The sequence below is a fragment of the Dipodomys merriami genome, unplaced genomic scaffold, assembly GCF_024711535.1.
Source record: "Dipodomys merriami isolate MVZ:Mamm:240054 unplaced genomic scaffold, mDipMer1.0.p SCAF_477, whole genome shotgun sequence".
In the NCBI taxonomy this organism is placed as follows: Eukaryota; Metazoa; Chordata; class Mammalia; order Rodentia; family Heteromyidae; genus Dipodomys; species Dipodomys merriami.
This window is the reverse complement of record NW_027206043.1, coordinates 614,121-844,027: the sequence shown is the minus strand read 5'-3', so window position 1 is coordinate 844,027 and position 229,907 is coordinate 614,121. Positions and strand designations below refer to the sequence as shown.

Genomic DNA, 229,907 nt, shown 5'->3' with positions numbered 1-229,907 from the left:
GAGCCTGTCCTGGCTGAGCCTTGGTGAAAAGGGGGGGGGGTCCCCGTCTTGTCCACGGATGGCAGAGCTGATGGGGGTAGGAAGTGGGGGACTACGGCTGGCCGCCCCCCAGGGTCCCCGAGGCTAGGGCAGGCGGCCGGGGTCAGAGCCGTGGAAAGCTCAGGGCCGGTCGGTCCTGGCCCGCCAGAGTCCCGGGCTTGGGGTCCTCCGGCACCAGGGATGTCAGGACGGGCCCGGGAGACCCCAGAACAGACCCTAAGAGCAGCCCTGGAGCCGGGGGACACAGGGGACCCCGGCTCCACGCGGGGAAGCCAGGCCCAGCCCCTGCCGGCGGTGTGGGGCAGGAAGGGGCGGGCGCGCGGGGCCCCCGCTGACCGGGGCCCGGGCCTGTCCCCTCCAGACCATCTCGGACACCAGCCCCATGAAGCGCTCGGCCTCCGTGCTGGGCCCCAAGGCGCGGCGGCTGGACGACTACTCGCTGGAGCGGGTGCCGCCCGAGGACGCCCCGCGCTTCCACCAGCGGCGCCGCGAGCGCGGCCACCGCGCGTCCGAGCGCTCCCTCGGCCGCTACACCGACGTGGACACAGGTGGGCCGGGGGCGGGGCCGGGGCGTCGAGGGGGCGGGGCCGGGGCGTCGAGGGGGCGGGGCTGGTCATCGGGGGGCGGGGCCGGGGCGTCGAGGGGCGGGGCTGGTCATCGGGGGCGGGGCCGGGGCGTCGAGGGGCGGGGCCGGGGTCGTCGGGGGCGGGGCGGGGCCGCCCCCTCCCCTCCTCCAAGGCCCCCGCGTGTCTCGGGCGCAGGCTTGGGGACGGACCTGAGCATGACCACGCAGTCCGGGGACCTGCCGCCCAAGGAGCGGGACCAGGAGCGGGGCCGGCCCAAGGACCGCAAGCACCGGCAGCACCACCACCACCACCACCACCACCACCCGCCGGCCCCCGACAAGGAGCGCTACGCCCCGGAGCGGCCGGAGCACCGGGCCCGGGCCCGCGACCAGCGCTGGTCCCGCTCCCCGAGCGAGGGCCGCGAGCACGTGACGCACCGGCAGGTGGGTGCGGCCCGCGGGGACGCGGCGGGCCCGGGGAGGGGGGGAGGGCGGGGAGAGACCCGACCCCGGCCCGGCCCGGCCCCTCGCCCCGGGGGACCCCGCCCCGCCCCGCCCCGCCGCGCTCCGCCCCGCCCCGCCCCGCCCCGCCCCGCCCTCCCCGCTGCTCGGCCCGGGCCGCGCCCGCCGCCTCGCGCTTCCTCTAACCCGGCTTGCCTTTCTGTTCGGTCCCCGTCCTCCGGACGCCTGTGAGTAGTTTTTGGAACTTCTGCTGTTTCAACCCTGAGACTTACAAAACTCCATCTCTCATTTCTCTTTTTTCACTTTCTTGTGTTGGTTTTAACTCCCGCCCCCCTCCCGGCCTCCCCCTCCCCCGCCCCCTCCGCCCCTCCCTCCCCTCTGACCCCCGACCCCCCACCCTCCCCCCGTGGCTGTCGCTTCCCCCCCCGTCGGACGTGCTGTGGCCCCGCCCCGTGCCCCGGCCCGGCGTCTTTTGTTTTGATTCCTTTGTTTCAATTTTCGTGTAGGGCAGTAGTTCAGTCAGTGGAAGCCCCGCCCCCTCAACGTCCGGCACCAGCACGCCGCGGCGCGGCCGCCGCCAGCTCCCCCAGACCCCCTGCACCCCGCGGCCCCACGTGTCCTACTCCCCCGTGGTCCGTAAGGCGGGCGCCGCGGGCCCCGCGCAGCCGCCGCCGCCGCCGGGCGCGGGGCCGGGCGCGGGGCCCAGGCCGGGCCGCGCGGCCCCGGGCGGCCCGCGGAGGTTCGCCGAGCCCGGGGGGGCCCCGCCGCCGCCGCCGCCGCCGGGCGCGCGCGCCGACTCCCCGCGGGCCTGCCGCGTGCGCGCGCCCGCCTCGCACGCGCCCGACGGGCCGCCCGGCGCCCGGCACCGCGGGTACTTCCGCGGCTCCGACTACGACGACGCCGAGGCGCCCGGCGCCGAGCCGCAGCCGCCCGCGCGCCACGGGCCGCCCGCGGGCCGCTCGCCCAGGACTCCCCGGGCCGCGGGCCCCGCCGGCCCCGCGCCCGCCCGGCACGGCCGGAGGCTCCCCAACGGCTACTACCCGGTCCCCGGGCCGCCCCGGCCCCGCGGCCCCGGCGCCCGCCGCGGCCCGCAGGACCCCTACAGCGAGAGCGAGGACGACTGGTGCTAAGTCCCGGCGCGGGGCCGCGCCCCACGCACAACGCGGCCCGAGCGGCCGCGCCCGCCCTGCGCGCGCCCGCGAGCCCCGGCGCGCAGGCGCCGCCCGAGGCCCCGCCCCCAGGACAGGCCCCGCCCCCGACACGGGGCGGGGCCACGGGCAGGCCCGCCCCGCCGGCCTGGGATTCGAACCTACGCAGCCCCTCTCCGGAGAACTTCGGGGAACACGACAAAAAAAAAAAAAATACACAAAAAATAACCTTTTTAAAAAGAAAACGGGGGAGAAGTAGCTTGTATTGATGAGTTTTATCATCTGCCTGACTGGATCCTTCCTTTCCCGGACACTGCGCGGGGCCGGCGGGAAGGAGGGGGCCGGCACGCACCCAGAGAGCTTGCGGGGTGACCCCACCGACCCCCACTACTGCCTGCACCCGCCAACCTAAGAGGAAACGTCATCATAACCAACGACTTCAAAAAGGACACACAAAATAATGATCGAGGAAAACGAAACTCAGCATTTTTTCTGTCACTTGGTTCTGCTCGAAACAACAAAAGAAGAGGAAAAAAAGAAAAGGAAAAATCACCTCCACCAACTCACTCGCTCCCGGCTTCATTTACTTTCTTTTTCTTTTGACTTTCGGTTTTTCTACTTTGTTTTCCTTTTCTTTTCTTTTTTTCCTATCTCGTTTGAAAACTGTGGGCTTGGGACTGTGAATTATTGCATGACATTAAAAAAGAACAAAAAAAAAATAAAAAAAAAAGTTGACTCCAACTTTTGGAACGCCTTTGTGACTTGGTCAATGCCTGAAGAGGGCCAGGGAAAAGGGGAGGGGTGCTTTACTTAGTTTTAGAGAGATTAAAACGGCTAGGGGCCTGGGGCGGGTCAGCTCTTCCCCCTCCCCCAGCAGAGGCCCCGGGTCCAATCTCTAGCCAGTGAGAGATGAGTCTGGTGAAACTAAGGGTTATTACCCTAAATCACTACTGGCTCTGTCCGAATTTCTATGTCGAGTAAGAGAAATTCCTACGGTCACTGAAGGCTGGAGGCTCAACACTGTAATCCCAGGCGGCTGAGATCTAAGGAACTCGGTCTGAAGCCAGCCCAGGCAGGAAAGTCCAGGAGACTCTTAATTTCCAGTTAACCAGCAAAAAGCTGGAAGTGGAGCTGTGGCTCTAGTGGTAGAGTGCCAGCTGTGAGTGAAAGAAAGTTGAGAGGCAGCAACGAGGCCCTGAGTTCAAGCCCAGGACCTGCGAAATAAGTAAACACTTAAAAAAAAAAAAAAATCATCCTAGGGGCCCCAAATCCAAAACCAAGGCTTGGGTGCCCCCTGCTGGCACTCCTAAGAATGCAGTATCCTGGGCTTGCAGCTGCCTCCAAGGTGAGAATTAAACAATTCTGGGGGCTCACCCCTGTAATCGCAGCTACTCAGGAGGCTGAGATCTGAGGGTCATGGTTCAAAGCCAGCTCTGGCAGAAAAATCCATGAGACTCATCTCCAGAAAACCAGAAGTGGAGCTGTGGCTCAAAGTGGTAAAGCACAAGCCTTGGGTGAAAAAAAGCTCAGGGACAGGGCCCAGGCCCTGAGTTCAAGCCGCAGGACTGACAGCAACTACAAAGAGCTCCCGACACCTTAACTTTGGGGTTTGCAGCCTGTGGGCCATGAGCATTTCAGTTGGGGTAGAGGCTGGTCACGCACTCCTGTAATACAGGTGCCCAGATTGGTTGAGGAGCTGGGACGGCATGCATGAGTGTCGGGTGGTGACCGTGGCCTCTGCCTTTACCGGGGTGGGGTTCCCTGTGAAGCCCAGCTTCACGCCGAGTTTGCCTCTCACATACAGAGAGAGAGACGACTCAGCCCAGCACCTGCTGGAAGCCAAGACACAAGAGCTCGTGTCCCCGCCGAGCGTCTTCCGAGGGGCAGCCCCAGAAATGGCTGTCACCGCCCACACCCCACCCCAAATCTGCTCTGACAGAGCCATCTGCTACACTGTCGCCCACGTTCCATCCGTCCTTCTGTCCCTGCCACCTGCTCCTGCTCAGCCCTGCATCCCGGCCTCGCTTCCGTCTGCCCATCACCCTGGGGAGCTTCCCCCCGGCTCCAGGGCACCTCCCAGCCCCACCCCGCCCTGCCCTGCCCGCCCCCCTTCTGCACGGAGTCTGGCCAGCTGCGATCCTCAGGCCCCCAGGACCCTGGACTCAGAGGAAATGCTCTGCAGATTACACACAAGCTAGCGCTCACTGGTTCTTTCTTGCTCACAGCTAGCACTCTACCACTTGAACCACACTCCCAGTCCAGCATTTTGCTGGTTAATTGGAAATGGAGCCTTACAGACTTTTCTACCTGAAATGGCTTTGAACCTTGATCCTCAAATCTCAGTCCTCCTAAGTAGTTAGGATGGCAGGCGTGAACTCTTGGCACTTGGCTTGGTTTGGTTTAAAGATGGGACCTTCTTCTCACTCAGGGTGGCCTTGAATGCAAGGTCGGCTTCATGCCTCAGCCTCCTGCGCACTGGGATTTTCCAAGTCTTGATTTGGAGGGGGGGAGAGGAGTTGTTTTGTGTGTGTGTTGGTCCTAGGGCTTGAACTCGGGGTTTGGGTGCTTTTAAACATTTGGTTACTGAAGGTTGGCGCTCTACCACTACAGCCACAGCTTTTGGCTTTTTGGTGGTTCATTGGAGTTGAGGCTCATAGATTTTCCTGCCCAAGTTGGCTTCAAACCATGATCCTCAGATCTCAGCCTCCTGAGTAGCTAGGATGACAGGCGTGAGCCACCAGTTCCTGGCTACAGAAAAAGTTCAGGGTGTTTGGACACATGCTCCTAAAAGAGAGAGAAAGTTGCATGATCACCCTGGTGTTCTAAAACGACAAGTAAAAATGAATTTAGGGGCTGGGAAGGTGGCTCAGTGGTAGAGCACTTGCCTTGCATGCATGAGGCCCTGGGTTCAATTCCTCAGTACCACATACACAGAAAAAGCCAGAACTGGCACTGTGGCTCAAGTGGTAGAGCGCTAGCCTTGAGCAAAAAGCAGCTCAGGGACAGTGCCCAGGCCCTGAGTTCAAGCCCCAGGACTGGCAAAAAAAAAAAAAAAGCCAGGCCAGGCGCCGGTGGCTCACGCCTGTCATCCTAGCTACTCAGGAGGCTGAGAGCCAAGGATCACGGTACAAAGCCATCTTGGGCAGCAAAGTCCTCGAGACTTTGATCTCCAAAAAACCACCAGAAAACCGGAGGTGGCGCTATGGCTCAAGTGGTAGAGCGCTCGCCTTGAGCGAAAGAGCTGAGGGACAGCGCCCAGGCCCAGAGTTCAAGCCCCATGACCGGACCCCCCCCCCAAAAAAAGACAGGTGCTGGTGGCTCACAAGGCCTGTCATCACAGCTACTCAGGAGGCTGGGAGCTGAGGATTGGTGTTCAAAGCCAGCATAAGCAAGAAAGTCCATGAGACTCTTATTTCCAGTGAACCTACCAGAAAACTGGAAGTGGTGCTGTGGCTCAAAGTGGTAGAGCGCTCGCCTTGTGAGGAGCTGAGCGCCCAGGCCCTCAGTTCAGGCCTCACAACCAACAAAAACAAGCAAAAACCTGAGGCCCTAAGTTCAAGCCCCAGTGCTGGCACACAAAAAATTAATAACAAGGACGGGGGCCTGGCTGACAGGGAAAAGTAAAGCTCTTGCCTAGTGAGCCCAAAGTCCTGAGTTCAAGCTCCAGCACTTAAAATAAAAACAAACCAGACTATTAAATGAAGCATCCCCCAAATAGGCTTTATTCTAGGGGCAGGGTCCCCATGTCCGGCAACCCCAGGGCCCGGAAGGGGACAGGGCTGGGGGAAGGATCTGGCCGCCTGCGTTTGGGTCAAGGAAGTTTCAGGCAGGACGACACTGCCACCTAGTGGTCTGTTCATGACTCACCTGGGTTGAGCGTCAGGGCATCAGTCGTTGGAGAGCAGCTCAGGGTAAGAGGAGGCCTGTGGATGTGAGATGGAGGCTGAGATGGCGAAGCTCCTCCCCGCCCAGGCAGGGCCAGTGCTCTTCCTTTCAGCAAAAGCAGCTTCTAAGTTTGCGCATGCCCGCGTGCACCAGGTCTGGGACTTGAATTCAGGGCCTCTGTGTTCTCACCTAGCTTTCTTGCTCACAGCTGGCGTTCTACCACCTGAGCCGTGCCTCCAGGCTAGCTTTTTGTTCATTATTTGGAGATGGACTCTCTCAGAGTTTTCTGCCCAGGCTGGCCTTGAAACTTGATCCTCAGATCTCAGCCTCCTGAGTAGCTGGGATGACAGGCGTGAACCCCCAGCACCGGGTGAGGCTTCTTTAGCTCTGCTAGCCATCTTCTCTATAAATCCACCCCTTCCTGCCACATCCCTGCCTGCCAGGGCTCACTGCGGGCATCAACCACCAAACCGCGGCGGACACAACTCAGGGCACGGATTCCATCGCCCCGCTACCCCAAAAGCAAAGCCAAGTTCAAGATGGTTCAAGGGATTAAGTCCGCACTCCCCGGCGCTCGGGGCTGGCGGAAGAGAAGGTGCGTAGGCCTCAAGAAGCCAACCAAGAATTGGGAAACCAAACAGCCGCTGCGCCATTCTTTCGCGTGCCCCTCGGAGGCTCCTGCCCAGCTCTGGGTCTGAGTCCTGGGAGGGGGATCCCCAAAGACGCACAATGGAACCACCAACAGACATCTAAAGACTGCTTTGTCCCCAAACGATAGTGACTGCGTATAAGAAGGTCAGGGGCAGGCTGGGAAGGTGGCTCAGTGGTAGAGCGCTTGCCTTGCATGCATGAGGCTCTGGGTTCGATTCCTCAGTACCACATAAGCAAAAGAAAAAAAGCCGGAAGTGGTGCTGCGACTCAAGTGGTAGAGCGCTAGCCTTGAGCTGAAAAGCTGAGGGACAGCGCTCAGGCCCAGAGTTCAGGCCCTGCGACTGGACCCAAAAACAAAAAAACAAAACAAAAAAAAGGTCAGGGGCAATGGATGTGAGGCAGGCTACGTTTCTCACTCCTGTAATCCCAGCCACTCAGGAGGCCAGGAGGATGGAGTTTCAAAGTGAGCCCAGGGGAATCCATCCCAGAGATTCTTATCTCTAATTCACCAGGAAAAAATAATAATAAAACGCTGAAGGTAGCCGAGCACCAGTGGCTCCCGCCTGTCATCCTAGCTACTCAGGAGGCTGAGATCTGAGGATGGCAGTTCAAAGCCAGCCTGGGAAGGAAAGACTCATCTCCAATAAACCACAAGAAAACCAGACAGTGGCGCTGTGGCTCAAGTGGTAGAGCGCTCGCCTTGAGCTGAAGAGCTGAGGGACAGCGCCCAGGCCCAGAGTTCAGGCCCCACAGCTAACAAAAAAGAAAAAGAAAAAGGAAAAAAAAACGCTGAAGGTGGATGGTATGGCGCAAGTAATAGAGCACCAGCCTTGAGCAACAGAAAAAGCAAAGAGACAGCACCTAGGGCCCTGAGTTCAAGCCCTTGGATCAGCTACAATAAGTGACAGCGATTCAGGGGCTGGCTCCACACTTAAGTGGCAGGTGCTTGCAGGTTCCGTGCCCAATGCCCAGGGGCTGGCACTGGGGGGGGGGGGACCAGGGCATGCGCAATGAGGACTGAGGGCAGGGCCACCAAAGTACACAACAGAGCTGCAGCCTAAACCCGCGGGGTCAGCGCTGGGGGACGGGGGGGGGGGGGCACCAGCACTGGGGGGGCTTGAACTCAGGACCTGGGTGCTGTCCCGGAAGTTTTTCACTCAAAGCTGGCGCTCAGCCACTTGTGGCTTTGTGCTACAACCACTACCACGAAAGGTGTCACGGACTTTTCTGCCCCGGCTGGCTTGGAACCTGATCCTCACATCTCAGCCTCCCGAGTAGCTGGGATGACAGGCGTGAGCCACCGTACCCGGCTTGGAACTAGCTTCTGGGGGTGGGAGGCTGTGCCTGGGGCTCCCAGGGGACATGGCCATCCCCCGAGCCATATTCACCCCATCCTGGGCCTAAATGTCCTCCAAGCCCAGAGCCAACCCCTGCCCCGCTCTCATTGCTGCCATCCCGGGCGGGGCTGAGTGGTTCCATGGATGGGGGGGCAACATTCTCCGTGGAGGCAGGAAAAGGAGGCTGAGGAGCGAAGGATCTGAAATACGGCCTCCAGAAAGGCTAGCGGGGATGGGGGTGCTGGGAGGGCGGGGTGCCCGCATGGGGCCACCCGGCCCCACCTCTGGGCCCTGAGTCAGCCGTGGCCCAGGGCCAGGCTGGGGAGGGTTGGAGGTGGGAAGGCGGGTGGAGCACAGTGGGGGTGGGGGACCAACCCACAGCCTCTGGTCTCCCCTGGGAGAGGGGAGGTCCAGTCCATCCTGGGAACCAGGAAGGAGGGAGAAGCCATTGGGCACCCGCCCCTGCCCCCAGGAAAACTCCGGAAGCCCTGCCGGGCCCCATGTCAACATGTGAGACCTGTCCACCACGCCTGCACTTAAACCAGGGCCGGGCAGCTCCCCTGCCCTGGCAGTTGATGGCTTGTGGAAGGTGAAGTCAGGGCCACCCAGCCTCCCCCAGCCTCCCTTAACCCCCCCAGCCTCCCCCAGCCCCCTCCCAGACCCCCAGTCTCCCCCAGCCCCCCAGCCTCCCTTAACCCCCCAGCCTCCCTTAACCCCCCAGCCCCCTCCCAGCCTCCCCCAGCCCCCCAGCCTCCTCCAGCCCCCCCCAGTCCCCTCCAGCCTCCCCCAGTCCCCTCAGCCCCCCCAGTCCCCCTAACCCCCCCAGCCTCCCCCAGCCCAATACACCCCAGAGTCTGGCGCCCTTTCTGAGGATCACAAAGAGGATGGAGTCACAGTGGCACTCCATGGCTTGGGGACAGAGATGCCACGGGGAGACAGGGGAGTGGAGGTCGTGGATCGGTGGGTTCACCTCTGCCAGTGGCCCCGCTTCCACCTCCAGGAGCCCCAACGCAAGATCAGATCAGGGCTGGGAAGGTGGCTCAGTGGCAGAGCGTCTGCCTCGCATGCATGAGGCCCTGGGTTCGATTCCTCAGCACAAGAGCAGAAAAAGCGGGAAGTGGTCAAGTGGCAGAGCGCTAGCCTTGAGCAGAAGAAGCTCATAGCTGGGCGCCGGTAGCTCACACCTGAAATCCCAGCTACTCAGGAGACTGAGATCTGAGGATCAACGTCTGAGCCAGTCAGCATGGGAGACACTGATCTCCAATGAACCAGCAAAAAGCCACACGTGGAGCTGTGGCTCAAGCGGTAGAATGCCAGCCTTGAGTGGAAAAGCTATGGGAAAGTGCCTGGGTCCTGAGTTCAAGTCCCAGGACCAGCGCATGTGCGCGCGCGCGTGCGCACACACACACACACCACCCACAGAGACACACAGTCATGGCGGGCAGCGGGTGCGGCAGCGCCTGAGGCCTGGGTGGGAGGAGGCCGAGGTTCTCAGAGTCCGGTGCCGGTGCCGGGCGTCTCCGGTGCCGGGCGTGTCCGTGGGAAGCTGCTGCTGAGCACCGAGGCGCGGGGCGTGAAAGGCGCAGCTGCCCGCCCAGCCTGGCCAGGTAACCAAGCCCAGGCGCGGCATCTTGAGGCTGTGTTGGCAGAAGGTAGCGCAGAGCTGGGAGTGGAGCTGCGGCTCAAGGGGCAGAGCGCCAGCTGGAGAGGGAAACGCTGACTGACAGTGCAGAGGCTGGGGCTCAAGGCCCAGTATCGGCACAAAGGCAGGAAGGCAGGAAGGAAGGAAGGCAGGCAGGAAGGAAGGCAGGAAGGAAGGCAGGCAGGCAGGAAGGCAGGAAGGAAGGAAGGCAGGCAGGAAGGAAGGAGGGAGGGAGGGAGGGAGGGAGGAAATGCAGCCCAGCAGTCGCTGCGCACAGGCTTTGTGGCGCAGGCTGGTGCTCTACACCTGCCCCGCAGTGCAGTCCCCACCCTCAGCAGCCATGTAGAAGACTGGAAGGATAACTCTTTCTCCTGGACCAGCACAAGACCCCAAAAGCAAAAGGTCCCCGAGTCCCATGCTTCTGTACCCTGAGTCTGAGCCTGTCCCCACCCCCCTGCCCCTAGGGAACTGTAGGCTGCCCCTCCCTTCCTGAGATACCTAGGGAAGTTCATTCTAGAAGAAAGCCACCAGCCAGGCGCCTGTGTCTCCCGCCGTCATCCCAGCTACTCAGGAGGCTGCCAGCTGAGGATCACAGTTCGAAGCCTGCCTGGGCAGGAAAGTCCCTGTGACTCTTGTCCCCAAGTATTCAGCCAGAAGTGGTGCTGTGGCTCAAGTGGTAGAGCGCCAGCCTTGAGCCAGCACACGGGCCCTGAGTTCAGGCCCCAGGGTTGGCACAAATGAGAAAAGAGAAGAAAGAACAAAAGACGGTGGCTTTGAGGGTGGGCAGCCTCACACGGGCTGCCTGCCGGGCTCTGCTGCACCCGAGCTTAGTCTCCCCCGCTGTTTGTCTCTCCGCCTTCAGGGCTAAAGGTCACACCCTCGTGTGTCTGGGGCGTTGGTGGGAGTCTGTTCCAGTTGGGCAGGTTTGCTGGCGCTGGCACCCAGGGCCCAGCGCATGCTGGGTAAGCGCTCACCACCCAGCCGCAGGACCAGCGCCGCGCCAGCCGGGGCCCTGGCTTTCTCTCAGGAAGGAAGGCTCTGGCCACCGACGCCGGCTTCTTCGGCAGGCATTAATTGGCCCCTTGGGAAGTGGGCATCCTATAGGGAACAGATGCAAAGTCACCCCAAGGATGAATCTAAAGAGGAGGCCAGCGAGAGGGAGGAGGGGGTGAAAGGCTGCCAGCCAGGCCAGGAGCCTGGGGGATCCGGGGTTCCATCCCAGGGAGGAGGAAGGGGGGGAGAGGGAGAGGAGGAGGAAGGAGAGGAGGAGGAGGAAGGAGAGGAGGAGGAGGCTGGTGTAAGCCTAGCAAGCAAGCATGCAAACTTGAGCAAGTTCAAGGGTCAGAGTTCAAAGCCCAGTTTTGCCAACACTTAAAAATTAATCAGAGCTGGGCTGGGAACTTGGCTCCGTGGTAGAGCGCTTGTCTCGCCAGCATGAAGCCCTGGGTTCAATTCCTCAGCACCCCATAAGCAGAAAAGGTCCGAAGTGGCGCTGTGGCTCAAGTGGTAGAGCGCTAGCCTTGAGCTGAAGAGCTGAGGGACAGCGCCCAGGCCCAGAGTTCAGGCCCCACGACCTACAAAATAAATAAATACATACATAAATTGGACAAAAAAAAGAGTCCCAGCTACTCAGGAGGCTGAGATCTGAGGATCGGGGTTCAAAGCCAGCCCAGGCAGGAATAGTCCCTGAGACTCTTACCTCCAATTCACCAGCAAAAATCACCAGCAAAAAGCCAGAAGTGGCGGTGTGGCTCAACTGGTAGAGCACTATCCTTGAGCAACAGCGCCCAGGCTCTGAGTTCAAATCCCAGGACAGGCACCAAAGAGAAAAGAGACTGAGGGAGAGAGAGGTGTTCTTGTGGCTGCGGGGAGATGGCCTTGTTTGTCCCTAACCCAAGGCCCCCAGGGTGGCGCCCGCGCCCGAGGGAGCCCCCCAGGAGCTCCAGGAATGCAGCCATTAATTCTCCATGACTCCCGGGCTCTGGGGAGCCAGCCCCCAGGCTTCAAGCCAGCCTCTCTCCTTAGGGGAGCCCCTGACACCCCCAGGCCTGAGCCACCCTGGGGACCTCGTTCTTCTCCTGTCTGAGTCTCCAGCTCCCCAGGGCGGTGGCTCGGGGCGCAGCCACGCGCCGGGGGGGGGGGGGGGGGGGGGGGGGGAGGCAGGGCATTTTTTGGGGCCAACACTGGCAGCCCCCTGGGTTCATCTGGGACCCCTGAGTCCCCCCAGCCGGGCCGTCCCCCCTGAAAATCCGAGGGGCGCCAGCCAGGCTTGTGACCAAAGGTGGGCTCCCTGTGGCTCTCTGCCTCCGCCATTCCCCCCCCAGGCGCCCCTCAGCAAATACGCCCCAGGCCTGGCGCTCCCCTCCCCGCAGCAGCACCCCGAAGAAGGGGTTAGCAGGAAGCGCCGGCCCCGGGCCCTCAAAGCTCCAGGCCGCGAGGGGGGGGGGGACGATGGCGCAGGGAGCAGAAACGGGTCAGCCAGGCTCACCGGGGCTTTCTGTGGAAGCTGGGGGGTTCCCTGTGCACCCCATCTGGAAGCCAGAGGGCTTTGATCTCGGGTACGAGGGCCCCTCCCGGTCCGCTCCCTCGGGAGGCCAGCCAGGGCCTGGAGTGTTGCGCGCGCACACACACACACGTGCGTACACACACACACGTGCGCACACACATACACACACGTGCGCATGCACATGCACATACATATACACACGCGTGCGCGCACACACACATGAACGCACACACATACACACGTGCGCGCACACACACGTGCGCGCACACATACACACGCGTGCGCACACATACACACACGTGTGCGCGCGCACACACACGTGCGCACACACGCACACACATGCGCACACACATATGCACATGCACACACGCGCACGCACACATACACACACATGCGCGCGCACATACACACGCGCACACACATATACACACGCGCACACACATATACACGCACACACATGCGCGCGCATATATACACACGCACATACACGCACACATACACATGCGTGCACACACGCACACCACGCGCGCGCACACGCACACATGCACGCCCCTGTCCCGCCACGCCCGCGGCCTTTTCTGATGAGCGGGGGGTGGGGGGGGGTGGGGGGGGGCTCGGGCGGGTGGTCTGCGGCGGGGGGGGGGGCTCGGGCGGGTGGTCTGCGGCGGGGGGGGGGGGGGGAGGCCCAGCCCAGCCAGGCCCTGGGAGGCCCCGGCAGCTGGCCGCCAGATGTGCACGGACCAAGGCAATTAATGGGGGCCGGGCTGGTGTGGCGGGCGCGGGGGAGGGGCGCGGGGAGGGGGGCCGGCGGGGGGAGGGCGGGGGTGGGCGGGGAGGGGGGCCGGTGGGGGGAGGACGGGGGTGGGAGGGGGGCTGGGGGAGGGCGGGGGTGGGCGGGGAGGGGGGGCCAGCGGGAGGGGAGGGGGGGACGGGGGAGGGCGGGGGTGGGCGTGGGGCGGGGGGAGGGCGGGGGTGGGCGTGGAGGGGGGCGGGGGGAGGGGGGTCCGGCGGGCGGGGAGAGGGCCCTCGGGCCGGACTGCAGCGAGCACCGAGCATTTCTCTCTTCCTCCAGCTTTCTGAAGAGGTTGGGCTGTGACCTGGGACAGGCTGACGTTACTCCTCAGGCTGGGACTGCAGGCGTGTGTGTGTGTGTGTGTGTCTGTGTGTGTGCGTGTGTGTGTGCGTGTGCGTGTGTGTGTGTGTGTCTGTGTGCGTGTGCGTGTGTGTGTGCGTGTCTGTGCGTGCGTGTGCGTGGTTCCGTGGAGGGGAGAGTCGCAGGGCCTTCCTGCCTGGGCTGGCTTCGAGCCCAGTCCTGGGAGCTCCGCAGTGCCGGCGCGCGGCCTGGAGAGCAGGCAGTGTGTTCCCCCTCCCTCTCCCCCTCCCCCTGCCCTTCGGTCCCGGGGATCGAACCCAGGGCCTCAGGCTTGCTGGGCAGCTGCTCTATCCCTTGAGTCCAAGCGGGACACCCCGGGGCGCGGCTCCACGCAGGTGTGGGGAGAGGGGCGCGGCCCTGGCTTCATTTGCATGCCCCGCCCCGGCCGTGATTGACACGGGAGGCTCCGCCCCGCGCGTTGCCTAGTTACTCCCGGCGCCCCGCCCCTGGCACACACCGCCCCAGCGGCCAGCGGGGTTCAAGTCCGGCTGCGCCAGGCCGGGGCCCCGTGTGGTTCCGCCGCGGGCCCGTGGAACTGGGTGAACCGGTCGGGCTGGTCCCCACGGGTGGCCCGGCCCGGCCCTTGGGTTCCGCCCCGCTGGTTAAGGGGAGGGGAGGAGACCTGAGAATCGGGTCAGGGCTGTCCCCGATCCCGGGCCTCCGAGCCCAGAGCGCAGAGGAGGGGACAGCCGGGAAACCCGGGTGAAACAGCGGAGCAGGGCCCGAGCGGCGGCTCCCGCCTGTCACCCCTGCTGCTCACTCAGGAGGCTGCCATCTGAGGGTCCAGGTTCGAATCAGGCCAGGGCAGGAAAGTCCACCAGACTCCTTTCCAACTAACCGGCCAAAGGCCAGACATGGAGATGAAGCTTCTGAGCACCCACTTCTGAGAACAATAAAAATGAAACAGCCTAGTGAGAGCAGAACTGGAGGCCCTGAGTTCAAACCCCAGGTCTGACACACACACAAAAGAAAGAGAGGTGTTGGAAGTATGGCTCAGGTGGTCGAGGACCAGCCAACGAGCGAAAGCGTCAGACAGGAGTCCAGATCCTGATCTCATCCAAAAGAAAGGAAAAACAGCAGTTGTGAGAGATGTGTGTGTGTGTGTGTGTGTGTGTGCGCGTAGCAAATGCAAAGTCCCTGTGATTAGGAAGCATAGATGTTAAAAGTAGGTCAGTGGAGCCAGAGAGCTGGATCTGGCAGGTGTAGATAAGACAGGACTGTCTACACAGAAGTGTGTGTGTGCACACGGGCGCTGTGGTTGAAACGCAAGGACTCTACCCTCTTCCATCCAATTGTATTTAACTGGTTTAATAAATTACCTAGAATCTCACTTGGCTTTCTGCTCAAGCCTGGCACTCACTTGAGCTATAGCTCCACTAGTGGCTGGCTTTTTTCTTTTTTGGCTTGTTAGTTGGAGATCAGAATCTCAAGGACTCTCCTGCCCAGACTGACTTGGAATCACAATCCTCAAATCTCAGCCTCCTGATTCACTGGGTTTATAGGCATGCAATACCATGCTTGAAAATGCCTGCAACCTCACACCGACTACAAAGCATGGTGAACCTTGCTTTGTTATTCTCTAAGTAGGATGAGTGATTACCCAGTAGATGAAGTCAAAGATAAATAATTAGATGAGTGTGGTTGTTTCACAGATAAGACCAAAATCCTGACCCTGAATCGCTGGATGTTTGGGGAGAATGTATTTTAAGGGCTGAAGTGAAGCCATTCTATTAAATGAGAATAAATTAAGCATTCAGGGACTGGGTGCCACTGGGGTATAGAACTTGCATCTCAACCCAGGCAGGTCTGGTGTTCGATCTCCAGCACCACAAATAATAAATGATTGTGAAAGACTTTGGCTTGGGGTAGAATTATATGAATGCAAATTCAGGCACCAAATCTCTCTCTCTCTCTCTCTCTCTCTCTCTCTCTCTCACTCACACACACACACCTTTCAGCAGTGGGGGATTGGAGGAAGGGATATTTGATGAGGTAACCAAAGAAAGCTTTCTCCAAGGGGTGACTCTTCTAAGTATGTGCCAGTAACTGGGGCTTGAACTCAGGGCCTTGTGCTCTTCCTTAGCTTTTGGCCGATTAGTTTCATACTTTTCTCCCCAGATTGGCTTTGAATCACGATCCTCAGCTCTCAGCCTCCTGAGTAGCAGGGATTATAGGCATGCATGAGCCATCAACACCTGACCTAGCAGGTGACATTTCACTCAAGCCCCCAAGGGAGAAAAGACTTACAGGGAAGAGGACTGGGAGCCTTAGAAGCAGCAAGTGCAAAGGCCCTGGGGCTGGAAAACACTTGTGGAATTCTCCCAGCAGAGTGGCCCCGGTGTGGGGTGTGGAAGGGATACACAGGGGAACTGGGAAAGACAAAAGGGTGTAATTTTGTGCTTTATGAGCTCGGTGAAGCTGACTGCCTGGCCTGGGGAGGGAAATGGCAGGGTGGGAGCCACCAGCTTCTTCAATCTGGCAGCTGAGACACAGCCCGAGGGGCCAGGAGATGGGGGAAAAAAACAGCATGGGGTTAGCAGTTAAGTGGACTGCTTGATTACTTTTCCTTTACATGACTTACCTCCAGTCTCTCCCTCACCCCCCCCCCCCCAACCAGCTTGACCATTATTATTATTACCCTTCTTTCCCGTGCTGTGCTGAGGATGGAGCCCAGAGCCTGCAGGTGCTCTGCGACCCAACCACATCCCTGGCCCTCAACCCTTTCCAGGAACCAGAGACAAGAACAATTTTACTGTCCCCAAACTGCAGCCCCGAGAGGTAAAACCACAGAGAAGGGGTGCATTCATGCTCCCTGTGCGGCTCAGGGGCGGGGCTGTCCCATGGTGTGAGCGGGTGCCAGTCCTGTGGCTTGAAGTCTATGAAACTCTGGTGAGCCAGCCAAACACTCCACGTGGAGCTGTGATTCTAGTGGTGCAGTGCCCGTGTGGAGGGGGGAAAGCTAAGGGAGAGCAGAAGGCCCAGGTGCCTGGTGACTTTGTGTTCTAGGCTAGTGTTCTACCACTTGAACCACAACCCCACTTTGGCTTTTTGTTTTGGCCAGTGGTAGGGCTTGAACTCAGGACCCACACGCTGCCCCTGAACTCTTCCTGATCAAGACTCAGCTCTACCACTTTGAGCCACAGCAGCTCTTCTGGTTTTCTGGTGGTGATAATCTCATGAACTTCGCAGCCCAGGCCGACCTCGCACCAGGCCTCAGAGCTCAGCCTCCCGAGTAGCTGGGATCCACCGGGCGCGCGGCCTCCTCTGGATTGTTTGGGGGTTAACTGGACATAAGACTCCTACACTTTCCTGCCTAGGCTGGTGTCGAACCGTGGCCTTCGGGTCTCAGCCTTCCGAGGAGCTGGGATGACAGGGCTGTGTGGAGATGGGGCGCCCCCGCCAGGGCCGAGGTGGGGGTGTCTGGTGGACATCCCCGTGGCCGGGGCAGCCCATTTCTTGGCTGAGCCTAAAATGAAGCTGATGTCCTGGGTTTGCCCAGACAGCGACTGGCCTGGTGGAGACTGGGGGAGGGGGGGCGTCCCGCGGGGTACAGGGCGCCTGGGGCGGGTGGCGATGGGGGGGCTGGTCCGGCCGCACGGCGGCGGGCGCCCCCCTTCCTCCTCCCCGCGGGCGGCTGGGCCCAGCGGCCTCCCGCGGAAGGAAGGGCCCGCGGTTCCTGTGACAGGATGCGGGAGGGGCCCAGACCCCCCCCCCCCGCCCCTGGGGTGATCGTGGGTCGGTCTCTCGGTGTCTGGCGCCGAGCTCCCCCGCCCCCACCGTCTCCCGGGGAGGGGCTCGGAGGTCTGGGGCAGGTCTGGGGCGGGGCCCCCCTGGCTTCCCACGTGCTCCGAGGTCAGGTCCCCGCGGGGTCGCGGCCGTCGGGAGGCGGGGCGGCGCCTCGGCGGCTCCCGCACCTGCGCCTCCTTTGTCCTCGGGAGCGCGCGCCCCGCCCCGCGCCCCGCGGCGTCGCCCCCGGCCAACCCGAGCCTGCGGGCAGGGCGGGGCGGGGTCCGCCCAGACCCACTTCACAGACGGAGAAACCGAGGCTGCGAAGTCGCCTCCCACCCCGAGCCGCCGTGCGCTCAGCCTCGGTCCCGAGTTCAAGTTGAGAGGGTCCCCAATTCGGACAGGGACGACCCCCTGCCCCCGAAGTGGGGAGCGAGGACGGCGCCACCCACGCGGCCTGGGTGGGGCCGGTCGGACCGGTTGGGGGGGTCCCCGCGAGTCACCCCACCCCTCCGCGCCGGGGAAGCCAGGCAGACAACGGACGGGTTTCATCCAAACCGCTTTTATTTTCCCGGCCGATCGCCAGGCCCGCGGGAGTTCGCACCGGTCGCCCCCCCCCCCCCCGCGTCGGCCGGTCCCGCCCCGCCCCTCCCCCGCTCCTTCCGGGCTCGGGGCGGGTCACGCGGGGGCCGGCCTCGCCCCGCCTCCCGCCGCAGCGGGGGAGGAAGGAGAACGCGATCCGCGGGCGGCCGGGTCCCCCGCGGGCTCCCGGGGCGCAGCGCTGAGCCCCGGCGGCCGCCCGCGGGGGCGAGGTGGCCAGTCACTTCCCGGTCCCCCGGGGCGGGGCCCCGCGACGCCACGGCGACCGCGGGCTCCAGCTGAACGCCACGGGAGCGGGGCCCGCGGCGGGCTCGGCCCCGGGCCGCCACCAACAGTAACGAAGTCCGGTCCTGAGCAGACAGAAGGACGCGGCCGCCCCCGGCAGCACGGGGGGGGGGGCGAGGCCCGCGCCCCGGTCCCTGAACACAGCACCTGTGGGCGGCGCCGCCGCGCTCGGCGGAAGGCGCCCGCGCCCCCGGCTCCTCGGGCGACGAGGCTCCCCCGGGGCCGAGTCCCTCCGGCGGGGCGCGATTGCTCGCCCGCCCGGGCGGCGGCTCCTCTCCACGGCTCCCGGCGGCGTCCCCGCATCGGGAGGCCTCGCGCCCCCGGCGCTGCGCGCTCGGGTCGCCCGACGGCTGGGCGCGCGCTCTGGGCTCCGGCAGCGGCGCCCCGATCCTCAGAAGGCCACGACGGCGCGCACCAGCACGTTGAGCATGCTGTCCGCCGGGCGGCAGGCCGGCGGGGCCTCGCACGCGGGCGGCGCCGTCGGCGAGGCGGCGGGGCCGCAGTTCAGGAGGCCGGAGAAGCGCCTCTGGAGGACGCGCGCCAGGTTGGGGAAGGCGCCCTCCGCGTGGGCCGGCGGGGGCTGCCGACGATCGGGGACCTGGGCCGCCGCCGCCTCCTTCCCCTCCTCCTCCCCGCTGTCCAGACGCGCCTTCTTGCTGGGGACCAGCCCGGCGTCCCCGCAGTCGCTCAAGCTGCTGCTTCGCCTCTTGCGGCTGACTCTGGCGGGGCGCGGGTCACCGCGGACCGGGGTCTCCGCGGCTCGGGGCGCCTCTTCCTGCGTGTCCATGGGCTCCGGAGAGGGCGGCTCGCCGTCGGGGGGCGCAGCTTCCGCCGGGGCTTCGGCTTCCCGCGGCGACGGGTGCAGGCGAGGGTCCGGGGAGCCGGCGGGATTCGGGCAGAGCTCGGGCTCCGGCGCGTCCACCTTGGCCGAGAGGTAGAGCTCCCGCGCGCTGCGCATGACCAGCGACAGCTGCAGGCTGCGGTGCAGGCGCAGGCCGCCGCGCTGCAGCCGCGAGTGGTACATCTTCCACACCGACAGGGTCATGATGCGCTGCGCCTCCTTCTGCACTTCCATGGCTGACGGGCCGTCGAGAACTCCGCGAGACGAGCCAGGGATCCCAGGTAAGCGGACAACACCACTCCACAGCCAGCCACGCGGCGACGCACGCGACCAGGCGGCTCCAGACGCTCTGCCCCGGCGCCGGCCACCGGAGCCCTTTTATACCCACCATGACGTCACGGGGACGCCACGCCCAATCAGAGGGCCGCATCCGGGCTTTCCACGGCGTCGTGGCCAATTACTCCTTAAAGCGACAGGGTGGTATTTACCCTCCGAGAGCGGGAGGGGGTCCACGCGGACGCGGAGCTGCGCGCGGAATGAGCCCGGCGCACACCGCGCCTGGAGCTCTCGGGTGGAGGCTGGTTCTGAAAAGAGCCACCGAGGCCCCCGTCCTGGGGCCCAGGGGAGCGGGTGGGGGCTCAGGGGCCACCCAGGTGTGGAGGTCGCCTGGGGAGGCGCCTGTGTGTGGCCGGCGGGAAGTCTCCAGAAAGCACCCGGGAAAGCCCCGACTTCTAGGCCGTGTCAGTCCCCCTGTGGGTGGCAGCTGCGAGGATCGCAGCCGTCTAAGGAAGGTCTTCCGGCTTCGGGAGTGCTTGCCACGTTTACCGTGCACGTACGACGGGCCAGATCCCGTCGAACTTCTGCTTTTTGTCCACCTGTCTCCCGTCCGCTCCGCGGGGAGTCCGTCGTGTCTGCTGCTTGTTATTTTTTGTTTTTTCCTTTTTCAGTAGGAAAATCGACGCGATCGTTCCAACATTTGGCAAGCAGAAGAACGAGCTGCTGGGGGGGGGGGCGAGGACCCCCGAGCTCTTCGGTCTCCACGAGCCGCCGGCCCAGGCCGTTCTTCCTGGTTTGGCCATGGTTAAGGGTTAGGCGCCAGGCTCTGGCTGGCTCGGCGGGCAGCGGATATCCGCAGACCCGGGAGCACATCCTGCACAGCCATTCCCCGCCCTCCCCCCGCCTCGCCCCCACCCCAGCTGCCCCAAGCATGCTCTTCCGCCCCGTCCCCCCAGCTCCCCCCCGACCTTCGCCAGCGCACCCAGAGACGACACCGTCCGGGCTACAGCGCGCAGCCGCCCCCCCCCGACGGCGGACAGCCCCGCGCTCCGCCTCCGCCCCGGGGAGGGGGCCGGAGTTGGTGTTGGAGCTGGAAACCGATCCTCCAGGTCCCACCTTCGGCCTGGAGCTCCCCAGCATTCCGCTCCCAGAACAACTTAATTCCAGTGGCGGGGGCAGGAGGGGGGCCAGGGAATGCAACTTTGTTCCAAACGGCTCCATCGCTTTGTGGTGCGGGCGCTTTAAGGGATCCCCCCTCCCCCCACCCCGGCGCGTAGAACCTTCCCGCCAAGGCAGCCCGCGGACTTCCAGGGCTAAATTTGGAAGTAGTGACGCAGGGCGGGCCGCGGAGCTGCTTCCGGCTGCCCAAATAAGGACAGGGGCCGGGATCGCCATAGAGGGTGGTGCGAGCTTCCGGGGGCGGAGCCTCGGTCTCCGGACACGCCCCGCCTTCCCCGCCCCCCGGGCTTCCCAGGCCGGCTGGAGTCCGGGGCTTCCGGGCCTAAGTCCAGGGATCTGGGTAGGGAAAAGACGCCGGCGTCCCCCCTCCCCCCCCCGGCTACGACCCGCGGGGGCGACACCCCCCAACCCCTTCAGCCATTCTGGAGACTTAGTGGCATCCCCGGCCCAAAGCAATCTATAGGAACCCACACAGCGATTGACACAAAAGTTGTCAAGACTCCCCAAGACATGCCCTCCGACCCCCGGCTGGGATACCGGGCACCCCACTTTCGTCCACCCCCACAGAAGTACTTTCCCGGAGGTTCCATGCCGGGAGACTATCATACTGCAGGTGACCCTCCCCGGACGGAGCGCACGCGCAGGGGACTCTCCCGGAGGCCACCTCCGAGCTCCCCACATCTCCACCCACGAACCTCGGGCTGGAACCCCGATTCTGTGTAAGTAACGTTAATTCGAGTCTACAGAACTCCCCTGCACAGTGAGCCTCGCAGGCAACCCCGGGGTCCCCGCTGTCCTCACGGCACAGTATCCCGTTTACAGGAAAAGTGAGCAGAGCCCAGCAGAAGCCCCTTCCAGGAGATGGGGCGCCCAGCTCCTCCGTAGGCCGCCACCCTCGGGGGACCCTTGGCTGGAACGATCTCATAAGGACGGGACACCGGTGGCCAGCTCGGGGCTCAGGGATTCAGTGAACCTCTGATCAGCCCCTTCCTCAGCTCTCACACTTATTTACAGGATCCGTAGTCATATACGTTGCCCCCGAAGGGAACTTGGAGGTTGTGCGTCTTCAGTAATGGGGGAGGACGCTGAAAATCCTAGCTCTCTTTCTGACGGAACTTACACTCTGGCCCGTGGCGAAAGCTACCCGGAGGAGGGGCGCGGTGCGCACACCGGAAGTCACTCTTGCCCACAACAAATATGGCTGCAGAGGAGACGGAAGTTCCCACACTTCGGCGCCTCTCTCTCCCCTGGCGGCCTCACTCTCGATGGTGGCGTGACCCGGGGACCGACAGGCGGGGAAGCGATCGCCGGGACGGACGAGGGTGAGCGACAGTGCGAGAAGGTGCGAGGGGCGGTGCCAGCCGGCGTCGGGGTGGCAAGCCAGAGCGTGCCGGGGAGTCCGGGCACCGCTGGCGGCGTGGGACCAGGGGGACCTGGAGGAGCCCAGGGGAGGGGGTGCCGCGGGAGAGACCCACTGCGAGCGACAGGCAGGAACGACTTGAGGGGTGGAGGGAGTGGGGGAGGTCCTGGAGGGGCAGGGGGGCGTTGGACCTTAAGCTTTGACCCTTAACCTTTGACTCCCAGCCCCACGCATGGTAGAGGCTAACCCGGGCAAGTTCAAGCTCGCAGCCGGGGACCTGCGAGACAGAAAGGTGCTCGTGGTGCGCATGCGCGAGGCTGTCTCCCGGCCTGCCCCCCCCCCCCCGCAATGTCCCACCTGCCCACTCCACCTGCTCAGGGTCAGAGATGTGGATCTCTGATGTGTCCTGACTGGGCTGGCTTGGAACCCCGATCCTCCGGATTTCAGCTCCAGAATGGCTGGGGTTATGGGTGGAATTACAGGAGCCGGCCTGGAGCCCATCTTTTTTGAGGATGAGGAGGGGGAAATGTATCTTGGCTGGGATACACTCTTTTCTTTGCAATATACTGGTTTTCCTCAGTGTGTGTGTGTGGGTGTCTATGTATAGCCTTTCTATTGACACATAGCTTGCATCCTGTCTTTTTCTCCAGGTCTGCACATGGTCTGAGTGGCTCCCCATCCACCGTCTGCTAGTCTTCCCTCCACCTGCCTACCTTAACCTACCCTTTCCCTCTTGGTTGCCTCATTTTTTTGTACATGTGTGCCAGTCTTGTAGCTTGAACTCGGCCTGGCCGCTGTCCCTGAGCTTTTCCACTCCAGGCTAGCATTCTACCATTTGAACCACAGCTTCACTTCTGGCTTTTTGCTGATCAAGAGACCAGTCTCACCAGCTTTTCTGCTTCACTTAGTTTCCAACTGAGATTCTCAGGTCTCAGCCTCCTGAGGAGCGAGGATTTCAGGCCTGAGCACCATCACCTGGCTTTGCCCATCTGTTCTCTGCACATTAAGAAACATCAGCCCAGCGGGGTATGGACGTCAGTGGCTCATGCCTGTCATCCTAGCTACTCAGGAGGCTGAGATCTGAGGATCGTGGTTCAAAGCCAGCCAAGGCTAAAAAGGCTGTCATTTTTTTTTTTTTTTTGGTCGATCGTGGGGCTTGAACTCTGGGCCTGGGCGCTGTCCCTCAGCTCTTCAGCTCAAGGTGAGCGCTCTACCAATTGAGCCACAGCGCCACTTCCATTTTTCTGGTGGTTCATTGGAGATAGGAGTCTCACAGTCTCTCCCGCCTGGGCTGGCTTTGAACTGCTATCCTCAGATCTCAGCCTCCTGAGTAGCTAAGATTACAGGCGTGAGCCACCAGCACCCGGCTTCGCTGTGTCATTCTTATCTCCGCTTAACTGGCAAAACCAGAAGTGGAACTGTGGGTCAAGTGGTAGAGTGCCAGCCTTGAGACAAAAAGCCAAGGGAAGAGATGCACAGGCCTGGAGTATATGCCCCAGTACTGGCACCAAAAGGAAAACAAAACAAAAAACCTAGCATGATGCCTAGGCAGCAACTTGAAATGATTGCAAAATAATGAGAAGGCAAGATTTATTAGCACTTGGGTAGCTTGCTGATGTTCCCCAAGATGAACTCATTCATCCATCCTTTACAATGAGGACAGGGGAGTGGGGAGGGGGAGAGGGGCATGGGACTCATCTTCGCCCACCTTTGGGGAAGTGGGTGCACCCTAGTTACACCACAATGGGAGGGGGAGGGTGACAGCCTGCGGAGGACCCAATGATATAGCTGCTCATGCACCAGCTGGACATGGTGCCTGGAAGCATCCAGGTCCTGCGGCGTATGTCGGCGCGTGGGGGAGGGGCTGGAGGAGCAAAGCAGGTCAGCCAGGACCTGGGGTTGGGGTGGGCACCTTGGGTGGCCCCAGCTGGCTTCGGGGGGGGGGGGGGCTGATGGCGTCTTGGTCTTGGCAGCACACTGGGTGGCTTCACTGGCGGATGGACCGGGTCCTTGGGAAGATGGCCAAGGTGACCTGTGTGACCAGGGTGAGATGGGGGGCGGGGGGGGGGTGCTGGGTCCCCGGTGACTTTTGACCCTTTTGTTCTCAGATTGGCCACTGTGCTGTGCTATCAATAGGTGCCATCTGATAGTGGCTTTCTTCATTGTCCTATTCTTTGCCTCTTGACGGGTCCAGGCTGGGGTCTGCTCCCTGCCCCCACTCCCTCAAGGAAAAGGGAGTGGGACACTCAGTCTCCACCTGCCATGGGTGCCATGGGTGCCATGGGTCCCAGGTCAAAGGTGCGTCGTGGGGGAGGGGGATGGCTGCCAAGACCCCAAAGGCATTCTCCCTGCGCCTTCTCTACGTGCCAATTTGCAAATAAAACTAACCTTTTGAGACGTGTCCCTGCTTATGTGCTGGCGCAGGGAAGGCAGGTGCTACCACTTTAGCCACAACTCCACTTACAGACTTTTTTCCGTCAGTCATGGGGCTTGAACTCTGGGCTTGGGCGCTGTCTCTGCGCTCTTTAGCTCCAGGCGAGCGCTCTATCGCTTGAGCCACAACACCTCTTCTGGTTTTCTAGTGGTTTATTGGAGAGAAGTGGCACTGTGGTTCAAAGTGGCAGAGCACTGGTGTTGAGCAGAAGAGCTCAGGGACAGCGCTCAGGCCGAGTTCAAGGCCTGCAGCTGATAGAAAAAAAAAGTCTCATGGATTTTCCTGCCTGGACTGGCTTGGAACTGCGATCCTCAGATCTCAGCCTCCTGAGTAGCTAGGATGACAGGCTGGAGCCGCTGGCACCCGGCCCTCACAGATCTTCCTGGATAGGCTGACCTCAAACCATGACTTTCTGATTCTCGGTTCTGCTCCTGAGTAGCCAGGTGTGAGCCACTGGCAGGCTCAGCTTGTGTTTCTTTCATCAGGTGGGTGGGGTGACACCTCCTTTTGTTTGTTTCCTAGGTGTGGGGTCCCAGGGCTTGAACTCAGCCTAGGGCTTGAACACTGCCTAAGTTAACTTTGTGTTCAAGGCTGGTGATCTACCACTTGAGTCTCAGCTCTACTTATGGCTTTTTTGGTGGACTGGAAGTAATAATCTCAGGAACTTTCCTGCCCAGGCTGGCTTCGAACTGCTATCCTCAGATCTCAGCCTACTGAGTAGCATTACAGGTGTGAGGCACCTGACTCCCTCCTGACAGCATTGTTAACCATTTGTACAAACCCAGCGGCATTCAGCGCTTTGAACCTGAGGTGGTTTCTATCTCATGCTTGGTTTCAGCTGCATGAAACACTACTGGCTGAGCTTGGTGGCTCCCTTTTGTAATCCTAGCTGTGCAGTGGGCGGAGACAGAGCACCTTGGCTCCAGGGCAGCCCAGGTGGAAAAGCTTGCAGGACAAATGCTCAGGTGCCAGCCCAGACACAAAAGGAACCTTATCAACACCGACTAAAAAGGCCAACCAGGCCAGCACAAGCCAAGCGCTGAGCACCAGCCCTGAGCAGAAGAGCTCAGTGACGAGCTGGGGCCATGAGTTCAAACCCCAAGATGGACACACACAGACACACGAGGTGTGTGGCTTGTCACAGACCTCCCTGACCCAGCTCCGCAGGGAGAGATGGCAACAGCAGGGTGGGAGCTGGGGCGCCCCCCAATGAGCGGCATGCAGCAGGGCTGTTACAAAGGCGTTTAGTTTATTCTGGTCAGCATCGCTGAGACTCTGGTTCACATTTCCAACGCGCTCCTCTCCTTACAGTAGTTAATGTGCAATCTCACTGGCGCCGCGGGGCGGGGAGGGTGTGGGGGGGTGTTGGCACTCCCCGGGCAGGTGGGCAGCCTGGCCCGGGGAAGAGAAGGTGGGTGCTGGGTGCGAGGGCGGCCAGCGAGGTGGGGAGGGCCTACAGTCTGCTAGACGGGGTTCTCCATTTTAGTCTTTCCTGGCTGCCGGGGGGGGGGGGGGGGGGGGGGGGGGAAGGGGGGTGTGAAGGGAGGGGGGCACCATGCAGCTCAGAAGGGGGGGCACAGCTGGCCACCGGGAGGGGCTGGGGGCGGGTGCAGGGGTGGCTCCGGGGGTAAGGCACAACCCTGTCTTTGGCTCTCCTAGCACGGAGTTTCCTCCCCTGCACCCTCCACTGCATCCTGGGGCCAGGAGCACCCCGGGGTCCCCACGACAAGTGGGCTGTGCCTCCCACCCAGCCCGGCACTGCAGGGGCTCGGAGGGCTGGATGGGCAGGAGGACCCCTCCCCCCCACCGCTGCCCCCGCTAAGGCCTGGGAGGGGGGAGCCCCTGCCTCTTTTGGGGGTGTCTACTCCGCAGCCCGCCCCGCGGCCTGCCAAGTGAGCAGGATTTTGTGCTTTGGGATCAGCCGGGGGAGGGTGCGACTAAGGTGCTTGTGCTTTAGCTGGGGCGTCCACCCCCCCCTCAGGCCACCTGGGGGCTGCGGTGTTGGGGCCCCAGCCAGCCCTGACACCCCACCCCCATGACAAGCGGATGCCGGGGGGTGGGGGGGGACCCCGCCTCTCAGTGGGGTGGCTGCAGCCAGGGCAGGAGGGAGCTGAGGGTGGGGGTGGCGGGGGGGCACCCAGAGATGAGGAAGCAACACTCAAAGGGAGGGAACTAAGAATTAAGAACAAAAACAAAACCCCAAAACAAAACCAAAAACCCCACAGCCCTCCGTTCACATGAAGACTCCAAGCGCCGAGCCCTGGCTCTGGGAGGGCCGGAAGAGAGGAATGGAGAGAAGAGCCAGGAACGATCGAGAACAATCCAGGTGGGCTCAGCCAGCCGGGGGCCTGCGGTGGCCCTCGGCGCCCTGGAACTCATCACTGAGTGGAGGGGAGCTGGGGACCCACGGAAGCCGGGGGGCGGCACCCCCCGGGCACGCACACATTCAGCCCTGGCCTGCCTCGCGCCCCGACACAGTCCCGTTGGTTTGAAAAATAAAAGGAAATCTTATACTTCAATATTTCATTCGCTAAAAAAATGTCTTAAAAAGTATGTACAGGGGCGGGGGCGGGGGCGGGGCGGGCCCCGCGGGCGGGCGCCCCAGCCCTGGTCTTACCGCCCTTCCTCCGGCGCCTTTCTCAACTCGAGCCGTCTACCCACGCGGGCCGCGGGCACGGGAGGCCTGTCCTGCCGCCGAGACCCTCCCAGAGCCGGAGGCTGCGGGGGTTTCCGCACGCTGGGGGCACAACTGGCCGCCTGGGGGGTCACCCTAGGGGTCGTGGGGGAGCCCTCCCCCAGCTGCCCCGCGCAGGGAAGGACCCGGGGGATAGGAAGGCGCTTTTGGAGACTGGAAGCACTGGGAGGAGGTGGAGGGTCCTGAGAACCCTGGTCCCGAGTCCCAGGGGGCTGGGGAGGGGGGCAGCGGTTCTCCCCCTCCCCCCAGGCCCGCCCCTCCCTGGGCAGGCCTGGGGGGCCCAGAGCCTCCCACGCCCCCCCCCAGCCCACCCACCCGCCGGCCCCGGCTCGCAGGGGGAAGGGGTGGTGGGATGGGAGGCAGAGGGGCCGGGAGCATGCAGCGCCCCCCGAGGGTCCTGGGGAGGGGCAGACAGTAGCTCGTGACCAGGCTGGGCAGGAGTGGCGGGAGGGGTGTGTGTGGCGCCCCCCCCTCGGGGTCCCCCGCGCCCCGGGTTACTGGAGGACCTCTGCTGAAGGGCCGGCCTCGCCGTCGTGGCTGGCCGTCTCGAAGCTGTGCTCCATGCCCATCATGTCGGGCTCCATCTTGCCCGAGTCGCCGATGAAGCTGCTGTAGGCGTCGCCCTCCGCCAGGTGCAGCGGCTTGGCCTTGGGCATCCAGCTCTTGCGCACCACGCGCCGGGCGTTGGTGCACATGTCGGCCGCGATGGCGTTCATCTCGCTCTCCTTGAAGTTGGGGGCGAAGTTCTGGCAGTAGTCTGCGGGCACAGGGCGGCGGCGCGGGCTCAGGCCCAGACCGGGCCCCGTCCCCCGCGCGGCCTCGCCTGCCTCCGGCCCCCCGCCCCCCGTCGGCGCTGCCCCCCGCCCCCCGTCGGCGCTGCCCCCCGCCCAGCCCCTCCCCGGCCACTCACACTTGACGGCGTGGAGGACGCGGCTGTCCAGTGGCTTGCGTCTGGGGTCGTTGGTGGACGAGCGGATGCCCGTGCCGCAGCTGTTGGCCAGCGTGTTCCTGGGGGGCGGGAGTGAGCTGGGAGGTGGGCAGCGGGGCCCCCACCCCGCCCGCGGCTCTGGGGAGGCGCTCACCGGTCAAAGAAGGAGGCCAGGAGCCGCCGCAGCAGGACCTTGTGCCGCGTGCCCGCGCTGACGTGGCAGTTCATGAGCTGCGCTCGCGTGATGTACACGTTGGTGCCTGCGGGGGGCCGGCCGGGGTCACCGCGCACCCCGCTGCTGCCCCGCCCGGCTCAGGGTCCCGGCGCGGCCCCGCGGGGCTCGGACGGACGGGAGAGCTCGCCCCGGGCGGGGATGGCCGCCATGGCCCACCGCCGTCCTCCCCGCTCCCGGCCTCAGGGCCCATGAGTCACCCCTTCTCTCTGGGGCTCCGCGCGGAGCCCAGGCTGGCCTGGGACTCAGCGGCTGCGGCGCCCGCCCCCGCCCCCGCCCCGCCCCGCCCCGCGGCGCCGCACCTGTCACCAGCTCCAGCTTCTCCGAGGGGTCGCCCTCGTCGTAGAGCTTCGGGTGGCAGCGGTTGCCGATCTGGTTGATGAGCTCGGCGGGAAGAGACGCTAGGTCCTGCCGGACCCGGATGCGACTGCGGGACTCGGGAGCCACCTGCTCCGGGAGCGCCTCCACCTTCTCGGCTGCACAGAGCGGTGTGCGCATGGGCGGGTGTGCGCGAGCGCGCATGCGCGGCGGGGGCGGGGGCGGGGCGGGCGCGCATGCGCGCAGCAGCTCACCTGTCTGGCCGACGTTCATCATGCTGTACATGGTGTACATGTTGCAGATCTGCCGGTACTGCTCGTCGGTGCCCTCCTCGCCCGCGTCCTCCTCCTCGTCCTCCTCGTTGTGGTAGGAGCCGGGGCTGTCGCTGGTGTAGGCGCTGGAGGTGCCCGGGCTGGTCCGCTCCGACGTGCTGGGCCCGCTCATCACACCTCCGGCCGCCGCCGCCGCCGCCGCCGCCACCGGGGCCGGCTGGGGCGTCCGGCTGGAGGCCAGGTCCGGCGTGGAGAACTTGGCCATCTTGCGGCTGCCGTTGCCGCCCGCGCCGGCGCCCCCGGCCTCCTTCTGGCCGCTGTCCCACAGCCGCTTGGCCACGGGGGTGCACTGCACCGAGTCCGACTCCTGCTGCTCCGTCTTCACCCGCGACACGAGCGGCAGCGGCGTGCTGCACGCCGGCCAGCCCGACGTCTGCGCCACCGGGCTCTGCGGCTCCGACGACGGGGCCTCCTCGGCGTGCAGGCCTTGCGAGTCGCAGCTCGGGGAGCTGACCTTGAGGAAGAACTCGGTGCCCTTCTCCATGATCTCCTGGATCTGCAGGAAGCCGGCCGTGTAGATGAGCAGGAACTGGTCGCCCATGTTCATGCTGAGGCGGCCCGTGTAGCAGAAGGTGAGGATCTGCTGGAAGGACTGCGGCTGCACGGCGGCCGGCAGCTCCACCACCGCGCTGCGGCTGCTGTTGAACAGGTCTCGGAAGTAGGAGCTGCTGGCGGCCAGCACGGCGCGGTGGGCCTTGAACGCGTGGCCCTTGACCACCACCGACACGTCACAGTACAGGCCCTGCAGCCGCTGCTCGTTGAGGCACTCGAGGATGCTGTTGCCGAAGTTCGGGATCTCCATCTGCAGCGTCTGCGCCATGGCGGCCGCTGCGGGCGGGGACAGGGAGAGACAGGGCGGACGCGGGATCAGGCGGCTGGGACTGGTGCCCTCCCACACAAGGCCTGCCCCATATTCTGCGGTTCCCCCTGGGGTCTGCGGGGGCACCCAGGGGTGTCAAGACTGGGGTGCACATGACCCTTCCTCGAAGCTAGGAGCGACTGGGCCTCTTCCGGTGTGCCTTTTGTCTTTGGTGGTTGTACTGGGGGCTTGAACTCCGGGCCTCGCGGTCTTACTCTGCTTTTTCGCTCACGGCTGGCCCCTAGCTGCGAGGAGCCAGAGCTCGGCTTCCAGTTTGGCAAGCTAGAGGTCATCAAGCGTCTCCTGGCCGTTCCTGCCTGGGCTGGCTCTGAACGGCCAGCCTCGGCACCTGTCTGCGTCCCTTGCAGACATGATTGTTTTCCTGAATCCTTTCAATCCCGGAAATGTATCTGGGGGCGTGCTAGGCCTGGGTCCTAAGTCATTGCGCATGCTCAGCAAGCGCGCTCACCACTGAGCCACGACCCACGTGGCTCGGTGTGTGCCGCGTTGACCGGGAGGGGATGGAACGCACGGACGCCGAGAGCCGCAAGTGCTGTCGGGTCAGCAAAGCTACGAGGGCCCCAGAGGGCTGGGATCAGCCCCTGGCTGCCAGGAAGGCTCCTGAACCCCCATGGCACCCATGTGATACAGTCCACCCAGCCAGGGTCCCTGTGCGGGTGCCTGCCACCTCTGGGCATTACCCAAGACAGACATCATCTCGAGCACCAGACCCTGCCGCCCTGGCTTGGCTGGCTTCCGTATACAGGCAGGTAAGGTGCTGGGAGGTAAGGCACGCATGCGCAGGACTGCGCAGTGTCCCCACAGATGGGAAATCCAAGCCTGGCCCGGGGAGCCTAAAGTGGGGCAGGCAGCCACGTGGGAAACCGGCCTCAAGTTCCCCCAATGGCCAGACACAGAACTGCCACGGGATGCAGCCGTGGCTGTTAGGAATGAAACCCAACGGGAAAATGGCGCTGCAGCAGTGGAGTGGAGGAAAGCTACGCGCATCTGCTCAACGGGAGCGTTTTCAAAAATGTGACAGCCACACAGTATGATCTGGTCAGGAAAAAAAAAAAAGGGGGGGGTGACCCACACCACAACACAGACATGCTTGAAGATTAAGGAGCCTGACGGAAGACTGCAGCGCGCAGCCGCAGTTACACGCCACGGCCAACCCAAACCGGCAATGGGCAAACCCACCAGCATGGCACAGGCAGTGGCGGCCAGTGGGCAGGGGCACCAGGGGCGGCCGGGGACCCACGGGCACACAATCCAGCCATCGCCGAAGGATTCCCAGGGCAGCAGCTATGTAACTAAATTTATTAAAGCCCACTGAAATGGCCCCGTGGTTCACACCTGCAAATCTAGCCACTCAGGAGGCTGAGCTCTGAGGATCATGGTTCAAAAACACCCTGGCCGCCGGGCGCTGGTGGCTCACGCCTGGAATCCTAGCTACTCAGGAGGCTGAGATCTGAGGATCGCGGTTCAAAGCCAGCCCGGGCAAGAGAGACCGTGAGACTCCTATCTCCAATAAACCACCAGAAAACCGGAAGTGGCGCTGTAGCTCAAGTGGTAGAGCGCTCGCCTTGAGCTGAAGAGCTGAGGGACAGCGCCCAGGCCCAGAGTTCAGGCCCCAGGACCACCACCACCAACAACAACAAAAAAAGGTCCAGAGATTCAATCTTCAAAATAATCAGAAAAAACCCAGGCTGAAGGTATGGCCTGGTCAGAGAGCTCAAGGCCATGAGTTCAAACCCCAGTGCCACCAAAACCACCAAGCCAGGGCACAGCTGGAGCCACAGACAGAAGTACCGAGGTCGGAATAAACGCTCCCACCACTGGCAGCAAGGAAATAAACACACTGGGCGTAGTAGCCCCCTACCAGAGACGAAGGGCAGGGGGCCCCGGCGGCCCTAGCCCCTCTCCGGAATAGAGGGCTTTTCCCAACGCAGAGGGCGTCCCCCAGCCTGATCCAAGGCCATGACGCGGTTCCCATGACCACCCAACAGCCACTCAACAAATATTTGCCAAGTGCTGCAGGACGCTGGGCGCTGTCTCTGGGTCTCACCATCTTGTGTGGACACGACTATCCCCACGCGGCCACCCACATACACCCATGTGCTGTGGCACTGGTCTGGGGGGCGGGGGCGGGTCCAAACAGCCTTGGTGTACCCTACATCACTCACAGTGGAGCCCTAGGGCTCAAACCACCATCTGTTCACTAAGGTCTCCCTGTGAGTGCCTGGCACCCCCAAACCTGCAAAAGCCCCTGCCCCGAGTTCTAGCCCTCCTGCTAGAACTTCACAAGCGCTTTGCACACAGCTCCATCCATGAGGGCCCTGCCCACCCACACAGGCCGAGCTGCTGTCCAGCCACACCTCCCCGCCATGCGAGGCCCCAAGACCCCCCCCCCCCCCCGCTGCCGGTCACCCGCAACTCCCCAAAGCCTAGCAATTCGGAATGTGCCTTTGCACAGGTCAGCTCCTGAGAGGTCACCGCTGCTCCTAGGGCCAGGCTGGGCACCATGAGCACTTGGCAGCTGTTGTGGGGGTGCAATGGCACCCGCAGGGGCCCCAAGCTACTCGGGGGGCTGCAGTGGGAGGAGCACTTGAGCCCAACAGCTGGAGGCCAGCCTGGACCACACAGACTTCTTAAAAACTTTCAACTTGGGGCCTGGGAAGGTGGCTCAGTGGTAGACTCTTGCCTCACGTGAATAAGGCCCTGGGTTCGATTCCTCAGCACCACATAAGCAGAAAAATCTGGAAGTGATACTGTGGTTCAAGTGGTAGAGTGCTCGCCTTAAGCTGAAGAGCTGAGGGACAGCGCCCAGGCCCCCAGAGTTCAGGCCCCACGACCGACCAAAGAAGAAAACAAAACAAACAACTTGGAGGCTGGGAAGGTGGCTCAGTGGTAGAGTGCTTGCCTAGCATGCATGAAGCCCTGGGTTCCATTCCTCAGTACTACATACACAGAAAAAGCAGGAAATGGCGCTGTGGCTCAAGTGGTAAAGCGCTAGCCCTGAGCAAAAAAAAAAAATCTCAGAGACAGTGCCCAGCCCCTGAGTTCAAGCCCCAGGACTGGCAAAAAACAAAAAACAAACTTGCAACTCCGCCAGGCACTGGTGGCTCATTCTTGTAATCCTAGCTGCTCAGGAGGCTGAAAGTTGAGGATCACAGTTCAAAGCCAGGAGGGCAGGAAAGTTGGTGAGACTCTTATGTCCAACTAACCACCCGAAAATTGGAAGTGGCACTGTGGTTCAAAGTGGTAGAGCACTTGAGCAGAAAAGCTCAAGGACAGCGCCCAGGTCCTGAGTTCAAGCTCCACCACCAACAAAAACAAAAAACAAAAAACAGTTCCAACTCTATGTCTACGGTGGGAGCAGAAGCCACGCCGGGCTGCCGGGGCCTAGATGACTGCTCACTGCGGCTGCTCTTGGCTGTGGCAGGGACTGGCAGGAGGGACCCTGTCTCTGTGGGAGGACAGCCCTCGCCCCCACCCCAAGCAGAGGCCAGGCGGGCGACAGGCCTGAGGCTCCCCTGATGTGGCTCAGCGGCAGTGTTTGCCTAGCATGGCAAGGGGTCCACCCGAAAATGCCAAGAAAATAAATAAATACACAAAACACAGCCAAGCACTTGGAAGTCTGATGAGTACAACTGAGGGTCCAAGGTCAGCCTTATCCCAAAAGAAGGAACAGAGAGGCCATCAGATCACAATGGCTCCAGCCTGAGTGGGAAAAGAGGTTCTTTTTCTTTTTGGTGTTGGTACTGGGGCTGCCAGCTCTACACTTGAGCCATACCTCTAGTTCCAGCCTTTTGCTGGTTCATTGGCGGTGATGAGCGGTGATGAGCGTCACAGCCCTTCCTGCCCTGGCCCGGGCTTGGAATCCTGATCCTCAGCTCTGAACATCCTGAGCAGCTAGGATGACAGGTGTGAGCCACCAGGGCCCAGCTGGGAAGACGCTCTTACAGAGGAGGTCAGGGGGAGTCTGGAGGACACGAACAGGGACCCGATCCCTCAGCAGACACTCCACGTGGGGTTGGTGTTCTGATCCTGGACTTCCTGCCGTGTCTGCTGGCATGGAGGGTGTGGCTGAGCAGAAGAGCACCTGCTTGGTACTGCACAGGCTAACATGCAAGCAGCAAACTGCAAGTGTCCCACAAGGCAAGGCCCTGGCGGTGGTGCCAAGGTGGCCCCAGCCCAGCAGGGGTGCTGGTCCCAGGCCGGCCCTGCAGACTCCGCAGAAGAGATGTGAAGAGCAAAGTAAACTTGTGGGTCCCTGCCCTTCATATGTCATTTCTGGGTAGTGCTGGGACTTGAACTTGCGAGGTGAGGCTACCTACCACTTGACCCATGCTTCCCAGACAGGCATCTGTTTTTTTTTTTTTCCTTCTTCTCCTTGAAAGGCTGTCATTCTACCTGGTCAAGGCCCTTCACCCACATCAGCATCAAACGTCAGCTCTGCCCGTTTGAATGACCCAGTCTACGTATGCAATGCCCAAGAAACCAGCTTTCTAGTTACATTCCACTCCAGAGGGCATGCCTTCTCAAAAAGGACAGTGGAACCAACGGCAAGTGCAAAGGCCCTGAGGTGACACTGGTTCCTGTAAAGGGAAGGAGGCTGGTGGAGGTGAGGGAGGGTGGATCTACTGGGGACAGGGCTTGCTGACAATGTTCAGGGCTATGGCAGGAATTGAGAATTTGAATCTCAAGCCTGGCCCAGAGATGTGCCCCTGTTGTCCCAGCTATTCAGGAAACTGAGGTAGGAAGATCACTTGAGCCCAAGAGTTGAGTACCAGAACCAGCATAGAACACAGAGTAATACTCTGCCTTAACAAAACACAACCAAACCGAAAATCAAGTACTACCCCCACCACCACCACAACCACCCTAGTACCCTAGTACCACTTAAAAAAAAAAAATCAAGGACCCCCAAGGATACTAAGATCCAGATGGCCAAATCTCTAAAAATTGGCAGGACATTTGTACAGCGTTCTATAGGAACTTTTTTTTTGGGGGGGTGAGGGGGGAGAGGCTTAGGGCTTGAACTCTGGGTGCTGACTCTGAGCTTCTTTTGCTTGAAGTTACAGCTCCACCACTTAAGTTGACACAAAGCCACTCCAGCTTTTTCTGAGTAGCTTACAGGAGTTAAGAGTCTCATGAACTTTCCTGCCTGGGCTGGCCTTGAACTGCAGTCCTCAGATCTCAGCCCCCCGAGTCGCTAGGATGACAGGGCTGAGCCTTGGGGCGCCCGGCTCATAGGAACTTTCAAGTTCCTCATGAGGGGGTGGAAGCCAGGCCTGAGGGTGTGTCATGGAATGTTCTACTGCCGAGCCACACACAAGGCATCTCAAGTCAATTTTTTTTCCTTTTTCTGGTTGCTGTGCTCTTGCTTGGCGTCTTCACTCAAGGCTGGCTCCCTACCACTTGGGCATGGCTCCATTTTGGGCTTTTTGGTGGTTAACTGGAGGTAAGAGTCTCATGGGCCTTTTTTTCCCCCCTGGGCTGGTTTTGAACTAAGGTCCTTAGCTCTCAGTCTCCTGAGTAGCTGAGATTATTGGACTGATCCAATAGTGCCTGGCTACTTTAAGCCATCTTTAGGTGACATATGTTATCTAACGTAAATGCTGCACGCCCGTTAACTCCAGTGTTCCAGAGGATCCCAAGTTTGAAGCTGCCAGCAGCGCTACATAGGAGACAAGGAACAAAGTCGGTGCAGGACTAAAGCTGTGGCCCAGCGCTAGAGGGCTTGCCTGGGGGTGTGCACGGCCCTGGGCTCCCTCCCTAGCACTGTTAAAACACAATCATTACAGGAGTTTAATACAGGAGCTTTGGACTGTGATTGAATAGGCCGATGGAGACCCTGGGGAGACAGAGGGAACAGCACGTATTTACCAAGTGTCTCCTTCCTAACAATGCCTCTGGGCTTCATCAAGTCTTCCATCTATAAAATGGGCACAGGCGCAGGGAACCAACAGCTCAGGTCTGACATCCTACTACTGAGGATCACAGTTCAAGGCCAGCCCCCCTCCCCCCATGGGGAGTTATGAGAAGCCATGTCAACCGATGACAAGCTGGGTAGGGTGATATATCTGGGTCACATTAGCTATGATGTCAATATACACAGGAGGATCATGGTACAGAACGCCCCTTGCAAAAAGTAACACTCTGATTATTTCCAACCTAGCAAGAAGCCCTGAGGCCAAACACCAGGAGAGGGAGGGGCTGCCAAATGCTCAGTGTCCAGGCAGCCCCCCCCCCCCCCCGGCCCCCAGCGTCTGACAGCGCCACGTCCTGACTCGGCAGACACCCCAGCTCCCTCCGCACTGCCACCCTTGGCCCCCCCCAGTTTGGTGAGGGGCTGTCCCACCCTGGAAAGCCAGCAAGGCCTAAGCATTCCCCACATGACCCCCACTTAGCAGATGGGAAAACCCAGACTCCTAGCTGGGTCTCAGGCGGCATGGGGCACAGAACTCACCTCTGCCCGCTACTGGGAGGCTCCCCCTCTGCCCCGCCCAGAAGCCAGACACAGCCGACCCAATCAAACACCCAGCACCCACCTAGCCCAGTACCCACTCAGCCTGCCGCCCCGCCAGGGCCACCTCACAGCGGCTGTCCAAGGAAGGCTTTCTCACCAAGGGGACACAGGACAAACGGGGGGGGGGGGGAGGGGAACCTGGGCAGCTGGGGAGACTAGAGGAAAGGGGCATCTAAAGTAGGGACAAGTGTGTCACTCAGGGATAGCAGTTAGAAAGACTGTGAAATGAGCTCAAAACTGGACAAGTAGCCGGGTGCTGGTAGCTACTCAGGAGGCTGAGATCTGAGGATCACGGTTCAAAGCCAGCCTAGGCAGGAAAATCTATGAAATCTTTTTTTTTTTTTTTTCTTTCAGCTATGGGGTTTGAACTCAAGGCCTGGGCGCTGTCCCTGAGCTCTTCTGCTCAAGGCCAGTGTCTACCACTTTGAGCCACAGCACCATTTCCGGTTTTCAGGTGGTTCACTGGAAAGAAGAGTCCCACTAGACTTTCTTGCCCAGGCTGGCTCTGACCCACCGTCCTCAGCAGACCTCAGCCTCCTGAGTAGCTAGGATGACAAGCGTGGCCCATGAGCCTCTTATCTCCAATGAACCACCAGAAAACTGGACTGGCGTTGTGGCTCAAGTGGTAGAGTGCTCTCCTTGAGCAAAAGAAGTTCAGAGGACAGAGCCTAGGCCCAGAGTTCAAGCCCCAGGACTGACAAAAACAAAAAACAAAGCAACTTAGACAAGTGCTCGAAACAGTCAGGGAAGGAAAGGGTGGGCAGAGGGGAAAGGGGGGCTACCTCTTGGGGTTCACTGCAGACCACCGCCTCCGACATGGCTCAGGTGTCCCTCTTGGGCCTGCCAGACCCCCTTTCTGTCACCCACTCTGGTGATCATGGACTCTGGGGTCACCCCCCCCCATCCCATGCCTACAGCTGACCCCTCTGGCTGCCACTTGCATCCTGACCTCCAGGCCGCCCAGCGGGAGGCCCAGCCGGGCTCTCCCTACCTGCAGGTGGCACTGAGGTGCGCGGTCTGGGCCACGCTGGGTCCAGTCTCACTCCTGTCCTCACTAAGACAAAATGTTTCGAGCACTTAGCAGGAGCCTGGCACACACTCAATACAAGCTTTGAATGCGTTGTCCTGTGGCCTGGAACCCCCTCCCCCCCCAAGCAAACTTACTATTCAGATCATGGCTCTCCCGGAAGCCTCCCTGACCACCCCCTCCGCCACTGGCCTCTGCCTCCTGCCGGCCTCACACCCAGCTCTGCATAGGGCAGGGAAACAAAACTGTCCCCTTGGGCCAGGCACTTGTCCCATGTGCCTGTGAACCCCAAGTTCTTACTGCAAAGTGGTCACCTTCTGCTCTGGCCCAACCATCTCTTTGCCTGCCCTTGGTATCCCCACTCAGGGACAGGCTGAGGAGCAGGGCTGCGCAGCCTTTGCTCCATCAGGCAGCCATGACCCAACCAGACAGGAGATAAGGTCCTCTGTGCATTCAGTTCCCACTCAAAAGACAAGGGCAGCATCAGAGGATGCAGAGAACAAAGGCAAGTGCAAAGGCCCTGGGGTGGCGGTGCAATTACCACTGAGGAGGCGAGGGGGCAGTGGGGAGAGTGGGCTCCCTGGGGATGGGGCTTCAAGGAACAGCAGTCATAGCCACAGACCAGTTGTGGGAAGGGAACAACCTGCAAGGGCCAAGCTCTCGATGAGGGGCAGCTGGCCCTGCCCCCACTCCTCTCACAACTAAGAGGCCAGCAGGGCCCAGGTGCTGGGAGGCCGGGGCTGCAGGAACTACAGGGCGACACAACAAGCCACCACCAGACTCCAGAACCAGCAGCTACCACTTCACCCAGCCGCCTGCCGCTCCTGTCTCAGGTGCTAAGGATCTCAAAGCCCATGAACACTGGGCTCACGGCCCTGCCATGAGTCCAAACAGAACAAGCAGCAGGCAGCCTGGCAGGCAACCAGCTTCCTGACCCCCTGGCCTCGCTGCTCCCACGGGGAAATGGGAGAGAAGAGGTGCCCAGGCTGGAGAGAAAGAAATGCCCATTGCTCCGGTCCCCGGGGACACCAGGGAATGGCAGCTAGCCTGTCTGTGAGGGGACTGTCACCCCCTCCAGAAAGGATATGACAAAAGGCCTGGGCCAAGAAAAGTCCCATGAGGGAATTGGGGAATAGGAGCCCCCCAACCCCCTCCCCCGCCCCTGACTCATGTCCCCAGAGAACAAATTTGTCCAGGCCACTCGGGGTTTGATCTGAGGGTAAGTCACCTCGGCTTTTTCTTCTGGACTAGGCAAGGTAGCTCCCTATAGGGCTTGGTCTAAAAAAGACCTCAGAGGAAGATCCCAGGACTGGAAACCCCAAAAGGTTGGGCCAGGTAGTAGGGACCAGAGTGGATTCCCTCTGGCTCTATCTGTGGACACCCCCCCCAAAAAAAATCATATCTGCAAGGTTCTTCATCTCCAAGGCCCACAGAACTCAGGCCAGTGAGCTCATGCCTGGAAGGCTACTATGGAGGTCTGAGGAGGTGGCTTCCCATGTACTAAACCGGAGTTTCCAGGCTCCAATCCCCCGAAGTGGGGGCGAAGAATTCAGGACCCCGGATTCCTCCATTCTTGAGTTTCTGCAGGGCTCCTGGGGCGGGGGTGGGAGGGAGGGCCGCCCAGACCGGAAACAAGATGCCCAAGGTAGGTGTGCGAGTCCCTGTCCCCAGCTGCCCACGCGAGCGGCCGCCCACCCGCAGCCTTGTGCCTGCCGGCCGACTGGCAGAGGCTCCGGAGACCAAGTGTGGGAAGAGGGACAGCAGCCTCCCCCCGCGGCGCGCGGACCCCCGGGGTGGCCAGGGTGTGGGGTGACACCAATCGGCATTTCTGTTCCGGTCACACTAGTTTTTCTCGACTTGTTCCCACATCCTCAGCCCGGCTCCAAGGCCCAGCCCGGGCATCCACACAGTCCCGAGCCGTACCTGATCGCTCCCCGCCATCTGCCAGCCAACCCCCTCCCCCCCGCCCCGTCTCCGGGCCCTGACCTCACGTGACCCCCGGCAAACATCCCTGGCATCGCCGATCCGCCCCCGGCCCGCGCTGGCTCCGCCCCCACCCGCCCGGCCCCACTTCCGGGGCTCCTCCGCGGCCGCCCCCGGGGCTGTAACCCGACCCACCCACCTCCCGGGGCCGGACGGTACCTGCGGGCCCGGCCCCGCCCCGCCCCCCGGCCGCGCGCCGCCGCCTCCCCTCCCCCGCGCCCCGCACCTCCCCCTCCCCCGGCCTAACTTCCCGGGACCCCCCCACCTGCCCCGGCGCCCGCCCCCCCCGAGTGTGAGTGAGGGTGCGCGCGTGTGTGTCGGGGGGTCCCCGGCCCGGCCTCCGTCCCCCCCCCAGGCCCGCGGCCGGAGGCTGGACGCCGTAGGCCGCCCGCGGTGGCCGGGCCTCCGCGCCCTCGCCGGCCCGGGCACGGGGCGGGCTGCGGGCCCGGCCCCTCCCCGGCCCGGAGCCCCCTCCCCCCCCCGGCTCCCGCACGGCCCGCGGCCGGAACCGCGGATGCCCTCGGGCCGCCCCGGCGGGAGGAGGCCGGAACTGGGCCTGGGGCGGGTCGGCTCACCTGCGCCGTGGCCGCGCTCCGGGCGCTCCCGGCGGGCTCCGCAGCGGCAGCTGGGGCCGGGCCTGGGCCCGGGGCGCGCCCCCCTGCGCCTCGGCCTCGGCCTCCGCCTCCGCGGCCTCCGGGGCCTCCGCCTCAGCAGCAGCGGCAGCCGCGGCGGCCATTCATTGTGGGCCAGGCCGCCCCAGCCGAGCGCCGAGCGAGCGCACGCCGCGCCGCCGCCGAGCCCGGGTAGAAACGGCCCGGGCCCCGCCCCCGCCACGCCCCGGGACACGCCCCCTAGACCGCGCTAGCCGAGCTCCGAGCGCACCCTCTCACCAGCTGCGTCTCTTCCCTTTGCCAGCTCAGGGTCTTCTCCTGTAGGTGGGTTCTGTACACCAGACCTGCACCCCGCCATGATCTAGTCCCGTGATGACGGACAAGTCTCTGGCCTTCCCGAACTTTAGTTTCCTGTAAAATGAAAATATTCATTGCTTACGCCATTTAAAGTCCTTTAATGGAATTAGGTAGTTGCGGGGAGGGGGGGGGTTGAAGAAAACTGTTGTTGAAGATCACACAGCAAGTGATGGCGAGTGCAGAGATTTAAATTCAGGCTCAAGAAGCGACAATAAGGGCTGAGACTTTCAGGAATGTTTACATGGTGCCAGCTTCTGTTAGCAATTCACCAGCACTAACCTAAACGTCTCTTCACAACCCGTAACTAACATTAAGCAGCGCTGACCGTTTTGCAAACTGGGGGTTGTGGGTGAGAGTGAAGCATAGAATTAAGAACAAGTAGCAAACGCTGGGCACACACCTGTAATCTCAGCTCCTGAGGAGGCTGAGATCAGAGGATCGAGGTTCAAAGACAGCCCAGGCAGGCAGGAAAGTCCATAAGATTCTTATCTCCAGTTAACAACAACAACAAAAGTGGGAGAAGAGCTATGGCTTAAGTATAGAATGCCAGCCTTGAGCATAAAACCTCAGAGACAGTGTCCAGGCCCTGAGTTCAGGTCCTACCACGCGAGCACACACAAACACGTACAAGGAGTGCTGAGACTGGACCACTGCACGCTCTCCCCACTTCCAACACTGGTTACCACCCGCTGAGGGTTTACTGTGTGAAGAGGCTGCGTTATACTTTCCAGACATTTTGTCCAGTAACCTTTGCCCTTCCTTGAAAGCTGAGATTCAGATACAACAAGGAAAGTGAGAGCCTGAGGGGTGAAGTAACGAGCCCCAGACCACGTGGTGGGGCAGGTATTCAAACCCACTAATTGGATTCCGGAGCCTCGGTTATCCCAGCAGGGTGCTGCTCTAAGTTTGTGCATACAGCACCCAGGAGACGACCTCTAGGGGTTAGCTCCCCCGATCGAAGGCCCTATTTCTCTAAACACAATACTCTGTTCTGTGCACTGGGACCAGCGACTCTTTCCCTCCAGGTTTGGGAAAGCCGGCTTCACCCGTGCCACACATTCAACACGCGTCCTTTGGCCAGGAAGCCTGACCCTGGCCGCCCGCCGTAGCCGGCGCCTCTGATTGGCTAGCCGCCGTCACGTGACCTGCCCTCCCTCCGGGCCAACATGGCAGCGCCCTGGCCTTGATGCGGGCGGCGTGCACCGAGCCTGGCTGGGTTCTGCGTGCGGCGACGGGCAAGGTGAAGAGTCGAGGGGGCGGGGGCGCGGGGAGTGGACTGCCGCGAGAGCTTCCGGCTCCGCAGGGCCCCGACGCCCCGCGAGGCCGGGGTGCCCGCCTCCCGAGGCCCCGCGGTGTCTACAGCCCCGGCTCTTTACCCGATTGCAGCTCGGCCTCCCTCTCTCTTCCCCCTCCGCCCCCGGGCCCCCGGATGAGGCTGGCGGGCCGCGGGGCCCGCGGATGTCCGTCCTGCGGCTGAGCGGCGCTCTCCGTCCCGTCCGCGGCCTCCGCAGAGCCCCGTGCATGGCCGGGGTGTCGCCCCCGGGCCCGCCGGCTCCAGCCGCGCTGGAGAACGGCTCGGGGCCCCGTGGAGAACAGCGCCCGCCCGCCGCCCCGGAGACGACAGTCACCGAGGGCGCCGCCACGATCGTCTTCCCCAGCGCCAATGAGGTCTTCTACAACCCCGTGCAGGAGTTCAACCGGGACCTCACGTGAGCAGGGGTCAGCCTGGCAGAGGGGGAGTGGGTCGGTGAGATCGGAGGTATTACCGGAATACGTCCCCGGCTGTCCGCCGCTGGAAGGCCAGCATCCAGGAGATAGAGGCTTGGCAGGAAGAAATCGGGCTTAATCAGTGGCTGGCATCTTGCAAGATGGACCCATTCAGCCACAAAACTTCTTCCCCCCTGGTGCCCGCTCCGGGTTTTTATGGGGAGGGAGGAGGAGCTGGGCCGGAAGAATTACTAGCCTGGTGGGGGTCTTTGTCCTCCCGGGCGTGTGTGTCCTTTTCTGTCCTCCTCAGGAATTTTTCAGTCGCCCTCCTGGGGTTCGTTCTTGTTATTCGGAATGGACAGATCACTTATTTTTAACTTGCAGACTTTTCTGCGAGTTAAGCTTCACACCGCTTACACACTTTGTGGTAATGCATTGAAATAATGATTTAAGAAGGTCATCTGATTGCAGACATCATCTGCTATCGTGTGTGTGTGTGTGTGTGTCTCCCTACTTAGATTTAAACTCTGGGCTGTGTCCTTTAGGTCAAATCTGGCACTCTGAGCCCACTTGAACCATAGCTTCACTTCTCACTTTTTGCTGGACTTGAATGTCTCAGGGATGTTCTCCCTGGGCTGGCTTTAAACCGAGATCCTCAGCTCTCCTGAATAACTAGGATTACATGTGTGAGCCACTGACTCCCAGCTGTTCTGGGGTTTATGAACCTGAAGGAAAAAAAATAGTTAACCTCTCAATCATTCAGTTGGGAGTTTTCGGTAGAATTGAGAATGCAGGACAAAAGAAAGACAACTGCGGCTAAGAGAAACTGTAAGGGAATTCAAGCCTTGATCTGTTACAAAGGAAGTAAGCAGATTCTTCTTTCATCAGGTGTGCAGTAATTACAGAGTTTGCTCGAATTCAGCTTGGGGCCAAAGGAATCCAGAGTGAGTACAGGTTCAGGCTCTGGTGTTTATGTTTGGGGGGGGGGGGTGTCATGAAAACCTCTTTCCTTACCTCAGTCTGATGTGCCCTAGGTTGTTATTTTTTGTTTGTTGGTTGGTTTTTGTCAGTCGTGGGGCCTGAACTCTGGGCCTGGGCACTGTCCCTCAGCTCTTCAGTTCAAGGGGAGCACTCTACCACTTAAGCCACAGCGCCACATCCTGCTTTTTCTGCTTATGTGGTGCTGAGGAATCAAACCCAGGGCCTCATGCATGTGAGGCAAGCACTCTACCACTGAGCCACCTTCCCAACCCCGGTTGTTGTTTGTTGTTTGTTGTTTGTTAGTGCCTTTGTGCCAGGCCTTGAATCTCAGGGCCCAGGCACTGTCCATGAGCTTTTTCCACTCAAGGCTGATATTCTACATTTGAGCCCCAGCTCCACTTCCAGCTTTTTTGGGGTCCTTAATGGAAATGAAAGTCTCATATTCTTTCCTACTTAGCTTTGAACTGAGATCCTCAGATCTCAGCCTTCTGAGCAGCTAGGATTACAGGCATTAGTCCCCCAGTGCCCTGCACACACTAGCGTCTGAACAAGACATTTTCCCATGAATCTGAAGGATTGTGAACATTAAGGGGAGGTTTCTCATTGATGAGCTGGGGTGTAGTTCAAGTGTGGAGGCCCTGGGCTGGGAAGGTGGCTCAGTGGAAGAGCGCTTGCCTTGCATGCCTGAGGCCCTGGGTTCGATTCCTCAGCACCACATAAGAAAAAAGAAAAAAGCTGGAAGTGGCGCTGTGGCTCAAGTGGTAGAGCGCTCGCCTTGAGCTGAAGAGCTGAGGGACAGCGCCCAGGCCCAGAGTTCAGACCCCACGACCGGACCCAAAAAACCCACAAAAAACAAGTGTGGAGGCCCTGGGGGTTCAGTCCTCAGCACAGGGAGGGGGTGAGGGAGGTGGAGGAGCATCTGAGTCCTTGGCTTATCTCTCCTGTGACTGCAGTCAAGGTGCCAGGTGAGCAGGACCTGCAGAAAGTGGTTGTGGACTTGTCAGAACCAGAAGAGGAAAAACTCAAACCAAAAGAGGGTGAAAACCTGGCTCCACAAGACCAGCCTCGAACAGCTGCCGTTGAAGAGATCTGTGAGGTAGGGCTGAGCAGCTGTGGCCGCCTTAGAATCAATCCTCCCTTCCCCGGCTCTTAGACCACTAGGAACTATAGGAGCTGGGCTGGGAGACAACTCTTGGAGCTCCAGAAGAGAATGGAAGTAGGGATGTGAATGAGAGTCCCTTCTTAACTCCCAACAGGAGGGCCTGCGGGTGCTGGAGGGCCTGGCAGCTTCTGGCCTCCGCTCCATTCGGTTTGCTCGAGAAGTACCTGGACTCCGATCTGTGGTTGCCAATGATGCCTCCGCCCAGGCAGTGCATCTCATGCGCCAGAACATCGAGCTCAATAATGTGGGCCACTTGGTACAGGCCAGCCAGGCAGATGCCCGGTAAGTTCCAGGTAGCACTGCCTATTGCTGATAAGGTCACATTGGGTTGTCACTTTGGCTGCCTGGGGTGATGCTGCCTCTGTCCTTCTCTGAGAATATGACCACAGCAGAGGGACATAGTAGCTTCTTGGAACCCTGCTTGGTTGTTTCATCTGGCTGGATTCATATAATGAATAGTCCAATAATGCAGCTGGGCACTGGTGGTTCACACCTGTCATCCTAGCTATTCAGGATGCTGAGATCTGAGGATCATGGTTCAAAACCAGTCAGAGCAGAAAAGTCCATGAGAATCTTACCTTCTGTTAAATAGCCAAAACTCCAACTTTAAGCAAAAAAGCCAAGGAAGAATGTAAGGCCCTGCCGGTGGCTCATGCCTGTAATCCTAGCTACTCAGGAGGCTGAGATCTGAGGATCACGGTTCAAAGCAGCCCAGGCAGGAAAGTCCATGAGACTCTTATCTCCATTTAGCCACCAGAAAACTGGAAGTGACACTGTGGCTCAAGTGGTAGTGTGCTCACCTTGAATTGAAGAGCTCAGGGGCAGCACCCAGGCCCCGAGTTCAAGCCCCACAACCAATCAAAAAAAAAAAAAAATGCAGGGCCCTGAATCCAAGCTCCATTACCAGCGTGTCCCCCTGCGTGTCCCCCACCCCCCCCCTCAAAAAAAAAAAACAAACACAAAAATGCCTCACAACTTGGACAGTTCATATTCTGTGCCACCAAGAAGTACAGACATACATTAAACAACAAGGACGTGCTTTGAGAACCACATCTTGTTCTGGGAATGTTTTTAGTATGCATTTACATAAGGTGAAAACAATGCCATTAAGCAAGGTATTTTTTGTCTTTTTTAAAAAATCTTATTATTGAGGACAAAGTCTTGCTGTGTTGCCTAGGCTAGCCTTGAGCTCAGGATCCTCCTACCTCAGCCTCCTGAGTAGCTGGGTATAGTTCTGAGTACTGACCCCCTGCTTTAGACAATTTTTTTTTTTGGTCGGTCCTGGGCTTGAACTCAGGGCCTGGGCACTGTCCCTGAGCTTCTTTTGCTCAAGGTTAGCACTCTACCACTTGAGCCACAGCACCACTTCCCGCTTTTTCTGTGTCTGTAGTCCTGAGGAATCAAACCCAGGACTTCATGCGTGTTAGACAAGCACTCTACTAAGCCACCTTCCCAGCTGAACTTCTTGTACAACTTGTATTCATTTATTCCCCTGGAAGATGGTCTTTTCACAGACAGTGTCTGTGCCAGGCACCTCTCAATGTCAAGAGTCAGTGAGTGTAAACCTAATAGACGGGACTTGTGACCCAGGGAGGGGTCAGCATGCAGGTGGACAATCTGCAGGACTTGCAGCATAAGGCCACTTGAATGTCTCTATCATTACCGCGTGTTCATTGTCAAGGCTATATGTAGATGGGTAGACTGAGGCCTAGGGATGAAAATCACGCATCTAATGATCGTCAAGCTGGGCCTGGTGATACACAGCTCAAATCCCAGATTTTGAAACCACAAAGAAAACCTGGAAACAAAACAAATGGCCAGAGCCTGAACTTGGGAAGCTGGCCTCAAGTTCAAGGCCAAACCCTGTAGGAGTCCACATGTGTGGAGGGCCCCATGGGAGGCTAAGGACCGGCCATCTGGCCATCTCTCCTGTAGGATGCTAATGTACCAGCACCAGAGGGTATCAGAGCGCTTTGACGTCATTGACCTGGACCCTTACGGCAGCCCCGCCTCCTTTCTGGACGCAGCAGTGCAGGCTGTGAGCGAAGGAGGTGAGCCCTCCCCCCCCCAGGCTTGAGCAGGGCTGGGTGTTTGGGGAGGGTCCTCACTGCCCGCCCCCCCCCCCCCCAGGGCTGCTGTGCATCACCTGCACGGATATGGCGGTCCTGGCAGGGAACAACGGCGAGACGTGCTACAGCAAGTATGGGGCCATGGCTCTCAAGAGCCGTGCCTGCCACGAGATGGTGAGGGGACCTCCCTGCACCCCCGCCCCACACCTGGGACCTGCTCAGCTTCCTCCAGGCAGATCCAGCCCAGGCAGGGAAGACTAGCCGATAACTCACATGAGAAGGAGGTTACATGGTTGGAGAGTGTGTGTGTGTGTGTGTGTGTGTGTGTGTGTGTGTGTGTGTGTGTGTGTGTGTGTGTGTGTGTGTGTGTGTGTGTGTGTGTGTGGAAGGAGGTTACATGGTTGGAGAGTGTGTGTGTGTGTGTGTGTGTGTGTGTGTGTGTGTGTGTGTGTGTGTGTGTGTGTGTGTGTGCTTGTACGTGTGCACCCTGCTCCTGGGGCTTCAACTTGACCTGGACACTGTCCCTAGGCTTTTTGCTCAAGGCTAACCACTTGAACCACAGCTCCCAGTGAATTGGAGATAAAAGAGTCTCATGGATTTTTCTGCCTAGACTGGCTTCAAACCAAGATCCTCATATCTCATCTGTAGAGTAGCTAGGCTTATGATGTGAGTCACCAGCGCCTGGCTACATTGTTGTTTTTCTATGATTATGTAATTTCTCCAAAAAAAGTTTTTGTTTAGTTTTTGGGAATCAGGCTCATATAGACCAGTGGGGTCCTCCTGTCTCAGTCTTCCCACTGCTGGGATTATAGGTGTTAACTACCTTGTCTGGCATGTCTTTTTATTTTTTTCCCCAGTCCTGGGGCTTGAACTCAGGGCCTGGGCACTGTCCCTGGGCTGCTTTTGCTCAAGGCTAGTGCTCTACCACTTGAGCCACAGCACCAGTTCTGGCTTTTTTTGTTGGTCGTGGGACTTGAACTCTGGGCCTTGAGCTCTTCAGCTTAAGGTGAGTGCTCTACCACGTGAGCTACAGCACCACTTCGAGTTTTCTGGTGGTTTATTGGAGATAAGAGTTTCATGGACTTTCCTGCCTGGGCTGGCTGGCTTTGAACCCCGATCCTCAGATCTCAGCCTCCTGAGTAGCTAGGATTACAGGAGTGAGGCGCTGGCACCCAGGTCGGTTCTGGCTTTTTGTGTATGTGGTACTGTCTTCATGCATGCTAGGCAATTGCTCTATCACTAAGCCACATTCCCAGCCCAAGACAGTCTTTTTAAGGGTAGTTTTTTCAGGTCTGGATTTAAAATCTAGAGTTTCTTCTGTGTTGGGTACTCGACTTCACCTTCTTGGGCCTGTTTTGCCCTCATAGAATGGACCCCATTGGGCTCCCTTGGGTATTTGAAGCAGGGTCGGCCAGAAAAGGGGTAAGTCCTGGCCTAGTCCCTTAGGTCTCAGACAAGTTTTGCAACAGTGTCCTCCACTTCCTGTCCACAGTGCCCACGTGGTACAGGGTGCTCTGTTGCTGAACCTTTGTGCTTTCTGTCATGTTGCAGATGAGGAAACTGAGGCACTGAGAGGTGATGCTGGCTTCCCAAGGGTTATGAGAGTAGGGCCGAGGTTGGAACCCGGGGAGCAACTGTGTGCCTGGCTTTTGTACTCCCTGGGTCTGTGGGGAGAGTGATCCCGTCCCCTGCGCCCCTAGGCGCTGCGGATCGTGCTGCACAGCCTGGACCTCCATGCGAACTGCTACCAGCGCTTCATAGAGCCACTGCTCAGCATCAGCGCCGACTTCTACGTGCGCGTGTTTGTGCGTGTGTTCACCGGCCAGGCCAAGGTCAAAGCCTCCGCCAGGTCAGCCTCTCCCAGAGGAGAAGAGGGCGGGGCCTGAGCTGGGGCGGGGCCTGGCCCAGGGCGGGCCCAGGGCGAGGGAGGAGCCTGCGGTTGGAAGAGCCTCGTTGGGGCGGGGCCTGTGGCGGGGGCGGGGCCTGTGGCGGGGCGGGGCCTCGCCTGGCACTCCCTGCCTCCACAGCAAGCAGGCGCTGGTGTTCCAGTGCGTGGGCTGCGGCGCCCTCCACCTGCAGCGCCTCGGGAAAGCATCGGAGGCCCCTGGTGGCCGGTGAGCCTGGGAGGGCTTGGGGGTCTGGGCGGGACACCCTGGGACGGCCCCCAACCCTAACCGCCCCCTTCCTGGCAGGATCAAATTCTCGGCCGCCTGCGGTCCTCCGGTGACCCCCGAGTGCGAGCACTGTGGACAGCGACACCAGGTGAAGGCCCGGGCGGCGGGCGGCGCGGGCGGGGCTCCGGGGCGCCTTCTCCCCGGCCCCCCGTCATCCGCCCCGTGTGCCCCGGCAGCTCGGCGGCCCCGTGTGGGCAGCGCCCATCCACAACCTGGACTTCGTGGGCCGGGTCCTTGAGGCCGTGAGTGCGAATCCTGGCCGCTTCCACACCTCGCAGCGGATCCGAGGGGTCTTGAGCGTTGTCACCGAGGTGGGGGCCGGCAGGGTGCCCGCCCGCCGTGTCTGCTCGCCCCCCCTCCGGCCCCGCCGAGCCCATGCGGTTCCCCCCCTTCCAGGAACTCCCAGACGCACCCCTCTACTACACGCTGGACCAGCTCAGCTCCACCATCCACTGCAACACGCCCAGCCTCCTGCAGCTGCGGTTAGTTCCAGAAAGGTCCAGGGAGGCCCTGGGCCTGTGGGGATCGCCGGGCTCCGGGCAACCCCTCACCGTCCTGGCCCTTCCCCAGGTCAGCCCTCCTCCACGCTGGCTTCCGGGTGTCGCTCTCCCACGCCTGTAAGAACGCCGTGAAGACCGACGCCCCAGCCTCCGCTCTGTGGGACATCATGCGCTGCTGGGTGAGGGGGTCAGCTCCAAGGGGCCGTGGGGAGGGGTGGTCCCCCAAAGGCCCCTGAGTGCAGCGTCTCCTCATCTCTTCTCTCAGGAGAAGGAGTACCCGGTGAAGCGGGAGCGGCTGTCAGAGACCAGCCCTGCCTTCCGCATCCTCAGTGTGGAGCCCAGGTTTGCAGCGCCAGAGGACTGGGGGGGGGGCTGAGAGTGACCCCAGAGAACATGGGGGGAGCCCCCCCCACCGACACTCCCCTGCCAAGACTGGAGCCCAGAATCTGGTCTCCTTCTTCTCTGCCCTCCCCCTGAGCTCCCAGCCCCCCAGCCAGTTACCTGAGTCAGAGCACAGAGAACTTTATCTGTCTAGATGTGTGTGAGCACACGTGTGCCAGCCTAGAACTTGAACTCAGGGCTTAGGCTCTGTCCTTAAGCTTTTGTACTTGAGGCTAGCCCTCTGCCATTTGAGCCACAGCTCCACTTCCAGCTTTTTGCTAGTTAAGAGATAAGAGTCTAACAGACTTGGGGCTGGGAAGGTGGCTCAGTGGTAGAAAGCTTGCCTTGCAAGCATGAGGCCCTGGGTTCCATTCCTCAGCACCACAGAAAAAGCTGGAAGTGAGCACCACCATACCCACACCCACCTAGCCCCTTCTTATCCGTGAGGGGTCCACTCTGTTGTTATCTTCCAGAACAATCTGGACTCAATAGTAAAAGAAAGAACCTTGGTGTGGAGGTGGGCACGTGTGGGTTTGGGGGTGCTCTGTATACCCACGTGGTCGCCACCCCAGCCCTCACCCCCACCTCTCCAGGCTTCAGGCCAACTTCACCATCCGCGAAGATGCCAACCCAAGCTCCCGCCAGCGAGGGCTCAAGCGCTTCCAGGCCAACCCAGAGGCCAACTGGGGTCCCCGGCCCCGAGCGCGGCCAGGGTGAGTGTGGGGTTGTGTGTGTGGGGAGTTTGTCCAGGGCAATGGGAGGAAGGCCAGGGGGAAGCCCCACTCGGTGTGCCTGCCCAGGGGCAAGGCAGCCAGTGAAGCGCTGGAGGAGAAACGCCGGGTCCTGCAGAATAAGAGGAAAGAGCCCGCGGAGGACCCCGCGCAGAGGGCTGCCCGCCTCAAGTCGTTTCCTTGCAAGCGATTCAAGGAGGTGAGGTGCCATCTTCCTCCCCACTGCCGGGCACCTGGGTACCCCTCCCGCCATAGCGGCCATGTCGTGGGAGTGAGCTTGCTGGGTGGGGCTGCTGGGCTTCACCCCATCATCTCTGCCTCACCCCAGGGTGCCTGTCCACGGGGCGACCAGTGCTGCTACTCACACATCCCCCCTGCACCCGGAACCTCTGCGGATGCGGCCCCCCTGGACTGTCCAGAGACCCCCAACCAGTCTTCCAGTCAACCAGCGGCCTCTGCCGGGCCAGGGGTAGACTGAGCCAATAAAAAGATGCTCCTGCCTGTAATCCGAACTACTCAGGAAGCTGAGATCTCAGGATTGCAGTTTGAAGCCAGCCCTGTGAAACTCTTCGCTCCTGTTCGTCACTCAAAAACCAGAAGCGGCGCTGTGGCTCAAGTGGTAGAGCGCTAGCCTTGAGCACAAAGAAGCTCAGGGACAGCGCTCCGGCCCTGAGTTCAAGCCCCAGGACTGACATAAATACATAAATAAGTAAAAAATATGTCCCTGCGTGGCCCTTGTCTCTCTGCGCAGTGTTCCTTTGGGCCAGAGAAGCGGATTTGCGGCTCGGCCCGGGAGCTGCCGCCCGCGGTTCCCGCCGGCGGCCACAGGGTGGCGCTCGGGCCCCGAGCGGAGGCCCCGCCCCTCGGGCGGGAGCGCGCGCTCAGGCCGCGCAGCAGCCCCCACGCGGCCTCCCGCGGCCCCGGTTTGTTTTTGGCTTCGCTTTCTCCCGGGCCGCAGTGGCGGAAGCCAGACCGGAACCAGGCGTCCAGGGCATCCGCTCCGGACCAGGTGTTTCCTGAGCTGCAGCCCCAGGACGGTGCGCGGTTTGGGCCCGGGCTGTTGCCCTGACCCCCAGTGAGGGAAGCTGCGCCCCGTCCCCAGCCGGCAGGGCCAGCGCGGCCCAGGGGGGTGTCCTGCGCCCCGATGGCTTCTCTCCTGTGTGCACCCTGAGTCGCCAGCCCCCCCGCGGGCCGCTCCCGGCCTCGCACACCGGCGCCCCGAACCCCCTTCCCCGGCCACACCACCGACCGACTTGACCCACGGTGGTTTTTGTTTTCTTCCGTGCCGCGGCTGGGCCTTGAACCCAGGGCCTGGGCGCCGTCCCAGGTCTGTTCCTCGAGGCTGGTGCGCTACCACCCGAGCCGCGGCTCCGCGCCCGGCTTCGCGGTGGTGCGTGCGGGATAAGAGTGGGGCGCGTCCCGCTGGCACTGGCTTCCCACTGAGTAGCTGGGATTGCAGGGGTGCCCCCCCATCATCCCGAGACCTTAGAGACAGCTGCGGAAATCACCGCCCGCCCTGACCCTGGAGCCCAGTGCCCCTGGCCCCTCGCGGCCAGGCGCAGATCAGACGTGGCCCCGTGGCGTGCCCGCGGGGGGGGGGGGGGAGGACATGAGTGAAAAAGAGGAAGCAGGAGGGTGGGGAGGAGACAGGGCTGGGGCCCCTGGGTCACGCGGCCCGGGGCCGGGAAGCCTGCGGAGGACCCGAGCTCCATGCTGTCGGCCCTGCCTCGGTCTCTCCCCCGATCGTGTGCCGAGGCCGGGGGTCCGCCAGTGTCTGCGGGCACCGAGGGGGGAGGCCAGGCCCTCCGCGGGGGTGCCGGCCCAGGCGGGCGCCCGGGGCGGGGCCGGGGCGCTGGGGCTGCCGCCCGCCCGGTTTCCTCCGGGGTCAGCCCGGCTCCTTATCAGGCGTGGCCAGGCGAGCAGGGCCTTATCTGTGGCGGCCCGGCATCCTCTGGCCCCTGCGGCCGGGCTGGGAGGGAGGAAACCCGGCCGCCGAGGGCGGGGAGAGGGCGGGCCGGGCCCCCAGCCGCTCTCGTTCCCGGGACCCACGCTGCCCGCCGCCCGCGGCCGCCCAGGCCCCCGGGAGCCTGGGAGGAGGCGCGGCCCGGCTCTGGGGCCCGACGGGGCGGCCTGGAGGGCTTTCATCAGACCGGACCGCGGAAGCCGCCGCCTCGGGGCCCGGCCCGCCGGGCCTGAGGACACCGAGCCGGGACAAGGCGCGCCAGAACGCGGGGACACAGCCGGGGTAAGAGGGGGAGATGGTGCAGCCCCCCTCCCCCGCAACCCTTTCCCAATCCGTGCGTCCATCCCGCTGGGGAGGTCCCCCCAGTTACCAGAGCACCCCAATCCCGGGAGGCCACCCAGCAGACCCGCCAAAGGAGGGGTGATGCTGGGGGTGAGGGGCAGGGTGGTGCCAGAAGCAGAGGGAGACGTAGGGGTGCTGTTGGGGTCCAACGGGTCAGCCTGGGGGAGGGGATGGCAGTGCAGGTAGTTGGGTCAGGAGACTGCTCAGAGGTCGGGAGACCCTGTTACAATGGTGGAAAGCAGAGGGGAGCAGTGTGGTGGCGATGAGAACACTGGAGGTCACAGCTGAGGTCCACAGGCCGGCCGGCGGGTGGGGGGCTGGTGACACGGGGGACTATGAGGAGGGATCCCAACGTCCTATGGCACCAATGGTCAATGTGGGGGTGTCTCAGGATGCGATTTCAGGGTTACGACCAACTGTGGGGCTTGGGGGTCTCCTGGGCCCGCGCGGGGCCTCCATCCTCGCCGGCAGCTGGGGGTGGGGGGTGGGATTAAGGATATTAGCGCAGCTCCCCTTACACACAGGCTCAGCCGCCCAGCACCCCGTGTGGCAGGCAGTTCCTGGGCTCCCCCTCCTCCATCTTTGCCCACTTGAACCTCCACTCCTCCTGCTCCCCCCCCCCCCCCGCACTGCCCGGTCCTCCCACCAGCCTCTCCCCCTCCCTCCCACAGGTGAGCACCCCCTCCTCAGGGCCCATGTGCCGACCCCAAGCCCAGGCGGAGGCGGGCCCCATCATGACTGAAAAGGCAGAGATGGCAGGCACCCCCAGCCCAGCGCCCTCCGGGACCCCAAAGTCTGCCTCCCCGGAGTCCCCCCCATTCCCGGAGGAGGCAGGCCATCGAGGCCCCTCCCCGCTCAGACTGCCCCCCGGCGTGCCAGTGATCAGCCTGGGGCACACCCGGCTCCCAGGCCCAGCCGTGCCCACCACAGAGCTGAGCGCCCTCCGGCCCCCCATGCTGCACCTGTCGGCCCTGGGGGCCACGCCGCCCGCCCTGGCCCTGCACTACCACCCTCACCCCTTCCTCAACAGGTCAGTGGGGAAGACGGGGCTGGAAGGGGATGCTGGAGATGGGGGGACCAGGGTCCTTGCCCACAGAGGCATTTGTGACCCACGACCCCTTACAGCGTCTACATTGGGCCGGCAGGACCTTTTGGCATCTTGCCCAGCAGCAGCAGGCTGAAGCGGAGACCGAGCCATTGTGACCTGGACCTGCCTGAGGGTGAGGGAGGGAGGTGTGTGTGTGTGTGTGTGTGTGTGTGTGTGTGTGTGTGTGTGTGTGTCCACGCATGCGCACAGGCTTGCGGGTGGGGGGCTGCCCCATCCCCTCCCACAGGGACAGGTATTTCCCACACATCCACGCCAAGCCCCGTCCAGGTTATAGCCAGATGCATTCAAGACCACAGCTTCCGCTCCCCGCGCCCCCCTCAAAGAGCCACTGGCCACAGCCGAGACTGGGAACCCCCAAAATGATAGCTCCCCTGGAATGCACAGCCATGAAAGAGCCAGCCACACAACCATAACTACACAAGTCGGCTAGAGAACCACAGACAGCTACAGGGGCAAGCCACACCACTGCCTGGAGCCACCACAGCCATCAGCCTGGCCACGAACCCCTCCCCACTCCCACCGGCCACAGGAGACACGGGGGCGCCTCTCATACACCCCCGGAATACACCGCAATGGGGCATCCTCAGCAAGAGGGTTCCAGGGAGAGGGTGGCCTGCTCCCCAGGGGATCTCAGCCCCTTCGCCGCCATCGAGGGGCGCGGAGTCGTGCGCATCAGGGCCTCGGTGTGGGCCGGGGAGCCCGGGAGCCCACGTCTAGGGGCCCGGGAGAGGCCGATCTGCACGTGGGGGCTGCAGGGGTGCCTGCCTCGCGCTGCCCGGCCCGGCCGCCCACCCGTTCCCTCCTCCGGCCCGCAGGGCACCAGCCGCAGAAGGTGGCCCGGCGCGTGTTCACCAACAGCCGCGAGCGCTGGCGGCAGCAGAACGTGAACGGCGCCTTCGCCGAGCTCCGGAAGCTGCTGCCCACTCACCCGCCCGACCGGAAGCTGAGCAAGAACGAGGTGCTGCGCCTGGCCATGCGGTACATCGGCTTCCTGGTGCGGCTGCTGCGGGATCAGGCGGCGGCGCTGGCCGCGGGCCCCGCCGCGCCCGGGCCCCGCAAGCGGCCGGCGCCCCGGGCAGGAGGCGCGGACGGCGGCGCCCGGCGGGAGGCGGCGGCGGCGTGCAAGGCCGAGGCGGCCGCGCGCTCGCAGCCCGCGCTCCCCGGCGGCTCCGACGGCGCCCCGGGCGGGACGGCGCGGCCCATCAAGGTGGAGCAGGCGGCTCTGAGTCCCGAGGTGCGGTGACCCCCTCCCCGGGCCGGCGACGTCTCTGGTTGCGGGGGCGCACCCCGCGTCAGGGGATCGCCCCACCCAGATCTGGAGGCCCTCAGATCTGGACGCGCCGAGGACTGTGCTCCGGAGTGAACTTTCTGCAGGAGGGACCGGCGGGGTCGCCCCGGATGAGGGCGGCAGAGACCCCGGAGGACTCGAGGGTCCCCAAGACCCACCCCCCGCGCAGAGTTAATAATGTTCATTTACCCGCTGGTTCCCCCGCCCCCCCGTGACCTCTCCGCACCCCCTTCCCAGGGGCGAGGGCAGCACCAACGCCGCGGACGTGCGACGACCCAAGGGGTGCCTGCTCCCCACCCCGCCCTCCCCGGCTGGGGTCGCGAGGGGACCGGGAGGCTCCGCGCCGCCCGCCAGCGCCCTCTCCCGGCGACCCCCGGGACAGGCGCCCCTGGACGGCGCGGGAGCCCGGTGGGTCGGTGGGGACGGGTCGATGATCGGTGGCGTCGGCGGAGGCTCTGGGCGCAGTTGCTTTTGTTTTTTTTTTCTTTATTTTCTTTATTTCACATACACATTAGCCATTCAATGGAGAAGCCGGAGAGAGTCAGGCAAAGATGGTATAACAGAAGCGCAGTGACGGGGCGGGGCGGGCGGGAGGGGACAGACGGGCTGGCTGCCTACTTGCATTCCGCTAGGACACTGAAAACCCAGAAAACAAAACAGACAGTAAACTACCCTTGTTTCTTATGTATCTCAGTGCAGAGACGGGGGGGCGGGTGGGGGTGAAGGCGGGGAGGGGGAGACCAGGCCGATGGGGGGAGCGGAGGGAGGGGGATGCTAAGGGGAAGCACACCAAATCCATTAGTACTATATATAGAGATACTCGTATATACTGCGTTTCTTAGCCTAAGAAGAAACTTGTTTGACGGGACGGGCGGCCTTCGCGGTCCGCGATGCTGGTGCTGGTCGGGCGCACGGATCTCCCGGGAGGGGCCAAAGTGGGGCTGGCCCAGGCTGGCTTGGGGTGGGGGTAAAAGGAGGGGGGAGCGGGAAAGGGGGCGCCCCAGGGAGGGTGAGTGGGGGTGGAGGGGAGCAGAGTGCGGGTCTGGGGTGCCCCTCGGGCTCTCGATTAGGGGACGAAAGTTCTCGTGACTTTATTGCTCCTTTATTTTTCTCTCGTGTGCGTGTGTGTGTGCGTGTGTGTGCGCGTGGGGGGGTCCGTTCTGCACGGGCGGGGTGGGGTGGGGGTGGTCGGAGCCACCCGGCCCCTCTGGGACCCAGAGCGCGGCGTCCGCTCCGCCAGCACGGGGGTGAGAACAAGGCACTAGGTCGGCCGGCCAGCGCGGGGCGGGTGTGTAAGGCAGTCGTCGGGGCTGGTTGCGGGGGTGGGGGCTGGGGGGCTGTGTGCGGGGGGGGGGGCCGTGTGCGTGCGTGCGTGCGTGCGCGGGCCTGGGCAGATCGACCTGTCGGCGGCGTGGCTGGTTCTGTTCTGGAGCATGGAGCCTTCCTTCCGGGGTGGGGCTGGGGGGGGAGCAGGGGTGGTGTTGAGTGGGGGGGGCGCCGGGGGGAGGGGGAGTCGGGGAGGAAACGACCAACTTGCAGAGCGCGCTCCTGATAATGCTGGTGAGGGTCAAGTTGGCGTCTGGCTCAAAGAGGGGCGCTCGGGAGAGTCCGGGCGGAGAGGGAGAAAGGAAGGGACGTTTGTTCGTTGGCATTGACCTCTGCGGAGGAGGGGGGAGGCAGGGACCCCCGCAGCGCCCCTCCTCCGTGCCCGGGCGGGAGTGGGGCGAGGAGGGGGCGCTGGGCCCCAGGAAAGGGGGGTGCCCGGGGAGACCCGCGGCCGAGCAGCCCGGCCACCGGCGGGTGCGCGCGCCGCTGTCCCGTTCCGTTAAACTCAACAAAGAAGGGGTATGCGTGTTTCTAACAAGTGCAGGATATTTAATTGATTCATAAACTTATGCATAATAGTTTGTGGGTTTCTTAAAACGTACTTTATAATGTAAGAAGCACCAGGGTTTTTATGTTGAATTATCTTAAAAGTAATTTTCTCTCGTCCTTTTCCTTTTTTGTTTTCTCCTTTTTGATCTTGTGTTGGTTGATTTCTTTTTAGTGTCAAGGTTTGTGTGTGTGTGTGTGTGTGTTAAAATTCGAAAATGTGAACATTTCCTTCAGCCCTCCCACCGAAACCCAGAACGAACGATGAAAACAAATAAAAACCCCAGGTCATCCTCGTCAACGCAGGAAAACGATTAAAAAAAAAAAAAAGAAAACGAACAACAACAACAAAAAAGGCAGAAAAAGAAAAGAAAAACCACTCATCGGTCGTGGCCCCGCCCGGGGCGGGGAGGCCCAGTTCTTTTAGCGTCCCCGGAGCCGCGAGGACAGGACAACAAAAATAGAATTTTTCTTAACAATCTCTAACATACAAAGATAGGAAAACTCTCTGATGCATTGCACTTGGTTCAGTGAAAAAAAAGTTCATTTCCCCCATATATATTTTTGTGGGTTTTTTTCTCTCCTAACACATCCCCACGTCCGTCGCCCTATCCGCCCCCTCCCGGCTCGCGACCCCCGGGGAAGGGGCGCCCGGCCCGCCCCTCCTGCCCGAGCCCAGCTGCCTGCAGCTTCCGACCTCGCCCGGGCGGCGCCCCGCGGCCCCGATCGTCCTCCCTCGACGGCCCGGGGGGGGGGGTCCCCGCCCTCGGCTCTGACCCTGTTTAGCCACACTGGAGAATCATTGCACTCTGACCGCGCGTCACGCCCGGCCGCCCGGCCCCCGGCCCGCCGCGCTCCCGAGCCCCGGGGCCGGTCCCGGGAGACGCCCGCGGGCCCCCGGCCCCGCAGCCCCGCGCTACGCCCGCCCGCGGAGGCACCGCCGGGAGGACGGGGGTGGGGGAGGAGGCGGGCGGCCACCCCGAGGTGCGGCGTCCTACGGGGAGGACCCCGGGCCTGCGCCCTCCTCCCGCCCTCCCAGGGCCACAGCCGCCCCCCCCGACTCTCAATAAATAAAGCCCCTCACCCACCCCTCCGCGGTGCAATGTTGGCTGATTGACTTCCAGAGGATCCTGACCTGTGCTTTGTGTTTTCATACCGTACGAAAGAGAGAAAGAGAGGCACAAGGACTTGGGGGAGACGCGGGGAGGGGGAGTAAGGCACAGAAAGACAAGCCAGAGGGGCCACGTCACACCGGGGTGGCCGGGTGTGCCCGCGCTCCCCTCCCGCCCGGGCCGCCCCGGGGAGGGAGGGCTGGGGACAGCGACTTCCTGTGGTGTGGTACCGAATTGTTCCCGAATCGCTCCGCGAGGAGGGCTTCCCTACGGGATGGGGACGCGAAGAGACCCAAACGACGACTGCCCCACCCCGAAATAAAGAGTACAGACGTGACAGCGGAGACGGGGAGGGCGTGGGGACGCGCGGGAGCGGCCGGGAGCCGCGGAACGCTCGGGAAGAGGACGACCCCCCTCCCCAGGAGCCCCGACTCCTACCTAGCGCAGGTGGCGGCCTCGGCTCGGCGCGGGGCTCGGGGTCCCCGGTGGGCGCCGCTCCCTCCCGGGCCGGCCCCGGCCGGGCTGCGCGCGCGCGGGCGGGGCGGGGGGGGGGCAGGGACCGGCGGGGCGGGGCGAGGGCGCCGGCATGCAGGGCTGGGGTGCGGGAAGACCCGGGCCCTCCCTCCCTTCACTGGGGCGGCGCCCCTCGGCCCCCCGCGGAGCCCGGGGCCCGTCGGGGACGGCGCTTCCCCAGCCCCCTCCCCGCCCCGTGGACTGTACAGAGAGGCCCGGCCGGCGGCCCCGGGCGGGACGGCTCGACGCCCTTCCCCGCGCGCGGCCGGACTCCAGGGGGCGCCCCCGGCCCACCCAGAGCCGCCCTCCCCGGTCCGGAGCGCGGTGGAGGGGGAGAGGCCGGAGCCGGGCCGGGCGGGAGAGGGGAGGGGCGTGGCGGGGCGAGCCCCAGCATCGTTACAAGCGGGTCCCAGGGCGCCGGGGAGGCTGGGGCCCCGCGGGACGGGGCTGCTCGCTGCCCGGGGCGCTGCCTGGGCGCGGGAGCCCCGCAGCACCCCTTTGCTCCTGTCTGCCCTCTGCCTGGCCGAGCAGAGCGCTCCACGCGTGTTTCTTTCCGCCTGGCTGCCGAGGCTCGGCTCCGCGGAGCTGCGCCGCCCGGGGGCCGGGAGGGCGGAGGAAGGCCGGGGCTGGGGGCTGAAGACGCGGAACTTTGCTCGTCGGTGGGGCTGGGCTGGGCTGGGCTGGGCTGGGCTGGGCTGGGCTGGGCTGGGCTGGGCTGGGCTGGGCTGGGCTGGGGTTGGTTTTTTTTTTTTTTTCTATGTCTCAAAATTTCTTCTCTCCCCCTTTGAGGGAACCTCTTCTTTTCATTTTCTTGTTTCTTTGTTGATCTTATCAGAGGAACCAGGACTGGAAGAGGACCCAAGAGAGACAGAGACAGAGACACAGTGAATGAGAAGAGCTGGGGGCTGGTCCCATCTCCCTCTGAGTTGGCCTTGTGACCTTAGGGGGGGCACTTTGTCCCCTGGGGGTTCAGCTCCTCAGGGGAAGGCTGGATGCTGGGCGGACACCTGACCTGCAGGAGGAGGTGCACCCTGCTCTCCCCACCCTCCACAGGAATCCCCCCAGACCCCTGCTCCCCGGTGCGGGAGGAGTCCAGCTGGCCTGCCCGTGGGCACGGTGCCCAGCGGGCGGGACCCCCATGGCGGGCGCTGGCACAAACCTAGGATCTGGCCATGTTTGCAATTGTTTGGGTTTTTGTGTGAGTCCTGCAAGGTGGGGAGGATGCCAGGCTGGGGCTTTTGTACCCAGAGGGGCTTGGGGAGTGGGTGGGGTGACCCAGCTTCTGGCTGAGTTTTCTGTCTCTTTGGATTAAAAACAGAAATTCCCGTCTGTACAGCGCAGCCAGGTCCCACAGGCTGAAAGGCTGGGGGTGGGGGAGCCACATGGCTTCAGGCCCGAGCTGGGCCGGGCCTGGGGGGAGGGGCAGGAGCCCACCAGGCCGGCTCCTCTACCCTCAGGGCAGCAGGAGCTGCAGGGAAGAAGCCCAGGCTCCCTGGGGTGGGCACCGCTTCCTCTGGGCGCCAGCAGGCGGCGCTGTCTCCCCGCACACGGGAGACAGGGAGCACACAGGGTGGACCCCAGGACCTGGCTGCATGGCCACCTCCCCCTTCTAGGGTCCGCTTGCTGTGTGACTTTGTGACTGTGTGGTGGGCCAGGGACTCTCGGCACAACTGACAGCACCTTCTCTGAAGCCACATTGCGGCCCTTCCAGGCTCTGTGTCACCAACGTTGGTCTGCAGGGACCCAGAAGAGCCAACTAGAGTGCACACAGATACCCAGACACTCCACCCGTGCCCTAGTCCCACAGCGATGGCCAGTGTGGAGAGTGGGTGGCCTGCCTGAGGACACGCAATCTCCCATGGGTCTTCGGTAACCAGGCTGGGCCTCCTGCTTCTCAACAGCTGCTGCTTGTGCTGCTATCATGAGAATCCCGGAGCCCCTGTACGCTGCCTAAGACCCAGCCCGCTACAATGGGGTGAGTGGGTTGGGGTGCTGCCTGGGTGCGGGGTGGTACCACATTTTCAAAGTAGCCAGAGATCCACATAGGATTTCCCATGAAATTTTGCAGTGTTTAAAGTCCTGCTGGAACACAGGTATGGGCCATTGGTACGGCATGCTGGCTTAGCAGGTGTGAGGCCCTGATTCCCAACCACAGCACCAAAACCAACCAACCACCTACCCACACACACACACACACACACACACACACACACACACACACACACCAGCCAGCTGTAGTGGTAATTAATGCCCACAATCGGAGTACTCTGCAGGCAGAGGCAGGAGGAGCAGGAGTTCAAGGCCACCCAAGACTACATTAGGAGACCCTGTCTCAAAAGGTAAAAAAAATTCTGAGTGCCAGTGGCTCATACCTGTAATCCTAGCTACTCAGGAGTAAGATATGACGATCCTGGTTCAAGGCCAGCCCAGGCAGAAAAGTCTGTGACACTCTAGTTAACTATCGAAAAGCTGGAAGTGGAGCGATAGAGTGCTAGCCCTGGGCAAAAAAGCTAAAGGACAGTGCCAAGGCCCTGAGTTTAAGCTCAGTATTACCACAAAAACAACAACAACAAAAAAAAAATGACAAAACAAAGCCCCACCCAGTACACAATTCTTCCGACATGCCTGGAGACAGGCCTACCTACCTCTCAGACTCTGGTGTGAATGGGGACATGGGACCTAGAAATGGCTTCGGAGCCAGGCACCGGTGGCTCACGCTTGTAATCCTTGCTACTCTGGAGGCTGAGCTCTGAGGATCACAGTTCAAAGCGGGGGAGGGGGGGGCAGAAAAGTCCCCATGAGACTGTTATCTCCAATTAATCACTCAAAAACCAGAGGGAGGGGCTGGGAAGGTGGCTCAGTGGTAGAGTGCTTGCCTCGCATGCATGAGGCCCTGGGTTTGATTCCTCAGCACCACATAAACAGAAAAAGTAGGAGGTCGCACTGTGGCTCAAGAAGTAGAGCGCTCGCCTTGAGCTGAAGAGCTGAGGGACAGTGCCCAGGCCCAGAGTTCAAGCCCCATGACTGACAAAAAACAAAGAACAAAACAAAACAGAAGTGCTGTGGCTCAAGTGGCAGAGCACTAGCCTTGAGCACAAAGAGGCTCAGGAACAGTGGCCAGGCCCTCAGTTCAAGCCCCACACCGACAAAAAAAGAAAAACACATGGTTTCAGAGAAGCCAGGCACAGTGGCAAAGGCCAGTCAATGCAGCTACTTGGGAGCTGCAGGCAGGAGCATCACCAAAGCCGGGACACTCCCAACCCTGGGACCATACCAAGACCTCATGAAGAACAAAACAAAGAAAAAGGAGCTTTATGCTCTTCTGAACTGGAGGTATGCCTCCCTGGTGGATGGCCTGCCTAGCAAAGCACAAGGCCCAGAGTTCAAAGCCCAATACTACCAACACGAGAGATTGGCCGGTCCCCGCGGTAGCTGGTAACACCAAAGCTTTCTCCCCAGGGTGTCTGACCACAGGTCCATTTTCTTTAATTAACTCAAACGTAAGCAGCTGCCTGTGGCCATGGTCACCCACGATGGACCCACAGCACCTGCTATTGCACCACAGCGGGTCCGCTGCCTGGCAGATGCTTCATGCCTGTGCTGGGCAGAGGGGGCCAAGCACCTGCCCTGAGTCCTACCTGGGAACCGGCCAAAAGCCACGTGGAGATTCTGGGGCCTGGCGGTCTAGGTAGAAACCCAAGACCTGAGTGTCCTCAGAGAGGGTGAAGGAGGCTGGGTCAGCCACCAGCTCCTGGACTTCCACTCTGGTCTGCGGGTTCTCTGGGACCAGAAGGTTACCGCTGGCCAGAGGCTGGGAGAGCCTAGCCCTGCATCTCCAGCCCGCCTGCCTGGCTGGCACACCACACCAAGGCCTGAGGGCTGTCCCCCAGGGTCCTGGGAGCTTCCCTGCAGGGGACCACCACCTGGTCTCAGGCTAGGGCCTTCTCAGTTCCAGGCCCGCAGCTGGGGACAAAGGCAGCACCGTGGGGACTGCTCTCCCCATGGTCCTAGGATCAGAGGATCTGCAGCCTTCTCCGCCAGCCCGCCCACCCACCCACCCCTGCTTCCTGAGCCAGGTCCAAAATTGATTAAACTAAGTAAAAAGCACTGCCCAGGGAATGACAAAATTGCTAAAATTCTCCTTTCTTCCCTCATTCTATTGTTCTCTCTCCATCTGGTGCTCCGGGGATCAGCTAAAGTCACTGGTTACTGTGGAAACCGCCCCCAACTGTACCCCACAGCCGCCTGCCCCCAGTCCGGCCCTGGCTCCCTCTTCACTGTGCAGACACACCTGCCCTGCCTGCTCAGGGCTAGGACCCGGGCCAGCCGGCTGGGCTGGCCGCACAGACGCCCTCCTCCACCGCCAGGGGCCCCAAGATGGGAAACACCAGGGAAAGAAACTTTCCCCAACTTGCCTCCAACTCTGACTTGGCCTCAAAGCGTCTAAAGCCAAGTGAGCAGAGAAAGTGAGGGAGGGAAACCCGGGTGAGCGGGAGGGCCTTGCTGGCCGGTGAGCATGCGCACTGAGCCCCGGAGAACTGCTGCTCTGGGAGGGGAAGGGAGGAGAGGAGGGAGCCGCGGAGCCCAGCCCCTGGTGCCAGCCGGGAGGGGAGGCCGCCTGCTGCCCCTTCCTCTGGCACCCCCTCCTGCCCTCTGCCAGCAGGGCTCTCTCGGCCTCCCTGGCACAGAGCAGAGGGGGCTGGCTCCAGCCCCTGCTCAGAGCCATTGTTTTTCTTCTCAACACCCCCAAGTTCAAGTTCATCTGGGTGTTACATCATGTCTGGTTGCTCCTGGAAACCAGACGGGTCAGACGTGACTCTGGGGAAAGGGGGTGGGAAGCTAGAGGGGGCTGAAGTTCCTTCCCCTCCCCTTCTTGCCACTAGGGAGCTCTGAAGTTTGAAGTTTGACAAAGTTTTTTGGCCTTTTTTTTGTTGTTGTTGTTAGAGAAGAAGGAAAAGAAAGAAAGAAAACCCCCTCAAACCACACACACACACACACACACACACACACACACACACACACACACACACACACACACACAAAAACTTCATTCCACTAACTTTCTCTGGCCTGGCGCCTCAGAGCAGAGGCGGGCCAGCGCCCACAGAGTTGGCCCTGGCGGCCGGGCGGGCAGAGGTGGGTCTCTGTGGGAAGCCTGGGAGAGGGGCTTTTGTAAAATGCGCAAGAGGGAGACCTGGGCCCACTCTCTTCTGCAAGGCCTGGCTCTGAGACCCAGACGCCCCCAGCGCAGCTCTGCCCTGCGGAGGTGGCGCACCCTACCTTGCCCCAGGGGCTGGGTCCTGCTCATCCTGCGTCTCAGGGCACAGGCACACCAGGGGACTGTCATTGCACATATGCACACACGCATGTGCAAGAGTCCTGGGGCTTTAGGCTCGGGGAGGTGGGGGCAGTGCCTTCCCTGATGAGTGCTTTTGCAGAGGCCTGGAGCCCTCACAGGGCTCTGGGGGCTCGAGGGGGGGCGGGGCTCCAGCCGGCCAGCCCTGCCTTTCTCGTGGTGCCAGAGTCCCTGGGAAAGGAGCCTACCAGGTCTCCTCTGCCCCTGGCCAGCCCACACATAGCCAGGGAAGCGGGGAGGGCCAGGAGCCAGGGCTTCTAGCAGAAGGGGCCGGGAAGAGCAGGAGAGAGCCCAGGCTACCGTCTGAGATGCCTCGGGCTACTACCTTTGCTGAAACCACGCCTGGCCCAGAAAGCCTCTAGCCTTGCTTGGGTCCTTGGCCCCCTTCCCCTGGGCCAGGGCTGTCAGAGCTAATTATCCAATTAACCGATTAGCCAGGGAGCCTGGGGGCTGCCTGGGGAGGCCGCTCAGCTGGGCGTGCAGAAGGCAGCCAGGCTCAGCCCCTGGCCACGTGGAGAGGCCCCTCTCGGCCAGTGCCTGGGCGCATGGGGCTGGCTCCTACCTGAGACTGCTGTGGGATGTTCAGAAAGTTGCCGTCCCGGGGTCCGATGCTGACAAACCGGTTGGCAGAGGAGGCGCCTGTCGCTGCGAATGCTGTGGAGAGCGGGGGAGAGAGGGAGACACCTGTCAGGCCGTGGAGCCGCCTGGGCACTGCCTTTCAGGGCTGCTGAGAGAGGGAGGCTGGTGTTAGAGCTTGCTAGCGGCTGGTGCTGGCCGGCAGTGAGGACAGGCCAGGGACTGCGGTGCTGGAGGCCCCCCATCCTCTCACTGGCCAGAGCACTCCCACCGTACCCCTGCCCCCCAGAACTGACCCTCAGCCAGGTGTCCGCTCGAGCTAAGGAAGGGGCACTGATGCTGCAGCCAAGGTTCCTGGACCCAGTTCTGTCCCCTACCGAGATCCTGGATAGCACTGGGAATGACCCGGCCCGCAGGCGCCCCCAGTGGGTGCCCTGACTTTCCCGTTGAAGAAGAGGGCCGGGTGAGGGTCGGAGCTGGGGAGACCTTCTCAGGCCATCTCCCCAACCCTGCAGCCTCGCTGGCCGTCCTGAGTTGTCCCCAGATTGGGCGGGCAGCCTCAGGGAGCTCCCAGCGGGCCTACTGGAGGGCTGCGTCAAGACAGGACCAGGGACGGGGGGTGTGGGGGTGTAGGGGGGAGCCTGCGGCCTGGCTGCCTGGTGCGGGGCCAGGGTTGGGAAGGCTCAGGCCCCCCCGCCATCCTCCTCCAGTTGATGGCCAAGCCCGAAAGGAACAGTAACCTCCGAACTGGATTATGGACCAAGGGGTCAAGAGGAGGAACAGGAGGAGGAGGAGCAGGAGGAGGAGGAGGAGGAGGCCATAGTGCCTGGCAGAGTCCCAAAGCTCAGTGTCCTGGGGAAGGTGTCCTGCATCAGAGCAGTCGAACAAACCCAACACTCCTGAGCTCTTTTTTTTTTTTTTTTTTTTGGGGGGGGGGGGTCGAATTGGAGCCCTACAGGAAGGAATAGGCCCTGAACTCCCAGTAGGGTGGGGGTGGAGATGTCCTCGGGGGTTAAAGGAGTGTCACAAGTTGCCTGGGAAGCCCACCCTTTTCCCCAACGCCAAACACACCTGGGGCCTGTGCTCGCCGGCTTCTGCCCACCTGCCTCCCAGTGCCCCTCCCCACGCCCATGAGCATGAGTTCCTGTCTCGTGGCAGATGCAGATGAGAGGATGGCATGGTGATGGTGAGGAGGGGAAGCGAACTCAAACCAGGGGAGAAGGAGAGACAGAGGGTGCGAACAGACAGCAGTGGGAGATGGGCCGCCCTCCGCCTGCCCGCCTGCCCGTCGGCTGGCTGCCAGGCCCTGGCCTGTGGCCTGTCAGCCCCAGAGCTCGGCCCGCCCGTGCCCGTTCCCTGCCCACGGGCAGTGCCACCCAGCTCTCCTCCGCCTCTCTGTCCTTCACATCAGGTCCACCTCGGGCCTCACCACTCAGTGTTCTTCTCTTCCCTTTGACAAAATTTGTCATTGGTCTTAAAGAAAAAAGAAAGGAAAGAAAGAGGGAGGGAAGGAGGGAAGGAGAGAAGCATGGATGGAAGGGAGGGAGGAAGGGGGGGAGGGAGGAGAGAGATGAAGTAAGCCAAGGCCCAAAGCCCACCCACAACTTCAGAACCACCAACCTAGGACAGGAACTGAGGGAGAGGAAGGGCGAGGGGTGGGAGGAGGGAAGGGAAAAAAAAAAAAAAAGAGGAACGACGAGAGAAACCAAATGTGAGACTGAGGCAGGGTCAGGACCAGCCCCTGTGTCTTCAGAGGCCTGTGGGGGCCGGAATGGAGGTGGGGGCAAGGCAAAAAGGGGATGGTGGTGGCGTCACCTTGTGCTCACAGTGATTTTTTTTTTTTTTTGGTGTGTATAGGGGAACAACGAAACAACAAAAACTAGATATATATTGAAAAACAAAACCAAAAAAGAAAAACAAAACAAAAAAAAGAAAAAGGAAAAAAAAACAGCAATCAGGCATGATGATGGCATGGCTGTGCCTCCCGCCCCCCCCGCCGGCACCCACGGCCCGGCACCCCACCGTGCTCTCCCTCCCGCCCCCCAGGGGGGCCTGGGTCACCCCCACTGGGAGCGAGCAGTGGACAGAGAGGCTCATGGGGTGCTGGCCTGGTGCAGCTGAGGCCCGGGAGGCTGAGGCTGGGGCTCCGAGGCGCTGTGGGGGGACCTGGCGGTGGGGAGGGGCCGCTCCTGCCGGGCAGTGCGGGGGGCCACCGTGTGCATGGCGGGAGGCTGGGCACTGTGCTTGCGTTTCCATGGTCCACTTACAAGGTGACGGAGGAGTCAAGGCGGCGCCGTCTGGGGCAGTGCTGGTGGATTTGGAATCAGGCATAGGAAGGGGCACAGGTCTGGCCACTGGAGGCGGCGGTGGTAGCAAAAATGACCCCGGGACTTTGCCCTGGCCGCTACCGTTGGGCTGCGAACAACATAAATAGAGTGACGCATGAAAGCACATCGCACACACACGCTCCCCTGCGCGGCCGCAGCGCACGCGCCTGCTCGCTCGTGGGAGCGGCGCTCCCGTGGGAGTGGGAGAGGCGGGGCCGGGGCGGGGCCTCCTGGCCTCACCAGGGCAGGGTGGGGAGGGTGGAAGGCCTCTATTTGGTCTCTCGGGTGTTTCTCTCTTTTTTTTTTTTTTTTGTCCTCTTGAAGTAGAAGGAGGGCGGGTTGTCCGACAGATGGCTGGTTATTTCCTAAGGAAAATGGTTTAGATAGACGTGCCACTAGTCAGCTGCTTCTAGAACTCTTTTGCACCTGAGGACTTCCCATGGCAGATAAGGCAGCTCACCTTGCCATCTCCAAAGGCCCTAGAAAAACCTTCCTCTGCACTTGGGGGGGTACAGCCTCAGGAGGAACCCCACAGGCAGTGGGGGGCGGGGCTGGCCTTTCTCTACAGCGTCCCTGTGGTTCCTCAAGAGTGTGGGCTTGCTATGCCACCCGCGGCTCACACCTGTCATCCCAGCGACTCAGGAGGCTGAGAGCTGAGGATCGTGCATGGTTCAAAGCCAGTCTGGGCAGGAAAATCCTTGAGACTCTTTAGTCGCCAATGAACCACCAAAAAATGTTAGAGGTGGTGCTGTGGCTCCATTGGTAGAGTGCTAGCCTTGAGCAAGAGAGCTCAGGGACAGCGCCAGGCCCTGACTACAAACCCCAGGATCAACACTAAAGCAAACAAACAAAAACAAAAGCGTGGGTCCTGTCCTGTACCCTCTGCGGTGTCACACCTGAGTGTCCTTGTCCAGGCAGAGGCCCTGTGTGGTTAGGGTCCCTGCTTGGGAGACACAGGTGCCACAGGCTCCCTGGCCTCTTGCTGGCAGATTCCCTGAAGGGTCGCCTCGATGCCACCTCCATGCTGGGGAAGGCCAGGCCCTGCTCTCCATTCTCTCTGCAGGCACAGCTTTCCCTCCGCCGGCCCCCCTCTCCTATGGGTGGGCAGCGCCCACAGAGCCCGCACGGTCGTGAGTCAGTCGGTTGGCAATCATGTCACCTGCGCTATGATAGTGAGATTCTGCCTCCTCCCTGCAAAGACTGCGAGTCTCCCCCTCCCAATCCAGGGGGGCAGGCCACCTTTAACTACCACCATGTCTACACCACCCCCACCCCAGGACATAGCTGTCCTCACCTGGGGTGGCTATATCTAGAACCATTTGTGGGGCGGGGGTGGAAGTGGGAGGTTAGTGGGGGAGCTGCAGTTTAGCACCCTGCAGCACACAGGGTGGCCCCAGGACAAAGGAGCACCTGCGCACAAGTCACCAGCGTTACTGCGCAGAGACCCAGCACAGAGGGAGCTTAGTGCCCTCACTTCACAGCTAAAGAAACTGAGGTCACCCAGCGACCACTGGCCAGGCCTGGAGTTCAGAGCCATGTCTGATCCCAGAGACCCTGTAGACTTCCCCAAGTGCTCTTCAGCTCACACTACAAGAAGTGTGTCACTTCACCGGGTCACAGGTAACGCAGGCTGCCCCATTCAAGGCCCCCATGATGGGGAGCAGACTGGGGTCTTCCTGGTCCCACACACCACCTTCACATCCCCAGACATTTCAATCCATTCCAGACCAATGGCGGTTCCAGAACAGAGGCTGGACGGCCTCACGGGCACTCACGGGAGTACTTTCCATGCCCTTCCAGGCCCGCTCACTCCTGGAGACCAGCCAGTTCCCTGAGTCATACCATCTCTCCCCATCCTGCTCTTCCGGTCTTGACCTCCATGCTCTGAAGTTGGCAAAAGTACACGACCCTCAGTTCGCACTCACAAGTGCACCACTTCAAATTCATAAGCCCCACAGCTGAAAGGCCCAGCTCTCCTTCCTCCCTCCCAGCGCCAGGGTCTGACACCATTGTCCCTCCCAACTGGCTCCGCCCACTGCTCCTGCCCTCCCTCACCATGACATGCAAGGGCTGGGAGTGCGGCTCAAGAGTCCTAGCCTTGGAAGTGGCTCTGTGGTTCAAGCGGTAGAGCCCTTGCCTTGAGCGGAAGAGCTGAGGGGCAGCGCCCAAGCCCAGAGTTCAAGCCCCACAACCGACCAAAAAAAAAAAAAAAGAGAGAAGTTAAAACATTTCTTTGGGGGCTGGGAAGGTGGCTCAGTGGTAGAGCGCTTGCCTTGCATGCCTGAGGCCCTGCGTTCGATTCCTCAGCACCACATAAGCAAAAAGAAAAAAGCCGAAGTGGCGCTGTGGCTCAAGTGGTAGAGCGCTAGCCTTGAGCTGAAGAGTTGAGGGACAGCGCCCAGGCCCAGAGTTCAGGCCCCATGACCAGACCCCCCCCCCCCCCCCCGCTCAAAAATACAAAACAAAACAAAAAAGAGTGCTAGCCTTGAGCAGAAGCCCAGGATTCCTCTCCTCAGCACCACATAAACAGAAAAAGCCAGAAGTGGCGCTGTGGCTTAAGTGGTAGAGTGTTAGCCTTGAGTAAAAGAAGCTCAGGGACAGTGCCCAGGCCCTGAGTTCAAGCCCCAGGACTGGCAAAAAAAAAAAATAATAATAATAATTCAAGCCAGGAGCAAGGTGGCTCACACCTGTCCAGTCAAGGAAGGCCTTGAGACTCTTATCTCCAATTAACCACCAACAAGTTGGAAATGGCACTGTGACTCACGTGTTAGAGCACTAGCCTTGAGCAAAAAAAGCTCAGGGACAGCACTCAGGCCCTGACTTGAGTTCAAGCATGGACACACAGACACACAGACACACAGACACACAGACACAGACACAGACACAGACACAGACACACACACACACACACACACACACACACACACACAAATCCAGAAGCCTTGGTCAAAAGCAGGCAGTGGATCTGTGTCTTGTGTGGTCACACTGGGAACAGCCACTTTGGGCTCAGAGGACAGCAGGAGTTGGGTCTGCAGATGACCCTGGGCTCCAAGAGACAGTGCTCCCCTCAGTCCATGCCTGTAGGCTTCTGTCAGGCAAGCAGGAACCCCTCCCCCTGCCTGCCCTCCTCCCTTCCTCCCCCCTGCAGACTGCAGCCTTTCACCTTCTCTCTGGGCCCCCAGCAACTGGCCCCAGACCTTCCAGAAATGCTTGCAACCACAGGGTGGCCATAGCCTCCTTTCTCACTTTAGAGATCGAAGTCGCTACTCCCATCACACAGGGCTAAGCCTGGCCTGATAGGAGCCAACGCTGAAACTTGCCGAATTCTGACTTTCCATTTCTAGAAGTAACTTCCATCTGGGCAGGGATGTCTGAGCTCCGGTTGGGGTCTGGGTCGAGGTGTTACAAGTCTTGTAATGGTGCTTGTAATGACCTCATTGGTCAGGGGCTAGAAGCCGGTAGGTGACTGGCTTCCACCTTACTGACATACCAGGTCTGACTGTCCTGGTGTGTAGTGTCCCACCCACGCTCTATGGGCTTGGGACAACTCCGCTGAGTCCTCTTAGCCACCATCTCCTCTCTGCCCTGAAACAGGCTAACCAGGCACCTTTTCTGTCCTCTGTCTCTCACCCGTGTGGTATCTACTTGGCTTTGGCCATTACACATTTGGTTCTCTGAAACCAGTACGTGACCCTGGGTGGAGGGAAGGGCTCTCAAGTGCCGGCAAACCTTTGCGCCACGTCAGTGAACTTCTTTTCTGCGGATGCCTTCCTGCACAGCTGGTTTGTCGTGGGCTCTCAAGGTGCTTTGGAAGCCCCTCCTCTACACTCTGGATTGGAATTTGAAAGTATGGGGTGCCCTGGCCAGCAGTCCAGCCCCAAGCAGATGCACGCACAAAGGCCTGACCCGGACCTGCTGTTCCAGCAGCTGTAGGCTGAGGCCCAGCCGCCTGTGTGTGCCAGGCCTGCGGGCGACCCTCGCCCACATGGACGGCTGACACTTGCTGCTCCAAATGTGGCAGGGAGCAAGCACTGCCCCGCTTCTGGCTCTTCCACTCAGAAGCTGGCCATGGGCCCCTCAAGCTCCCTGACGCACCCCTTGTCCTCTCATGGATTCAGGCCCTAAGAAGAGACCCAGAGAGGCTGCTCCCAGCCTGCTTTGCGCTGCTTCAACCTGTGTATGTCTCTAGGTGCAGTTGGCTGTAGCCAAGTGCCTGTCCACAGAGGACGGCCCTCCAGGTAAATGAGCTCCTATCTTGGGCCACCAGGCTGAGGGCCAGGCTCAGAACGCACGCTGCAGGTGGGCAGGGCCTACTTGACCCTCCTTCCTCCGCCCAGCTCATCTGCACTCCGAACCCACAGGCCCTTGGGGACAGGGCTGTCACATCTCTGAGGACAGCACAGCGGCTATCAGGAGCTAGGTCCATTCCTAAGAGTGACAGAGCTTGTCCGGAGAGGTGAGCAAGGCCACAGGCGTGCTGAGGAGTAGCCCAGGCAGAGAGGGAAAGCCTCTCGGTACACAGAAGAGGAAGTAAAGACAGCAGAAGGAGGAGGAGAAGGAGGAGAGAAGAAAGTGGACCGGTTCCACAATGGGTGCCAACAGAGAGCCAGGAGGCCACCCCACGGCCCACCCCAGGCTGTAGTGCAGTGCTAGCAAACGCCGACACCACACGGAGCCCTCTCCTGGTGAGCGGCCTCTGGCGCGGCTGCGGGGGAACACAGGCCCAAGCGTGACCCTTTGGGCCTCCTGCCCCGCCCCCACTTATCACAGCAGGCTTCGCAGCGCCCAGCATTGTCAAGAGAGCAACCGGAGTGGCCCCCAAGGGCTGAATGTGTCCCTCTTACCCTCAGGGACAATCTCTGTGCTGTGTTGTGCTGTGCAGGGCCCGTGGCCTGGCCCTAGTGCTTGGGGAAAGGTCGGCGGGGCAGCCCTCTGCCCCCTAGGTTTGCCTACAACCAGAAAGGTACACTGGAGTGTCCGTGCCAGCTCTGGACTGGGTCCCCCTCCCCCGGTGTTCCTGTCCCCCACCAGCACAGTGAAAGCCAGAGACATTTCGGATGACCACGACTAGGGAGGGGGAGGTGCCTGGCACCAGCAGGTAGATGGTACCAAATGCCCACAGGGTCCAGTGTCCAGGTCTCACACCGCACAGAATACACAGCTCCCAATGTCAACAGTGCCAGGATAGCACACTGTAGTCTAGAACCTGACAAGTCCTTGCACCCCAAGATTGAAGAGGTCTGGGCTGGATAGATCTCAGGCTCAGTCCTGCCGGGAGGGCCAGGAGATGGGCAGATCCTGGTGCAGCGTTCAGAACCTCGCCTCAGGCCCAGCAAAGGGGAAGCTTGTGAGGCTGCTGCCGCCCCAGAGCCAGCCGGGCTCCCGGCCTTCACACACGTGGAGACACACACGGACAAGAGGCTGCACTGGGGCTCCTGGCCTTTGGGACTCACCTGTCCGGTGGCCTGGCCCGAGCCATCTGAGCAGACGAACTGCACAAACTCCTTCAGGGAGTCCTGGCCGTGGTGGTGGTGGTAGCGGATGGTCGGGTGTGTGAAGTACGGGCTCGACTGCTGGATGATGGACGTGGAGGGGAAGTGCAGCGCCGAGGCGGTGGCCCGGGGGCTCCCTGTGCACACCGGCAGGGAGAGGAAAGGTCAGGGTTGAGGCAGCAAAAAAGGGCAGGGCAGGGAGAAGCAGGAAGAGCACTGGTTTCAGCCACAAAAACCTCCGACGTTTGAGATCAATGACATTTAAATGATCTAAAAACAGCTAATAGCCAAGCTAGCAGACTGCTTCTGTAAATATAAAGTTTGATTAGAACCAAGGTGGGGATTAGGGTGACTCAGGCAGGCAAGGCAGTGTCTAGTACCTAGGCTGGCCTGGACCATGATCCTCTTATTTACGCTTCCTATGGAACTGAGATGACAGGTGTGTTGGATTGAAGGCTCAGGGATTTTTCTGTCCAGACTGGTCTCAAACCACCATCCTTCTTATCTCAGCCTCCCCGGTAGCTAGGATCAGGCTGGAACTCGAAATCTTGCCTCAGCCTCCTGAATACTGGGATTAGAAACACGCATCACCCCACCTGACCTCATCGCATGCTTCTGTTTGCAATAGCTTCGATTTTAAAAAATAGCGCCTTAATTTTTGTGTGTGCGCGTGCCGGTCCTGGGGCTTAAACACTGGGCCTGGGTGCTGACCCTGAGCTCTTTTTGTCAAGGCGAGCGCTCTGCCACTTGAGCCATAGTACCATTTCCAGCATTTAGGTGGTTCATTGGAGATAAGAGTCTCACAGGCTTTCCTCCCCAGGCTGGTTTTGAACTGTGATGCTTAGATCTCAGCCTCTTGAATAGCTAGGATTATAGGTGTGAGCCATTGGTGCCTGGCTAAGATATTACTTATTTTGATAATTCGACTTTTGGTACCTCCTGACCTTTTTTTTTTTTTTTTTTTTGGTTGGTCATGGGGCTTGATCTCTGGGCTTGGGCGCTGTCCCTGTGCTCTTCAGCTCAAAGGCGAGCACTAAACCGCTTGAGCCACAGCGCCACTTCTGGTTTTCTAGTAGTTTATCGGAGATAAGAGTCTCACGGAGTTTCCTGCCTGGGCTGGCTTTGAACCCTGATCCTCAGATCTCAGCCTCCTGAGTAGCTAGGATGATAGGCGTGAGCCACCAGCGCCCAGCTCCTCCTGACCTTTTGTGCCCAAAGCCCCCTCACTGTCTGTGCCCTGGCCCCAGGGCCCTGGGTACAAGGCTGATGAGGACAGATGACAGGATGTAGACGGCTCTGCCGCAGCCCCTGCATCCCCGGGGTCTCAGCCCCATTGTCACTGCACGTGTCCTCACAGCCAGGCCTGCCCCGGCACAGGCCTCAGCTCTTCCTCAGGTCCTCCCCCTCCCGTCTGGTTCTAATCAGCTCGTTCTCTCCATTTCATTAGGGGGCTGAGGAAACTTGGCTTCTCTTTGGAGTTCATAAAAACGGAGTCGGCGTGGAGAGGGGCCTGCTGCCTTCCTACTGCTTGCACAGGGTCTGGGCTCCCCGCCCCCACCTCGTCACCACACCCTGCCCCAGCACTGGCTGCCTCTGGGCTCACAGCCAGGAGGCCCTGAGGAGGAAGGCAGGAGGTAAAACTCCCAGCTCTGGGTCTTATAGGAGGCGCAGGCAGAGCTGGGGCGGCATGCAGACAAAGGCCAGGCCTCCTGCTGCCGGATGGTGCAGAGGGAGGCTGGCAGGAGAGGAGTGAGAGGAGGAGGCGAAAGTTTCTAGGTGGTGTCCTGAGCATCTTATTGCAGAGACTGAAGCAAGAGATGCCCCTCCAACTAGGCAGGCCATCTGGGCACTCTTCCCTGGAGAGCAGGGCACAGCCACCTGTCCCCCAGGTCCAGCCCTCTTCTGAGACAGGCCAGGGAGGCCTTTTGACTCCACAGCACCCTGGGCTCCTTCTAAGAGAGCAGCCCTTGCTCAGCCCAGCCAGGCACTGGGGGGCAGCAGGAGAGGGTGGGGGAAAAGCCTGGCAGGGTCCAAGCAGAACTGGGCCTGAGTGGCCGGATACTCTGAGGAAACCAGGCCTGCTTGTGGGGGGGGGGCCATCCAGGGAGCCTGGGGCATGGCGCCCGCTAGCCCTAGCTCCTCTGCGTGGCCAGCTGCCCCTCGACACACAGCTGCCTCCCGTCGCGCCCCTCCCAGGTCCCATGTCTCACCTGGTCTGACTCCAGCAAGCACAGGCAGCGGGTGGTGGGTGAAAGCCATGCGTGGGGAGCTGCCCTGAGAGGAGAGGGCACTGCAGAAGTCCAGCTTTCCTGACTTTTTTAGAGAAGCCGGGCCTGGGGGGAGGAAGCAGCAACACGGGCAGGTTTAGCTGGGCTGGGGCGGGAGCAGGGACTGGGGAAGCCAGCAGCTCGCTCCTCCTCTCCTCGGCACCCCTGTCCACCACCAGCCTCCTCTGGGAGTCCTCCCACCACTTGGCCTGTCCGGCTCCTCCCAAGACTGGTGGTGGACAGGCTGGAAAGTGAAGCCCCTGGGTCCTGTGAGGTGACATGTGCTAGAAAGAGGAAAGGGGGAGACAGACTGTCCGCCATGAGTGGATAAGGGAAGAAAAGGGGGGCGGGGACAGGAGTGATAGGGAGTGAGGAGGACCCAGGGCCCACCTGGGAGGGGCGGTAGGATGTTCTGTGAAAGAAGCCAGCACCCCACTCCCGAAGGGGAAGCAGCCCGGCCCAACAGGAGGGCAGGGACAAGGTCAGAAGGCCTTGGAGGACCATGGAGTCAGAGCCAAAGGGCCAGGACGGCCTAGGCCAGGAGGTGTGGAGGCTGGGGCTCTGCTCAGCTCTTGCGTCCACAAGAGCCGGCACTGTTGGGCAGGAGTTGGAGGCTCTGCCTCTGACCTCACAGCGCAGCAGGCACACAGAACCCAGCAAACAAGGCTCCCAGCAGGCATTTCTTCCTGGGGGAGCCTGTGCCTTGTCCTGAATGGAGCCTCAGAGATGGCCCTGGCCAGGAGGGGAAGGTGCAGGAGACCCAGGCATGAGCTGTGGCTTTGGGTGGAGGCAGGGGCTGCAGAACAGAGAAACGGAGCCATCTTCACGCAGAGGCTGGAGGCGGGGGAGGAGAGCTCCCAGCCGCCAGCAGAGGTGTTATCTAGTGGCAGCTGTGTGCCACCTGATAGCTGGCACGATGGGGAGGGGAAGCGCCCCACCAGCTGTGCACAGCTGTCCCTGCTGCTGCACAGCGCCTCTCCAGCTGTTCCCTGTCCTGCAGCTGGGCAGCTTAATTGACGATTTGTCGCAGCCCAGGGAAACAACGACAAGTGGGGGTGGGGGGGCCAGGGTGCTGGAGGAGGGTGCTGGGGTACTACGCATGGCAGGACTGCCTGGAGAAGCAGAAACGGCCGTGAGAACAGACAGCGAGGAAAAGAGAGCAGGAGGCAGGAGCCAAGGGCTCCTTGGGATCCAGGCCTGGGACCCTCCCGGGAAGATGGGTGGTGGTAGGCAGGCCCTCAGAGCACGCTAGCCCCAGTTCCTGCAGATGGGGTCACCTCGCTGAGGACTGGCCACCTGAGATGTAGCAGAGTGTCCTCTTTTGTCAACTCCCTCCCTGAGGGCCTCCAAAGACACTCCCAGGGACTGGTGACAGGGACTGGCTTGCCAGGAGGAGCCGGCACGTGGCCACTCCCAGCCTGCGCAGTTACTCCAGCCCCAGCCTCTGCCACGCAACAGGCCACGGGAGACCCCCCCCCCGAGTGAGGAGAGGAAGCCATGCGGTGCATGCCACCCATGAGCAGCCAGTCTCCTCACACGCACAGCCCTCCTGCTGGCTCCTCAGTCGGCACTGTAGGTGACAGGAAGGGGCTGCTGGGGGAGGTGGGGGTGGGGGGACTGGGAACGTCCCAGACAGCTTCCTCCTGGGCTCTTCACAAACTCTGCCCTTTGCTAGCTTCCCGGCCTGGGCTAAAAACAGCTCTGCCCATCCTTCCCTTACTCTGAGCGTCTCTGTAAAGCTGAGCCCTGAGGCTAGCAGTTTTCAGCTCCAGAGATTCTGTCCCCTAGTAGGGCGGGGGGGGGGGGCATTTGGTAATGTGTGCAGACACTTTTGTTCGTTAAAACAGGGTGGCTGGGTATGAGAGTGCATACCTGTAATCCCACCACTCGGGAGTCTGAGGCAGGAGGATGGAGAGTTTCAGGCCAGGCCAGGGTATTTAGCAATACCTTATCTCTACAACAAAACCCTCTGGGATATAGCTGGATGCAGTGGCACACCTTTATCATCTCAGCTACACAGGAGGCTGAGCTCAGGAGGATCGAGCTTCTAGGTGAGCCCAGGCAAAAAAGTTTGCAAGACCCCATCTCATTGGAAGCAGCTGGTTGAGGGCTTGACATCCCACCTACTTTGAGAAGCATAAAACAAGAGGATCACGGACCAAGTGCAGGCTTGGGCAAAAAGCAAGACCTTATCTCAAAATAAGCAGTGCAATAAAGGGTTGGAGGTGTGGCCCGGGGGTAGAGAGCCTGCCAAGCAAGCACAAAGCCCTAGTACTTCCAAAAAAGAAAAACCCAGGGTGGATGTTTGCTACTGGCATCTGTGGCAGAAGCCAGGAATACTGCTGAGCACCTCACAATGTAGGTCACCGCCAAACCTCAGTCAGCAAGGAGGCCTCAGACTGCTCTAAAGAGCTGGCCAATTCCCTCAGAGAAGAAATACCAAGAGAAGAGACTGGCTGGGCGCTGGGGCTTCACGCCTATCATCCTAACTACTCAGGAGGATGAGATCTGAGGATCATGGTTCAAAGCCAGCCTGAGCAGGAAAGTCTGTGAGACTCTTATCTCCAACTAATCACCAAAAATCTGGAAGTGGAGCTGTGGTTCAAGAGGTAGAATGCCAAAAAGCTTAAGGACAGTGATTAGGCCCTGAGTTCAAGCCCCAGGACCAGCCAAAAGAAAAAGAAAAAGAGAGACCCAGAAGAGTATGAGGAGAAGGCCCCCACGGCAACGCACTGGAGGCTGGACGACGCTCTACCCTCCACATGCACAAGCTCTGGTGTGGCCCAGCTCCTCATCGCTCCCCTTCAGCTTGGCCTGCCTTCCTCAGACCAGGAAGGAGAGACAGCAGGTGCCACTTGGCAGCAGGGGCGATGGCGGGAAGCACGGGTGGCCGTGCCCATACCTGCATCCACATCGTTGGGCCACCCGCTTGACTGACTGCTGCCGGCGGCCGGGGAGCGGCCTGTCCCAGGGTAGAACACGTCATCCACAGGGCTCTCCATCTCGCTGTCATCAATGGACTTGGGGCGCTTGGTGGTGCTGAAGAAGAGGAAAAAGAGCAGGTGGGCAAGGCTCCCTGATGACCTGTGGGTGTTCCCCAGTGAGCAGCAGCACTGCTGGAGTCTCCTCCACTGGACATCCCACCCTAAACTAGCACTTGGACCCCAGAGCTGCCCGCTTGCTGGAGTCAGCACCCCATCCTTGCTGGCAGCCACTGAAGGCCGCTCAGAGGAGGAGGTAAACCCCGTCCCCTGCCTGCTGTGGCCCTCAGGAGCTCCACAACAGTCATTAAGTTGCAAAATGTAGTTGTGGGAGATTTAAACTCAGGAGTGCTGGAACACAGTCGTTAAGAGGACAAATGCATTCATAGGCGATTTTTAGCAAAATCAAAATCAATGTCAAAATCCTCATAGTAAACAATAATGTCCCCATGCTCAAAAAGGATATGGTCCAGCCCTCCCCGGTAAGGTATACCCTGACCCCTGTCCCCTCCCCTGGAGTCCAGAGAGCCCCTCCTCATCTGCCAGCCCCAAAGGCTCCTGGCCTCTAGCCGCATTCCCCGAGCACACATCCCAGGCTGCCACGCTCCAGCCCTTGGCCCCACTGCGCATGTCCACATGCCTTTTGGGCATCACTCAGAGGGGCTGGGCTCAAATGTTACATCCCCACAAGAGGGGCCTTCTTGGACCCTCATTTCTAGCCAGAGCCATGCCTTGTGAAGGTTTGTGTCTCCATGGCCGTGTGCTTCGAGACCACATAAAGTAGAAGCTTAACGGGTGGCTGACCGCATGGGCCCAAGCCACATGAAAGCCAGCGCCCTCCACAAGGGAGGACTGGGTGATGGAGGTGAGAAGGGCGTGAAGCTGCGCTCACCTGGTGGAAGGAGGAGAGGTGATGGACCGCCGCCCCAGGGTCACCTGGTTTATGTTGTAGTAGCTGGGACTCTCCAGGTCCGCCAGCGAGAAGTTGGGCCCTGATGCCGTGGCAACAGGAGCTGGGGAGAACGAATGAGAGGTGTGAGGGTGAGAAGGGGTCCCCACAGACTGGGGGGGGGTCTTTACTTCCAAGAGGCTCTGGGAGAGCTTGCTGTGGGGCCATGGGACAGGATGGTGGGTCACCTTCGCAGTCAAGGAAATCTGGTAACTCGGGGTTGGGGCTGGAGGAAACTTAGAGATGGGACTCTGGATAATTTAGGCTTCACCCAGCCTGGGGCCAAAGGGGCAGAGCTGACCTCTGCTCCACCGCCCCATTAGTCTGCCCTGTGAGGGAGTTCCTACATCCCCCACCCCCAACCCAGCCCAGATGGCAGGACTCACTTACTCTGTGATACTCTCACCAGCTCTGTCACGTTCCAGACCCCCGAAGTCACAAAACAGTCCTGGAAACTTAAGTGCCCTGAGGAGGGAAGGAAAAGGGTTGGTGAGTGGCAGCAAGGCTGGCAGGGCCCCCTCTCTGTTCCTCAAAAACTTCTCCCCCTATGGCCAGCCTCCTCCGCCCCCCCATCCTTGAGAGCTCTGCCAGTCCCAGGTCAACCTTGAACAGGGGTCAGCGCCCAGTGAGCCCCCTCCCCTTGGATGGCAGCCCAGGTCCAGTCACTTCCTGACTGAGTAGCGAGGAAGAAGGAGGGTGGCCAGGGCAGTGATGGAGAGAGGAAGGGGACACTAACCGTTGGGCAGTGGTTTGATGTCCGCATCTCCTTGCTGGTTTGAACTATCTGATTGTCCGGATTCTGCAGGAGACACAAAGGGGAGGTTGAGTCAGGAGCCAAGCTTTGCAGAGCCACCAAGTTTGCCAGTGCCTTCAAGCCCTTCTTGTGGCTGAACCTGGGCAGCAGAGCTTCCCCGGCCCTGGGAGCCAGGAGAGGAGACAAGAGGGCAGGGAGTGAGCTTGGCTTCCGGCCTCTAAGCTGCCGAGGGCTGACATCTGGGCTGGACATCTCTGCCTCTGCAGCAGAGGGGAGGTGTCCTGTGCACTGCACAGTGCTTGCCCACTAGGTGCCAGCAGTACCCCAGCTGTGCCAACCCAAACTGCCTCCAGACACTTCCCCCTGTGCCCTGAGGGACAGAGTCACCCATGAGGGAGCAGCAGCCAACAGCCAGTCCCAAGCCAGGAGGAAGCCCAGGAGAGAAGCCAGTGACCAGAGTTATCCACAGCTGGGGTGGACCTCAATGTCCCCGCCTCAATCCAGCTCCGGCTCCCAGAGGAGCATCCCCACCCCTAACTTCATTAATTAAAGCCTTTCCCGGGGCCTGTGCCTCCCCCGCCTCACCTTTATGCTCACAGGCAGTGCCTGGCAACCCGGAGGGGGAGGTGTGCCGCCTGCTCTGTGCCAGCCTGTCTGGGCTGTCTCATGCCCCAGTGCCACAGCTGCTCAGAGGCAGCCCGGAGACAAGGGCCCATTGTGTGGTGGGAGCTCAGAGGGCTGGGGGCAGGGTGGAGTGTGTGTGTGTGTGAATATTTTGCTGAGCTTGGGAAAGCCCCCCCACCCCGCCCCCAGGTCCTCCAGCATTGTGTGCCAGGGGCACAACGGGGACCTCCAGCACGCCTGCCTAGGCACGACAGCTGGCAAGAGGGTAGGAGTGCTGGGCAGGTTGTGGTGCAGGAGGAAGTAGGCACTTGGGGAAGAGTGGGCAGCTTGTAGGGGCCACAGAGGTAGCATCTGAACACTGGTGCCCCGGTTCTGCTCAGGGCTTTGCTCTCCAGAATGGCCCGCCTCCTGGATCTCACCCACAGCTCATGTCTGGCCCACTGGTGGCCAAGGCTTTGCCACATCTGTAACCGGGAGCATCGACCAAGCTCTTGGCTATCTGCCTCCATGTGACAAGTGGAAAAGGGCCACAGTTCGGGGCCATGCTGTCCCTATCCTTTGCCTCACTTCATCTTTTAACTTCCAAGAATCTTACTGTGCTGACGGATCCCACCCCTTGCACAGAGCATGCTACTGTACCCCGTGTCACCTAGGGACTCAAGAGTAGACTTCTCCCTGTGCCATCTCTTTGCTGGTGGCACTAGAGGAGCCACAACACCTCCTCCCGGGCTCCCTGGCAGCACCATGGCTCAGTAACTGACATCACAGAGGTGTGAATTTTCATAGCACCCTTTTACCCTGGCCCATTCTTGGCTCTCTGGGGCTGACTCACACCCTGGCTGGTCCAAGTGGCAGGTCTAGGGGGCTCACCCCAGGGCCTGCCTCCACTCTGCTCGGAGGCTCTCTCAATACAAAGCTTGGAAGGGGAAGGCGAAGGCTCTACTGCCCAGGGGTCTCTGCTGGGGTTCCCATCCTAGGACCAACTCAGCCCCTCAGAGTCTGGGTCAGTAGAGTGGGGCTCAGGGGCCGCCGCCGCCGTGGAGTGCTCCTAGCCCACCATGAGAGGGCACTTGGCGAGGGAGGGCCACGCTCGGGCTCAGTATGGGGTGCGCACGCGCACACTCAGCCAAAGGACAGAAAGAGGAGAGAACCCAACAAAGACATGGAGGTGCGCCAGAGACTGAGGCAGAGACGAATGGGGCTCCAGAGGAGCACGGCAGACGGGAGATCCTCTAAACCAGGACAGGGCCTGGCAGGGTGCTGCTGTTCCTGCTGCCAGCGCCCATCTACCTCCATGTGGAGGAGCAGAGCAGGCAGCAGGGCACAGGGGCAGGACAAGGACCCAGTGAGGCGGCCATGCGCCCTGCAGGCGGCTGCGGCTCAGGCTGGGCTCGGGCGCTGCTGGCAGCCATCTTAGACCTTGGCAGCCATCTTACGCGGGCGGCCCCACAATGCCGCCACCGCCAGCCCCGACATGCTCAGCTCAGCTCTAGGACAAAAGGCACAGAGACACTAGAGGTCCGGACAGGGCTTGGAGTACAGGAGCCAGTCCTGTGGTGCAGTTCCCTCCCTACCCCCACCCCCATCTGCTGGCCTGTGTCCTGGAAGGGACAGGGGGCTGGGACCGAGGGCTCTGCTCAGAGGCCGCTGAAGTCTCATGGGCCATGTCCAGTCCAGTAAGAGCAGACCCCTGCCCAGCAGGGTATGGGGACAATAAGGGGTGTTAATGACATGCCAGCTCAGGGATGTACCCCCGGGCAGACAGAGGAAGGGCTGGCCAGGTTTCAGGCCACTGAGCTGTGGTGGTCAGGCCCCTGGCAGGGCCAGGAACACGCTGCCATGCCCAGGCTGGAGGGGGCTCTCTGAAGAGCCCTGCACAGGTCTGGGCCTGCCCTGGACATCTGGGCACCAGGGGCTGTATCCCAGGATGGCATGCCAGGGAGCATTCCTGTGACTGGACCCCTTCCCTGTCCAGGCTCCTGGGGAGGAGGGAGCCCCGGTAGGACACCCCCTCCCCAGGCTCCGCCCCAAGGCTGCAGCCTTTTATCTGGCAGAATAGGGCTTATCAGAGCCACCAGCTGAACAAACACACAAATCCATGGTTAGTGAGAAAAAACACTCTGCCTGAACTCTTTATCTCCTGTTCACAGGCCCCGCACACTGGCCACTGCCAACAGCAGAGGAGGGGACCCGCTGCCACAGCGCCGTGCAGCCGGGCCGTGCTCCCCGCTCTGGAGGTGGGCACGTCTCCACGCTCCGTGTCTTGTTCACCTCCTGCGCCTTTCTAGCACCCAGCCCAGGGTGGCTTTCCTGTGGCAGCCCCTGCTGGCAGGCCGGTGTGCATGAGTGAGTCTCTGCCCACGGGAAGCCCCCCTCCAGCGTCTGCTTTCTCACCAGGGACAATGGGCCAGCTGGTGGCCTGAAGGCCAGTGGAGAGGCAGGGACAGTGCTGGCTGGCACAAGGCAGGCAGGTGCCACTCCATCTCTTATCCTTTCTCCCCCAGCCCACACTGGGAGGCTGGGCTTCTCCAGTCTGCTGTGGCCGGGTCGCTGGCATGCTTCAGCCCCCTTTCCAGTAGGTCTGCCAGAGCAGCGAATACTGTCTCCCCCCCGCCCCCCGCCACACACACACACACACACACACACACACACACACACACACACACACACAGAGAGTTCAGGGCAGTCCTGACCCAGGCAAGGGATGGAATCCTGTCCCCCACTCCCTGCCCCACTTCGAGCAGGGACTAGGGCTCCAGCCATACCACACAGAGAAAAGAAATGGAGTAGAGGGGTCTTTGCCACCTCCTCCAAACCCAAGGCAACTTAGAGGCCCCTGAGGCCTAGTGCCGAGGCCCAGAGATCCTCAGCTGCTGCTCATCAGCCTACCACTGCGCCTGATACTTTATCGGAACAGTCAGGCATCTAGGGACCAGGTTTGGGGAGGGAAGCCCACGGTACTTTTTCAGTGCTGGTGGGGGTGGGAGTAAAGCTCTCATGTCACACAACCACACCTTTGAGGGCCAAGCATCCCTTGGAAGGGAATGCTTTGGGGGTGGCGGCAGGGATGAATCTGGACTGCTAGGAGAGCTGGGTAAGCTCTGTGGAGGAAGTCTAGGAACGGCTCTGGTGGCCGAGCTACCTACATACTACGGGCTGCCCCCCTGCCACAAAGGCGGAATGCAGGCATGTGGGAGAGCCCGGCTGAAGGTGGCCAGGGTAGACACTTCCAAACCCCCCAGGATAACCACAAAGCTCCCCAACACTTTCTTCTTCACTCCTCCACCAGATCCACCATGTTGGCCCCACCAACCTCCACCTCAGCTTCTTCCTTTCCCTGAGTCCAGCTCCCTCGGCCCGGCCTCTTGACTCCACCTGCCTTCAGCGCTCCCTGGCTTGCACAGCGTGCCTGTGGGGTTTGGGGGCTCTAGAGGGGAAACTCCACCGTTGGGAGGAACCCGAGCCTGTGTGAAGAGCCGCGTTTCCAGCTACATCTGATGGGATGTACTTGTGGCTCCCGCTAGATGAAGGGGGATTCCCACATGAAGCCAGCCTGTTCTGTAAAGGGTCTCCCCATACGGCCTGTGGACCAGGCCCCTGGACTTCACCCTAGGAAGTGGGCCTCAGCTGCACCCACAGAACAAACCTAGGACTATCTACACACTCCAGTTCGCATGCTCCTTGTATTCTGCAATGCATTTGCACACTTGCAGGGGCCAGCAGCCCCTGCATCCATTCGCCACCAGAGGACTCACCCCTTCTGCACTTCTGCGAACTTTGGGGGCTCAGGTGGCCTCAGCCTGCAGCCCCCAAAACAGGTGGGGGTGTGGTTCAAGAACCCATCTCTGCCCTCCTTAGCCTACAGCGCTCCTCCCAGCTCCCCCGCCTCTCTGCCTCTATGATTCCAGAGTGTCCAGGGCACGGGAAACCCAATCTCGAGGGGAGCCAGAGGCCCAGCCTACAGCAATCAGAGCTGGAGAATGTGACCATTGTACCTCCTGAAACCCAAGTCCAGAATCCGAGACACCCTGAGGAGGGGGTGCGGACGGATGGGGGCTGGGGGTGGGTCACTGAGGGGTTCTCCCTGTCTCAGCAAACAGGACACTCAGGGATGAGGAAGTCCTGGAGAACACAGGGCAGCCAGAGGGCAGAGGGAGGGGGCTGGGCAGGGGGCCCAGGGGGCCTGGGGAGGTCTGACTCCCCCTCCCTACATTGCTCACCACCACAGCCACTGACATACCACATCCTGGAGCCACCCTGAGCGGCCCCCCTCCCCCCCCCCCCGTCACCCCAGGAACAGTGTGTGTATGGTCTGGAACAGTGGACTAGCCAAGAAACGCAACCTGAATCTGTGGAGGTTTGGGGGGTATACTGTCACTCTATCATCATTCTCCTCTCATCCCACTTTCACTCATGGACCTGTCCTAGTTCCAGTCTTTGGCTTGAGTCTCCTATGGGAGGGGCTGGGGAAGATAGGGCAAGCTAGGTGAGGGGTAGAGAAGGGAAGGCACTGAATCACACCCCCTGGGATGCCCCCAAGACTGCTCCTGGACTGAAACTCAAGGCCTCAGGGCAGGCAGGCTCAGAGGCTAGGCCTTATGCACCCTCTCTAGATCCTCTACCCTCCATCCTGGCTTCACCCCCACCCCCACCCCCTTGGAGCTCTCAGGAGCCCTGGAAGGAGCCCCCCCCCCCGCCTCCCCCGCCCCCACGGCCCTGCCCTGACAGCTGCAGGACTCTATGTGGTACATGGCTTGTGCTGCCGGGACACCCACAGAGAGCATCCACCCACCCAGCTCCATCTAAGCGCCTCACGCCCATAGGGTGTTGGGCATTCCTGGGTGTCTCAGAGACACACAGGGCCAGAAATTCCCACCAGAGAAGAATCCCCAACAGAGGGTAGGAGATAACAAAGCTGCTCCGCAGACCCGAAGAGCAAAGGTCTGGGGAGATAGGGGCAGGCATAGGCATTGCAGGGGGCCTAGGGCTGTCTCCCCTCACCCTAGGAGAGGGGGGCACGCCAGGTGAAGAGGAAGAGGAAGAAGGTGGGCAGATGAAAGAGTTTCCGGGCTCCCCAAGTCACATCTGTGCTGTGGAATCTCCCAGGCCAGGGAGCCCTGCCCTGACTGAACTGCTTCCTCTTCTCCAAGGTGGAGGTAACACCTCGCAGCAGGTGAGGAAACACGGATAAAAGCATCGAGCTCAGGTCCGGCTCCCCACACACTAGTGACCGTCCACCGGTCCCTGCTCCTCCTCCTGCTCTGCTCCCACACCACCTTGGCTGTTGTCCCCAAGAGCTCATGTTCTTGGTGACATGATCCAAGATTGTAGGTTGGGCCCCAGACCCTGCTGTGGTGAGTAGAGGGGCCTGGTCCACTGCAAAAAGCAGCAGAAAAGGCAGAGCTGGATAGACCCGTATACAGGCAGGACCCCCTCTCCTTACAGCCATCAGTAAGTGCCCTGAGGCCCGGAACAGGATAGAGGAGATCAGGGGAAAAAGACTGCAAGATGGCAAAGTCCAATAGGACAGGGGGAAGACAGTGTTTGTTCCCCTGGGTCTGAGGATGCTGCTCCCAACAGCCTTGCTGGGGACAAAGAAAGGAGGGCAGAATCCCAGGCCCTGACCCCTAGGTAGCCAGCGCCTCCCTTGGCAGTGCTGGCTTCTGCCACCACCAGGCCGGAAGTGGGAGCCAGCTTTTCTCAGAGGACCTGGGGCTGGAAGTCACGTGGTGGTGGGGCCCAGACAAGTGGTCCCAGCTCTTGAAGCCTCTGATTCCTTCCACAGCCTGAAGGCTAGAAATTGAAACAGAATTCTCTCCACACCCAGTAGGCTAGGAAAAGCCAAAGGCTCTGAGGAGAGAGGGCCTGTCCCAGCCAGGAGCTCAGAAGCCACTTCCCACCCCTCCCCCTCTATTTACAGCACTGCCCTTTCTGGCCCTTTGAGCTGCCCAGGCCAGGCCAGGCCAGGCCAGTCAGACATCTGCCCCCACCCCCAGCTGCTCCTGGGCTATTAATAGTGTCCCCACCTTCCCAGAGCCCGGTATGGCCCTTTCCCAGCCCCCACACAGTTTACCCTTGAACTAACTTCATAACAGGATGGTCTTCCCAGGCTAAGGCCAACCCAGCATGAGAAGGGGAGACCTTGTGGGGCATGCAGGAGTCTAGGGAAAGAAAGAGGGGAGACAGCAAACCCTAGTGAAGCAGAGAAACACAAAGGGACAGTCTAGAGGTAGAAGGTAGAGGAGTTCGAGAAAGGGGCTGGTGGGAGGGAATTGGTCAAGGCAAAGAATCTGAGGCTGAAGGGGGGGGGGAGAGAGAGACAGAGAGAGACACAGAGAGGGAGAGAGACAGAGAGAGGGAGAGAGAGACAGAGAGGAGAGAGAGAGACAGAGAGGAGAGAGAGACAGAGAGGAAAGAGAGAGGGGGGGTCTGCACAGGAAGAAGAGGCTGGTGGTTTCAGGAGGCAGGCAGAGGGAGGAGAGCAAGCAGAGAGAGGAAGAGGAGGTAGGGGAAAGGACTGCTTTAGGGGAAAAACAGAACTGAAGGGGTGAAACACTCCAAGAGCCCAACTGCTTGGGGCTGCCACCCAGCTGCTGGGCAGCAGGAGGAGCTAGGAGACCCGGGAACAAGGAAGCCCCTTCCCAGATCTTCTGAGGAAGAGAGGATGAGGAGAAAAAAAGAGGAGGCTGAAGAGAGAGGAATAGTGGCAAAAGTGTCCCCACAGAGCCAGGGCAGGTCCCTAAGCTTCACAAAACACCCAAGGTGGGAAGCCAGAGGATGTCCTGGGCAGAGCCTGTTCCAGCTCCCCCTCCCCCAGCTCCCCTCCCCTCCTCACACCTCCTCAAAGCCCAGGAATGCTTGGGGCCTCAGAAGGAAGGCCAGCGGAATGGAACCCACCTACCTCAACTCGCTCCCCAGGGAAGGGGCCAGGCTGAAGCTGCTGGCCTCGCCTCCCCATCTGCTCCCCCTTCACCTGCCTCTACCAGCCAGCAATGACCCAAAGGCATCGTCCCCCACTTAAGGGGCTGACCTTGGCTCATACAAAGAGGGGACACACATAAATGGACCCCCCATCCAGAGGTTTGAGCAAGGCAGCCTCAGACTGGGCTTGGGAGTGGGAGATTCTGGCCTGAGATACACAAGAGCCCCAGGCATCTGGCCAGCAAGTCACCCTGGACCCTACTAAACCAGAAAGTCCTTGAGGACACATCGGTGTGTTTTGTTCACAGATGCACCTGCAAAGCCCAGCTGGAGTGGGCCTCTGAGCAGATACTTCTAGATGTTTCTCTCAACTAGATTATTCCTCTAACCACCAGGAACAGAAGCATCAACTAGCTGGCACCTTCCCCTGTGAAGACAGAGCATCTTCCCTGCAGGCCTGGGCTGCCACTCGTGCCCAGTGAGGAGATGTGGATGCCTCAGCACCACTGGCCCCTGCAGAACCCAGTGGGGCCTGGCACAGAAGCATTGTCTCCCAGGCCTGCCCCTCTCCTCTACCCAGGAGACCCCAAGGTAGCCACTGCCCAGGGCCACCCTGAGCAGAGGACCTGGGCCTCTGACTCTCCAAGGGGGAACATCTACAGAGATGGATGCCTACTGTGAGTAGGCGCAGTCTGGCTTTGAAGAGCGAACCAGGCACATGTGGGAACGGTTCGGGCTGCTGGGGGTGGGAGGGGGGCACGATCACACCAGGCCTGACTGGGAGGCACCCTGAAGGACCCCAAGGGACTCCCAGGGTGGCTGGCGCGCTCAGGCTGTGCTGTGCTCCCTGACACGGTAGCTAGGTGGCGCAGCAAGTTAACACTAGCTGCCCTCCACAGGCTCCGCTGGGGGAACTGTGGGCAGCCAGCCCAGAACTCCAGGGGACAGACAGGGTTCCCTCAGCACACCCACAAGGCCCTGCAGGAGGGGAAGGACCCAGTCAGGCTGAGGCCACCAGGCCCTGGGTTTTGCTCAGGGAAGGAGCTGCCTGCTGCAGTGGCTCTGGTTGCGGCTGCCACCGCCGCCGCCACTGCAGCCACCGCTGCCAAATGTGTCCCGTGATCTGATGGAGGCCGTGCTTCCCGTCTGCATTGATTAGGAACAGCTTGCAGAGCGGGGGCCGGATGGAAGGGGGGCTTGTAATGGGAGGTGGGGATGCCAGGTGCATGGCTTGGAGGGGTGTGATCAGTGGACCCCGTCCCACCCCAGGGGAGCAGCTCTGAGTCCTGCCTGCCCGTCCTCGCCACATGGGGCTACCTTTGATTTGAGGACTCTTCAGCTGTGTGACCCCCCCAAGAAGATTCCCCACACGTCCAAGGTGCCCTGTGTGGGGGACGATGCAGACTTACCTCCATGCTTGGCAAACTCCTGACAAGGATGGTCTCTCTACCATCCGCCCATGCAGGGATGGGGGAGGGTGATGGGGAGTAAAAAGGAGGCCAAAGTCAGAGATCAGGAACCAGAGAGAGGGAGGGAGGGAGAGAGGGAAGGGAAGGGAAGGGAGGGAGGGAAGGAAGGAAGGAAGGAAGGAAGGAAGGAAGGAAGGAAGGAAGGAAGGAAGGAGAGAAGGCACCACCATTGCTGTGCAGCAGTGAGCAGGCACACCCTCCTAGGCTGGGCAGCAGCGGTGTGGAAAAAGGCCCCTTTGTTCCACCAGGAGGTTAGCTGAGGTGAGGCCCGCCCCTCCAGCACCCCCACCCCTGACCCTGAGCAGGACAGATCTCTGCTCTGCAGGGCTTCGCTGCATCCTTGGCCCCCAGTGCTCAGCCCCAGAGCAGAACAGCAGAGCTGGCCCTGCCTTGCCCAAACCCAGAGCAGGTCTTCTCCAATGGGTCCCGGGATGCCTGCACTGCCGGCCTAGCACACCTGGGCCTCTCCTAGGCTTGAGACATACAGACAGATTCTACAACACCATGGGCACCTCACAAGCTCAACAAATGCCATGCTGGGAGAAGGCACCCAGTAGGCTCACTGTTCAATCCTGCCCCCTCCGAGATGAGGCCCGCCTCCCGCCTGTGCCCATTTTAGCTATGGGCCTTTCCCAGTGAACTGGGGCTCTTTCTGGGGCTTTCTCAGAATGGAGGTTGGGTTTTGGACTAGGGTTGCCCTCAGTGGGGTTCTCTGTCTCCAGGGGAAAGAGCCCAGACCACATACCATAGAGCTGGCCAAAACAGAGGCTGAAGTTAAGGATGAGCAGGGCCAGAAGCAAGGTCCCCCTACCCTCTACATTCACAGCACACCCAGTCCCTAGTCCCCAGCTAGTATGGGGACTAGGTGCTCTGTCTCCCACAATCCCCTCTCCATGTGCTCTATCCCTATGTGCTCTGTCTCCACAGGCCTCTCTCCATGCACTCCTTAGAGTCCCTGGCTACTCCTATGGGGTACTCACAGCCCCCAACACAAAGCTTTTCCACCTCTCAGGACAAGGCTGTTTACACCTGTCCCAGTTGTGCTGCATTCCCTTTCTACTCAGCCGTGCAACCACCTCCTGCTCCCACCCTGAGCCTGGAAGGAGGGACTGGTCTGGGTCCTTTTATCCCTGACAGTCCCAAGCCCCTGTCTTGATGCTGGGGGCACCCCTGGGGGCAGGGCACCTTGTCTGAGGTGCTCACCTTTCACTGGCCCAGCTGAAAGCAAAGGGGTAGGGAAGGAGAGCTCTGGGATCGGGGTAGGGGGGAAGGAGGGGTAGGATGAGCAGCTGGAGGTGTGGGTAGCCGGCATGGGCTGCTCCTGGCTACAAGAGGGGGCAGCTCTGATACACAGTGTCCTGCCAAACCCCAGCCTTTTAATTCAATTAGGCACTGGACAGACTTCCCAGATTTTCCTGTGTGTGAGAGCATGTGAAAATCCTGATGTGCCTGCATCCTCCGACCTGTGAGAGGGCTGTGTGGGAACCGTGCTGGTGGAGAAGGAAGAGGGGAGGCAAGCGGTGAAGGAGACATGGGGGGCAGAGGAGAACCTCATCTCTGGAGACCCTGTCCTAGATGCAGGCTGTAGGCCAGCACCTCTGGAGCCTGCCCACTCCAACCAAAATGTCTCCACCATCGTCAAAGGTACGTTAGGGGCGGAGCCAGCCAGCCAGCCTCCCAAAACGCGGGAAGACAGGAAGATGTGGCTTAGGCACGCATGCATTCCCCCCCCCCCACCCCACACACACCTCTTCCACATTCTCCCACCTCTTCCGCTTAGGGCTGCAGTCTGGCCTGCTTGCCTCTTTTTCTCAGCTATAGTCTCCACCTGGCCACCTGGCCACAAAGGCCCTTGATGGTTCTATAAAGCCAAATGCTAGGCATGTGCCATGCAGTCCGGAGCTTTTCTCCCAGCAGGTGACCCAACGGAGCAGGAAGGCTGTCCCAGCCAGGCCTGAGAGAAGCCTACACTCCGTGTTGTTGGAGCAGGGGCCACAGGCATGGCAGGGCTTTGCTGGGAACAGATCTTTGAAATATCCTGCTGGATCCCTGGAGACTATAGAAGGCTTCCTACCTGTCTCCTGACCACGGGGAGACTTCAGGGAAGAGCCAGCTGGCAATGCCACTAGCCCTGTTCCTGAGGTCACCTGCAGGAGTCCCACCTCAGAAAGAATGTAGGCAGGGCCTACTTTCTCCTCCTCTGTGGGTCCAGGGGATCTCTCCCCAGCCCTCCTAGAGCCCTGCCAGCCCCCTTCTGGGAGCAGAGCCAAAAAGATGGGAGAAGGATGTTTATAAGCTGCTAAAAGGGAAAAGGAAAAAGGGGGGGGGGAGAGGCCCAGGCTTCCAGGTAGTGTGGACTGGGGCCACAGAGGGGAAGGGGAGAGAGGGAGGCCAATTTCCCCAGGGGTTGCAGCATCTGGCAGACCAGAGGAAGAAACAGACCTGCCCCACCCAGCACGGCCAGGCCTGACTGACTGTCCCCTCACAGTGGTCTACCAAGGGACAAGGCTGGACGCTTGTGTCTTGACCCTCAGGACTCTTGAGACACTTCTGGTCTTTTGGCTTTTATTTTTCCCCGTGTGTTTCCCCTCTTCAGCCCAAGGGGGAGGGACCAAGGAAGGACGGGGCTTCGGGGTTTGTCAGGAGCTGCTTGGTGGGAGCTGGGCTCCAGCTTACTCCAGCTCACTGGTAGGGTTCTGCACACAGCTAATGGGAGGCTGGCAGCGGCAAATTGTTGTTTACTTTTAATTAAGTAAACAATGTCGGCTTTCCGCCTCCTCCCCTGCCATCCCAGCCAGTAATTTGGGGGATGACAATGGGGTTGTTTCCTTCCTCCTGCCTCCTTTCCCTCCCTCTGAGCACTCCTGCTCTCTGGGGGCTCGGAGGAGCCCTGGAACTTGCTGCTGCTGGAAGAGGCTCCACCCACGGGGACAAGACAATCAGCCACCTGACTGGCCCGGCAGAGGCGTGGCTTCACCTCCGCTGAGGGTGAGGGGACAGTCGGGCCCTGACTCTTCAGGCACTCCAGAGGTTTCTCTCTGCTCTCCTTCCTTCTAGCTGTCACCTAGTAAATCCTCCCAAAATGAAGGGACCAAAAGTCTCTGAGGAATTTGGCAGCAGAGACCCAAAGCCCCATAGGGAGAGATTTCCCCCAGGAATCCCATCCCCCACCCACAGGTCACCAGCATATTCTAATCCAGAACCTTCTAGTGGGGGGGGGGCAGGGCCAGGTATAAGATGGCACCAGCTTTCCTCAGAAGTGGAATGGGCATCCTGGCCTTACTTGGCAGTGGTGCTGCCCTGAAATTCTTAACCTTTGAGCTGCCCCCCCCCACAGTGTTCTTTATGTCCTACTGGGGCCCACGAATTCTATAACCAGTCCTGGGGTGTAAGTGGAGCCAGTCTTTCACCCCTGGGATCTCCTGCTGGTGCTGGTCTCCCAGAGTGGGCCGACAAGGAGCAGGGGCCATGAGTCCCTAGGGAGGCTGAATCCTCACCCAAACCAGCCTGGACGGTGTGGTGCCAGCCAGCCAGGCCAGGCTTCTGCAGAAACAAGATGCTCCTAATACAACTGGGTACCTGGTCTACCTCTGAGCCCTGTGCACACAGTGGGTGTTCTATACTTGCAGGAGAGCTGAGTAGAAGGGAGTAGAGGGGAATCCCTGAAGCCCTTCTCCTTCCAAGGGACTGAGTAGTGGGGTACTGAGCCAGGCCCAACATGAGCTTTCTCTGCAAGGTGGGGGGCTGGGTGGTGTGCGAGCCGCCTCCCCTAGCCCACAGCTCCTGCTTCTTTCCAAAGGGCGGGGGCTGGATGCAATTTCAGCCGCAGAGCTGGGCTTCTGGCTGGAAGCAATTTTCTCATTAGGACCCCAGGCCTGCCCGCCCCGCTGGTTCTGAGCCCTTACTCCCCTCCTGCAAAACCGCACCCCACAGGCCTCCCGACAGACTACTCACACGCACAGGGAACCGCACGTGTACTGAATCAAAGGGGCGATTGTGGGGTCACTCCTGGGGGGCTGGGGGCAAGGAGAAAGCTGCTGGCACAAGGCCTTGGGGTAGGCAGAGGCGGGGAGTGAGGCTTTGGAAGACCCGTAGTCCTCACCAGGTTCACCCCCACTCCACCCCGACAGTCTTGGCAGGGAGAGGGTCCCAGACCCTAGAGGCCGAGGGACCTGGAGCCCAGTGTGCTGGCCTCACAGGACATTGCCGAGGGACCACCGAGCGAGCGAGCGAGCCAGCGAGTGCTCAGGCTTGTCACCAGCCACAGGCCAGCTGGGCCTGGGGCGAGCAGATGGGCTCTCAGGAGGCAGACCCCTTCCCCCAGCCCCGAGGCTGCTGTAAGTGGAGGGTGGTCTCGGCGAAGGGAGGGGGAGCGCGGAGACCGGGAGAAGCGGCTCTGCTCCACAGACACATGTGGTTGGACTTAAAAAGCTATTAGGGAGTGAGGTGCTGGCGGGAGTGCAGCCGGCCCTCGCACCAGAGGGGGGGGGAGGGAGGGCAGATGCCGAGGTGGTGAGCTCAGCACCCCGCTGCTCTCACTCCCTCCCGGGCAGGCCTCGGACTCGGGGGACCCTCTCCAGGCAGGAGAGTGCAGCGCTGCGCTGGCCCTCAGGGGAGGGAAGGCAGGCTGCTGCTGGGCCTGGGCCCAGAGCAGAGTCTGGGAAGTACAGTGTTCCTAGGACTCCGGCAGGGGCGGGCCAATCTCTGGGGGAGGGGTGGAGAGGGACGGTCTGGAGCTCCCTCCTGCCTTCTTGGGGTGACAGCCGGCTGGAGGTCTCCCTAAGCAGGGGAATGTGGCATTTGGTAGGGCTGGAAGGGGGAGATTCTGAGAAGAGCCAGAGAGCACATGAGCACATGAGGGGGGCTGGCGGGGGGGGGGGAACGGAGAACACACGCACAAGGGAAGGGAAAAGCGGCCCCACCCATCACGAGGCCAGAAAGAACCGACGGAAAGTTCCCTAGAGCAGCCAGCTTGTAAAAAGCTCCTTTTCTTTCCAAATTATGAATACTTTTTAACGAGAGGGGGAAAAGCAGCCCAGAGCGGCGATCTAGGACTTCATTAGGACTGTGTGTGTCTGTGACTCTACCAACACTGCCCCAGAGGCCCTGCCTCTGGGGACCTTTATCCTCAGGACTCTTACCCCCCCCCACACACACACTTCCTAACCCAAGGATGGCATCCTCAGCTGCTAGAGTTCAGTGAGACCTGACCTGAGGCCCAAGGAGCAGGATCTGAGACTGGCTGGCTACTTATTAAGGATCTAGTTCGGTCCCTTGGGGGCAGGACTCGTTGGGGTGCTGGCTCAGAACCCCCAGGGGTAGGCTTAGACTTGGTGTTGGGTCCTCCACAGGACTTCAGAGAAACAGCCTGTTCCAGTCTCTGGAGCCCCCCTTGAGTTCCTCAAATGTCTGCCTAGAGCACCCCATCCCCTCAGGGCAGAGCAATAGGAAGTAGGGAAACTGCATTGTACCACATGATCTGGCAGGAACAGAGTGTTTTAAGACATAAAAATCCACCCAGCCACCCACCCTATGGGGTGTCGGTTATGTCCTCCCTGTTGACAGGAACACCCCAGCTCTTCCATGAAGCTGACCCCCTCCATTTACTGCCCCCTCTCCCAGCTTCCTCTTGGGGGTCTCGCTACTTGTCACTGGAAAGATGGCAACTACAGGGAGACCCTGAGCCTGGGGGGGGACTGCCCTGAGCCACCAGGAGTCGGCCAGGCCTAGCTGGGTGGGGGAGGAGCTGGCCACAGAGCCGGGATCCTCGCTCAGGAAACACGCAAAGAATGCAGCTGGCAGCAGGCCAGGAGGCCAGGACCACAAAGAGGCCTTTGTTTTAGGAGGTGTCCGGGGAGTGGATGGACAGAGCAGTGGAGGTAGGGCAGCACCCCTTGGGGGTGGGACTGGAAGAGGACACTGGTCCCTGAGCTGTCCTCCCCCGCCCCCCCCATGTTCTGAGTCCATATCATGCCCCACACCTCAGCCCAACATGGGGCCCAGTTGTCCCACTTCTCAGCTCCTTCAGCTGATAGGGTCTCTGCCCCAAATCTACCCTTCCAAACTCCAGAGGTCTTCCTCTGCCTCCACCTCCCTTGGTACCAGGATAAGGGATGAGCTGGGGGTGTTCAGAGATGGGGTGGCCTCCAGTGGACTAAGCCTCCTCTCTCCTCTCGTAGTCCCTGCCCCTCCTCTGGGGGAGGGAGGGCCTTGGAACACTTCCCCCGCCCTCCTCCGCAGTTACAGGGTTTCTCTGGCCCCTTCTTGGCATCTGGAAAAGCTTGGGAAACTTAAAAAAACATTTTGGAGACTTTGTCTATTGCTCCACAGCCCTGCCAGGGAGCCTCAGCTACAAGGAAGAAAGAAGGGGGGAGGTGGGGAGCAACAGACAGAGAATAAGGTCAGAAGAGCAGAGTACTTAAGGAGGGAGCACCCCAGGGTGCTCAGCAGCCAACCTGACCAACCCAGGATACCAGAAAGATGCCAAAAACACAGCTACACAGCCCACAGGCAGGCTTCTGACTTCAGCATCTTACTGGATGGAGGCAGCAGGGGGAAGCCGGAGCTGGGGGCTCGAAAGGAAAAGGAAGAGCAGCCAGGAGCCGCTCATAGCAGGGAGAAGACAGGTCCCTCCCCAGGTTTTCCACATTCCCCCAACCCCAGCTGGCGCAGGTGCTGCCTCTCTGGGCGGGTCCGCAGGGACTGCCGTCCTGGGCTTTATGCAATGGCTCTGCGTGGACCCAGCCCCACAGCACGGTGGCCTGGCATACTCGGTAGGGAGGGGTCAGGGACTCACACGGCTCAAAGGTCACTCAGGGAAGAACAAGTGCGTGATGTGCACCAGCTTGTTTCTCTGACAGGAGGGGGCTGTCCCTGTCACCTTCACATGGCTGGCACAGGGAAAGCTGACCAAGGCTAGGGAAAGCCCAGCAACATCTGCTGCTCACTGGAGAAGCAGATTCTGGACGCGTAGGCTATCTGTGGGGAACTCACTGGAATCTGCCTCTGTAAAGCCTCCAGGTGACTCCAATCTGACCCAGTCTCGTAGGGCTTTGGGTGAAGATGCTGACCGGGATGCAGCAGGAGGGAGAGGGGAGAGGCACAGAGGTGGCCAGCTGCTCTCCTCCCAAGTAACGTGGATGCCACCTGGATGCCGGCGGGCGCTTGCGTTCATATCCAGTCTCAGCCCTGCTGGCACCCAAGACATGAAGGAGAGAGACAGAGAGGAAGTGGTGGCCCGAGCACGGAGGGGTGGGCAGTGGCAGGAGGGAGGGCTGTGGAAGAAGAGAAGTGGGAGGGAGCACCACAGAAGCCTGGTGTAGGTTGCGTGCTGCCGCCCGCCGAGCTGCAATCGAGTGCCCCGCCCCCTCCAGGCACCTGCTAAGGCAGCGGCAGCTCGGGTTGTGTTTCTTTAACCCCTGGGGCCTGTTGACACAGATTAGTATCGCTGGTCAGGGGTCAATAGGGAAGGCTCTTGAGGTCGAGACCTGAACAACTGGAGTTGTAATGAGCCACGTGGGGAAGAGGCCCTGGGAGAGGGAGGCCTGGGACGGGGAGAGGAGGAGGAAGAGTGGGAGAGGAAAGGAGAGGCAAGGAGAGAAGAGGAGGAGGAGGAGGTGGGGGGAGGGCTGTCTCCTCTCTGAACCTGCCTTGCTTGCTTGCTTGCTTAGGGCTTTGGAAAAAAGCAGCTGGCTTGCTCACTGGTTGGTGCTAGTTTGGGGGAGATATGTCATTGGCTGGCTGGCAAGGATGGGAAGATTCCAGTGGACAAAAGGGAGTGAAGATTCCAATGGCCCAGATTGGCACTGGCTCTTTGCCACTCGATCCCAATTTCCTAGAGTTAGGTGCCCGTGAGACCTGAGACACACCCTAGTCCTCTCTGGCCACCCCTGGTCACCCCAACTAAGTGAATCACTTACAGCAAGCCTGTGGGACCTGGAATGCTACAGGGGAGGAAAGGGCAGCTCCTCTGCCAGCTGCCCAGCCACTGGTAGAAGGAAGGCGGGCAGAAGCTGCACACAACGGCTGCCTGCTGACCTCTCTTAGAACTGCTCGATCCTCCTAAAACTGTCCTGTCCATTCTCTTCTACCTGCTCCTTGGGGCCACAAGGGTGCTGACACACAGGGGCGCGGAGGTGGGGGGGCACTCTTGCGTGTGTACAGTGGCAGGTGGCAGGTCACACTCAGAACCAGAACAGTGATGCCACACTGGGGAAAGCATAGGCACTGTCTCAGAGCGAGCTGGATCGGTGTTAAGTTCCCATCATCTGCAGGATGTCAGGCAGACTTGAAGAAGAAAAAAATCCTGCCCTGGATAGAGCCACCCTGCAGTTGCAGGCTGGGTGCTGGGTGCTGGTTGTGTTGTGGAGGGAATGCAGGGACTCCTGGAATGAGTGAGGCCAGCTGACTGCTAGGTGAGGGTCTGAAAGGTAAAGGAAAATCGAGAGACAGGAAGAGAGAAGCCTGTGTAGGAAGGAGCCCAGAGGCAGGAACAGCATGAGTGCTCAGGATGCCAGGAAGGGCAAGTCAGTGCTGGAATGGTTGGCATGAGGAGGGGAGGGGTGTGATACTGGCAATGCCACCAGAGGCCCAACCACAAACAAGGAGCCAGAGAAGATAGATGAGGAAGATGGGGCGGGGGGAGACCAACTACCTATTGGGAGGCAATTACAGATTCCCAGGAGACATTGTCTCACACAGATACCCTACAGCATGAAAACGTATGTCCACATAGATACCTGTACACAAATGGTCAATGCAGTATTATTCACAGTTGCCCCAAAAGTGCAAATGGCCCAAATATCCATCAACAGATAAACAGACAATCAAAATGTGGCATGTCGACACTATGGAATATTACTCAGCCTTAAAAAGGATAGAAACATTGGTACATACCAATGCAAAAGAGCATGCTCCATGAAAGAAATCAGTCACAAAACCACACCTTATATGTTACAGGAAATGCTCAGATAGAAAAATCCACAGCTTTAGGCAATAAGCAGACTCAGGGTTCACAAGGCTGGTGGGAATGAGGAAATGGGGTGAGCTACTAGTGGAATGATGGAATCGTCCTGGAGTTAGATGGGTTGCAGAACATTGTGAATATCTAAATGCCATGGAGTCATAAACTTTAAACATAAATCCACAATAGTTGAGAATGCATTCAATACACTTAACCTACCAAACCTAGCCAACTTTAAATGTGCTCCGAATACTCCCGTGGCGTGCTGTTGGGCAAAATCATCTAACACATAGCCTATTTCATAATAAGGTTCTGACTGTCTCATGTAACCTACAGAACACTGTCCTCACAGGGAAAATAGAACAGTGCTATGGGAATGCTTTACCACCATCATAAAGTTGAATGATCCTAAATCAAGCTGTTGTAGGTCTGGGACCATCGGTGGGGAATTTTACCATGTGAATTACTGCACTATAAAACACCAGTGTAGAAGTGAGAAGAGACTGGAGTTTGGAAGAAGACAAAGAGGATGAGGCAGTAGGAAGCCTCAGGGCCATCTCAGGGCCTGTGGTTAACTTGGTCCAAGGCTCATGTGCTAGGTTAGGTGGTGGTGCCCACAGCAAGACAGGGATCAGAGCGCAAAGGGCAGGGGGGTAGGCTAGGGAGCCTCGTGAGTAGAGCAACAGTGGGATGTCTGCCAGGAGCTGTCAAGAAGAGGGAGAGCATACCCTGAGCGAAGCTAGGATGTTCCCCAGTAGGGCCAGGTCCCGGGGCTTCGGCTGGCTAGCAGGTGGCTTCAGCAAGAGCCCTAAGCAAGGCCCAGGCAGCCAGCTTCCAGGCAGAGCAGCAATATCACAGCGCCTCTGTCCCCGGACTGCTGTAGGCTTAAGTGCAATGGGATTTGGTGGCACTGCTGGTGACATGTGACAACACAAGAGGAGAAGCAGAGGGTGGGAGGGCAAAGAGAGACCAAACAAGAGAAAGCAGTCTAGAAAGAAAGGAGTTGAGGGACTGACTGGAGGTATAGTTCGGTGATGGCGAGCTTTTCTAGTGAGGTCCTGGGTTTGATCCCTCCCCAAGACTGCAAAGGGATGGGGGTGGCAGACAAAGGCCTACCTTTCCCAAGTCCCCGACCTGCCAACACCACAGGCAGTACAGATAGAAAGCCAGGGAAACCAAGACTTCAGGTTCCTGACCTGAACATGGGGTATCTGGAAAGCCAGACTATCTCCCAACGGCTTGTGTACCCCAGTTCTCCATCCTCCCTGTCCCAGCAATAATTCTGCCCACGGCTCTAGGCCCAGGAGCTCAACACATGGCACCACTCAATGGTTTCTGGCACCAGAGAGGAATTTATTTCCTGGATGAAGCAGCCAAAATCGTTCTGTACCTTTGTTCATGAGCACGGTGCAGTTGGAGCCGACATTTTCTAATGGGGCCAGAGAAGAGCAACTCAAAATGGATTCAGGGCGGGTGTCGGCTGAGGCTGAGCAGCTCCCAGGCAGAGAGCATTCCGCGGTCTGGAAGGCTAATGGCGGGAGAGCGGATATGGCCAAGCTTATAAAATCAAATAGTCCAGACTTTCCTGTGAGTGTGCTGTAAATCAAACCCCCTCCCCCCGTAGGTAAGCCACCTGAAGCCTAAAAGATGGGGGGTACTTATCTGAGGCAGAGAAGTCCTACTTGCAAAACAAGTTTAGGGAATGGCCTTAGAGGGGACTGTCCCCAGAGAGAAATGGACTCCTGCCCATAATGGAAGGACATTGATCCCCAGAATCTTGGGCAGACCCCGTCAGTGCTGGGCAGGAGAAACAGACTCCTCCACAACCTACCCTCAGGATATCTGGGCTTCAACGCCAGGATCTTGATCCTCAGGTCTGTGGCCTACGTAGGAGAGGACAGGGCCACCGTCCCAGTCCAGCCCACAGGCCACAGCTGCCTGGGAGCGATCAAGCCAGCACAGCTCTCCTCCTGATGATTTGGACCATTAAAGGGTCTGGGCGTTCGATCTTTTCCTAATCAGGACTTGTGATTCGGTCCAAGACAAAAATCTCAGAAGGAAGAGAGCTGTGGTGCTGCCCCTCAGCTCTCCTCCCTTCTTCCCTCCCTATTTTCTGCTCCCGACATCCACATGCATGGAGACGTGCACAGACACAAAAAGGCACTCGTGTGCACAGGGATCCGGGTAGAACCACCACGCGCGCAGCCTATTTACAGACATTTCACCAAACAAAACATCAACTCCCAATGTTTGACAGGAAGCCCCACCCCTCTTGTCAGGCGTGATCTCCCCTAAAGAGGGTCCCCAGCGATGAGCTGCAAAAGCCCTAGGAAGGGGAAAGGGAAGAAAAGGAGTGTGTATGAGGCGAGAGAAGGTAAAATTATAAGGTTGGAGCTGTCAAGGCAAAAAAAAAAAAGGGTGGGGGGAATGCAAAGCGACTCCACTATTAGGGACTCGGTGTGAAATGTGGCATTCACAACAGCTGAAAATCTTGGTGCTTTGTCTGCAGCAAACATGGCCCGAAGGCTGGGAGGGCAGCCCCTGCACGTGGTAGACAGGCAGCGAACACACCATGCATCTGCCTGGAGCCACCTGTCTGGTATGTAGGTGACCCCCAGCCCCACATTCCTGACCCACCATGCTTGTCCCTTCCCCCAGAGATGCCAGGATATGGGTCAAAGCTGGAAACAACGGGAGGGGCAACAGTACCACAGGCTATCCGCCTGGTGGTCAAGACTGACTGCAGGAGGACACTTTGGTGCCTTCCCATCTAGAACACAGCACTCTAGGAGTCAGTGTTCAGGTCCCACCTGACCAGGCCGCTTCTCAGAGTGGAAGGCAGGCTAGAAGCTGGTGTAGCTGGAGTCCTTGGGGAGGGTACCAGTCCCTTCTGTGCCTGTGCGCCCTCCTCCCTGGGCCATCCATTCAGTGTACAACAGGAATTGGGGTGTGCTGGTTCCTCAACCTTGGCTCTAGCGCTTGCCACTGAAGGGACCTAAGCCTGACAGGAGACAGAAGCCGAATGCACGTGCGTATCATGGCCTGCCACACCCCACCCAATGCCCACTGCAGCGTCAACACAGGGTTTGTCTGTCTAGGTGGTTGCTGCCCTCTCTCATGCTCCCTAAGCACTTGAGTCTGGTCTGCAGGCTGAGCACCGGGGAGGTCCTCCTCAGGCCGAAGTCACTTTGCCAGTCCTTACTCTGCCAACCCAGCCATGAGCGTCTCCAGACCCTCTGCTGCAGGCAGGTGCTGAGGTGCCCTGTGCAGTGTCAGACAGGTGTCAGTGCACCTGGCCTCCATCTGTTGGGTGCCAGTAGCACCCCATCCCAAGGACACAATATCTCTAGATACATTTTGGGAGCAGGATGCCTGCCACTAAGAAGACTGTGTTGTTGGGTGGTGCTTGTCCCGGGGAGTGTGGGGCTCACACGTGGACCTACGCTGCTGCCCTGCCCAAGTGCCACCACAGAGTGGAATCTCAAGGGGCCCCCAGAGATGGCAGTGGAGGCAACCATGCACGAGACTCACTGGCGCTATGCTGCTGAGAGCGCTGCCCTGGTCCTGTGCTCTAGGCCCCTGCCCCAGCCCTGGGCATGGCCAGCACCAGGTCTCTTCAGCCCTAGGGGAAGAGCAGTTATCCCTGAGTTACAGCCAACCAAATGTGAGCTTTTAATAGCAGCTTCCTGTGGGGCTGGGCTCCCCCACCCCACCGCTCACTCAGCCTGCTCCTGACGCCCTGTAATTACAGCAATTGTAATCTCTTTTACTAACAGGTAGATTAATAGCGAGGCAGGTTCACAAAGAGTCCCAGAAAGGAACTACTCAGCGCTGAGCAGGCAGTAAGGGCCTGACACTTCGAAGTACACATACTCCTCTCCTTGAAGTGGGGGTGGGACTTGCTCACGGGGGGGGGGTGGCAGGTCACCCCTTCCACCGCAGGCTTCTGAGTCCTCAGAGGAGCCTCATGAATTTGAACCCCCTGACCTGAGAAGTTCCCCCTTACATAACGCGGGTGTGACTCATGCTGGCATTTACACACACGAGCCCCAACCCACGCTTGTACATACTTATACCCTCCTGACACTCGGACACACACACAGACACCTACAGAGGAGAGAACAGAGCAAGCCTCAGCAACACATCAGCCACCCACTGTGGCATGACCATGGGCCCTTGGGAAGTGGGCATCCTGGCACTGCCAGGTTGAAGAAGGAAGAGCGGCTCCCATCACAAGCAGTCATTTTACTGCTACACCTCACAAGCTCCCGGCCAGGCCTTGAAGGTCTGGGGCAGCCCTCATGTCCCAGAGCCTTAGGACAGTCAAGTTCTGGGCTAGATGGAGCATCTCATAGAAAAGGTTCAAGAAAGGGGGACCAGAAGCCCAAGATGCTTGAGTGGCCATGTGCTAACCAGGAGGTGGGAAGTGATACCGGCCTGGTTTTGAGGGGAAGAGGGCAGGTGTGTGCACACAGACACAGTGCAGTGGCTGTCAGACCTCAAATAACGGGAGTTTGTTCCTTACACACAGGGCTGAAGGCTGTGGACACAGGCACTGGGGGAGGTAGTCCTAAGTGTGAGGCTTGGGAATGGGGCGGGGGTGGGGTGGGGAAAGGAACTATGAGTAAAGTCACAGGCCACAGCCCAAGCAATGCATAGTGGCCATGCCTGTAATCCCAGTACCAGAGTAAAGGAGGCAGATGATCAAGAGTTCAAGGCCAAACTGAGTGTTTATGGCTCATGCCTGTTATTCTAGTTACTCAAGAGACTGGGACCTGGAGGATGGTAATTCAAAGCCAGCTTGGGAAGAAAAGTCCAGGAGACTCTGTTTCCAATTAACTAACAAAAATGTTAGTCTGGCCAGGCACTGATGGCTCAGGCCTGCAATCCTAGCTACTCAGGAGGGTGAGATTTAAGGATTGCAATTCAAAGACAACCTGTAAGATTCCTATCTCCAGTTACCCCCCAAAAATCCAGAAGTGAGCCAGGCGCTGTTGGCTCATGCCTGTAATCCTAGCTTCTCAGGAGGCTGAGATCTGAGGATCATAGTTCAAAGCCAGCCTGGATAGAAATTGGAGACTTATCTCCAATTAACCACCAGAAAACCAAAGTGGTGCTGTAGCTCAACATGAAAGAGTACTAGCCTTGAGCAAAAGAGCTCAGGGACAGTGCCCAGGCCCTGAGTTCAAGCCCCTAACAACAACAAAAAATCCAGAAATGGAGCTGTGGCACAAGTGGAAAAAAAGCTCAGGAATAGCATTCAGGCCCTGAGTTAAAGCCCCAGGACTAGCACGTACGTACACACACACACACACACACACACACACACACACACACACACACACACACACACACACACACACACACACACACACACACTAATGGATTGGAGATGTTCAAGTGGTGAAAGGCAGGCCATGAACAAGAAAGCTGAGAGAGAGTGCCAGGTACCTGAGTTCAAGCTCCTTGTATAGATACACACACATATACACATCAAAGTAAGCAAGAGTTCAAGGACAATTTGGGCTACACACTGTGATCTGTCACACACAAAATAAAAGTCCGCCAGGAGCCTGGTTCAGGCCATAGAGCTGGCCTTGGGGTAGCAGCAGCTGCTTCCTCAGGCGCTCCAGGGGCAGGTGCTGGTGGCGGCTGTGGGCTTGTACCTCCGGAGCTGCACTGGGGCTCTGCTGCTATTAAGACACCATGGCCAGCACCTGCTCACCACCAGGCAGTGTCAGGAATTGACTCTGCAGTCCCAGAGCCAGAAGTTGGCAGGGAGCTGCCGTGCCAGGGCCCTTGTGGGCCCCCCCCCCTTCTAGCAGTGCCAAGAGGGGGGCGGCTGCAGAGGCCAGGGAGGGACACCTCAGACTTACATAAAAACACGGCAGGCAGAGCGAGCATGTGGGCTGATGCTGTGATTAGCTCCCACAGTAGGCGTCGGCACACGTCCATCAGGAGATGTGCGAGCCGATGCAGAGGGCAGACCCATGAATGGGACGAACACGTATGAGCTCACTGTGAGGGCTGGCAGGTACAGGATTCGTGTAGAGGAACGTGGCATCCTTCTGGAGCTAGGAGTAATATGAGCAGGACTTGGGGATATGAAACCTTGTGAGTTTTGTGGGCATTAGATTTCCAGACAGCAATGTAACAAGGAATAATATGGAGTTTTCAAAAGAGCCCATGCCTACTGCCTGGTCAATCAACAAGTGTAGTGTAGTGTGCCAGGAGGTCCATCCTAGCAGAATTCACAATGAGATAAACGTGACACAACTGGGAGCCTCAATGGAGGTAAAGGCTACATTGATTCTTGTATTGTGAAATCTCAGGCTGTTACTTAAAAAGCATGTTGCTGCCCGTGCTGGTAGCTCTGGCCTAGAGAGATCCAGGGCCCAGGCTAGTCAGGGCAGAAAAGTTGGCCAGATTTTACCAAAAGCCGGGCACCGGTGGCTCAGTCCTGTAATCCTAGCTACTCAGGAGGCTGAGATCTGAGAACTGCGGTTCAAAGCTAGCCAGGGCAGAAAAATCAGAAAAGTCTGTGAGACTCTTATCTCCAAAAAAGCACTCAGAAAACCGGAAGTAGCACCATGGCTCAGGTGGTAGAGTGCTTGTCTTGAGCGTCCAGGCCCTGAGTTCAAGACCTACAACTGACCCTGACCAAAAAGAAAAACATAGCCACCAAAAACCAGGGCTAGAGATGTGGCTCAAGTGAGAGCACAGGCCTAGTATGCATAAGGCCCTGAGTTCAAACCCCAATATATATTTTTTTATTTAAAAATATATAAAATAAGGTTTTAATTTTTTCTTAATTTATTTTTTATTACCTTTAAGTATGGGAGAAAGGGGTTTCAATTCAACATATCAATTTAGGAGTACAATTCAGCTTGATCAGTATCACCCCTTCCTTTTTTTTTTTGGTCAGTTGTGTGGCTTGAACCCGGCCTGGGCGCTGTCCCCCAGCTCTTCAGGTCAAGGCAGCACTTTACCCTTGAGCCACAGCACCACTTCCAGCTTTTTCTGTTTATGTGGTGCTGAGGAACTGAACCCAGGGCCTCATGCATACAAGGCAAGCACTCTACCACTGAGCCACCTTCCCAGCTCTAGAGTCTCTTGAATTTATCTCCCCAGGCTGTTTTGAACTGAAATCCTCAGATCTCCACTACCTGAGTAGCTAGGAGCATACTAGGCATGAGGCATCAGCTCTTAGCTTACTTTTTATTTTATTTTATTTTGTCAGTCATAGGGCTTGAACTCAGGACCTGGGTGCTGTCCTTAAGCTCTTTTTGCTCAAGGCTAGAACTCTACCACTTTAGCCACAGCACCAGTTCCAGTTTTCTAGTGGTTAATTTGAGATTAGTCTCATGAATTTTCTTGCCTAGGCTGGCTTTGAACTATGACCCTCAGATCTCAGTCTCCTGATCAGCTAGCATTACAGGAATGAGCCACTAGCTCCCAGCTTTTATTTTATTTCTATGAGACAGGATATCACTATATGATTGGCCCCAAATGTACAATCCTCTTTGTCTACCTCCTAAATGCCAACATGTTTAGCTACAAGCTTTTATTTTTACTAAGCACCTATTACATTTGTACTAAGAGGAAATTTCTCATTCTTGAAAGGAAAAGAGGATAGAACTAATCAGAAATGTTGAGAATCTGGGGTAGTGCCATTAATAAGACACAAACACTGGGGGGGGGGGGAGGATGGGAAGGGATGGAAAGGGGAAACAAAGGAGGAGGCTACAAAATGCTTGATAAGAAATATACTCATTATCTTGCCCATGTAATTGTAACTCCTCTGTACAGTATTTTCACAATTTAAAAAAAAGACACAAACACTGGGCACCAGTGGGTCATGCCTGCAATTCTAGCTTCTTAGGAGCCTATCTGAGAATGGTGGTTAAAGCCAGCTTGGGCTTTGAACTCATATCTCCAAATTAACCACCAAAAGGCTGGAAGCAGAGCTGTAGCTCAAGTAATAAGAGTACTAGCTAGCCTTGAGCAAAAATTTCTCATGGACACACACACACACACACACACACACACACACACACACACACACACACACACACACACACACACACACACACACACACACACACAGAGTGATGTAAACCAGACAACAGCTGCCTATGTCTGTACTCATAGCTACTCAGGAGGCTGAGATCTGAGGATTACTGCTTGAAGCCAGCCCAGGCAAGAAATCTGGGAGACTTTTATCTCCAATAAACGATCCAAAAAAAAAAACCCAACAGATGTGGCTCTGCAGCTCAAGTGGGTAGAGCACTAACCTTGAATGACAGAAGCCAAACAAACAAAAATAGTGACATGGCATTAATACACAATGGTGCTGAAATTTAAAGGTAGCATCCCAAGGTCCATACTATAAAATCCAATTTTAAATAAAATTTGAATAAATGTAGAAAATGCAATAAAAGGCTGGTCGTAATAGTACTTAAATGGTACAATTGTGATAATTTTTCTTTTCTTCTTGACCATGTCTTTTTTTTTGGGGGGGGGGGTTCCAGTCGTGGGGCCTGAACTCTGGGCCTGGGCGCTGTCCCTCAGCTCTTCAGCTCAAGGCGAGCACTCTACCACTTGAGCCACAGTGCCACTTCTGGCTTTTTTTTTTCCTGCTTATGTGGTGCTGAGGAATCAAACCCAGGGCCTCAGGCATGCAAGGCAAGCGCACTACCACTGAGCCACCATCCCAGCCCTTCTTTTATATTTATATACGGAATGTCTATTATTCTCTTTCTCTCTTGGCTGAAGATGGAATCTAGGGCTTCGAACTCCGTAGGCATACGTTCTACATTAGTCTTCAGCGTTTGAAAAATACCTTTTGAAAGCAATGGACAGACAGACTAGCAGCCCTCTCCCTACAGACCACACTTAAGCAATTGCAGAGCCCTGTGTGTCTCCTTTGCTCACTTACATGAGGCAGGCTCAGCCTCCATGCTTAAGTGGACTCCAGCCTAAACGATAAAAAGCAAAAAAAAAAACAAAAACAAAAAACAGCAAGAGGGAGCACAGTTACACTCCCAAGACACATGCCAAGACTGGGTGCCCAGTGGTAATGCTGCCGCACCTCCCCTGGATGAGGCAACCTTTCAGGGGCCAGCAGGCGGGTAAAATCAAGGACAGGCACCAGCTGTGGAGAAGGGAGACTTAGGGCCGAGGGAGAGAGGAGGAAGTGGTGTTTGGAGAGTCTTCACGTGGTGATGTGACCACTGGGAATTTACTTGAAAGCCTGGACGGGGCTCTGCTCTGTGCAAGTGAAGGGGCAGCAGCGGTGTGGACAGAGCTGAGCTTCGGGCTGGTTAGGGAAGTGACTGCGAGTGTGAGTGTGCGCGAGGGTGTGAGGAAGGAGCCTCCCTCCCAGCTCACATTCTTTTAATAATTCATTGCTAATAACCAAATCCAGCCTCCAGAGCTGAGAGCACATGTACCAGCTGGGAGCTGGCAGTGGTCTTCGACTTGGAGTCTCCATGAGAGAGGACAGGGAGAATGGCCATGAGTCTGTCCGGAGGTGGGGCCGGAGCCTAGAGCTTCTTGGGAAAGGCAGAGGGGGCAAGGGGAGCCCCAGAAGGGAAGAGCCCAGGAGGCCTCTAGCCAGCCTGAGCCACAAGGCATCTGCCAGGCTGGCATGGAATGGGGTGGGGTGGGAAGGGAATATAAGCTCAGGCATCCTGCAGGCTACGTGGGCAGAGGACGTGGCATCTGAAGACAGCGTTCTTTGTGAAGGATTGTCCCCCCATGATGAAGTCTAGCAGGCACAGGCAAGGAGACACAAAGCAGCCTGGGTGATGGTGGAGCAGGCTAAGCCAGGACCCATGTGCCCACTGAGCAAGGTGCTAGGGGGTGGAGGATGTGGCCAAGAAGATGGCTCCTCTTCCCTTACGTTCCTGACAGTTCATCATCATCTATGGAAAGGAAAACCATCCACATATTGGGAAAACAAATCCCTGTGAGCCCATAAACCCACGGGTTCTCATTTGCACGCCATGCTTCTTCCAGTGTTCTAGAAGCTTCTATCCCCCTCCCCTTCACACTTCGAGGAATTCTCTGCTTGTGTTGCTCACACCCAGCAATGCTGTCCCCTGCCCTCGTAAGCCCCTTTCTGTTCGTTACACCACTGTAGGCCTTCGTGTTGGCTCTTAAGGACAATGTCAGCTGCTCCCCATCTGAAGGTGATTCACTGTTCAAAACGAGTTTACAGACACAGAGAAAACTACATGGGAGGGGGGGGAGGGTACACAAGAGGCAGATGTGAAGGCCGATAAAATTGAGTCCCAGATCCCAGATTCCAAAACCTTTGCGATGACATGCAAAGTGTCACAGAGGGGCAAAATAACCTGGCCAAGGGACCTAGCGGGAGCTGGGGCCATGGCAGAGAAACGGGCCCACCCAGAGCGCGCTCGCTCCTGCAGCCAGCACTCGAAAGGTGACACAAGGCAGGAGAGGCTGCAATAGGAACGTCAGCCTCGCCCAGGGAGGGTCTATGGAGGCTGCCACTGAATGTCTTCTGCCTGTTGTCCCCACACAAGGGAGTAGGGCTCAAGCCCACCAGGGACATGCCAGCAGCCAGAGAGCGCTTTGTTGGAGAGCAGCACAATTCAGAGGTCTTGCCAAGCTAGGCTGGTATCTAAGTCATTATATTAATGAATCTCGGAGTTACGAAATCTAATATTAGACAGTGGCTTTGGTATCATCATCCTCAGCTACTGTCCCACGTGGCCAGGAACACTCCTGGGCAGCCGCACGGCTTGAACAGACTGTGTGTGCGCGCGGCCCGCACGCGAGGATGCGCGAGCCAGAGCGGGTGGGGAGAGCAGCAAATGTGTGTGTGGTGTTTAATTTAAAAGAAATGCATGTATTTGAAACCGTGCCCAGAGATCTGTGTGCTGGGCCCACTTTCTACAGCATGATACCATAAATAAGTGAGAGAAATCTGGCCCATCCTCAGGGCAGAGGCCTCTTCCTTGGTCCTATCTCTCAGGCTGGTAATATCCTGAGGATTAGAGTTCCACAGAGCAATGGCTTTTGTGCTCAAAGCCAGCACCACTCCCCACAGAGTTCCCTTTGGCCCCACAGGCAGGACCCTGCATGCCGAGCCTTGTGTTCTGACTCCTCATCCCTGATCGTTAGCTGTCTCCACCCCTAGTCCAAACTCAAAAGTCAGGCTTGACACCCAGAGGCCCAGCTGGTTCTCCCTTCCCCTGCTCTGCAAGCCAGAATAGTGCACACCACCACCCTGGCCATTATCCGTGGGCCCCGGCTGAGGCCAGCAGAAACCATGACCCAGTTGGCCATGCTGCACATGTGCTCGAAGAATGAGGAGCCAAGTCAGCTGCAGCCAGGTAGCGAACTAAACACACATGAAACCAGGTGAAAGATACCATGTTTGCTCGACACTTGTGATCGCACTTCATGTTCACTGGGCAACAGACTCTTCTACAGATGACGTCACGGAGCTCAGAACCAGATCTCTAAACCCCATGTGCCAGAGAAAGGCTCAGCTCTCCTATGCTGCCAACTCGACTGTTTCATCTGTGAAGCCTCTTTGAGGGGTACGACTAGTGTTGGCTACAGGGTCTGGGAAATCTGGCTTTTATGGAAATGAATCTTCACCCTGGGATGGGGACGTTCAATGCAGCCACAGCGGGCCGTGTGTGTGCACACCACGAGTGCTCTGGAAGGCGAGGGAGGGCACAGCTTTTGTCTTCTGGAAACTTGGGCCGGAAGTCACGGGTAGCTGTTTGGCTATTTTTTTCCCTTTCTTTCTTCCTTCATTTTTTCCCTCCCTCTCTTGTACAGGAACAGGACAATCCACAGGAGGGCCCTGCTTCCCAGCAGGACATTCCCTCCACACTGTCTTCAAGATGGGAAATTACACAGAGAGGGTTTAGCTCAGTGGTGGAACCCTAGCCTGGCATGGAAGACAATAGGGTTCAATCTCAAGTATTAAAGGTGGGGGGAGGGGAGTGAAGCCTATGATTCTCCTAGTGAAGATCTCCAGGCTGCAGAATAGAATCCTACACATAATCATGGAAAAATTTTGAAAAGCCCCAAGAAATTTGGAGGGGTAGCCGGGCAGCCTACTCAGCCAACAGAGACTTGGGGTATCCTGAGAAAAGTGCAGGGCTAGGTCTGGCAAATCTCCCTCCAAGGCAAGTCTTCTTGGCCTCTCTACACTGCCAATGTGGGAAACTGCCCCACTAGATGTCCACAGAAGAGCAAAATCACCCTGGCTAAAAAGGACCCAAGTTGGAAATCCTGGCAAAGGTGGATGGGCATGGCATCCTTGCTTCTGCTTCTTCCAAACTAATGCCAACCTCTACCTGCCAACAAAGGAAACCTCCTCCCCATAGCCAGGGCTGGGGATATGAGGATCAGCTCTGTGCCACCTCACAGACAAATGCCTCTCCTACACCTAAAAGATGGCCCACCCACAAGGCTTCTCCTGGGCCACAATACTGTCCTTTTTCCCCTCCCTCCTCCTCCCAGCACCTCCCCTCCCCCACTGTGCCATTACTGCCATGAGCCCTACTGAGGCCAGCAGCAAATTACTCACGTATTTGTTGTTACTAAGGCTGAAATTGGCTTAAAACCTCGTTGGGGAAGCAGCCACACCCTGAGGAAGACATGGCCAGAACCCAGAGCTTGGGTCTGTCCATGTTCAACCCCCTTTCAGCAAGAGGCCCCAAGGCAACAAAAAGACAGGGGTAACCATATGGCTCCCCTTTTCTCTCGGAACTGTGACCAAAGCCAGCCCGAACCTGCTACAGGGAAGGGAACACCAGATTCTCTAGGGGGGCAGATGAGAAGAAATGGAGCCCGCTGCCTGGTTGCTGATTGGGGTAACACCCAAGGGCAGATGGCACGTCTCATCCCCTGACTTCAAGATCAGTCCCAGACTCAACACCCACCTTTCCCCCACCCAAGCCTTCGACCCACTTGCCTCCTCCTTTTGAAGACTTCTCTTCACTGGGTACCCCCAGCAATCCTGTTACCAAGGCGACAATGATGTCCTATGCCTGGGTGGGACCACAGGTCCCTCCTACCACCCCCTAACTAGGTACCATGCCTGCTGACGTCACTGCTCAGAAATTTATAGCCCAGCACGGGTATTTATAAGGTGGCTCTGGTGTGACCACATATTCAGTGTGGGGCTGGTGGCTATTTATAGGCAGAGGATATACACTTATTACACCCCCTGTCTGTATTCTGGGCCACCTGTTATATAACTGCCATTATGCAATAACGCCCATTATATAATAATTATGCACTAATGGGGATATAATCTTCAGGCATAATGAGGACACACTCCCCAAGGGCTGCACTGGCCGGCCTCCTTACAGGTCGCCTCCAGGGATCTTCTGATCTCTCCACATGACTCCGCCCAGTCCAGGCGAGTCACCAGGTGTCACCCTACTCCAGGCTCCTGCTGTCTCTGTCTCTCCTCTGCCAGTCTGTCAGCGGGCAGCCGTACCCAGACCGGTAGACCAGCTGCAACGCCCTCTCTGTATTCTTTCTTCAGGTCTTGTCCGGTTTCTCATTTCCTCAGCTCCACCCTTGGCCTCTCGGCATCTCTCACTCATCTTTATGCATGAAACAAAGATTTGATGGACTCACTCCTGGAAGTGACGGACGCCTAAACCATTCGTTCTTCCATTCAAAGACAGGAAGCCTCCTGGACCATTGGTGAGGGTCTGCTTCACATGCTGAATGCCCACCCTCACCCTCTAGGAAATACCTGAGAAGCTGGCCCAGAGGCCAGATGCCTGGAACAATGGGCCATGGGTACAAAAGCAGGGAGTGGGAAAAGTTAAGGCTGCAGTGGGACTCAACGGAGCCAATTCAATTAGCCCAAACATACTGTCTGCTCTTAAAATAGATCTCTCTATATTTAAAAGTTACTTGATATATGAATTGATGCAAAAAAAAAAAAAAAGAAAGAAAGAAAGAAACGCACTGACAGGGATCTGTGAGTGAGGTTCTCAGGCTCGGGCTCAGGAGGATGCTTTGGGTAGGCTGATTCTGACACTTCTCTATTGTTGAAATTTTCACAGAATGTTTTGCTACTGTAATAAAAAAAAAAATCAAATACAGGGTTAAAAAAGAGTCCTGCTAAGACCCTGTTGTGGCCGCTGTGGTGTCTGAATCCATGCAGGAAGGAGATTCTGGGATGGGCGGGCTCACCATACAGCCCTGGGTCAGCCCAGCTGAAGATCCCCTAACCCAGTCCCTAGATCAGCACCTGGGGAGACAGGCTCAGGATTCCCATGGGAGTAGGGAAAGACAGGGAACACAGGCTGGAGACCAAGCCCCAGACTTATTCGCCCAGAAGTATGCTGTGCATAAGGGAAAACAGCATAGGGCACACAGAAAATCACCAGGGCTCAGTGCTGCAATGTCCACACTAGACAGGTAAAGAAGGGCCTGAACTGGAGGAGAGGCCAGAGGTAATGGCAGGTGACATTCGATCTGAATACCTTTCTTCCAGGTCACAGGTTCTCAGCTGGGAGTGATTTGACCCCAGGAGACTCTAGGAACTGCATGGAGATTTTTTTTTTAAACACCTGAGGAAATGGGCTGTGACTGGCATTGAGGGTCAAAGCCAACAATGCAGCTCACCCCCTACGGTGACCAGTATGGTCCTGCATGACACAGAATAACCCGGCCCAAATGCCAAGTGTCCATAGCTGGAAACCCTACTCTAGGAGAGCTGATTTCTGAGAGGCCCTGTCTTATGGCAGAAGCAGAGGGAAATCTCCAGCTGTGGTCACCCTGTCTCAGGATGCAGACCTCAGCATGCTGAATGAGCTTTTATGTGTAGTCTTGGAATTCTCAAACTTCAAGAAAGGGATAAAGGGCTGGGGGTGTAGGTCAGTTGTACAACTCTTGCCTAGCTATGTGCAGGGGTCTCGGTTCTACTCCTAGCACTGCAGACAAAAGAAGGAGAGGTGACTTACAGATTAACAAACTTCCAGCAATCATCTGGTTAAGTTGGATAATTCATTTTTATTTTAAACTAAGATTCCCAGTAGACTCCCAGGAAAAGGGTGTGGCGGTGCAAGGATCAGGAATCCAAAATCCTGCCTGCCTGGCCCTGAGCCTGGACTTTCTGCACATTCTACCTGTGCAGGGCAGGCCAGCAGCCTCTCCAGCAGGCCGTGACGCAAAGCCCAGCTGGCCAGACAGCCTGGTCACCATTGGCCCCTGCCTGCCTGTGCTCCTGCTCCCTCTCCAGGGCAGAGGCAGGGAGCTACAGCCCACAGCTGGGAGGGAGGAGGCCACTGCGCCCGGTGACAGGGCCAGGTGCTCAGTAGCTGGGAGAGCCCTTGAGATGAGTCACAATCTGAGCTCTGGCTCCTCCTAGAGAGTAAGGGGACCACGGGCATGAACTGGCTCCTGCAGAGACCCTCTAAGCATTCTCTTCTGAGACTCTATCAAGGCCAGTAGCCAAGGCAAGTTGAAGGAGCTTTGAGGTCTTTCGGCTCAGGTGCTAAAGAGCCCAGATTCCAGGTTGATGACCTGTGGGAAAACTCATCCAGTGACCTGAGTCCCTCACAGACATCTCTGTCTGGAGTCCTCTCTTTGTAGGGCAGATATAATAACACTTGTCGCACCATCGTGAAGAGGAAGTCCGCTCCAGCAGGCTGAAAGGGCTTGGTCAGCTGACAAAAACAAGCTAAGTCCTTACTATCTTTCTAGGGTCTGCAAACCTTACTTGTGTAGGTCAAGGTGCCAGGTAGGCAGGCTGTCTTCCAGAAACCTCCCTGGTCTCTAGGTTTGACTTGCTTGTTCCTCACTCCATACAGCGACCCCTGTATGCATCACCTGAGTCCACACACACCCAGTCAGGGGCACTGATTTAAAACTAGAATCCATGGAGGGATTTCGATGGAAATAGGGAAGTGTAGGAGGGGCTGTCTCCTTCCTCTGGCAACAGGGGTAGACTGAAGTTTCTAGATGTCCTCGAAGGACTAATAAATGAAGGCCTTGACCCTAGGGTGGCAGCAGTATGCCATGTCACCACTAAGACATCAAAAATGGGGAAAAAGAGCCAGAGTGTCCCCCACTGATGAGCTATGGCAGCTGGTGGAGGGACAAGTCATTTAGGAGACAAACCCACAAAGGGCAATCCCAAAATATATATACTTCTTAAAATCCTCAGAGCAGCTAGCAAATTAGGTATTAGTATCCACCTAGACAAAGTAAAGAACCCAGGCATGTGGGGCCCGGGCAGTGGGAGGGGGCAACAACAAAGCATCGTCCAGCCAAATCTCCCTACCCCAGTCTCTCTGCCTTCTGGGACCCTGTTCTAATGCCAACAAACCTTCGGCTCAGATATGCTTAAAATGGCGACGGCGGCCTGCAGGGCCCGGCGTTTGTCGTGCTGTTTTCCACGGTGCCCTCAGTGCCAAGAAAAACCTATCATCAGAAATGCCATCAGCTATATTTATCTATCTCTCAGCCCCCCAGCCTCCTCCTCCCGTCTGCCAAGCAGGCCCTGCAGAGCCCCCCCTCACCCAGTGGGAATTCATCCATGCTGCTAATGCCCAGGACCACCTGCCCGAGCCTCAGTCTCCTCTGCACCCTTCCCAAGCCCCAACAATCACAGGAAGCACCCTAGCCCTTCTCACTGGGGTGCCAAGAAGTACTCACATGGCTTTTGGGTACAGCTGACAGGAACTGGCCTGGGTATCTCCCGTCCCCAACCTTGGGTAAGGATGACCCTCCATCTCTTTTTAGCCTCAAAACTCGGCTCACAGGGCCTCAGGGATGTCAATCTGCCCCGAGCCTACACAAGCAGTAGGCCTGGTATCTGGGCACCATTCCCAGGAAGATGCCTGGCCGCTGGATAGACCTAGCCCTCCACTCCTCTCCCCAATGGGGAGTGGGAAGTTCCGGCCTAGATTCTGAAGCATGGAGAAATCCTGAGAGATATGTGTGCTACAGGACCCCCACCTTCTTCCCATTCAACTGAAGAGGAAGTGGTGGAATCTGGGAGCCAGAAGGGGAAATGGCAAAGTTAAGATTCATAATTCAGGACCACTCGAATCCACAGCCACGGAGAACTCTGCAGACACTGCCAATAGGTCACATCCCGTAGATCTGCAGCAGGCCTTCTGACCTTCCTCTTCCCTGGCAGCAGGCCCCAATCTGAGCTTCCTACCCTTGGGCCTAAGCACACGAGAACAGCAGGGTTCATCAACAACTGTGTCCTAAACTCGGTGCCCCTCCCTCCCACCCGTATACCCCCAACACAGAAAGTAATTCCAGGGAGCAGGCTCCTCTGAGAATGAAGCAACCCAAATAAAAATTTTAAAACCCAGAAGCTCTTTCTCTCCTGCCCCCTCCCCCTCCACTGGCAAATGAAAACAAACAAGAAATCAAAGAGGCCTTTTGTGTGAGCACCGCGCTGACACGGCTGGGGCCTTTGAAAAGACTTCTGAATCGGACACTGAAGGATAAAATAACTGAAGCGTGGCAGCTCCTGAGACGGGGGTGGGGGGTGGGGGGGGTGGGGGTGGACACGGGACTGATGGGGCAGAGAAAAAGAGGGGTGGGGAGGCAGATACCTTCTGCAGGCAAAAAGGGGGACACTAGCTGTCCCTTGTGCCCAGCTGCCACAGGATACCAGATTGGAGAAAGAGCCTGGCGCTGGCCTTGCTGCTCACCTGGCCAGCTCCTCCTCTGCCCCTGGCTCTGCAATACTAGAGGGTGGGCAGGAAGGGCTCTGATCCTCTTCCTAAATCTGAGAGCGAAGATGCCCCCAAAGATGCTCTTCAGGACTTGCCTTCCTTCAGCATAGATCACTGTAGGCTCATGTCTACACCTTGGAGCTTTCTAGAAGGTGTACCCAGGCATTTACCATACAAGAGAGATTCATTCTTGGAGATCTACAAACTCCTGGGCAGGGATCTTGCTCCCAGCAAGCATTTCACGAATAAAGGAAATTCTTCCATCCTTTGGCAATGCCAAAAAGTAAACCAAGTCCTCAGGAAGTCCCTCTGTGTGTATGGCCCCTGGGCCCTCTTGCTGTAGAGTGGTCCATTTCCTCTGGGTTGGCGATGGGAACGCAGCTGGTCGCCATGCCTGTAATTATGGGCTTGGCTGTCCAGCCCATTCTGGCTTGCTCACAGTCCATGCTGATGGCTGAAGCTCAAACAGGGCTGGTTTTCTTTCTCCTATGCCTCAACTTCAAACTCAGCCACCACTGATCCCTGTGCTCTGGAGGCAGCAGCAATGCTGACTGGATAGGTGGACAGGGCTATGGACAAAGGGCATGGGAACAGATGGTCTGAAAACAAGGGTCTGAGAACAAGTTCAAGCTTTAGATCAGGGATACCCCAAAAGAGGCTGGCCTGAGCCTCCTTATCCTCCCATGCCAAACACAAGTAAGCACCCCAAGTCCCATTAAGAGACACAGAAGGGAGTCTTTTACTCCCATTTCCTACATGGGGAGCAGGAAATGTTTCTCACTTTCCTCCCATGCTTCTCTCTACTTTATTCTGTTATACTAAATAAATTCTTGCTAAAAGAGAGACAGACAGACAGAGACAGAGACAATCCAGAGCAAAGGCCTTGCATGTAGGCACTGTGCTTGATTTATTACGCTAGCTGTTACTATGCTACAGTTCCTAGTAATCGGGAACAAGGAGCTCTGCATTTTCAAATATCCCTAAGCCCAGCACATGATGTTGCAGGAAGGCCCAGAAAACTATGGTGTTGTCCTGATTGGCCGGGATCGGACCATGCCTGGAATTTCTTTTTTTGGGGGGTCCGGTCATGGGACCTGAACTCTGGGCCTGGGCACTGTCCCTCAGCTCTTCAGCTCAAGGCTAGCGCTCTACCACTGGAGCCACAGAGCAACTTCCGGCTTTTTTCTTTTTGCTTATGTGGTGCTGAGGAATCGAACCCAGGGCCTCATGCATGCAAGGCAAGCGCTCTACCACTGAGCCACCTTCCCAGCCCCATGCCTGGAGTTTCTGAGTTCAATTCTAAATACTCCAGTGTAAGAGGAAATAGGATAAATCAGACTCTGGTGGCCTGTAATCAATCCTAGCTACTCAGGAGGTTGAGACTTGAGGATCGAGGTTCAAAGTCAGCCCAGGCAGCAAAGTCGGTGAGACCCTTATCTCCAGTTAACCACCAAAAAGCTGGAAGCTGAGTTGTAGATCAAGTAGTAGAGTACTAGCCCTGAATGAAAAAGCTAAGGGACAGTGCCCAGGCCCTGGATTCAAAACCCAGTAGCTAAGTCCAGGAGGTTGACATAGGGAGAGCAAGGTTTAAAAGCTGTAAAAGCCTTGCGCGCACGCACGCACACACACACACACAAGAGGGTTTAGGACAAACCAGTTGGGCCTCAGAGGGTGGTAAGAATGGCAGGGACACTAGGAACTATGTCAAAGCAGAGGCAGGTGGGACTAGAGAAAGGCTTTCTGGAGATATGTGGAAGGAGGCATTGATTTGCCTTTGGGCGAAAGGCTGCAGTGTTACAGAGAAACACGGGCTCTTCCTTAAGTCAGAAAGCAGATCAACAAGTAGAGGGGAAGGGAGATGTGCTGGAAAATCCTAACCATACTAACCATAGCCACTGCCATCCATTGCTGGTCTGCAGTGTGCCAGTGTTTGACCTATGAGCTGGCTCCACTGCTCGAAGTCTTCCTTAACCTAGACAACACACAATGATGTTACAGCCACCAAAGCTGACTGCACCATGGTGACATTGCGTGTCAATACTCTAAGGGGGACCCTCTGCTGGGTTAAAAGACAATCCATATATTTTGTTACTGTTCTAAGTGAGTTCCTAGGCCCTGTGGTCTTTGCCAGCCCTAGCACCAGATGGCGCTGCCTCCAAGACACAGACCAGTGGCATTTATTTCTGTGCCTTGAGATAGGAGGGCATGGATGCCATGGTAAAGGGTGGCAGGGTTGTTCAAGCTACCAGAGGCCCCTCCCGTACATCAAACTAGAGCCCTCAGACAAGCAATGGCTTGGGGGACACTTGCTACCCCTAAGCTGGGAAGACATGGCACAGTGATTCTTTCCATCCTTGAGAAGATCACGGATAAGGAATGGATTCATGCTGAGTGCTGTGTTGAGTGGGAAGCTCGAAACACACTCCGTGAACTTACTGAGATGGGTAACTCGTCTCCTGCCACAGGTGAGGCCAGGAACAGAGGGAGGTGGCAGGCCAAGGTCCTGCTAGAGAAGCCACTGACCCACCCAGGGCAGCACCGCCTACAGAGGCTGCACGGGAAACCAGACATGACAAATGACTCGGTTCTGTCAACAATATAAAAAACTGCCAGAAAAGAAATCAAGACCGGGGGAGAGGAAAGAGGACTATAAAAACAACAGTGTAGCTGGGTAACAGGGGCTCACACTTGTCATCCTAGCTACTCAGGAGGCTGAGATATGAGGATCGTTCAAAGCCAGCCCACCCAGAATAGAGCGCTACCCTTGAGTGAAAGTGCTCGGGGACAGCGCCTAAGCCCTGAGTTCAAGCCCCATGACTGGCAAAAAAAAAAAAAAGAAAAAAAAGACAATGACCACTTAGAAATGGACCAACCATGGCAATTCATGATCAGCCTTAGCTAGGTCCCAATTCAGACAAACTAGAACGAAATCGTGATGCTTGTTGGGAAGACAAGAACATGAACTAGTTATACACAATAGTGAAGAAAGACAGGCACCCGTGGCTCAGGAGGCTGAGATAGATACCAAGGTTTAAAAGCCAGATAAAGTCCTCAAAACCCTTTATCTACACACTAGACAGGAGGCATGCAGGCCTCAAGAAAGCCTATTGTCAACTCAAGGCCCTGAGTTCAAACTCCGGTACAGCATGAAAGAAAGTGGGAGAGAGAAAGTAAGGAAGGGGAGAAGGGAGGGAGGGAAATCACTGAGTTTTCTTGGGTGCAATAACAATGCTAAATTCAGTTTTTCAATAGTTGTTCTCTGTAGAGATGACGGCTCTGACCTGGATCTCCTTCTAAAAGCCCAGAGCTGGCCCTGATTCTGACTCCAGTGGCTGCTGGCACTGGTGACCGTGAGGGGGCAGGACGGGTCTCCAATGACATCTGAAGCTCCTGGTGAAGGAGCCTGGATAAAGGAAAAGGCCACCTCCTGAAAACTCAGACCGCTTCCACAGCGGCCCACTGGAAGGACTTGACGGAGAGAAGCTGGCAGTTCCATTCTGCCAGCCATTTTAGTATTGTCCAAAACATTCTGGTTTTCCTTCTTTGCCAAGACTGAGGGCCTAGGAATCAGGGAAGAGCTAGTGGCACCAATCCCCCCTTGAGAGAGCTGATGCAAGCATTTTGGAGATAGTCTAGCTCGGCTTTCTGACCCTGCTCTGCCGGCCCTCTTTAAGCAGAGGTCTCTTGCCCCTCACCCTGCTCCAAGACACTCCTTTTGGATGAAAGAACATCACCAGCACCTGCCTCAACCTCCCCTGTGCGGACAGATGCTACAAAGAGAGGCCCCTGCAGAAAGCAGCCCTCTGGTAGGCTCTTGGGCTGAACATTCTCGTGCATGTGCCACCCTTACGTCCCTTGTTTCCTCTCAAGTGCATTCTCTGGGGTACCACAAGGCAGGGCTCATGAGGGCCCAGTGTGACAGTGGCACCGTGGTGAAGCCACATCTCCCCACTCCCCAGCAGGTCAGGCTGACTGTTGTCAAAACCAGCATCACCAGTTCAGGTTCAGCCCAGACTGGCTCCTCTGCCACTCATCAGGTTTTAAGGGAGCTCTCACCTGAGTGGGGACCTGGCCCTGGCCCAAACTGAACTACACTGCTGGCTCTGTTAAGTGTGCCTGGGGGACACAGGCTTAGATGGGGTGTTGCCAGAATGCCAACACCATTTTGTGGCTCAGGTAAGGACAAGGTGTTTCCTAACATACCAGGTGGCTCATGGAGAAAGACATGTCACTTTGTGCCACCCAAAGACCAGCCACCCAACTCCAAGGAATGACAAGCCATGAGGCCCATAGGTGGCCCAGCTGTACCATTACCCCTACACTTACTTCAGAAAGGCACACTCAAACCCTAGCCATGCCAGTAAGAAAAATCTGACACTATCTCAACACTAGAGCCTGAATGACCAAAAAGACGTCCTCAGATTCCCTACTCAACCTTAGCCTGGCCAGAGGTATCCTTGGCCATGGACAAGCGACGGGAAATGAATTCACTCATATTCCTGGACAAATGATCTCATTAGCTGGGGGGGGGGGCTTACTTCCCCTGACACCTGCCTGGTCAGCCCAGGAGGCTAGCCAGGAAATGGTCTCCTTCATCACACACACTGAGTCCTACCTCACAGCAGTCAAGTCTGTTGTGTGCACACAAATGAGGGGTGACTTTTTGTTTCCTTCCTTTCTTTCCCCAAAAGAAACATAGAACTGGGTGCCAGTGGCTCACGCCTGTAATTCTAGCTACTCAGGAGACTGAGAGCTGAGGATCACAGTTCAAAGCCAGCTGGGGCAGGAAAGTCCATGAAACTTTTATCTCAATAAAAAAGTCCAGAAGTGGTGCTGTGGCTCAGGTGGTAGAGAGCTAGCCTTAAATGAAAGAAGCTCAGGGACAGCACCCAGGCTCTGAGTTCAAGCCCCAGGACTGGCAAAAAGAAAAGAAAAGAAAAGAAAAGAAAAGAAACAAAGGAAGAAAAGGACCTGTTACTGTCCTTCTTTGTGACAGATCCTGAAAGTCACACAGGGCCAGTGCAGGCATAGAAAGATCCATAGAGGTAAAAGAGCACAGGGCAGTGTCCATTGCTTCCAGCCAGTCACAAAAGCCACCTCTTAGAATAAGACAGAATGAGCAAGAAAAGAGACCTTGAATGCTACTCTGCCTTAGGGCTCTCCAACATATACTCAGGGCTGTGCTGACTCTCTGTAAGAGAGCTCATGTTCTTGAAAGCACACCCCCTACACCCCACCAGTTTTTCTTCTGGAGCCAGTCATTTCTCCCAACTTCCCAAACGGGTAACCACAGCAATCAGGAGTTGCTTTTCTTTTTCTTTCTTTCTTTCTTTTTTTTTTTTTTTTTGTGAATGGACAGGAAGGAAGACAGAGCCACATATTCACAGGAAAGAGCAGAGCACACGCATGTGTGTGTGCGTGTGTGTGTGTGTGCGTGTGTGTGTGTGTGTGTGTGTGTGTGTGAGTTGAAGTGAAGCCACATTCTCTCCCATGGCAGAGAGGGAGAAGGGAAAGCGCTGGAGTGGAGGAGAGGAAAACACGCATGCACACAGGAAGGTTTGCTAGCCCTCTCATTACAAGTTGGTTGGGCATAATGTAAACACACTTCTGCCTTGCTTAATCACACAGTGCCGCCCGTTTAGGTTTCAAAGGCAGCAGTAAATTGGGCGTAGCTGAGTGGAGGCTAAAAATTAACCAGCCATCTCTGTTTCAATTTGTAAGAAAACAAAAGCGGCAAGAAATCATAAAAAGGGAAAGGGGAAAGGAGAAGGGAAGGGGAAAAAAAGGCATGGGCTAGAGTCCTAACCCAGCCTGACCCAAAACACAGGCTGAGTGGAAACAGAAGAGTAGCCAGGGAAGCACTTGGGACACAAAAGGGAGCAGAGAGATTTTGCAGGATTGGTTTGTTTGTCCTTGTCCATTTGTCTGTTTGTTTAAGACTCTGCCATAGCAAGCCACTCCCTGGCAGGCCTGCTCCCTAGGAGAGCTTCTGTGCCCTCAACAGAGGTGCCTGGTCAGTGGACTGGTCAGCAGCCCGATCAGTAGCCTGGTAGGCGGACATCCCTCCTGGGGCCACTTGTGCCAAAAGAAGGTGAGAGGAGAGCTCAGCAATCTCACTTGTGTGTGCGCTCTCTCTCTCTCTCTCTCTCTCTCTCTCTCTCTCTCTCTCTCTCTCTCTCTCTCTCTCTCTCTCTCTCTCTCTTTCTCTCAAACCAAATTATTTTCAAGCTTCCCAACAGCCTATCCAGTTCCCAGACAAACTACTCCTGCCTGGGCATGCGGGCCCCAAATCTGCCTCTTTGCCTATTCAGCCCAGGTCCCATGCCGGGTTTCACACGCCCGCCCTCTCCACCAACTGCTGCCCACCCGGCTTGAGCCAAATGCACTTGGCTTTTCCTGGGACCCGGTGAAACCAGCACCTGCTCCTCCCCTGCTGGCCCCAAGTACTGCTTCTGACTCACTTAAAATAAGAGAAACGATTCATTTGGCTGTTGCTGCTGCTTGTCTCAAACTCTCACCACTATGGGTAATTCTGGTGGCATCCTGGCCCTGTCCTCAGACCTACACGCAGCCTTTCTAACGGGATGAATCCTCCCTCCACAGATGATGGGGTGGAAGCAGGAAAGCCAAGGAGGAAGGTCAGAAAGAGCCAAGGAGGCCAAGGGAGGAAGAAGAGCAAAGGGGGAAAGGCACAGGGAAGGAGATGCAGGCCCTGGTAGGACAGCCTACCAGTGAGGTCTATGGTGTGCTGTCAGAAATAAGAGGAACAATAACAGAGCAAATGCCAACAAGTAAAATAAAAATGGGGAGAAAAGGTTGCGAGTGACCTACCCGGAGTGTGGACAAAGTAAGCCAGATAAAGATCCAGTTCTTTGATTGTGACTCCAATGTGATGTGGCTGGACGCACAGGCCGGGGTTCGAGCACTGGGGCGACTTGTAGAGCCGCTCCCCATCAGTACTTTCCAGGGGGATCCCCTTAAACAAAATCACCATGACCAGGTCCAGCCGCCACACCTTGTCGGCCTGGCGCAGGCAGTCAATCCGCCGGATCTTGCCCTTCTGGTCAGGGTTGGAGAGCACACAGCAGGGGGGCTTCTTGCCCGTGATGGTCAGCACAAAGTCCTCACGGAACTCAGGCCGGATATCTTTGCGCAGCTTGGCCAGCAGCCGGGATGCCCACTTCTGCTTGATCTCAGGCTTCTCCCCCAGAAGCTCATCCTTCACGGCGCGCTCCTCATCCTTCGACATCCGCTTCTCGTGCTTCTTGAAGTACTTGCGCTTCCGCGCCTGCAGGTTGAACCAGGTGTAGGAGAAGGCGCGGACATGAGGCAGCAGGGCCTCGATGAACGGATGGAACTCATCCTGCAGGCGGCAAGCCGGGAGCATGCGGGGCGAGGGAGGACAGGGAGGTGGGGAAGACGGGGTGAGGGGGAAAGAGAAAGAGAAAAGCAGCGTTAAAAGGGGGCACTAGGAAAACCGCCTTCTCCTCCTCCTCCTCCTCCTCCTCCTCCTCCTCCTCCTCCTCCTCCTCCTCCTCCTCTTCCTCCTCTTCTTCCTCCTCCTCCCTCCCCTCAGCAATTTTCTCTTGCGATTGTTCTACAAAAGTGTGGTTTGAAGCCACCACCAGCTTCTCCAGCCACTTGCTCCCATCTCAGCCTCAGCAGCCAGACAGAGGCACAGGGAGCCTGTCCACACACCTATTCTCTCTCTCTCTCTCTCTCTCTCTCTCTCTCTCTCTCTCTCTCTCTCTCTCTCTCTCTCTCCCTCACACACACGCAGACGTTCTCTCTCTGTCTTTCTCTCTCTCTTACACACACACACACACACACACACACACACACACACACACTGGTGGTATCTCTGTCGCGCCCATGACATCTCCATGTTCTATTGCAGCCATGAGCGAGAGGTCAGCTCACCCCAGCACCGCGTCCATCTGCACAGACGCCTGTGGGTGCACACGCGGGGCATGCAGGGGTTCACCTCCTGTCCCGCCACCGGCTGATTTTTGGCTGCCCCAAAGAAAAGAGAAAATGACAACCACAAGCAAGCGTTCGATGGAGGAAACAGCTCTGGGTCCTCTCTTCCCAGGCTGTTTTCATTTTCTTTTCTCCCGATTCCCTTGGAACACCCACCCCAGCATTTTTTAATCAGACCTAAATCCTACATATGTCATTTTCAGCTTTGTTACCGGCACGCATATAATGTTAATCACAGTGATAATGAACAAAAACACTTCTTGTTAGCACAAATGCAGTGGTTGTCTCAGCCACGTGAGGGTTAAGAGATCCATGGGTCATCTTGCCACCCCTTCCCCAGCTCCCCCCAGACCCCTTCACCCTCTTTCCCACTCAGGTGACAGAGGGCTGGACACGCGGTTCATGAGGTTGGTTTTTTTTTTCTTTGGCTTGTTGGCTTGTTTGAAGTTTAAAATAATTGCTTTCTGTTTACAAAAATAAAACTGGAAAAAAAATTAAATAATTACCATTGATCTGACGCACCCGGCAAAGCGCAACGCCCGATTCTGAGATTCTGAACTGAACAGAGTTGTGAGTTGGGGGCGGTGGGGGAGGGGGAGGGGGAGGAGCAGGGGAGGAAGGTAAATGTTTTAAAGGGGGTTATTATTGGTGTTCTGGGGAATAGAGGCTGGGCTTGGGTGGATTCTCAAACCCTTCCCCCTCTGCCGCCCCCCCCCACTCCATTGCACAGAAGGGGGAAATTAATATTTTTTGAAAAGGAGCAAAAAGAAAGAAAGGTCAGGGCTAGCAAGCGGAGAGGGGAGTGAGCTGGTTGCCGCACACGCCAGGTAAACAAAAGCCAACAAAAAAATTTTTTTCAGTCTCTCCCCCTGAGCATCCTTTTTCAGTTTAGAAAAAAGAGAGAGAACAAAAATAGGCAAAATTTAAAAATTGAAACCCACCTTCCACCATCTTCTACATACACCATACACACACACACACACACACACACACACACACACACACACACACACACACACACACACACACACACACACACACACACCCCACTCCCAGCAAAAACAAAAACAAACACAAAAACCAGGAGGGAAAAAGCGGCAGCTGAAGAAAAAGGCTTTCGGCTGTGGCACGGCACAGGGGTGTAAACTTCGAGCTGCTTCCCTCCGCCCGACAGGAGGAAAAGGGGGAGCTCGCAGATTCCCCGGGAAAGAAGACGAGTTCTGACCGGCTGCAGACCGTTGCTGGCAAACGCAGAGAAGGAGAGAGGGAGAGAGGGAGAGAGGGAGGGAAGGAGGGGGAAATGAGAGATCGAGGATCCAAGGAGGATGTCGGTGGAATGGGTGTGTGTGTGTGTGTGTGTGTGTGTGTGTGTGTGTGTGTGTGTGTGTGTGTGTGTGTGTGTGTGTGTGTGTGTGTGTGTGTGTGTGTACCAATGCTGGTTGGATTAGGGGGTTAGTTGCTCCTTTTCTCTCTCTCTCAAACTCGCTCTCTCTCTCCCCTTTCATGCTCAATCCCCATCCATTTGCGTGTGCCAAGTCAGTTTAAAAAAAAAAGGAGAGGGAGAGAGAGAAGGAGAGAGGGAGAGGGAGAGAGGGAGTGAGGGAGAGAGAGAGACAGAAAGAGAGAGCGGGAGGGAGGGAGGGAGGGAAAGAGGGGGAGGGAGAGGGGGGAGGGAGGGGGAGAGAGAGCTAGCGCGCACAAGAAGGATCCACCTATTTGGCAGAGATGAGGGAGCGCAGCCAATGGCTGTGTCCAAGGGGAGGAGGGAGCCGGGGAGCCGGGGAGCCGGGAGGGCAGGGAGAGCCCCCGGCAGTTGGAGACTAAAAACAATTTGCCCAATCGACAAGTTCACGTCTAATGAACAAGTGAAGTCCAGCAGTTATGAATTTTTCATTCCAGGCTCCCACTAGTCCATTTGGCAGCAGCCACCCAACAAATTTGGGGGGATTGAAGCGGGGTGGGCGGGGGGGGGGAGAGACTGGGATGGGGGAAGACAGAATATTTTTTAAGCCAAAAAAATAAATAAATAAAGGCCTGGCTCGGGGGCGGGCGGGAGCCCCAGAAGGCCTTTGGGAAGCAGCTGCGCCTTCTCTCTGTGTTTTGGTTTCAGTCTTTCAGGCCCGAGCACTCTCTTTTTCTAGATCCAGCTCTTTTTTTTTTTTTTTTTTTTTTTTTACGGAGCACACAGGGGCCGGTGGAAGTCCCTCACCCTCCCCAACCAGGAGCCTGAGCCCTCGGCACCGGGAACAGAAGGAAGAGCGAGCTTGGGGGTAGTGTCCACACCAGCAGCACTTCCATGGCTGGGACTCTAGTGCCCACACAGACACCCCTGGGTTCCCCCCACCCTTGTCTGGCTCCCAACAGGCAGGACAGGGTTTGAGGGCTGGGGAGGGGGGAATACATCCACGGCCCCCTTCCCTTCTTCCCAACCCCCAGCGAGCTCAGCAGCAGCAGCAGCCTCCCTCGGCCCACACCCAGCCACACACACTCCATTAGTGGTGACGAGGGATGCCAACGCAACACAGCTCGGCTCGCAAAACGGCAACAGTTTATTAAAATAGCCTCCTGTCGCAGCACTCGGCTGAAGAGCACTACAGCAGTCCCAAACACCACAAGCCAGCCCAGGGGAAGCAGGAGTGGAGAAGCTGGACACCAGATCGGTGCTCACCAAGGCCGCACACCTCCCCAGCCCCGCCCCTACCGGGTCCTTCTTTTCCTAGCTCTGCCCTCTCCAATTGACCTGAATTAGCTTCTCACCTGTTCCCCCAGCCATTGGAGGCTGAAGGGTCCAAAGTGAAGGACAAGGTGCAAAAGCATAGTGAGATAGGAGAGGCAAGGAAGGGCAGGAAGAATCAGAAAGCTGAGGGAAACCTGAGGACAGCTACCCACTAGGGAGCGGGTCTTCAGCTTGTAGACATGAAAGATGGGCCTTGGGGAGGAGGAACCCCATCTTCTTGGCGGCTATCTCCAGTAAGGGCTGCTACGAGGGCAGCTACGACTTAGGCCTTAGAAAGCAGTAGGGAAGAGATAATTGGGAAATGAATGGTGGAGCAGAGAGGCGGACAGAAACACAGATGGGATCCCGATTTCGTTCTTCCTACAACTACAGCCGCCCTCTCCCCAGGCTCAACCTTCAGCTGGCAAAGGAAAAAGGTCACTGCTCACTCGGCCCCTTTCCTCCCCAAATGAAACCCTGCACTTCTAGCCGTCTGTTCAGAGGCAGAAAGGTTCCCGGAAAAGCGCCTGGGCTGTGCCCAAACAAAACACCCACCCTGGGCCTCGCTGGAGCCTAACAAAGGCAGAGGTGCCACTCAGTGCATGGACCCCGTGCTGACTGGCAACTCCAGTGGAGTAGGCTCCAGAAACACAGTCAGAGGGGACAGCGCAGGAGACAGGTTCCATTGCAGACGGGCCTCTTCCTCTTCGGGAGGTGTTCAATAATTCACATCCTATGAATAACCAACCGGCTTTGGTCCAATCAGCCAAAGATGTTGGCTTAGGATACAAGGTACTGAACTCTGTCCCTCTGCCTTGAGAAAGCAATCTGGCTTTCTAAAGTCAAGATGAGTCTGTAGCCAGGCCTGCATGGCCTTGCAGGCCTTTCATTCCAGCACTGAAGAGGCTGAGGCATAAGGATTGTAGGTTCAAGGTCAAGCCTGGCCTACAAAGTGAGACCCTATTTCAAAAAAAAAAATTAAGTTGTAAAAGCTGAAAGTGAGTTTATATTTGGCAGGAAATGGCTTTTTGGTATTCTGATTATACTAAATGTTAGAAAACAGCCAACGTGAACCTCCTGCCTGTCAAATCCTGGTGTGCTCCTTTCCACAGGCCTGCAAACAGGCTGAGTAGAGGGTAGAGGTGGGCTCCACGTGGCCGAATCTGGATCTCCAGGGAAAGATCTCTAGAGCCTTGGGAGACAGACCAAGGGCAGGGTTCACTTCCAGGGAAGGGTCAAAGGTCCTAGAGCAGAGATCCAATAGAGTAGCTAAGGGAAGCTCAAGAACTCCACAGACTTGTGCGCCACGTGCGCGCGCGCGCGCGCGCACACACACACACACACACACACACACACACACACACACACTCTGCAGGCCGTGGGGGTTGAGGACAGAGAGGGAAACAATCTTCAACTTGCTTCTCTAGCCAGTGGCCATAATCTTGAAAGTGGGCAAAGGACCCTTGGTCAGCCTCTCCCTCGAGCTGTTCACGGGAGGTCATCCAGGCCCACCTGACCAATGGAGACTCCCTCTCTTCCTGCCCTTCCTCTCTCCTTTCTTCCCTCCTCCCTGTAAGAATTGCCCAGATTCCATTAGAACCACTTCAAGCACAGCCCTAGGGCCCCCTCCCCCTGCCCCACAAGCGACTGGTGGCGGCCAGCAGCCCAGACAAGCCCTCTGGAGCCCCAGACAAAAGGGAACTATCCCCCTTTTGTTATGAGAGAGTGAAGGTTCCTGTTGGAAGATTACCTGTCCCAGTCCCAGCCTCCTTTCTTTCTCCCCTCCCACCTCCTCCAGGAGGTCTGATACCCAGCACCTGAGCCAAAACAGACAAGGCCCGGAATATTCAGTGTTTCTCCAGTTCTATCTGAGACACCAAGAGTGAGGGCTCAGGGGATGGAAGCAGCAAAGGAGAGAGCAGGTAGGCCACTGAGGAAAAGAGCACCGACCAGGGAAAAGGAAAAATCCAGAGCAGAAGGGCAGCCAGTGATACTGAGTGGTCAAAAAGGAAACTTAAGACAAGAGGAAAGAAGTAAAGGTAAATCAGGAAAAAGGTATTTTCTCCATGTGAAAGAAAACCCAAAAGACTAGATATATGACTTTTTAAATCCACAAAGGCTTTTGATTTAAGGAAAGGATTCTTTTCTGCCTTTGTAAAAGAAAGGCCTTTCCCTTGTCGTTAAGAATAGAAGATTTGGTGAAAAACAGCAAGCTTACACTGAACAAAAAACACACAAGCAAACAAAAAAACAACCTATCTAAATGAACACCCATGCAGGTTTCAGTCACCACTAGAAGAGATAGGTTTCAAAAAAAAAAAAAAAAAAAGACTAAGCAGGTGAGAGAGAAATATGGAGAGGCAAAGGCAGTCCTGGAGAAAGGGTTCAAGCTGGCTCAAAGCCTGGGGAGGAGAAGAGAAAAGGACAGAGAAAGGGTTCTGGGAGGGGGAGGAGAGGAAAAACTAAGGAAAACAACCACTTCTAATAGTGAAAAAGTGAATGTGTGGTTTTCAAAAATGCCACAAAACACAGTCCTGTCAACTGAGGCCTTGTGATTTATTTAAGGGAAATTAGGAAAACACAAGCCCAGTACCTCACTCCCTTGCAGTGTTAGAAATCCTTCAAGGAAACAATGATTGTCCCAGCCAGAGACAGGTTTTGCAAGTGGCCTTTACCAGCCCGTAGCTAGGAAGCTATGACTAGAAGCACAAGAAGCTGTGACTCCCAAGATGGGCCACTCTCAGGAGGTCTCTTTATCTTTAAAAACAAAATCCAAAATGCAGCAGGGATACTCAACAGACACTATGCTGAAAACGAACTATACAATATGTGGGTAGAGATAGGAGGGGAAAAACTGGGAGAGAGGGAGGGAAGGAATGACATTGTCTAGAAAGAAATGTACCTTTACCTAACTTATGTACCTGTAACCCCTCTGCACATCACCTTCATAATAACAAATTTTTTAAGTGTCATACTTATTCCTAGCCTGGGGGCTTTAGGGCTTAGCTGTTTTCTTTCAGATCCTAAACATGTAGGCCCTATACGGATTGAGTAACTGTACAACTACTGCAAATAACTGGCCAAATGTACACAGAAATTACCAATACTACAGCATGGATGCAGAGTAAATAAGAAAAGATACGGGAAATTTAAAAAGAATTAGCACTGTTCCTGGCATTTTAGAATTCAGCCTTGGTTTGAACCGAAACTGGCTAGCTTTACTGCCTGGCCCAGGCTCTCCGCTCCACGGGAGGCAACAAGAAGGCATGGGCCTCACCCACAGGCAGAGAACAGAATTATAGACTGCAGGACTTAGCTGCTAGCAAAAGGAAGGGACCTGGCTGCACATCCTGGAGATGGGTGGGGCATCTCTGGGGTGGGGGGAAGGGGACTATGGGAAGGGGACCTGCAGCCAGAGTGAAACCATCCAACTGTCTGGCAACACCAGGGATGGAAATCAGGAAAATGAACTTTGCCAGGAGGCTCAGATAATTTGAACAAAGCGGGTTTTGGGCTGATTTGGGCCTGTTTTCATCTCTCAGAAAGGAGGCCACAGGGCTTCTTAGAGAGCTTCCTGGGCTGGGCTGGCCGGGCTAGCCGGGCTGGCTGAATGGATTTGCCCTGAACCCCTGTGCTGGGTCCAGCATGGGGACCTATTTCAGAACCAGGCCACATGCTTCTCTCCAGTAAACCCCCCCTCCCCCCCCCCCCCCGCCTTTTCTCCTTCTTTCTACAAACCAGGAGCCGTGGCCTGGGATGGGGCCAAGGCGGCAGCCTCATTCTGGCTCTGTCGCTTCCCTGCTCCAGGCACATCTCCCCTCACCCTCTTGGCACAGAACGAGAGAGAGCTAGGGTGGGGATGGGGGTGTTGGGGAAGAGGATCTATTCTCCGAGTGAGACTGGAAATTGTTTACTTTCATCCTCTGTGGGGAATGGGAAACAAAACCCTAGTCTTTAATTCATTATTTAGCTAGAAACTTCCTTGTGTCACCAAATACAAGTAAAAGCCAGGGAGGCCAGAGCCCTCTCCCCTAGCTATGTAGTGATAGGACCCCCTGGACATCTGTCTGCAGGACAGATGACAGGCAAGGTTTTACGTGGGATGAGGGCAGTGTGGTTCTTCACTGGCCTGCAAAGTGTCACTGTAAAGTAGCCCAGGGCCCCAGGCAGAGAGAGGAAGGCCATAGACCAAGCTGTACAACTTTCGCTAAAGTAGAAGCAAGTGGAAAAGCTGACAAAGGACCAGGGGGAGAGAGACCCGCACATCATGCTGTGAGGTTTGTGCCCAGGCTCTGAGGAAATACCTGAGGGTTAACAGTCTGCGCTCAAAAGGTGAGCTAGGCCCACCTCAGCAGCGGCTTCTCTCTCTCTCTTTCTCTCTCTCTCTCTCCCTCCCTTCCTCCTTCCCTCCCTCCCTTCCTTCCTTCCTTCCTGAGGGTTGCAGCCAGGGATCAAAACTTCCAAAGTAGTTGCCCTCCCAGCCCCCCTTGCAAGAGCTCTACAGGAATCTGTCCCAACACCCCCTCACATTGTGGGTTCTACCTCCCCAGCACCAGAGAGAGGAAGAGACACCGTGAGAGAGGCAGGGCTTCTGGGAGGGTTTCCCGTGCCCAGCCTGCCCGCGGCACCCTCGGCCCAGAGGGAGCCTCTTTGGAGCAGTTGCTGCAGCAACAGCCGTGCTCAGAGCTGCGGGATTTTCATCACCCCAGTTCTGGGGAAGCTGGGCCAGCCTTTGCCCAGTCTAGGCAAGTAGCTTCCCCCAAACACACCGTTTTAGAAGTCAAAAGGAGGCTTTTAAACTCTGGTAAGACGTTGCTTTCCCAATTACTTTATGATCAGGATCACCGCCAAGGAAAGCGGAGAATCCTCCTTTCCCTGAGGCCTGGCCCCCCGCAAGGGCTCGGCTGGCACTGGGGTTTGGAGTAGCTCGGACTGTGCCCACCCTCGGCCCGCGCTCACTCCCAGCTCCCTTTCTTTCTCACCCTCTCTCCCCCTCTGCGTCCTCCAGCTCCAACACAAACTGTTTGCACGGGAAGTCTCCCTCGATGACCCGATTCAGCACACACAAGAGAAAACTGTGGGCGACAGACCCAACGTCCTAACGAACTTGAGTTAATTAATGCTAAGGAAGAAAAGAGGCGCCCTCGCTCTGTTGAATCACGGTTCACTAGCCCTTTCAGTTTGCTGTGGGTGGAGGAAAAAAAAGAGAGGCTTTTTGGTTCAAATATTTTTGGGGGGCGAAGAGAAAACAAAAACACGGCAGAAGGGCCGTAGAGGGCGATGCTGTGGGTACCTGCCCTGCTGGAGGAGCAGAGGGAGAGGACGGAGCCAGGCCAGGGCTACCCAGGCAGCTTGAATCCTCCCCTGTGCTTTTGGCCTGGGCAGTTCTGGGAAGACAGGGAAGGGGGAAGGCAAAGGGAGAGATTTGCAATGTTTCATAGGCCTGCTCAAATAAACTCCTCCAAAAATTATACTGTCAGACTAGAAGATGCATTTTTTTCAAAGTCCAAACCCAACAACTCCATTTGAACAGAGTCGTGAAAATGTTTTAACAGTGCAGAAAACTGAAGTATGGATGGCAAGCGTACAGAAAATTTAAGTGTGCAGGAAAAAAAAAAAGAAGAAGAAGAGGTGGCAATAGGAAGGGGGGCAGGGAGAACAGCTGCAGTTTTGCTTTCCAGATGTTGACAGCAAAATGTAATTGGCAAGTAACTCACTCCTTACCATGCTTATCCTTTGGTCCTGTAGTGTTAAAATCCTGTCTCTACACCTTACTCTGTAAGATTTGCAGGCACTCCACGCACACACACACAAGGCCTAGTCCAGTGGCTTCAAGAGAACACACACCTGCGACCTTTTTTTTTTTTTTTTTTTTTTTTTTTTTTAATCAGCCCACTCATTTTTACAAGCTCTCCTACCATTCCTACTGGGGAGGACTGAGCAAGGCAAGCTATAGGGCATTTTTTAATTTAAAATTTTATGATCATTTTTGTAATGTGCAGCCTTTTCTTTACCTTTGACTTTGATGCTGGGGTGGAGGCTTTCCTTGTTTAAGAAAATAAACTTTGTCACCAAAGCCTGGCATGAATAAAGAAGGAGAATGCACACATTGTAAGGATACCACTAGCTCAGTTCACGTCCACAAAGAGAACACACCCATGTTAACTCCACCCAGATGAAGGAATAAACATTTTCAGTACCGCTGAACAGGCCTTTAAAATTTTAAACTATAGAGTTCCCATAATTCATATGCCTTAAAAATAGCTTCTGTGAACACCAGGGATGGCGCATCAAATGTGAGCACCTAGGTGCTCACACGTGTTGGCCAACTGAGCGGGTTTCTTGTGAGGAGTGAGCTGTGTGAAACAGCTCTTTTAGTCCTCATGGCAGCAGAGTGGGTGCCTGCAACTCGGATCCCATCCACAGGGCAACCAACTGTGCAGCAGGGGTTCAGCAGACTGGGGGGGGGGGAAACTGGAGGGGAAGACAGACAGGACCCCCAGAGCTGAAAGCCAACAGCCCGGTGACTGGATTGGGGTGGGGGGGAGCCAGAGCCGGCTTCTTCTCCCACTTTGCAGGCCCTAGGCAGGGACTGGAAGCCCTCAGTGTATTGACCTGGAGGGAAAGGGGATGGCAGAGCCAGGGGTTCCACAAGCAAGACTTGGTACTATTAGGGCTGGCTGCCCCCTCCTCTCAGATCCCAGTGGGGAGGTGAGAGGGAGAGGGGCTGAGAGAGAAGTGGGCAGAGAGAGAAGCAGACGGAAGCAAGCTAGGCCCTCGGGTCTTGGGGGAAGAGGGAGGCCAGAACTTCGCGTGCTGTCTACCCCTTCCCACTCCAGCCTCAGCTCCCGCTCCCTCACTTTCACTAGCACTAAATTTACTTCATAATTTTAAAATTAATTTTTTTAAAAGCAGGAAAAAGCACTGAAGGCAAATACCTCCCACAATATCTCTCCAAGGAGGAAAAAAAAAAGTTTCTACTTATGTAAAAAAAAAAAAAAATGCAAGGGATCTCTGAAAAGTCTGAGCACCAAATAACCAGGAAAATGAGAGAAACACATTTAATTAAAAACACCTGAAGCAAATAAATAAATAACTCCCCCTGCTGTTTGTAGGCACTGCGAAGCCACTGGCGCCTGAGGGGACAGCCCCTGGCCCTCTTAGGGACCACTTTGCCCTTTTCCTTTCTCATAGGGAACTTTCTTCATCTCCCAAGACCACCTTCCTTCCAAGAGAAAGGCCCAAGCCAGCCACCTTGTGCCCCAGCAGCCCGGCTCAAACCTCTGCAGTGGGGATAAAGAACCCCTACCCCAACACCTGCCCCCCGCAGCGCCCAGCCAACACAGCCGGCCGAACTCTGCTCTTCCTCCCTCACATTCAAGCTCTGCAGGCAGCAGTATGGGCACTTCCCAGGGGCTGGATGCCAGGTTCAGCCGCTCTGTCCCCTACCAAGGGCACCGGACTGCCAAGGCGGGCTTCGGCTTCGGCTCCCAGACACATTTTCTTTTCCAATTGCATATGGGAGTAAGAAAAAAATTCAGTTTATTTTAAAATATGGCAAGGGATCTGAACCCCTGGATCCCAGATGGACGACCTTTATGAATACTTGGTCTTTTGCACGTGAGTGTGCTGGACAAGCAGCCAGGCTGCTTCTTCCGTACACCCGGGTTTGACTCTAATACCAGCCCGCAGCCTGGGACATATGCCTTTGGTTGGCATCGGGGGTACAAGAGCCCAGTTCCTTCCTTCCTTCCTTCCTTTCTTTCTTCCTTCCTAAAATCACTCTAGTGCAAAGCAGACAGTGGGTCAGAGCCGAGGCAGGGGGAAAAAGAACTGTCTGCCTGCTGGCCGCAAGTTTTCTGGCTGTGCCAGTTTGGGGATTTGCGAATTAGACCGGAGCAAAGGAAAAGGCAAGAGGGGAGGGAAAAAAAAAAGCCCGCATTAAAACTAACCAGTTCTGCCGAGCTTTCTGCCTTTAAATAAGACAATGCTGAATGGAGAAGAGAGGAGAGACGAGTTATTTCTCACTCTTTAATTACCCCCAATGCTTAGCATTATTTAAAAAAAAAAAACCACACACATTAGCCAATGATATATTCTAACCCTCAACAAAGCTAGTATTTTTCTCTGATTACAGATTTTGCCGTGGCAAACCCGGGCTCTGACGACAGAGGCAGTGCAGAAGCGCGCTCCTAAATGAGACACAATTTTAATAAAATCATAATAACTCCTTGCCGTTTCTCTAGTGTCTTTTCATTCAGCGAACCCAGGTGCCTCTTGCCGCATTCTCCTAGGGATTCAGCCATCAAAAACTTAATCTGGGACAGGAGACATTCACCAACTAGCTCTGTGGAGTGTCACCCGCATGCGGTTATTTTTTTTATAAGCCTGTTTTACCATTCAGCCTCTCTCTCATATGCTTAAAAATGAGTAATAAAACTTTAAATTTCAAGATGTTTTTAAAGAAGTCGGGAAAGTCATGCAGCAAGAGAAGAAAAGCATTGTCGGGGTTAGAGAATTTGAGGTGATGTGGGAGGGGGAATCTGAAGCTGGTTTTAGGGTTCAGGATGTAAAGTTCAGGGTCAGCCACAGCCCACAGCCCTGGGTCTCCCCCACTGGGTGCAGTTGGTTCAGGTTGAGTCATGTACACGAGGAAAAAGAAATGGACCTAACACCATCAACGCGTATTAAAGTAATTGGGGTGGTTAGAAGCTAGTTTATGACTGCTTCCTGAGAGGATGGGGAGACAGGAGGCCCTGGGGCACTTTCTCTGAATGCCCTGGGGTAGCTTTGGTTCTGGGGAGGAGGAGGAGGAGAAGGAGGGACCTTGGCCAACATTAGCTTCCTCCTCCAACAGGTTTAGTTGGCCTGAGATCGGGGGCACTGGCTTCTTTTTCCATTTTCCCTCCTTTCTCTGCTTGCCCAGAAAGTCCAGCAGCAGCCCTTGCTAGCAGCCACCGGTGGGGAGCCCCGAATACAAAAAGAAAAAAAATTCACCCCACGAGGCGGTGTTGATGGTAAAAGATTTGGGGTTTGTTTTTTATTTTATTTTTATTTTTACAGGCTGCGCAACTCCTGCACCGCCTGAAGGCAGGAGAGAGGGAAGTGCATTTTCTCCCACTGAGTCACACCTCACCCCACCCCCCACTTCACTGGAGGCCAAATGCCCCTAAACCCGGCCAACTCTCGAAATTAAAAAAGAAAAAAAAACAATAACCACCCTGGTAACCCCCTCCCCACGCCACTATTCCCTTAAAAGAGGCAGCTTTAGAACAGTTGGGGGTTTTGGGGGGTGTTCCTAAGGAAGCCTGGGGTGCAGAGGTGAGGACTGGATCAGGATGTCGCCCCCCCCACAACGCTGCCGTCAGATCTGGGGGCCGTGAACGCCCCCCCCGCCTTACAAAAGAAAACAACAACAACAACACCCGCAGGCCACCGAAGAGTAACAGTAACTGCCCAGGCTGCATGCCCGCCCAAAGCCTGCGCCTGCGTTCTCCACCGGCCGCGGCGGCCTCGCTCCCCGCCGCCTCCTCCCCTCCGCGCACCTGGGGGACCCGAACTCAGTTGAGCCTCCTTGTACACAGTCGGGGCAGCCTGGGGTCACTTTGGGGGAGCCCGACGGGAGGGAGCCGCGCCATCCTGAGGCGGCGGTGCGCCTGCGCAGTGCGACGCGCAGCCAAGGGCCCAGACCCCCGGCGGCGGCGGACGGAGGGCTGGGTCATTCTAGAACTTCTTGGAACACCAAGAGTCCAAGTCCTCCCTCCCCCCTCCCCCCCGTCGCTGCTCCCTGCTTCCAACTCGCACCCCGGTGCCCCTCACCTGCCCTCGACGGCGGCGGCCCACCCAGCTCCTCAAGCGGTCCTGAGGGCAGCGCCCCTCGTGCGCCGTCCGCGCGCCACAGGCGCTTCTCACATCCGGGACTTCGACGCACCGCTTCCCGCCTTTTTTGCCGCCGCGCATGCGCTTACCACGCGGGGCGTTGCGCGAGGCCCGTTCGGCCCCGACCCCCGGCCCGGGTGGCCCGCGCGTTCCCCGGGCTCCGCTCCCCGCTCCCGCCCCGAGGTGCGCACGGCGGGCGGCGCCTGGCGGGGGGAGGCGCACCGCCTGGTGGGTGCCTGGGCCCGCCGGAGGCCTTCCCACGACCCGCGGCCTGGGGTGCTATCCCCTGAGCCTTTTGTGATTTTGCGTTTTCCTCCTCGAGGCTGGCGTTCACCCCACTTGAGCCACAGCTCCACTTCCCGCTTCTTTGGTGCGTGCACTGGAGATACAGGGTCTCACGGACTCTCCTGCCCGGGCCGGCTTCCACCTGCGATCCTCGGGTCCCGGCCTCCGGAGGAGTAGCCGGGATAACAGCAGGCGCCCGGCTCGGGGCCGCGGCTCCGGCGGGGGCGGGGGCGCGCGCCAGGGGCCGGGCGGGCGGGCGAGGCCCGGGGCGGGCGGCCGTCGGGGGGGGCAGGGGGGGCGCGCGGCCACCTAGGCCGGGACGGGGTTTTCTGATCGACGCGGGGCGGGAGGAGTCTGACTCCCCCCACCCCCCAAGCCGGTTTTGACAGCGAAGTGCTACGATCGATCTGGGGACACTGGGGACCTCTGGGCGAGTGCTGGGGCGCCCCCTCTCCGTCCCTCCAAGGGACCCGTTCGGATCGCTATAGCCGGGACGGGGTGGGGGGAAGTCAGGGAGGACAACACGAAAACTGGGGGTGGGGGGGCACTAAATAGCCTCTTTGTGGAGAATTGCCCGCGGTCACTAAGGATTAATTTAAGCAGCAGCGACAGCAAAACACACACACACGAAAAGCAACGACGTGTCTCGCCACCCACCCGCACCCCCCCCCCTCCAGACTGCGTTCCCTCAAGGCTGCAGACCTGGACAGTGCAGCTCAGCCCTTCCTGGGATGGGGTCCCCAGGGGTCTTAAAAAACAAAACAAACCCCAAACTGCCTTTTGTTAGGGTAGCCTGTGATCGTAGCTATTCAGGAGGCTGAGATCTGAAGATGAAAGTTCAAAGCCAGTTCTGGGGGAAGGAAAATCCACAAGGCTTATCTCCAATTAACCAGTAAAGAAAAAAAAAAAGGAAAAAGCCAGGTGTGGAGCTATGGATCTACATCCTGAGTGGAAACGGGAAACTGAGAGTGCCCAGGCCTTGAGTTCAAGACCCAGGAGGTGTGCCCCGCTGGCACTTGCACACACACACACACACACACACACACACACACACGTGCCTGCCCTCCCTGCTCATTGCTTTTTTTTTTTTTTAAAGATTTTGAACGTTTGCTGCATAGTTTAGTGGGGTCTGCAAAATCCAAGTACAAAAGCAGAGCCGAAGGTCAAGGAAAACACATATATATTCTTTATAGAGAATCTCAAATGTAAATAGCACGGGAGGCACCAGTGGGCAGCAGCCGTTCTGGGGTGCTTCACCTATGCCCCCAAGGGCATTTAGAGAGGCAAGTGTTCCTGGAGAAAAGAGGGGGTGGGTAGGAAGGAGCCCCCCCCTTCCCAACCACCTGCATGAGGCTTTGGAGTCCAGTACCCTGGGCAGCTTGGCAGGTGTGTGGCTCACGTGAACCACACGCGTGTGCAGGCTGGGGAAGGTGCATGCCCGCATGGGCCTGGAGCCACATGCGTGGGCACTCTACCGGTGTTTGCCAGCTCATAGACTCACCTAAGCCAGGCAGCATCTCCATGGAGGCGCACGCGGGTACCTGTGCTAGTACCAGCCCAGCAGGGAGGTGCATGCTTTTTCATTTTTTTATTTTCAGGAGAGGAGGCAGAAGACTGGGGTGCAAGATTGGGGTGTATTTATGTGTTTGTGTGCACACTGCAGCCTGGGTGTACAGGTAAGTTTGGGACCTCACTCCTGGCGGGGAGGTGGCACTGGAACGTGTGCATGGGAATGCCCTGCCGTGGCAGGCGCGCAGGCGCTTGGGTCCTGGCCCACTATGGCTCACACTCACTCGGGGATGTGTGTAATGTGGGGCTCGTGTCTGTCACACCCTAGTGGTGGCCACGTGCGCACATTGGGTCAGCGGTCCCGGGATCGTCTTCTTCCACCCCAGTGGGCCAAGGAGCAGGGCCGGCAGGCAGCTTTGCCTGGGATGTCAGGACTTGGTTGGAGCCTTGTTGGTTTTGGCTCAGGCGATTCAAATGGGGGAAGCCCTGGGGAGCAGGCGGGAGTGGAACAAAGGAGGGACGCAGGCTGGGGAGGTAGCAGACAAGAAGGAAGCCTCTGGAACCCTAGGGCCTTGGGGGAAGGGGAGCAAGATGCCCTATGCAGATTCCTGGGCCTGAGACTACATCTTAAAGTCTTGGGGGCCATCTCTCTATGACTTCCAGAACCTGAGCCCCGGTTTACCTTAGGGGACCCCAAGAGGATCACAGGCCAGACACCGGGAGGGGGAAAACTCCACTTGATTCCCACACAATGGGTCACCAAGAGAGGGAGCCCACCATACATGTAATAAACCTTCTGACTGCTCAGCATGGTCCAATGGGTTTTGAGTGACCATCATCAGCACCCCCATTTGGAAATAAGAGGCATTTGGGGTAAAGAGCACAGCTTCCCATCTTTCCCCCAGTGAAGGGAAGAGTTTGGGAGGTACCTTTGCGCAGAAAGCCTAATAGGTTCTGTTTCTTGACCTAGCTGCTTGAAACCTCTTCTATTCCCCCCCTCCCCCCCTCACCGGGGCAACAGAGAAGGAATTCTCTCAGGGTGAGCCTCCACCCCACCCCCACCCCCAGGGTGCACTGGAAGGGGTTGAGAAGGTGGAGTGATGTGTTCCAAGTCATACTTGCCCTTGGGCGCCTAACTTTAATCCCTCCCACCCCACTTTGAGCCCCATGACCTTGGCACTTGACCTCATGGCCTCTGTTTCTTCATCTGTAAAACAGGTTACTCATCCCTGCCTGGCTGTGTTAGTAAGGTCACAGGAGGTCACAGATGCCCGCTCCGCCTGCCCACTCCCCCACCCCCACCCCCACCCTGCATAATTGCTCTGGAGATGGTAGCTGTTATTTTTATTGTGAGGAATCTGGCTATGACAAGCTGTGACGCTTGGTGCAATCGCGTTAGGCTGTGTGTGTGAGTGTGTGTGTGCGTGCGCGTGTGCGCGCCTGTGCCACTGTGTGTGTGTGTGCGTGTGTGCGTGTGACAGGTTGTGTGTGAGACTGTGCGTGGACGACAGATTGTGCCGGTGTGCGGCGGTGCCTGTGACAGGCTGTCACCGCGCGACAGACTGCGGGTGGCGGGGTGTTGCGGGCGTTGACTGTGAGTAGAGATGAGGCGGTGCATGCTGTGTGCGTGGGGCTGGGACTGGAGGACCCCACAAAGCCACCCCAGGAGGATCTGGTTGCCAGTGAAGAGAGAGCGACTGGGGGAGGACAGGGGGCCCGGCGCCCGGGGGCCTTAGCTTCTCCGTTGTACTCCATGGTGCTCATTTGATGGCGAACCTCGGAGGTGACAGAGCAGAGGCCCCCTGTGGTAGACTGCCCTTCTCCAGGCACTCGTGGCTCCTGCCTTTAATCCTAGCTTCTCAGGAGACTGAGATCTGAGGAGGAGGATTGGAAGCCAGCCTCTTAGCTCCAATAATTTTTTTTTTTAAAGCTAGAAGTGGGGCTGGCTCGAGTGGCAGAGAGCTAGCCTTGAGCAAAAGAAACTCAGGGACAGTGCCTAGGCCCTGAGTTCAAGTCCCAGGACCAAGATATACACACACACACACACACACACACACACACACACACACACACACACAGACCCCTCCCACCTATCAGCTCAAGTGCCCAGTCCTCAGCTTCCTGGGAAAGGAAATCTTGGAGCATAGAAGCCCTCTGGGCCTGGCTGAGCTTAATAAGGGATTGAGACGCTACCCGTTTGCCGTCCTTTCCCTGGGCTCCAGGCCTGAGCACAGTTCCTGGAGACCTGAAGAAGGAAGAAGAGATATTTTGGGGGGAAAGGCAGAGAAATGGTTGGGACAGAAAGAAAGGAAGAAAGAAAGAAAGAAAGAAAGAAAGAAAGAAAGAAAAGAAAGAAAGAAAGAAAGAAAGAAAGAAAGAAGCCAGGGCTGGGAATGTGGCTTAGTGGTAGAGTGCTTGCCTTGCATGCACAAAGCCCTGGGTTCCATTCCTCAGTGCCACATACACAGAAAAAGCCGGAAGTGGTGCTGTGGCTCAAGTGGTAGAGTGTTAGCCTTGAGCAAAAAGAAACAAGAAGAACAGTGCCCAGGCCCTGAGTTCAAGCCCCAGGACTGGCAAAAAAGAGAGAGAGAGAGACAGGAAAAAAGAAGCCAGGTGTGGGGGTATGCAAGTGCGCACCACACCTGATACTTCAGCATGCAGCTGAGGTAGGAGGATTGGGAGTTCGAGACCAGCCCGGGCTACATATTCTCTGCTTCAAAGAGAGAGAGAGAGAGAGAGAGAGAGAGAGAGAGAGAGAGAGAGAGAGAGAGAGAGAAAGGGAGGAAAAAGAAGAAGAAAAAGGAAAGGAGAGAAGGAGGAAGGGAAGGGAAAACAGCGAGGATGAGCTGGAGGAGAGAGGGAATGAAGCTGGCCTGGGAGCCCAGTGGGGAAGTTTCCCAGGTTAGATGGGCAGAAAGGACAGTCCACACTTGGGAGCACCATTGGGTGCTGGGCCCTGGGCTGGGCGCACTGTCAGAGACTCAGCTCTGCAGAAGGGACCAGCAAACCCAGCAACAACTGGCAAGCAGCTGGCCTCCAACTCCCAACCCAAGTCATTCTCATCCAAGTGAAGTTCCGCTTCATGAACCGTCTTGGCCCATAGCTTCCTTCTATGTTGGGGAAACTGAGGCTGAGGAAGCCATCCAAGCACACCTGGGTCCTGGATATGGGGGAATACAAAGCGCTCTCTCTCTCTCTCTCTCTCTCTCTCTCTCTCTCTCTCTCTCTCTCTCTCTCTCTCTCTCTCTCTCTCTCTCTCTCTCTCATGTTTCTTGTGCTGTGTTTTCCGTGGCTGGGTCCTCTTTCTCTCTGAAGTGCCTGTCCTAGGTGATAATTGTGTCCAGTGTGTGTCTACTCCTAATGTCTGTTCAGGGCCAGCCTCTGCCACAAAGGGAGGGGGCGAGGGAGAGGCTCCGAAGCACCCCCTACCCCCCCCCCGAAAGTGTGTCTGATACTTGCAGCCTCTGCAGCGAAAAACAAGTTTCCACAGGGCTGCCTTGGGTTGGGGCCAGGCCGTCCTCAAATAACATTTGAAGTTACTTAGCAAACTTTGTTCAGAGGCACGCGGGCAGCAAGCTTGGGGTGGGGGGGCGGTGGGGGAGGGCAGTAAACCGGTTTTCTCTGAAGTCCCTTACCCCCTTTGGGGACTCAAGTGCCCCCATACAGCCCTTAGTATCCCACCACCCCCCCAGCCCTAGTTCTGCCGAGAGAAGCAGGAATCTTACAGCTTTGCCAAGGAACTTGGGTGTGGGGGGGGTTGGTACCAGCACCCCTTATGCATAATGACTTATTTTGCCAATCCAAGCCCTGCGTTTGGCCCGACCTATCCACCATGGTTGTCTGGTGGCCTAGAAGCCGACACGGAGTCCCCGAATGAGCAGAGAGAGGACTGTCAGAAATGGGAGGGGACCCCATTTTCCAGCAGTCTCGTTCTGCCAACCTTGAGGTTAAATGAAGAAGCCAGTGGAGCCAGCTGGCTTAGAACATGTGCTCCCTCCAGACCTGCACACAAGTCCGTCCCCCCAAGCCCCCCAATGCCCACTGCTCCGTCTTCTAAAACTCCCTCTCCCAGGTCCCAGGCATAGTCGGCAGAGAAGGCCCCAGAGCCATGGTGGCTTTGGAAGTAAAGTTGGCGCCTTGGGGGGGGAGGGGGGAGAGCAGGAAGGAGCCAAATACTGTGAGCCATTACAAGTAGAGAGAGAGGAAGGGAGGGAGGGAAGGACGGGGAAGATGGAAGCCAGGCGGGCATTCTTGCCAAACTCTGAGCTGCAAGGGTAGTAGACAATGCCATCCAGGCCCTTCAAGGGACCAGGCATGAAGGATGAGCCCCAGGTGGCACGGGGCAAGCTGGGGGCTCAAAGGCACTCCCCCCCACACCTTCAAAATGGAGACTGGCAGCCACAGCCGTTCGGCTCTGCCCGGGCATGGGGTGGGGGTGGTAGGCAGGCAGGAGGCCAAACCAAATGCCACCAAGTTGGGCATGGTAGTTGCCAGCCTACAGCGCCGACCTCAGACCAGCCCAGCCCCTAGAGTTTTATGGGGGTACAGACAGTCGGAGACTCCGCTGAGAATTGAAGGCCCAGCAGGCAAAGCAAGGTCCCCCCTAAAACTTTGGGCAGATCCCCAAGACTCTGTAAAGATGGCACAGCCTGGTACTGCCAGGGTTGACATGCAAGGGTAAAAATAAACCGGGCCCGCCCCGGGGGAGCTAAATCCAGGGGCCCAGGTGGAAGTGCCACTCTGGGCCACCAGCTGCCCCCCCACCCCCACTCAGAACACCAGGGCTGAGATTACTCAGTGCCCATCGCGGATACAGGAAACGCCCCAGCCATCTTATTCTCAAGACTCCGGAGTCCGGACAGCAGAGGGTATGCCCGAGCAGAGAGATGAAGGCCAGCCATAGTGGGCCCAGACTTGGGGTCTCTATAGATGGTGGAGGCAACCATGTTAACCCACACTACCCACTGCTGACCTCCAGCCTGCCCATGTCAGAGAAAAAGAAGTTCAAGCCAAAAGCACCAGTGCGCCGCACATCGGTCATCCTAGCTGCTCCAGAAGGCTAAGATCTGAGGATCCAAGTTCAAAGCCAGCCTTGGGCATGAAAAGTCCATAAGACTCTTCTCTTCCGTGAACCAGCTGGAAGTGGAGACGTGGCTCAATTGGTAGAGCGCCAGCCTTGAGTGAAAAAGAAGAGCACCTAAATCCTGAGTTCAAGCCCCGGGACTGGCACCAAAAGAGAGAGAAGGGGGTTCATATGGCAGCGTTGGGGAGATGTCATAAAGGAGAATTTCAACACAAAATCAGAACCCCCCCACACCCCTCTCTAGCACAGACCCCCAGCCTTGGCCTTAGCCTGAGCTTTTTCCCATCATACCTAGCGCTCCTTCCAAAGACAGGACAACTCCCTTGTTTATCACTGTCCTGCTCTCCCGCCGAGGCCTGGCACCTCTGCCAGTTCTACTCCTTGCTGAGCCCCGGGGGCCTAGAACAGGGCCTGGCACCCAAGAGGTGGCTGGTAAATATTTGGTGAAGGAATGCACAGGCCCCCTGGCTGCACCCCCAAGCACGCAGGCTCCGGCTGGGTGCCCAGTGAAGGTGTGGGAGAAGGCATGATGCCTCACAGTGACGAGGAGAGGCCTGGCTAGTGGAGGTGTGGTAGGTGGGATTGGAAGATCTAAGGTCAGACCCGTAAGAAGGGTATAAGAGTACAAAATGGGGTCTGACAGTGCACAGATAATTTAGTAAAAGACTGGAAAACTCGCTGCAATTCTGTCCCATTGGAAGTGGAGACCAGAGGACTGGATCCATCAGCTTCTCCCCCGCTCCCCCAGCCACACACACTCCCTTTGCTCCAGGTCTGAACAGACCTCTTTGGAGTGTCAAGATTGTCATCTATCAAATCAAGCACTATTTTAAAGAATTTCAAAAAAAAATTTTTTTTTAGTTTTAACTTTATTTTTGTGCCAGTATTAGGTCTTGAACTCAGAGCCTTGCACTCTTGCTTGCTGTTTTGGGGGTTTGGTTTGGTTTGGTTTGGTTTCACTCAAGGTTAGCACTCTACCGCTTGAGCCATAGCTCCACTTCCAGCTTTTTAGTGGTTCATTAGAGAGAAGAATCTCAAGGACTTTCTTGCCCAGGCTCTTTAAACCTCAATCCTCAGATCTCAGCCTCCTGAGTAGCTGGGATGACAGGCGTGAGCCACCCATGGCCCCACTAAACATTTAAAAAATAAATAAAAAATAAAAATAAAAAACACCTCTTTGTTCTTTCTTTTTCCAGGTTCAGAAATGGGGTATCAAAAGCCAAAAGACTGGACTGGATGGGGAGGGGGAGCGGTGAAGGGAATAACTCCACGATAGATCACTTGTCTAGCATTCATGAAGCGCTGGATTCCACCCCTAGCACCAAAAAACAACAATAAATACCAAAGGATTAAGTGCCTATGGAGAACAAATCTCCAGCCAGTAACGTTCTGGGCATGGGGCGGGCATGGGGGTCTGCCAGGATCGAAGTTATACAAACCAGGATTGCAATTTCTACCTGGAGAGAGGAGGGGTAGAGAGACAGCCCAAAGCTGCTGCAGGGTGTCAGGCCGAGGGGCAGATCCGGGGGGCGGGGGGGGTGCTGAGGCGTTCATCTCGCAGGTGGCCAGCTGGGGCCAGGTGCGGGATCATGAATTGTTCCTCTCATCTCTGTGCGGTTCCATAAATGACATATGCTTGGATGTGGGTGAGTAAGGCCGTGTGTGTGTGTGTGTGTGTGTGTGTGTGTGTGTGTGTGACGGAGTCAGCCAGTCTCTTGCCTGTGTGGGCTATGTGCTGTGTATGTGTGTGTGTATGTGTGTGTGTGATAGATTCGGGATATTCATACATGCATGAGTGTGTGTGTGTGTGTGTGTGTGTGTGTGTGTGTGTGTGTGTGTGTTATTGTGTCTGCATTTGTAAGCCAGTTTCCAAGCTTTAGTGCTACTGACATTTGGGGCATCTAGATTCTTCTTTGTGGCAGGGCCATCAAGAGCCCCCCCCAAAAAAATGCCAGTTTGACCACCACACCTGTTACCTGATAACATTAGGGATAGGAGACGTGTGCATGTGTTATTTGCACACATGTGTTCTTATGTGTGCCAGAGCATCTGGTGGTCTATCTGGGGATAGATATCAGTGCACATGTACACACACGTGCACACCTGCCATCTGACGGTATCCCTCTGTGTGTGTTGTTGTGTTTGTGGGTTCTGTGTACCCTGTGTGTGTGAGGGTGGCCAGGCCCGTCCGCATAGGATTTCACGCCATGCGGTTGTGTAAGGGTGTGTGTCTCATGCGCATGCACCCCTAAGTAGCTCCCTGCGTGTGTCACACCTCGTGGCTGGGTGTCTGGAGGTGTCTGTATTAGGGTGAGCCTCTTTTGTGGATGCTTGTGTGTGTGTGTGTGTGCTGCGAATGAAGAGAGATGCCAGCACGTGGCAGCGTGATTCTTTCTGCCCGCATGTACCAGTGAAAGTGTGTCACTTTGTGTGATGGGGGTGGCGGGGAGCGGGGGGGGGGGAGCGAGGAATAAAGCCCCACACCAAGCAATTTGACCGAAGCCGATATTCGTTCAGAGCCACCCTGCCTGCCTCAGACTCAAAGGCACCTCCTGGGGCTTGGGGAGGGGGGCTTGGGTGCACCTCTGTTCCATCCTCTCCTCCAGCTTGGCTGGATTCAGGTGGGGGACAGAGAGAGAGAGAGAGACCCCTGCTTTTGCCCTATCTGTGCCAGGAAGGTTGGCACTGAGCTTTCCGTGGGGGGAGGGCGGGTTCCTTGGCGGGGGTGGGCACTGCCCCCTGCCCACGGATGGCCACCATCACCCCCGACTCCCCTCAGGGTGGGGCCCAGTGGAGGGAGAGCTCCCCAGTGCAACCCTGCCTTCCGATTGGCTGCAGCGCGCCGCAGTGCCCGCTACCCGCCTCCCCTCCCTGGCTGGCACAGCCACATGGGTAGTGGCAAACATAACTGAGTTCTGGGCACAGCTGTGCCTCGCAGAGGCCTGCCAGCCCCACCAGAAGCCAGACACCCCAGCTCTGTGCCCCCCGACCCCTCCCTGCCCGTTCACCCGCCCAGCCAGGCAGCCCAGTCACCCAGCCTGCTGCCCGCTTGTAGTACCAGGCCCAGCCTACCCACCCCCCCTTGCCCGCAGGGCCTGTGCCCCCCCCGGCCAGGCTTACTTGGGGGGGCCTAGGCCCCTACATGAGGCCCACTCCAGCCCTCAGAGGGGCTCCTCAGGCGCAGGGGGGGGAGGCGGCGGGGAGGGGAGCTAGGCCTGCTTCCTTTAGTGAGCGCGCCCAGAGCTGGAGCCAAAAATCGAGGAGGAGATATTCAGACGGAGCCAAGATGCGTTTGGCAGGAGAGGAGAGAGAGGGAGCAGGAGGGGGAGGAGGGGAGGAGAGAGGGAGGAAAGAGGGACTGAGAGAGAAAGAGAGAGAGGAAAGAAAGGGGGGGCCTCAGTTTCCAAATCTGTGACCTCAGAGCCGCAGAGGGAACAGGGTAGTGGACCCAATGACAGGCCCCGTCTGTGCTGGGGTGGCGGGGTTGGTGGGACAGGGGCGATCAGGCCACAGACACAGCCGGACACCCAGCTGGCCGGCCAGGGCAGCCGCAGGGAGAAGCCAAAATCCATATGTGAAGGGCAGACAGCGAGCGGCCTGCGGGCTGCCCAAGCACGCTGCACCTCACCACACAACGGGCTTCTGTCCACGCCAGGCCAGGGGCACAGGAGGGGCTGCGGGCAGGCCCCCACGGCCGCACAAACCCAGGGGAAGAGACAAGAGGCCGCCAACGACCGGCCCCGCGCCTGGCTGCCACAATGGACATCCTATAGGGTGCCCCGGGGGCCAGAGGGACGCCAGGAAAGAGGGGGCCGTGCGGTGAGCTCCACAAAGGGTCGAGCCTGCCACGCACAATGACACGGGGGAAAGGGGGCACGCGGAGACACGCAGGGGGACACAGACAGGCAATGAACACGTGCGGAAGCCACCCCATGACACGCCTCGGCCATGACCACCGGCCACCAGAAAAGAACACACGTCAGTCTGTTGCTATAGATGGGAGCTACCGTCATGGCATAGGAAGGCACTCCGTGACAGGCCTCGAAGGCCCCACGGGACCTGCCATGGAGGCGCAGCAGCGACACAAAGCCCACAGCGGGTTTCACGTGAACGTGAACACACACACACACTCATATCCCCCACACCACACACCGGCACCAGACACACAAGACGGGGAGCGTGCTACCGTCTTCAGTTACCAGGTAGGCACGCGGAGACACGTGGACAGGCACCCACGCAGACACGGGGAGCCACGGGAAAATGGCGGCCCAACGGCTTTGGCACGCCGATGGAGACCGATCACCTAGGAGCACCTCAGCAGTGCCTCTGAGCCCACTCTCTGCCCCCCACTTCCCCCCCAACCCAGGATTTGGGGGAGGGGCAGTAAAAGAATCTTTCCCCAGTGCCATATTGGGAAAAGAGCACAAAGCAGACGCGCTCGCTGGCCTCTCTTGGTCTGGCTTAGGGTGGAAAAAAATTTCCAGGCCTCAAATGTAGTTGTGGTGATCAAAACAGGCCCTGAGCAAAGAGCCGGGTTCCTGGCGGCTTTGATCTAGGCACCAGCCATCGGCGGTCGCTGCAGGGATTTTTACCAGCAGCCACAACCCCACGGCTGCACACCCATCTCCAGTGCTTTACACACCCGAAATCTTGCACAAGCCTCCTGCCCCAAAGCGAGTCCAGGCAACCATGCTCAGGTGCCGATTTATACATGCCGATCTGTGGGGACATCGCTGATCCCCTACCGGATGCCTAAGATGGAGGGGGGTGCACATGCGCTCTTTGTCCTTTGTCGATCCCTCAGAAGATATCTGGTCCCCTGCCCTGTGCCACTGTCCCCTTTACTTCAAAGTCTGCCAACCTTCCTCTTGGACTGCAAGACCCCATGCTAGCGGAAAGAGCTGCACCAGCCGCTAGCCTCACTGCTGGGCACAGCCTTGCCTCTTCCTCCTGGCAGCCCACTGGGATTTCTACGTGGGGAGAGCATCCTCTCTTCCGTCCCTCAGAAGCATTCTTCTCTCTGCACCGAGAGAGGCACATGAGGATGACAAGCCAAATACTAACTAAGCCCTCTCTGTTTCTTCAGCATACTTGGGCACTGTGCCGAATCGCCTCACTGCCCAAGCCAGACACTCATACCGCCATTGCTGCCTTTGGAGAACAGGACAAGAACCAAGGTTTAGGGGCTGGGAAGGTGGCTCAGTGGTAGAGCGCTTGCCTTGCATGCCCGAGGCCCTGGGTTCGATTCCTCAGCACCACATAAGCAAAAAGAAAAAAGCTGGAGGTGGCGCTGTGGCTCAAGTGGTAGAGCGCTAGCCTTGAGCTGAAGAGCTGAGGGACAGCGCCCAGGCCCAGAGTTCAGGCCCCACGACCGGACCCCCCCCCAAAAAAAAGAACCAAGGTTTAAACCCGGTGTTGACTTAGGGCTGCGTGTGAGGCCTTGGCCTCTGCTGCCACAGCCTCCATCTCAGCCATGGAGGCTACACATTTGTGGCTAAGGTCAGGACCCCAGGCTTCAGCTCCTTCTCACGAAGAACTCGCACCGAGTGCCAGTGTCCTCCCCGCTGCCCAATTAATCCAGCAGAGCCTCGGCTCTGAGCTTAGCCCAGCCCAGCAGCAGAAGGTCTCTCAGAGCCCAGACCTAGACCTATACACTTCGTGCCACTGTTGGGGCTGGTGCATGGATGGCTGGAGCCAGAGAGAAACATTCCATTAAATGCCAGCACCAAGGCTGGGCACTGCTGGCTCACTCACACCTGTGATCCTAGACACAGAGGATCACAGTTCAAAGCCAGCCACGGACAGGACAGTTCCACGAGACTCCATCTTCAGTTAACCAACGAAAAGCCAGATCAGCATCATGGCTTAACTGGTAGAGTACCAGCCCAACAAGTAAACTGAGTAAGCATGAGGCGGCTCTGAGTTCAAACCCCAGCACCAGCACACACACGTGCGTGCGCACGCGCACACACACACACACACACACACATATCAGATTGGCACAGAGAACAGTAGCTTACAGGGACCGATGGGTAGCCATTGTGACCCAGAGAAAAAGTGAGCAGAGTGTGGTGGGGCACATCAGGAAGGTCCCTTCTTGTTGAAAATGTATACACATAGCTGAATAGAGACAAAGATACTAGAACATTCTATAAGAGAGACAGGGCAAAGAGTCACATCTGTGGATGGGCCTACGTATGGACACCTTTGTGTCTTTGCCAGTGTCTGCACGTCTGTGTGCGTGTACAGCCGAGAGCAGGGGTTGTGCATGGGTGTGTCTGTATGTGCGTGCACACATGCGCACTTGGGTGAACCTACCCTTGAATCTGCCTTTGTCCAAGCGTATACTGACGACTCCGGAGGCCAGCCATGTTTGTGTGTGTTGGCTGACTGCAAACTCAGGTCCACAATGAACTTCAATGCGCATGTGTTCCACATCCCTCAGCCTCTGTACCCATTTCTAGGGGTAGATGTGTATTTACCCATATCTTAGATCTGACCGCGGTATGTGTGCGTGCGTGCACGTGGCTGGGCATAAACATCCCCGTGTTGGCAATGCCAGTGCGTGCGTGTGTGTGTGTGTGTGTGTGTGTGTGTGTGTGTGTGTGTGTGTGTGTGTGTGTATCCCCTTATCCAGGCACATGTCTCTCTGGTGAGTTGTCCCAGTAAACACCACCCATCTCTTTTCTCTGCCTGGGATTCAGGCCTGTGGCAGAGAAGGCCTTGAACAGCTCCTGTAACTGCCCGGCCTGGCTGCCCTGCATTTCTATGCTTTTTCTAGAAGGAGATTTTTCCCCCCTTGTCCTTCCCCCTCGCCCACAGTGCTTTTCCCCGCCAGGGCCCCGCTGCTCCAAGCTCCTTTCCGCTCAATCATTTATTGACTTTAAAATCGAAGCCAATTCTGGTTTGAAAAAAAGAAAAGAGAGGCCAGAGAGAGACAGAGAGAGAGAGAAAGAGAGAGAGAGAGGTCTAACATACAAGGGGATGGGGAAAATGGGCAGGAGCCAGACCAGAGACCGAAACCCTGAACAGGGATGGAGCCCTATACCAGTGGCTCATGTCTGTAATCCCAGCTACTCAAGAAGCTGAGATCTGAGGGTTGCAGTTCAAAACCAGCCCAGGCAGGAAAGTTCGTTAGACTCTTATCTACAATTAGCTAGCAACAAGCCCGAAGTGGAGCTGTGGCTCAAGTGGTAGGGCTCCACCCTTAAGTAAAAAAACAAAAACAAAAAACCCAGGACAGTGCCCAGGCCCTGAGTTCAAGCCCCAGGACCAGCAAAAAAAAAAAAAAAAGATAGATGACAAAGACATATGCAGACAGAAGAGTGAGGAAAAAAGAAAGAAAAAGACAACCCAGAGAATGGTTTACTCAGAAAAGCAGAGGTCAAGGTGGTAGAAAAAAACTATAAAAGCAGAGTTGGCTGTCAAAGAGAAATAGCCAGGCCCTGCTGACCAGACGACAGCGCCTGCCCAGTGCTGAGGGGTTTCCCTGCCCACCGTGCAGGGCCAGCGGGCTGGTGAGAAGACGCTTACTCCCCTCCCTGCCAGCCTGGCACATTCAGGCTAAGGCTCCTGCAGATCTGAACCTGCACTTCTCTTTTGAAATGCAACAGTGTCAAACTCTATCCATCACCCCCTAATTCCGATGGGTACCCAAGTCCCTTCCTCCCCTTCCCATCCAAGTATCAGCTGGTGGCTTTTCTCACTCAGGGATGCGGTGAAATCTGGAGGATGGGTGTCTCATCCAAACCACAGGCAGGGTTAAGGACGCAGGCCTTGATACCTGGTGTGCTTGGTACAGGCTGGCGGTCGGGTGGATAAGAGGCTACTTAAGGGGAGAGGGGTCCTGGTAGTCCCAGGACTCAAAACACAACCACTAGGGCCAGCCAAGTGTCACCCTAAAAGCAAGCCACGTCTCACACCCAGCTGGCCAGCTGGCCGTCCATGAGTGTCAAGTTGGAAGTAGGGATTTGGGGGGACCTCCCCCTCATACTGCCACGGAGCTTGCACGCACACTCAGACATACTCTGGGACACACGTGTTTAGTCCACAGAGGATTTCCACGGCTGACCCTGGAGGGGGGGCGGCATTCGCAGACTCTAGATTACCACCCAACCCAGGATCATGACTGACCATCTCCATAAACTCTCTTGCTTCTCCAAACCTGGCATGTGTGTGTCATGCACATGAATGCCCACTCCCACCTCTGGGGGAGGGCACCCCTTGGCACAGAGGGAACCACCGTTCAGCGCCCCAGACCTAAAGAAGTCCCATGGATTGGCCTAGCAGGCAGGGTGGCCTAGCCAGCCCTAGGTGTCCCCTCGGCCCCAGTTACGGATTACCTGCTACAGCCTGGCACCGCGGGCCAGCATGAAGGCTCCTATGCCCGATCGCGGCCTCGGGCTATGGCCTAGGAAAAGCCAGGTGGCCGTGCACGCGGGAGCCCGGCCTGGGCCTCTGCGGGATCGCGGGCGCAAGAAACTTCGCTGCAGGCGGGACGCGCTCTCTCGCCGCTGCCGCGCGCGCGCCAAGGTGGGCGCTGTTGTTCCCGCCGCTGCCCCGACGGCAAGGCCGGCCAGACCCGGCGCGATCCGGACCCGCGCGTCCACCTCCCGCCCCTCTTCTGCCTGGAGGGTGGCGGGCAGGACAGGATCACCCCTCACACACACACACACACACACCCGCACCCCGGGCCGCCGCCGCCGCCGCCGCACCCCTCCCCAAACCCCGCCGAGGTCCAACACCACCACGGGCCCCGGGTCGCTGGAGACCCGGAAAGTTTGCGCCAAGGAAAGTTTGGGGAGGGTGGGGGGTGGGGGGTTTGAGCTAAGCGGCTGCGCCGTCCAGGTCGGGCTGCGAGGCGCAGCCCCCTCCCCGGGGCTGGCAGCGCGCCCGTCCTTCCCTCCCCTCCTCTGCCCCTCTGAAATTTGGGAGCCCCGCCATTTTCTTAGCCCCGCTCCCATGTGAGGCCTGAACAAAGACTTTGGGGAGACGCCCGGGCCGCTCGCGACCCGCCCAGGGCACCCCCCGGCCGCACGCAGGGGCAGTCGCCAAGCACGCCGGGGCAGTGCCACCCTCGGGGACCGCGGCGCCCGCCCCGGGGAATGCCACCCGCCCCCGGGGCTTCCCCCTGCGCCCCGCGGTCTCCTGTCACTCCGGCCAAGGCTGCCCGCGGCCACGCCGCGCCGCCCACGGAGCCGCCGGGCACCCCGCAGGCCGGCCGGGCGCACGCACGCTCCGTCCTCCCCCCTCCTCCCTCCCCGCTCCCCACGATCTCCCACGCGCTCGCTCCCCGCCCCGCCGCGGGGCCCCCCGGGGGGCAGCGCCACGCACGCGGCGGGAGTCGGCGGGGCGGCCGGGCTCGCACGCGCACCGTGACGCCCGCACGCGTGCCCGGACCCCCCTGGGCGGCCCGCGGGGGGAGGGGGCCCGCCGGCTGCGCCCCCCCTCCGTCTGTGCGCCGTCCGCCCCGCGGAGCCCCCCCACGCCCGCTCCCTCCCCCGGGGTCGCGCGGGGGCGGCGGCCCGTACCTGGGTGAGGCAGTACGGGGAGTACATAGCTGGGCGCCCGGGCGGGAGCGCGGCAGCCGGCCGTGGCCAGGGGAGGCCCGGCAGGCGGCGATCGCGCTCGGGCTCCGGCTCCGGCTCCGGCTCCGGCTGCGGCTGCGGCTCGTCCGGCCTCCGCCGCGCGGTGCCCGCCCGGCCCTCGGCCCTGCGCTCGGCCCCGCGCGCGCCGCTCCCTCCGCGCTCTCCGATCGCCGCCTCGGCCCCGCCGGCTGCTCCAGCGGCCGCCGCTGCCTCTGGCGCCCCACGCCGCCGCCGCCGCCGCCGCCGCCGCCGCGCTCGCCGCTGCCTCTCGCGTCCGCCGCCGCCGCCGCCGCCGCCGCCGCCGCGCGTCTACTCCATGCCGCCGCCGCCCGGCCGTCACCTCGCCCGCCGCCGCCGCCGCCGCCGCCGCCGCCGCCGCCGCCGCCGCCGCCGCGCTGTGAAAGTGAAAGTTTAGACAAAGTTTGGAAGCGACGCACTCCGGGGAGAGGGAGCGGGCGGGCGCGGGCGGGCGGGAGGAGGGGCGCGGGGAGGGGCGCGCGGGCGGCCGCGGCGCGCACGCACTCACACACACACACTCACACACACGCATGCATGCACGCACACACATGCACACACGCATGCATGCACATGCACGCACGCCCACACGTGCTGGCCCGCGATCCCGCGCTGACACGCAGCCGCAGCCACAGCCGGGGGCTCGGACCTTGCCACCCACCCGTGTCACGTACAGGAAGCAACGCAAGAGCCACCGATTGCTCCTTCCAGCCACAAAGCACACGCAGACATCCACGTCCACGGGAGCGCGCGCGCACACACATGGACAACAGGAGAGCAACTTGCCCACAGTGCCCGAGTGGATCACGGACACGCAACCATGGCAGGCCCCGCAGATGACACACACACACATCGCCGCACACAACACACACAGATCCACGCCGAGAAGCAAGCACAAGCACCTACTGACACGTTCCCGCAGGACACAAGCACACCAGACACACTGCCAGACACCAACACAGGCCAGTCAAAATACCATGACAGACACATTGCCCCCCACACAGGCCTAGACACACAAAGAGATGGGAATCACACTCAGATACTGCTGCCTGGGTTGTCATAATTCAGTACTGGGGTACATGCTGTTACCTGGATGCACCCCTCAGGCTCAGGGTGCCCTCACCCACAGCTTTAGGAGGGTTCTTGTGTGCTGGTACTAGGGCTTGAACTCAGGGCCTATGTGTTTTTCCTTGGCTTTTTCACTCAAGGATGGCACTTTACCACTTGAGCCATCACTTCATTGGAGATAATAAGAGACTCACAGATATTTCTGCCCAGGCTGGCTTTGAACTGTGATAATCAGGTCTCAGCCTCCTGAGTAGCTAGGATCACAAGCATGAACCACCCAAAATTTTGATACTCAGATGGCTGGCAGCCTCCTCCCACCCCCCGGGGAGACGCCTCAGGCAGTGTCACACCCAGGTCCCTCAGGGGGCTCTAGATCACAGAAACCCATAGTGTGTGTGTGTGTGTGTGTGTGTGTGTGTGTGTGTGCACACGCACACACCAATGCTGGAGTTTGAATTCAAGGCCTGGGCACTGTTAGCGTTTTCACTCAAGGCAGATGCTCTACCACTTGAGCCACAGCTCTACTCTCAATTTCTTGCTAGTTAATTGGAGATGAGTCTCTTGGCTTTGAACCATGATTCTCAGATCTCAGCCTCCTGAGTAACTAGGATTACTGGTATGAGCCGCTGCTGCCCCCCCCCTTTGCCAGCCCTGGGCTTGAACTCTGGGCATGGGCACTGTTCCTGAGCTTCTTTTGCTCAAGGCTAGTATGCTACCATTTGAGCCACAGCACCACTTCAGCTTTTTTGGTTCATGTGGTACTGAGGAATCGAACCCAGGGCTTCATGCATGTTAGGCAAGCGCTCTACCACTGAGCCACATTCCCCGCCCCCCTTTTCCTTTTTTCTTGTTTTGTAGCACAGGCTACCCTCAAATCTCCTGCCTTACCTCTCCAGCGCCAGGATTATAGGTGGACACTACCAGGCCCAACGGTTCCAGTCTTTCTTGTAGGCCTCCTAACTCTGAACTTCCAAAGTTGAAAGGAAGATATGCTGTGTGTGGTTGTGCATGCCTGTAATCTCAGCACTCAGGAGACTGTGACAGGAGGATCTAGAGTTTAGAAGGGCTGGAGAATCTGGATCAGGGGCAGAAGGAGAAGCTGTTGGTGACCCCTGGGGTGAGTGGAGATGGTGCCCACAGCCTCCAGGCACCTCATGTCAGGACAGGACCGACTCCCACCTAAATTCCAGGTGCTGCACGCCTGCCGGGCCTAGAAGCTGTGGCAATTCTCAGCTGTGTTGTCTGGTTGAGGCGCTGGTATCTGTGGGTGTGTGCGCGCATGCGTGTTTATGTGAGTATGTAGCGGCCTGTGGCTGTGCCCACTGAACCCTGTATGCAGGCTCATGTGTGTGTGTGTGTGTGTAAGCATCCCTTACAAATATCGTGGTCATTTGGGCTGGGAAGGTGGCTCAGTGGTAGAGCGCTTGCCTTGCATGCCTGAGGCCTTGGGTTCGATTCCTCAGCACCACATAAGCAAAAAGAAAAAAGCCGGAAGTGGCGCTGTGGCTCAAGTGGTAGAGCACTAGCCTTGAGCTGAAGAGCTGAGGGACAGCGCCCAGGCCCAGAGTTCAGGCCCCACGACCGGACCCCCCCCCAAAAAAAATATCGTGGTCCTCATTTGTCCCTAAAGCAAGGTAGGTGACAAGCTAAGGGTCCGTGATGTCTGCCACAGGTTCCAGTGGCATCTGGGGACAGACAAGGCACACAACCTGGGGCACAGCCAGGGTCTGTGTGTTCTGAGTATACACATGGGGGGGTGTCTGTGAGCCAGATGAGTGTTTTGCAAACACTACTGGGCACAAGACTGTGGGCACTAGGTGGCACTAGGTGGGCACAAGACTGAACACTGCCCTGGGATGAGCACTCCATGGGGTGATGGGCGGGAGTTCAGTCTGACAGGAAGTGGGGGCCATGGGAACCCCGGGGTGAGTGTGTGGGTCTTCCTGACCCCTAGGGCCTGCTGGGGGCAGGGAGTGCTTAGATATTTGTGACAGGGATATCCCAGCATGCATCTGCGTCTCCCCATATGTCCCACAGTGTGGGTGGCCAAAGTGGGTGTTCTACAAGGGTCCTAAGAAGCAGAAAGAACCGGACAGTGTGGCTCATGCCTGTAATCCCAGCTATTCAGAAGGCTGAGATCTAAGCATCCCAGTTCAAAGCCAATCCTGGGCAGACAAATCTGAGACCCACTTCTCCCTCACAATGAACCACCAAAACACCAAAGCAGAGTTGTGGTTGGAGTGGTAGAGCGCTAACCTTGGATGAAAAAGTAAGCAAGAGCGAGAGGTCCTGAGTTCAAGCCCAAGTCCAGACAAGAAATGAAAAGAAGGCAGAAAAATGTCTGTGGCTGGCACTGGGGGGGGACTCTGTCTAAGATGGTACCCCTGGGGTACCCAGATGACCAGAGGGGGCACATGGAAAAGGGTGTGGTTCTTCTGCACGTGTATGTGTGTGATTCTGAGTGTGTCACCCAGGTTGGCCTGTGGGGCTGTGTGTGAGCGGGAAGGAGGGAGGGGGCTCTCTGGGGCCGTAAGGTTGTACATCTGTCTGTCTGTGTGTCTGTCCTTTGGGCTTGTCGCCATAGTTGGCCTGACCGCTGCCGCCGGCCGCCACGGAGGGAGGGAGGGAGGACGCAGCGGGGCCTGGGGAGGGAGGGAATCGATATGTCCTTAAAAATTCAAGGGCTTCTCGTAAACAGAAACTTTTAACACCGGTTAAAGTTTCAGCCTGTGAGGAGGGGGAGGGGGCTCCCGGAAGGACAGGGCAGGTCCAGGAGTGGGGGGCATGAAGCAGAAAAGGGCTCCACAGGGGTTCAGAAAAGGGGTGATCTCGATTGTGGGGTGCAAGCATGGGGAACAAAGAGGAGCCAGGAGGGGAGGGTGGGTAGGAAAGGGTCTGGGGGCTTCAAAGGAAGAGGAGGCGGAGACAGGTGGGCTTAGCAAGGCTTGGATGTCCGGCAGGAGAGGGGAGGGGAAGATATTTTGGGGATCAGGGTGAGGGGACACTGGCTGTGCTAGGACCCTAGATGAATCTGGAGGCTGGAGGCTTGGGGACCTCTGTGGGTGTGGGCGTGGGTGTGGGTGTGTGCATGCACGCGCCAGTGCTAGGTCTGAACTCAGGGCCTGATGCCATCCCTGAGCTTTTGTGCTGAAGGCTAACACTTGAGCCACAGCTCCACTTCTGACTTTTGTGGTTGTTGTTTTGGTTTTCTTTTTTTCTTCTTTCTTTTTGGTAGATAATTGAAGGTAAGAGGCTCCAGGACCTTCCTGGCCAGTCTGGCTTCAAACCACAATCCACAGATCTCAGCCTCCTGAGTAGCTAGGGTGACAGGCGTGAGCCATCAGTGTTCAGCTTTGAAGATAGGTTTTGGGGGCTTAGTGGCTGTAGGTGAGGGGACACTGGGTGTGCTGGGCACCTGTGTGAATCTGGCAGGAGGCTTGGGGGCCTCTTGGGAGTCAAGGGGGCTCCTTTTGTCCTTCTGCAAACAGCAGAAGCCCCCCAACCCCCATCCCACCTTGTCTTTATGCTGACTCCACACAAAGCCCCCTCCTCACTGCCAGCTGGGAGGGCTCCCATGGGAAGGCAGAGAGACTGCTGGGGGGGGACACCCCCACTTTCTCCTTGTGCCCCCCATAGCCCTGATCTTAGGGCACACCTGGCCCTGGAGGGATGGAGGGGGGGCTGCTGTCAGGGGGCTTGGCACAGCTGGGGTTCCACAGCTGGAATCCCCCCGCATTCCTCCCTGGCGGAGCTGCCCACCTGGCCGCAGCTGGCAGCAGGTGCGTTCTTTGCCATGCAGGTGTGGGGGGAGGGGGAGGCGGGAGAAGTAGGCGCATGGCACTACCTGGCTAGGATGCCAGGAGCCGTGGTGGGGGAGGGCTGGAACATCTGGGCTCTGGCAGCTCTGTCCCGGGCCACGGAAGGTGGGGCAGGCAGAGCCTGGGCCCCAGGGCTGCTTGGCAGCTGGTCAGGCCTCTCGGGGAGGTGGGCAAAACACTTGGCATGGAGAACTAGGCTGTAGGTGCTGCCAGGCTGAGAGAAAGGGGTGTTCTGAGTCTATCTGTCTGGCAGGACTGGGATCCCTATTTCCTAAGAGGGTCCCTTTGCGTAGCCCTGCAGACCCGGGATCCTAGCCTTATATCCACTGCCCCCCCCTTCGGGGCTGAGAGCCCCAAACTGGGACTGGGTGCAGATTCCCATTTCTGAGGCACACCTGGCAGGACTCTCATGGCCACATGGCACACATGTGGGGACAGGCAGAGGGCTCCCACGCCACACCCACTGGGGTCTCAGCAGCACAGGCAGTCAGACACGGAAATCCACCCCTCCCCCTCTTCTTCCGCCTCCCCTCCTCCTCCTTGTTTTCCTCTCCTGCTTCTTCCTCCTGTTCTCCTTTCCCTCCTCCTCTCTCCCTCCTCCTCCTCTTCCTCCTCCTCCTCCTCCTCCTCTCCCCAGCCAGGGTATCACACAATGTACAGAATCACATACACACAGGACACATCCACGAGCCCCCACACCTTCCAGCACGCGTGCACGCGCACACACACACACACACACATACACATACACACACACAGCCCCACAGAGAGTTCTGCACAGATCTTCCTACAGCCACCCACACTGACAACCACCAAGCCAGACAGGTCACACATGGACATGTTTGTCCTCACAGAGGTCCCCATCGACACTGGCTCCATGAATAATAAAGACACACACACACACACACACACACACACACACACAGACCCATCACAGACACTTAAACGTCCTCAAAATCATGCCTAACAAAGCACACAAAAAGTCACCCAAGGACAGGCTGGGGGCGTGGCTCCACCGTAGGGGGCGTGGTTCCACGGCAGGGGCGTGGTCCCTTGCTGGGGCGTGGCTACCACCGTATGGGCGTGGTTTATAGCAGGGGTCTGGGGACGTGGCTCCAAGGTAGGAGGTGTGGTTCCTGAGTAGGGACTTGGCTCGCTGTGGGGGCGTGGCTCCACAGTAGGGGCGTGGTTTCGTAGTAGAGTACTTACCTAGCTTGTGCAAAGCCCTGGGTTCCATCTTCAACACCTAAAATCGTTACTTAATTAATTAATACCATAGCTAGGCATGGTAGTCTCTGTCTGTGATCCCAGCTACTGGTTTGACTGAAGATCACAAGTTCAAAGTCAGCCTGAGCTACCGAGTGAGCCCCTAGCTCAGAAGTAAAATTAGAACTGGGGATGTGGCTCAAATGGTAGAGTGTTTGGCAGTGCGAGGTCCCAAGTTCAAACCTCAGTACTACCACCACGGCATAAAACAGACTTCATCTCAACCAATAAGAATTGGGAGCAGTGGTGTCTGCCTGTTGCCTTACCTACTCAGGAGAAAGATTCAGGCCAACCCAGGCACAAATGTAAGAGCCCATTAGAAAAAAGTAAAAAGGTCTGAGGTTGTGGCTCAAGTGGTAGAGCACCTGCCTAGCAAGCTTAAGGCCTGAGTTCTGGTATTTTCAAGTAAATAATTTTCTTGCAGTACTAGAGTTTGAAGTCAAAGCTTTATGTTTGCTAAGCAGGTGCTCTACAGCTTGAGCCATATTTCCAGCCCCAATAAATGAAAGAAAGAAAAACAATTGTGCCAGTACTAGAGCTTGACCTCCTGATCTCAGCTTTTTCTTTCTTTTTTCTTTTCTTTTCTTTTTTTTTTTTGGGGGGGGGGGTCAGTCATGGGTCTGAACTCTGGGCCTGGGCGCTGTCCTTCAGCTCTTCAGCTCAAGGCAAGCGTTCTACCATTTGAGCCACAGCACCACTTCTGGTTTTCCGGTAGTTTTCACTGGAGATAAGAGTCTCCAGGCTGGCTTTGAACTGCCATCCTCAGATCTCAGCCTCCGGAGTAGCTAAGATTACAGGCGTGAGCCACCAACCCCCAGCAGCTCTCAGTGTTTTCTAGCTACTGGGAAGTCTCAGCTCTGAAGGATCAAGGTTCAAAGCCTGAAGCCAAACTCCTTCTCTAACCAACCAGCAAAAAAAGCCAGACTGGAAGCATGGCTCAAGTGGTAGAGTACAGGTTGAGCAAGTAAGCAAGTCCTGAATTCAAGCCCTGATACTGGCACCAGAATAAATAAAAATAATGTTACTTCTGAAGAACAAGGACTCTTGGTCACATACAAAGTGATTTTGCACCCAAACACCCCCAAATCAGAAATGAGGACACATAAGCCATTGACAGCAGCTGCACAGGCGGACACACACACACACACACACACTCACACGTGCTGCTCAGCCAGCCAGGGCCTCCTCTGGAGTTGGGGAAATATTTCATTTGCAGTCAGCCTGAGGAGACCCACCCGCCCTGGAAACCTGGCCGTGGGTCTTGAATGAGGCCTCTGTGTGCGGCCACTGGGGCGGCCGCCTCTCTGCTGTCTCAGGGTGTAGGTGCCAGAGGGGGTGAGGCCACACTTAGTCCAATGTTCAGCCATGTGTATTAGGTGCTGGGGCCCAGAGCCTTCCAGGGCTACCTAGCTACAAGCCAGAGCCCTCCCCCGCCCTCCCTCCCACCCACCCACCCACCCAACTTGTCCCTGCTGTTTCCAGAAGCTACTCCCCAAACCTAAGGTTAGGGAAGGAAGACAGAGGGGAAGAACAGACTGTCTTGGTGGGTATTATATCTGCCTGTGTCCCAGCTCAGGCCGATGACACTCCAGCACACCCCAGGAGTCCTCTCCATCCCTCTGATGACGTCTGAGGTGGCCGATGAGCAGTCCCAATCTTTGGTCTAATGGCATCAAAATAGATCCACTGTCTGGCACCAGTGGCTCACGCCTGCCATCCCAGCTTCTCAGAAGGCTGAGATCTGAGGATCACAGTTCAAAGCCAGCCCAGGCAGGAAAGACTTTTATCTCCAATAAACCACCAAAATGCCGGAAGTGGGGCTGTGGCTCAAATGGTAAAATGCGAGCCTTGAGCGAAAGCTCAGGGTCAGTGACCAGCGCCTGTGTTCAAACCCCAAGACTGGCACCAAAATAAAAGCCATTGTCAGGCTTCAGCTCCACGCAGAGTTCCACAGTATTGACTGGGCCGTCCCATGGTGGCACCCCACTGTCCCCCCCATGTAGCTACAGCAATGCTGCATCCCTGTGTCCGCACGAGGCCGCTGGCCGGCTCCGGCAGCCCCACACGCTCCCTGCAGCTGTGTCGGCCTTGCGGCCACGCAGAGTCACCACTCCGCGAGGTCACAGGCAGGGAAGCCGCCCCAGGGTGGGGCCCACAGCTGTCCCAGATCCCAGGAAGCCGGCTCGCAGGCACAGACCACTGCTCAAAGCCACTCCGATGGCACATGCCCAGGGTCTCCCTGTGGCAAGTGACAGAGCCATGTCCCTCCCATGGCCACAACGCCCACAGTCCCCCCTGGAGGCAGACAAGGGCATCCTGTCACAGGGCCCCTTAGCCACCCCAGCAAGCCACCAAACTTGCTGATACAGCCCTCCCCCCCCCACGATTGTCCCTAAGTCGTCCCCCCCATCTCAGAGCCTGGGATAGAGCGACTGACAGCCCCTGTCTCCCCTCTGGAGTAGAGTAAGCCTAGCAGGGCGGGGCTCATGGAAGCGCAGCTGTTGGTGGTGGGTGCCAGCCCCCATCTCATGAATATTCATCAGCTGGGGATCTCCTGAACCTGTAGGGAGTCTGAGGTCCCAGGCAGCTGGGCACCCCTGTTCTGTGCCAGGAGCAGGAGGCACTCAGGTGAGGGGGGCTCTGCGAGGCCCCCACCGTCCTCAGAGCGCACAGCCCATTTCACACACGAGCTTGTGAACACAGACCTCCTCACACTCATACTATCCACACAAATTCACAATCGCACCGACAACACACACACACACGAGCATGTAAACAGACACACACACAGTCACATGAACTCACAACCACAGCCTCCCACCGCACTCACACACCCTGACACACACACACACGCGCCCACAACCACCCAGACACACATCATTACATCCAAACCACACCAACACCACAGTTCCATGCCCTGGGGCACCGTCGCCCCCAAGCCCCGCTGCAGACAACCGCTCTGTGTGTGAGTGTGACGCCCCTGTCATTTCACGGATGGGGAAACCACGGCGCCCTGTCTTTTCACGGATGGGGACACTGAGGCACGGGCTCCCTTCTGACTCCCAGCAGAGGCTGCAGGCGCGCGCCCCCTGCCGGCCCAGCCTCGCCAGAGCGCGCGGGGCGGCGGCGGCGGCGGCGGGCGCGCGCGCACGCGCGGGGCGGGCGCGCGCCTGACGTAACCATGGCATCCTCTTGGCACGCGCGGGGAGGGCGGGGCGGGCGCGTTGCCATGGCGCCGGCGGGGCCGCGTGAATGGGGCATTGTTCACCCGGGCGCCCAGGGCCCAGGGGCTGCTGCTGTCCCGGGACCCACCCGGATCCACACACCTGGAGCCGCGGCCCAGGGAGGGGGGGAGGCAAGGGGGAGGGCGGAGACGGACAGAGCTCGAGGTGCGGGGCCATGGCGGCAGAGCGGTGGCGGGAGCCCCGCGCTGAGGAGTTCGGGGGGCGAGAACGGAGATAGCCAGCGGGGAGGCGACGCGGGAGAACGCGCGGGGAGACCGCGGGGGCGGGGGATGGAGAGCCGGACCGGGGGGCCATCGCCCGTCCCCGCACCCCGGGACTCCCGCAGACACAGTGACACCTGGCACACGTGCGCGCAGACACACCCACGGCTGTGCCCGGAGCCAGGACCCGGGCCGGAGGGACACGCTGTCTGTCCCATGAAGACTTTGGCGGGCCTGGGCGGCACCTCCACCCGCGGAGCGCAGACTCGGGCGACCCAGGCTCCCCGTCCCCCCAACCCTCTCGGCCTGACACCGACACCGCCTTCCCTGCCCCCTCCCCCGGATGCTCGGGGTCCCCTGGAGGGGAGGGGTGTGGATCGTTGGGGGTGCCGGGTGCAGTTGTCCGCGTTTGAGCCCGGGGCAGCTGATGGACACGCCCGTCTCCCGCCGAGGGAGCTGAGGCCCCGCCCCACCTCCATGGAAAAAATGGTTGGGTCAAGCCAGGCCACCTCGGGCCTCGGACTCTGCCTGGTTAGGTCAGCCCAGTCCAAATCTGGGCCAAGGGTGGCCCCTGGTGGCCATTTGCGGGCTCTGCAGCCATTCTTCTGGGAGGATCCGGTGGTGGCCCAATGAGGAGTTCTAGGCCTTGAGGAGCCCCGGCATGGAGCAAGCCAGGAATGAGAACCCGGAGCCAGAACGCAGAGCCCGAAATACAGGTCCCCGGGGTGAAAAATCCATCCAGATCTTCCTTGGGACTGTGGATGTAGCTCAGGAGGCTTTGAGTTCCTCAGCACCAAAAAGGGGGGTGAGAGGGGGGCTGAGTACCAACGGCTCACACCTGTCATCCCAGCTACTCAGGAGGCTGAGATCTGAAGATTGTAGTTCAAATCCAGCTCGGACAGGAAAGTCCATAAACATCATTTTTTTTTTTCCGGTTGTGGGTCTTGAACTCTGGGCCTGGGTGGGGCGGTGTTCTTCAGCTCTTCAGCTGAGCACTCTACACATGAGCCACAGTGCCACTTCCAGTTTTCTGAGTGGTTTAATGGAGATGAGTTTCACAGACTTTCTTGCCCGAGCTCGCTTTGAACTGTGATCCTCAGATCTTAGCCTCCTGAGTCGCAAGGATGACAGGTGTGATCCATCGGCACCCTACTCCAAGAACATCTTATCTCCAATAAACTACCAAAAAGTCAGACGTAGAGCTGTGGCTCAAGTGGTAGAGTAACAGCCTTGAGCACAAAAGCTCAGGGACAGCACCCAGGCCCTGAAGCCTCAGAATCAGTGCCAAAAGAAGGAAGAAGGAAGGAAGGAAGGGGAAGGAGGGAGGGAGAGAGGGCAGGAAGGAGGGATGGAAAAGAAGGATCCAGATTCCAGTGATCCCAAACCCCAGAATTCGGATTAAAACAGGCAGGATCTGGAATCTAAAGATTTGCCATTCCATAATCCAGACCCAAGAACCTGTACTCTTCAATCTAGAGCCCACAAGTCTAAAACCCAGTACAAAGAATTAGAGCACTGGACCCAGAATCCAGAGCCCGGAGCCTAAAACCTAAAGACCAGCTGGCAAAATCTAGAGCCATTAAGCCCTCCTGGGAACTCTCGGAACTGAGGGAAGCTTCTGCTCAGAGTTCTTGCCCGAGACCCTGGGTTTCATCCCCAAACATGCACTCCCTCCCCCGCCCCCCAAAAAAGAACTCTAGATCTGAGCAGGGCAGTTGTGGTTGCTGAGAAAGGTACAGACTGTGGGGGGGGGGGGGAAATACATATGGATCATTCCCTGACACGCACACACGCACGTGCATGCACACACACACACACCACTTTGAAAGGATTCCACACAGAGCTCCTACACCCCTAGACATGTAGCCTGTAACTGTCAGATGAACAGCCCCCACTCCCTTGGGTGTACACCCACACTCACCCAGGGTCACCTACAACAACACAGGTGCACACCCTGCAGGGTCACCCAAACAACACACCCTCATCTGCACCCCACCTGCCACAGCTGTGCCCCCACCTTACGACTCCTAGAGATATCCGGAACCCCACAACTCCCAGCCTCCCCCCCCCACCTACACACTTGGAGAATTGTAGAGATTGAATTGGGTGTGTGCCTACACACACACACACACACACACACACACACACACAGTCTCCCTCAGTGCAGAGAAAATCCAGGTCTTGACAGCCAGGCAGCTTCCTGGAAAGGGGACCCACTGGGGACAGGGCTCACCGACACCCCCATATCAACCACAGCCCTCCCTCCAACCAACACCTCCCCCCCCCAGCCTGGCCGGCTGACGGGCTTTAATACAGATGCCAAACTCATAATTGTAACTGAGGGTGACAGGTCACCTTGAGCCCCAGATGCTCGCGCAGTGACAGATGGCGTTGGCAAACCTGATTAGCGGCCCCCCATGCCAAAGCCTGTGGCACCTGCCTCCCCGCCCCTCCCCCTCTCCCCCAGCTCTCATTACCCACCCATTACTGGGCCTGGGGAGGGGACGGGGGGGGGGGAGCGGCTGGCACTGCCCGGGAGGGGGCAGGGACTCTAGGGGCCCTCTTGGCACCAAGGTTCCCAGCTGGTTTTCCTGGCTGCCAGTAGGTGGGTACAGCTGGGGGGGGGGCGGGCAACCACCTCCTCAAGGCCAAAATGGAGGAGCCAGAGTTTGAGTTTCAGCCTTCAGTCGCTTCCTGGGGGGCTTGACCACAAACTGGGGAGACAGGAGGGCGTGTTTCTCTGGGAGCCCTGACCACCTCTCCCTCTTTCTCCTCCCCTGGGCTCGGGGAGCTCGTGGGAACCCTCCCTAGGCCCGTTCCCAGCCCCCCCTCCAGCCCGGCGCAGGGGTCAGAGGTGGTAGGTTCCCACGCCCCAGTGGCCCATCTGTTTCCTCCGTGGGGCCCCTCCTGCGCACCCTCACCTGGGCCTGCCTTCCTGAGTCAGGAAGAGGAGCGCCCTCCCCCCAGCGGCCCCGCCCCCCGCAGCGGCCCCGCCCCCGCAGCGGCTCCGCCCCCAGAGGCCCCGCCCCCGCAGCGGCCCCGCCCCAGCGGCCCCGCCCCCAGCGGCCCCGCCCCCAGCGGCCCCGCCCCCAGAGGCCCCGCCCCCGCAGCGGCCCCGCCCCAGCGGCCCCGCCCCAGCAGCGGCTCCGCCCCCAGCGGCCCCGCCCCCAGCGGCCCCGCCCCCAGCGGCCCCGCCCCCCGCAGCGGCCCCGCCCCCGGCGGCCCCGCCCCCCGCAGCGGCCCCGCCCCCAGCGGCCCCCGCCCCCTCGGGGGGGCATTTGAAGGCGAAGGCTGGCGGTGCCACATGTCCTCCTGTCGATGCCAGACGCGCCCATCTGCCAGAGCCCTGCTTCCAGCCGTCCGCAGCCAGGCCGCCCTGGCACGCAGCAGGGCCGGCCGCAGCTGGGCGCGGGCCCCCCACGGCCCCAGCTCGGGAACCCCAAGCGGAGAGGACAACACGCGCACGGCAGCGACTGACCCACATTTATGGCTCTCGTGGAACGACAAGCTGGCACGGGGCTGGGCCGGGACGCAGGTGCCCGGGAGGGACGTCAAGGCAGCCGGGGATCTGGGGAGCCGGGAACCGGCTGGGGTGGGGGGGGTCCATTGGCCGGCTTGGTGCTTTGGTATCCTTGGGATGGGGTCAGGGCCGTGGGTCCAGATCTGGGTGGGACTGTCTGTCCTCCCTGGAAACCCGGAGTGTATCTTTGACTGATTCTGGAAAAGGCCACTGGGCTCAGTGGTTAAGATTGAAACTCAGGCTGGGGGCGTGGCTCGGTGACAAAGCGCTTTGCTGAGCACATGCCAGACCCCGGGTTCCGTGCGGCGGGGGGGGGGGGGGGGGAGAGAAAGAGAAGAGAGAAGCAATACGAATCCCAGCTGTGCCACAGACGGCTGTGTGACCTTGGGGGAGTGACTGACCTCTCTGAGCCTAGCATCTTCCTATGTGTCATAGTTTGGGGCTAACCCTATCTCACTGGGCTGTGTGGGTGACGGGCGGGGGTGGGGGAGGCTCACAGGAGAAAGCACCCGTCAAAAGCTTTACCCACGACCTACACAGTGATTGATCAGCCAGCCCGAACGATTGCTATTTTTCTCTCTCTCTCTTTGGTGCTTGGGATGGCAACCGAGGCCAGGGTGCTAGGCAAATGCTCAAGCTGGAAGCCACGCCTCCTGCTTCTAGGCCACGCCTTACTGCTGAGCCACGCCCCCACGGGTGAGCCACTTCCTATCAGTATTCAGTGCCCTCTGAGCCACGCCCCCAAGGCTGAGCCACGCCCTCAACAGTGAGCCATGCCCCATCCGTATTCCTTGCTTTGCCTGGGCCACGCCCCCACGGGTGAGCCACGCCCTGTCTGTATTCTGTGTCCTGTCTGAGCCACGCCCCCAAGGCTGAGCCACGCCCCCAACAGTGAGCCACGCCCCATCCGTATTCCTTGCTTTGCCTGGGCCACGCCCCCACGGGTGAGCCACGCCCTGTCTGTATTCTGTGTCCTGTCTGAGCCACGCCCCTAGTGCTACGCCACGCCCCCAGCCCACAGAGAAGGGGTTTAGGGCTGCGTCTCGTGTCCCCACGTCCCCCCCCCGCGGCGCAGGGTGAGGGCTTCGGGGGGCCGGTGTCCATCTGTCCTTGCATCCTTGGTCTCTTAACCAAGTCGTTCCTCGCGCCGGTTGACGTCATGGTCGTCGGGATCCCTGTCTCTGCCGTCTGTCGGTCCGTCCCCGACGCGCGGGTCAGAGCTTGGGGACGCACTGACACCCCCGGACCAGCTCGGTGGACACCTTCACCCGCCGGCGCCAGGCTGGGCCGCCCGCGCTGCACCACAGCACCACCGGCACGCGGCGGCGGCCCGCCGGCTCGCAGCTGCTGCTGAGGCCCCGCGCGGTGGCGCCCGAGCCGGGCACGTAGAGGGAGGAGCATCGGCCAAAGCAGAGGCGATTGCGGATCCGGGCAGGGGTGCAGCCGGGCCTCGAGAGAATCTGGGGACAGAGGAAGCAGGAGCTGGGGTGCCCAGAAGCCGCACCTTCCCACTCCCACCCCACCCTGGCAGACACGGGGCGGGGGGCGGGGGGAGGACCGCCCAGGGCGAGTCGCCCAACCTCCCAGCCTCTGATTCCTCACCAGGAACCCAAGAAAGGCTCAGGTGTGTGTGTTGGCGGTGGGGGGCGGCTCACACCTGTAATCCCAGCTACTTAGGAGGCTGAAATCCGGAGGATCTCAGTTCACCACCAGCTTACGAAGAAAAGCCCATGAGACTCCATCTCCGAAATAGGTAGCCAAAAGCTGCCCTGGAAGCATGGCTCAAGTGATAGAGCGCCAGCCACGAGCAAACAAGGCCAAGTTCCTGAGTTCAAAACACACACACACACACACACAACCATACTATGTTAGGTAGTGATTTGTATTTCAACAATACAAAGCAAGAAAAGAGAGAAGGCAAAATAATATCAAAATGAACTCCAAGCAATAACAAGAGGTTTTTCTTCTTTGTTGCTGTTTGTGTTCTTTTTGTCTAGTTTGTTCATGTGTCTGTCTTTGGGAGGTAAAGGGGAAGTACAGAAATGGAGGGCCAAAGGGTGAACAAATGCAGCCCTGGTACTCATTAGACACTACGTGGAAAATGAACTCTGCAACTTGTGGGTAGGGATGCGAGGGGAAAACTGGGAGGGAGGGAGAGAAGGGGTGACATTGTTCGAAAAGAAATGTATTCAATACCTGACTTATGTAACTGTAACCACGCTGTACATCATCTTCCCCACCCCCTGCCCCGGCCCCCATCCTGGAGCTTGAACTCTGGGCCTGGGAACTGTCCTTGAGCTAAGTGCTCTACCACTTGAGCCACAGTGCTACTTCTTGTCTTTCTCTGTGATTAATTGGAAGTAAGAATCTCACAGACTTTTTCTGCTTAGGCTGGTTTCAAACCACAATCCTCAGGTCTCAGCCTCCTAAGTAGCTCAAGTGGTCGAGCACCAGCCTTGAGTGAAAAAGCTGAAAGACAGCTCCGAGCCCTGAGTTCAAGCTCCAGCACAAAATAAAGTTAAATAAGATAAATAAAAGATGGAATTCATGGAGTGCTGGAGGACACTTGAGTCAGGTGTCCTTGTGCGCCCTCTGGTGGCCAAATGGAAAATCAGCCGGAGGAAAAGGGGTGTCCAGAAGTGGGGGAACAACCACTCTGACTCAGCAGCAGGAGCGTATGCCCCATGTTTTGTGTCAGTCCTGGGACTTAAGCTCAAGGCTGTCCCTGAGTTGCTTTTTTGTTTCTTTTTTTCTTCTTCTTCTTTCGTGGGTCATGGGGCCTGAACTCTGGGCCTGGGCGCTGTCCCTCAGCTCTTCAGCTCAAGACTAGCACTCTTCCACTTGAGCCACAGCTCCACTTCTGGTTTATTTTTGATGGTTAATCAGAGATTAAAGAGCATCAGGGGCTGAACATGGATGGCTTACACCTTTAGTCCTAGCTATTCAGATGGCTGAGATCTGAGGACTGTGATTCAAAGCCAGCCCAGGGGCTGGGGGTTTAGCCCAGCGGAAGGGTGCCCACCCGGCGCTCACAAGGCCCTGGGTTTAGTCCTCAGCCCTGGAAAAAAAAAAAAAAAAAAAGCTACAAAGCCAGCCCAGGCAGGAAAGTCCCTAAGACTCTTTTCTCCAATAAACCACCAGAAAAACCAGAAATAGTGCTGTGGATCAAGTGGTAGTGTGCTTGCCTTGAGCTGAAGAGCTAAGGGACAGCGCCTAGGCCCAGAGTTCAAGCCCCATGACTGATTCACACACACACACACACACACACACACACACACACACACACACACACACACACACACACACAGAGTCTTACAGACGTTCTTGCCAGGCTGGCTTCAACACTCCATCCTCAGTGGGATCTTAGCCTCCTGAGCAACTAAGATTACAGATATGAGCCACCAGCACCAGGCCTCTCTCTGCTCCATTTGAAGAGGAAGCTGAGGCTCCGCACCATTTAGGAGGAGAAGACAAGACCTGGATTTCACTCTGGGTCTGGGTCCCCACCGCTCCCCTTGGTGCCATCTGGGATGCTGAGGCCTGGCCCTCTCCTCCCTCCCCTCCCTCCAGGCCACTCACCTGGATAAAGGACACAGCTTTACAAGTCTCACGGGTCACTTCCCGTGGGTCCAGGGGTAGGGACACAGCAGGGGCCACTTCCTGCCCCTGCCGCAGCTGGCTCGTCCTCAGCTGCCTGGATTTTTGCAGCCCCAGGAAAGCCATCCAGGTACCAAAGGACGACCATGGCTGCAAGGGGTTGACCCAAGGCCGGGTCTGATTGGTAGCAACCCAAGACTGATGGGGGTTCCAGAATCCAGGCCTCCCCGAACTTGTGGGCAGCCAGACCCCGCTAAGCAGGCCCAGGAGAGGGATCAGCTGATCGCAGAGCATCTGTTTGGCTGGCTGGCTGGCTGGCTGTTGGGACTGGGCTCAGGGTCCCTAGCAAGGGACCCTGCTGTCCATCTGGTGTGTGGAGTCTGCACCCTCTTGAAGAAATGGCTTTAAATCATTAGGACCACCTGGGCAGCAAGGGCGGCTTCTGTGAACTCAGCCTCCAGGGGAGGAGATCTGAGCCTGCTGGGTTCCCCAGCTCCTCCCTGCCTGCCGGGGGGTCCCAGGGCTGGGGCTGCAGTGTGGGGGTTCCAGGAAATGAAAGCAAATCCAGGGACAAGGGTTAAGGGTGTCCCAAATCCTCCTCCCCCAGGACAATTTAGCAAAATGACACTCTACAGCCAAGGTTGTTGGGGGGGGCGTGTTTTAATATTTATTTGTAACTTCTTAGCTGTGCAACTTTTTTTTTTGTTTTTTTGGTCCAGTTGTGGGACCTGAACTCTGGGCCTGGGCACTATCTCTCAGCTCTTCAGCTCAAGGCTAGCGCTCTACCACTTGAGCCACAGTGCCACTTCTGGCTTTTTTCCTTTTGCTTATGTGGTACTGAGGAATCGAACCCAGGGCCTCATGCATGCAAGGCAAGCGCTCTACCACTGAGCCACCTTCCCAGCCCTTAGCTGTGCAACTTCAGGCAGATGCTTTAACCACGCTAGAGCCTCAGCCCCTTCTTTGGGGTTTTATAATTATTATTGTGTATATGTGCTGAGGCCTGAATTCAAGGCCCCAGACTCTTGCTTGGCTTTTCTCTCAAGACTAGTATTCTACTACTTGAGCCACAGCTCCACTTCCGGTTTTCTTGTGGTTGTTCACTGGAGATAAGAGTCTCACTGACTTTCCTTCCTGGGCTGCCTTCGAACCTGGATCCTCAAATCTCAGCCTTTTCAGTAGCTAAGATCATAGAGCATGAACCACCGGAGCTGGGATATTATTAATTTTGAAGCCTGGAATTCCTGATCTTCCTGCCTCACCTTCCTAAGTACTGGAATTACAGATGTGCACCACCACACCTGGCTCTTTCTGTAATATTTAGTTGATAATAATTCATACCTCTGATTGTATCTTAGGATTGAAAGATAATTTTAAAAAGGAGATTAGATGCTGGGGAAGAAACCCCTGGCTTTCTGCATGAGAAGCAGGTGATTTATTTTGTGTGGTCCAGTCCGGGGGCTTGAACTCAGGGCCTAGGTTCTGTCCTTGAGCTGTTTTGTTCAAGGCTAGCACTTTACCACTTGAGCCACAGCTCTACTTCTAGCTTTTTGTGGTTAATTGGAGATAAGAGTCTCACAGGCTTGGGGTTGGGAAGGTGGCTCAGTGGTAGAGTGCTTGCCTTGCATGCATGAGGCCCTGGGTTCGATTCCTCAGCACCACATACGCAGAAAATCCCGGGAAGTGGCGCTGTGGCTCAAGTGGTAGAACGCTCGCCTTGAGCTGAAGAGCTGAGGGACAGCGCCCAGGCCCAGAGTTCAGGCCCCATGTCCCACAGGAAAAAGGAAGGAAAGAAGGAAGGAAGGAAGGAAGGGTTTGCATGCAGGTGCTGCAATTTTTTTTTTCAGTTGACTGCAAAAAAAAGTCATGAAAAACGCGATGATTTCAAAGTGTGAAGTGCTAGAATGGGCCTGTGACTGGCAGGGTGACGGGCCTCTGTCCTGGGGGTGGGGGTCAGGGCAGGCCCTCTGGGAGGAGGTCAGAGATGGTGCTGGAGGCGATGGGAACTGGGCCGTGGGAAATGCGCCCCGCCGGGTGCCCGGCTCCGAGCGCCCCGGGCGCCTGCGGGGCGGGGCGCAGCTCGCACCCAGGTGAGGAGCGGCTGGGCGGCCCGAGGCCGTGGGAAGCGGCGGGGCGGGTGGGCGGGGCCCGATCGGGGGCGGGGCCTCGCGGGGGCGGGGCCTGCCCGCGCGCAGCCTGCAGGTGGCGCGTCGCGAGGCGCGCTCGCCCTCTGGCGGCGGCTGCCGGGACTGCTTGGCGGCCTCAGGCGGGACACCTGCCGGGGCCTAGCAGCACCCCAGTCCTTCCTGCTGTTGTCCGCTGCACCCGTTCTTTCTTTCCTTTTTTGGGGGGGTGGGGTTGGTCGTGGGGCTTGAACTCCGGGCCTGGGCGCTGTCCCTCAGCTCTTCAGCTCAAGGCGAGTGCTCTACCTCTTTGTAATTGGAAATAAAAAAGTTTCATGGACTTTCCTGCCTGGGCTGGCTTTGAACCGAGATCCTCGGATCTCAGCCTTCTGAGTAGCTAGGATGACAGGGCACCCAGCATCCGCCTTTTTTTTCTTTTTCTCTCTTTTTTTTTATTCCTGGTATGGAGTCTTAAATTTAAGGACTGGGTACTCTCATTTAACTTTTTTTGCTCATGGCTGGTGCTCTACCATTGGAGCCACGTTTTGCTTTTCAGCTTTTTTGCTGGAATTGGAAAGAAGAGTCTCGTGGACTCCTTCTGACTAGCTGGGATTACAGACTCCCATTAATGTCAGGTGGCATAGTCGTTCACAAAAGGACGTTTGTTAAGAGTCCAACCGCAAAGTCTCACATTCAGGAGGACAGAAGGTGGGCTGTGGGTGCAAGAGTTGGGGGAGAAGGGCGGAGAGTGAATGTACAGGAAGGTAAGGGCTTCAGTCCTGCAACAGAAGAAAAGTTCTGGGGCTGGGAAGGTGGCTCAGTGGTAGAGCGCTTGCCTGCCATGCATGAAGCCCTGGGTTCGATTCCTCAGCACCATATACACAGAAAAAAGCCTGATGTGGCAGTGTGGCTCAAGTGGTAGAGCACTAGCTTTGAGCAAAAAGAAGCTCAGAGACAGTGCCCAGGCCCTGAGTTCAAGCCCCATGACAGGCAAAAAAAAAAAGAAAAAAAGAGAAGTTCTGGAAATGGATAGTTGCATATCAATGCAATGAAGCCATGAACTATACACAAAAAATGGTCAGGGCTAAGAGCTGGCTCCAGCTGAGGCGGGGCCTAGCTCATTTCGCTGTTGCCCAGCATTGGGGGCATGGCCCAAGCTGTAGAGGGTGTGTGATGATGCCCCAAAAGAATATAAAATGTGAAAATAGAAACAGAACAAAATTATTGATTAACAATGCTTGATAAGAAATGTACTCATTATCTTGCCCATGTAATTGTAACTCCTCTGTACAGTGTTTTCACAATTTAAAAAAAAAAAAAAAGAAAAAAGAATAGGGCCAAACTTGAAAGGCAGGATCTCCCTGTAGAGAAAAGACTCCAGGCTAAGTCATTAAAAAGATCCAAAGATAAAGGCTGAAGTAATTGACTGAGTTTAACACGAATTACTGGAATTGGGTGAATAACAGCAAAACTCAGAAAGAGCCAGAAAACCTGGAAAGTGGTTTGATTTGGGATGTGATAAGAAGTGTTGGAATGTGGTTTTTGCTTGGCTGACTTACTACTTTTGCTTAAGAGACGATAATTGCTATTTCACTAACTTGCTTCTTTGATGGGAAGATGTGGGATAAGGACTTATGGCTTTGGTTATTGAAATGACTGGAATCATAATCGCCATTTTGTAATCACTAACTGCTAGCTCTGCTTCTGTAACTTTGCCGATGGAGAAACTATCACTGGCCACCTGTGAGTGGTCCTGTCTCCTCCCACCCCACCCCCACACGCCCTGGAGCTTGCTTTTAAATACCCTGAGCTATTTGAATTTATTGCTGTCCATCACTGTCTTGGTGTAGTGAAGGGAAGTCACCGCAGCTAATAAAGGTTCCTTTCGCTGATCATGGGTTCCAGTGCCACCAGCAAGTACCAAGCCTAAGACCAATCCCCAGTACTGGCATGTGTGAGCGCGCGCACACACACACCAATAATAATGAAATAATGCTTCCCTGACCTCAGTGGGCAAAACACAGTTACAAAGTATGTTCTATAAACCTAGAAGAACCCACATGGGAAAAAAAGGAGATTAAGTGAGAAAAGTAAATTGTACTCTGACACAAGCCTGATACATTCCATGTTAACTGAAAATATACTTTGTACTTTGTTCCCACGGACTGACTGCAGGTAAGTAACAAGGCATGGAAAACTGGTGTGCAAACATAAGTTCCTTTCCTCCCTAACTCCCTTTCTCGTTCCGTGTTTTGGAGGAACGTGCTGGAACTCACTATCCTTCTCCCTCTCTTGACCTGGTGCTGGGATTACTGGAACGCGTAACCCTGCCGGGCCCGTTTGTTTTGTCGTCTTCTGTCTGTGTGCTGGGATGGCACCTGGCTTCGTGCATGTTAACCAACCACTGCGCTGAACTAAGACACTGACTTTGATTTTAGTGTCTTGCGGTCAGTGTGTGTGCCAGCCAGTCCAGGCGCGAGCCGCCAGCTCCTGGCGACGGTTTTCCCGCCTTACTGTTGATGAACTGAGCAGGGTCGGAGCTGCAACCCAGGACCGGAAGTGGCGCTGCGGCCCAAGGGGTAGCGCGCTCAGAGACAGCGCCCAGGCCTGAGCTCGAGCCCGGGACAGGCACGCACAAAAGGAACACACGACGACTGCCAACACCACCGACGGAGTAAGACGTGGACACTGCGTAAAACACAGACTGCATCCAAAAGCCCCCTTCGCCGGAGCCGCGGCGCGGGCTGCCCCTCGCGCTGCCGGGCCCGGCGGCCGTGCGTGAGCGCAGGCAGCGCCGTGGGCAGCCGGCCGCCCGCGAGGACCCCGAGGGCCAAGATGGCGGCGCCCGTGCGGCCCGCGCGCGGCCTGCTCGGGCTGGCGGCGGCCTGGGGCCGCGGCTCCCGCGGCTACCGCGCGCCCGCGCCCCCGCGCCGCTCGCCCGGGCCCTGGTGGCCCGACCCGGAGAACCCTCTGACCCCGAAGTGGCAGCTGGGGCCGCGCTACGCAGCCAAGCAGTTCGCGCGGCACGGCGCCGCCTCCGGGGTGGCCCCCGGCTCGCTGTGGCCGTCGCCGGAGCAGCTGGACGAGCTGGAGGCCGAGGAGCGCGAGTGGCAGCCGAGCCTGGCGACCATGCAGGAGTCGCTGCGGGCGCGGCAGCTGGCCCAGGAGCAGAAGCGGCGGGCCAGGTGCGTGCGCGCGTGCGCGCGTGCGCGGGGGTCTGCGCATGCGCCTGCTTGGGGGCCGCGTCTGCCAATTTTTTTCTGTGCACGGCCGGGGCGCTGAGGATGCGGCTGGGAACGAGACAGACTGTGTGTGCGTGTGCGTGTGCGAGTCCTGGGGCTTGAACTCAGGGCCTAGGAGCTGTCCCAAGACTGTGTGTGTGTGCGTGCATGTGTGGGTTTGCGTGCGTGTGTGCGTGCGCGCACCAGTCCTGGGGCTTGAACTCAGGGCCTAGGAACTGTCCCTGAGCTTTCTTGCTCAAGGCTGACACTGACCGCTTGAGCCACAGCTCCGTTTCTAGCATTTTGGTAGGTTATTGGAGATAAAAAGAGCCTCACGAGGGCTGGGAAGGTGGCTCAGTGGTAGTGTTTGGCTAGCATGCATGAGGCCCCGGGTTCAATGACTCAGTACCACATACACAGAAAAAGTCAGAAGCGGCGCTGTGGTTCAAGTGGTGCTAGCCTTGAGGAAAAAGCTCAAGAGTTCAAGCCCTGGGCCTGGCAAAAAAACGTTATAAACGTTATAAACAAAGTTACCTGCCTAGTCTGGCTTCTAACCATGATCCTCAGATCTCAGCCTCCTGTGTAGCTAGGATCAAAGGAAGGTGTGAGCCACTGGCTCACAAAACAGACAAGTTTCAGACAGCCACTGGATGGGTGAGGAGTGCATGTCAGGATTTTGAGGTTCAGGAACTCTATGCCTTCTCTGAGCAGGTGATGTTCTAGCTGGGCCCTGGATAACTCAGCATTATTAGGGGTACTTCCACTATAGGGAGCAGTGGGCACAAAGGTCCTGAGGTAGAATCATTCCTTAAGGCACATCCAGGAGGCTGTTGTGGGATGGAGGAGATGGGAAGTGTGGGCAGTGGGGTGGTGGGGGAAGTCGGGGATCCAGAGCAGGCGTTAGAGATTCAATCTAAGTGGAAAATGGAGACATTTCCATGGTCATGTGGCCTACAGCACTACCTTGGGGGAAGGGCCAGGTTCTTTGTTGCTGGGAAGTTTACTTTCCCTGTCTCCCTGTAGCCTTGGGAGACAAAGTGCATTTTAGAGTTAAGGAAACAGCAGACCTGGGAAAGTGGAGTCAGGTGTCCTGGATCTGAGTCCTGTTAGCAAAGAGAAAAAGAGTGGGTCTCCCCTATTTGCTCATCCTGAGCTGATGCCGTGGCCCTGGGTGCATGCTTCCTCCAGTGTCAAGTTCCTAATCCTTAAAATGGAGCTGCAAGGTAGCTACAGACCCACAGAGCTGGAGGGAGTCAGTCTGTTTCTTGCCTTCACTCCTGTGCCTAGATTTGGGCTGGTATACACTGCGTGTTCAAAGAAGTCTGGGGGTGGTCTGGGAACGTGGCTTAGTGGTAGAGTGCTTGCTTAACACGTATGAAGCCCTGGGTTCCTCCGTGTCACATAAACAGAAAGGCTGGAAGTGGCACTGTGGCTCAAGTGGTAGAGACTTGAGCAAAAAGCTCAAGGACAGTGCCCAGGGCCTGAGTTCAAGCCCCAGGTCTGACTGGCAAAAAAAAAAAAAGTCTGTGGGACATAGCAATACATGCTCTGGAGAACCCTAAGGCATACAGTTAGTGCTCAGAGAAGTCTGTGAGCGTGCAGTGGTTTTTCAGTGATGTCTGGGCATACAGTAGGTTGCTCGGACAAGTCTAGAGCATACAGTAAGTGCTCAAAGAAGTCCTTGGCACACCGTCAGTGCTCTGTGAAATGTTCGGGACATACCGGTGCCCAGTGAGTGGAGCATACAGCAGGTGCTCGGAGAAGTCTAGAATGAATGGCAGGTGGAAGGCTGTGGCCCCTGGGAGTCATTGGGGCTTGGCCTACCTTGTGGGGAGAGGCAGGCTGTGGAGGAGGCCGTGGGGAGATGGGGTCCGTCCGCCCTCACCCCCACCCTCCTCTCCCGCAGGGAGCAGCACATCGCAGAGTGCATGGCCCAGATGCCGCTGCTGATTGAGGACTGGCGACGGCAGAAGCGGGAGCGCTGGGAGAAGGCCCAGGCCGACAAGGAGAGGAAGGCCCGGCTGCAGGCCGAGGCCCAGGAGCGCCTGGGCTATCACGTGGACCCGAGGAGCGCCCGCTTCCAGGAGCTGCTGCAGGACCTAGAGAAGCAGGAGCGCAAGCGCCTGAAGGAGCAGAAGCAGAAGCAGAAGCAGGAGGCGCGGGCTGCCGCTTTGGCTACCGTTGCAGCCCAGGACCCAGCAGCCTCTGGGACACCCAGCTCCTGAGCTGTGCTTTCTCAATAAAGGCCTGTCCCCGTCCCCATCCCCCCCAGCAAAGGGCTCTGTGGCTTCTCTGTTCCTTCCCCAACACCCGGGGGACGGGAGTCCCCACAGAGAGCTGGAGCTTCAGAGGGAGAGCACGGGATGGCTAGGCAAATAATGGGGGAGCAGATGGCAGTGCCGAAGGCTTCTGTTTACCAACATTAATCTCCAGTAATTAGCCAATTACCAGGGGGGAAGTGTAGCCAAAGCAGACTGTGGGGGGGGGGAGCAGCAACCCTCGAGGCCAGGCTGGAGCCCCCCATCTGCAGGGGCTCGCCAGCCCTCTCCCCTTCCCCACCTTCCCAAGTCAGGCGTGCCAGCCAGCCTCGGCTCTGGGCAAGCTGGCATCGCCAACCCCCGGCAGGCACGAACCATTGTGAGGGCTGGTTTTTTAAAACTTTTATTCACTTCAAAACCTTCATCAGAGACGCGGTTCTGTCTGGGGTGGAGCTGGCCTTGGCCTCCAGAGCTGATGTTCCTTCATTCCCAGGCTGGAGGCCAAGGCCGGGAGGGTGGGGCCTGGGGCCTCTTGGGGCTCCCCCCAGATGGAAAGACTTGAGCTACTCCAAGTGGAGGAGCAAAGTTCGGGGTTCCAGCTTCCCCTCATCCTGCAGCGGGCGGGGCAGGGGTACTTTGTGGGGGAGCGTGGGGGGAGATGGGGAAGCGAGCAGCCGCCTCTCCATCTGGCTACAGAGCTGGGACAGAGGCCAAGACGGGTCCATCTGTCGCCTCCTGGCCCTGCCAGCAGCTTAGAGCAGGCTGGGCCGGGGGGCTGGGGGACAGCTGTCTGGCCCAGGTCCTCTCAGATTGGGGGGAGGGGGGTGCCCTCTAGGAGGGTGGGAACCTGGGCTGGCTTTTTGTCTTTTTTAGTTTTTTTTTTTTAAGTTTTTGATTTTTTTCTCCCACTTCTTAAATAAACATGAATATATATATAGATATATTCTTTTCTTTTATAAAACTTTCTGTGGCGCGGGGGGGGGGGGGGGGGGGGCGGCCTGGCCTCCCAGCGTCACTCGTCATCAAAGTTCTGACTCAGGAGGAAGTTGGCAGCCAGGTTCTCGTTTTTCTCACATGCGAAGTAGGCCTGGATCACAAGGCTCTCTGGAAAGCCCAGGGCCTTCAACTGTGGGAAGATGGGCAGGGGTGAGCAGGAAGGGGGAGGTGGGAGGGGCTGCCCCATAGTAGGGTCACCCCTGCCAGGCCTCTTACCCTCTCGATAGCTTCCTTTTCCTGGGGTGTCACCTGGATGTAGTTCATCTGGGGTGCCTCCTCCCCAATGGCGCCCACCTCCCCCTCCACGTCTGAGATGTCCGCCAGCTCCCCAGGGGGTTCGTTCAACATCTGGATGAACTGCTCCTGGTGCCGGCTGATTTGCTGTGGGAGGGGGTGGGGGAAGTGGTCCTTAGCTCCTGATTCCTCTCCGGGAGTTCCCACCCCAGCCCTTGCTTTTATACCCATCAGGTAACACCCAGAAGATGCTATTCCAGTGAGCCACACCAGTCATCCCAGCTACTCAGGAAGCTGAGATCTGAGGATCGAGGTGTGAAACCAGCCAGGGCAAGAAAGATGCTGAGACTTCTTATTTTAGTGCTCAGGCCCTGAGTTCAAGCCCCAATACTAGCACAAAAACAAATCCAGCTAAAGGGCACGGTAGCCATGGAAACAGCTCCAGCTCCTGTGCCGAGGACAGAGAGGCTGTGGGCAAGTCCACGGACCACTCAACAGCAGGTGTGGGCAGGAAGGCACTGAGGGCCTAGTTGGGAGGGGTTACTGGCCCCAACAAGCAGAGAAGAGGGAGGATTTCTACCAAGTGGAACAGCAGCAATCACAAAGGCCCAGGGGTGGACAAACGAGAAATGGAAGAAGATTCAGATGGCAAGAACTGCAGACACAAAGAAAGGGAAGGGGGGATGAAGTCCAGGTAAGGGTTAGGACTTCCTTCGAGTGCGACAGAAAGTCATGGTGGTAAACTGGGCACCAATCCCATAATCCTAGTTACTCAGGAAGCTAAGATCTGAGGTTCAAAGCCAGCCTGGGCAGGAAAGTCCTTGAAGACTCTCTTATCTCCAATTAACCACCAAAAGAGCTAGAACTGGAGCTGTGGCCCAAGTGGTATAGTATCAGCCTTGAGTAAAAAAGATGAGAGACAGCACCTAGGCACTGAGTTCAAGCCCCAGGCACCCAAGAGGAAAAAAAAAAAAAAAGCCAGGCACTGATAGTTCACGCCTATAATCCTAGCTACTCAACAGGCTGAGATCTGAGTAGGAAAAGACGATGAGACTCTTATCTCCAACTAAGCACCAGAAAATAGGAAGTGGAGCTGTGGCTCAAAGTGGTAGAGCTCTAGTCTTGAGCAGAAAAGCTTAGGGACAATGCCCAGGCCGAGTTCAAGCCCTATGACAGACAAAAAGAAAAAAGCCAAGGTGGAGATGGTGACAGTTAAAACTTGCAAAGATGGGACTGGATGGGGCACCTGGGGACCCAAAGCCTCATGCTGGCTTTACCACCGAGCTGTACCTCAGCCCAGTATACCTATTTTTATTATTTTATTTTTGTCTGTCATGGGACTTACTCAGCGCCTAGACAGCGCCTAGACACCGTCCCTGAGCTTTTCTAATCAAGGCAAGGGAAGGTGGCTCAGTGGTAGAGTGCTTGCCTCACATGAATGAGGCCCTGGGTTCGATTCCTCAGCACCACATAAGCAAAAAGAAAAAAGCCGGAAGTGGCGCTGTGGCTCAAGTGGTAGAGTGCTAGCCTTGAGCTGAAGAGCTGAGGGACAGCGCCCAGGCCCAGAGTTCGGCTCCCACGACTGATTAAAAAATATAATAATCATCAAGGTGAGCGCTTTACCATTTTGAACCACGCCACACTTCTGGTTTTCCGGTGGTTCATTGGAGATAAGAGGCTCACAGAGGGCTGGGAAGGTGGCTCAGTGGTAGTGCGCTTGCCTTGCATGCCTGAGGCCCTGGGTTCGATTCCTCAGCACCACATAAGCAAAAAGAAAAAAGCCGGAAGTGGCGTTGTGGCTCAAGTGGTAGAGCGCTAGCCTTGAGCTGAAGAGCTGAGGGACAGTGCCCGGGCCCAGAGTTCAGGCCCCACGACCGGACCCCCCCCCCAAAAAAAAAAAAGTCTCACAGACTTTCCTTCCCTGGGCTGGCTTTGAACCACAATCCTCAGATCTCAGCCTCCTGAGTAGCTAGGATGACAGGTGTGAGCCACTGGTACTCAGCTTTTTTCTTGTTTTTGAGATGAGGTCTCACTCTCAACCCAGGCTGGCCTGTTACCCACCAACCTCCACCTCAGCTTCTCAAGTACTAGGACTCCAGGTGTGCGCCCCATGCCTGGCCTAGAGTCTTGTAAGGTCACACAGCAGCGTGTTGGGACCCTGGAGGTTCTGAAGCAGCTGTGTTTCTGTCAACTCCTGACCACATTCATGTGGAAGAAAAGTGTTTTCTCTGCAATCGGGCTGTGGGCCGTGGGCAGGGGAACTGGGCCAGAGGAGGAGCTGGGCGGAGCGGAAGCGAAGTGGAAATGGTCCCGTGTAGTCCCCAGCAGGCCATGGTTCAAGCAACTGGGATAGAGAGGGGAGGGGTCTGGGAGAAGGCTGTTGTGGAGTCTCAAAAGCTTAGGGAAAAAACTTCACTATGGCAGCGCGAGCCTGTCATCCTAGCTACCCAGAAGGCTCAGCTTTGAGGATCACAGTTCGAAGCCAGTCTGGGAAGGAAAGTCCATGAGACTCTTACCTCCAATGAAACACCAGAAAACCGGAAGTGGCTCTGTGGCTCAAAGTGGTAGAGCACTAGCCTTGAGCATAAGGACTCAGGGACAGCACCCAGGCCCTGAGTTCAGGCCCCATGACCAGGGGGAAGAAGAAAAATAATTTTACTAGGCCAGGTACACCAGTGGCTCATGTCTGTAATCCTAACTACTCAGGAAGCTGAGATTTGAAGATCATAATTCAAAACCAGCTTGGGCAGGAAAGACTGTGAAACTCCAATACACTAACAAAAATCTGGAAGTGGGGCAATGGCAGAGTGGTAAAACACCAGACTTGAGCAAAAAGGAAGCTCACAGACAGCACCCAGGCCAACTTCAAGCCCCAGGACCAGCTGAAAGACAAACCAAAAAAACATATTTAAGGAATGGGAAGGTGGCTTAGTGGTAGAGTGCTTGCCTAGCATGCATGAAGCCCTGGGTTCGATTCCTCAGTACCACATACACAGAAAAGCTCAAAGTGGCGCTGGGGCTCACGCAGTAGAGTGCTAGCTTTGAGCAAAAGAAGTTCAAAGACAGCACCCAGGTGCTGAGTTCAAGCCCCAGGACTGGCCAAACAAACAAGCAAACAAAAACAGAACTTTTTAAGACATTAAGTTAGCCAGAGACCCACTCAGACAATGGCAGGTGTTCGCAAAGGTCCGGGATTGCAGACTGTCCCATGAGGATGGTGACTGGGGGGGGGGGGGGGGGGGCGGTGAGTACAAGGGAAAGCCGAGAGCAGGAACTGCCTGTGGAGGCACCCAAGGTGCCGTGAGAGGTGGGCAGCTGGACCCAGAGGAAGCTGCTAGGGCACCCAGGTGAGAGGCGGAGCCCAGGACGCCCACACCCAGCTGGAAGATTCTGTGATCAAGTTCCCCACGCCTCCCTGGTGGTCCAGACAGCACACCTCCACAGGGAGCAGAGGTGCGTGGGGAGGGGGGGGGGAATCCCAGGAGAGCCACCCACCCCACACCTCGATCCAGGCATCCTTGGGAAAGGGGAACCGGCACTTGAGCACCCCCCTCTGCCCTGGGCCGCACCTGCAGCAGCTGAGGGTTGTCCTGGCCCAGCTGCTGGAGCAGGGCGGGCAGCAGCGCTGGGTCCTGCTGGATCACCTGCCGCATGTTCTGGAACTGGGGCTGGTCCCGCAGGAACTCCAGGGGGTTCTCCCCAGCTGGCGGGAGGGAGCACGCGTGTGGTCAGACACCACGCAGGACTTCCAGGGTCTGAGAACACAGACACCAGATGCCCTATGCCCTCCTCCCATGGCTCACCTGCTTCTGTGGCTGACGGCTCGGGCACCTGGCTCTCCTGGACCGCACTGTGTTCAGGCTCGGGGCTCCCGGGAATTCCCTGTCAAGGGTGTGGTCTAATATTCGTACCCAGGCCTCCTCCAGGGTGGCCTGCCCTGGCAGGAGACTGGGAGGCCCCAGGTGCCCTCCCTCAAAGCCCACCCGCCGCCCCTCCCAGCAGCCTCCTGGGGGAAGCCCGACCCAGCCGCTCCCCGGGGCCCTTGGCACAGGCTGCGCCTCCCCGGTGAGGCTCTCACCGTGAGCAGATACTCCACCGCCCGGTGCGGGTTGTTGTAGCTGGCTCTCAGGGCGGCCACCACCCGCTCACGCTCGTAGCCCATGGCCACGATCTCCGCCAGCATCGCCTCATACTCAGAGCCCGTCACTGTGGAGGGAGCAGCGAGCCTGGGTCACCAGGGATGGGCGCCCCGCAGCTCCCGGGGCCCACCCCAGCTGATGGCTGTGGGCACCCAGTCACCTCTGCCCTGGGGACCACCCACCCACCTAGCGTGGACGCCGCGTCTTCCTCTCGCCCGCTGCTACCTGAAGAGGGAACAGAGCTGCAAATTCAAGAGAGAGAAATCGGACCCTGGCTTCTGGTGGCTCGCCCCTCCCCCCAGGTGCAGGAGGCGCTTTGGAGGTGCCATTGGGGGGGTGGGGGGAGAGAGGGCCCAAGGTGGGGGGTACTGCCCCTGCCTTACCCTGACAGAGACTCTGGCGACGTCGTGGTGGCCGACTCCTCCGACGGGCTCTGGTCCTCTCGGCTGGTGGGTGGGGGTTGGGCCATGCCTGAGGCAGGGACCGTCGGGAAGGGTGTGGAGGACTCCGGAGGGGCGGCGGTGGGCGAGGCCTCTGGGGGGGCTGAGGTACCCGGGCCAGCTTTGGCCTGCGACAGCAAGAGAACAGGCGTCAGCAAGGCTCTATCAAGCCCCCATAGCCCGCCGCACGGCCACCCCGCCCTGCCCATGGCTAATCTCTCCTGGGCACACGCGCTCTCTGCCAGCACCCCCCTCCCCTCCCCACCTTCTAGGCCATCCACCCACCTTGGTCACCATGACGACCACAAAGTTCTTCTCATCAATTCTGTAGTCCCTAATGGGAACATCGTCGCTCAGGATCTTGCCGGCATAGATGAGTTTCTGTCCAGCCACGGGGAAAGCATCACGGCCCTTCTCAGCCTCTATCTTCTCCTTCAGGACCTTTACCTGGAGAGACAAGCAGAGAGGTTCATAGCAAGCCCTGACCCTTCTCTCCCACTTCTGCTCTAGGGAGTCCAGCTGTGAGTCCCCAGGACAGAGGCTGAGCTTTGTAGTCAAGCGTACTCATGACAGAGCATTTACTCATAAGCCTGTACTATATGTGCCAAGCATTTTCTGACTCCGTGAGGTCGTTTTATGTCGTCCTCAGTCTTGAGCACTGGGCATAGAACCCAGGGCCACCAGGCCTGAGTGGCAAGCACTCTACCAATGAGCTGCAACCTCAGCTCATTCAAGTTCCTGTACAGAGGCCAAGGCATTGCACAAAACCCAACAGCTGGGTGCTAGTGACTCATGCCAGTAATCTTAGCTACTCAGGAAGCTGAGATGTAAAGATGGCAGTTCGAAGCCAGCCCAGGCAAGAAAACCCCTTAGATTCTATCTGCAAAGAACCACCAGAAGTAGAGCTGTGACTCCTACAGTAGGATGCAAAAACTAAGGGATGGCACTGAGGCCCTGAATTCACCCACATGGGCCCTAAAACTCACTGCTGTCATGGAGTAGGCAACATTGGGAGGAAAAAAGCAACTATGTATTTCAGATGACAGGAAATATGTTGAGAAATGAAACATTATTTCTCCCTATTGTTCTCCCCTCAGCTGACCTCAGATAATAACAGTGACCTCTATTTACTGGGAAGCTACTACAGATTGTAAGGGTGTAGGTATCATATTTTCACACAGTGTAATTGTATCAAATGGGTCCCAGTGGCCTTATATTGTAAATTAAGCCACTTGCCCAAATCCACAGATCTCAGCCTGGGCTACCTACAGAAACTGTCCCCAAAACAAAACAAAAGCCAGGCCTGCAGCTCACACTTGAAATCCTACTCTGGAGGCCAGAGATCTGAGGGTCTTGGTTTGAAACCAGCCTCGGTGGAAAACTCCGTGGAACTCTTTATTTTTTTTGGGTCCCATCGTGGGGCCTGAACTCTGGGCCTGGGCGCTGTCCCTCAGCTCTTCAGCTCAAGGCTAGCGCTCTACCACTTGAGCCAGAGTGCCACTTCCGGCTTTTTTTTTCTTATGTGGTGCTGAGGAATCGAACCCAGGGCCTTGAGCATGCCAGGCAAGTGCTCTACCACTGAGCCACCTTCCCAGCCCCAAACTCCGTGGAACTCTTATCTCCAATTAACTATCAAAACGCCAGAAGTGGCACGGTGGCTCAAGTGGTAGAGTGCTAGCCTTGAGCACAAGAAGTTCAGCTCAGGGGGCAGTGCCCAGACCCTGAGTTCAAGCCCTGGGACACGGACACACACACACACACACACACACACACACACACACACACACACACACACACACACACACACACACACACACACACACACACACACACACACACACACACGTGAAAACCCTGGGGCTGTCAGAGGAAAGCACAACGAATTGGAACGCTATCTCTGCCCACTTCCCGTGACCGTGGCAAAGTTTAACACTCAGGCCCCCACATCGGTAAAAGGAAGGGTCCTCAAATGACAAGCTTGGCTTTTTTGTTTTTGCAGACATAGCAAGATGACATGGCAGTGCTCGCTGACTGGGAAAGAATCAACGGGCCAAACTCGGACCACCAAAACTAGTCAGACGGAGAACATTTACTATCGTGCTCATCACCGCCTTGTCCCCGCTCCCCGGTCCGCATCTCTTTGAAGTCCTCACTGTCAGATTCGGCCACGGAGGACCTGCGGAGCCGCCCGCCGGGCTGGCAGCGCGGCGCCCAGCAGGGAAGGCGAGCCTGCGGCTCCCGCGCCCCGCGAGGGCGCTGACACCCGAGCCGGGCGCCCCGGGGGCGGGGCCTCCCCCGACACCTGCCGCGGGGCGGCCCCGGAGCCGTGGGGCCGAGCCAGCGCCGATCGGGGGGCTCCGGGCACGTCGGGAGGCCGGGCGTGGGCCGCCCCGGCCCGCGACCTCCTCCGCGCCCCTCCCGTTGGGATCCCGGCCCCCCCGCCCCCCGCCCCCGGCACCCGTCACTGCCGCCGCCCCCGCCCCCGGGGCCCCGGCCCGGCCCGCACCGTCTCATCAGGCTCCATGCGGATCTTGAAGGTCTGCTGCTGCAGTGTTTTGAGCGTGATGGTGACGGCCATGACGGGGCCCGAGCAACGAGGCGGCCCCGGGATCCTCACACAACATGCAACTCACGCCGCCGCCATCTTAGCGCTCGGCCGCGCCAAGCGCCAAGCTCTTCCGGGTAAGCTGCGCGCGCACCTCGGCGCCTTGTGAGCATGCGCACAAGCCCTCGTTGGGACTAAGCATGCGCAGATCAAACTCTGCCTTGAGGGAGGAGGCTTCAAACTCTAGGCAGGCAGTAGTCACGTGGCCTCGTGAGAGTGACGCCATGCTTATTAGCGGTGACGTCATTTGACCGCAAAATGGCTCCTGCGTCGCCACTTTTACATCCAGGTTTTCTTTATGACGTTAACTTTTCATGTTCTTGCTCCAGATACTTGTACTTCTTCCTAAAAACCTTTAGGAACCCTGAAACTACAGGTTAATCAGACGGATACCTAACAGTCAAGCAACAGACATCTTCTCAATTTGGGAGTGACACATTTTGTGACCCCCATCCCTCTTCACTTGGGGTGGGGAGGTGCAGTGCCTGGGATGGGGCTCGAACTCTCTAACTCAGGGCCTCCCATTCTCAAATTTTTCTCAAGGTTTGTACTCATTACCACTTGAGCCACAGCTCCACTTCAAGTTTTCTGGTGGTTAGTTTCACGAACTTTCCTGCCCAGGCTGGCCTCAAACACTGATCCTAAGACCTAACTCTTCGAATAGCATTAAACCATCAGCACCCAACTTGCTCCCTTCCAACTGCTACAGTAAAATCCCATTATCCCCCAACTATACCCCCAAGTATGAAGATGGTAACTTTGCAGGACTCTATATTGAATTTGGTTTGTTTTTTTGGGTCCGGTCGTGGGGCCTGAACTCTGGGCCTGGGTGCTGTCCCTCAGCTCTTCAGCTCAAGGCTAGCACTCTACCACTTGAGCCACAACGCCACTTCCGACTTTTTCCTTTTTGCTTATGTGGTGCTGAGGAATCGAACCCAGGGCCTCATCAGGCATGCAAGGCAAGCGCTCTACCACTGAGCCACCTTCCCAGCCCTCTTTATTGAATTTGGAATTCCTTTTAATTTTCTGTTAATGCATATTCTCCATCCCTGGCCAAACACATACTAGGGAGAATGAAGTACAAGAGGCCAGACCAAGGGCAGGGGTCCTGGAAGGGTGGGTTGCCACTTGAACTGGTTGCATTCCAGTTAGTAGATAACGTGGGGTGCCGACAGAAACCATGGCAACGTCCCAAGTCTGAAGTGACCATGACCTGTGTCCCAGCAGACACCAGTCACCTGTCCCAGTGTGTCCAGCTCCTGTCTGTCCTCCCTTCACTCACCCAAAGCATAGAAGGGTGCCAAGGTTGACTCATGGCTTTACCAACTCAGACAGAAGCTCCTGCCCACCCCTCCTGCTACCCCAAAGAGATTCATGAACCCCAGAAGTGCCCTCAAGTCCAGGCCTTCCACCTCTATTCACACTCTATTCACAGTATCAAGATTGAACTCTCAAGGCCTGGGCACTGCCCTGAGCTTTCTGACTAAAGGCTAGCCACTCTACCACTTGAGTCTGCTCCCACTTTCTAGGTGGTTAATTAGTGCCAAGTCTTAGGACATTTCTGCCCAGGCTGGCTCTGGACCAGGCTCCTCAGCCTGAGTATCCTGAACACATGACCTGAGTCACATGTGTCCAGGTACAAGTCTTTCTTTTCATATCCCAACTCTAGCCCTTGCATCCACCCACCCCATCACCTGTTTCTAAGTTCCCTACCTAATTGGCGGTATTACCAAAATGTACCAGTCTGATACCAAGGATAGGGAAATTCAAACAGGGAGTAAGAGTAGAGGTTGTAACAGGCATTCTTCCACTGGGCTGGCTTGTCATCTTGGGGAAAACGGCCACTTTCTTTTTTGCGGTTCTGGAGTTTTAACCAAGGGCCTTGTGCTTGCTAAGCAGGTGCTTTGCATTACTGAGCCCTTTCAGCCCTGGTTGTTTTTGATATAGGGAGTGGAAAATGTACTTTAGGTGTGAACCATAAGCCGGGATGACGCTTAGCTTTGTCCACTTGGAAGGCTGGTAGACTACCATGATCCTGATTTCCACTTGCCCTGCAGCTAGGATTACAGGTGTGAAGCACCAGCATCTGGCCTCAGCCATTTCTCTAGCAGCAGAAAAAGCTGCCCCCCTAAAATTGCTACCTTTAGTTGCCTGTTGTCCATCCTCCTCGCAGAAGGAGACTCAAAAGGAGGAAGACACAAAACTTAATTTAATAGAAATTTTGTTTGTAGTTCTTACAATCTCAGTGTGAGCCAAGTTGGAACCTGTTACCCCACCCACAAGTGGCCCAGTCCTGGGGGCAGGGCAGGAAAGGAGGGGATGGGAAGAGGCCCCATTCCTCCTCAGTGCCGGGGGTCCGGACACGCCACCTTTCTCCTCTCTTTCCCCCCCCCCCACCTCTGGGCTGTAAGGAGAGCAGATGGAATCTCAAGCCTGTGGCTTCTCCTCCACACTTTTGTTCCTGGGGTTGGAGGGAAATAACTAAGGGGACCAGAAGGGACATGTCAATCAACAGTGACCAGAGCCAGGGGTGAGGACTGTAGAATTGAAGACAAAACACCAGTAAAAAAAAAAAAAAAAAAAAAAAAAAAAAGAAAAAGAAAAAAATTAGGCGGGGGAAACAAAACCAAAATCCACCCCCAATCTGAACCCGCCTAGGAAAAAAGAAAGTTCTGTAGTCTCATAGAGACATTATTTGGCGCGCCGGCTCGGCGGCAGGAGCGCTCAGGCCTCAGTCCAGCCCTGGCGGCGGGTGGCCCGGCCTCTACAGCTCGTCCTTAGCCTGGCCAGCAGCTTCTTCCTCCTCCTCTTCCTCCTTGTCCTCCTCCTCCTCTTCATCCTCATCTTTGTCATCTTCGTCCTCCTTGTCCTCCGCTTCTTCCTCCTCCTTGCGCTTCTTGTCTTCCTCCTCTTCCTTTAGCCTCTGCTCCTCGTCCTGTTTGTCCTTCATCTGCTTTTCTGCTGCCTGAGAACAGATTGGGTCCCTTCAGCACCAGGGCCCCCGGCCTGCCAGTCCCGCCCCATCCCCGACCCCAAGGGGGAACGAGCCCCACCTTTGTGACGCCCCACGTCTCATTGCCGAACTCCTCTGCGTATGCCTCATCATTGGTGATGAGGAAGTTGTCAAAGATGGTGCCAGACTTGACCTGGGGAAGGTGAACAGAAGAGGAAGTGAGATGATCTGGACAGGGCTCCACCTGCCTGCTTCTGTTTCTGTCTGCTACAATGGCTGCATCTGCAAGGTGCTGAGTATGTGGCTCAGTGGTAGAGCGCTTGCCTAGCATGCATGAAGCCCTGGCTTCCATTCCTCACTACCACATATACAGAAAAAACTGCAAGTGGCGCTATGGCTCAAGTAGTAGAGAGCTAGCCCTGAGCAAAAGAAGCTCAGCGACAGTGCCCAGGTCCTGAGATCAAACCCAGGACTGACAAAAAAAAAAAAAAAAAAAAAATGCTGGCAGCCAGGTACCAATGGCTTATACTTGTCACCCTAGCTACTCAGGAGGCTGAGATCCGAGGATCATGGTTCAAAGCAGGGAAGTGTATAAGACTCATCTCCAATTAACCACCAGAAAACCAGAAGTGGTGCTGTCGCTCAAGTGGTACAGCACTAGCCGTGAGCTAAAGAGCTCAGGGACAGCGCCCAGGCCCAGAGTTCAAGTCCCACCACCAACCAAAAAATAAATAAATAAAAAGATGCTGGGGATGGTGGCACACTGTTATAATCTCAGCTGCCTCAGGAGGCTATAAAGCAGGGAATCCAGAGTTCTGACCTGCTTTCAGCTATCTAGCAAGACATGCCTGCCTCTTCAGGAAAAATAAGGGTACAAACAGTGCTGATATTGATGTTCAAAGGACAAGATGGGCTGCACTCCTGGGGTTCAAACCCCAGCTCTGCCATTTCCTACCTACGTGACCTTGGGCTCCCAACTTCACTTTTCTGCACAAGGCTCCTTCATCTGTGAAGCGGGGATTCACCCCTTTGTGCAGATCTTTTTTAGGCACCTAATATGCCTGTTAGAAACCCAGTTCCTGCTAACTGGCAATAGCTTGATGAACTAATTTGTATAAAGTACTTTGAGAACCTCAAGGGAGGGAGGTTGAATGAATAGAGAAAAACTAAGAAATACTTAAGAAATGGTGCTGTGGCTCAAGTGGTAGAGCACTTGCCTTGAGCTGAAGAGCTGAGGGACAGTGCCCAGGCCCAGAGTTCAGGCCCCACGACCAACAAAAAAATTTTTTAAAAATTAAAAAAAGAAAACATGTACCAAACCCAAGGACCTGATTTCAATTCCAAATGTTCAGGGGAGAGGGGGGCACAAAAGCAGAATGTAGCCGGGCGCTGGTGGCTCACGCCTATAATCCTAGCTACTCAGGAGGCTGAGATCTGAGGATCTCGGTTCAAAGCCAGCCTGGGCAGGAATGTCCGTGAGACTCTTATCTTCAATAAACCACTAGAAAACCAGAAGTGGTGCTATGGTTTAAGTGGTAGAGCACTAGCCTTGTGCTGAACAGCGCAGGGACAGGGCCCAGAGTTGAAGCCCCACAACTGACAAAAAAACAGAACAAAAAAAAAAAAAAACAGAACGTAGTGACTTAGCTCCTCAGGAAACAGATCTGAGGATCTGTCTGAAGCCAGCCTGTGCAGAAAAGTCTGAGATTCATCTCCAATTAATCACAGAAAAAGCTGGAAGTGGGCTGTAGCAAAAGGAGCTCAGGGACAGTGAGTGCCTAGGCCCAGAGTCAACGCCCAGGACTGGCAGGAAAAAAAAAAACTAAGAAACAGTGCACGTCACACACACACACACACACACACACACACACACACACGCACGCACGCACGCACGCACACGCACACGCACACACGCACACGCACACACGCACACACATGCACGTACCACCTTGGACACCTTGGCAAGAGACCTGCTTGGATTCAAAGCCCAGGCTTGTCCCTTCCTCCAGCCTCCCAGGTGACTCTAACACTCTGGGGGATGCTTGTCTCACCTGCCAGAGGTCCAGGCCCAGCACTGCAAAGTTATCATAAGCATAGATGTTGGCATCAGGAGAGTACTCAGGGTTGTCGATCTCTGGGTGAATCCACGTGCCCTTGTAATCAGGGTTATCAATCTGCCGTGGCTTCCACTCACCCTACAGAAGGGAACCAGAAGGTGAGCGCAGAGATGGATGGGTACACTCCTGAGCAGAGCCCTAAGCCCTGGCTTGCTTTGCGCAGTCCCAACCCAGGGCCGTGCATGCTCTTAGCAGGCGCTCACACTCACCTTGTACTCAGGGTTCTGAATGACTGGGGGTTCCCACTCTCCATCCATCTCCTCATCCCAGTCCTCAGGCTTCTTAGCATCAGGGTCAGGGATGTGCTCAGGCTTGTCCCAGTCCTAGGGGTACACCAGAAGGTCAGAGGGGGGCCTTGCTGTCCTCCACTCTGTGAGGTGGCAGGAGAGAAGCGCTGCCCAGGCACCAACCTCAGGCTTGGAGTCTGTGGGGTCATCGATCTTGGCCCGCTCGTCCCAGTCTTCTGGCTTGGAAGCGTCAGGGTCCTTGATCTTCTTGGGGGGCAGGAAGTCCCAATCATCCTCCAGGGACCCTGACTCCACCTGGCTGTTGTCGATCTTCACCTCGTAGGTGTTGTCAGGCCGAACGATCAGCGTGTACAGGTGAGTGAATTCATCATCCTGAAGAGGGAGGGAAGGTGGGAGTTGAGCCCCGCCCACTTGGCTGGCTTGGGGCCTTCCCTGAAGGACAGCCTTTTACTGCCAGCCCCAGGCACACCTTGCACCGGATGTCCTTGTTGATCAGCACGTTCTTGCCCTTGTAGTTGAAAATGACATGAACCTTCTTGGTGCCAGGACCGCAGATGTCAGGGCCTGGGTGGAAAGTATATCACTTAAGGGTCACAAATTGAACTGCCAACACAGGGCAGCCCCGCCCCTCTTTCTGAAAGGAAAACTTATTTTCCTTTTTGTACGTTTAAGACAGGACAGGGGTCTTGCAGCGACTCTCCGTCCTGCTCCAGCCTTCCCACACTCCCATGTAGTAAAATTACAGCTGTATGTTACCATACTAGACCAGAAGACCCAATTCTTTTTTTTTTTTTTTTTGCTTTTTGCTTATGTGGTGCTGAGGAATTGAACCCAGGGCCTCTGGCATGCAAGGCAAGCACTTTACCTCTGAGCCACCTTCCCAGCCCAAAGATATTACTTTTTTTTTTTTTTGGTTCTGGTCATGGGGCCTGAACTCTGGGCCTGGGCTCTGTCCCTCAGTTTTCAGCTCAAGGCTAGCGCTCCACCACTTGAACCACAGCACCACTTTCGGGTTTTTTCTTTTTGCTTATAGGGTGCTGAGGAATCAAACCCAGGGCCTCAGGCATGCAAGGCAAGTGCTCTACCACTGAGCCACCTTTCCAGCCCTAGAAGACCCAATTCTTAAACTCAGGTCTATTAAAGCTGAAAAGATGAGGTTGGGATCTTGAATCTGTCCTTAACAGGGCTCTATGTAGGGCCCAAAGTGCAAGTGACTAATCAGTGCTCTAAAGCACCTCATGCTCATTTGTAAACTCAGAAAATACCCTAGGCCAATGACTGCCCTACCCAACTGTCATTACATGAAATCTCTACTTAGCTATTCTACAGAAAAAGTCTAAGTCTGATCACTTAGGGGCTTTCTAAAAGATCACCTTCCTGGATTACAAGGAATCTACTCTCTCTCCAGCTGAGGGGCCACTCACCGAACATTATGTTGTACTCAGAGTCTCCGTGCATGTCCTTCTGGTCCAGATTACCGGGAAACAGCTTCACGTAGCCGCCTCCACAGTCGATGTTCTGTTCGTGCTTTACGGTGAACTGGACCACTAGCGTCTGACCCTTGTTGCTGAAAGGCTCGAATCTGGCCGACAGAGCGTAAAATCGGGCATCCTGGCTGGTCTGCAGCCCTAAGATTGGGATAGCACTGAGGTTACCATAGAGAGTGCCCCTCCCCCTGCCGCGGACCTCCATCCTGGGACACACAGATGACCTCGCCCACTTCGTTCCCCCCACCAACCTCACAGCTCAAGTATGCTGACTCCAGCTCTACAGCCAGGAAGTCCTCCTGCATACCCGCACCCGATCCCAGACTCTTCTTACCTTTATCTTTCTCCTGATCACCGTAGAACTTGCCGGAACTGAGGACGAATTTGCCAAAGTCTGATTTGTGTTTGGATTCGATCCAACGAGAAGTCCAATCATCTGGAGAGGGGGGATGGGGGTGGCTCAGAGGGGCGGGCAGGTCAGCGGGGTTGGATCCCTTCACCCCAAATCCACCAGGAGCTACAAAGCGGCGGCTGAGCGAGGGGGGGAATGGGTGGGCGGGGCGGGACAAAGTGAGACCAACCCCCCAAGTCTCCCCTCCCCAGTCTCCCGGTTGACATTTTGTGAGCGGCTCGAGATCCTCGGGCGAACCCTTACTCCCGCCCCGGGAGGCCGCTGCGTCCTCCGAGCTCCCCGAGGAGGAGGAACAGGAATCGCCCGCGGCTCGGGTCCCCGAGGGCCACCGTGTTGGCCCTCGGAGCGATAATTACAGGCGACAGACAAGGCAGCTCGGGCTGGGGGGAGGGGGAGGGGGCGCCGGCCGAGTCGTTGAGATGGCCTCGAGACCAGAAGCAGGCGTTACCTCCATCCAGAAACTGCTCCTTGAAGTACACGGCGGGCTCGGCGATAGCCAGGCCGAAGAGGCCGAGCAGGAGGGGAACGGGTAGCAGCATGGCGGGCCGAGGGGGCGGCGGCGCGCGGGCCCTTTAAAACGATCCTCCAGCAGCAGCTCTGCAGCACCGACGGACGCCGCTGCCGGCTGCCCGCTTTTATATCTGCCCGCCTCTCACACCAACCTGGACCGACCTTAGAGCCCGCCCCTGAGTCTTTATCATTGGTGCAGAGCCACAAGCCTCCCTTTTTATTGGGTAGCTGGCCGAGCAGCATGTTCGGTTGTGCCTCGGAACGCTGGGATCCCAGATGGCCGATTTCTATTGGTTGCAGTACTGGCCAATGAGGGTCGACCACGCGTTGTGGGGGACGCCCTCTGGTGGGGTGGAGGGGGGCCGCGAGCCCCCTCCGGCGAAGTCATGTGACCAGGCCTCAGCCCAACCCCGCCTGCGTCCTCGCGAGTCCGCTCCCCACCTGGTCGTTTAAAGAACCCGCGCGAGCGGCCGCTGGAGTCGGGCGCCCGGGTTCGGGGACCCCCGCCCCACCCTCGTACCCTTCCATCCCCTCCGCCTGACTCCCGGGTTTTGGGGAACGCCCTGCCCGGACGTGATCTCTCTTCTCTCCCTCTTTCACCGGGATGGGTCATAGATCCTGGGGCTCCCCTTGTACCCCAATGTCACCCAGCCGAAGCAAGCCAGACCAGCGGTCCGACTGCCAGCCGTGCCGCGTGTGCCTCTGAAGTTACAAGCGCTCCTGAGACCCCGGGACAGGCGGCCCTGGCCCGAGGCCGGCTATCAGGAGTGCTGCTGAGCGCGCCCGTGGCCCAGCCTGTACATCCTAGACACTCAGGAGGCTGGGATCTGAGGATCACGGTTCGAAGCCACCCTGGGGAGAAAAGACTTTTACCTCCAGCTAACCACCAAAAAAGAAAGAAAGAAAGAACCGAAACCAAACAAAACAGTCGGAAGTGGTGCTGTGTAACTCAAGTGGCAGAAGTGCTGGCTTGAGGGTGTGACTGCGGGTGTAGTTGGCTCAGGGTGGGGGGGTGGGCAGGGAAATTCCTCTCACCTGTAGCTGTCAGCTCAGCTCCAGCTCTGTCCTCAACTGCTAAATGGTTGGGGTCCGTGTTCTGTGGTCTCCCACAAACGGCCTGACTTTTGCAATTAAACCGCCATCACCCCTAGTAGACTGGGAGTTAAGTTTGGGAATAAGAAATTTGCCTACAGATGGTCATGAAGATAAGGCCTTAAGGAAATAAGCAGGACCCCTGAAACGGGAGTCTTCACTGGTTAAGACATTCACAACACTACTTTTCTCCCTTTATTATAAGAAAGAAAGAAACCTAGGGGTTTTCCAAACAGGAAATGGGGCTTAGAATTGAGGACACTGGAGTAAAACTGGGATGGGGGAAGGGGTTAATGCTGGCAAAAGGCCGGAGAAGGGATCTTTCTCAGAAAAATTCAGATAGGGAAAGCTGGAAAATAAAGACTCTGCTCCCCATCCCCCAAAAGTCCATTACTTAGTCTTGCCCACTTTGGATCCCTCTGGAAAACAACCAAGACCCAAATGACTAGCCTAGGCCTGCTGGTCACTCTCCCTCTTGTCCTATGTCACACACGTGTCAGCTTGGGTGACACCGAACAGGCCTTAAAACTTTGTTGGGGCTGGGAAGGTAGTTCAGCGGTAGAGTGCTTGCCTCACATGCATGAGACCCTCAGCACCACATAAACAGAAAAAGCCTGAAGTAGGTGCTGTGGCTCAAGTGGTAGAGCGCTTGCCTTGAGCTGAAGAGTGGAGGGACAGCGCCCAGGCCCAGAGTTCAAGCCCCACAAACAACAACAACAAAAAAACAACACTTTGTTGCTGGGCCCTGGTGGCTCAGGCCTGTAATCCTAGTATTAGGAAAGTGGAGAACAGAAAAGGAATAGACAGGACTTGGTCATCAACAAGCTAGGACTTTATTGCCAGTGAGGGGCACAGACCTTCCAACAGGTTTAGAGGTTGTATAAGGGACTGGATTTGGGCAGGGTTTATGTGTCTTAACAAGGAAACAAAATTAAAAAAAAAAAGTCTGTGGTCTTTTGGGGGCCAAGGGCGTTGTTCAGGGCCAGGTCCACGGTAGAATGCTTCACCTGGGGTGAAGAAGCCTCCAGCTAAGCCAAGGTCAGAATGACCTGCCTGCCGGCAAGCCTGTGAGCACCCACCCGATGATGTGTTTGACCTGGGGGAATAAGGCAGCAGTCAGTCCTTCACTAGCTACTCAGGAGACTGGGATCTGAGGGTCGCAGTTCCTAGTCAGCCCAGGCATAAAGTCCCTGAGACTTTCTTGTCTCTGATGAACTGTCAGAAAACCAGGAGTGGTGCTGTGGCTCAAAGTGGTAGAGGACTAACCTTGAGCAAAAAGAGGTTAGGGACAGGGCCCAGGCCCTGAGTTCAAACCCCAGAACCAACACACGCACAAACCAGTTGTATTGCATACTAATGCTGCTGAGGCTGGAAAATGGACAGTTCAAAGTCTACCTGGACCACATAGTGAGACTCAAATCAAAACTACTTGTTTTTCTTCTTCTTTTTTTTTTTTTTTGGTCACTCATGGGGCCTGAATTCTTTTTGCTCAAGGTTAGGGTTCTACTACTTAGAGTCATAGCAATACGTCCAGTTTTCTGGTGATAAATTAGAGATAAGAGTCTCACAGACTTTTCTGCCTGGGCTGACTCTGAGTCACAATCCTCAAGTTTCAGCCTTCTGAGGAACTAGGACTGCAGGTATGAGCCACCTATGCCTGGCTAAAACTACCTATTTTTTTTTCCGATTATTATTATTGGTCCTAGGGCTTGAACACTGGGCCTGGTGCTGTCCCTGAGTTCTTCAACTCAAGGCAAGTGATCAACTACTACCACTTAAGCCCCAGCACCACTGCCTAAAACTACCTAGTTTTCTAACATAATCTCTTCCTGCATATGAACGATAGATGGTCATTTGAAATGTGGTTGATCTCAATGAGATTTGCTACAAGTGTAAAACATGTATTTGATTTTAAAGATTTAATATAAGAAAACGATGCTAGGAATGTGGCTTAGTGGTACAATGCTTGCCTAGCATGCATGAAGCCCTGGGTTCCATTCCACATAAACAGAAAAAGTTGGAAGTGGCATTATGCTCAGGGACAGTGCCCAGGTCCTGAGTTCAAGCACCAGGACTGGCAAAAAAAAAAAAAAAAAAAAAGTAGAAAAGACTGTATCAACAATCTTTTTCTCCCCTTCCCAGGATGTCATGCTCTCATTTCTTTATTGCTGCTCAGCTGATGCTTTACCACTCAAACCATTCCTCCAGTCCAGCTTTTGCTGGTCTATTGGAGATGAATCTTTCAGAACTTGTGCCTTGGTTGGTTTCCAACCACTCTCTTCCAGGTCTTAGCCTTTTGCTTATCTGGGATAACCTGTGTGAGCCAATGTACTATGCCTGGCTGGTATTGTTTGTTGCTCATTCTCTATCATGAATGATACCCAAGAAATGTTTATGGGGCAGAAATGAATGTTTGTTCACCCTATGGTCCAAAGACCTATGAAGGGTCTAGGGGTGGGAAGATGGCTCAATGGTAGCATGCTTGACTCACATGCATGAGGCCCTGGTTTCATTCCTCAGCACCACATAAACAGAAATATCTGCAAGTGGCGCTGTGGCTCAAGTGGTAGAATGTTAGCCTTGAGCTGAAGAGCTGAGGGACAGCGCCCAGGCCCAGAGTTCAAGTCCTATGACCAGCACGCGCGCGCACACACACACACACACACACACACACCCCAAAACAAAACAGAAACCTATGAAGGGTCTAGGAAGAATCCATAAATACCTCAAAATTGTGGTGCCATCAGAACCAAATAAATTTAGGTTTTCAAATGCATCAAATCATCCTTATTCATCTAAGGTCAAGATTCCAAATTTGAGATAATTCAGATGTGTGGGGTTGGGTTGTAAAAAATAAATTCACAGGCCAAGCCCCAGTGGCTCATGCCTGTCATCCTAGCTACTCAGGAGGCTGAGATCTGAGGATGGCAGTTCAAAGCCAGCCTGAGCAGGAAAGTCCATGAGATTCTTACCTCCAGTAAACCACCAGAAACCTGGCAATGATGTGCTGTGGCCTGGGTCCTGTCCCTGAGCCTCTTTGTGCCATCTATCTATCTATCTATCTATCTATCTATCTATCTATCTATCTATCTATCCATCTATCTATCTCTTGAGCCACAGTGCCACTTCTGATTTTCCTAAATAGTTCATTGGAGAAAAGTCTCACAGATTTTCTGCCTGGTTTTGGCTTCCAACGGTGATGCTCCAGAATAACAAGGATTAAAAAAGAGGGAGCTGGTCCCATACTGGTTTTTTTTTTGGGGGTCCGGTCGTGGGCCTGAACTCTGGGCCTGGGCGCTGTCCCTCAGATCTTCAGCTCAAGGCTAGCACTCTACCACTTGAGCCACAGTGCCGCTTCCGGCTTTTTTTTCTGCTTATGTGGTGCTGAGGAATCGAACCCAGGGCCTCATGCATGCAAGGCAAGCGCTCTACCACTGAGCCACCTTCCCAGCCCCCCCATACTGTTTTTGAAATAAGATCTTGCTGGCTTTGTTCCAGCTAACATTAAGGATCGCGGTTCAAAGCCAGCCTGGGTAGGAAAGTCCGTGAGACTCTTCTCTCCAAGGAACCACCAGCAAACCCGAAGTGGCGCCGTGGCTCAAGCTGTAGAGCGCTCGCCTTGAGCTGAAGAGCTGAGGGACAGGGCCCGGGCCCAGAGTTCAAGCCTCACGACCCACCAAGAAAAAAAGAAAGAATAAAGAAAGTGAACTTCAGTCCCCTTCAAGCCATCAGTGTATCCTCGCTGGTCAACCAAAAGCCACTCACTTCTCCACAGTGCAGGTGTAACGGACAGAGCCCATCCAATCCAGTGAGCGTCCATTCCCACACTTAAGATGGCGGCCCCGTAGTCACGCACGACGGGCCGCCACACTCAAGATGGCGCCACTTCCGGTTCCGCTCCCATAGTCCCGCCCCCGGGCTTTGAACACGCTGTGCGCACTGGGAGCAGACATGGCGGACGGTCCGGTGGCGGAGCAGCTGCTCCGGCGGCTGGAGGCGGCCGATGGCGGCCTGGACAGCGCGGAGCTGGCGTCCCAGCTGGGCGTGGAGCACCAGGCGGTGGTGGGCGCCGTGAAGAGCCTGCAGGCCCTCGGCGAGGTGAGCAGGCTCCCGGGGTGGGTGGGGGGCGGGGGTCCGCCCTGGGTCCGGGCCCGGCGGCCTCAGGTCGAGGTGGGGATAGATCCACCCGGGTGCCCCGGCCGGGGACTCTGGAACGAGTGAATGTGGGGGCCATCGGTTCCTCGGTCTGTGAGAAACGTCTGTGGAGTCTGATGCATGGCCCCGGTGTGTGGGACTGGGGTTGGGGTGTGATGGCGGACGGGGAGGACGGTTGCGATCTAATCAGAGTGGTTCTCAAATGACCAGAGGGTGTGCGTGTGTGTGTGTGTGTGTGTGTGTGTGTGCATGCGTGTGACCCAGCAGTGATGCCTGACTGACGCAGATTTGGGGTGCAGGGAAAACAGCCCCGATGGATAGGACAGCAGAATCGGGTGTGGGCCTGTGGAGAGGAAAGCATAGTTTTAGGGATCTTTTTTTGGAGGGGAGGGAGGAGTGCTTCCCACACGTTTCTGTGGGAAGCACTGGGTTCCCTTGGGGAGCGGCAGGAAGCTGGGTCCAGGAGGGTTTAGTAACTTTCCCAGGGTCACATAGCAAGTAAAGAGTTGAACGGGGATTGGAAGAAAGGGAGGTAGAGTCTGCAGGCCCTGTCCTTTCCTTCAGTCAAAGGGCCAGAGAGACACCATCATGACAGAATTGCAAGGCCTTGTAGGGCATTTATCTCCCAGAGGTACTAGGGAGTTGGAGCACCTTTAGGAAGGACTAGTAGGGTCAAAATTAGAGGTCAAGCTAGAGGATATAGTGTTTGACTTTGGGGAGGTGGTTGTTAAGGAAAGGAGGTGGAGGACGACAGGGGTAAATCTCAGCATTCTGATGGGGCTACATGGAAGGTGATGGAGTCACAGAGGATTCTGGGGAGCTCATGGGCCACCCAGAAAGCTAGATCCATGACATCAGGATCTGTGCCATTTATTTATTATTCATTTTGTCAGTCGTGGGGCTTGAAATCTGAGCCTGAGCACTGTCCCTCAGCTCTTCAGCTCAAGGCTAGTAGTGCCCTACCACTTGAGCCACAGCACCACTTCCGGCTTTTTCTGCTTATGTGATGCTGAGGAATCCAACCCAGGGCCTCATGCATGCAAGGAAAGCACTCTACCACTGAGCCACCATCCCAGCCCTGTGCCACTTTTTTTTTTTTGGGTCCGGTTGTGGGGCCTGAACTCTGGGCCTGGGCGCTGTCCCTCAGCTCTTCAGCTCAAGGCTAGCGCTCTACCGCTTGAGCCACAGCGCCACTTCCGGCTTTTTTCTTTTTGCTTATGTGGTGCTGAGGAATCGAACCCAGGACCTCAGGCATGCAAGGCAAGCGCTCTACCACTCAGCCAACTTCTCAGCCCAAATTTTATTTTTTGTCCAGTCGTGGGGCCTGAACTCTGGGCCTGGGCGCTGTCCCTCAGCTCTTCAGCTCAAGGCAAGCGCTCTACCACTTGAGCCACAGCACCACTTCCGGCTTTTTTCTTTTTGCTTATGTGGTGCTAAGGAATCGACCCCAGGGCCTCAGGCATGCAAGGCAAGCGCTCTACCACTGAGCCACCTTCCCAGCCCTGTGCCACTTATTTTTAAAGAGAAGTTCTGTGCCTACCCTAGTCTTAGTGTTAGTTGTTGTCTAATCTTTGCCATATTCTTAGAATGATGGCATTCTTATTGTTCCCATTGGGCAGATATGACAAATGATACTCGACACAGATCAGTAACTTCACTGTTATCACTAGTAGGGGGCTAGTAAAACTGGATTTGAAATTCGTGTTCAGATTGCAGAGATCAAAGTTATGGTGGAACCAGGCACAGTTGGGCTCACCTGTAATCCCAGCTACTTAGGAAGCTGAGGTAGGATGATCAGAGTTCAAGACAGGCTGGGTAAAAGTATAAGACCTTGTCTAAAGAACAAACTAAAGGAGGCTGGGGAAGGTGGCTCAGTGGTAGAGTGCTTGCCTTGCATGCATGAGGCCCTGGGTTCGATTCCTCAGCACCACATAAGCAAAAAGAAAAAGGCCGGAAGTGGAGCTGTGGCTCAAGTGGTAGAGCGCTAGCTTTGAGCTGAAGAGCTGAGGGACAGCGCGCAGGCCCAGAGTTCAGGCCCCACGCCGGACCCTAAAAAATAAAAAAAATAAGAAGTTACGTGGTCTGGGAATGTAGCTTAGTGGTAGAATGCTTGCCTAGCATGCATGAAGCCCTGGATTCAAATCCTCGGTACCACATAAACAGAAAAGGCCAGAAATGGTGTCATTGCTCAGAGTGGTAGAATGCTAGCCTTGAGCAAAAGAAGCTCAGGGACAGCACCCAGGCTCTGAGTTCAAGCCCCACTACTGACCAAAAACAAAAACCCCAAAAACTAAGGAATCAAGCAAAAAGGCAGGGGCCTGGAGCACTTGCCTAGCATGCAGGAGGCTACGATTCCATCTCTAGCACTACAAAGGAAGAACTTCGTTGGGCACAGGTAGCTCACTCCTGTTATTCTAGCTTCTCAGGAGGCTGAGATCTGAGGATCATGGTTTGAGTCCAGACTACGCAGGGAAAGTCCTGAGACTCGTATTCCCAATGAACCACCAAAAAGCTGGAAGTGGAGCTGTGGCTCAAGTAGTAGCGCACTATCCTTGAATGAAAAAGTCAAGAGAACACAAGGCCCTGAGTTCAAGCCTCAGTAATGGCACCGCACCCCCCCCCCAAACAAAAAAAAAAGAAATTAAAAGAGAACTGTGTGTGTCACATGAAGGACCTGGAGGCTGGGCCGGGGAAGTCCTGCCTTGGGTCCCTCGGCTGGGAGGCTGGGCTTCAAATCCCAGCCTCACGTGCTGCCTGGGGAAGAGGCCTGGCTCTCACCCCACCTCCACCCGTGCTCCCCATCTCCCTGCAGGTGATTGAGGCTGAGCTTCGCTCCACCAAGCGCTGGGAGCTGACCGCGGAGGGCGAGGAGATGGCCCGGGAGGGCAGCCACGAGGCCCGCGTGTTTCAGAGTGTCCCCGCGGAGGGCCTGGCGCAGAGTGAGCTCATGGTATTTGCCTGCAAGCAGGGGTGAGGGAGTGCAGGGAGTGGGGAGGGGGCTTGCAGGGTACCCACTCACCCCTGCCTGACACCCCCAGCGGCTGCCCAGCGGGAAGGTGGGCTTCAGCAAGGCCATGTCCAACAAGTGGATCCGCGTGGACAAGAGCGCGGCCGAGGGGCCCCGTGTGTTCCGCACGGTGAGTCTCCCTGTATGCAGGTGGGCACACGGGGTGGGGGCCGCAGGGGCGCCCGGGCCTCAAACCTCACTACCTGCAGGTGGAGAGCATAGACGATGAGGTGCAGCGGCGGCTCCAGTTGGTCCAGGGGGGACAGGCCGAGAAACTGGCTGAAAAAGAAAGAAATGAACTGCGGAAGAGGAAGCTGCTGACTGAAGTGTGAGTGGCTTGAGCTGGGGAGAGGGGGATGTGGGGGAGACCATGGCTCCCCCCAGTCCGCCTTTCCATCTGCATATGTGACCCCAGGACCTTTGCCCCTGCTGTCCCTACTGGTAAGAACTCTCTTCCTGGGGCTGGGCTGGGGAAGGTGGCTCAGTGGTAGAGCGCTTGCCTTGCATGCCTGAGGCCCTGGGTTCGATTCCTCAGCACCACATAAGCAAAAAGAAAAAACCTGGAAGTGTTACTGTGGCTCAAGTGGTAGAGTGCTAGCCTTGAGCTGAAGAGCTGAGGGACAGCGGCCAGCCTCCAGAGTTTAGGCCTCATTGCCGGACCCACCAAAAAAAAAAAAAAAAAAACCTCTTCCTATGGATCTTCTGGGTCCATCCTTAGTCGGGTGCCAGGGACTCAGACCTGTAATTCTAGCTACTCACGAGGCTGAGATCTGAGGATCAAGGTTTTGTGTTTTGTCAGTCATGGGGCTTGAACTCTGGGCCTGGGTGCTGTCCCTCAGCTCTTCAGTTCAGGGTGAACACTCTACCATTTGAGCCACAGCGCCACTTCTAGTTTTCTGGTGGTTTATTAGAGATCAGAGTCTCGTGGACTTTCCTCCCTGGGCTGGCTTTGAACTGTGATGCTCACATCTCAGCCTCTTGAGTAGCTAGGATGACAGGTGTGAGCCACCAGCACCAGTGAGGATCAAGGTTTGTAGCCACTCTTATCTCCAAATAACTAGTGTTTGGGGGGGGGGGGGCCGGGAAGGTGGCTCAGTGGTAGAGCGCTTGCCTTGCATGCCTGAGGCCCTGGGTTCAATTCCTCAGCACCACATAAGCAGGAATAGCCGGAAGTGGCGCTGTGGCTCAAGTGGTCGTGTGTTTGCCTTGAGCTGAAGAGCTGAGGGACAGCGCCCAGGCCGAGTTCAGGCCCCACGACCGACCCCCCCTCCCCCCCCCCAAAAAAAAAAAAAAAAAGAAAAGAGCCAGAATGTAGTTGTGCCTCAGGAGGTAGAGTACCAACCTTGAGCAGAAAAGCCAGTGAGAGCGCAAGGCCCTGGATTCAAGCCCCAGTGCTAGCACACACACACAAAAGGCCTACCTTTGCTGACCATGGCCAAGTCACTTGGCGTCTTCTGGCCTCCGTTTCCCTGTCTGTACAGCAGCCCCCTGTCTCAGGGCTGTGGTGGCAGAGCCCTCCGGATTTCACCGCCACTGCATCCCAGCTGTTGGCTGTGCCTCGAGCAGACACTGCACACGCGTGAGCACGGGCGGGAGGCCACGCGGGGTGGCTGCGCAGCTGAGCTCCCGTGCCTTCCTCTGGCCGCAGGACCCTGAAGACCTACTGGGTAAGCAGAGGCAAGGCCTTCAGCACCAGCATCTCCAAGCAGGAGGCAGAGCTGAGCCCAGACATGCTCTCCAGGTAGCACGCTGCCCAAGGCTGTGCCCGGGCGGGGCGGGCGCTGGCGCTGGCGGGGCGGGCAGCCTTCACCAGGCTGGGGCTTCCCGTCCCCCACAGTGGCTCCTGGCAGAACCGGTCCTTCAAGCCCTACAACTTCGCAGCCCGCGGCGTGCCCCCCGACAGCGGCCACCTGCACCCCTTACTCAAGGTCCGCTCCCAGTTCCGGCAGATCTTCCTAGAGATGGGGTGAGTACGGGGCCCCGGGTGAGCACGCTGCGGCACGGCGCCGGGGCCCAGGGTGAGCACGCTGCGGCACGGCGCCGGGGCCCAGGCAAGGGCGGGCAATCAGGCTGGTCTTCCCCTAGGTTCACCGAGATGCCAACGGACAACTTCATCGAGAGCTCTTTCTGGAACTTTGATGCCCTCTTCCAGCCCCAGCAACACCCCGCGAGGGACCAGCACGACACCTTCTTCCTGCGAGGTGGGTCCATGCTGGGGTGGCTGAGGGGCCTCTGGGTTTCTGTTCACCATGGTCTAATGTCTGCTTTCCTCTGACCATGCCAGCGGTGCCTACCCCAGGCCCTTTGCTCCTGCTGCACCCTCTCCCAGGAACCAGTTTGCCCCAGATCTTCAGGGCCATCCTAGCCACTGGAGTTGAGGGCAGTGGTTCAACACTCACTTAGTCTGTGCCAGGGCCTGACTTTTCTTCCTAGCACCCAGCAGGAAAAGGAAGTTCACAGTGTACTCAGCAGATGGTTCTCTCGCTCTCTTTTTTGTGCCTCATCTGTTAACACACAGTCGAGAAAGAGGCCGAAGCCCCTCCGCTGGGGAGGGTGGTCTTTGTTGAAACAGAGGTAAAGTGAGGGAGGAGGCCATATTTTTGGAGAACTGTAGATGGGAGTGGGGCCAGTGCCAAGGTCCCGAGGCAGGAATGAGTTGTGACTAGAGAAGGAAGACACAGAGGCAGGGACAGGTCTGGGGCAGGACTTGAGTATCTTCTGGATAAGGTGGGAGCCTCACAGAGTTCTGAGCTAGAGGGGTCAGAGGGGCATGGTTTAAGTGGTAGAGCACCTGCTGAGCAAGTGCGAGGCCCTGAGTTCAAGTCTCACTGCTGCCGCTTTGGGGCTGGTTCTTGCTAGATCCAGCCGAGGCCCTGCAGCTGCCCATGGACTACGTACAGCGTGTGAAGCGGACCCACTCGCAGGGTGGCTACGGCTCCCAGGGGTGAGTCCGGACGGAGGCCGGGCCTGGGGAGAGGTGCGGGAGAGGAGGCCCGGGGAAGGAGGCCGAAGGCCAGGGCAATGCATGGACACCCGCCTTCCTTTTGCTCTGAAGTTACAAATACAGCTGGAAGCTGGATGAGGCCAAGAAGAACCTCCTCCGCACCCACACCACCTCGGCCAGCGCCCGGGCACTCTACCGCCTGGCCCAGAAGGTGCGCAGTGGCCTGGGCAGGGGAGGCTAGCGCTGGCTGGCCTCTGACCTTCTGACCCCCATCCGGGCCCCACCTGGCCTGGCTGTTACCCCCCCCCCCCCCCCAGAAGCCCTTCACACCAGCCAAGTACTTCTCCATCGACCGCGTGTTCCGCAACGAGACCCTGGACGCCACGCACCTGGCCGAGTTCCACCAGATCGAGGGCGTGGTGGCCGACCACGGGCTCAACCTGGGCCACCTCATGGGCGTCCTGCGGGAGTTCTTCACTAAGCTGGGTGAGCTGGCGGGGCGGGCTGGGGGCGGGGCCAGGGAGCAGGGAGGAGGCCACTTGCGCCATCACCCGTCACTGTCCCCTGCAGGAATCACCCAGCTCCGCTTCAAGCCGGCCTACAACCCCTACACAGAGCCCAGCATGGAGGTGTTCAGCTACCATCAAGGTCTGGGGCACCCCGTGGCATGGCCTGGGAGCCTCTTCCCTCCACGACCCCCCATACAGCTCCCTGCCTTCCTTCTGCCCTGCAGGCCTGAAGAAGTGGGTGGAAGTTGGGAACTCAGGCCTCTTTCGCCCCGAGATGCTGCTGCCTATGGGGCTCCCTGAGAATGTGTCGGTCATTGCCTGGGGGCTCTCGCTGGAGCGGTGAGTGCCCCTCCCAGACTGCCCGGCGTGGGCAGGTCCACTCATTCCTCTCAAAGGATCTGTCCTGCATGATGACACTCGGCATCTGTGTCTGCCACCGTGCTTGGGTCCATGGGAAATCCAGGTGAACTACGGCAAGACCAGGGAGTCAATGCAGCCAATAGTCGAGGCTGTGTGTCCCAGAGCCGGCAGTGCCAGCTCAGCAGACAGGGGAGTCAGGGAGGGCTTCATGGAGGAGGCAGCTCCTGAGCAGACCAGTGATAACAGGAAGACGCAGGGATGTTTCATCCAGCCAGTGCAAAGGCCCTGAGGCTGGGCTGAGCCTGGTGGGTCTGGAGAAGAGCCAGAGAGCGAGGGGGCAAATGGGAGGATATGGGGGCCGGGAGGTGGCAGGCCATGGAGGTCTTGGGGGCCACAGCGCTTTTCCTCAGCTGATGGAAGCCCTCAGGTTCCAAATGGAGAGTCTCACTGCTCACTTCCCCTTCCAGCCCCACCATGATCAAGTACGGCATCAACAACATCCGGGAGCTGGTGGGCCACAAGGTGAACCTGCAGATGGTGTACGACAGTCCTCTGTGCCGCCTGGACGTGGACACTCCCACACACACACAGGAGGCCGCGTGATCCGAGGCCCTGGACGTGGACACTCCCACGCACACACGGGAGGCCGCGTGATCCGAGGCCCTGCCGCCCTCGCCGGGCCTCTGGGGCCGGCCTGCTCTCTCCCCCGACTCATCCCGGACACGCGCCCACCAGAGGCTCTTCCTGCCACCCGGGCTGTCCAGCCGCGAAGCTGGCGGTGGCTCTGCTGGGCAATAAAGCGGGCCGCGGCCCCCATGTGAACACGCCCTCAGGGTCCAGTGGGGTCCTTCCGGCTCAGCCTGGGGCTGAATCTAGAAGAAACCAGGTGAGGGGGCCCCAGAGGGAGAGCTGGGAGCCGGGCGCCAGTGGCTCATGCCTGTCATTCTAGCCACTTAGGAGGCTGAGATCTGAGGATCAGGGTTCAAAGCCAGCCCTTGCAGGAAAAGTAAGTACGACTCTTATCTCCACTGAACCACCAGAAAAATGGAAGTGGCGGTATGGCTCAAGTGGTAGAACACTCTGCCTTGGGGCTGGGAAGGTGGCTCAGTGGTAGAGTGTTTGCCTTACATGCATGAGGCCCTGGGTTCAATTCCTCAGCACCACATAAGCAGAAAAAGCCGGAAGTGGCGCTGTAGTTCAAGTGGCAGAGCGCTAGCCTTGAGCTGAAGAGCTGAGGAACAGCGCCCAGGTCCAGAGTTCAGGCCCCACAACTGGCAAAAAACAAACAAACAAACACTCTGCCTTGAGATCAAGAGCTCAGGGACAGCACCCAGGCCCAGAGTTCAAGCCCCACGACCAACAACAACAAAAAAAAGCTGGGGAGTGGCGTGGGTCCTGGGCAGGCTGGGCCAGGCCTTCTGTGGAAGAGCAGCTCCATCTTATCAATAATAACAGTAGCCAGCCCAGGCAATGAAGTCATGAGACTCATTTCCAACTAAGCACCAAAAGGTTGCAAGTGGAGCTGTGGTTCAAATGGTAGAACACTAGCTTAGGGACAGTGCCCTGGCCCTGAGTTCAAACACACGCCAAGCTAGAGATCCCGCTGTAGTGCTGTCAGCTGAAGACTTTTTGAGTTCAGGTGCTGATGTTGAAGGAAAATAAAAGGCAAAGGGTTTGATAGTACATTGCTGTAACCCCAGCATTCAAGAGGCTGAAACATGTCATGTTTTGTAGCGACCGTCTACTCGACCAGCGAGAAAGAACGACCACCACACCAGGAGTCTTCTCAGATCACGCTTTATTGGAGAGCCTTTTAGTTGATGGGAGAGCTTGGGCGCGAGAGAGCGTGCACCTGAAACATAGCCGCTTATATAGGGAAATAGGAACGCGGGTCGGTCTATTGTTGGTCGCCTGCCTTTCACCATCACCAGGTGTCATGGGATTGGCTGGGGACTCTACCTGGCTCGCGCACGCGCAAAGCCCAGGCGTCCCGCCAAGCACCGTCTGATATGGGGTGGTTACCTCAAAGCTGCAAGGGAGTGGGCGGAGTCTCGCCCCGGCTCCCTACAATGTTTCAAGGCCAGTTCAGACTCCATAGCAAGTTCTTAGTTCAAAAAAATAAAAGGTAATTGCTGGTGGTTCACTTCTGTAATCCTAACCATTCAGGAGGCTAAGATCTGAGGATAGCAGTTCGAAACCAGCCTGGTCAGTAAAGTCTAAGAGACTCTTGTTTCTAATAAACTACTCAAAAAAAAGAAAAGCTGGTTGCCGGACACCGGTGGCTCAGGCTTGTAATCCTAGCTACTCATGAGGCTGAGATGTGAGGATTGGGGTTCAAAGTCAGCCCGGCAGGAAAAATCCGTGAGATTCTTTTTTTTTGGGGGGGGGTCTGGTCGTGGGGCCTGAACTCTGGGCCTGGGCGCTGTCCCTCAGCTCTTCAGCTCAAGGCGAGCGCTCTACCACTTGAGCCACAGCGCCACTTCCCGCTTTTTTCTTTTTGCTTATGTGGTGCTGAGGAATCGAACCCAGGGCCTCAGGCATGCAAGGCAAGCACTCTACCACTGAGCCACCTTCCCAGGGATCCCCCCCCCCATTCTTATCTCCAATAAAATCACCAGTAAAGGAAGTGATGCTGTGGCTCAAGTAGTAGAGTGCTAGCTTTGACCACAAAGAGGCTCAAGAACAGAGTCTAGTCCCTGAGTTCAAGCCCCAGGACTGGTGGGGGGGAAAGCCAGATGTACAGATGTCCTGGAGTGGGAGTGTCAAGACTTGAGAGAAGCCATGCCTAGAGCATTAGGACCTGCATATAAACCCCTGTGCCTCTTCAGACACACAAAGTAAGCCCAGTTTAGAGAACTCAGTAAAGCTGCTAGAGCCCATGGCTCACCCTCCTCGGTAAGTGCCATCTGCTGCAGAATCTTTGTATTTAAGGTCTTGTGTTGAGACTTGAGTGGGTAATGTGGCTTGGTGGTAGACAGCTTCCTAGCATGCGTGAAGCCCTGAGTTTGATTCCTCAGTACCACATCAACAGAAAAAGCCAGAAGTGGCATGATGGCTCAAGTGTTGGAGTGCTATCTGAACAAAAAGAAGTTCAGGGACAGTGCCCGGATCAAGCCCCAAGGCCAGCCAAAAAACTCGAAACGTAGGGGCTAGGAAGGTGGCTCTGTGGTAGAGTACTTGCCTTGTATGCCTGGGACAACATAACCAGAAAAGGCTGGAAGTGGCGCTGTGGCTCAGGTGGTAGAGCGCTGCCTTGAGCTGAAGAGCTGAGGGACAGCGCCCAGGCCCCGAGTTCAAGCCCCACGACTGACCAAAAAAAAAAGTCATGATCTAAGTTACCTAGGTTTTAACTATAGCCCAGGCTATCTTTGAACTTCGGACCTTCTGAGTATCTGATTATTTCAAATTGTGTGTTTTTTAAATTTGGGAGGCTGGTCCTGGTACTTGAACTCGGGGCTGGGCGCTGTCCCTGAACGTGTGTTCAAGGTGAGTGCTCTACCACTTGAGCCACAGCGCCACTTCTGGCTTTTTCTGTTTATGTGGTGCTGAGGAATCAAAACCAGGGCCTCATGCATGCAAGGCAAGCGCTCTACCACTGAGCCACCTTCCCAGCCCTTTGTAAGTTGTGTGTGCATGAGAAGTAGTGTGAATTTGGGGTCTGGCTCTTCCTAGGCAGGTGCTCTGCCATCTGAACCACCCTTAAAAATATTTGCAACACATTGCTATTAGATTTTTTTTTAGGGGGGGGCAGTTGTGGGGCTTGAACTCAGGGCCTGGCCGCTGTCCCTCAGCTCTTCAGTTTGAGGTGAGCGCTCTACCACTTGGGCCACAGCACCACTTCCGGTTTTCTGGTGGCTTATTGGAGATCAGAATCTCACGGTCTCTCCTGCCGGGGCTGGCTTTGAACCGCGATCCTCAGAGCTCAGCCTCCTGAGTAGCTGGGGGGCCGGGCGTGGGCCTCGGCCTCCCGGAGTTGGGGGCCGGGCGTGGGCCTGCCGGGGGCCGGGGGGCCGGGCGTGGGCCTGCCGGGGGCCGGGCGTGGGCCTGCCGGGGGCCTGCCGGGGGCCTCCCCGGGGGCCGGGGGGCCGGGCGTGGGCCTCAGGGCCACGGCGCTGCTGAGGTGATTTTTGTTCATGACCAAGCTTGCTTTCTTTTTTCAATGGAGAGCTTTATTTGCTGCGCTGGTGTGCGCTGCAGGGAGCCCGGGCCTGCGGCGGGCGCGGCCGGCTCTGCACCGCGGCGCCGCCTCCCCGGCCCCAGCGCACGCCGCAGTCCCCACACTCGGGTCCAGATACCCGGCTCGCAGCCGGCCTGGGCGCCCAAGAGCAATCCCATCTCATGCCTGCAGTCTAACGTTAGATTCTCAGCGTCACTGGGGAAGCAAAATCCCCAGACAGTAAACTAAGACGTACGGAGCTACAGCTCCGCAAGCCTGACGCCATGGGGGGGGGGGGGGGGGGAGACGCTGGACCCGCGCACATGCGCACTGCGCGAGGCGCCGGCGGGGCGCGCGCAATCCCAGTACAGCTCAACTGCCGCCCAACGGCTCGGCCGGGTCCGTCTGCGCGCGCAGGTCCCCCGCGTGGGCGGGGCGCACGGGGGGAGGGGACGGAGGCTGCGCGTGCGCAGAACGCGCGCGCGTAAAAGGCGGGAAAAGACCGAATGGAGCGTCAGGGAGTAAGCGGTGGTGTCGGCGTCCTTCACGTGGAGGGGCGGGCGGGCGAGCGAGCGGCCAAAGGAACGGCCGCGATCCTGGGCTTCCCCCGCCGCACCGAACCCGGCCCCTTCTTCCCTGCCGCCGAGGCCGCCGGGCGCGCGGTGTCGGCTGACTGACGGACGGCCGGGGCCGGGGCGGGGCGTGACCGGCTCCCACGCCGGGCGCGCGGCGGGGCGCGGCGGGGCGGGGCGGGGTAGCGGCGGCCCGGCCCGCCATGCGCCAGCCCGGCCCTGCCGCTTCTCCTCCCGCTGCGCCTCCATCCTCCCCCGGGACCCCGCAGGTCTCCCCATCCGGAGACCCCTATGTCGGGGGCTCCCCCCACCAGGGTCTCAGGGGCGGGGTCTCCCTCCCCCCCACCCCCCAAGCGGCCTCTCAAGCGTGGGCTGTGCTCGCAGGTGGACCCGGCCCACAGAGAAGACAGCGAATCGGAGCCACAGCCCATGGGGGACAGCAAGGAGCAGCCGCAGGGCGAGGACAGCCGCGAGGAGGAAGCTGGTGGCGGGTCAGCTAGGTGAGGAAGGACCTTCCAGCAGCTTCTGTCGGCGACGCTCTTCGGGGAGAGCTGTCAGGCGTGGTTTTGGGGTGTGGGGGAGAGGCCGGTTTCCCTCGGATACAGCAAAGAGCTAATAACCTACACAGGGTACACGCAGTACACTTCTTCCTTGTGTAGGTATCCATGGAGTTCGAATCAACGACCTTCCTCCATTCCACACCCCCCTCCTCGGCCTCCCCCTCCCCCGAAGCGGACCCCAAATCTACACATGTGCAGTCCTTGCTAACACATGGCCTATAGTATTTCCATAGACGCTCATCACCTCCTTCTCTAGACTTTCTTGGTTGACCCAATGACTTGCTGTAGAGACAGGTGCCTGTGGTTCACGCCTGTAATCCCAGCTGCTCAGGAGGCTGAGATCTGAGGATTCAGGTTTGAAGCCAGCCCTGGAAAAAAAGTCCATGAGATTTATCTCCCAATTAACGACCAAAAGGAAAACAAAAACAAAAAAGTGGCGTTCCAGCCTTGAGTGAAAAAGCTAAAGGACAATGCCCAAACCTTGAGTTCTTTTTTCTTTTTTCTTTGGTCATAGGGCTTGAACTTTGGGCTTGAGCACTGTCCCTCAGCTCTTCAGCTCAAGGCTAGTGCTCTACCACTTGAGCTACAGCCCCACTTCCAGTTTTCTGGTGGTTTGTTGGAGATTAGAGTTTCACAGACTTTCCTGCTCGGGCTGGCTTTGAACTGCGATCCTCAGATCTCAGCCTTCTGAGTAGCTAGATTACAGGCGTGAGCCACCAGTGCCTGGCTCCAGGCCTTGAGTTCTAATCAGTACACACACACAGATACCTGTTACAGTGCCAGTAGGTGGCGGAAAGGGTGACATGAAGAGCCCAGCCCCAGATGAAGAATTCTTGACACCCTCTTTCCCAGCTAAACCAATAAAAAGCTGGATGTAGTAGTTTTTGCCTGTCATCCTAGTTTATGTAGAAGAACATATATGCTAGTTTATAAAGAGGATCACAGTCCAGACTGGACTGGGTATAAAGATTAGAATATACTTGGAAAAAATTAGGAAAAAGAAAAAGGGGTTTGGGTGTGATTAAAGTGATTAGAGCAACTGCTAGCAAATGCAGTGCCCTGAGTTCAATCCCCAGTACCACAACAACAACAAAAACAGCCTTATACAGACTGTAGCTCCTACCTACAACCCTAGCTACTCAAGGCTGAGATCTGAGGATCACAGTTTGAAGCCAACCTAGGCAGACAAATCCTTGAGACTTCATCAATTAATCAGCAAGAAGAAAAAAAAAAACTGAGCTGCAAATTCCATCTAATCAGTAACTGACTAGAAGCGTGGCTCTGGTGGCAGAGTACCAGTTAATGGAACATGAGGACTTGGAGTTCAATCCCAGTATTGCATATACATACATACGTGCATACATATATACTATACATGTACACCCATATATATGTATACATATACACCTGTTTATATGGTAGTCCAATAAAATGTGAAATAGTATTATGTGAAAAAGACAAAAATGAAGATATCCATAGCCAGGTGCTAGTGGCTCATGCCTGTAATCCTAGCTATTCAGAATTGCAGTTCAAAGCTAGCCTGGGCAGGAAAGTCCCTGAGACCTTTATCTCCAATTAACCACCTCAAAACTGGAAGTGGAGCTGTGGCTCAAAGTGGTAGAGCACTAGCCTTGAGCAAAAAAGCTCAGGGATGGTGCCCAGGCCCTATGTTCAAGCCCCAGGACAGAAAAAAAAAAAAAAAAAAAAAAGACAATCATGCAGGGTGCTGGTGGCTCATGCCTGTCATCCTAACTATTCAAGAGGCTGAGATCTGAAAATCAGACAGCCTTGGCAGGAAAGTCTATGAGACTCTTATCTCCAATTAACCACCAAAATCTGGAAGTGCAGCTGTAGTTCAGGGAACTGCTAAGGGAGCTAAGGGACCTGCCCGGCTCACTCCTGTAATCCTAGCTACTTAGGAGGATGAGATCTGAGGATGGTGGTTCAAAGCCAGCCCAGGCAGTAAAGTCCATGAGATTTTTTTTTTTTTGGGGGGGTCCGGTCATGGGGCCTGAATGCTGGGCCTGGGCGCTGTCCCTCAGCTCTTCAGCTCAAGGCTAGCGCTCTACCACTTGAGCCACAGTGCCACTTCTGGCTTTTTTTTTCTTTTTGCTTATATGGTGCTGAGGAATCGAACCCAGGGCCTCATGCATGCAAGGCAAGCACTCTACCACTGAGCCACCTTCCCAGCCCCAAGTCCATGAGATTCTTATTTCCAGTTAACCATCAGAAAACTGTAAATGGAGTTGTGGCTTAAAGTGGTAGAGTGCTAACCTTGTGCAAAAAAGCTCGGGAACAGTGCTCAAGCCCCATGACTGACCACAAACACACACACAAATACAACATACCTTATTGCTTGAAATGTCAATGGCTATCTGAGCTGTTGGAAAATGGCACTTAAATACAGAAGATTCCCACAAACTAATTGGTAAAGGGGACCAAAAGCAATTCTTCCAGGCACAATAATGCAGACCTATTGTGATGTGCCTGGAGGATGTAAATGTGTCACCTGTAATTTCTACTTTATTATTTCAGATGTAAGAAGGAAAAAGTCTATAGTAATGATGCAATTCTGAGGTTTTAATTTTTTATTTTTCCTTCATCTCTTGAGACCAGGACTCAAACTCAGTACCTGCACCAGCGTTTGCTCATTGGCCAGTGCTATCTACCAACTGAGCCATGCCTCCTGCTCCTTTAATTTTTATTTATAAAAATTACAGGCTCATGCCTGTAATCCTAGATACTCAGGAGGCTGAGATCAGAGGAGTATAGTTCGAAGCCAGCCTGGGCAGGAAAGTCCATGAGACTCATCACCAGTGAACCACCTGAAAACCAAAGTGGCACTATGGCCAAGTGCTAGAGCATTAGACTTGAACTGAAGAGCTTGGACAGCGCTCAGGCCCAGAGTTCAAACCCCACAACTGACAAAAAAAAATTAATTTACTGTTATTGGTGCTATGAGATTGAACTTAGGGGCTTGTACATGTTTTTTTATTTTATTCTGATTCCAAATTTTTTCCTCCCATTGTTAGCCATCGAATTCAGGGTCCCATACTAAGTAGTGCTCTACCACTGAACTACATCCCCACCCCAGCCCCTATTCTGAATTATTTTTTCTAGTCCTGGAGCTTGAACTCAGGGCCTAAACTTCTTTTGCTCAAGGCTAGCCCTCTACCACTTGAGCCACAGTGCTACTTCCAGATTTTTGTGTTTATGTGGTACTGAGGAATCCAACCCAGGGTTTCATGCATGCTAGGTAAACACATTTACCACTAAGCCACATTCCCAGCCCTGAATTGTTTTGTTTTTAAGATGAGGGTCTCATGTAGCTCAAAGTGACGACGTGACCCAGGCTGGCCTCCAACTCCCAATACTCCTGACTTTGCCTCCCTAGTCTTGGGGTTACAGGCATGCACAACCACACGCAGCTGGTTCTGAATACTTTTGATCTATGGTTGTTTGATGTCAGCCGGTGGATATGAGGTCACCACATAGCTGTCAGAGGGTGCAATAAGCTCTAAGAAAAAGCTTGGGGTGGGCAGTTGAGATGGAGTCTCAGAATGTCTGTGCAGAGGGGGTACAAGCAAAGCATGTGAGTAGGGAGGACTCTTCTCCAGGAGGAAGGACAGTACTTGGAGCAGCATGATTTAGGAAAGAAATACAGTTGGACGGTGAATGATCTTTTAGCTGAGAGTTTAGAATAGCGAAATGACACCACATGGGTAAAACAATGGCTACCTCTGAGGCTGGCAGGCTGGCATTAATGCAGTTTTACTGGAACCAAGCCTTGCTTGTTCCCCACCTCTTGTCTGACTGCTTCTCACAGAGTTGGCAACAGAGACCACCTGGTCCTTTATATAAGTTGGTCCTCCTTTGGACTAAAGTATAACAGACTCCCTCTAGTGGTCATGTGGAGAACAGCCTGGAGGGACAAGGGAGGTCAGGAAGGATCTAGAGACAAGACGATGGGGTGTGCCCATAGTGGTTAGAAGGGGTCAAATTTGAATATATTTAAGAAGCCGAAGCTGAAAAATTGCTAATGGGGTCTGGAGACATGCTTCAAGTGGGAGTACTTGCCTAGCCAGTGCATAGTCTAAGCCCTAACCCTGGCTGCTCAGGAGACAGAAGGATCATGATTTGAAGCCAGCCAGGATAGGAAAGTTAGTAAGACTCTTTTTGTTGTTGTTGCTGCTGCTTGTGGGGCTTGAACTCTGGGCTTGTGGGGCTTGAACTCAGGGCCTGGGCACTGTCCCTGAGCTTTTGACCAGCTAGCGCCTTACCACTTTTTTTTTTTTTTTTTTTTTGGGGGTCCTGTCGTGGGGCCTGAACTTTGGGCCTGGGCGCTGTCCCTCAGCTCTTCAGCTCAAGGCGAGCGCTCTACCACTTGAGCCACAGCGCCACTTCTGGCTTTTTTCTTTTTGCTTATGTGGTGCTGAGGAATTGAACCCAGGGCCTCAGGCATGCAAGGCAAGCACTCTACCACTGAGCCACCTTCCCAGCCCACGCCTTACCACTTTTGACCCACAGTGCCACTTCAAGTTTTTTAGTGGTTCATTGGAGATAAGAGTCTCACAGGCTTTCCTGCTTGGGCTGGCTTTGAACCACGATCCTCAGATCTTAGTCTCCTGAGTAGCTAGGATTACAGGTGTGAGCCAATAGTGCCTAGCCTTAGTAAGACCCTTATCCTCAATCAATAAACAAAAATCCAGAACTGGAACTGTGACTCAAGTGGTAGAAAATTATCTGTGAGTAGAAAAGCTAAGGGATAGGACCCACGCCCTGGGTTCAAGCCCCAATATTGTGACACAAAAAAAAATAGCCCAAGTCCAAACTCTAGTCACATATACATATTTAATGTTGAATGCTGGGGTAAGAGGAAATTGGGGCATTAGAGATGATCAATTTTTTGTTAACTTTTTTTTGTGTGTGTGTCAGTCATGGGGCCTGAACTCTGGGCCTGGGCACTGTCCCTCAGCTCTTCAGCTCAAGACTAGTGCTCTACCACTGGATCCACAGCACCACTTCCAGCTTTTTCTGCTTATGTGGTGCTGAGGAATCAAACCCAGGGCCTCATGAATGCAAGGCAAGCACTCTACCACTGAGCTACCTTCCCAGCCCCTGGCTAGTTTTTGAATGTTTGTTCACCAAATATTAAAGGTCCACTTTGGCCAGACATAGTTTTGCCTGCTAGGAATCCAGCAGTGAGCAAATCATAATTTCTGCTCTTTTGGAACTTAAGTTCTTTCTTTCTTTCTTTCTTTCTTTCTTTCTTTCTTTCTTTCTTTCTTTCTTTCTTTCTTTCTTTTCTTTCTTTCTTTCTTTCTTTCTTTTGATTGTTTTTGCCAGTCCTGGGGCTTGAACTCAGGACCTGGGCATTGTCCCTGAGCTTCTTCGGCTCAAGGCTAACACTCTACCACTTGAGCCAAAGCACCACTTCCAGCTTTTTCTGTGTATGTGGTACTGAGGAATCGAACCCAGGGCTTCCTGCATGCTAGGCAAGCACTCTATCATCACTAAGCCACATTCTCAGTCACCAGTCTGCTTTGTCTCTCCCAGGGTGCATGTTCTAGAGATTTCATGTAAATGGAATCATGTGGTCCTTTGTATCCAGCTTCTTTCAGTGGGCCTATTTCCAAAGTTCTTCCATGCCATAGTATTTACCAGAACTTTATTTATTTATTTATTTGGTCTGTCGTGGGGCTTGAACTCTGGGCTTGGGCGCTATCCTTGCACTCTTCAGCTCAAGGCAAGCGCTCTACCCCTTGAGCTGCAGCACCACTTCTGGTTTTCTGGTGGTTTATTGGAGATAAGAGTCTCATGTACTTTCATGCCCGGGCTGGCTTTGAACCGTGATCCTGAGATCTCAGCCTCCTGAGTAGCTAGGATTACAGGCGTGAGCCACTGGCGCCCAGCTTAGAACTTTATTCTTTCTTACAGCCAAACAACATCCTGTCTTTTGAATCTATATTTATCCATTAGTACGTTGATGAACACTTTTGGGATGATGAATAATGTTGCTATGAACACCCATATGTAAGTTTTTACCAGGCACCAGCAGCTCATACTTGTCATCCTAGTTACTCAGGAGGCTGAGAGCCAGAGGATTGTGGTTCAAAGCCAGTTTGGGTTACAAAAAAATTTGGCAAGATTCCATTTCCAAACACAACCAAATGTGGTTGTGGTCATTCACATGACTGCCTGGCCCAAGTGAGAATTTCTGGAGCCAAACTCAGGAAGGGCTAGAGCTGTCATGGTGGGGGTCACTGTGCTGGCAGTGAATGAGAGCTGCTGAGAGAGAGAGAGCAGAGGTTGAGGACAGGACCCTGGGGCCTCCAGACAGAGAGTCAGCATCCCCTTGTCTCCCCCATTCATTGGCTGAAAAGCAAGCCACAGGTCAGAATGGATTCTAGGTGTGTGCTGTCCATCATAGATCAGAGAAAGGGGAGGAACAACTGATGTTTGTTTGATAATCTTACTGCGGCTGTGTGGCAAAGAGACTGACCATTGCTAATCATTAGAGTCTTCAAGACACTCCACAGGAACTTAAGGCATATGGGTGAAGATCAGTGTTTGGCCAGTTAACAGATGCTCAGCAGATACTCAGCAGCATGATTAAAGCGTTAGCACATTTCTGGAGAGGGAATAGAGATGGAAACAGGATCAGCCACTCAGAATCAAACCTCCCCCTCCTGGCTGCACTTGCACAACATCACCTTGCCCAAGAGCCAGAGATTCTGCTCTGCTTCTCCTGGAAGTTTGATTAGATCCTCTCCTCCTGGGCCTTCTGCCCCCATGGTCATAAGTGGCTGGCAGATTGTTTACTTGTTTATCTCTGTTAGAGGCCACGGAGGGAAGGAGGGAGGGCTGGCCCCAGCAGCGGGTAGCTTTGGCTCCCACGCCTGCCAATCACAGCTTTACCTGGAGAGAACAGATGGTCTCTTCACTTAGACCATTTTCTGGAGCCCTGCCAGCCTGGGTCCTGCTTGGGAAACTGTCCTAATCCTCGCAGCTAGGGACTTCATAGAAGGACACACAGAATGGATGAATGTGGACTGGTGTGTAATAGCCCACACCCCATGCTGTCCCCCCTGCCCCCTGCAGGTCAGACACACTAGGCACACGGTGTTGGGCTTCTTCCACATCAGGCCTCAGGCCAGGATTTGGCAACAGAACCTGGCCCAGGAGCTGGGGAAGCCAGTGGCGAGGATACCACACATTTTGTTTATTAAAGCTAATTGGTGAATGCAGGCCCAGGGAAGCCTATGAGTCATTACCATCCTGATTCATATGCAGCTGCTGAGCATTATGAAAAATGAAACAGGAAGGATGAAGCCCCCAGAGGAAAGGCTGGAAAAACATAAAGAAGCTCTCAGCAGACATCCCATGCAGGCTTTTGTCCCACCATGAGATATAAATTGATTGAATTCGAATGATTTTTCACCATTTGCAAAGCTGCCATTCTTGGAGCCTTAGGAAGCAAGGTCTCAGAGCCAGTGGCAGCTTGAACAGGTTGTGGACAATGATGATCTCATTGATTTGAATTTTGGGGTTCTAAAATTCTGGGGGGCGGGGGTGTCTTGGAGAGGTTGAGACAAAAGGGAAACTGCAAGGTGTGTGAGCAGGATTAACGGTACCAGCCTGGCAGTGGCTCGTTCATTTTGACATTCGGCAAACACTTATGCCTTTGGGGTACTAAGCAGCCTGGCTGAGCAGAATGCAGCCCCGCCCTCAGCCTGTGGGTACTGGGGGAGGGGGCTGAAGTGCAGAAACGGTGACCGCTTCCTGGCCAGTTGAGGAGGGGGCAGTTAGAAGCTAGACAGCTGCTTTGTTGTGAAGGAGACAGAAAGGGAACGTCACCCCAGCTGAAGGCTAATAAGTTAGGGATGTTGTGAAGGTGGCAGATTGCTGGAGACAGAAGGAGGACACAAGGCCAGGCTGAGGACATGGCTAAGGGGCCACACACTTGGCTAGCATGCGGGAGGCCCCGAGCTGGAATCTCAGCACCAATGAAATAAAACAGACCAGAAAGAGGATGTAGGTCTTGATCCTGGAAGGCCTTTTCTGCTTTGTGAAGATATTCACGCTTGATCCTGTGAGGGGTAGTTGTGGGGGCACATGCTTATGGTTCTGGTATTTTCTGGGCACTCAGGAGAATCTCAAGTTTGAGGCCAGCATGGGTTATATAGCAAGTTCAAGACTAGCTTGAGAATCTATCTTTACAAAAAGGGGGGCTGTTAGTATGGCTAAATGGTACAGCACTTGTATTTGCTGGACCTGGGTTCCATTCCTAGCCCCCTTTAAAATAGGTATATAACCAGAGTTAATGGCTCATGCTTATAATCCTAACTACTCAGGAGCCTGAGCCCGGAGGATCATGCTTCAAACATCCAGTTTAACATCTCCAGTTAACTACCAAAAAAAAAAAAAAAAAAGCTGGGTACTCACTTCAGCAGCACATATACTAAAACTGGAGCTATCCAGAGAAGATTAGAGAGGACTCTGCATGAAGGATGACACAAATTCTGAGGCATTCCTTTTTTTTTTTTTTCAGATCCAAAAAAAAAAAAAAGAAAAAAGAAAAATGGAGGTGTGGCTCAAAGTAGTGGAGTGCTAGCCTTGAACACAAAAGCTCAGGAACAGTGCCCAGGTCCTGAGTTCAAGCCCAGGATGGGCAAACACACAAAGATATGAACAGATGTACATGTAAATCTATAGAGATAGATATCACCCTATACTATAAAGATCCTTTGGAGAAAGGAGAGGCAGAGGGAATGAAGCTGGGGGGTATGGAGGGAAGAGGTGGGAGTTGGGCAGAGCCTTGATGAAGAGCAAGGGTGTCAGAGTATCCAGGATCAGGGCCCGGGATGTAAAAGGAAGACAGCAGAGGCCTGAGCAAGCCCTGAGGTCAGGTGTTGGGACTGGCAGGGGAGGGTGGTTAACAGTGTTGCTGATGAGCTAGTGTGCCACGCAGCTTTTTTTGTTGTTGTTGGTTGTGGGTCTTGAACTCTGGGCCTGGGCCCTGTCCCTCAGCTCTTCAGCTCAAGGTGAGCACTCTACCACTTGAGCCACAGCGCAACTTCTGGTTTTCTGATGGTTTATTGGAGATCAGAGTCTCACGTACCTTCCTGCCCGGGCTGGCTTTGAACTTGATCCTCAGCTCTCAGCCTCTTGAGTAGCTAGGATGACAGGCATGAGCCACCAATGTCCAGGTGCAGGAACTGTTTTATTTGAAAGCTTTCTTACCCACATGCTGAGATACAATCAGAGGTAGAATAGTTTTAGGATATGTAGATTTCTCTTTCTACAATCTTGGCTGTCATAGGGATGAGAGGAGGTGGCTGCGTGAGGGAGACCTCTGGTTGAATGGAGGTGTTTGTGTTTGTATGACAGAGATATTTGGTTGGTCAGTCTGCATTAGTTATGCTTATTTCAAAGAGCAAGTTGATATAAAACAACAGTGGACTCGGGTATCTGACAGATCTTGTTTATGTGGGTGTGTCCTGGGGCTTGAAGTCAGGGCCTGGGCATTATCCCTGAGCTTTTTTGTTTCTGGGTTTTATTTTTTTTGCTGGTCGTGGGCCTGATATCTGGGCCTAGGTGCTGTGCCTCGGCAATTCAGCTCAAGGCTAGTGCTCTACCACTTGAGCCACTGTGCCACTCCCAGCTTTTTCTGGTTATGTGGTACTGAGGAATCGAACCCAGGGCCTCATGCATGCAAGACAAGCACTCTACCACTAAGCCACCTTCCCAGCCCCATTTCCAGCTTTTTCTGCTTATGTGGTGCTGAGGAATTAGCCCAGGGCTTCATGCATGCAAGGCAAACACTCTACCACTGAGCCACATTCCCAGCCCCAGCCCTGAGCTTTTTTGGCTCAAGGCTAGCACTCTAGCACTTTCAGTTACAGCTCCACTTCCGGTTTTCTGGTGGTTTATTGGAGATAAGAGTCTCATAGACTTTCCTGCCGGGGCTGGCTTTGAACCTTGATCCTCAGATCTCAGTCTTCTGAGTAGCTAAGATTATAGGCGTGAGCCAATGGTGCCTGGCAGATCGCCGCTCTTCTTGGCAGCAGGTGGGGCGGAGGGGGGGGGGCCGGGGAAGTTCCAGGGAATGCAACCCAGGACCTTCTGCATTTCAAGTACACACTGACCAAGAAGGGGTCTCAGAGCATTGAGTGCGGACCTCTAAGCCATGCCCTTTTAGAAGTCAGGTTCCTACCCTTGTATCTCCAATTCCAGTACCAACCGCCAGGGGGTGCTGGAGGGGAAGTCAGGACCCTACTTCTCCTCTCTGGAATCCAGCATTGAAATCCTGAAGAAGAGAGCCCAGGAGCTTATTGAAAACATCAACGAGAGCAGGCAGAAGGACCTCGCACTCATGGCCAACTTCCGAGACAGCCTCAAGATTAAGGTGAAGGACTCCACCGAGTGGGAGGGGAGGTATTCCTTAAAGGGAAAGAAGCCAGGCACCAGTAGCTCATACCTGAAATCCCAGCTACTCAGGAGGCTGAGATCTAGAGGTTTGTGGTTTGAAGCCAGCCTAGCCAAAAAAGTACATGAGACTCCATTTCAATAAACCAGCAGAATGTTGGGCTGGAGGTGTGGTTCAGGTAGTAGCGGGCCAGCAGAGCAAACAAGAAATTGAGAGATCCTGAGTTCACACCTCAGCACAACCAAAAGCAAAAATAATTGAAATGTAGACAATTTTACTGTCAGTCAATGGAGTTCTTTGTACCATTTAATAACATACAGAAAAGAAATCCACTTAGAACAAATCTGGTGATCAAAAAGAGGTTTTTGACCTTCTAAGATCACTCATTCTTTGAAAGGTCTCAGATCTGACAGAGAAGTTAGAGGAGAGGATGTACCAGGCTTACAACCAACACAGCAAGATCATTCAGGAACGGCTCCAAGAATTTACCCAGAAAATTGAAAAGATTAGCCAATTGGAGACAGAGCTCAGAGAAGTCTGCCACACGGTGGAGACCATGTACAACGACCTGTGTGTCCAGCCTGAGGTAAGAGCCACTTTCTCATGGGGTGTGGCCTGGGTGTCTGAGACAGGGGACTTGGGATGGTTTACTGAGAGTAAATATAAACAGAAACCAAGGACTTTTTGTGTGTGTGTATGTGCCAGTCTTGAAGCTTGAACTCGGGGACTGGTGTTTCTTGCACACAGCTGGTACTCTATCCCTTAAGCCACAGCTCCACTTCCAGCTTTTTGGTGATTAACTGGTGATAAGAGTCTCATGGACTTTCTGCCCAGACTGGTTTTAAACTGCAATCCTCAGATCTCAGCCTCCTGAATAGTTAGGATTATAGCACTGAGGTTTGAATTTAGGGCCTCACATGTGCTAGGCAGATGCTCTACTACTTTAGCCATTCTCCTAGCCATTCTTATTTATTTTTTGGGTCTGGTCATGGGGCCTGAACTCTGGGCCTGGGCCCTGTCCCTCAGCTCCTCAGCTCAAGGCTAGCGCTCTACCACTTGAGCCACAATGCCACTTCCAGCTTTTTTCTTTTTGCTTATGTGGTGCTGAGGAATCGAATCCAGGGCCTCAGGCATGCAAGGCAAGCACTCTACCACTGAGCCACCTTCCCAGCCACCCGTTTTTATTTATTGAATAGGGTGTGGGTTGTAATCCTCCTGTTTATACTTTCCACATAGCTAGGATGACAGGTGTATGCCTTGAAGCCCAGCTCTACCTTATTTATTTATTTTTGTTACTTTTTGTTAGTCATGGGACTTGAATTTAGGATTCAGGAGCTGTCCCTTCTACCACTTGAGCCACAGCTCCACTTTTGGTTTCCTGGGGTTAATTGGACACAAGAGTTTCAACACTTTTCTTGCCTAGGCTGGCTTCAAATCATGATCCTCAGATTTCAGCAGCTAGGAGTAGCTAGGATGACAGGTGTGAGCTGCCAGTGCTTAGGCTTATTCTTTGTTACAGTATCTTTTGAACATTTTACCAGGGCTGACCACAAACTGACATCTTCACTATCTCTTCCTCCGGGTTTTTGTTTGTTTGGCAGTGTTGGGGATGGAACCCAGGGTCTCACGCATACTAAGCTTACGCCCTGTCACCGTGTCACTGAGAAGCACTAGTGAGCTCACCACCAGACCCAACCCTAGGGGCCACAGTCCCTGCAAAGCCCTCGCTGCCCCTGCCATCTGGTTTGGGGATCCCAGCATAGATGGTATGTTGAGCCAAAAAGCAAAACAGTTGTCATTTCTCCTCGTCTGTGGTCAGCTGAGCGGTGACAGAAGCACAGCATCCACCGTATCAGTCAGAAGAGACTGCTCCCGCTGCCCGCAGCCCTGAGGCCTGGGCAGTGCTTCACCCAGCTATGCCCATCCCCGCAGGGCAGAAGACGCCAGACAGGGGCCATGGCCCCCAGCGTGTTTGTCTGTCCTGTGGAACACCCGTGAAACTGCTGCCCAGTAGTGACAAGTAAATGTGTCCACATCTTGTGGTCAGATGCACAAGCTCTTTATTTTTCTTTCTTTCGTCCTGCCCCAGAAACCAGCATGAACAAGGCCTGGCTGGGGAGGGAAGGTGGCGGGTGGCGCCACCTAGGGGCCTGCTGGGGCCAGGTCTCCCAGGAGTACCTCCAGTGTACTTCCCCTCTCCCTGCTCCCCAGCCAAGCTGGAGGGTGAAATCAGCTCATTGCCTTACAAATGGATCCAGAAACAGAATCTTGTCTTCTTTTGAAGAGGCATAGACGAATGCCTTTCCATTGTTAATTTCCATATTTAAAAATAGTGAGCCAGGCACTGGTGGCTCACCATGTCATCCTAACTACTCAGGAGGCTGAGCTCTGAGGATTGTGGTTCAAAGCCAGCCTGGGCAGGAAAGTCCATGAGACTCTTTATCTCCAATAAAACACCAGAAAACTGGAAGTGGTGCTGTGGCTCAAGTGGTAGAGCACTTACTTTGAGCTGAAGAGCTGAGGGACAGCACCCAGGCCCAGAGTTCAAGCCCCCATGACCAGGGGAGGGTGATGTATACATATATATATACCGTTCTCTCCCTTCTCACCATACAATCAGGTCCATCTGCCATATTCCTAATTAAACTTAGAGCACAGGGGGCCCAGGCTCCCGCCAGGGTCTCTTCAGGAAGGGGCTTTGGAACATCCAGGCACTCTGAAGTGAATTTACTTGCCAGCCGTGAATGCCTGAATTCCCGTGATCGCTCTGCCGAGGATGAGCGCGTGGATATCGTGTGTACCTGCATGAGATTAGGAAGCCAGGTGAGAGTCCGTGCCGTGCAGAGCTCTCACTTGGCTTTTTCCCTCACCGCTGGTGCTTTTCCATTTGAGCCCCAGCTCTACTTGCAGGTTTTTGCTGGTTAATTCCTGCCTGGGCTAGTTGTGAGCCTTGATCCTCAGCTCTCAGCCTCCTGTCTAGGATTACAGGTGTGAGCCTGGTTTGGAGTCTTCACAGTTCATAACTGCCTACTAAGTCAGCCTTCAAGGGCTGTGTAGGGCTGTGTGTGGCTCTAGTGGTAGAGCACGTGCCTCACAGAGGGAGGCCCTCAGTTCCATCCTGAGTACCACACCAAATAAATACAGAACTAAGTAAAGTTAGTCTTCCTGTTCCTTAGGCTGTCACTTTAGAAGAACAGACCAACAAAGATGGCCTCTACTGAGGGCTGAGGGAAAGTCACATCTTAGTGAGGGCTGCCAGGAGGAACCTGGTAGATCACCATTCGGGCCATGCTAGGATTTTTTTTTTTTGGTTGGTCTCGGGGCTTGAACTCGGGGCCTGGGCGCTGTCCCTCAGCTTTTCAGTTCAAGGTGAGTGCTCTACCACTTGAGCCACAGCACCACTTCCAGTTTTCTGGTGGTTCACCAGAGACCGGAGATAAGAGTCTCAGACTTTCCTGCCCAGGTTGGCTTTGAACCATGATCCTCACATCTCAGCCTTCTGAGTAGCTAGGATGACAGGCATGAGCCACCAGAGCCCAGTGAGAAGATTCTTTTTACAGTTCTGTAACACAACTTGGAAAACCCAAACAGTCACGTTGTTTGCACTATACCCCAGATTGCAACTGGTCTCCCCCTGCCCTCGGTCCTGCTACAGCGACCCTAGCTCACCTGGCCACACCTGTAGATGATTAAACGTTTGCTTCCCAACCCTGGGACCCTGCCTTCCACAGAGATGTGAGATCACACACCTGCAGATGCTATGGTACCTTTGCTTTTCCCCTTGGCACCCCTGGACCCAAGCTCCCCATCACTCGAGCCATGCCCCCTGCCCTCATGATGGCTTTGCTTGTTTTTTAAACTACCTGAGGGCTAGGAGAGCAAACAGTCCACAAACCATGATTGCTGACTCCCCATCCTGAAGCAATCCATCCCAGAGCCACCCTAGTGTTTCCACCTGTTCCCCTACTTCCGGGAAATAGGCCTCCCCTTAGTCACACAGCTCCCTCTACTTCCCAAGCCCTCCTCTGCCCAGCCCTCTAGCCATCCTCACCACCATTCTCCCACACACCCCTCTCAGTATCTCTGGCATGCTCCACCTAGTGGCCTAACAGAAACAAGATAGGGCTGTGGGGCCCTTGTCATTGAGCCTCATAGAAAGACATCCCCTGTCTGTGCTTGGTCTGTCTAGAAGCCTCTGTCAGCGGAGCTACTATCTCCCTCTATCTGCATGGCTCACACCAGATTGACTTTTTCTTTCCAGCCCCTCTTCCCTCACTGGAGATTGAATTTAAGGCCTCTGGCATGCTCGCCACCAGTGTTCTTTCACTTGAGCCACGCCTCCAGTCCTTTATATTTTTATTTTTCAGATAGAATTTAGTGCTTTTGCTTGGATCTTCATTCTTCTACCACTGCCTCCCAAGTAATAGAAATTACAGGCATGTTTGTAACCATACCTGGCCTTTTCTTTCTTTTTTCTTTTTTTTTGGTTGGTTGTGGGGCTTGAACTCTGGGCCTGGGCGCTGTCCCTCAGCTCTTCAGCTCAAGGCTGGCCCTCTACCACTGAGCCACAGCACCACTTCTGGCTTTTTCTGCTTATATGGTGCTGAGGAATCAAACCCAGGGCCTCATGCATACAAGGCAAGTACTCTACCACTGAGCCACTTTCCCAGCTCCACCTGGCCTTTTCTTTCTTTTTTTTAGACAGTTGTGGGGCTTGAACTATGGGCCTAAGAGCTCTTCAGCTCAAGGTGAGCGCTCTTACTACTTGAGCCACAGCACCACTTCCAGTTTTCTGGTGGTTAATTGGACATAAGAGTCTCACAGACTTTCCTGCCCAGGTTGGCTTTGAACCACGATCCTCAGATCTCATCCTCCTGAGTAGCTAGGATTACAGGCATGATGCCACTGGTACCAGGACTTTCTTTCCTAAGGATCTTTTTCCACATCTGTCTTCCCCCAAGCCAGTTAGGACCTCGGTGTGAATCAGCATCAGCTGCGAGGTGTAAATGCCACAGTCTGCAAGTGTTTTTCCTTCTCTGCACATGAACTGGAATGGTGACTCTCATGCTGGTCCACAGCAGCGGTCCCTCAGTCTCAGGGAGGGGCAGAGAGAGAGGGCTGGGGGCACCATGAGTCTCATTGGAACCCTTCACTCCTACAGGCCCTGTGAGTGACTTGCCCTAGGCCGCACCATCACTAGGTGACCACAGAAGTAGCTCTGTACATGTCCCCAGCCCTGCCTGCTGTCCTCTTCCCACCCCCAGCCCACGTTGTGGCCCCTACCTTCATAGGTGTTCACAGCCTCCAAGTTCATGGCGTGTCGGATCACGTGATACTCATCACAAATCCCATTCCCCCCCAGTATGTCTCGGGCCTGGCGGGCGATGTCCAGGGCCTTCCCACAGTTATTCCTCTTGAGCAGGGAGATCATTTCCGGGGTGGCCCTGCAGGTAACATATATGTAACAAACACTGTTCTCTCTGGCTTGAGCAGACCCAGTGAGAGAGAGGTTCCCAATGAGAGCCCATTAAGTAGGAGAAGCGTGGGTCCCCGGGTGGGCCAGCAGCTGGGAAGGAGCTCCAAGGAGGGCCAGGGGGCACTCCTGACAGCCCCTCCCCCACGTGGCCCCTACTTGTTTTGGTCTTTCAAGCGGCCAAGCTGCAGGCAGGCATGGAGGCCCAGCGTGATCTCAGTGAGCATGTCCGCCAGCTTCTTCTGCACCAGCTGGTTCCTGGCCAAGGGGACGCCAAACTGCATCCTGGATGGGCGAGGTCGGGTGAAGTCTGGAAGGCGGCCCTCTCCTCTGTTCCCAGGCTGCCCCTCAGTTCACACCAGCCCGTGGCTCACCCAGCCCTCAGCGCTCAGGACCACTTCACGGAACAGGGCGCTTAAGTCGGGTGATGGGGACTGGAGAATCATTGGGATACAGGTAGGGTACCCCAGAACCCTACCCCCAGAAGCACCTGCAGAAGCCCACACACACCTATCTAGGGTGTACTGGCGGGCAGTGTGCAAACAGAACTCTGCAGCTCCCAGCACACCCCATGTGATACCAAATCGAGCGCTGTTGAGGCAGCCGAATGGTCCCTGCAGGGTGGATAGGAGACAGGGTGAGGCCCTGCAGAACTCCGATGCAGGAGACACCTCCTCCCTCCCACACACCCCACACAAGGGGACCTGGCCATCTAAATCACACACAGCCTGTGCAGAACCTCAGGATGATGGACCTCACCCGCCTGCTGGCTTTGGAGAGACAGTGTGTGTGTGTGTGTGTGTGTGTGTGTGTGTGTGTGTGACAGTGTGTGTGTGTGTGTGTGTGACAGTGTGTGTGTGTGTGTGTGTGTGTGTGTGTGTGTGTGTGCACGCACGCTGGGGCTTGAACTCAGAGCCTGGGTTCTATCCCTTAGCTCATTTGCTCAAGGCTAGTACTCTACCACTTGAGCCACAGCTTTGCTTTTGGCTTTTTGGTGGTTCATTGAGATAAATGTCTCATGAACTTTCCTGCCTGGGCTAGCTTCGAATTGTGGTCCTCAGATCTCAGCCTCCTGAGTAGTTAGGTTTTATAGGTGTGGGCCACTGTCACTGGTTTTGCACATGGTTCTATCCAGCCCAGACCCTGGGCCTGGTACTTAGGTTCAAGAGGTTGAGCTGAGCTTCAGCGGCTCTACTATGTGCTGGGCCAGAAGCTCAGGGGTCTCATCCATGTGGTCCCTGCCTGAGGAAAGTGAACCAGCAGGTGACCCAACACCAGAGCCCACAGTGCAGGCCACTCACTGCCAGGCCGGACACATTGGGCAGCACGTTTTCCTCGGGCACCTCCACGCCATCCATGATGATCATCCCAGTGGCCGAGGCCCGCAGGGAGAACTTGCCCTCGATCTTGGGGGCTGCCAGACCACGCATGCCCTTCTCCAGCAGAAAGCCCCGGATGCGGTCATCATCACAACGAGCCCATACTATGAACAGGTCAGCCACAGGTGCATTGGTGATCCTGGGGGGCAGGAAGGTCAGTGAGGAGTCTGGCTGCTGTCCCTCGCTCCCGACCACCCCTAGCCCAGGCCCCTCACCATGTCTTTGTCCCATTGAGGGTATAGCTTTTGCTCGATGGGTTATGGCGAGCTCTGGTCTCCATGCCGCCGGGGTCACTCCCATGGTTGGGTTCTGTGAGACCAAAGCAGCCTAGAATCTCCCCCTTGGCTGCAGGCAAAAGAGAGGGCCATGAGGCTGCCATGCCCCCACTCATCCCCCTAAAACAGATCAGCTTCTCTACTGAGCCAGACCTGCCTTCAGATTACTTAGGAGATGGAGGACAGGTCCCCAGGCCCCCAGGAAAGGGGCCCAGGAAGTCAGGAAGGAGTTGTAGTTGTGTCTTGTGCACAAAAGTTAGAAGGAGGAAGGTTTGAGGAGGCACTGGAGGCCTGACTCAAAGGGTAAAGCACCTGTCTCGCAAACACAATGTCCTGAGTTCAAACTGCAGTCCTGCCAAAAGAGTGATCAGGGATGTCACAGAAAGGTCAGCAGTGACCTGGTCACATGGGGCCTCCTGGATCCCATTAGGAAGTTAAGACTTTACACTTTGGACTGGGATGTGAAGCACAGAGCTCAGAGCAAATCAGGTGGAAGATGATGGTTGGGAGAGGGGAGGAGGAAGGGGAGGCAGGCCAAAGCTGGTCCAACTGGACCTTAGAGCATGGCAGGGGCCCAGGTGGCCACTGGGGAAATAGGGAAAGAAGGTAGGCTCAGGGGATAGCCTTATGACAATAGTGTGTGTGTGTGTGTGTGTGTGTGTGTGTGTACCCCACAAGCAGAGGCCAGAGGCTCACCCAGCCGGGGCAGGTATTTTTGTCGCTGCTCCTCACTGCCATAGACGTAGATGGGGTGCATGACGAGGGAGGACTGGACACTCATCATGGACCTGTAGCCGCTGTCCACCCGCTCTAGCTCTCGGGTCAGGAGCCCATAGGCTACCGATGAGACCCCTGCACAGCCATAGCCTAAGAATAGTAGGGGAAAGGCAGGTAGGACAACACAGGGTCAAAGTCCAACCCAGCTGGGACCCGGATCTTCCAGGGAGGGGCACTTAAGGAGACAGGCACGGAACTGGCCCTGGCTGCTGGGAGGTTTCTGGAGCTCATTCCCAAAGGCACCGGTTTACAGATTGGAAAGCAAAGGGGCGTGGCTCCTCTGGAAGAGCATTTACCCAGCATGCTCTTGGGTTCAGGCCCCACTCCCACCAAACAACAAGAAAATTCCAGGGGACTCAGAATGGAAGGGGCCTTTCCCCACACAGTACAGTCTGCAGAGAGTGGAGAGAAACGCGTCCCTACCTTTGATGGTGGGTCCCAGCACGCCCAGCTCCCCCATCTCAGAGACAATCTCTCGATGAAAAACTGCCAAGGGACAGAGAGAGATGCCAGAGCTCAGCTCTGGGCCCGGGAAGCCCAAGGCCCAGGAACAGCGGGACCCCAAGGCTAGAGCGGACGCAGCTGTCGGGCAATGGCAGAGGGGCGCGGCCCCAGGCGCCCGCCCTCCGGGCCTGGGCACCTTCATTGCGGTTGGCCAGCAGGATTCGAGGCATGAGCTGCTCCTGGCAGTAGTTGCGGAAGGTGTCCCGGATGAGGATCTCATCTGCTGTCAGCTGCTCCTCCAGCACCAGCGGATCCCGCCAGTCGAACTGGGGGCCAGAAGCTGGGCCGGGGACGGAGGACTCGCTCAGCCCTAGCCGGCCCGCGCACCGCCGCGCCCTCCCCCCGACCGGAGCTCCCCTCCCCCATCTCGCTCCATAAGCGAACGCGCAGGTCGAGAACAGATGGGACAGACGACCCCCCTCAGGCCCCGCGGGGACAGACCCCCCCACCGCCCGGCCCCGCCCCCGGCCAGGCCCCGGCCCCGCCCCCGGCCCGGCCCGGCCCCGCCGCCCGGCCCCGCCGCCCGGCCCCGCCGCCCGGCCCCGCCGCCCGGCCCCGCCGCCCGGCCTCCCCCGTCCCGCCCGGCCTCCCCCGTCCCTCCCGGCCTCCCCCGTCCCTCCCGGCCTCCCCCGTCCCGCACGGCCTCCCTCCCCCGTCCCGCACGGCCTCCCTCCCCCGTCCCGCACGGCCTCCCTCCCCCGTCCCGCACGGCCTCCCTCCCCCGTCCCGCCCGGCCTCCCCCGTCCCGCACGGCCTCCCCCGTCCCGCACGGCCTCCCCCGTCCCGCACGGGGTCCGGCGGGGATCCTTACATTTGGCCGCTTGGCTCTGGCTCTTCCCGCCCTTCTCTGCAAACGCACACAGGAAAGTCACCCCTGGAAAGTGCCCGACCCCCAGCGGCTCCCCACTCCACCGCAACCAAGGTCCCGCACTGACCGGTGGGCGCCGGCGCCGAGCCCCATGCGCGCAGGACGCGGAGGCCGGGCCGGCGGCTCAGCAGCCGCGCGGAGATCCTGCTCAGGGCCATGCCGTCAGCGGGCGACACAACCGCCGGCGACCTAAAGCAGCGGGGTGTCGGGATCCCGGGGCTCCCAGCCGGCGCCGGGCCCCACCGCGCTCTCTTACCTGCCTCAGGCGCGGCGGAGAACGGCTCAAGCTTGGGACACAGCCGGAGGGGGGCGGGACGGAGGCAACATGGGGCTTCTCATTGGTTCTTTCCAGGACCCGCTCCTCTCTGGTCCCGCCATTTAAAGGGGCTACGGAGTCCCCGTCGGCGGAGGTCGCAGGCGTAGGCCTAAGTACCTTAGCTCCTTTAAGAAGCAAACCAGGAAAGGGGCGGAATGCGAATGCGCCGATCTGATTGGTCAGCTGCATCCCTGCTCTGATTGGTGCTGGCGGGGGCCGGACCCGCTTTTAATCAACCAGTTGGTGGGGGAGTGTGCTGAAGGATCTCAACGTTAAGTGAGAAAGCTTGAGGCACAGGAAAGGAGAGTCCTGGAACCCAGCAGGCCAGACCTTTAAGGTCTCCTTTTAAGTGGAGTACTGGTGGAGGGAAAGGTGGGCTGCCAGTGGGAGTTCCCAGCCCAACCTGTCTGCCAGTCTGTCCCAGAGAACAGGAGTTAACTCGTGTGTGTGTGTGTGTGTGTGTGTGTGTGTGTGTGTGTGTGTGTGTGTATCTCCAACTTGCTGGATTTTGCCTAAGTGGTTATGATTCTTCTTCTTCTTCTTCTCCTCCTTCTTCTTCTTCTTCTTCTTCTTCTTCTTCTTCTTCTTCTTCTTCTTCTTCTTCTTCTTCTTCTTCTTCTTCTTCTTCTTCTTTCTTCTTCTCCTTCTCCTTCCTCCTCCTCCTCTTCCTCCTCCCCCCCCCTTTTCTTCATTGGTCCAGGGGTCACGGGGCTTGAACTCAGGGCCTGGGTGTTGGCCCTGAGCTCTTCAGCTCAAGGC

The 229,907-nt window shown here is 57.1% G+C and overlaps 13 protein-coding genes and 1 non-coding gene across 28 annotated transcripts; 7 read left to right on the top strand and 7 right to left on the bottom strand.

Annotated features, from left to right (window-relative positions):
- Positions 1-265: 265 nt before the first annotated feature.
- On the top strand, positions 266-2,955 carry LOC138808820 (voltage-dependent P/Q-type calcium channel subunit alpha-1A-like; the record flags this gene model as incomplete). Its single annotated transcript, XM_069995028.1, has 3 exons — positions 266-587; positions 801-1,048; positions 1,573-2,955. Coding segments are annotated over 3 exons (1,194 nt in total), but the record flags the coding sequence as incomplete, so codon positions are not given.
- Positions 2,956-17,660: 14,705 nt separating this feature from the next.
- On the bottom strand, positions 17,661-19,965 carry LOC138808801 (immediate early response gene 2 protein-like). Its single transcript, XM_069995013.1, has one exon. It carries the CDS (start codon positions 19,072-19,074, stop codon positions 18,391-18,393), a length of 684 nt encoding a protein of 227 aa, XP_069851114.1. The 5' UTR covers positions 19,075-19,965; the 3' UTR covers positions 17,661-18,390.
- Positions 19,966-25,612: 5,647 nt separating this feature from the next.
- On the bottom strand, positions 25,613-39,746 carry LOC138808800 (nucleus accumbens-associated protein 1). 3 transcript variants are annotated; one of them, XM_069995011.1, is made up of 6 exons: positions 39,574-39,746; positions 28,517-29,422; positions 28,247-28,420; positions 27,867-27,972; positions 27,695-27,792; positions 25,613-27,541 (listed from the first exon to the last, which is right to left on the bottom strand). In XM_069995011.1, the coding sequence occupies exons 2-6, from the start codon at positions 29,412-29,414 to the stop codon at positions 27,279-27,281; spliced, it is 1,539 nt and encodes a 512-aa protein (XP_069851112.1). In that variant the 5' UTR covers positions 29,415-29,422; positions 39,574-39,746; the 3' UTR covers positions 25,613-27,278. The 3 variants fall into 3 exon arrangements, with proteins under 3 accessions (XP_069851112.1, XP_069851111.1, XP_069851113.1); XM_069995010.1 differs by lacking the exon at positions 39,574-39,746 and adding an exon at positions 33,250-33,333; XM_069995012.1 differs by lacking the exon at positions 39,574-39,746 and adding an exon at positions 31,336-31,438.
- Positions 39,747-41,102: 1,356 nt separating this feature from the next.
- Positions 41,103-50,393, top strand: LOC138808798 (tRNA (guanine(26)-N(2))-dimethyltransferase-like). Of its 2 annotated transcripts, XM_069995008.1 has the most exons (17): positions 41,104-41,206; positions 41,353-41,675; positions 42,562-42,617; positions 43,608-43,750; positions 43,911-44,098; positions 45,752-45,867; positions 45,947-46,059; positions 47,586-47,734; positions 47,913-47,999; positions 48,078-48,147; positions 48,236-48,370; positions 48,456-48,541; positions 48,630-48,738; positions 48,825-48,901; positions 49,534-49,653; positions 49,741-49,870; positions 50,000-50,393. In XM_069995008.1, exons 1-17 carry the CDS (start codon positions 41,153-41,155, stop codon positions 50,147-50,149), a joined length of 2,106 nt encoding a protein of 701 aa, XP_069851109.1. In that variant the 5' UTR covers positions 41,104-41,152; the 3' UTR covers positions 50,150-50,393. The 2 variants fall into 2 exon arrangements, with proteins under 2 accessions (XP_069851110.1, XP_069851109.1); XM_069995009.1 differs by lacking the exon at positions 49,741-49,870 and having other exon boundaries at positions 41,103-41,206.
- Positions 50,394-51,364: 971 nt separating this feature from the next.
- On the top strand, positions 51,365-55,040 carry LOC138808797 (protein lyl-1-like). The gene is made up of 4 exons (XM_069995007.1): positions 51,365-51,916; positions 52,648-53,006; positions 53,102-53,196; positions 53,900-55,040. Exons 2-4 carry the CDS (start codon positions 52,672-52,674, stop codon positions 54,325-54,327), a joined length of 858 nt encoding a protein of 285 aa, XP_069851108.1. The 5' UTR covers positions 51,365-51,916; positions 52,648-52,671; the 3' UTR covers positions 54,328-55,040.
- Positions 55,041-56,452: 1,412 nt separating this feature from the next.
- On the bottom strand, positions 56,453-151,474 carry LOC138808796 (nuclear factor 1 X-type). Of its 7 annotated transcripts, none has more exons than XM_069994999.1 (11): positions 151,244-151,474; positions 121,093-121,624; positions 78,554-78,616; positions 78,208-78,282; positions 77,761-77,881; positions 76,790-76,926; positions 73,831-73,953; positions 71,582-71,757; positions 66,069-66,216; positions 63,788-63,879; positions 56,453-58,715 (listed from the first exon to the last, which is right to left on the bottom strand). In XM_069994999.1, exons 1-11 carry the CDS (start codon positions 151,268-151,270, stop codon positions 58,701-58,703), a joined length of 1,509 nt encoding a protein of 502 aa, XP_069851100.1. In that variant the 5' UTR covers positions 151,271-151,474; the 3' UTR covers positions 56,453-58,700. The 7 variants fall into 7 exon arrangements, with proteins under 7 accessions (XP_069851100.1, XP_069851103.1, XP_069851102.1 ...); XM_069995002.1 differs by lacking the exon at positions 151,244-151,474 and adding an exon at positions 130,682-130,699; XM_069995001.1 differs by lacking the exon at positions 151,244-151,474 and adding an exon at positions 122,748-123,793.
- Positions 151,475-165,646: 14,172 nt separating this feature from the next.
- LOC138808819 (DAN domain family member 5-like) lies at positions 165,647-168,323 on the bottom strand. The gene is made up of 2 exons (XM_069995027.1): positions 168,012-168,323; positions 165,647-165,892 (listed from the first exon to the last, which is right to left on the bottom strand). Exons 1-2 carry the CDS (start codon positions 168,321-168,323, stop codon positions 165,647-165,649), a joined length of 558 nt encoding a protein of 185 aa, XP_069851128.1.
- Positions 168,324-172,593: 4,270 nt separating this feature from the next.
- LOC138808795 (large ribosomal subunit protein mL64-like) lies at positions 172,594-176,594 on the top strand. The gene is made up of 2 exons (XM_069994998.1): positions 172,594-173,337; positions 175,280-176,594. The coding sequence occupies exons 1-2, from the start codon at positions 172,988-172,990 to the stop codon at positions 175,596-175,598; spliced, it is 669 nt and encodes a 222-aa protein (XP_069851099.1). The 5' UTR covers positions 172,594-172,987; the 3' UTR covers positions 175,599-176,594.
- LOC138808794 (UV excision repair protein RAD23 homolog A) lies at positions 176,550-184,110 on the bottom strand. Of its 2 annotated transcripts, none has more exons than XM_069994996.1 (9): positions 183,947-184,110; positions 181,726-181,887; positions 181,384-181,568; positions 181,187-181,242; positions 180,940-181,067; positions 180,665-180,743; positions 180,431-180,564; positions 176,844-177,008; positions 176,550-176,757 (listed from the first exon to the last, which is right to left on the bottom strand). In XM_069994996.1, exons 1-9 carry the CDS (start codon positions 184,016-184,018, stop codon positions 176,644-176,646), a joined length of 1,095 nt encoding a protein of 364 aa, XP_069851097.1. In that variant the 5' UTR covers positions 184,019-184,110; the 3' UTR covers positions 176,550-176,643. The 2 variants fall into 2 exon arrangements, with proteins under 2 accessions (XP_069851097.1, XP_069851098.1); XM_069994997.1 differs by having other exon boundaries at positions 176,550-176,759; positions 176,911-177,008.
- Positions 184,111-186,236: 2,126 nt separating this feature from the next.
- LOC138808792 (calreticulin) lies at positions 186,237-191,867 on the bottom strand. Its single transcript, XM_069994995.1, has 9 exons — positions 191,711-191,867; positions 191,185-191,286; positions 190,788-190,991; positions 189,833-189,927; positions 189,526-189,735; positions 189,325-189,438; positions 189,050-189,193; positions 187,099-187,191; positions 186,237-187,010 (listed from the first exon to the last, which is right to left on the bottom strand). Exons 1-9 carry the CDS (start codon positions 191,799-191,801, stop codon positions 186,810-186,812), a joined length of 1,254 nt encoding a protein of 417 aa, XP_069851096.1. The 5' UTR covers positions 191,802-191,867; the 3' UTR covers positions 186,237-186,809.
- Positions 191,868-196,809: 4,942 nt separating this feature from the next.
- LOC138808791 (phenylalanine--tRNA ligase alpha subunit) lies at positions 196,810-204,666 on the top strand. Of its 2 annotated transcripts, none has more exons than XM_069994994.1 (13): positions 196,810-196,962; positions 199,832-199,969; positions 200,058-200,156; positions 200,236-200,354; positions 201,675-201,767; positions 201,864-201,992; positions 202,112-202,227; positions 202,886-202,970; positions 203,082-203,181; positions 203,291-203,456; positions 203,541-203,618; positions 203,704-203,818; positions 204,307-204,666. In XM_069994994.1, the coding sequence occupies exons 1-13, from the start codon at positions 196,816-196,818 to the stop codon at positions 204,440-204,442; spliced, it is 1,521 nt and encodes a 506-aa protein (XP_069851095.1). In that variant the 5' UTR covers positions 196,810-196,815; the 3' UTR covers positions 204,443-204,666. The 2 variants fall into 2 exon arrangements, with proteins under 2 accessions (XP_069851095.1, XP_069851094.1); XM_069994993.1 differs by having other exon boundaries at positions 203,288-203,456.
- A 3,779-nt stretch (positions 204,667-208,445) lies between these two features.
- LOC138808790 (synaptonemal complex central element protein 2-like) lies at positions 208,446-221,611 on the top strand. 3 transcript variants are annotated; one of them, XM_069994992.1, is made up of 5 exons: positions 208,446-208,516; positions 208,952-209,067; positions 219,364-219,535; positions 219,954-220,142; positions 221,376-221,611. In XM_069994992.1, the coding sequence occupies exons 1-5, from the start codon at positions 208,502-208,504 to the stop codon at positions 221,445-221,447; spliced, it is 564 nt and encodes a 187-aa protein (XP_069851093.1). In that variant the 5' UTR covers positions 208,446-208,501; the 3' UTR covers positions 221,448-221,611. The 3 variants fall into 3 exon arrangements, with proteins under 3 accessions (XP_069851093.1, XP_069851091.1, XP_069851092.1); XM_069994990.1 differs by lacking the exon at positions 208,446-208,516 and adding an exon at positions 208,732-208,836; XM_069994991.1 differs by lacking the exons at positions 208,446-208,516; positions 221,376-221,611 and adding exons at positions 208,732-208,836; positions 221,158-221,367.
- LOC138808827 (U6 spliceosomal RNA) lies at positions 217,565-217,669 on the top strand. Its single transcript, XR_011366625.1, has one exon. It is a non-coding gene; the product is annotated as a U6 spliceosomal RNA (small nuclear RNA).
- Positions 221,594-229,107, bottom strand: LOC138808789 (glutaryl-CoA dehydrogenase, mitochondrial). Of its 2 annotated transcripts, XM_069994988.1 has the most exons (11): positions 228,900-229,107; positions 228,776-228,811; positions 228,101-228,244; positions 227,884-227,946; positions 227,380-227,550; positions 226,624-226,753; positions 226,331-226,547; positions 225,540-225,643; positions 225,189-225,314; positions 224,840-225,000; positions 221,594-222,357 (listed from the first exon to the last, which is right to left on the bottom strand). In XM_069994988.1, the coding sequence occupies exons 1-11, from the start codon at positions 228,988-228,990 to the stop codon at positions 222,284-222,286; spliced, it is 1,317 nt and encodes a 438-aa protein (XP_069851089.1). In that variant the 5' UTR covers positions 228,991-229,107; the 3' UTR covers positions 221,594-222,283. The 2 variants fall into 2 exon arrangements, with proteins under 2 accessions (XP_069851089.1, XP_069851090.1); XM_069994989.1 differs by lacking the exon at positions 228,776-228,811.
- Positions 229,108-229,907: the final 800 nt, after the last annotated feature.

What these genes read in the sequence shown, in the direction of transcription:
- LOC138808789 (XM_069994988.1), bottom strand. Translation starts at nt 228,990, where the DNA reads ATGGCCCTGAGCAGGATCTCCGCGCGGCTGCTGAGCCGCCGGCCCGGC. An exon ending in CGCTTGAAAGACCAAAACAA is followed by an intron (nt 225,001 to 225,188) that starts GTAGGGGCCACG and finishes TGTTACCTGCAG; the next exon opens with GGCCACCCCGGAAATGATCT. An exon ending in GGCTGTGAACACCTATGAAG is followed by an intron (nt 222,358 to 224,839) that starts GTAGGGGCCACA and finishes AATCTCATGCAG; the next exon opens with GTACACACGATATCCACGCG.
- LOC138808792 (XM_069994995.1), bottom strand. Translation starts at nt 191,801, where the DNA reads ATGCTGCTACCCGTTCCCCTCCTGCTCGGCCTCTTCGGCCTGGCTATC. An exon ending in GGAGCAGTTTCTGGATGGAG is followed by an intron (nt 191,287 to 191,710) that starts GTAACGCCTGCT and finishes CCCCCTCTCCAG; the next exon opens with ATGATTGGACTTCTCGTTGG. An exon ending in ACAAGGACATCCGGTGCAAG is followed by an intron (nt 189,736 to 189,832) that starts GTGTGCCTGGGG and finishes CTCCCTCTTCAG; the next exon opens with GATGATGAATTCACTCACCT.
- LOC138808798 (XM_069995008.1), top strand. Translation starts at nt 41,153, where the DNA reads ATGCGGGCGGCGTGCACCGAGCCTGGCTGGGTTCTGCGTGCGGCGACG. An exon ending in GCCAGCCAGGCAGATGCCCG is followed by an intron (nt 44,099 to 45,751) that starts GTAAGTTCCAGG and finishes TCTCTCCTGTAG; the next exon opens with GATGCTAATGTACCAGCACC. An exon ending in CTTGCAAGCGATTCAAGGAG is followed by an intron (nt 49,871 to 49,999) that starts GTGAGGTGCCAT and finishes GCCTCACCCCAG; the next exon opens with GGTGCCTGTCCACGGGGCGA.
- LOC138808795 (XM_069994998.1), top strand. Translation starts at nt 172,988, where the DNA reads ATGGCGGCGCCCGTGCGGCCCGCGCGCGGCCTGCTCGGGCTGGCGGCG. An exon ending in GAGCAGAAGCGGCGGGCCAG is followed by an intron (nt 173,338 to 175,279) that starts GTGCGTGCGCGC and finishes CCTCTCCCGCAG; the next exon opens with GGAGCAGCACATCGCAGAGT.
- LOC138808796 (XM_069994999.1), bottom strand. Translation starts at nt 151,270, where the DNA reads ATGTACTCCCCGTACTGCCTCACCCAG. An exon ending in ACCTCTCCTCCTTCCACCAG is followed by an intron (nt 76,927 to 77,760) that starts GTGAGCGCAGCT and finishes CCTCTTCTTCAG; the next exon opens with CACCACCAAGCGCCCCAAGT. An exon ending in CTTGACTCCTCCGTCACCTT is followed by an intron (nt 63,880 to 66,068) that starts GTAAGTGGACCA and finishes CGCTCTCCACAG; the next exon opens with CATTCGCAGCGACAGGCGCC.
- LOC138808801 (XM_069995013.1), bottom strand. Translation starts at nt 19,074, where the DNA reads ATGGAAGTGCAGAAGGAGGCGCAGCGCATCATGACCCTGTCGGTGTGG.
- LOC138808791 (XM_069994993.1), top strand. Translation starts at nt 196,816, where the DNA reads ATGGCGGACGGTCCGGTGGCGGAGCAGCTGCTCCGGCGGCTGGAGGCG. An exon ending in GGCCCCGTGTGTTCCGCACG is followed by an intron (nt 200,157 to 200,235) that starts GTGAGTCTCCCT and finishes CACTACCTGCAG; the next exon opens with GTGGAGAGCATAGACGATGA. An exon ending in CGACACCTTCTTCCTGCGAG is followed by an intron (nt 202,228 to 202,885) that starts GTGGGTCCATGC and finishes GGTTCTTGCTAG; the next exon opens with ATCCAGCCGAGGCCCTGCAG.
- LOC138808797 (XM_069995007.1), top strand. Translation starts at nt 52,672, where the DNA reads ATGTGCCGACCCCAAGCCCAGGCGGAGGCGGGCCCCATCATGACTGAA. An exon ending in CCTCACCCCTTCCTCAACAG is followed by an intron (nt 53,007 to 53,101) that starts GTCAGTGGGGAA and finishes GACCCCTTACAG; the next exon opens with CGTCTACATTGGGCCGGCAG. An exon ending in TGACCTGGACCTGCCTGAGG is followed by an intron (nt 53,197 to 53,899) that starts GTGAGGGAGGGA and finishes TCCGGCCCGCAG; the next exon opens with GGCACCAGCCGCAGAAGGTG.
- LOC138808819 (XM_069995027.1), bottom strand. Translation starts at nt 168,323, where the DNA reads ATGCTCTGCGATCAGCTGATCCCTCTCCTGGGCCTGCTTAGCGGGGTC. An exon ending in AAGCTGTGTCCTTTATCCAG is followed by an intron (nt 165,893 to 168,011) that starts GTGAGTGGCCTG and finishes CTCTGTCCCCAG; the next exon opens with ATTCTCTCGAGGCCCGGCTG.
- LOC138808790 (XM_069994990.1), top strand. Translation starts at nt 208,771, where the DNA reads ATGCGCCAGCCCGGCCCTGCCGCTTCTCCTCCCGCTGCGCCTCCATCC. An exon ending in GCTGGTGGCGGGTCAGCTAG is followed by an intron (nt 209,068 to 219,363) that starts GTGAGGAAGGAC and finishes CTCCAATTCCAG; the next exon opens with TACCAACCGCCAGGGGGTGC. An exon ending in GAGACAGCCTCAAGATTAAG is followed by an intron (nt 219,536 to 219,953) that starts GTGAAGGACTCC and finishes ATTCTTTGAAAG; the next exon opens with GTCTCAGATCTGACAGAGAA.
- LOC138808800 (XM_069995010.1), bottom strand. Translation starts at nt 33,277, where the DNA reads ATGAACCAGCAAAAGGCTGGAACTAGAG. An exon ending in GATGAACGTCGGCCAGACAG is followed by an intron (nt 28,421 to 28,516) that starts GTGAGCTGCTGC and finishes CGCTCTGTGCAG; the next exon opens with CCGAGAAGGTGGAGGCGCTC. An exon ending in GAAGCTGGAGCTGGTGACAG is followed by an intron (nt 27,973 to 28,246) that starts GTGCGGCGCCGC and finishes GGCCCCCCGCAG; the next exon opens with GCACCAACGTGTACATCACG.
- LOC138808794 (XM_069994996.1), bottom strand. Translation starts at nt 184,018, where the DNA reads ATGGCCGTCACCATCACGCTCAAAACACTGCAGCAGCAGACCTTCAAG. An exon ending in GCATGGAGCCTGATGAGACG is followed by an intron (nt 181,888 to 183,946) that starts GTGCGGGCCGGG and finishes TTGTCTCTCCAG; the next exon opens with GTAAAGGTCCTGAAGGAGAA. An exon ending in ACAACCCTCAGCTGCTGCAG is followed by an intron (nt 177,009 to 180,430) that starts GTGCGGCCCAGG and finishes CCCCTCCCACAG; the next exon opens with CAAATCAGCCGGCACCAGGA.